The sequence below is a fragment of the Dromaius novaehollandiae genome, chromosome 8 (genome assembly GCF_036370855.1).
Source record: "Dromaius novaehollandiae isolate bDroNov1 chromosome 8, bDroNov1.hap1, whole genome shotgun sequence".
NCBI lineage: Eukaryota > Metazoa > Chordata > Aves > Casuariiformes > Dromaiidae > Dromaius > Dromaius novaehollandiae.
In genome coordinates this window covers 25,248,978-25,497,502 of record NC_088105.1, presented here as the reverse complement: position 1 = coordinate 25,497,502, position 248,525 = coordinate 25,248,978, and the positions used below count along the sequence as shown (strand labels likewise).

Sequence of the window (248,525 nt, the reverse complement as noted above, 5' to 3'; positions counted from 1 at the left end):
TTCTACATTTGATAGTAATTTAATATTTTATGGAAATCCAACCACTTTAATTTTAGGTAGATGTATGAGATGCAAGCATTGCCAGTCACATTATTTGAAAGGAATGAATGTTGTCCTTCCTAAGCTGTTAGAAGAAATCCGTTCACGTACAGAATACGCTTGCTGGTAGCTTTGTTGACTGCATGAGTTCAGCTGTGTTTGAAATGTGTCTGGAAGCTGAAGGGGAGAGAGCCAGTCATGCCTTTAACAACATAGCCACAAAGAAAATCAGCACTGAAAGTAGATAGCCCTCATATTGATTCCTCTGAGAGCAGTAACAAAAACAAATACTTCATGCATTTTGCCAGTTGTGCTCCTTACTGCTATGACACATATAGCCTAGTACCTCAGAGTGCTCATATTCTTAGTTCGCTCAGGAGCAGAGAATAAATACTGTATGCTAACGGGCACAGTAAGTGGGAATGGAAGAAATTTTATTGTGCATCTAAATTAAATATAATTATTTAATGATTATGGTAGTAGTTTTACAGATATATAAACGTAAAGTATAATTATCTGCTCACTTTAACAATGCATTAATGCAGGAATGGAACGTCAGACTTATTCATTCCCTTCAATTAGGAAGTCATTTGAAACAACTTTTTTAAGAGCAGAGGGAAAAACCCTCTTTTATTTATTTTTCACAAAAGAAAGAAGATAAAGACATATTTTTAAAGAAGACAGCTAATGATTTCAGGCTTTTCCAGTTCTGGGTACTTCTCTTTCAGCACCTGAAAGCAGTCTGAAGGTCAAAGGCTTGGGGAAGTGCTTTGGAAAAAGCAACATCTGAGGTATCCTAAGTAGGACACACCAAAATATGAGTCACTTCTTAAAATCTCTCTAGAAACAGTGAAGATGACAAGACAGTGTCATGTGGGGAGTATTTTGTTACAAACAGTAGAACTGCTCTGGGTACAAAATGAGACTATAACCCAACGCTGATTAACAGAGGAGCTATATCAAAAGCTGTTGTATTTTAACAGCTGCCTGAGGTCCCAGATTACTTTTGCTGTGTATATTGTCCTCGCCTGATTAGAAAAGGAGATATATATACATGAAAGTAAGGCAACAATGACATCATGATTTAAAAATACTCTAATAGCATCAGATGAAAGTCAAGATCTAACTGATGAACAGAAAATGCATCATTTTCCCATTTTGAAGTTGGCAAGTAGGGATCTAAAACTTACCTTTTTTATCCCCACTGCCTTGTCCACATATCAGGTTTGCCTTCCACTATCAGCTATTTTAATGAGATTAGTTATTAAAGTCATAAGGAAATAAATCACTGTTTCCAAGAGGACCACTTTTGCACTTTTTCTCTTCTGCATCAAGTTAAAGCTTTCCTAAATACAAATAAAGAAAACTAAGCCATTACTAGACAATCTTCATAGTGTTCCATGTCAGGTGTTCCTTTCCTAATAAGTCAGAAAAAGTCACTTTTAAAATACACAGCCGCAATGGAAATGGTTTATAATGTTATTAGATGATATTACTTTTTCAACATCAGCCACCATTTAATTTTATCACTTTTCCTCGATATTCAGATTTCTGGGGGCTGATTCCACCCTACCACTGCTGCAAGGGCAGGGTCATCCCAGTAAAGTCGCTCCAGTTCAAAGCACATACAGAAGGAAAACCAGCCACATATGCATTTATGTTTCTTCCCATTTGGTGTACAAATAATTTTCATAGAATGGGGTATATCTCGCAATTTTTACTATTAACCATGATTATTTTTATGGTGTTGTGCATAGTATAACAGTCTGCAATGTCCCTGGGCCACCAAATGATGCAAGTCCCTATATTTAGAAATTGTATCTGCCGAATACAAAATACGTAGCATTTTACTAATTATCCATTCCTCAGCGGAAGAGAAGTCATTACTCTAACCTTTATTTTTTAATTTCAGAAAACCACACACATCTACCCTGTATAGGCACACCAATCTCCTTACCTGTACAGTGTTAGATTAGTTGTCTAGAAACCTGTTTGTGCATAACGATGCTCTTTGCCTATTGAATTGTAAATCCCTGCACGTTCATATTTTTGCTAGTTTTTCAAAGGCAATGCTATCTGCTTCTTTCTCCTCAACCTTTTCCCCCAAATGCCCTTTAATTTTTTCCTTATTAAATTGCTACACTTTGTGCCTGCATGTGAGTTTTCTCATTGTGTCTCTCTTCCAGCCAGCTTTGTTCCCCTGCAACAATGAAACTGTCAGCTACCAGCCAGAAACCTGTGTGTGCAAGAGAGAGCTTTCCTGGCATCTAGCCCATGAAATTTGGAAGCTGCCCCCAAAAGAGATCATGTCAGCTATGGACATTGGTGTCTCCAAAGTGAAATGCAAAATTCACCTCTAGTGGACCTCTAGTCCCCTGCTCAGTAACGCCACATTATAAAGCAACATGCATCATATAAAATAAACATTGCCTTGCTCCTGTTGACCAAAGAGAGAAGGATCTTCCTATGCCTGCTTTATTTTTGGGAGGCGACTGGACATTACAGCAATGAGGTTATAAAAGGATTTCTATATAAGGACCTGGAGATGTGGAGATTCTCCAAAACTGACAGCACATTGCACGCTGACAGTGGTAAATGAGATGGGTTCGTAATTGACTCTTTACAGTTCTGTGCACATGCTCCGCTGAACCCCCAACGAACCCCTGCAGGTGAAAGCAACTTTGGCTTGCACAAATCAGAGACAGGGAATGAAGTGCACATCAAGTTGATGAGCACTCAGAAGTAAGTCCTGAGCTGAGATGGAAATCAATAGCCCTCTTCACTCCTTGGCAAGATTAGGCGCGCTGGATGGCAATTAAAGTTTATTCAGTTGCCAAGTGTCCTAATTAAACACACACAAGAAATCCCATATTTCTCCTTCTACCTGAAATATCCCTTGAGCCGCATTCATTAAGCTCGTTAGAGTCAGGTCTGATGCTGTTGCTAGTGCTGACATATATATATATATATATATATATATATATGTCATATATTTTGTATATATATATATATATATATTTTTTTTTTTTTAACCAAAAAGCATGACACTGATTGCACCTGGCTCCAGCAGTGGATGGGTCTCCAAGAGGATCTCCAGAGGATTTTGGGCAGGGTGCACGAGCCCTTGTGCCACACAGCGACCACTAGCTGCTTGCAGGATTTGCACAAGTCCCTTCCAGACAAGTCTCCCCTCTTCTACCCCGTCCCCTTGCTCTCCACCTCCCGCAGGACCTTGCAGCCCGGGGCAGGTCCCGTCAGGACCCGTCCTTCCCCAGCTTCTGCACGTGCCGCCCGGCGCTCTTGCTGCCGACAAGCGCTCCCGAATCCGCCGCCATCTCGTGAGCGCTCGCCTGCCCCAGCGGCGACGGGCTTCGCGGGAGGGCCTGGCTTTACCCGCGTGCCCAGCGGAGCGCCCTCGCACGGGAAGGCAACCGGCTCCATTGTGACACCCAGGGACCTGCCTGATTCTCTTGAAAACAAAGCCCTATCTTTTGCATGGTTTTTCACTGCATTGTTCATACATCCTTTGTGAACTGAGGCAGGTTTGGACTCTAAGGAGAAAGAGCACTTTCCCCCTTTTCTTGTAAGGAACAGTGCAGCAAAAAATGCCTTACAGATCTTTATACTCTCTTTAATTTTCCTGGCACACCATTGGTGCTGTATAAATAATGGTAACTAATGGGCAGCTGAACCTGAACAGTGCAAACCGTTTCCAGGAACACCTCCTAGCTGTCCTTGACCAAAATATGTGTTTTTTCAGAAGCCTTCAATAATTCAGGTCTGAATCTAATGCAATTAGTGAAGCCGTGCAAAGCATACTAAAGAGAAAAGCCATTAAAAGCTCAGAACTCTTATTTTATCATCATAATTATCACTTTATTATGAAGTAAAGTGGGAACACCCATTAAGTACTCATGTTGCTGAGAGCCAGGGGTTAGCTCTGAAAAGACAGAGGTAAAATACCATCCCACTTAGCCTGACAACTGAAGACCACAATGCCTGAGACATAACGCTGTGTAAATCACCTTGCGTTCGCACAAAATGGTTAGATTTATTTTAATTAAGCCACAAGATTAGCTGAACTGGAGTTCAACTATATTCAACAAAGAACAAGTAAGCTATGGGATACATCAAGGGAGAAAAGAAAGGGTAAAAGGGAATCAGTCATTCCCCTTAAGCCATTCATAACTTTCCAATTTATGTGTGAACTTCTGAGGAGGAGACAGGTTAAAGAGAACATTAAAAAGTATTAGTTATGTCATGCTTCTTTTGTCCTTTTAACAGTACTTGGATTCTCATCTATCCTCAGCCTTTGCTACACCACTTTGGAAGGACAGAGAGGCCTTGGAGGCAGGTATAAATGAATTTACACTGCCAGAAAAGCATAAGGCTGCCTTAGAGCTAATGAAAGTGATACCCACTATCAGGGAAAAAAAAAAAAAAAAAAAAAAAGGATGATTGAAAAGTTTGTGCTATTTCAGATGAAAGAAATAGTTAAAAATTTCATTCCATCTAGATGTATTTTAGTTTACAAACAAAATACTATACTCATTTCTCTTTTAATACAAATAATTCATACACATATAAACTATTTGAAATAAAGCCTGATCAGCATTCTCCTTGAAGGAGAAAAAGACCATCTGTCCTTCATCAGCTGGGCGCAGAAGTGATGCCTGGCTATTCTATACAAGCTGCCACTCAGTCCTAGGTGTGGGATCATCTATCACAACAGGCAACGTGCCATCTCCCACACTGGTGAAGTGCTGTGTAATTTGCAGCACTAGGAACATGATTTGTAATTATATTTGATGAGGCCATAGGACTATAAATTACAGTTTTTACACTTAGCTGCTACTGTGAATTCTTGTCTGGCATTAGATTCTAGCCATTTTCATTAGGGATAAGGGAGAAAAAGGAGAAAAAGATATGTTATGAACTTTTTTAAAGACTGTTTTTTTAAAAAAAGGAATTTTAGAAGAAAATGACCTCCCACACTTATCTGTGTGGGAATGTTTTATGAAAAATCCTTTCTTTGTTATTATTATTGTCATGGTGGTGGTTATTGTTGTTATTGTTATCATGAATTTAACTGGCCAATACCCCAGTATGACTAGCAAGAGAAAAAAAAAGATAATTTTTTTTTTTTTTTTTAATCTACAGTTGGCACTATCTGTCTAGGTATGTCACAGCAAGACCAATTTTCTTCTCCTATTTGCAATGATTTGTAAGCATAGCTATAAGGCACTATTCTGGTCTGGAAACCAGCTCCATAAAAATGGTCACTTATAACCCATTATATACCTGTTGGGTGCATACTTACTCATACTTGCTGACTATCATAAAAGATAGTCTACAGGACAAAAAAGCAAGGAGGACTCTCCTGCAGAGAGCTTAGGGATGGAATTTGAAGAGAGAGAGATCATAATCATAGCATGAAAGTACAAACGCTGCGATTCCCTGGGGTTTACTGCCATTAAGGAGCCGGAGCCTGAAAACGCTGCGTGGCGAGGCCAGCCTCACACACGGAGCCCACTGCACCAGGGCACGGCTGAAGATTAGCAACTATTTAATGCATTTTGGCCTGGAAAGAATTTAAGAAGAATGAGAAGCTTGAATCACAAGTCGAGTAAGCCTGAAGCTATCCTGACATGTTTGTGAACTAAATTCCCTCCCGACACTTCTCTATTATTTTGGTTCTTGGATCATCATTCTTGGCATGCTGGGGCCAACAATGCCTTTTATTGTAGCCTGCCCCATTTTCGTCTTGCGTACAAAGGGAAAACTCCCTCTGTGAATGCCACGGGCAAATACTGTTTTTGCAGAAAGTTACATGGGAGAAGCATGTTGCAGCTTTTGTTTGCACACTGTAATCTTCAGCCTCATTGTGAGCCAGCTGAGTCATTCAGAAGTGAGGCCTTTGGACTTTAAAGGTCACTTCGTCTTTTCATAACGAAAAACCTGTTACACAGAATCATCCTGGCAAGCCCAAACATCAATTTTAATGAACATATCACAAATGAACCGCTATGATAAACACTCTCCCATAAAATGCTACTCTGCAATGTACAATGTGCAATACCCAAACAGGAAAAAATGGAGGGAAAGTGGGAAAGCTGTAGGAATGGCTATGATTTTTTTACAAACTATAGCCTGGGGAAGGAGTTCAGAGAAAAGTCTGATGCAGCCCAATATGAGAAATGAGAAAATGTAGATTCCCAAAACAAAAGACCAGCTTAGGAAAGAAGAAGAAATATCTAATGCACTCAATGCAAAGCATCACCTCATGAACGAGAAGTCTTACAGTGAAACTACAAGGGCCAGTTGTAAATAGAAGAATAAAATTTGAGAGACAGAAAAAAGCAAAAGCTATTTGCCAAGCATAATGAAAAATTGAAACTCTTTCAGGGGCTTAAAGGTATTTAAATGTAAATGAGCTTACTTCAGCCAGTCCAGGATCAAGAAATACTTAGAAATTGTGGCATTATTTTATGCAGAGTAATCATAACTTTGGAGCATCCAGGTGCTCAGCATACTCTCTGACAAAAAAGCATATAAGCGTGGTGTTCTGGGTATGCATGCGATTCTCTCGTATTAAATAAAATCAATGTGTATTCAAGGAGATGTAGCACCTTCAAAGATGGGTTTTGTATTCATCAGTTTAGGTAAGACCAAGTGCCCTACAAATGTGCCCAAACCCCAACATTTACTGCAAACCTGTTATTTTTATGGCAAATAAGTAGGAAATACTTAGAAAGAGCTGCACAGGATAGCTGTTGTATGAGGGCAATAATGTATTTTTAAAATTTATGGCTGGGTTAGGAGCTGATGAAAGGTTCTAGACTGACAGCTAGAAACCGAAGTCCACTACAGAAAGCTTCCGCTAGAGGTAGCAGAAGGCAACTGTCCTCCCCCCCCCCGTCACCCCACCTGCGTTCCCAGAGCAGGCGCTGCCGCAGCCCCTGGGGCGCCTAGCTGCCCGCGTCCCTAAATAATGTCCTTGGCCTTCTGCTGTAAGCACCAGTAAGGAGGCAGCTTAGTGCCAATTGTTAAGGAGATTTATGTGGTCTGGACCTTTTCCCACAGAGACTGCAAGATTAAAGTGCGGTGGCAAACCTAGAGTTGTCGAAGGCAGACTGCATGGAGTGCTCAGCAATAGGAAAGGCTGAAAACTCATTTTCCTCCTAAATACCTTCCTCTTTCCCTGTCAATGTCAGCAGTCCCACCACCTTTCCTTTCACAGGAGCATTCAAAGTTGGGATAACCTTTGACTCCTCCATTCCTTATCCCTTCTGTCCTCCCAAAACATGTCTAGTTTCTGATATTTCTTTCTCTACAGCTCAACTGAAGAGCTTGCCTTGACCTGGCCATCTCCACGTGATGGCACCAACAACATCCTATGGGACACCCCTGACGGCTTGCTTCAAGTGTTGCTTTTGAAGTCACCTAGCGCAATGATCCCTCAGGTCATCAGCCCAAAACCAGAGTCCCTCACCCCTCTTCAAGCTCAGGCTGCTCAGAGCAAGCCCCAGCTCATGTGAACCGCCCAGGTCCCTCTGGCTTCAGGACAGACGTCTTCAGCAGCAGGTCTGCCCCTCACTCCTCCTTTGAACCTCCAGCCCTGGTCCCAGCAGGATCTAACACCATCTCTTACAGGCACATCCCCAATGCTCCTTAAAGCTCTCCAGGGATGATGTTTTCTTTCCTTTCTTCTGCTATTCCATCTCTCCTGCCTTTCCACCAGGAAATATTTTGCTGATTCTGCTCAGCTTACCATATCTTTTCTTTTAAATCCCTCTTTACGCTCACTCTTGCCAGACTGCTCACAATGTGAACAAAGTAACGCCCAGCTATCTGTGATGGCTTCCCAAGGAGTTCTGCCACGTTGAGATGCAATTGCCCCGTCTCCCACGTGTTTATATCCAGGGCTGCCAAAAGAGCTGGGCAGGGGCAGGCATGGCTGGTGGGACAGGACCCCTCATACACGGGAAGTTTAAGGAGAGAAAAAAATCACTTCCTCCAGCTTCCCTGTTCGTACAGCGGCCACTGCAATCCCGACCCCGAGCGACGCCAAATCTCCTCTCCAGGGCTCTGCCCTCCGCTGTCAGCCCCCGTTTCTGTTGAAACACTCAGCTTTTAGCCTTGCTTAAAATGGGGTTTTTTGGATCTCTGGCTGAGAGCTTTGTGCCATTTTCTTTAAAGCACCTAGCAAATTTCTGGGCACTGCCAGTTTTCCAATGGGAAAGCCATTTCTATTTCCAGATAGTATGCAAATGAATGGATTTGGCTGCATTTGTTTCTAGTATTTGATAAATGTTTCACACGCTGATTAGAAACTACGGTATTCCTATGCCCAGTTTATTCTACAGTGTGTGATTAGTAATATATATCACTTTAGCTGATTGACTCGTGGACCCACCTAAAAAGCAAAGCTGAAAGACTTCAAGTAAATGTGTAAAGATGGAAAATGAAGAAATGATACACATTTTAAAATATTTGTGTTATTGGATTTCTAGTGCGTAGTTCTAAGTATTAACACGCCTGGCACCACACAGCTATCCTGTTTCTACATCTGAGAAGGCACGACGGAGCTATTGTCATGGTTTCTACATCTGAAAGCTTGCTAAATTTTCCTCTTGTAACCTCTGCAGCTTATAAAAAGATCTATCCATAGTGAAATATGTAGCTAATTTGTATTTACAACCATTTTTGGAAACTACACTTAGGCTTACTTTATTCAGAAGAGTGCAAAGGTTTATGGCTGATGTTTTCCTAAGCTTCTAAGTGTACTCTGATGAGGTAAGATCTTATTTTAACTTGCTTATAACGATTTCTGTTGGTAGGTGGCTGTATTGTGTTATTTTGTTTGTAGCTAATCACTTTAAAAACAAAAGGTAGCAAAGATTGTAATTATGAAGTCTGCATTGTACTCTGGTATCAGAGCGGCAGTAAAGAGCTGTGCCTGTGATGGCTGAATGCAGACATGAGCTAAACTGCCGTGAAAACGGGAACTCGGGAAAGGGAGAGGTAGCAGCAGCAGGGAAGTGAGCGAGGCAGTGCTGGAGAAGACTGGTCAAAGTTCACCCAAACCAGGCCGTCGTGTAGAGAGCCCGGGTAACTATAAGACATGTATTACCTCAATAATGAAGCACAAGACTAGCAGCCAAACTAGACAAAAAATGAGCTGAAAATGCATAACAACAGCCTGAACCCAGTAAGATTTATGAAAGCATGCTATAAAGCTAAGCAGAGAGGTGCTGGTACCATTTATACAGCATATCTAGGCAGTCTGATCCAGACTAGAAATTCCTCTGAAAGCATGGGTGTATCTTTGTAGATTATTACCTCTAAATGCCTCTCTGATTTAGGACATCAACTAAGTTCATATGCTTTTAACTTCAAGCTCATGCTGAAATCCCACTGAAGACAACAAGGCTTTAAGCACACGCCTGAATGATTTCCTGCATGACGACAAGGCTGGAAGGAAGGTGTCCTTGCCCCAGCGATGTCCTTTTGTCCAGATGCCATTTGGGTTGGAAGGGTTCATCATTCTCCAAAGCATCTGATGAATGAGAGTAAGTGACTAGATGGAACAGAAATCTCGTACTGCTTGGCAACTTTTTTTAACTTGCAAAACAAGGGTGATAGTCCAAGGATATATCATTCCCTGTGGAGAAGAAAAGAGCTTAGGGAGAGCGGATCGCCTTTCCGCCTTGGTTCCACACAATATGTGGGGATGCCCTCTCCAGCATATAAATCACAGAGACATTACCAGGAAGAACTTAGCAGGAAGGCGAGGATAAGGAAACAGGCTGAGGCAAAAATACTGGGAGAGGTTGGCGGCAGCATGGGTATGTTTCGAATGCCAGAGAAGAGGAGGATTAGTGACTTGTACCTTCTCAAATGTTAGTATCTCTGCAAGGATCTGACCTGAAAGGCAGAGTTCAACATTATGTTAATGCACTTTATGTACGTTCCACTGAATTTAGGAGGAAAGGAGTAAAAAGCATTTCTGCAGCAGAGCCTGACTCTTCAGCAGTCTGCAAGATTTTCCTGCCCCTGCTTCCCAGCGCCCAGGTGGGCATCTCGCAGCTCATCACGCACAGGTACAGGATGGAATTTTTTTTTGAAGCCAGATGTCAAAAGGACACCTTTTTTTCCTCCCAAATGGAAAACTCCTAGTGCTGGAATCAAATAATTGAAAAGTTGCTGAAACAAGAGACTAACAGTTAATCCTGCCCGACGGGTAGATCTAAATTCTCCCTGGAAAGGCTACTGCATGTGGGATTATACGCAGTGGTTAACCAAATATTCAAGGGACATTAGTAATTACCATAACATCCCACCACTTACTCTGTCAAATGCACAATTTATGCAACAAGCCCACAACTTCAAAAAGAATTTGTTTACTTTAAAAATAGTTGGAAGTACATTTCCAACCCTCAGTTTTTTCCCTGATACCTTCCTGTCCCCACCTCACAAATATTTTGCCTGAAAGACTTCTAGGTGTTTTGTGCAAACACCTTTCTGAGTGAATTTTCTCCCGGTGCTGTTCATTTATAACGTGTAGCATGCCAACATACACAGCTTCTTCATTTCCCTGCTTTTCTGAACTAAGTGCGTGCAGGACGGCAGTCAAACGCGGCCGCTATCTAGTCACGCCTCTAGGCCCAGATCGCCCTGGCCGCCCTGCACGCAGGCTCCCGGGATCGGTCGTTGGCTTTGATGCTACTTTACCCTCTCCAGAGCACTGGAGAGTGTCACGAGGAAGGTGGCTGAGTAGAGACCAGGCTTTACATTGCAATTTCTAAGATTTATAAAAATACACCTGCAAAGGTGTCTAGAAATAGAAACACACCAGGGAGTCGCGGACAGGTGTCCTACCACGCTGCCACACCAGCGTCCTCCTCCCGGCGAAGCAGATTGCCGGGACGAGCGGCGCGTTCGCTGCCATTTGCTTCTCGCCCCGACGCGTCCCCGCTAAGAGGTGCCGGCAGGCGCAGACACGGCCTCGGAGACGCAAACCGCCGTGCGCGAGGGGACGGCCAGCACGTGGTGCGTGCGCTGGGAAGCCGCCCAGCCATGCTCATTCCTGACCCAGCTCAGTCAGGACCCTAAAATAAGAGGCGGCCGGGTGCCAGCCCCCCGCGCTGTTTGACCTCCCAGCCCGCGCACGCGCTGCAGCACCGAGCCGACCCACAGCTTTGCTGACCGGCCTCGCGGCCTGCCCGGGCTTGTTTCAACCTCTCGCCCAGGCATTTCAGGGATGTGTCAGACTGCTAATCCAGAGCTTACACCGTACATCTGATATACACACGTTTTTGTAGCTTGCTTCTTCTCATCTACGCTTCGGGAGCACCGGATGCTTTTAGGGACACGGGATCAGGGTGTGCCCCAAATATTGCCATGTTTTTATAGCAGAACTTCAGCTTCTGACGGGATTTATGTAACACTGTGGAATATTTATGGTTAAATGGAACACAGCAGGGGAATAAAAATAGGCTTTATACGTTAAGCTCATGCTATTAACTGACTCCATACAAGTAACCAAGAATGAGGTAGTGCTCAGTAGTAATCATTTCATCTGATCAGTCTAGCTTAATAAACAGGTTGAGCCGAGTTGAACGTATTCCTTGCTCACACTTGAAATTCAGCGTTGTTCATGGTCACTGCCCTTCCACCACGCACGCACCGAGCGGCTGCGTGAAGGGCTGGCGCCTGCGGACGGGGGCCGGGGCCGCCCTCCGCCACCCCTCCGCCTGCGCGCAGCCCCGGCTCGGGCCCCCGGCCCCACGAGTCGCCGGCCCCGTGAGCCACTGGCCTCTTTTTGCCCTTGCTCCCACTCGGCGGCTCTGCCTCCGACCTCAGTGGCGTTACGGCCGAGCCTCCCTTAGCGCAGGCTCATTACTGAGCTTTGCAAGGTTATTTGAAGAAAAGATCACGCAAAGGTATCAGCCCCCAAAGCCCTGCTTTGTTGGTATTTTTCTTCCCGAGCAGCGTGCATACCAGAGGGCTATCATCTTGCTTTCCAGCTGAAATAGAAATTCAGTAACGCATAGTTTGGGAGTTCTGTCATCGAAGCAATCATTTAATAGTGACAAATAAGCCAGAGAATAAAACAAACAGATGGAGAATGGCCATCCCCATCCATGGACACCTGCTCTGGGATGCAGTCTGTAATGATCTATATACACTTCAGAGTCGAAATTACTTTACCACATGTTCAAGAGGATCTGTTCAGATCTTGGAATGAGTTGCAGGAAAGACATAGTGGGTACTGAAAATGGCATAAAACCAGCAGTCTAAAAAGTACTCAGTTGTAGTTTTGAAAATAACAGATTGTCTCATTCAAAAAAAAGCTCATGGATTGTGAAACAAAACCAGGGTAAAAAAATTGCTTAAAGGAAACCAATATGAGCCCCAGCACTATCTACCCCCAGGACAAGTCTCCTATACCATAAACTTAGAGGGTTTTTCAAAAGAAGGTGATTGACCCCGACTCTGCGCAAAACAGGCAGTCCTTTGGTTAGGAGCAAGGAGGAGCCTTCCATGCGTTTCATTTCCATGCTTTTCATTTCCAGGATCAGGCCTTAAGGCATTTAAGCAGAAGTCAGAGTTTTAAAGATTTTTAAAGTCCTGAAGCCCATATTGAGATAAGAAATCTTTCATGCTTAACACTTCTGAAATCTCAAGGAAAACCTGCTGTATGCCTAAACAGGACTTCAGGAGCCTAACGCCAGGAACCATCTCGATGTGGGTAGAGTTTACAGTAGAAAAGAAGGATCTTTGCAAGAAGACCTTACATGTGTTCCCTGAGCAAAATTAGCTTTATTATACTTTTTTATAGTAGAGAAATGATGCAAAGAAAGCAGTCCTCTAATCACCATCACCATCCCAGCAAAAGTCTCCAGTGTCCTTCAGACACAATGGTATTTGCATTCCTCAATTTGGAAAGGATCTCACAATTAAGATAATCAGGGTACTCCTATGTAAGAACAGCTTGGCATCATGCTGCGAAGTCGCTATTCAGGTAAAATTTCAGCTGTTTCAGTAAGGGCGTTAGTATTTTTAAGCCTGGGGTTCCCATTCTTTATTTGTAGGAAGGCCAGATATAGGTTTCCACAAACTCAGTAGAAAGATTTCTCTTTCCCTTCTCTACGCATCCCTTCATGAGTTTAATGGGAAGTGGAGTAGGTCCTAAATATATATTCATTACCTTGTTTTTTGAGTGTATATAAATATGTTAAAATAGCTCACTAGCTTTCACCCTCAGAAGAAAAGCCTAAGTAGATGACATAATATGGCAGTTAACTTACTAAAACATCCATACTTTTGCACTAACATAACATATTACTGCAGTTCTGGAATCTGAAGTAAACAGAGAATCCTTACTGTCCAACAACGTGTTTGGAAAGTTTAATAATAGGAAGCATAATGAAAGCAGATAAAAAGATTGAAAGAAAATTGAAAGCAAATGGGCTGAGTTTTGGTGGCAATTACATAAAATAAATGTGAGCACAGAGAATACATATAAAGGCCTTATTACATGCTTTAACATCAATTATAAACCATCATTCCAAAAATAACTTTCCCTGCAAAAAAGCATATCCACAGGAGGAACAGGAGACTGTTATATAAAGAGAATCAGGGTCAAAAAAGAAGGTCCATGAACAGTGATCTATTCACAAAGTGAATTACTTCACCTCTTTCATGGAAAAATACAGGGCAAGTGTCGGCTTTCTTGCTTCATGTGGTTACAACTATAAATACAACTTCTGCTGACCTACAGATATTTACTGATGCCAAGCAGATTAAAGGGAAACCCTTGCCAGCCTTTTGCTCCTTCTTTCGATAACAGGTATCTGTCCACAAGACTTAGCCAGAGCATGGGTCAGAATTGACTTTGGTAATCTTACAAGTGATGGCAGCTATTTTTATAATCCACTTGTCTAGAACTGTGGGATTTTCCCCATTAGATAATTGCTATTTTAAGACTATAACTTGCCAGCCAACGTGAGCCAGAAAGATGAGATCCAAACTTTGTACTGTTTGTATCACCATCTTGAGTCAGTAATTGGTAATGCTGTAAAACAGCTAATTTTAGGCATCTGTGGCATATAACCAACCTTCAACCAGAACAGCATCGGGAGTGGGCTATGGTGCCCGGACTGAAAAACATCCAGTGTTTTTCAGATGCTGCCACTATTCCTTGGCAAGGAAAGTTAACTAACCCCCTATCAAAACTCACACACTGGTGCCTCCAGCCCATTGTAGCGACCGCACCGTCGTTGGAAACTTGGAGGTGCCCCCTCGGCCGGCGGCTGCCCCCGGCGCGGCTCACGCGGGCGCAGAGCCGAGCCGTTTCGCGCCGGCCTGGGGCACTCGCCTCCCCGCACCGCCTCTCCGAGGGGCCCCTGCTGCCCGCGCGGGCCGGGGACATGTGCCGCGGCGGTGAGCTGCGCAACGTACCCCCAATCCAAGTCATCCTCAAGTCCCCAGGGACCTTGCAGGTAATTTAGATAAGCAGGGGTTGCTCCAGCGGTTGCAGGAGCCTTAATCAGGCTTCATACTGCAGCTTGCAGCACCTGGGCCAGGGACCCAACCGGCGAGGGCGCGAAGTCCCTCCAAGCCCGCGCACCGTGGGCTCCGTCTCGGCGGGAGCTGCCGCTGCCGGCCGCGCTCGTGAGGAACGCGCGGGGAAGGTGGGAGCGTGTCGGGAGGAGGGTGGGGAGAGGAGATTCCAGACAAATTAACATCCCTGCTGCTGAGGGCAATTACTCCAGCTGTGAGCAATGCAGATTGTGAAAGAGTGCAGTTGTATAGGAAAGAAATTGTTGTTTTTCTTCCTCCACAGAAAGGAATGGATTCAGCATGTGCCAGACTTGCCTTTTTTTTTGACAACTTGCAGCTCACTGTTTATAAAATGGCACCCTGAATCTTCTATCTCATATTTTCTTTGATTTAAAGACTTCTATTTAACTAACACAGTGTGTATGATGGCAAAAAAAAAAAAAAAAAAAAAAAAAGAAAACAGGGCTCCTAGATGCCGATTCTCCTAACGAGATAAAGCCTGTGTATATAATTTTGCTCTTCTGCACACTAGGCGTGCTCAGAGCCCCAGACGATGGACTTGCGCGGCGTTACATCCGATTACGAGTGCATGGTCACCACTGCACCCCTTTTCTAGGAGAGGTTGGCTTTCTCTTTCGATCTGGCTTTTGGCTATTTTTTGTTCCCTCCAAACGGAGCAAAGCTGTGCCAAACGGCGCGTGTGCCGCCTGCCCACGCAGGTGAGGGGCAGCGGGGGAGACGCCGGGCAGCCCCGGCCGCCCTCGAGGCGCCAGCGGCAGCGCTTGAGCCCCCCATGCACCGGACGCCAGGAGGGCCGGCGGGACCCCCGCATGCTCCAGGGTGGCAGCTCGAGGAGCTGTTGATGGCTTGGACAACTTAGAGCAGCGTCAAGACTGCTCTAAATGGCCCCGGGACCGCCTAGCCCACCCGGCCGTGCCACTGTCGTGGCTATCGCAACCGACCCCCGCGACGCCCGGCCCGCGGCGCTGACCTCGCCCCTGCCTGCGCCCTCTCGAGGGAAGCGGCCTTCATTTTTGCCTTCAAACAGCAGAAGTAAACAAGAAATTCCAAGTGCGGTCTGCAGCGGCAGCCGGGAGTTTTGCGAGTCCCCTGCCAAGCAGAGCCAGTTACATAACACTCGCTGTGTCAACATAGAGCCCGGCCCGCGCCGCCGCCAGCGCTGCGCTCTGCAAAGCCCTTCGACTCAACGAAATCGGTTCTGACTTAAAAAACCAACAAGGAAAGAAGCCCAAGCCCCAAAATCCCTGCATGCGTGGTCAGACCGATCAGATAGGGCCTCAGGGATCGCAAATCCTTCTAGGGTAACAGCTCTGCTGCAAAGGCATATAGTGTTAATGCACCAAGGGCCTCAAACTTGTATCGGCCTTGCGGAAGGAGGCCAGGTGAGGCGGAAAGGGTGGCAGGGGCGTTGCACTCTTTCGGCAGTCTTAAATGCTACCACCTTCTCAAAGACAACAATACTCACCGTTTTAAGATAAATATGCACTATTTTGAACTTACAACTTTCTTTGGACCTTTTTCCTTTGGGTAGATGGTCAGTATTTACAGAGGGTACAGGGTCTGAAGTGTTTTTGGTTGGTTTGTATTTTTTAAATATGCTAGTAAATAAGACCTCTTGATGACTCAAATGGGGAGAGATCAGTGCGAGAAGCTTTCGCAGGCTGTTTATTACAACATCTGAGAAAGCCTGGTTCACTTTTTCCCCTGCACAGGCAAGTTTCCTCTGCCGCTGTGTACAGCAACAGAGCAGAGGAAACACTGGGAGGATGCTGGAAAATATGTTAGCAAAACTACAAACACTAAGAGGTGGGCTCAGACCTAGGCAAGTCTCTCTTTAAACATTTTACTTTTAATGGACTAGATTTTGTACAGGAGCGCTGCCTTTCCCTCCGGTTGAAGAAGGAGGCTATTTACAGGGGAAGGAGGAGAGGACGTGGGGAGGGAGCACCTAAGGATTTAGTTGGCATTTCATTCAAATTCTTCACAGTTCTCTGCATTCAAATGGTCTTTGTTCGTCTAACACTCAGTTGTGCCGCCCGCTCCCTCCCGACGCACCTGCCCCCCACGCTGCCCCGTCTGAGGGGCGCGGGAGCCCCGCTGCAGATCAGGGAGCTCTAATCCAGCTGGGGACATGCTTGCACTCGGCCCTAGGAGCGGTTCCACCCCCCTTCCAGATGTGACATTTCTGGGCTGCAGCTGGCAGCCGCGTTGCAGGCTGCGAGTTTCAGCTCGGCACGTCGTTCAACCGAGCAGCCCCACCGAGGCTGCTGCCGGGCCCACGGAAGAGCATTGCTCAGGCAGCTACGCGAAGGGCATAGAGGGCGTTTCCACAAATGCGCGGGCCCAGAAATAATACATCTTTTGGGGGAAGCTACGTTTGCTGCGGCTGGGAACCTCGCGGCCAGCGGAGGTGCTGAGCGGGGGGGCGCAGCCAGCGGAGGGTGGTGCGCGATGGGGTCACCGCGCTCCCGGGCGCTGCTGCCGTCCAACCGGGGTTAGGGGCAGAATGAGTAGCTCAGTTTCTCCCTAAGAACGTTTAAAGGCAGTTTTACAGGAGTGTATCGCGTTTGGAAAACTCTATGTCACAGCGCTGCTACGTTATTTGCGGGGGAACAGACGGGAGCTGGGAGGTAGAGGAGCAGTGCTATACCGGCTGCGAGAAGAGACTTGGCAGGAGTATCGGCTCCACAAAGTCTTGAACTGCCATTAACATACATGTTAATAATCACTCTGGTTCAAACTTCACCACACATTAAACAGTGGCTGCTCAAGCATTCATAACATCTTTCCCCAGTAATGTTCTTGAAGGGCTATTTTTTTCCTTAAAAACGCATGTTGCCCAGCACAGCCTCTGCCACGGGCCGTGTGACCCCTCCTGGGCTCGCTGGCTCCCACCGCTGCTCAGGACGGTGTGATGGGAGCAGCAGCAAAACTTCACTTAAGGCAATCAAAACCCCCCAAGTTAACACAAGCACAAAGCGGTGCCCACTGCCCCTCTTTGCACAGCTCTGCCGCCTCCAGTACTCCCGGCGCTGAACGTGTAGCCTTGCTCTGAAATGTCACCATCCTCAGAGAGTTTCTTTGAATCCCCTTAAGAACAGGCTGTAATGCTGCAGCCAGGGAAGAGGAAAGGACGGCCCTTCGGGGGCCTCCCAGCCCGGTCTCCTCCTCGGCAGCCGCAGGCAGCACGGCGTCCGTGCCCCTCCCTGCGATGGCCCTGGTGCAGTGAGAACTTGCCCCAGAGCTTCTAGGTAGCCTAAGAAGGGGGATCAGGCCACGTCTCCACTCCCGCCTGCATGTTCTAGCTAACCAGCTGCAATGTGGTGAAACAAGGGCTGTTCGGTGGTTTTAAAACGGGAAATTATTTTTCTGCCAGACCATCCCAGGCTTCTAGCACTCCCCACACCATCCTGACCATAGACTACATTTAAAACATGCTCTCTGGCTTTTTCTTATTGGGGAGAGGATACGAGCAACAAGCTGGTACAGTCTTCTTCTAATACCACATTTTTCTGGTTAGTAAAATCTCTGGCAAAACCTCTAAGATGATTCAGATGGATTTCAAAGTACTGGGGTTGGGGCAGCATGTCACATCCAGGCTGGATAGCATGATGGACATATGGATGTTATCTTGCCTTCAGGTCTTTGAACTTTCCACATCTTCATAAGGTGGAAATTCAGGTAACTCAGGGAAGGCATTTGCCCAGTTTCCAGCGGCTGCTTGACCAAACTCAACATTTAGAAGCATTAGGAGAGACACGAACAACTTCTGTGAGCAGTGGAACTAATGAAACCTAATTTCCTATGGATTTCTGTCTTGTGGTTGGACTTTTCCGGTGTCAGAGCTCCAAGGAGGCATTTTCTGTGGTCAGAGTTTTCGGTACCTCTCCCTCATGGATTCTCCAGTGTCTAATAAGAGCTGAATGCAAACAGCAGGCTCTCCTAGGGCATTAACACAGTCTCCTCCTGCCACCCAGCTGCTTGCTTTCCTGGAATCTACCTGTGATTTATAGTGTTTGAAGTCAATATCTTGTTTTCAAATTGGTCCAATGGGCTCAGAAATTATAGAGTGAACTAGCAGGCAAAAGTGACTATAAAAGCAGTATTTAGTAAGAAAACCAGTGCAACGATGACATAAAAACATTATACTATAGAGCAGGGGGAGCCAAGAGTCTTGAATCTACCAGCTACACACAAAAACTTTCTTGAGGCCAGGAGACACTGGGCATGTACCATGTACCTCAGGAAACCGAGGAAAGCAAACATGGGAGAGCGTGATGATGTGGGCTGATGGCTACCTTTCCAGGCATTAGTGCCTGGGGCAGAGCTAGGCATACAGCTGTCTCACACAAGCCCAGTGACGCAGCCCCTGGTTTGCCACCTCCTGCTACTGGGCATCTGGATGCGTGAGCAGCCCGACTCCAGCGCAGCCCTGCCGCGGGGCGCAGCAACACAGCGGTAAATGAAGAAAGCGGGTAAGCTCCTTTGTCGGGCATTGCAGGCTGAGCAAGTAAACTTTGCACTTCCCACATTAGAAGTGGGTATACTCTCCGTGTGTGCGTTCACCCTCAATGACACCACTTCTGTAGCACTGGCAAGGAAATACACTTGAACTTTGCTGCCCTGCGTGTGGTTCAAGTGCCACAGATTGGCTACTCCTGCTGTAAACACCACTTCATACCTATCTTTTGCAAGAGCAGTAAGAGTAGAGGTTTCTTCACAAGGATACAAGACAGAACAAAAGGAACAACTCGAGGGCAAAAATGAGAGGATACCTGGCTAGATTTATAATGCTGGGAGACGTCATACACACTAACGCTATATAGTTAAAGAGAAGACTGAAAACAAAGGCAATTACCTTAGAGTTAACATAGCGTTCAGTGTCTCAGGAAGTTACAGAACTGGAAAGCAATCACTGCGTAATTTCAGGCACACCAACACTGTGGAATTTAAAAGAAAATGAACAATTCTGCCCACCACATGCAGTGGCTGCAATATGAATGATGTCAAGAATGATGAAAATCCAGGCTTCCTGGGCAAACAAGCTCAACTCGAGCCAGCAGTATGCCTGGGAGGCAAAGGAGGCCGGCAGCACCCTGGGCTGCAATAAGAAGAGCAGAGCCAGCAGCTCCAGGGAAGCGATTATCCCCCTTAGCACTCGTCTGACCACATCTAGATACTGCATCCAGTTTTGGGCCCCCAATACAAGAAAGACATTGATAAACTGGAGCAAGTGTAGCAGAAGGCCATCAAGATGGACAGGGGCTGGAGCACTTACCCTGTGAGGAGCAGCTGAGGGAATGGGGCTGTTCACCCTGGAGAAGAGACGGCCCCAGGGCGACCTAACAGCGGCCCCCCCCCCAGTGCCGCCGGGACGGTTACCCAGAAATCAGAGCCAGGCTGCTCACAGTGGTGCGTGGCAGAGTGGACATAAACTGAACCAAGAGATGTTCTGCCCTGATACAAGGAGAAACGTTGTGACCGTGAGGACAATCAAGCATTGAGACAGGAGACCGGGAAAGTTGTAGGGTTTCTGTCCTTGGAGGTTTTTGAGGCCGGACTGGTTACAGCCCTAAGCAACTTGGTCTAACCTCAGAGTTGACCCTTCTTTGAATGGGACATTGGACGAGAAAGCTCCTGAGGTCCCTTCCAGCCTGGATTACCCAATGAACCTATGATTTGCCCTGTGCCTTTGTGCAAAATGCGAAGGAATACATAGATAGCATTTTCCTGCTCACAGGACTTTGTGAGAATGCATACATATGCTAAGACTGTAAGGCACCAGAGACCAAAGAGAGCAAAAATAAATACTTTTTAAGACAATGCAGAATAAATATCCATCACATGTGCAAGTGCAAAATTAGGTAGGAGCATGCTGTCTGTGGGACAGGAATTCACTTAGCTGTCTGTCAAGTACCGCTGCTGGTTTGATGCAAAGCTAAACAGCCACACGATGTGATCTGACAGAGCCCATCCTTTGCTGACGGAGGGTAACCAGGACAGCAGGTCAGAACCTCAGCCTATATTTACAGCGTAGTCCATGCATCCAACACCTTTTTGCTTTGCATGATAATGTGCTTTGCAAAATATTTTCCTTTCTAAAACTAACATGAAAATCAGAGCAGAAGAAACAGCCTCAAACTGCTGTTTAAACAGCCCTGAGTTACTAAAAATCAAAAAAAAATTAAGCTGAGGATGATGGCGTCTGGAGTACAAGGGACAGGCAGCAAGAGACTCCCAGGTATGCTCAGAGAAAGACAGCTCCCATTCTCATCAACAATAAAATGTCACTAAACATCTGGATCAGGACTCCTTGGCACGAGAAGTCAGCTTGCAGATGGGGGCAGGCCATCCTTTTGCATTTTGTATTTACTTGTCTGTGCCACAGTGACAGTGCTGCTAACACCTAATTTATTTTGTTCATTTAGGAGACATCTAGTTATCTCAATTATTTAACAATGTGTAAAATTACAAACATCTTCAACTACAATATGTTCCTCTTGCGTAAACCTCTCCTCTTGGCCACATACATAATGAAAACCCTGTTGAGTCAGTAATAAAATCCAGAAAGCTTTCAAGTCTCAGAACTGAATGTTCAAATTTTGTAGCTCACTTCCTTTTCTAACCAGACAGCAGGGCTGCCAAGAGAATTTCTGGGCGTTCAGCCCCTTCTCAGATACATACATACATACATACATATATATATATATATATATATATATTTTTTTTTTTTTTACATCTCACCTTATTGGGACTGCCAAAGAGCAGGCACCGATTGTTTTTAACTCAGTTATGAACAAATGCTTTTTAAAAAGAAATCAGATTGCTATTTATTTTCATCTGATGGAACAGACAACTCAGACCTGGACAGGGAAAACGATCAGCTCCAGCTATGTCAATAAATAAATATTTGCATTTCTCTCCAGCAGAGGAAAAATGCAGTGCTGATTTTAGGAACCAACCTCAAAAATTCATGTGTTGAAACACCACAGCTCTTTCGGCAAAAGGGCCAGTTGCACATGCAAATGCCTGATTTGCATGAATAACTGCACTATATGCATGCACAGGTTGGGGACATATCTGACATACCACATTTCTGGAAGACCATTTCTATAAGCCTCCTTCCTGTGAAGAGCAGAGCATCCTCATCCCTCACTGAAGCCAATCAGTAACGAGTAAAGTTGGCAAATCACAGCTAGGAAGACTTCTATAGCTAAATATGTGAGCTTTAAGATTACATGACACAAAACACTTGTGATCCTGCCCAAAAGACTGAATAGCTTCTAAATGCCTGGCATTATTTATAACAACAACAACAACAAAACAGAATTGCATTTATTTCTCTTCAGAAGCACTGTCTGCTTTTGCATTTATACTGTAAGTAGCATATTAAAAAGGGGACAAAATAGATTTCACATATGTTAATGCAACACAAGAGCAGGCAGCAGCCACGTGAAGGGAAGGACAAAAATTCAGAGAGTTTCATATGGCATGAAAACACAAAGCTAAGTTCCAGTCTGAGAGTTTTCCCACACTGCAGCTAAGTACATTACCAACAGCCTCTGAGGTACTACTCTCCGTGATCGCACGAGAGCGTGAGGATACATGGCATGATACAGCATACCCCTAATGCACACAGTATCTGCAGCCGAGGTGTTTATACTGGTATGTGAACTCAAAAGAATGACTGAAGCTACGCTCTTAGAGGTTTGTAAGATAAACTGGCAAATAAACATTGACCAGGGAATGAGACCCTATGGCTCTTCATCCGACAGGAGAAGCGAGCTCATCCTAACCTACCCGACACTCTAAAATGGAAGATCTTTGCATTGCTTTCAATGATTAAATCTTTCCACAGTCAGTGGATAATGAGTCAGAATAGGACACGGATACTGTTTACTAAAACGCTCTTGGAACTAAGGAGAGGAAGAGAGGAATTCATAGGAGAGGCACAGGAAGCATTCCAAAAACAAGGTAAGAAAAATAAAGCAGGGACAAATTTGGGGAGTGAGAACAGAGGCTGAGAGCAGAAACACTGGAACCATCAGAAGGGGAGAAATACTGAAACAGAAGGGGAGATACATATTAGAAGAATCCAAATAGGAAGTTGAATACAGGTAAGGAATAAAGTAGCAAGGCTGAACACCCACCAGAAAGAGAAGAATGGGAATAGGAGATATGAAAAGTGGGGAAGACAAAGGTGGTGGATTCCCAAGTTGTGTGCTACTGATGTGTAGGGACCCCCTTTTTAAGCGAATGCATAGCCAAGGTGATGCTAACATCACCAGGACGCTAATGACACTATCAGGACAGACAACTTGCTTTGGCGGGTGATATAAGTCTTCAACTACAACGAATCTCTGCTGTGTCCAGTTAGACAAAATGACTGGGATCAAAGGGAAGCACAGTCCCCTGGAAACGCTATTCCCCTCCCCGCGAGCGGCACCTCCTGCGTTGCAGCTGCTCTGCATGTGCTATTGCCATTCAGGAGTGAGCATCCACAGTCCTCGCACTCGCACCTAGGGTATCCGAACACCCCCTTGTCGTTAACATAGCCTCGTGACATCGCTGTGAACCAGGAAATAATATTTATCTCCTTCTTACAGATGGGGCATTGAGACGTAGAGAGATGAGTGACTTGACCGAGACCACACTGGTGGACTGTGGAAACTGAGGACTCAAACCTGGTTCTCCCAAGTTCCCGTCCAGAACTGTAATTGCTAGCGAGAACCAAGAAAATTCAAAAAATGCAGATGAACCTTCTTGAAAGTTTTATAAGCAAAACTCCTGCTGTAGGCATGAATGGAGGAAGTGCAGACTCCAACAGGCAAATTCTTTGCCACCCCATCTCCCGAGTCCCAGAAATACTGTTGATCTGGGCTAATAAATTTCCCCAAGCCCTAGACATTCTCTTGGCCTTCATCCCAAGTTCGCATAAGAAGCTATTTCATAGGCAAGGTTCTTATTTACAGTTACTCAACTCCCATAATATTTTATCTGAGGTGGCATTTTTAACACTCCCCTCCCCAATACTGGATGAACTGTCTCTTTCTTTGCTTTATAGGTTTGTAACTAATCTAGTTAAAATCCCATAAATACTGGCATGTTTCTGTGCTCCACGTTCAGACAGGAGGCTGGCTGAGGAAAAAGTACATTACCATTAAAATCATGGTGACATCCAGACCGAAGCTGACAATACATTCATTTTTTAAGTCTACCGTCATTATGCCAGCTGCCCTTCAGGGGCAGACTGTATGAACTGCGTAGCCTTCTAGATGTGTGATACTCGAGCAAAGGTATCTTCCTATGAAATCAAGAGAGAATCAGGAATCCTTGACAGGTCAAACACTGAGTTAATGTGCTAGCTTTCTACCCCTTGGAGACCAGGGGCATATACTTTGTTTTACTGTAGCCCTGTATGCCACTCCAACAGCAAAAAAGGAGGTCATAAATGCAGTGGAACAGGGCACTGGGGAATATCCACAGCAGAAGAGGGGGCCTCAGGCCAATTCTGTTTCTGAAATCAATGAATCTCAGTATGGGTCTGAAGATTGCTGGTTTTGCCTGAACCAGTGCTCACACCTGAGGCACAATAGAGAGGTACAAGTGGGCCGTATTGAAACACGGCCTCTAACTCAGTTTGCAAAGAGTCATTCTACCACTTATCCTCCTAAAAGTGCAATGTCCCAGAGTGCTGTTGCCTGCCATAGCCATGCCTGGCATAGGATTTCCCTTCCCTTGGCACCCTGGTTTCGCAATGCTCCAAGGGGCGTTGAGGTGGTCTGTGGCTGGCCAGGTGCAGACTATGGCCATCTGCTAGGCAAACGCTTCACTTCCCAGAGATAAGCAGAAAGCAACTAAAACAAGCTTTCACCCTGCCCTTGCAGCCCTGTATCTATCCTTCTCTGGATTTTAACAGCATATCAGTAGCTTTTTCTTTGGGTGTTGCTTGCTTCAGCCCTTCAAGTTCCAGAGTCCTTCCCCAGGGACTTCTGTACCGTCTTTCCAAATGACACAGGTGAGCCTGGTCTCTCCCACCACTGCTGTCCCTCTCACCCCAAAGCAAATGTGACAGCTTTGCATCAGCCTCTGGTTTTGCTCTGGTAGATACCAGGTTATTTCCTGCACTTGTCCGTTACTGTGTGGTCATCCATCCTTCCTTCCCAAGCCTTCCTCAGTGCCTTACAAGAGTGGCTCCCCTCCTGCTTATGCCCAGATACTGGTCTCTGAGCTGGAACTCTTCAAACAGAGCCCTGTGATTGCTTTGTGCACCGCCTTGTGCAGATCCCTTCCATCAACTAGACAGCAGTTCCCAAGGTCCATCCATACTGCATCTCCTGCATTCATTCTTCTGCCATTAAGAGCCACGTCCCAACACCACCCAGGCTAGCAGCCTCTCCTTTTGAGGGATCTGCAGTCTCTTCACATGAGACTAATAACAAAAGCTAGTGATATTTAGCCCAGGGGAGGATGAAAACTGGTTAGCTCCTCACACAGGATTAGGAACATGGCCAAATGCTAGGACTCTGCATTGCTTCTCAGAAAAGGAGCTTGCCAACAGGGAAGTTGGAGACAGGGGTAGAGGGCAAAGTTGGCCCAGCTACCTTGTGCTTGAAGGCCAGAGTAAGAAGAGGTGCTGAGCTAGTTTTAGCAGGATTCTCTCTTCCTGTGGTGACTGGATTCCCCATGGGATGGCTGCACCCCTCTATGTCACTGTGATGCCAGCTCATGTGCTGCCAGAGAAACAAGCTCCTCTAGAGATGAAGCTGGTGGGAAAGCAAAACAATCTCACTTGGACTCCTAGCTTTATTCACATGCTGAGATGACTATTAAATTTTTTATATATTTATTTATATCACAGTCCATAATAACTAGCTATAGCTAAACATACACTGCTTAGCAGGCTCCTACTTCCCAGCTTTTCTCTTCTTCAGCAGAAAACTTTCCTGACAGGTTAGACAGACATCCTAGCCCAAGACTCCCTTTTTAAAAGCTATCTCAATCTTCTTCTGCAAGAGTTAAAAAGGCTGCCAGCTGTTTAATGAGATTGTCAAAATAAACTCACATCTTAGTCCAGGATAACATCAGAGGAATCAGAGGGACACAGATGAAAAAGCAGCCACCCTTTCCTTGGGACCTCTCCAGAAACTCGGACGTCAGCTGTTTAAGCTCATTAACATGTGTATTAATTAATTAATTCCATTAAATTTGACCAGATAAATCAGATTTGATGTCAGTGTAACTGAGACCAGAAGCTACTGCCCAGACAAGACCACAGTCAAGATTCAAAGCTAATCTCTAAAAAGTTTCCTTGAGTCTGGAAGTGGTTTTCTTAACGTCCCGGTTAGCAGCCTGCACGTAAGGGAGGTGTTTACATCCTCCCGAACGGCGAGGGCTCCGCACGTTTTGCTTTCCCCGCAGCGTCTGGTCCTTCCCACCTTCTGAAAACACCACTGCCGGTCACGTTCTGCCTCGATTCGGTTCTCGCTGAGCCCCGGCCGCCGTCCTGCGGGGAACCAAGGCAGCGGGCTTGCGCGCGGGCGCACGCTTCGTCCTGTACCGCGCCTGCCCCGCTGCCGGGCGGAGAGGCACAGCTTAGCCCACTCCTGAACTTTTCTTCCTCACTTCACACCAGGCTTTCATCAGTGGCGTTTCAATAACGGCTCTGTTCTCCCTCCAGGAGAACTGCCATCTCGACCATCTCTTTCACGAGCTATATAAGGGAGGAAAAGCTTCTTACCCCACATCCTCGCTAACCACAATCTACTAGCCCTCTATTTTTGAAATATTTAAGGCCTTAAATGTAGAATTTGGGGTTTTACACCAGCTAATATTAATAGAAACATTCTCAGGATTTTTTTCCCCCTGTGTAAATGGAACACTTTTATTTTTTTAAACGTCCCCCTGTGGTGCTTGCAAGGCAAACACTGCCGCATTGTACCAGCCCAGGGAGCTCGCTATAAACAGATCTGCCTCGCTCGCTGTCAGGCCCCGTGAATTCTGCATGAACGAGGAAAAGTAAACGTGTACATTAAATATTTACTGTTTTCAGTATGTATAATCTGAAGTGTTTTTAGCAGCACAAGCAAGGCACGCTTTTAATCAGTGATTTTTATTTTGACACGGCACTATGAAAAATCATACAGGTACACCCTGAGAAAGCCCCCTCCTCTAAGCCAGAGGCTCTCCTCTCACAACTGGCTATAAACACTGTTGTGGTATTGCCCACTGCTCACCTGAAAGCCCCACGCTCCATCCCATTTTCATGATCCTTTTGGGCAAATGATCGCAGCAGCATCTAAAAGCTGAGAATCCGCCCCAAGTTAGCTTTGGGCAGGAAGGGAGAATTAGCTACAGTGATAAATACGTAGTTAACTGTGCATAAAGTGATATATAGGGAGAAGAGTAAAAAGAACAACAACACAAAAGCAAACTTCTTTGAAAGTAAATAGCCACCAGTCAGCACTGATTTTCTTCTATGATTAACATAGCAGCTAGCTTTTAATGCTTGCTCCATGCAGAAGAGCTGCTGCTTTTATCTCAGCACTGACGCGAGCAGTCATATATTCTGTACAACTGGAAAAGTTATGTTAATGCAATCTTAAAAAAGCCTCCACACCAAAGTAATCTCTGATAGCCCCTGCTAACCTTTCCTTCCTGCGGACATCCGTCCCTGGGAAAGCAGTGGGCAGCAGAGATGCTTCCCGGCTGACTCGGAGAGACGTCCTTCTCCCCGCGGGTCTGCAAAAACCGGCCTGCTCCTTGCTCCTGGCTGCTGGACGGAGCCGCACCAGGGCCTGGCACGGGGCACGCGTCCGTTCGCCCGATGGGCCCCAGCCCTCGCCAGCGGCTCTCTCGAGCCGTCTTTATCCCTCAGCAGAGATAAGGGGAGGAAGAGAGTCCGCTCAGACAGCTCCTTCTTCACTCCCTAGGAAAGTCACCCCAACCAGTTCAACAGAGCCAGAAACATCTTTTAGATTTGGAAGCTAATCAAGCCTCGAGAGGGTTTAGCACATCTCCTTGATCGCAGGCACGCAAGACTGGGATGGGCAGCGATTTGCGCATTCCTGGATCGTAACGCTGTCTCCACAAGCATTCCTAAAGCACATACATGCTCTGTTGGCTGCCTTCAGGTCCTTCCTATCTGCGAGGATGACATCGTGTCTACTTATGTGTCTGCTGTTGACTTTTTCACCACGCTATCTCTGATGAGAAGCGAGGGGCACAAGCCAGAGGGTACTGCAGACAGCTACACTGCAGCAGGAGGGCAGCCCCGGCAGGGTCACAGCTGGCTTCCTCGCATCCGCTGGCTCACGTGCGTCATAAAACAGACAGGCGCAATGGAAGAAAAGAGCACAACTCGCTGCTGCGCAGAGGTGCTCATACAGCACACTGGGAGGTAAAGGGTAAGAGCCCAGCTAGAGCAGGATGGGAACAAACAGTAACGCAGCAAATACAGCTAGGGTCTCGGCGTGTTTTAATAAGCTTGTGTACGTAGCAGAGAACGAGTAATGGTGCTGGACAAAGCCCACAGGAACCGCAGGGGATTCTGCAGTATTCTGACACTAATCCTGCGACCTTTTCAGCAGCAAGCCTGAAAGGATCGGTAACTGACACAATTCAGTGTGTGGCAAAGCATGCTCAGCATCCTGCAAGAAAAGGCCCTCCTTTCTATTTGCATGCAAAAAACAAACAAACAAAAAAAGAAACCCAAACCCCTACGCTTATTTATCTGAAAACACAGCTACAAAAATATGTGTTACCATATGTTCTTAAAAACAAAGGCCAGGCAAGTCCTTTGAATGTCCATGTATCAGTGACATTAACAGTAGGAGTGAATGCCTCAGAGCTAAGGCAGAGGGTTCCTCTAGCATTGATACAGGTTAACCTTAGGGAACTCTAGCTTTGATTATTAACTATAATGAAACAAAATACCTTCTGGGAAACAAGAGCTTGCCATGTATTTTAAATGCAGGAAGAGAAGAAAAAAACAAATATACTCAGGACTGTATTCTGGAGCACTTACTCTTGCAGCACAGATAGAAACAGAAGGCAGTTGTCTCCTAGGTCTCGTTGCGATGAAGGCTGAGGCAGACAAACACAGCTGCTCACAAGCGTTACAGGGATCACAGCCTGGAAGTGTTCTTTGATCAAGAATTTTTTAGGCACAACCCTATTGATTGCAGTCAGGTTAAACTAGCTCCAATAAGCCCTAGCAATCATGAGCAATTTTCCTTTGAGCTTGCTCACTTGGCCTTAGCAGAGATGTCGGTTCACATGCATTGCCCCACTGGGAAGTTCTGCACACGGGGGACCAAAGTTCAAAGCTAAGAACGAGCTTCTGCTGAGATCACCTGGGACGGCTGGTTCTTGAGGGTGGGATCCCTGCCTGAGACCTTCGTCTCAGGTGATGCTGAGACAGAGCCTACGTAAGCTCCCAGTGCCTCAGTTTCTGCCAGTGAAACTCATGAGACACAGCTGTGGGAGGAATTTTCCCAGAATGTATAAGGGCAGTTTTCAACTTGTGTTGTTATCATTCGCAGGTTGAATCACTGCATGGGGTGCAAGTGATAGGCATGACTTGGAAAGCCAGAGGCAGCCAGGTTCTAGCTAGGACAATCTTGATTTTGTTGTTGTTGTTGTTGAATAGAGAGCCTAGCCCAAAGCCCATGGCAGTCTTTCCATTGCACACTTCAAGGTGTGCCTGATGTGTTCAGAAGATGCAGTTCGCGTTCTGGTGAAGTAAGCTTTAACACCTGAAGCACAAACCAATGAGCTATCTGAGACTAAAACATATACTAAGTAATATACCTGTCTCACTGAAGAAACCGAACTGCTTCCCAGCGCTACTGTAGCGGCTGGTACTAAAATAATTTTTAATGCCAGATCCTTGAATGACAGTGACAGAGATCTTTTGATTCCCTGGCTGGTTGGGAGGAACTAAAAAGCAGTTGTAACTGTTTTGCCTCTCTGCACCCAGCATCGGGTGAGAGTGGCATGCAATACGTAGTGCTAGTCAAAGGTCCAACGAGATACACCGACCATCGGCAGGGATGCTGCTTGCCTGTCATGCTGCGATGTCCTTTATACCTCTACGTGGTGCAGTTCACACACGGAAGAAGCAATCAGCACAAGCGAATCCTATTTCAAATTTTGTTTCTCTGTTCCCCCTGCAGGGTTGGGAGGGTCATGGGTTCCTCCTCCACTTTCACAAAATGGGAACCTTCAGGATGTCTTGACAGCAGCCAGGGGACAAGCAGCGTACCTGCAAAGCCCCGTCCCTCGCTGTGCACAAACACTGCAAAGTGCAACCCCCGGGGTTACGAACCACAGGCAAGGCACAGGCTGTACACAAACTGACAGGCATTAGCTAAAGGGTTGTAAGGAACGAGTAGGAGGGAAGGGGAAGAAAACAAATAGGAAATGCCACATTCAGACAATTCAGCATAAACTCTGAGCATATCAAAGCAAGAAAAAAAATCTGAACCCACTTGAACGTCGGCTGCTGAAGCCTTCTGGCTACTCTGCTGCTCTGCCTGCATGTTGCTATGCTTAATTTGCCCTGCTGGATTTGCAGCTCCTGTGAGTCACTGAGAGGAGCCATTGACTCGAGGAGAACTGATTTAGTGCAGCAGGAACTGGTGGCCTGGCAGGAGCTGCAGGAGAGGCCCAGCCTCAGCTAGGTAAACATCAGAGGAGGAAAGGCCATAGGGAACTACAGCGGGGGAGGAGGGACAGCAGAAACACAGGGTAAAGGATGGGCGAAGGAATAAGAGCATGAGAAAGAGGAAATTAAACAGAGCACAAAAAGAGCTGGTGCTGATTTTAATAAGAACCTTCCCCCAAATTCATGTTTGTAAACTCCCAATGTTCTCTAATCCGGATTGACACTCACTTTCACTGGCAGTAGCAGCACTTGGAGGAATATCTGTCCTACACAGCTCTTTACAACGCTCCCAAATCCCCCCACGCAGCCATGAAAAACTGACATTGGGGGGGAGGGGGGGAGGTAAACCATTCAGTTAATTTTTTCTTGATTTGTTTCTTTAGAAGCCCTTTTCCCTGGAGAGGCAAAGGCCTGTGGGAATGGTAGTATCTGCTCGGTGATTCGGGAGCACCTGCTGTACAAAGCACTTGGTTCGAGCTCCTGCTCTGTACTAGCCAAGCTCTCAGCAGACTCTACCGCAGCAATCGCAATTGCCTACGGCAGAAAAAGCTGAGCGCCACCGAAATACTCTTCATCAGATGAACAGCTGTGAGCACTATTTATTTTCCACTGTACTTAGAACAGCAAAGGTCTGAAACTTTACCTTATGTTACACTGAAAGAAAGAAAGATATTTTCTTCCAAACTTTTCCCTATTTCCCGATGTATATTTGGGAGACGCGGACACAGCCCGGAGCGTAAACTCTGGGTCCTGGTCTGCAGCAGGGGAGCGAACGCGTGCAGCAGAAGCGTATGACAGGTTCACAGTCTAACTGGAACTCAAAAGAAACTCAACCGATTTCAAGTGTCATTAACTACTTGAAATTCAGGACAGGTTTGTTAAAAGGTGCTTCAAAGCTTTCGAAGTGACCTTTTTTGAGCAAATGTAGGTTCAGTTACAGTTTCCCATCAAAGTTGTGTGAACGTGTGGGTAGGACATGAAACCAAGTGAGAAAAGGTGCTATTCATTGCCTTTTCCTGTGGCATTTGCTAAATGTTGTGGAAGTCATAGATCAAAGGAAAATGCTCACTGCATGTCCTTAAATTAGATATAATTAAATAAACAAGTGTTTGCATAAATCCCTGAAAAGCAAAGCTGCCCAATTTAACCACCCATCGGTGTGTTAGCTCTTTCTGCTTTAACGCTTTCAAAATTTTCGTTAATAAAAATGCTCTGGATCACAAAATTGCTCCTCTTGATCACAACGCCACTGTGTTAAGAGTCATCCTGAGAAAAAGTGCCCATCAGAAAGTACCTCGAAAAGCTAACGTTACATTTTCAAAATTAAAGTGTCCTAGAAAGAACCTACAGCTACAATAAATAAATAAATAGCTGAAGGGAAGCCTGGAGTACTGGATAGCTCAGAGCCTGGAAGCGGGAACAAGGCTTTCTCCTCCTAGTCACCAGCTGGAGCTTAGCCAAATCAGTAGGGATGGAAAGTTGTTACTGCCATTACTGGCAACTATATAAGTTAGCTGGTGGTCCCTGTCCAACTCTTAATGGACGCATAAAATAACTCCTGTCATCAGAAATGGCACTAAATGGTATATATTGGCAGTCTCGGGAGATAGCTGCATGTAACTAAAGCCTGAATTTCCCTTTTGACTATTGTCCTTTCTGGTCCAGTTCTCAGGCATGTGAGGGAAGGAGGAAGCCGCGACCGGCTTCTGGTAGCACCTCCCGGGCAGGGAGGGCCCCGCACGTGGACCCCTCACCTTGCACGAACCACAAAACCACCCTAAAACAAAACCCACCACGAAATACCACCGCGAGCCTGGTTTACTCGAATGAAGAGAAAAACACGAGGAGATCAAGCTGTGGGAAAAGCCACGCGGTGACCCCTGCATCGAGCGGGGCTGGGAGGCGCCGCGGCCCTGCGCGGCCGCTCGGCTCCCGCAGCATCCCGCGGGCTGCCACCGGGCCGGCACGGCGGGGCTCGGCGGAAGCGGCCCTTGGGGTCCCCCCGCCCCCTCTGCCGCCGTTTTGGGGCCCGCAGCTGTTTTCGCGGTGCCCCTGTGTTTATGCAAGGCGAAGGGGGGGCGATGCCGGCGAGGGAGGATCAACAAAGATGGACTGTCTCCACCAGCCCCTGCTCCGTTCCCCGGGGGGCCGGGGCCGGCGAGGAAAGATACCCGCTTGAGAAGTAAAACAAAACGGCGAATGTTTTTGGAAACTCCGCCGGCAGGTCCCGGGCCGGCTGCAGACAGCGGCCCCATTATGCTGCGCCCCGTCCCGCGTCGCCCGCGCCTCCCGGGCAGCGCGGGTCTCCCCGCCGGCCGCCGCGCGCCCCGCCAACAACAGCCCCCTTTCTGCGGCTCCAGCAAGCTCCAACAAGGCTGCCTTAGTATTCCTGCCGGTATTCAGATACAGAACGAAACAACACGCACATACACGAGCGCCCCCCCGCCCCCCCACGGACCCAGCACCGGGAGCAACACTTACCGTGCAGCATGTGCGCGCTGCCCATCAGCCACCGTGAAACGCTCCTGTCTGCAACCCTGGCGGCGGCGGGGCGGCAGGCGACGAGGCGCCCGGGCTCCTGCCTGGCCGTCCTTCACCAGCCGCGCGCCCGGCCACGGCCCGGTGCTGCTGGCAGCGCCCCGCGGCCAGGTCAGCCAGCTGCCCCCGCTTCGCACCCCCTCCCGCGCCCCCCGCCCCCTGCTTTCTGCGGGCTCGGGAGGTTTTGGTAGGGGTGCTCCTCTGCTCTGAAGCTGCGCGTCCACCTTCCATCCTTGAAGGCAACCAAAAAAAAAAAATATATATATACATATATACATATATATATATATATATATATACAAAACCCCCAAACTTGTGTTAGGAACAATCAGCTCATTTGCAAAGAAAAAAATCCCTGAGACGGGGACTTATTGTAACGCCGTTGGGTAGCAGACTAAACTACTTCGCCTTTTTTTTTTTTTTTCAATAAATGAGCAAACTACAGTAAAACGCCAGTTGGCTCCTCCAGTGCAATTCTCCTAAATCATGATAGACAGATTGCGTGAAAAACAGGAATTCCAAAGAATTTCCTGCCCTGGGAACAGAAGTTAAGGCTATATTTAACAACATCTGAAGCTGTCAAGAATGCTTTGTGGTTGGATAACAGAGCAGAAAAATGTGAAAAATGCAGGCTACTGCTATACCAAATATGGAAATATTGTTACGTCTAGTGTCTAAATCACCATCTGGAAATACTTAGAGCCATGAAAAGAAAAGACGCCACAACAGAAGCTTAAACTCTCCTTCCCAACCCCAAATCTCAAACTTCAACAAGGAAATGCTACTCGAGTACATCTAACTTGAGAGAGGAATACTAAAAATCGATGATAAGCAGGACGAAAGAGGGATGTGTTTGCTGTAGGGCCCAGGATTTCCTGCAATTTTGTCACCGGCCTAAAAACTAGACACCTAGGCACAGCTAGGACATGTGCAAGGCTTTAGGGTAATGCAAGCAAATAACAATGTTTCTCTCTTGAACAACAGCACTGATGACAAAAGCCCGGATAGTGCAGATTTTGTACGTGGCAAATATACTGTGCTGCAGTCCTATAGCACAGTAGCACCGTCCATCTCCTCTGAATGCTCGTCTCCCTGGGGTGAAGGTGATTCAGGCAGCTGTTTAGTCGCTTGTCACTGCGCGCTGGCGTGAAGGTGGGGAGGGCTCGTTGCTCCACAGACATTTTCCCGTGTCGGTCGCCTATGTGTCCTATAGAGTTCGGCTCCGGCGAAGCATAAACCCGGCGGCACCGCGGAGCCCGGCGCGCCGAGCCCCGGGGGCAGCCCTCACCCCCCCCCCCCCCCGCGGTCGGGGCCGCGGCGGCAGCAGACACCTGCGCGCCCCCCGCCCCGCCGCCCTCCCGGCGCCGCGCGCCCCCGTGCAGCGCAGCGCAGCCCGCGCGGCGGGAACATCCCTCTTGCAGCCGCGTCCCAGTATATGTGTGTATATATAAATGTATCTATACGTGCGTGTGCATGCATCCCCCCCCGCCCCGCGCAGGGCCGCGCGATAGCGCTTTAAAAGGAGGATTGCAGAAGCCCCCGGTGCGCGGTGGAAAAGGACTTGCCCGAGAGCCGCGAGACGCGCAGGCGGGGGAAGGAGGAGGGGAAAGAAAGAAGGGGAAAAAAGCCGCAGCAAGGTGGGACGAGCGGGGCGCGCGGCGGCGCGAGGGAGACGGGGCGGCGCGCGGCGGCGGCGCGCGCCAGCCGCATTCCTGGGATGCCGCGAGCGCGGGGCGCTGCCGCGGCCGGAACGCCGACGTCAGCGCCGCGGCGGCACGCGGCGGCCCCGCGCCCCATATAAGGCGGGCGCGCCCGCTGCCGCCTCAGACCGCGCCGGCTCCGCTCCGCGCTGCACCGCTCCGCGCACCGCTCCGCCCGCCCCGCCGACCCGCGGCTGCCATGAGCCCCGCCGGCAGCGGCCCCGCGCTGGCCGCCGCGCTCCTCTGCTTGGCGCGCCTGGTAAGTGTCCCGCGGCGCGGCGCGGCGCTGCGCGGGGAGGAGGTGGGAGCTCGGCTCGGAGCTCGGCTCGGCTCACGGCGGCTCGCTCTGCCCGCAGGCTCTGTGCGCCCCCTGCCCCGCCGCCTGCCAGTGCCCGCGGGAGGCGCCGCGCTGCGCCCCCGGCGTGGGGCTGGCGCTGGACGGCTGCGGCTGCTGCAAGGTCTGCGCCCGGCAGCTCAACGAGGACTGCAGCCGCGAGCAGCCCTGCGACCACACCAAGGGGCTCGAGTGCAACTTCGGCGCCAGCTCCACCGCGCTCAGGGGCATCTGCAGAGGTAAGGTGCTGCCGCCCGGCTCCCCCCGGGCGGGGGGGTGGGGGGGAACAGTGGTCCCCGTAGTGCCGAAGTTTAGTAATTTCGAGTCCATGTATGGTTATGCTTTGTTGTTGGTAGCTTGGCAGAAAGGCATATGACTTCAGCAGTCTGGAATGCAATTCAGTATGTCTGGGCTCCGCTAAAAGCACATAAGGAAAAGTGATTCCTGACTAACTTATTGTTCTAGCCCCGTGTCTCCGGGGGATTGTAGGGAACTTTACCATAAATCGAATTTAACAGACCAGCGAATATGTGTGTTTAAACGAGCAGTTCCCACCTCTGACTCCCTCCTCTCTCTCTTTGTTAATCTGCAGCGCAGTCCGAGGGGAGACCATGTGAATATAGCTCCAAAATCTACCAGAACGGCGAGAGCTTCCAGCCGAACTGTAAACACCAGTGTACGTGCATAGATGGAGCTGTGGGCTGCATCCCGCTCTGCCCGCAGGAGCTCTCCCTCCCGAACCTGGGCTGCCCCAGCCCCCGGCTGGTCAAGGTGCCCGGGCAGTGCTGCGAGGAGTGGGTCTGCGACGAAAGCAAGGATGCGCTGGATGAGCTGGAAGGCTTCTTCAGCAAAGAGTTTGGTCTGGATACGTCCGAAGGCGAACTAACCAGGAACAACGAGCTAATCGCCATTGTGAAAGGAGGCCTGAAAATGCTACCTGGTGAGTAAGGGTTAATCTGTGTAACAGTGACAGTTCAGGCTAGGGGGAGAGAGGCTATGTGACCTTCTAGACCCCAATGGAAAGAGAAACCTAGTGAGAGCATATATTTAGTCTAAGCCCTCCTGTTCTCTTCCAGTTTTTGGATCCGAGCCACAAAGCCGAGCTTTTGAGAATCCCAAATGCATCGTGCAAACAACTTCCTGGTCCCAGTGCTCCAAGACCTGTGGGACTGGCATCTCTACGAGGGTTACCAATGATAATCCCGACTGTAAACTCATCAAAGAGACCAGGATATGTGAAGTGAGGCCATGTGGCCAGCCTAGCTATGCCTCCCTAAAGGTAAATACAGGCTCCTCTGGTGCTCCTCTTCTTGCCAGATGGCTTGGGTAGAGAGTAAAGGCTGGAACAACATCTCCCATTAATAATAATATTACCTCTCCTTTACAGAAGGGAAAAAAATGCACCAAGACAAGGAAGTCCCAGGCCCCAGTGAAGTTTACTTATGCTGGATGTTCCAGTGTGAAGAAGTATCGCCCCAAGTACTGTGGCTCGTGCGTGGATGGCAGATGCTGTACCCCTCAGCAGACCAGGACTGTAAAGATCAGGTTTCGTTGCGATGATGGAGAAACCTTCACTAAGAGTGTCATGATGATCCAGTCTTGCAGATGCAACTACAACTGTCCACATGCAAATGAAGCTTATCCTTACTACAGACTTGTCAATGACATTCACAAATTTAGGGACTAAGTCATGTTGGGGGTGGGATGCTAAACAGGATTTTGAAGTAACCAGCCATGGAGAAAGGACTTTTATGATGGAAATGGTGCCTTGCCCACTTGAGGGCAACATTGAAATGTTACAAGAGTGCACTGTGCAACTGGACACTAATGCAACAGAGATTTAAGCATACTTAAGGCTTCATAATACTGGAGCGACTTTATTGCTTCTTTTTGGAGCACTATCTTTTATATACTGTTTTCTGTTTGTAAGTGATAAACAGTTTGTTCTGGTTATGAAAACTTTTTTTTTCTATACTGTTTGACTTAACACTATGCTTTCCCCCTCCCTCCATCTTCTCCCACCCTTTCCCAACCAAGTTGGAAGTTACATTCCTTCCTGAGGTGGGCACTTGTGGGGTGTTCACGGTGGCAGCTAACATGTACCAACTGTAGTTTAATGGCAAACAGAAATCAGTTGTTTTAAAGCTGAGTATTTTATTTATCAAAATGTAGCTTTTTGTTTGTTTTCTGAGTTTGTTTTTTTTTTTTCTACCCCTCTTCTCCCCTGTAATACTGGAATAAGTTGTAAATGATTTTAATTTTATATGCAATGAATTAAATTTATTTATGAAATTAATCATTTAATAAAGAAATATTTACCTAACTTTATTCTCAGTAGAACACTTTAAAGGGTAACAGATTTAAATAAAGCAAATGCAAGAGCTTTTTGGACAAGCTTTAAATTCCAATAGAGTCAAATTCCTTGAAAACTGAAACAGATGCAGCAATGACTAATAAGCTCAATCTCTTTCTTTAGGTAAATGACATGCTGAAGTGGTGTATGCAATCAGCAACTCCATGCTCCGTAACATATATGCAGAAAATGCTTCTTCCATTTGAAAGCAAATGTTTGATAGAGGGACTGAAATGTTAATTAGACTGTCAGATTATTCAAACTGTCCTGGAATTTGCAACATAACGTACTTCATTAGAATGCAGTACGTGCACAGGGATGTTGAACACTGGGGTGGAAGTGTTTATCACGTCTCACATTTTTTGGTGGCTGCTTTTTGCAAATTAATACATTTCTGGGGAAGAAGAATGTTTCCTACAGTCTGCAGGAGGTAGTGTGCTTTCACTAAATTCAAATTAAATGAGCTGCAAGCAATGACTCTTGTTAATCCTAATAACCCAGTGATGAAAAGTAAACATACTGTTAACAGGAGAAGAATGTGAGGAATTTCAAGTACTTTTCCAAAAGAGAGTAAAGGCAAAGCAGCCAATCCTTTCTCTTCCTCACCTCCCCTTCCCACTTTTTAAATATGCAGCTACACTTTATACTTTGGGAACATGGATGACTTGGCTAACCCAGACAGTTGCAAGAGTGATAGCTTGCACACACTAAGATGACATTTAAAAAAACTATGGGAGGACTGAGAAAGCTGCACTGAACATTTACGCGATGCTGGTTAGTAGAAAGCTGCACTACAGACAAGACTGAAAGGGAAGCTGCGGCAGCTTTTTCTTCTCCTAGCTAGTTAGTTCTCTAGCAAAATCCCTCCCCTGTAGTCTTTAGCAGGTTACTCCTTGTAAAAAGCAGAGATTGATTATGAGGCTTTACAGTTGTATTGTCACCCAGCATCACACAGATGCATCAGTGGCTGAGTTAGCTTTTCATTAGACATGAATATTTCAATAAAACAAATGGCCAAATATCTCAGAAGCTCATCTCTGGCAGCTAATGCTTTGCCTGAAAAATTACAGCCATCTTTTCTCTGCTCAGCCAAGTTCCCCCCCTGAAGGCATTCAAAACTTTAGCTGTTTTGGAATTTACCACCTGGCCACCAGTCTTAGCTGTACCTAAGCTTGTCTGTACAGTATTTGTTGACAGTAAAAGTGTAAAATGCAGTGAAGCGCTTTTGTTTGGATTCTGCTTAAATCTCGCACTGAACACTTCATTACATCAGCCTCTCACTGAGAAACCATCAGGTTTACATGTTGGGTTATTGTGTGGAGAGAATAAGAAGAGCATCCCATATAGAACAGCTGAATGTTCATTCTCGACCATCTCTGCTTTTAGTCATATTTTAATTACATCCGTTTTTAAGTAACACAGTTCCCCTAAAAGCTGCACATATGCAGAACTGTCTATAACATGCACACCATATAAAAACAAAAACAGCCCTTCCAACTCCTGTCTAAAGTGTGGTTCTAGACAGGTCCTAGATTTTATGACCTGTACTTTGGGCTTTTCACGTTTTACCAGACAGGGAAGGGGTTCTGTAATCTTTGCTCACTAGAAAAATATACCTGAGTTGGAGGATAAAAGCTGCAGGAGCAGATCGTACAGAGTAAAATTTACTAGATTAAATTATCCTGTTATAAAAAGAGAGTAGACGGCCCCTGCTAGAACAAATTGCAAATCTTCTGGCATTGGAATTTCACACCAACTATTGTCAATATAGTTTTCTTTTCACTTACCGCATTTCACAACAATATGACAAAAATATCAAAACCCACGATTCCCAATGCTGTAAAAGAAGTCACCTTCACCTCTTACATATCATCTTTGCACTTGCTTTGAAATCTTTATGGTTCCCTGTTGCTCCAGTAGAAAAATATCAGATACTAGGCATGAAAATATTAATGATAAAATATGGTTTTCCTTTAAGTGTGAGTAACAGGGCTTACAGATAAGGTTAATGAGCAGAGCTGTAATTTTATTTCTTGGTCCAAAACTAAAATATCAAAGTCCTTCTTCAGGATGAATACTAAAAGATCTATTGACTAGGTATCAGGAACATAAATAACGTGTATGAAAAGAAGCAGTAAGCTTTTCAGCACGCTTAAATACCAGGACATCAAGTAGCTCAAACCCTGAAAATAAAACAGTCGACACCACGTGGAATTCCTCCGAGCAGGCCAGACACCCCGAAATGCCCTGTATTTGTCTGGGGAGGCCTCACCCACCGGGAAGACGAGCACCAGTGCCAAACCCTGCAGGCACAGTCTCGAGCATCACCTTTTCAGCAGCAGCACCCGCTTCACTGGTGTCACCCTTTGCTAGTCACTTCTACCCCTATTTCTTTAGCAGATTATTTTTAACTTGCTCTGATTTGTCACGCAACCCCACAAACAGCTGTACTGGTGCAGCTGATGGGGTCACACGAGGATGGAGAAGAGCAGCATGGGGCAGTTTGCTGAAGCTGGTGCTGCCGCCAAAAGGAGCATTTGTCAAACTACAGCTTTAGGACTGAAGAAATATTTATTCTTGCATTCAACATGCTTATTTACAAGTGTTTTAATGGTGTTAATCACCATAATATCAGAGTTACACATAAAATCTTCCCTACTAATGCAGGCAATAAGACAACATTTTTATTTCCTTGAGCATCATAGGAAACAAAATAAAATGCAAGCAAGAGTATGCAGAAAACAGAATTCAATCATTACATTAAATCCTCTCCGGTGGGATACCGCTAGTATTCTTTCACAAATGAGTAAACAAACTGATGAGGAGCAGATGGACGAAAAGCTAGTATCTTACTGAAAGCAGGACAGCCAAGCTAGTAATTAGCCCCTGCTCAGCTGGGCCAGAAGAACCACTACATCCCGTATGTAACTGGCCACGGAGCCCACAGCAAAGCAGCCCGCACCGGGCTGCCGGACCTGCCAGGGCACACGGACCAGGCACCCGGCCAGGCTCCGCCGCTACGCGCGGGAGCCGAGGCGGTGCACGGGCTGCCCGGGATCGGGAAGCGAGAACGCCCAACAGCAGGATTGCTGCGCGAGGGCTTCCTGTGCTCACAGCTCACTCCAAGCCGTGGGAATTCCCCGCGCGCCACAGACAAGGTGCTCTGCCACACATCTGGATACGTGGGAGAATTTCTGAGCAGGTCGTCAAGACTGAACCAAAAAAGTTGGCAATGGACAATCATTCGGAGCTTGAAGTCAAACCTATCTACCTGCACAAAAGCAGAGGCTTCTACAGGGCTTGTTCTCGCCACGTGCTGGCCCTTCTGATCTGACCCTGCTGAAGAGCACTCAGATGCACGTGTACATTTTTTTAGCATGCTCCTGTTTAACCAACGGAACGACTCATATGCAGTGCTCAGAGAGCTCAGCGCACGGCACGGGAATGCTGTATAGACTTACTTGCTGCTCTGCCTGTTCTCAGTGCAGACGTGTCCCTGTTTTCATCTTCACATATTCTTTTCCATGTTACACAGCCATGTAGAAAACAGCACACAGAGATGTAGAGGGACCACAGAGAAAGCAGTGACATACAACTAGCTATGGATACATTTATAGATGCATTTGAACTCATGAACAACTGAACTGCATTGAACTGTATTGAGACTTAGCATCTATAAAATACAAATCCAGTGAAAGATTTCAACTGATAAAATGATGAAATAAACATGTCTATATTAGCTCGTAAAGACCAAACACTGATGATTTTTTTTCAGAAAAACTACAGAGCTACGACTTCTACATATACAGTTTATAATGGAGAACATCCCGAAAGACCCCAAGGCACCATTCACATATGCGACTTCACCCGCCTTGAAACACAACCACTTAAGGAGCGGAATGCAGCAACCATCCAGGAGAAAAGAGACATTATATAAGCTTCCCTAAGGTTCCCCCTTACCAAACAGAAGAATTTTAAAAGTAAGGTGCATAGATTTGTCCAGAAGGGGAGCTGGTTAGAACAGAAGCATTAATGGCTTGACTTCATGATGAATGCAGTCAGAATTTTAATAATAGGTATCAAAGGACTCCACCATTATAAATATCAGATGAACAGTCAACAGCATAGTCCAGTAATATTTTGAGAACACTGGTTCAACACCTGACCGAAAGACGGCCAGCAGACAGGCTGATTCCGAGACACCAGTTTCTCTGAAGCTACCCATTTCCTTGAGCATCTCAGACCAGGTTAGACCTAAATTAGCTCATGAAATCTGACAAAATTGGACACCAAGATGGTATGGCTGTAAAACTAGGGAGTCTATTGAAGAGAATTTAAGAAAGGAAATATACTTTACTTTGCAGAAGCAGGTACTCACGCTATAATAGAACAATCCCATTAAAACTAATATGGATGCCCAAACACAGCTGAAAGTAGAGGCAGTGAAGAAAGATAATGAAGGGACATGACTGATATGAAAGGGAAGGGAACCTCTCAGGTAAGCTTTTTAACACCATCCTTGTCTGCTCTATTTTTCATAAATGCCTATACCTCATTCACCAACTTAATTTTTTTCTCACTTGGGCATATATCTACTCCCTGTTGCCACTGTTGGCAAAACAGGCCAGTTCTGCAGCTACAGTAGGATTCAGTAGAAAAACAGGAAGCGACGAGTGGAAAGACACTAGAAAGCTCTGTCTCCTGAAGCAGAAACAGGGCGAGAGGAAGAAAGCGGCAATGTGATTTTAAAAACACTTCTGCATTCTCCACCAGCCAGCTCCCAGTAAAGTGTGGTAATTCACTCTCTGTATTTTTTGCAGAAGGGTTACCATTAATGTTTCACTGTTCAACAACTTCAAGATAGCTGTAGTGCTGTTGAGGACCCTAAGCCCAGAAGACAGAGGGTGACAAGAACTGGGCTTATGGCTTGTCCTGGTGCATCTGCTTAGACATAGCTAAAATCTATGTTTTCTTATAAGCTATCAGTTGTTCACTAACAGACTTGAACTGACTTGTGTGGAATGACATGGCCTCGTAGTAGTAGAGCTATGTACTTCTGCAAGAAGCACCCAGCAGAGCCCACTAACACCCTGCAGCCTGTGTACCCTGCGGCACCGCTACCTGCAGTACCACAGCAGCACTGATGTGCGTTTGGGGAAGGACCAACGTGCAAAAAAGCCACCTGCCAAAGCCACCAGCAAATGGCACTTGGAGGTGTCATACTGACCAGCTGCCTTCACTGTAATACGGATGCTGCAGTGTCATTCCCCCATCTTTGGTGAGATAAGGAGAATAGAGATTTGAACTACTTTGAGTTTTTCATTTATTCTGAAATAACTTTCATCCTACAAGAAATGCCTAGATTCAACAGCAACTGGCAGCAAATACCTTTCTCTGAACTGTTCAAAAGGCAGGTGATGTAGTTCTGTGGTGCCATCATCATCTTTACAGCTTCTCTGTAGCTGCTGTTAATGTCAAGAAATTAGCAGCCAGTTTCCATCTGCTCAGGCAGGAGGGGAACTGCCAGCAGAAAGCTCCTTGCAAACACCTTTATCTAAGGATATAAAAAGAAATGGAGAGAGAGGAGGACACATAGGAAAGAGCTTTACGCCCTGATGTCAATATGCCATAGGAATAAACTGATTGCTCATGAACAGTTCAATGATATCAATTTTAATTAAAAGTGTCACTAATTCGCACCTGCCTCTCACACTATATTCACCTCTGCATCAGTATCATCCTGATCTGGGACTGCTGTGAAACTGCTGACTAGAGAGTACTGCTCCTGCTGCAGAAGGAACGCTTGGTCGCTAGGCAATACTTAGGTGTGTGGCTGAGAAAGGAGAGAGAGACACCAAAAATGATTCTGCCAAACACAAGCATAATGGAGAAACTTCTTTGATGTTATCTGTGGTAGCGTCACTGCCTCACAGACGGCAAAGAATGAAGGACGTGTAAAATAACATAGACTGAGTATCCAGGAGCCTGATATAGCCTATTTGTCCAAAAGAAAACCCAGTGCAAAAGGCCTAGACACATATGAGTAGGAAGACAGCAGGTCTAAGGCTGTGATTGACAATGGTAGTCCAAAAAAAAAAAAAATCCACTGTTTCTAGCATAAATAAGAGCCAGTAGGTCCACAAAGACTTCCCCTTGCCCAGAGGTAAGTGAGGCTCTAGTGGCTTCCCACAGTCTCTTGCTGTATTGGATTTTTCTTGCTGGAAAGCCTAATACATTAAGATAGCCTAGAAATGCTCTTCCGCAGGATAACAACAGAGGTGAAATCGAGCCAAGGCAGCGGAATTTTGCTTCCAAAACAAAAAATGTTACAATCCACAGAGCCAACGTGGGAAAGAAGCTCTAACAATAAAAGCACCATTGGAGCTAAGTCACTGTCCGACAGGTCAGCGGGACCAGGCTGCGACACAGCGGGAGTGCATTTCTGTTATCAAACCACAGACAGACGGGCAGGAAAAAGGCTACTTTATCCTTGTGTTTTCCTGGTTCTACATGTCATCTGCAACTCCCCTTTCAGTTTCAGTATTTATTCTGAACTGTTTTTGCTGCCATTTCTTGTTTGTCTTGCATGCATGTGACTTCCTTCCATTTCACCACAGATTTCCACCAAATAAAACCATATGCACTGCCATAGCAACATTCTAATACAAACACAGGGTAATCTTTATTCACTGAAGTACACAGTTCACTTTTTTTTCTTATTAACAGAACCTGCATCTGCATACAGTTTAGCTGAATGTCATAGCAACAACACAAACAAATTCAAGATATTTTTTTCTCTGCAGGGAGGAAGAGTAGATGTTTTCAGGAAAAAAGAAAGCAGAATGAAATGTTTGTGACCAAATATGGCCTGAAGTTACATCATCACAGCTATATATTTACTCTTTGAAAGCCTGCTCTTGCAAGGTGTTATGCATTCTCAGTTCCTACAGATGTCAACAGAGAACAGCTGTATCTGGCAGGGCAAGGTCTGAACCACAGCTATCCTTAAACAGAACACACAGGTGGGACGTTGTATCAGCACTAAGGTGAACTTAAAATTTTATGCCTTTTTTAAAAAAAAAAAAAGATTAGAGAGGGTGTCCTGCACAGTAATGAGTTTTACTCATTATGCAAAACACAAAGGTACTGCATTCCTGGAGTAACGAAGGTCAGTCAGCCCTCTAGCCAAGGACGCCCCTAGGACCTAGTCTCCAGAACGGCAGATCAAGAATTCTTAATGAGGAGATAAAGATGGAACCAAAACCAATCTAGAATTCAGATACATTCACTCAAAACTTGGCTTTTATCCTGACAGTATACCAGTTACCATGACAGTACAGTAACTTAAACCTCATACTCCCAGGAAGTTATACAAAAAAGGAAAAGAACCAAGCTCTCTCATATGGCTGACTCAGTCCTACCTCTGAGCTACTGCTAGGCTCTTAGCTATGCGCTATTTTTGTCCCTTACGCTTTGTAAAACGGATGACTTCAGTAAGCTTTTAACTTTTTTTTTAGTAGCACGTTCATTCAGGACAAGAGCTTTTACTCCTTGTTGTTTAAGCTTATGGTCCTTCAGGGCAAGCACGCTGTCAAACTGAAAGTTCAGGGTTTGAAACCTGAGCAGGCTGAACATTAAAGGACATATAACAACACTGCACACAAATAATTTGTTCTATGATAAAAACTTTACAGGGGAAAACAAATAAATAAGGTTTGAAACCTGAGCAGGCTGAACATTAAAGGACATGTAGCAACACTGCACACAAGTAATTTGTTCTATGATAAAAACTTTACAGGGGAAAACAAATAAATAAGCATATTAGCCTTAAATCAAGCACTCAGTGCAACCTGATATTGAATGATGAAGATTAAAACAACATTACACTGTCTTCATTCACAGATATCATCTGTGCTGAATGAAGTCAGAGTCCCACAGAAATCCTCATGTGAGATAAAGATTATGACAGTATGTTTTCAAAATGGATAGAGTGGAAGTCTTCCAGGCAGCCTCAGCTCCATGTCCTAAATTTCAAGTGCTTGATCCAGTAATTTCAAAATATGAGTTTTTAAGATGCATTTTCTCTCTTCAGTTCATTACAAGATGCTCACTCTGGGATAAGTCATTCAGAGAGGAATTAAAAATTTGTCCTAATTGCCTACAAAAGCGTTAAAAACCGTCCGCCTAGTCAAAAAGCTCATAAAGTTCAATTAACCCCCCCCCCAACCTTATTATTATTATGAATTGTCACTGTTGCAGGACTGGCACTAGTCAACTGTCACCAGTCAGGCTGTGCTTTTAGCCAGCGACCATGATGCCAGTTCATTTTTCTAAACAAAAATTGAACAAATTTTGCTAATCCTAACAAAAATGCCTGAATTCTCTTAGCTCACATTTGATAAATCACCACTGTTCAAACTAGTGTCACTGTTCTCAAAAACAAATAGAAATAGGTAAGTAATAAGCTGGGAATGAATGGCAAATGCACCTGTTGTTAAGGCTCTTTTACTCTCAATTTGACTGAAATCTGGAAGACTATTCACAGCTTTCTTCAGTAAATTTCACTTCTAAAGACCACTGCAGGAATGGTCCTTAATCATTCTTAAGGCCTTCTTTAGAGCAGGGAACGATTTCAATCTGAAGGACAGATTTAACAGCATCTTCGCTTAAAAACAAATTAGGGTTGTGTTTGACTGACAAGAGAGCTTAAACTGGATTTATGTAAGAAAAAATGAAGGCAAACCCTTTCATACAATTAATGAAAACCTCCAGGAGTGTAGGAAAGCAATGCAAATGACATCTATTACAAATCTGTATTGCTCAGCCAAGGCCTAATCACACACACATGCAGCTCCTACGTTAGTATCTGCAGCAGTCTAATTTCCAGCGTGTGCCAGGAATCTTAAGAACGGGAATACCACGCATTTACTCCAGATGAAACATTTTCTGGCAAATGAACTGTGGCAGTCTTGTTGTTCTGCTCTTCTATTGGTATTAATATGAATGGATGCAAGACTGATTTAAAGTAATTTGTGGCTACCCAGTCAGCACGAAGTAATCACTGATTAGGAAAAGCTTATTTGCTTTCACTGAACTGAAAAGCTATGAAAGCAGCACCCATAGCTAGGAATCATGGTCCTTTCAAAAAGGGTTATATATATATATATATATAAAAAAAAAAGGAAACAAAATGTGGGCAGGGACCAAAAATGATTAAAAAAAAAGAAAACCCAAAAGGCAGCACAGGCAGCTACTGCCATGCAAGAAGAAAAACTCCTTGTTTTACCAAAGGCTGCAAAACACACAAAGGACATAGGATATCACTGTAAGGAATATTAATATGTGACCTACAACGGTCTGATGCTCTTTCCACACTTCATTAGCTGGATGTGAATAACTTTTTATAGACAATCTGACTGCAAAAGTGTAGAAGACTAATGTGCAAAATTGAAAAATCCTCTCCAAGGAGTTTGCCTGGCAGGGAACCAACAAGCTGGGACCCAAATGCTACACTGTGTGTTTGGAAGCCCAGGTCCTGCCTCATGTTGCTATCTATTACTGCCCTATGCGACCTCAACAAGTGTCTTCACTGTTTTGTGTTATCTTCTCTATCTGCAGTGTTGGCAGGAAGAACACGCTTATGACTGACCTGCATGGCAGTTTAAGGTCAAATCACCAAGCTCTGCACTTAGGTGGCTGACTTGTGTGTGTCCCACACCACTCATTTTTGCTATAAAGGTGATAATCTCAGGCAGGAGACAGACAGACTGCGGTAGCGATGACGGCAACAACTTAAACCCACAGAGCTGTTTATTAAATGACCATGTGCTTAAGACTTTACAAACGCTGACTTGCAGCTAGACCTTAGATGAACCACAAAAAACCCTGCAAACTGATCCCAAAACAGCTCTGAGCAGACAGACCCACGCCTAGGCTGATTTCTGAGAGCTATATGGTGCACGTGTGCGGAGGGCCCTCCCTATCTAACACTGCTTGCAGCACACTGCTCTCAGTCACTACTTCTCATCTCCAACACATCCCACAGACATGAAGGACTCAGATACAGTGACACGTGATCTAGGATCTTAAAACCTTGCCACAGAGGTTAACAACAGATTTCTACTGTCAGCAGATGGTATGGTACATGATTTTATAAGGTTTATTTGCTTTGAATTAGGTAAGTTCTGGTTGATATTACAGGACATATCTGCAATATCTGCCTTCAGCAGATTAATAATATAGCGTGCAGAACATAAGCACTGTCCAACATATGCGCCTTAAGGAAACTCCATGTATTCATTTCTGTTGATTCTTAAACCCATGTGAATTTGGAACATCAGGCTAGAAGATTAAACATACAGCAGCACGCCAGGCAGAAAACATGGCTCAATCTGGTCCCTTGCTTAACATGGTAATCAGGATGCAAGCAAATAAGAAAAAACAATACTGCACCAGGCACCCAAAATGTCACCACAGAAGATTAAAGTCAACAGTAAAGTAAGACCATCTGCAGCAGTTCAGCATGACAAGAAATACTCTAAAAGAAAACTTGTCTAAGAAAACACAGGATTTTTAAAGGAATTTAAGCATTATGACTCATAAATCCACATGTCAATACAAACATATTACCAGATATTTAAACTCAAAGAAATAAGACACTGAAATTTTAGGATAAACGGAAACAATATATTGTTGAAGCTAGCCTGGAAGCTTTTAGTTACTCTGTTTTTTAAAAGATAAATAGACAAAAGTGTGCAATGCAATAGGGATATCAGATTTTCTGGAACCAACAATTCCCATCTCTTTATTTACACACCTAAATATGCATTATGAAATCCAAAGTTAAACAGGCAGTTTGGAAGTGCTCTCCTTAGTAAAGCATACCAAACTGAACCTCAAAGAACTCAGTTATATAAAAAAGATTTAATTAAATAAAAGAAAAAATATAAAAGGCACATCCCACCCTCTTCTCTCAAAGAATTGTCACGAACTCTCCCGAATTTCCCCTTCTTCTTCAGATGAAAGGGATGAACTTTCACCGCTCGAGTCCTCAGCAGATTCACTGGCATCTGAGGATGTAGGACACAAACAAAACAGAAACAAACAATTAGTTACAGCACTGTTTTCCCTCTTTCTGGTTTGCTCATGAAACAGAAGCAGCATTCCCTATCTCCTTCCTTTTAGTCACAGCTTCCTTGAAGATAACCATTTCATAAGATATGAACAGCTTCATAACACAGGATATGGCCATGTAGGACCTTGTAGTTGAAGGAGAAAGCAAGACAGTGTTTAGGATTTATTTTTTAAAAATCTTAGTCTTTCAGTCAAGCAGTTAAGCAGAGTATTTATCCCATACAAAACTCTTCCTCTTCAACCCCTGAGAACTTCAAATTGTTGCCTTGGTTCGTTTTTAAATGTCATTTTCCGGGTTGCCACATACATATATGACAACTGTTATGAATTATAAATCATTTGCAGTTTTGTTAGTATTTTGTTTAAGACGGGGAACTATTGAGAAATACCAAATGGAAATGAAAACTGAGATGAGGCACATATGTGCTCCTTTGACACGTTCCAGCATCCCAAAGCTGGTGTTAAGCTGCATGAATCCGTGACCTAAAGCTGATGAGGTTAAAGCTTCACAATAACTTAGGCTTTAGGACAGGCTGTTGTGTTCTCTCGATATCATGTTGTGCAGTACACGTTTCCCAAACTGGTCTTCAGCCTCGCGTCCTGCGACTCCTGCCTTAACAAGCACCGACCCATCACCTCGTGCTGAGGTCACCACATGCCACTGCACATAAGCAATACAAAAATAAACTCCAGCAAAGTAGGCCCATGATACACACGCTGCTCATACTGCTATTTTCAAGTGTTTGATCTGCCTATGAGTTTAGAGAAGTTTTTGAGCATTTAGTGTCAGACGCTCTGTTCAGGAAACATTACCAAACGGGAGCTGATGAGGTACTGTTACTGTCCTGTCCAGATAACTCCTACAGCTGGCAAACGTGGATAATACATGGGACACAGTGTGCACCTGTACAGTTGCAATGGAATTTGTTCAAGAAAATAGAAGCATTTCACCCAGAAACATCTGAGGTCACATTCTGTCTACATTAAATCTAGTGTATAATCAATGAACATTTATATGCCAGATATGTACTGAGTAATGCATGAAGTGAGGATTGTTTTTGCCCCTAAGTCCTGTAAAAACTTCCATAATCCCTCATCAACTTCAGCCATGACTGACCTCGCACGCTGAAAGCAGAGCACCTGTACTTTTTGCTTTCAGCAAGTCAAGCATCAAGACATCACATAAAAGAATCTGGTAATCTTCTGACTCACAAAGCAGCTCGACAGACAAATTTTAGCTTTAGTTCAGTCTGCTATAGTAAGTTTTGTTTAACAGGAACTACAGATTGTCTTCTCTCAAAAAGAGTGTATTTTTAATGGGTTTGACAGCCTTGCCTATAAATTAAAATTGCCCAGTCCCTCCCCTCATAGAACTGTCTGCAGTTTACTCCTCACGTAAAATTCAAACACTGAGTTTAATTCCTCAGTGCCAGTTACCTTCCTTGACCAGAAGTTTGTGGTTTTTTGGGTTTTTTTTTTGAAAGTTTCAGCCAAAACACTTATTTCTGAGAACAAGGACAGGAAAAACAGGCTTTGTCTTCATTAACTTCTAGCACCCCCTCTTAGACAGCACCCAGCTCTAGCTCCCCTCCGCCTTTGGGGGTAGTAACTTGAACTGCAGGGGTAACAGTCATCTCTCCCAAGCACATGCTGCTGCTGCTGCTGCGAACATTAGTCTCTCCTTAGCCAGCCTCTCCTTCCTGGGGAAGGGGCAGGTCTGAGAGTGTTGCATAAAGAAACATCATTTCAGCAGTTAAATTCCCACTGGTTTTTGTCTGCACTACACATGTGCTAGCCTGGGTAAACCTTCTCTGGAGAGGGAGCCCAGCGCTGACATGGGCTGCGCTAGCCTGAGCGCCCGAGGTCCGGTTCCCCGGATCGCTGCAGACGGCCGCTCAGCGTCGCGGTGGGGAGCTCGGCTGGGCGGGCGGGCGGGCAGGACACGCAGCCCCCGGGGCGCGCACCGAGAAGGGAAGGCAGGCAGAAAGGAAGGGCAACGTTGGCAGAGATGGGGTAGCCTAGAGCAGGATGGCTTAGGAAGGAGCACGGGATGGATCCAGCAGGCGAAGAACCTGGACGGCAACTAACACAAGATGCTGGGGCAGAAAAGACACCGCTTGGGAGATGGAAGAGGGCTTAAGAACCTCTCTCGTTACAACATGCTTCTCCCTGGAGAGTCGGGAGGTGAAGCCCAGATTTCCCCTCAGCAAGCCTCTGTGAAAACAACTGACAAAGCAGACTGACCAAATATTGCTCTACTTTATTCCAATGCTGATACTCAAAAGAAGAATACAGTGATAGTGGTACACTTCTACAAAAGGCCCTCAGAGTGACTTTTTATCTCCTAGTGGTGCAACAACAACAAAAAACCCTCCTATTTTTATATTCATGTTTGTTGAAAATGCTTTTCCTAATAGATTCTGTGGAGTACAGGAAACCTGAAAAAGTCAGTACCGGAAAAGAGTACAGTTGTTGCCAAATGCAATCTATATTCAATGCATAAATACATAGTTGAGAATTAAAGACTCAGCGCTCATATAGAAGATCATAAGAACCACAGAAGAGGGAAAGATTAAAATACACATTCAACATCCCTAATATTTCTAAGAAGTTTATATTAAAATGCAATGCTCTATGTCTTGCAGGCCACTAGCTATTCATTTTTTTTCTTGTCATTTAAAAGTATATATTTTTATTTTACTGGAAACATCAAGTATATAACAGGTTTTGTGAAGGCAACTTTTTCAGGTGTAAAATGCGTGCTCATCTCTTAGTAAAAACAAACACACACCTATCCTTTCACTGAGATTATATTTTTAAAAAACAAACGATTTAATTTTACCATTTAAACTCTGAAGCTTTAGGGAGAAAACAGATAAACAGGTGCTTTGGCAATGGGAAGAAAGATGAGAGACGGAGAAGGCATTTTCTTTTCTTTTCATTATATATTCCCACTGAGATATTTGGCTTTTTACTTTCAAAAATTGCTATCTCTGAGTGTTAAAACTACCTTACAGCAAATATTAAGTAAGGAAGGAGAAGATTTTAATGCTTAATGTTGAACAAAATATTTCATCCTTTCACAAGGGCATAAATGAATGCTGTAACTCTCGGTAATGTGAACAGGCACAAAAGAGTACTTTGAACAGCAGAAGGTCTGGCTGAATCAATACTTACTGTGTACAAATCAAAAGTTGTTAATCTTTTATACTATATGAATATCCCTATTTTGCATTTAAATGTGCTGTAAATATTTAAATAAACACAATATGAAGTGTCTACAGCTATTTATATACATAATTGCAAGTGCAACTATTTTAAATGTTTTCTTTCAGTTATTCTGAGCCTTCAGTTTGCTTCCATACAATAAACAACTGCATACAGATCTTAAGAAGATAATCTCATTTTAAGTGGGTTTTACCCACCCTCTCTAAATGAGAAGAAATGCTACATGCTATTTCTCTCCCCTTTCCTCAGTTACTGCAGCATGTTTACTTCCATGCTAACAGAAGAGGCTCCAAGAAAAAGCGTGCAAACCAAACTCAAGGCTGAAGTAAATGCTAGTATGTCGACTGAACAGATGTACAAAAAGAACATGACTTTCACAACTTTAATCATAATTGTATTTCTCCACTAGTTATAATCTTTTGCTACCTTATACTCAACACCCCTCAACAGGAAACTATGCTCTTGATTTTTATGGGATCTACAGAAACAGTTGCAAAAAAAAGATTAAAAAAAAAAAAATCAATGGGTCCCTAAACCTGAAATAGCTGCCAGTGTTCCCTGAATCCCGGCTGCAGGGATGACTGCTGAGTGATCTCTGCACCAGAGGAAGGTCACTGCCTTGAAGACCGGCACTGGCACTGCGCTGTGACAGAGCTATCGGCATGTCCCCTGCTATGTCTGCGCTCTCCTCCTCCGCCCTCCTGCCCTGCCTTCTCCTGGGACCCACTAGGCACGGCAGAGGCAGGACTTCAAAATATAGTTGTTCAGTCAATACCTATTTGAATCTACGCCCTTAAAAGGGCAACTTCCCTACTAACTCAGCAGACAATAATGACAGTTGCCCTATTGAGATTCAGTTTATGAGTCACTCGATTGTAATTCCCTCCTGGCATCCAAACCACTGAAAAGCAAAGGCCCCAGCTCAAGAAATAATGGATAAACTGAAGGTATCTAGTGTCCCTGTCCCCCAGGAAACCTATGTGCATGCGTAGTGTGAATATCAGCACATCTAGTTGCTGACACAAGACTCCCTCTCATCCTCAGGCAGGGCGTCTCACTCTCAGAAGCTCTTGCAATATGTACTGCAAGAAATGTTCTCACTCCCTCTCTGAGGGCAGATAGCTCCAATGAATCACTTGGTGTAATCTAGCCAGAACAGCCAAGATTCGTGGAAGTTTGATATCACTGGTACAATATTCTTGGTATCATATTTATTCAGTCTAATTAAATACATATAGTGCCATGATTCTGTTTTTGCAGGGAAATTTCCACTGCAAGAATGTTCAAACCTTCTCCTCAGGAATTTGTAAAAATTAGACTTTCCCATCACTGAAAATGAAGCAACTGGACAACTACAGTGACTAGTTAAACTGCCCCTTCTATTAGCAGCTGCAAAAAGTGAAGGTGCGACATGAAGCCTTCCTGGTGGGGAAAAGGATGGAAATGAACTTCAAAACTAAAATATACACTCCTACTAGACCCGGACTCTCCTCTAAGTAAACTCCAAAACTGAGTTTTCTCCCAAAGGAGTACTTTTCAAAGATAGTGCAGTGCTTTTAACCCAACTGTAAAGCCACTTCACAATTATGACTGCCAATGGCTAGCTTCTAATTCAAAACCATTTGTCCAATGTTAGGAGTTACGCTGGGAAATCATGGAAAGTCATTCCCTTTTGTGAACAGTAGGCTTATTATAACTGAGCTTCCCCAGGCGGCTTGACTTTTCAGAAGCAACTCTGTCAAACTTTACTCAATATAAAATTTAGCACAAGTCTGAAGAATTATTTTACTGTGGTGGCTAAAACTATACTAAAATGGACCAAGCACTAGTAAACAAATTCAGGACAAATACGTACAATACAGCTTGTGTTCATAAGCCATCAACCAGTAGATTTAAGACAGAGCATTCATAACAGCTTTTTTATAGTGATCTTTTATATTCAGAGGGAAATACAAGACATACTGTACATTCCCAGCATTAATAATGGGTGTATCCTTAATTATTGTTTATCCAACTAAAATATCTAAGTATAGCATAACAGGAAATAAATATATGCTCACCTTGGCCAAGAACCACCATGTCATTTTTCAATGTTTTCAAGACCACAAATAACGTTGGGTACTCAATTATTACTTTGTCTTTCAAATTGTCTAGGAGGCTTCTACTGGCATCCAGTTCATTGTACCTTAAAAATAACAGGAAATTTTATTTTAGATTTTAATACTACGAAGGACATAATGTACACTTTCTAAAAAAAGGTTTCTGGAAATTCACAGGATTTTCAAATGATATCATGTTCAGAAGAACTATCTTATGATTCAAACTAAATATCCAGTCCTGCTATCCAGCTACACCAAATATTTTTTTAACCCTCCTAACTTATAAGTCTAAGAACACAAGAAGGAGAATGAAATTCCCATTTTCCTATGGGCTGAAATGTTTTTAAGAGTTCTTAATGGATATCTTTACCAAAATCAGATATGGATATCAAAATGGATATATATAAGTATTTCCCATAGCAGCTCTTCCTTCTCTGATCATTTACGTGTTATGCAGCTGGGCTTTCTTCTGCCATTTATGAAAATCAGATTCTAAATCAATATAAGACTTAGCGCTCTAGCTGTTTTTCCAACCAGTCACCCTTAGTATACACTTAATACACGTTTGTAGATTTTCATGCTCGGGGGCTTTAATACTACGGGTTTAATTTACATGGTTAGTTGTGTATCTTAGTTTATCATGTTTGCTTATGAATTATCAATGATTTACTGGAAAGTCAAAATAAAAAGCATAGCTAACTGACTATCAAAACAAACGTACACTGGAAGCACTTAGAGCTCTGTTTGCGCAGAAGTAATGGCTCGGACACTCAAAACAGACACACTGATCCCCATTACGGCAATCGTTTCTAAGATGGTATGATATTCCTGTTTATGCCTAAGCAAATCTCTGCTCCCAGCATCATCTGCAAACAATTCCCTGTAGAAAACCCCACATATTTGTGTGTGCTACAAGAGGCACAGGACTTGGACGAGCAACCCTTTCCCATATAAGGGCTCTTCTTCTCCCTAGAGGGTGAAGCCAGTTATGTAACAAATTATGCCACAGTAATAAAAAGTAAACTGAGCATATTCTCCAGAATTACATCCTATAACGGTAATACTCTCTCCCAGCTCTCTAACCAAACACCTGGAGGCAGGCTTTTGGGAAAAGGAAGGAGTATTTCAAAGCCCTCCAAAAGACAGCCCTGTTGCTTTCACTTGATATACTTACAGCATCCAACAAACGCTCTGACATTATTACACCGCAATCTGAGTTATGCGATTCTTTCTGTAATCAGGATTATTAAATTACTACTAAGCTACTGCATCAGTTAAAAGCACATGAAGTTCAAAAGTAAAACACACTCTGGGTAATAAGTGAAGTATTTCCCATAGCAGCTCTTCCTTCTCTGATCATTTACATGTTATGCAGCTGGGCTTTCTTTTGCCAAAAAATACACTGGATGGGTGAAGGAAATTACATACTTTATGATTTACAGGAATGTATAATTAAGGACAGTACATCAGAGGAGTCAGCGGAGAAGAAGAATATTGAAGATAAAACAAGATTTGAGTTCTTGGGATTTAAGGAAAACTTAGTTTGAGCAAAAACTATTTCTCTCTCATATTCAACTTCAATCATCATGAAAATATTTGGTTTCATGTTTCTCTCAACCCAAAGTAATTATGACCTGTTCTTACTGAAACCCTTTAAAAGGGATAACAGTATATTACATTTCTTATTGAATGAATGCATTCATAACTTGTGGATTAACACACATGAGCAGAAACATATTTACTGCTTTATTTACAGTACTCTAAATGCAAAGTATGGCAATACCTTTCCTTTGGCAAAGACCTCGACACATTCTTTTCTGGTTAAGCAAACATTTACCACCAAGAGGCTAAAGTAATTCACATGCCACAATACACTTTCCATTATCTCATGTTTTAGACAAAACATCTTTAGCGTCCAGCTTGGCATAAGATAAAACATTTGTACTTAAAACTATTTTATGATAGTAAATTACTGACGTGTTAGATCACCGAGTCACAGCTTTATCTTTTCTGTTTTTTAAGTACATTTTACTGGTTGACAGTGACAGAGAAAATATCCAAAATTTTAGTGGATAATCTGGGCTGTAAACTTCAGGGAGAATATAACAACGGAGCTTAGTACTCCTCTTTTATACTTCCCTGTTATTGCCTACTCTATCCAAAAGACCTCAGTCTACCATACTCTCCACGTCATACGCAAGTGCAACTTGAGGTTTTCTGCTAATCCACAAGCCACCCTCTTCCTTGACTGCACGTGCTTAAAAGATCTCAACGGAAAACTAATACTTGTCCCTCAATTCCAAAGACAAATACAGGATGGCTCCCGAATAACACTGCTTTTTTTCAGGTTCTCTCTGAAAGACTTTGTCCTGATAAAGCCTCCCAAATTCTCTCCCAGAAGCAGATCTAAGTCATACACCAGGGAGTTAACAACACAGACCTCTGGCCAGAAGACAACTGCCCCGTAAGGCTTCTCCAGAACCCTCATTTCACACCCAAATTCAATTTTTACTTATGAAAGGGTCTAGCCATTGTGGAGAAAAGCTGAAGAGAATGAATCTGAAAAATGACACGAAAGGGATTTTTACAAGTCTCCTGACTTCCTGAACCGATCATGCACCACGATGAGTGAATACGTGGGGCTGGTAATGCTGCACGCAGGTCTGTCTCCCATGCGTTTGCAGGGAAGCAGCTTCACGGCAGGCAGACGTCGCTACGGCTGGGGCCGAGAGAACCAGTATCAGACCACAAGGAGTTACTCTTCTGCCCCAGTTTTACCTGCCGGCCCTGCAGCACTGCCAGGTTGCCTGGGCTGCTCAGTACGAACTGACAGCGGGTTGCAACCCTTCCCAGGCCCTTCCCTCACAGCACAGCCCCATTCAAAGAGCCGCTTAAAAACAACTAACAACCAACATGAATCTGTCCTTTCATCCTGTGACCCTTCTGCACCCCAGGGCCTGTCACGGGAACCAGCCTAACTGGGGCTATCATCCCAAATGAGCTCTTTCAGCCCTTTATGCCAAAATGGGTTTGGAGGTAAACCAGTTCCAGGCCCTCAAACGAACTGACCACAGTCACAAAACCATTTCCTTACTGCCCCATCTTCACACCTCCCTTTAACCCTTCCACTGCTTCTTCCTTTCCCCCACTGCCCATCTTAGACAACTGCCTGTCACTGACCACGCGTGTCCAGCAAGCAACAGACACCTTTGAACCCAGATGTGATATATCACATCCCTGAACTGCAGATTTGGAAAGAAATGAGTAACACATGGATTCCTCCCCCCGCCTTTTTTTTTTTTTTTTTTTTTTTTAGTAACTCATGGTTAAAACATGCTACTGGAGATAAGCCTTCACATTCTGGTACCCAAAGCACTTTCTCCCCACCTTGCCTCCAGTGGCTTCCCAGCTGCCATACACAGTGGGACTTCTCCTTGCACCCTTCATGGAACAGTCTTCCTGCCCTGCTACTTACTTCCCACATATTTTCCTCAGTCCCTTCCACACATTCCCTCAGTTTCCCCTTTCCACACCCCTTTTAATATACCTCCCTGATTATTTTCTCTCCCCAAGCAGCGTCTCAAAGAAATGGGCCTCGATTTTGTCGTAGTCAGAAGATTCCATTTACAAGGACCATAAAGAGACAATCTTGGCAGACAACAGCTTTTGATTTCAGTCAGGATGAAATAACAATAACTGCTTTTTAAAAGACAAAAATTAAGCAAAATTCTGCCTGCCAGCAGGCAGTTTAGAAACCTACCAAAACTGTGACAGTTGAGAAACTTTAAGAATCAGCAATCCCACATCGGTTCCCATATAATCTTCTACAGATATATTTGCTCTATGAGTCGCTTTGTCACCTTCCACAAAATGCTGAATTTAACTCAGCTCTGCACTTCTGATAGCATTTATGAGTTTCTGCAAAGGATAGTTTCAGTATCTATAGTTATTCCACTACCTTCCAGGAATTCAAAAATTCAGTCTCCTAATCTGTCTCCCACAGACAGGAATGCTATATTAGGTCACTGCGTGACAACAAACTCCCCCAAATGGAGCCTGTGGCTATCATCTCAGTGGCGTAACTTGTCTCCACGAATTCAGACAGCAGGAAATTCCCTGCTAAGAGCAGGTTTTCCTGAATGTCATCTACAGGAACTATGATCTTAATAGTAAAAAAACCCTTGCAATCTGGAATTAAAGATAAATTGTAAACATGTTATTTCTTCAATTTGATCTTTTAGTCACTGAAAAGAGAGCAAAGAGGTTTTAATCACCTAAGTCATTGCATGTATTACTAAAATGCATATGTTTGTAAAATAATGTTCAAAATTTTCCAGTGATAGCTATCAAATAAAGCCCTTACTCAGATTTTAAACAAAGATTTTTTTTCTTCCTAGAACTCAGTGGAAACATTAAGGTATTTTTTGGCATAATTCAGACAAAATAGAACATAGGACTTCATACAGTGTATTTCAGGCCCAAAAATAAAAATTCGTCACCAAATTCCCACTAACTTATGGGAAGAAAAAGGATTTTTTTTTTCCCCAACAAAGGAAGGTAGCCTTTTCTAGGTATCTACATTTGCCTAGAAGAGAGCAAAGATTGGGTACGACGCTTGCAAGGTCTCTTCCAAGCACTCATTCTGAAGTGCTGTAGCGCAGCAAGGATAATAACTAACAGATGGACTTTCATTCCTAAGTGGTGAATAACCTCTTCGTGTGGTTATGATTCGGTGAACATGGAAGTAGTGAAATGCACTTTTGAATTAGATATGAAAGAAAAGTTATATTTCAGAAAGTGAGCATAACATACTGCACATACATAATGATGCATAATTTTTATATTTAACTTTGTCCTTAGAATTTTGACATTTTTAAAATTTGGAACATAGTGAATTTTATTAGTCCATATGTGGGAGAATTAGAAAATTCAATGAGCAAAAGAAAAAGGGGGGGGGGATATAACTATTTGCCATAAAACTTCCTTTTCAGTGTAATTCTTAACAACTGCTCAACAGCAGGAAAGTCTCTACTTCGGCTGAATATTCTTTTAAGGAAAGAAAAAGGGGGACCAACCAAGTTCAAATTAGTATTTTAATATGAAAAAATTTATAATGCTGTTCACATAAACATTTTAAAACCTGCTAGCTGCTCTTTATACTCATGCTCCACAGTGACTCTCCCAGTGTAGAACGTTCAGAGTTTGCAACACCAAATATTCACTAACTTCTCCTGTATTGTCGAAACCTGCACAGCTCAGCTTGTGCCTGTATAGACCAGCTGCTTGAAAAGCACCTTTTCAAGTCAGACCCGTCTTCATCAATACCTTCATTACAGCACAGCAGGAAGCGTTCAGACAAAAAGCAAAATTAGGACAGAGAATCTTCTCTTATTATCTTATTTGGCCCACAAGTCCTGCCCAGAATCAATTAAAAAAATAGCATTATGAAAATTAAACTCATTTGATCAGTATAAGAAAAGGTTATTTACAGAGCAGGTCTTCCTTATTAGTGTTTTATTCATTTAGCTACACATACCTGCATAATGGCAGCTACATGCATGGCTTGAATCTGAAATACTAAGCATCAACAGGGCAGACCTTCACTGAGCTAAAACAGCAACTTCTACAGACAAACCTGAGGTAGAGGTCCACCACATAGGAAGAAAAATAACCAGATTACTAGGAAAGCATCTTGGACATTATCGCCATCTCCAAGCTATAGCGACATACATAGAATGCATACAGGCACTTCCAAACGTAAAGAATATCATGACACTATTCCTTTTCCCTGCTGTATTTCAGCCAAAGATCATCTTCAAACAAAGATCCTGTTAAGACAAGCTATATCAATCCATAGGCTCCTCTTTTTTTTATGGGCCATTAAGAGGCCCTTCCACTACGGAAATCTAAGAACTACTGAAAACTGAACTGTAAAATGGATTAAAAAACAACAAAACAACAAAAAAACAACAAAAACCCCAAATCCATGCTCTTCATACAAACATATTTCAATGAGTTAAAATATCCTGGGAAGAGCAAAATAATACCCAGGTGAAGATAGCAGGGACACTAACTGTCACCTAAATTATTAGACACAATAGTATCTGGCTAGGAGCATTCAGTAAGTTGTTCACTTTTGTCACAGAAAATATACAAAACAGTTAATGGAAAGAAAAGAGACATGCAAAATAAGAATACAAGTATGTCACCCTAGAAGCACAAAGGCTGTCCTTGTTTAAACCTCTTGAGAATGAGGCAATTGCTCAAAGAGAAAAACAAAGTAAAAGTTTTTTAAAGACAATCATGGAAAAATAAATCAGTTGATGGCAAAAAATAAAAAACAGATAAGGCATCTGCTGCAACAATTCGGTGGACAGAGCATTAAGAGTGAAGTGGTAAAAGGATTCAGGATGCATAAAACTGATCTGCAGACTAACTGAAGGACAAACCACTCTGAACCTTTCCTTATGGCAGGAGGCATGACAAAACAAGACCAGAAGGAAAACGTGAAACCAGCAAATGTCAGTTGCTTGGATTCAGTAAAATGTGGTTCAAAGGACACAGAAGTAAAGCGATACTGAATTTCAAGAAAGCAAATATTTTTCCCTATCTCTGTAAGACATAATGAGAAGTAATCATACAATCCAGCAGCAAGTAAAGATACTATAATGCAAGTGCATCATGGCAGTGGTGCTTTATACAAACATAAATTGCTCAAAGGCTCACGGTATAAAAATCTTTAAGTTGCACAGTGTAGCCATCACCAAGAAAGTCACACCAAAATCATGTGAGGCCGCTACAAGAATGATAAACAAAACAGCCTAATGAGTTAATGACAAGCAAAAGGCCTAACGGGAATATGAAATTTCACAAAGGAAAAGTTACTAGAAAGAGAGTGCGCTGACTACTAAGATTAATTCTTGATGTTTCAAGAACTGCAACAACATTAGTGGCATTTTTGTACAAGTAAAAGCTGTGGATGCTTGGTTCCCCCAAAATGCAGGGAAATCAAGACATGTAAATTTATCATTAGTAAACTACTGGCATAATCATGAGAGAGGAGGAAAACTGAGTATCACAGGTCTACTTTAATTACAGTTCATCTGTTACACAGTCTCACGAGATATCTCTTGACACATTACTGTAAATAATCTTGAAGGTGGGGCGTTTACCAAAGTATACCGAAGGATGCAATGAAAAACTCTAGTACATCAAGTGAGGAAATTTGTATTTACATGCAAATTTATACTTATCTTCCTGGGAATCTCAGTGCCAAAAACCTTCCGTTAAGGGGTTAATAATGCTTTACAGTGAAAATGAAAAACTATGGAATGAAGAAAACAAGTTATTTTCTTGGCAAAACAAGCAGGAAGGTCAATTCCCTCCTTGGCGGGGTTGAAACAATCAGTCCTAGCTCATTTCCGTCAGGAAAGAGAAGAACAGAGGGATTCCCCTTTGGCACCATCTGAAGGAAATAACAGGTTCTCGCCTTTCTGACTGGAACATAAAAAGGTCCCCCTTTACGCTGTCTTTGTTACAGCACTGATAGCTAAGCTGCCATTTTTCACAGTGCTGCAGCTTCCAAGTTCAGTCCTTTATCACCTCAACTCCTCTCAAACACAAACAAATTTGCCTCTTTGCTTCTAGAAGCCTTTGACTCCAGCCTTCCCATGCTGCCTGGTCCCCAAAACTGAGAAAAGCTCATTCTAACCTTGCTAGCTCATGAACTAGCTTTAAGTCAGTGTCTCAGCGTGTCTTTCCTTCCAAGACTAGCAACTAATATATTCTTTCCAAGGCAAACCCTCTCTCTCCTTCAGGAAAATATTTAACAACCACCCAGTTTGATGCAGTTTAATTAAACTCCTCAACACATCTCAACACTACACTTTAGCTAGACTGGAACAGTACAAAGTGTTTCAACCTCTGGTCTGCAACCCATTTTTAGCTGTTGCTGCCTCTGCCCCAGGGCCAACATATTTGACAGATTATTCAACAGGGTTTTTTCCAACTAAAATCTTCTCGTAGACTTCATGGACTGCCTTCTTGCCTTTAAGCATGCCTCATATGTGCATGCTACGCAGTACACGGACTTCCATAAAGGCTTTTTCTATTCTGTGCATATGCTCCACAGCTATACAGGCGAGCTCCTGTCTGCGCCCCAGGAGAGATGGTGGGCTGAAGCAAGCTGCAACATTTGCTCTGGAAACAGCCATTCCTAGATGCACACTTTCTCAAGAGTGCAGAGAAGAATAACCTGTGCAGATGCTGGCTACACTGCTCACATACTACAAGCCCAGTTATGTGGCAGAAAAGAGGTTACAGTCTAGAGTTCTCCTTGTATTTTTAGAGTCTGGGGTCTGCCCACCTGCTTTGTAAATGTGAAGGGTCTGAAGGTCTTTGAACCTGGCTGGGGCGTTTACATCACACCACTAGATGAAGAGACAGGCAGAGGACAAACCACTGGCTGAAGCCAACATCAACACTTTTACTGTTATCTCATCCTTTACCTCTTTACTTACTCGCACATTCCTCCTCTATAAGTGGTCTGGATCTAACTTCCTGTAACACAGACTGCAGGATTTTGGAGTGGAGACTGAAACTTCAAATAAATCTTTGTGCAATAGATGGCTCAAAGTCTTAGACACTCTAGCTGGGACGCTCCAGAAGTCCTAATGCAATACCATTAATTATAGCTAGTTCATCCAAAAGAATTCAGTATGGGTTACAAAATGCTGGATTGTTATTTAGAAAAAAAGGCGCATACTGGTTCATACAGGAATCCCTTTCAGGGAGGAAAAAAAAAAAAAAAAAAGAAAAAAAGACCGATTGCTCAAGATAGTAAGATGGACCAATTCTGTTTTGTTTCAAATCATTCCTAAAATCTCAAAGGTCAAGTAATTGTAACAAGACATCATAAACACTTATGCACACTGAAGATTCACATCATACATACTTTTTATAGCCAACGATGGCTAGATTTCTGCTTTCCATCTATGTTGTGTAATGCATGATTTCAAATGAAAACGTAAGTAGATAGGAAAGAAAACTGACTATTTTTACGGTAAAAGCTGCATATTCTGAAATCTGCTCTCCATGCTTTTGTCTGCAGGGACTGATATTCAAAGAAAGAAAGAGCAAGTGAAGATGACACTGAAATGGCTGGTCTAACAAAACTGGGAAGGCTGAAAATGACATACAAGAAAACATAACAGCATTCAGTAATTGAGGAAAAGCCTGAAGTTTTAATTAAAAAACAACAGCAACAACAAACAACCCTAACACTCCAGGAAAAGCAACAGCAAGTATTAATAGACAGGAGCACTGTATCTAAAAAACAGAATACAGACCAAATTCTATTTCCCCTTGATCAGTACAAAGTAGCCAGAGTCTGACTATAGCTGTGCAGTGAAGAATAACTACTGTAAGGTAGCTCCCTGCTTTTGTACAGCTGGCAGAGCCGCTTTGTGCCAGCTGCTGTGGGCTGGAGAGGAGTAAGGAATTCTACTGTCAATCTTCTGCTGGCATAGGCTAACGCCAGCGTGGGGGCTGCTCCAGCCCATGCCAAGGCTGGCAGTTCAGCCAGGGATTTATATCCGTAATTCCTGCATCACATATACCAAGTACTACACAAATGCAAAGAGAAATTACTTCTTAAGCTTACTAGAGAACCTTAAACAAAAGCACCTCACACTTTCCAACACTTGCGAAAATGTAAAGAAAGAAATAATGCTTGAAACATCATTTTCAGCACAGTTGTTTGCTAAAGTAGTATTTCTGAAGTGAGTTTTAATACGATGATAAAAACAAACTAACCCATGCATAACACTAACAGCAGTTATTTTTAAAGCAACTGAATCATATGTGAGAAGTAGAAAGCAAAAGCCATAAGCTCTACTAGTCTTACATGAAGTAATTCACAAGTGATAACGTGGAAGGAGGTGCCCTAAGAGGCTGATAGGAGAAATTAAGACAAGACTTCAGGAAAAACACTAACACTATCAACATTTGAGGCTATTCACAATGTATTTAAATAGAAAAACCTTTGATATTCTTAAAATCACTGACATAATGTCAGATACCTAATGGTGATTTTTAAATGACAAGAAAATAAATAATCCAGTTTTATGACATTTAAAAAGACTTGGTCCCATTATGTTACTCTTTGAATTCCAAGAAAATTTTATGGAAGTCTGTTGGCATACTTACACCCTCTAAAGCAAATCAAGAACTTACTTCATCCTCCTAAATCTATTACTAAGACTACTGTGACCTACTAATGTGATCTATCCCTTAGATATCTAAAAACAATAGGCTACAAAATAAAATTCTCTTTTAGCATAGAACCCAGTCATCCAAGGAAATAACTCTCATTTGTGCCAGCTGATCTTGAGACAGGAAAGCACTCCAGAATTACTAACATCATTCAGCATTCTGGGAAGCAACTGCATTGGCTCGGTTAAAGCAAAATAAGTGTTCACCACCACAAAGCAATGGCATTTAATAGAGAAGAACCTCTGATACTTGCTTAGCAGATTTTCCTCCTGGGGCCCACAAGAATGAAGGGGCAAACAGGCCAGTATTCTCACATGTACTAGCCAGTGTCACCACAGAGAGTAAGAAGCCCTTCGATGTTGCAACTGTCTTCATGTTTTTGGCTTCCCGAGTAACTGAAGCATGAGCTGCTCCAGTACCACCAATATAAACACCAATGCTACAACTGAATCTATATGCTAACATCGCTGAAGGGTTTTATCTCAGCAGAACTACAGGATATAGTCTGGTGTTGCTAAGGTACTCCAGCTCCTTGAAGGATAGGGTTCACCCACGGCAATGGGCTTTCCAGGCCTTTAAGACCAACGGGGTCAAATTTTCAAAGTACCCAAACATTCAATGAGTGCCTACTGATACCTTCAAAGCTCAAGGAACATTTCATAACAACTTATTCTGAAACAGTGTTTCACATGCCACTCCAAATATACTAACAGCCAAAGAAAAAAAAAGAACATGTAAAAAAGACATACCCGATATTTAAGATAGCTGCCTATCTTTGATCAGACTTCTTTAGTTTAATGGAATTAAAAAGTAGTGCTACTGAAACTGGCTTCATGCACAATGTTACTAAATGCAGTAAAAGAGATCTTCTAGTTCTGTGGTTTAACTTCATTATACTTTACTTCATTGTCTTTTAGGTAAAAATACTTACTGTAAAACAATCCTGTTGCAGTTATTCTTACTTTAAAAATAGGATCATCTTATATGATAAGAATGAGTTAGTAACTATTCCATCAAATATTTGTAGTTATGAAAAACTATTCTATCCATTACTCTAATTACAACAAATATCAAGAATCTGTTCCTGGAATTTTTTTTATTTTATTTTTATTTTTTTACACAGAGCCTAATAAGGCAATTCTCAGGAAAATGAGAAGGTGCACTTCTCAAACCAGATTGTATAATTTGGCAATTGCATCTTTCCTTTCCTTAGTGGAAAAAGCAATACTCTTACCATATGAAGTCACTTTGAAGGCATCCCAAATAAAGGACTGAAGACAGTAAGGGCATTAATTTATTCTGAAGAAAGAAAAGACTGCTTTATAAAAGAATGTAGACTGCAAAAATCATCCAAGAGGCAGCAGTTAAACCTTTCTTGGAATAGTTTCAGTTGAGGAGAGAATGGACACCAAGTGAGTATTGCATAACAGGTGATAGAGGCAAGCACCACCAAACGGAAAACTATTATAACAACCCATTCAAATGCAGATTCTTTCCAAACCAAGGTTTTTAAGGAAGAAGAAAGTTGTGCAACACTTGTGTTTTTAAAGCCTCCTTCATAAGGTTCCCAATAAAGCCAAGGACAGTTAAATGAGAAGACCATCAAGCACTGTAACAGTTGTGTCATATAATATTAGGTGACGGGCGGGGTGGAGTTGACATTAGGAGAGACTATGCTTTAAGTTACTCCGTCATGGTCGCTTCAAATAATTGTGGAGTGCTACCAACCCATTCTGCAAGCAATCCTGACATGTCAGTTTTAGACAAGACAGGAGATAGATCAGGATAAGAAAAAAGGAAATAGAAATAAGAGCTTATTAGAGATGAGAAAGTTTTCTCTAAGAATCACCACCACTGATTATTAAAGGCAACTAGCACGAAGAAAGCAAGCACCATATTGTTTAGCAGGAATCCACAGTATCTATGCAATATCCATTGGAACTATGCAATAGATATAATGGATTTATTCAGCTGCTTTTTAAAGTTCTGCAGAACTCCCATGAAGAAGTAGAAATGTGTATTAGATGGCTAATCTATATTCCTGGAGAAGGAGAAGAAAAAACACACAAAACAAAATTTAAAGCATTCTGCAAAGGACCTTCAAACTAAAACAGTTGTTTGCTGTGAAACATAGAAAACAGCCAAAACTAAACCACAAACTCCTGGTTTATAAACATTTACAGGAAATACTAAACTCCTTCTGTAAAATGGTTATCTTGAAACTAGAAGCCTAACATTTTATAACCTATAATAATCCTACTTAGATGTTTCTGAAACAGCACTACACTGCCTCAATAATATCCAATTGTAACTATGAAAAGTATTTTTCTCAAAAGGTTCTGCTAAGCCTAAAAGCAACATCTGATTCAACAACTTAAATCTCTGAAGTCTTCCTAGTATCTAGCACTGGTGGAGAAGTAACTTTTGTGGTGGGCACCGCAGCAGCTCTGGACAGCAGTAGACTTACACGTATTGGTAGACTACACCAAACCTACTCCTCCAGTCTGCCCGCAAAGCGACAAAAGAGGATTTTGCCATATTGCAGGAACAGTAAACCTCAAAAGCCGGCAGGAGGAGGTGGCACAGGGCAGGAGATCACCCTGCGCGTACAGTGGCACTCAAGACCAGCCGAAGCAGGCGGTTCACAGTTTCCCACGGGGACAGAGGGACTGAGGTGCGACAGAGGTCAGCGTTCAGCTTCTGCTCCACGCGGAGCACCACCGGGAAGCGAGGCAGTCTGTGTCAACAGCAAGTATTTCCATGGCAATTCCAGGTACTCATTTTTAGAATGGGACAGTGTAAGCCTCAAATTACTTTAACCAGGAGGGGCCAAAAGGCAAAGAAATCAAAATGCATTTTCTCCTACCTGACTGTAATGCAACTACAGTAAAAATTTTAATTCCCTCATAGAGCCTTTATCACAACAGCTATGCTAGCATAATTACACTGACAGAGCCTGCTGGCACCGAGGCAGCTTCTGTTGGCAGAAGATGCTTTTCTGCTGACATAGCGGCACAAGCATCTCAAACAAACTGCGCTCTTTCCTTTGCGCAGTGGAATTTTCTTTCAACACGCTGCTTCCTCGACCTATCTGCACTGCCACAGCTGCGCCTGCTCCGCTGACTTACGGCAACACATCCAGATAACTTCCACGTGAGGAGTCGCATTTTTCAAGGAAAACATTTCTCTATTTTAAACTTTCTACAATTCTTTTTAAGCTTCACATTCACTAAGTGAGATAAATACTAATTACCATAACTTGGATAACGAGGGCATAAATAACTCGACCAACATAGCCAATTCTGTGAATACAGGATGGGGTTCAAGCTCAAGGATACTTATTTTCTTTAAGTGTAGTACAACTTCCAAGGTTCTTCTAAAAAGCTTCATAAAAAATAATTCTCTCTCAAGAAATCTGTGAACTAAGGCAGCATTATACCCATTTCAGAAAATGAAAATGGTTAAGTAACAAAAGAAGCTGATGAGCACAAGGGATTGTCCACTTGGACATCAAGTTGGCTGCTTTCCCAAGCCCTGTACGCAATTTACTACACTAGTTAAACAGTAAAAAAGTTGAACTTAATCTGCTCTTATAGAAGCTGTTTTTCCTTCTTTTTAAATTTAAAACATAAGAAACCAGGCATCTATCTGAAAACAACATTCTCCAAATATTTTGCTCCCCTAACATTTTAAGCAGTCATTAATACTTACTTGAATAAAAAAGACTCCAAAGATAAAAACTAAAATACCAGCAAAAAACAGCCATGCATAAATATCACTATACTTAAAAAATACCAATGAATACCAATGAATATTCAATATTATTGTATGAATATGGCTTTTCCAACCACGTACTGCAAGAAGGTGTACAGCAATAACATATTGAATCAGTTTTCAGTTTTTGCTGCATTAGCCTGAGTACAAAGAAGGGGACAGTGAAAGTTGTTAATCTCTGTGAACCTGTCCCAAATACAACTAACGACACACGAGCAGAAGAGCCCACTAAAAACATATTCAAATAGGAAATTGTTTCTGCTCTCATTTCACCAACCTGAACTCTTCTTTACTTGGGTGCAACATTATATACAACCTAGTTCCAGGCACTTGCATGGTTAAAGTGCCTGTGCTGAATAGCCCCCTCCACGGAGCACTGGGAAATACAGCGGGGAGAGAGCTGAGAAACCTTCACCTGCCTTGGTGCTTCGGCACTGAACTTTCCAGGGTAGCTAACAGTATCAGCATTTTTCAATTACCTGCAATATCCAGTCCTTCCAAACATAACAGACAGTCATACAGACATCGTATTATATAGATTTTGTTCCCAAACGTTAGACCTGGTGGAGGGAATAAGTGTGTGGGGAGAGAAACAACCCCACTAAGCACACAGAATTTGGTCATTTTGAAATAAATGGAAATTGGTCCAGACATTTTACTCAAAATCAAAAGGTTTATAGCTGACAATTCTCTGAAGGCAAATTTTATACCCATATTTCAAACGATTGCAAAAAGAAAAAAAAGTCACAACCATGAAGAGTTTATACATGGGTCTTGAAGCACATTATACACATTTTTGCAAAGCAGTTACTATGAAACAAAATCTGACACAAATAGGAAGTCCATTTACAAGAGGAATTCTTTTAACATAACTATTATTTTTCCTTAGAAATAATATTCCATGCTTCAGGGAAGCAGATTTTTTACATTTGTTACATTTGAAGAAAAGAATGTACTTTAAAGAATCCTAACTAGGAATCACTGGTCAACCACAATAAGCTATGATATTAAGGCTAGTACATACCCTTTTCGGTAACAATGACAACAGGGTGGAGCGTTCGAAATGGTATTTATAACATCAAAAAAAAATTTTTTTTTAAGTTTAATTTTGAAGTTTAATGTTCTCTCTTATGGAAATAAAGCTGTTCTTCAAAAGTCAGAATTCTGGAAACTTGAAAGCCTGCATCCAGAGTGATGAACTAGTACCACTGAGAAAAATGTATTATTTTTGGATGCAGTGACTGGGTATTGGCAAGCAAGTAACTTTTTCTGCAGCATTTTAAAAAGATAGCTCTCCTCAGCTGTCACTTCAACTCTCTTGGAGAGATTATTATCTCTACAGAGGAGCTTGCAGAAGAGAACGGATGCCCACATTTCTGCTGGTCAATGTAATCATTCAGCATTCAACACAAAACCATCTTCACTACAAACACTGACACGTCTGCATGGACTCTTGCTGAAGCAGCTCAGGTCCAGGCACGTGCACCCTTCCACCAGGGCAGCTGTGAGTGCTGTGAACTGCTGAAGCTGTTCAAGCAGGAGTCAGCTGAATCCACTGCTCAGAGTAATTGCACAGAAATTTCAATGTTGACATATTAAGACAAAGAAATAACCTTTTTAGCTGATTTTTTTTTAAATGGATACGCATTACTCAGTGAAGTTTAATCCAAGAGATTATGTAATCTTTACTTGCTATATTAAAGACAAGGAAGTATAGTCAAAATTTTTAAAAATTGCTTTTAGCTAATAATCACACAAGCTAAAGACGAATCTTACCTGGTGGAGTTTTGTCTTCTGTTTTCTATTTTCATTAAAATCTGTACATCTGACTGAGGAGACATAGTATAGATTTTTAATCTGGAAAAAAAAAAAGAGAGAATATGCAACAGACCTTAAGAAACAGTTGTATACTTCAGACTTTTTCTTCTTATTATCAACAAGAGATGGATACCTTTTGCATGTTACGAATCAAAAGAGTATATTTGTTCATAAAGGCAATCATTTGCCACATGCTAAAGATCTGCTATAAATTAGGGCTGTGATTGCTAGTATGCTTTTCTACTTCTTCCAAAGAAAAGGTTCACTGCCACCACTGTGGTTAATTCTGGTTACACTTTTTTAAAATTTCAGTTTCTTTATTTGACTTTTGTGCCAGGAATCAACTTCTTAAACTTCTCCTGCTTTAAATTTGGTGCCTATACAAAGGGTGCATTAGTGAATGTTAGCTTGGTTTTCATCCCAGGAATTAAGGATATACCACTGTCTAGAAACTCAACTCTACATACTGAAATTGCAGTGAGTTTAACTGATCCGTTCAGAACCATTCTGTTCTTTTATTAGCAAATTAGAGAAACGAGGCAAAAAAAAAAAAAAAGAAAAAGTTATTCAAACACATACCTTTGACAAACTACAGGATCTGACTCCACTGGATCAATATAGGGCTTAAGGATATCAGTGAGTGTTTTATCCTCTGGCACCCTTTCACCAAAGATAAAAATCAAATACATAAGACATGCTTCATCATGTACACAAAAAGCTATTATCTGAGTCATATGGAGGAAACTATATATTTGCATACTATATGGCACAACAAAGTAGCTTATGGGAAGATTTTAAGTGTGTAGCAGTACAGCACAGGTAACTGACAGCTCTGCCTCAGTTTCAACACCGGGACTTCATTAGCATCCTCAGGAAGTGAACAGGGGCATATCTCTGTTTCTAACCCTGCAGCAGAAACACGCTGTTCCTACAGCCCTAACAGTAGACAGGGCATACTTCTCATTCCTCTTCAGGCTAGAAAAACTTATGATGAGGGGAAAAAAAAAAAAAGAGAAAGATTTGTTAATAGAAGTTTATTTTTTGTCCTTGGTAAAATGGGCTTGTTGGCTTTCCTACAGAGGCAACAATGCAACCATTGCATCCTATATGAAGGCTGATTTCAGTGAGATGGTGAGAGAAGGGAAATCTTTTTTCGAACATCTGCTCCACGAGAACAGGGTATGTTAGGTGTATAGGATATGACCATCATGTATATACGAGCTGCTCTATTTACATAAGACTAGCAATCAAACATTTTGTAAAGTTACTCAATTTGAAAATAAAATTTGTTCTAGCTTTCAAACAGAAAAGGATTAAAGACCTTCAAATAATTTATTTAAACTTAAATGCTTCTTTAATAAAGACAAATATTTGAATTTACATTATATGAAAGAATCAGTTGAGAACACATCAAAATATTTTGTAGTTTAATTCTAGCAGACTAATTTAAACTCCATAAAATTCTGTTTTTCAAGCTCTGTACCTTTTTAATGTGTATTCAGCATGACAGTGAGGAAACATGAGTTTCAAATGCCAGTAAAACTTTTGCTCCCTGAAAAGAAAAAGAAATGCATACTTTTAATGCTGTAGTAATGTTAGCTGGTAACTATTACTTGTGTTTTCTTCCATGATACAGCTTGGTAGCCTATGACATGGCTGGTACTACAATTAAAAATAAAATGCTGTTGTTCCAACACACTGTTTAATTTGCTTATCAGGCAGATGAAACATCATCCAGCAGGGACTAGCTGGCTACAGAGAAAAATGTACGTGCATCCAGGAGCACGTACTACAAAACAGTAGACAACAAATTGGTTGCTAAGTTCAATTAAGTATGATACTGCTTTTTAAATGCAAACACTTTACAAAGTGCACTTACCAAATAAACAATCATTTCCTTACTTAGTCATTCCTAGGAGAAAACTGAGCTTTAGAGCTGAATTACACTTCCTATAGTATAAGTAAAATTGGTAAGTGCTAGTGTTTTCCAAAGGATGGGCAAGCAAGAACCTTAGCTAGTAATCTGAAGAAAGAGTAAATGCAGGCTAAGGTCCACAAAGCAACATGCGACTCAGTGGAGATGTGCAGCGTGCCTTGTGATTCTCCACATCTACCTGCTCAAGCTGGCTAAAGCTGAGAACGAGGGAGCTTTCCTTCAATGAGCAGATCAGGTTTGGAAGACGGAAGAAGATGTTGCGATCAGAGCAGGAGGATGACACAGAAGTGGTTAATTATATGGCATATGTAACCAGAAGCTGACAGAGTATCTTGCCTCAGGGATTTCTTGCCTCATGGATATGCCGAACAGCCACGTGCTGTGTGGCGTATCGCTATGGTACAGCCTCCAGTTCATGAACTGAAGAATGTTTTGAAATAATTCAAAAGCTGTGAGTCTCTTAGAAGTTTGGGGCTTTTTGAAAGACAAGTGAAACAAGGTTTTACAGTTCTTTACCCTGTCAATTAAAGGAGGCATCAACTTTGCTCCATACATACTGCAAACTGAAGTATCAACAGGATTGTGTGACCAGTTCAATTGACTATTAACAAGCTTGTGATTCCTTTCTCAGACATATATTAACATGCTACTGTAGTAATTTCAGCACTTTCTGAAGGTTTTACTAAAGTTGGTAATCTTAAAACTTAGAATTGTGAACAACACAATTTGCTGCAGAAGCACTAAGGATGGGCACACTTATTAAAACACGCATTTATAGGACTGTTCAAATGAGGCTTTTGTTTTATGTTATCAACTAAAATAATGCTTTCTAGCATTTTTTTCATTTAACTCACCACCTTCCATAATTTTTCAAACAGAATATGTTGTTCTGTTTTAAGTGACCAACTCTTACTGTGATAAGGACTTTCTTTATTCTGAATTATTTCAATCAAGATAGCCAAAGCAAGGGGAGTACCAAGTGTAAATAGACAAACCATGACATAGATCAGAGAAATGCATAGGTGGCCTAAATACATGCCCATAGCTGTCTCTGCAACGGGCATTTAAAAAAGAAATGTTCCACAATTGTACTTGCTGTTTTAGAGTACTCCTTACATATCTGTAGAAATTGTAGTCTCGTAACAGAGTCTGATCTCACATGCAACACCAGTTCCCTGTCAGCTCATTGAGGCAGTGTCAGTACATCACTGCAGCTGTGTAATCAGCTTAGAGGGATCTTTTTAGACTTTCAGCCTCCCTCCCTCCCCCTTCCAGGCACAACTTAGCCTATGTATTAGTGCTCAGAAAAGGCTACAGATTGGGGAAGTCTGAGCACGGAAGTTAAAAATACCATTTCTTGTCAAAAAGTTACACTTTGGAAAAACAGAAGTGTTCATTTTTCAGCATGCTAGTATGTAAACCAGGTTTATTTACTTCACCTCTCTTCAAAGTATTCTTGTCTGAAAGTAAATAGCAGAGAGAAAGAACTATGACAGAGTAAAAACTGTGTAGAAGAAGGCAAGGAAAAAAGAAACTTAGAACTAGTATAGTCTCATACACTTCACTGTAAAATAGTCTTGAAAAGCAGCAAAACTTCTATATAGTGAGTTTCCCCACGCAGAACAGATTCATAACAATCTGCTGGATGCCCACTATTACAGTGAAGCATTTCTCACCATCAGTGATTTCTGCACAATTAGAGAACTTGATGTCAGTGGTAGATGTTAACAAAGTTCCTTCATAAAAAGTTCAGATTAAAATTGGATATCCTGGCTCCAGATTTCACTGACTTCATTTGCCATTATGGCTCACTAGGGTAGTATTTCCTTCAAATATAATTGACATGTACTATGTTCATTTTCTACATGAAAAGGCTTAACTGAGTAAGTCAGGCAAAGTTGAGTAACAGCTCAGTGCTTAAAGCGTTCCGTGCCGTGAAGCTGCCATGGAATGCCACTCCATGGTTTTCTTGAATACCAAGGCACTGACTATAAAACTACCAAACAGCATAGATCTGGATGAGGCACAGCACATCCTTCATGTCACTAAAAGCAGTATCATAACCCATCCCTGCATTGCTTGGCTCCACATCCTCTTTTGGCTACTTCGGAAGCATGGAAGCCAATCAGGAGAATAAAAAGCCATGGACATCTTCTCCCACGTGAGCTGTAGCTACAAATTATGTTCTAAACTGAACAGACTGTTTTGCAATTACTGTTCTTCTAAAGCAAAGTATCTATCTCCCTTTCATTTCTCCTAAAATGTCCCTCCCAAATTATTTTCTGTAATCAATTTCACTTTTCCTCACCACTCTCTTTGCAGAGCTACACATAAGTATTTTTTTTAATTTTTGACAGCAACAACTGAAAGTATTTCTGATGCTACAAAGGTAGCAGGAATACACACAGTGGCTGTTAACTTCTGCTAATTCTCTGAAGAATTGCAAAGATTCTCACTGTCTTTTACAGTTAATGCAATACCTAGGAAGATGTTCCAAGTACTGTGCGTATAGGCACTACAGCTGCTCAGAAGTAAAGGAGAGATCTACAAAGGATTTAGGGACCTGAAGACGCAGGTAAACGCCTTGGAGGACTTTTAGAAGGGTCCAATGCCTGCATATTTCTCAAAACATTTATGAAATATCACACAAAGCCTAACTTTCTGGTCTAGGTTTCCTTTGAACATTGCTGCAGAAGGCCTTATATTTCTCTATATATTTTTTTATAAAGAAATTGACTCAAAGTTCTAAATTTATTGCATCATATCAACTGCAATTCTGGCTCTGCAGAAATACTTAGTGTCAGCCTGTGAAAGACTGATTCACTGACCATTTTGTTTCTCTTTAGCGACTAACACTCTATGATGTTTAAAAAAAAAAGAGTACATGGGATTACCTTACATCAAAGCACAGACAAATACTGTAGTATTTCTTATGTTATTTTGAATTGATAAAGGAAGAAAAGGAAATAGAGAAGTTTAATGAAGGACCATTATCCTCTAACTTTGGTAATACCCAGTACTCTTATACTCAGTGCACTGAAGTTTAATTGAAATAGAGGGCATTCGGTATCTACTCCTTTGGATAATATTGCCTTTCTTAACATCCTTAAGCAATGAAGATTCAGCCCAAGTAAGTGACCAGATTCTCTCGTGAAAACAAAAAAAGCCCTATTAATAGAAGAGAACATGTAAAAGTTTAATTTCTTAAAAATAAAAAAAAGCCCATGTTCATAATGCCAAATCAACTTTGCAGCTTCTAACAGCAGCACACAAAAGAGGATGCCTCCATTTAGTTGAAGCTTCATTAAACTAATCCCTAAATGAAATTTGATGTATAAACAGTAAAACCAAATTATTTCTACTGAAAGTTGACGTGTTTCCTAGTTACAGTAAACAGCAAGACAATCCACGAAGAAACTGAAGTGCACTTCCTTTGTGACACACATGGTCTTCTACCAAGGGGCCTCACGACAGCAGGAGATCTTACTAACCATATGTGTTACAATAATTAAACATGCTGGGGTTGAACTGAGAGTCCTGCATAAATCAAAGGGATGCTGTCAAGGCCGAGTCAGCAAACCACAGTTATCTTAAAAGAATGAAACTCCTGTCCTGTTTAAATTCTGCAGGTTTCTGCAGTTTTATTATGAGAGTAAAACATTTCAGTTGTTAAAAAAAAGTTTCAGCTACAGACCTCGGTGAGTGCTCATCTTCAAAGGTGGATGTTCTGAAAAGCTACTGATTTACTGAAATGCATGAGGATTCTGCTTTCTTAAATTTAAGTTTAATAGGTCTAACAGTGTAATGTTAGCCCAAAATACAGCTCAAATAACTCCTGGGTAAATTCTAAATATCAGCAACGCTTCAAACAATTATTTTAATTATTTTAATTTAGCTGAGGATAAAGAGTTGTTGTTTTGGGGTTTTCAAGTGTACCTCAAAGTAACTTCCATACCACTAACGATCATTTATATGATGCTGCTCCTAAGTCTCCATACTATATTTTGTTTCCAGTATTAAATCAAAGAACAGAGATAAAGGGAATGATTCCCTCTTCTCCCACACTTATAATCTGATCAAATACTCTCAAACTGCAGGCATGGCCACCACTAGGGAGGAGAGCTGCATCCTGCCTGTGGGGAGGAGGGGTAACAGAAGGATTTTGGTGCTGTGAGTAAAGCCGATATGTAGCCGGGGGAGACGGCTGTGGGTAAGCAGCAGGGCCGGTCTGAGCAGGGCAGCACCGACAGCAGAGCTGAGGGAGCTGCTCTACCCAGTATCAGCCTTTCAGCGCTGCGACCACCTCCTGCCAGGGAGCCAGAAGCCCCAGCGCTGCACGCGCCCTCTGCTCTTCTGTTTGCTCTGCTGGCTGGAGCTCCCCAACCGCTGCCCCAACCCTCGGCCCAACCTGCCGCCTGGTCGCACTGCCCACCCCCTTGCCAAAGGCTCCCCGTGCCAGCAGTCCATCCCAAGTGCCCGGCAGCACGCTTCCAGAAGGGGAACTATCACCTGTGCTGTGAAATGCGGGCACCATGGACAAAGTTGGTTGAAGCAACGCATCAAAAGATTTGCAAATAGGTGTCCTCAACATCACCTCTAAATCTGATGTCTCATAGGTAAGAGCTAACTATAAACTGGACTCAGACTCTATTTTCTATTGGCCTCCCATTAGCTAGATTTTCAAGATTACAAATGAGTCTAAACTTTAGGTTACCTAGCATTGGCACGTATGGTTTCGCAAGACTGAACTTCGCAAACAAACTAACGGAAACCAGGAAATGAAGAATCTGGTTAATCCATCCAAACAACCACTGATCTGTCCTCCAGAGCTGGCAGGGCCAGGGGATGACACAAGAATACATCTTGTACTTCCTAGTCTTGGATTACTCTCATTCCTGCCTTGTACTGCCTAACGGCTTGGCTCACACGTAAAGCGTGAAGAGGACATCAGAAAAGATTGTTCCCAGCTCTCTGTGCACATACGCAGAGCAGCTTCCCATCTCCACCCTCAGGAGCAACCCCTCCACAAATCCTCACTGGCGAACAGCATGAGAAGGGGCTCAGATGCACAGAAGGGCAGACACACCAGACCCACCCTGGGCACTGCGAAGTGCTAAGCTTGTATAAAGCAACTATGCGTACAGCTTAACTTTTTGATGAGTATTACATTCAAAGGGGTAATGGGTGTCATAAAGTCCCACGGGATAAGTGCTGAATGGATGACAGTCCGTGATTCGATCAAACCTCAAGCGTGGTTCCTCAGGCATCCACATAACAAAAGAAGGCAAAACATGCCAACTTCAAAAAAAGGTGCTTAGTTTTCATCTAAATCAGTGAATTCAAACAGTCCATTGCTGCATGAGTAACAGTATTAGCACAAGAGAGGAAACAGGATTGCAACAGCCTGTACTCAGACTGGTTTAAGCTGCTACGTCCGGTAGCTTAAGCTTTGCAGTGAGCTGGTTCAGAGTTTATCCAGCTGAAAAGTGTCACTGAAAAAAACAAAGTGAGCTTCCTGCTATATTCGGGTTATATTTCCCTTTTAAAGGCATACTGTAGCAAGGATTGTTTCTTCTACCTGTCTTAAGCAAAAGCTTGGCTTAAACCTGAAAACAGGAAAGCGCAGGGAGTTCACTGCTTACTGCATATCCTTTATCAGCCAAATCACATAAAAATGCTACTCTGACTGTGTGAAGGCACACTTTAATCTGTTTTCAAGCGATGAGCTTTCATCTGTCCTGAGAGCCAAACTCTTCCTTGAATAATCAGCTCAAAACTGCTCACTCTAAGGCAGAATAACTTTGATAATGTTTAGCAACAGGAACTATTTGAGGGATCTTCACAAACTGACTGATCCCAGTAACGGCAGAATCTGTCAACATTAAGGAAAGGGACGGGATGTGTTTGGCTGGGAGAACTGTCTCAAGAACCTGTTGTTTAAAGGTGTCATATCTTCTACTTTTGACCTATATGAGGCATATCAAACCTCAGTGCAATCTAAAGAAGCTTGGGGATTTTAGAATCTTAAGAAACCACCTTTTGGCATGAAGAAGTTCTAACATTATCACTGACTAAGCTTCTTCTCTGCCTTAAAGGAGGTCCAATATAAAATTTCAGCTTTTTAGCCCCAATATGACTTATTCCACTATAGGTTGGATAGAGTACTGCAATAATTCAGGACAGGCTTTCCTTTTTCTTTTTTTTCTTTCTAGACAAAAGCACATTTTACAGTGTATGTTTTACTCTACTTTTAAGCATCTACTTTTTGTAGTAACCACAGCACATATTCCATAGCCTTGAACCGCATTTGCAGGAAACAGATGGTTACCTTCCTGTCCTCTTCAGAATGGAAAACATGATCAAGTCCTTTATGATGGAATCTGAAAGCCCCTTACAGGCTAACACTTTCAAGAAAGGACTGTTATTACTGAGAAGAAAGTAAGGTATTTTCCCAGGCAGTAAAATAATTCCTTGACTATTTGCCAATAAGTCACCTTCCTTGCCCCATCCTCTTAGGTTTTAAATCTGCTTCTGTTAGAAAAAACAACAACATGTGAACGTGTAATCCGCTCAAAGATTAATTCATTCCCAACACAAGTTCTGTTTCACTATGTACTCTAAAAAGATTTTCTAGAGAACAAAATCTGAAAAACATGCTATGTGAAAGCAAATTTCTGTCAGCACAGGATTGTACTATGCCCAAAGTCTTATCAAGAAGGACCAAAACCTCTGTCTCTTTGCCTGTTCTGTTCTTCTGCCCTCCTCAGCCACAGATCCCAGAGTCCCTGGGCTCTTTACACTTGCTCTGGCTCTTTGAGACTACTCTCTTACCCTGTATTCCTAGGGATGTTTGTGTTGCGCCAAGTATCCATGACATTTAGGAGATTCTCCAGGAAAGTTAAACTCAGCCCTAAGCTTGAGATCCTTTAGCAGCACAAGCCTAGCACAAGATATCCATAGAGGGTAGAACATGTAGCCAAGAAAGAAAAAAAGTCAGCATAGAGGCAGACAGCCTCTCCTTACTTGGCTAGCATCTGCAAGGTTTGCGGCTATCCGCTGGTCTTTCCTGAGGAAACAAGAGAGCCTCACCGATGCTTAAATTTGGGGCAGGGGGAGGAGAAAACATCCCAGATTTTCTTTCCTTCCATGAGTTTTTCCATGATTTTTCTCTGGCAGTTACAACTGGTAAAGCGTGAGCTTTGAAAAGTTACGTTTCTAAACCTCTTTTATGCCTTATGTTCTGCCAAGAAAAAGGTATCTGCAAAACCAAGCAATCATGCTTTGTCTCAGAAGAGCAGAAGTGACGTAAGAGAGCCTATTCTGCAGTCCTCCACCTTGCTCGCTGCTCTGTCAGACAGCGACACCTGCTGGCTACTCGCTAGCAAACACCCGGATTTCCCCTAGGACTCGGCACGGCGCCTTCAGACCCTGGTCTGTCAGAAACAGAGCAAGCAGGGAAAAACGTGTCCTGGAGCAGAACTCACCATCGGAACTAAGGACACGAAGAAAATAACCGGAGGAGCCAGCCGGGATACCTGACACAGCTGATCACTATCCGAAGGCATTCAGATCTGCCCCCAGCACAATCATAGAGCTGAGCTCTGGACCTGTTTCCTATCCAAATGAAGTACTCTAAATATATTTCTCCACAGTGGAAATACTTTAAAATACAGTTCCTGAATACCAGAGAAAATTTACAGGAGTGGGTAAAGGAAAGAACATCTGAAATCATCTTAGCTTTTTCTCCTGAACTCATGCCTGTCTGTCCGCACTTGTCTCTCCAGGCAGTGCCATATGAAGCGTTCAGATTCTCCAGTACACTTCAACCCTTAGCACAACTTGCCACAGAAAGAACTGTACTTGGAAGGAGCTGTTTCAAGAACAACAGAGCCTTTTTCCTCCTTCAGAGATGGAGATTTTCAGCAACCATTCCCCACCTACCTTCTGTCACAAACCTTTAAAGGAATGTTCTTTTCTTCTAGGAACAAAACCATAAAAAAGCCCTTTCAGAATATCAGCTAAGAGAAGATGAAAAACATGACAGCATTGACCCCTTCCTGCTGCTACTGAATGGTGGTGTTTTTCAAAAATAAAGCATGAGCTGCATAAACTGTCAGATTGAGCCCAAAAAACCTAAAAAATGAAAACCTGCAACAAGAAATATTAAACTTAAATAGCTCTTTAAAAAAGTTTGTGGATCTAACAGATTTTGAAAGCATACCAACATGAACTCAGACCCTCATCATTACATGTTCGGTGAAAACAAAATATTGCTGATTATAACTATCTGAAGACTTACTTCTTATTGAAGATGGTTGAATTTTCTCTTCTTTTTGTAAATCCAATGGGCAGAGTTTTCAGGATGATATTATGCCTCCGAGCTCTATTTCTCAAGTAATTTATCTAACAAAAAATAAAAACAACATTTTTTGAATGTGAATAACGTAATCAAAAGCTGAAAATTAAACAAAAAGGAGTAATTCTGAACAGAGTTTGGTGAAAATTATAAAAAAGGCCACATTTAATGTAGTATTTTCTTTTACTTTATTATGTTTTTTAATCGTGAATGAAAAAGTTAATAGATTAAACTACCTGAAACATTTTCAGGTAAAGTTTTTCCAAGGTTAAAAAACAGCATGCCTATGAGCTCTTTTTAATAAAAGTACTTAAGCATACTGTGAAAGCCACACACAGCTATTGCGGACATAACACCACCCATGGAGCTGTTTCTGAGCTACAACCCAGCTAGCAGAAGGGATGTATAAGCACCATCTCATCCACTGACAAAATCTGATTTGAAGGTAGCACTAAGGATATCACTCTATAAACGTGCCTACGACAAAATCCTAAAAACTGCTACACTATGTAGCATCTCACCATCTTCAGTGCATGTATTCTCCTAAAAACTGCTACACTATGTAGCATCTCACCATCTTCAGTGCATGTATTCTCATGACATCCCTGTGATCAAGCACACACAGACACAGTGTGACTTCAGCCTAAGCAGAAAGCTGGAGCCTTCTAAATCGCAGGAGAGGTATCAACTCTGAAGTCTGGACTGGGACTGCTTCGGTGGGAATTCAAAGAAACTCAACCTTATTTCCAACTGACCAAGTTCCCAATTTAAAACTTACAAATTTATTTGTTGTTGGCCTATGCACAGAAAGATCTCGAGCAGCAGCATCAGCTGTCCTTCCTACATCTTCCAGGAAACGATAGTCTGAAGATAAAAGAATAGGAAAAAATGTAGTGCTAATCTACTAAACAGGATGAATTTTAAAAAGCACAACGAATAGTCTTACCACTTAGAAGGTTCAAGTCAGTAAACTCATTTACGGAAACAAATGCTGTTTTATCCCTGATTCCATTACAGCTCAGTGCAAGCTTATGCTTCTTTACACACAACAGACTGAAATGACACACAGAAAAGACCATCCATTAACAAGCCAGGTTCAGCACAAGAATGAGGAAAAGGAAAAAAAAAAAAAAAAGAGTTTAATTCAGATAATAGATACCTGCATGAATATTTCATGCACCGTGGACACCTGTACTTAGCTTCCTCTTCACTACAGGTTTCACATCTGAAAGAAGGAAAACGTATCTCTTAATAAAGTGGCATCTTTGTGCCCAACTGCCTTGGGAAGGCTTCTGCTCAACAGCCCGGTGCTGTACAATCATTCATAAATTTCAGAAAAAGTCATTTGAAGCACGAAAGCACAAAGAGGAAATACAAACACTTTGCATTAGGCCAGGTGACAGAGTAAAATACCAGCTATGGGGAATATCTCCCAACACGTACAGGGGTCTTGCCCATATTAAAACACAGCACAGCAATACTTAAAAGAAAAATATGCTAGCCGCAGAAGTGGAAGCACAGCAAGGCTGTATCAGCTTATGCTTTATGGCCTGGTCTACCAGCGCCTTCCTGTGTTGACATCGTTCACAGCGTGCACCTCACACGCAGGCAGGCCATCTTCCACTTGCCTGTAACTGGGGGCACTTATGCCCTCAATTCACACCGGAACCTGAGCACCGAATCCCATTTTTGCAATGAAACAGAAAAGCCAAGACGAGATAAACCAGCAAAGTTTCCCCTGGCTGTCAGCAATGCAAAGGCTGCAGTTAGGGAACTGCAGAGTCACAGTGTTCAAGTTTTTACACGTATGGACTAAAATATTTTCTGATTAGAAAGTTTTCCTCTACAAATATAACCTTCTGCTTTTAAGTTAGGTTGTTATAACTGATACATTTCTATTTTTAGAAAAACATTCTTGATATTTTAATGAAAAAATTTATAATTTTTCATTTACTTTAGTTCCCACGAGCGTGGCAGGGGAAAAAAAACCCAAACCCTCCCACGAGCGTGGCAGGGGAAAAAAAAAAACCAAACCCTTCAACCCACTTCCATAAAGTTTTGGAGAACGGCACAAAAACATCACTTCCAGCGCTCACAGCGCTTCGCCCGCCCCCGCTGCGCTGGCGGCTCCCCGGGCCCGCGACACCGGGCGCTGCCGGGCAGGAAACCCCCGCGCCGGGAAGGAGCCGCGACCGGGAGGGACCCGAACGAGGGGCACCGCAGCCCCCGCCTGGGCGAGGGCACCAGAAGGCCCGGCGGCGGCAGCGACGCTCAACCCCTCGGTGCCCCGCCGGGGCCGCCGCGCTCCTGGCAGGGCCGCGAGGCCCCGGCGCAGGCCCAGCCCCAGGCCCGGCCCCAGGCCCCGCGGCGCCGCGTGCGGAGAAGCCGCCGCGGGAGCCCGGCCCGCAGCTGCCCGCCTGCTGCAGGCCGGCGAGGAGGGCGCGGCCGCCGCGGCCCTACCTGCGCAGAGCCATCTTCCGCCTGCCGGGCGGGTTGGCGGGGCCGCCCGGGCCCTCCATGGCGGCGCGGCGCGGCGGCACCTCCCTCCCGCGGGGCCCGATGGGGACGGGCGGCGGCGGCGGCGGCGGCGGCGCGGCGGCCCCTGGCGGCCGGGCCCGGGCTGGCGGCGGCGGGGAGGCGCAGGCGCGGCCCAGGCGGCGCGGTGAGGAGAGGCGAGGCGAGGCGCGGCGCCCCGCGCCGGAGGGGAGCGGAGCGGCGGTGTCTCCGCGCAGCAGACGCGGTCACGTCTTCTGGGCAGCCTCGCAGTACCCCAAGCGGTTTGTTTTCTAAAATATATTACTTTTGGGACCCACTAAAATAAACCATACATATAAGCTATAAATCTTGTACTTTCAAACAAAAGTGCTATGATACTAATAAAAATATACATAGAGCAGGACATTTTCTAAAAGAGGACTTCTTACTAAAACAAATCAATTTATCACAACATCAGCTCCAAAACCCAACTAGGAGCATGTGTGAAGTGATACTACCAGAGAATAATGGTCTTGAAAAGGCAAAAATTGCTGTAAGAAATTTTCTCTAACAATTACCACTCTGTAATCTTGCTTTCTCTTTAGTTTTATCAAATTTTCTCACAGGGAACAAAACTATTGATCAAGGTAAGACGGAAAATGGGCCGCACATGCATGTTACCTTGTAAAAGCAAATACCGTCATTGTTGCAGCATCCCATGGCACCAAGAACGTGGCTTTCGCCTTGGCGCAGGGAGAACTGGCACCTAAAAAGTCCCCCTCTAGGGCATTTTCACGATTGCTGAGATTGAGCTATGCAATGCGAAACAGAATAATAAAAGACAAATACTTAGTTTTAAAGCTCATTTTATTGTAATTTGGTAAATGTGGCTTCCAGTGGATCAAGGCGGTAAAACAAGTTGTTTGAACAGCTCCCTGCTCCCTGGTATGGTTTGGCATCATCTTGTCATATACAACTGAGTAGACTTTGGATTGAAAATAGATAGAGGCATACCGTTATAAAGAGTGCTTTTCCTAATGGTAGGGTTTTTTTGAAGGCATTGTAGGCCCAATTTAAGAAAACCAAAACTGTCTAATAATATTGCAAAAAAAGGAATTTCTAAGTTGATGAAATGATTATAATTTATCAGCAGCCATTCAAAAGACATGCTGTGGTAAAATTTTGAACAAGTTACAAAATATATACACAATGTATCATCTTAAGATGCCTTTGGCATTGAAAAAAGTTAACTGTAATACAGAATCTAAAACTCAAAACTACTGCAGGTACCTCTTCTACAACATTTTTATGATGGCTAAAGGGTTGCTGTTCTGACTATATGCATCATATACAATGTTCTGTCGCATATACCACTTCCACAGCAGTACACAAAAATATTTTAAACAAGAAATCAACATAAATAATGTTTTAGTTGTAATGAAGTACGTGACCAACAATTTATAATAAGTACCTTTACGACAGAAACGTATCTCCATGTAACCAGCACGTACAGTCTGAAAGACAAAAAGGGACTCAAATAATCTCCGCTAAGGCCACGAGCACCTTGTGTTATGAAGAGCACCAAGGCAACACGGACAGGAAACACGTAAGAGGTAGTGTGCCATCTGTTAAGATGTGTGTGTCCACCCAGGACTATAATACAACTCTGTGTTTAAGAAAAGAAGACATATTGTACTGTGGCATAATTCGCTTTTCAGATGTAAGCTATTGCACATTTAGGAGCATTAGCCAGTATTGCTCCTCAGTATTGTATGTCTCAGCTCTCCTCAGGATGTTGCTTGCAGTGCTGTTAAATAGATTACCGGGACGCTAGAGGTCCCGAAGAATTCCATGTTCGGATATATAATTCTCAGTTCCAGGAAATTATACAGGAAAGCACCAACCAATATTAAAAAAATTAAATACTTTATCAAAGCTGTTGTAGTCTTTTTTCTTTTCTTTCTTTTTGTTTTTAAATGCCACGTCTCCTTAGGAGGAAGTCCTTTTCTTCCTGAGGTTCTTTAACCCACGCTCTGTCTGAAATGGTTCTTCAGCTTCGTAACGGTAATTGCGTCTGTAGTGGATTGTTACCTTTGCATTTAATCTATGCAACAACTCCACGGTGATGTAAAAAACCAGGACAGAAGCCTTAAAGGAAGCACACTAAACCACTCTCTATGAAGTGCTGTTGTCCTGGTCTGAGATGAGAAAGCATGTGAACCTGAACGACTGGAAGCTGATGAGTGTCCTGAGTGTGAAAGAAGAACTGCGTCTTATGCCAGCTGCCGTCTTGAATCTGCAACACATGCAGCAGAGTATTAAATTGGCATCAAAGATGAACTTCAAAACGCAAACAGAAACTGGGCTTACAGAGTCAGAGGAGGAGTGTACAGAAACATTTCTTCTCCCACCAGGTTGTAAAGGAATTGTGCAGTTTAACAAATGCCATTTCTCCCGTGCGACAATGCAGGCACTCTCTCAAAACAGCTACTTCTCAGCGTGCTCCAGAGCAGGGCTGGAGCGGGTGCAGACGCTGGGCAAGACGGCCCAGGGAGCGAGGTTTGCCATTTTGCAAGCACTGCTGTGTTCAAATAGCCTCTAAGATCGCTTGCAAAATTCACCTCTGAATTTAGCAACAGGGCTACGGTCATGAACTCTGTAAGCACGTGAATGGCTTCAGCAGGCCCTTGAAAAATAATCATGGGGAACAAAAGCTCTATTTTTGCTACGAACTTTGTATTGATTATTCTAATCCTTTAAAAAACTCAGGAAAAAATTGTTACTTTATCAAAAATTATAAAATAACATTATAATACTGTCTGAGGCTGGGAGTGTCTTGATGTTCACAGTAACTCCTGTCTTACCCAACCATCAAATGCAGTGGAGACCACTGAAAAGTGAAATCCCTGCAGGGAGGGATATGTGACATTCTACAGGAAATCTGCACAGCACCTAACTTCCTGCAGAAAGAGAGAGAGACCGCACAGAATCTCACAGAAAAAAATGGCATTTTTCAAGAGCCATCACTGCATGTCTTATTTTTTCCTCAGGGACAAAACCAGCCCCAAATAAAGATGGGGAGGTGGGGAGAAGGGGCTTCAGCAGCCCTAGCTTAGCTGTGTGACACAGGTAGAGCATCTCCTTAGTGTGTAGTATCGAGGGGTGGAAGCATAACAGCTTCCGAGTGCCTCGGTAAATCCACTTTCTATCTTAAGATTAAAAATCTCACCTGACACCTTTGTATTGATATGGGATCAGACTGTACTCTCACACCTTCTGTCACTGTAAATGACAACAGAGCTATAAAATACTATAAGTGTAAGGTGCTCGGCTGCTGTTTTTGGCAGGGTTTTACCAAAATGCCTCATATCTTGATTATAATAGTAATCTAATAACCATTAGAAAGGTAATCAGCTCTTCCAATCTTTACTAAATCTAAAATATGACTTAATATTTTAATTAGCCAAAAAGCCAGTTTCTGACCATTATTCTTTTATTAAATAACCAAACGATTGACTTATAATCAATGCATTTAATGATATTTGGTTGTCAAAAAAACTGACTTCCAGCCTGTCTAAACCTAAGATGTTGTACTGGATAACCTCAGCAGAACTCCTACAGAAGACTGAATTTTCATTCTGAGAGAAACTGTTCCCAAAATTTCCTGGAGGACCTCCTTAGATCTGCTCTAAGCTCTCTACAGTAGCTTTGTAGCATCTGGAACTACATGGAATCCAGTGCTAACAGCAAGTACAGATACTCTGCATTACTGTAATTGATTTTGCATTTGAATAGATGTTGAATTTAATATCAAAGGCTTGGCATATAGAGGCATATGCAGAACAACATAAGTAGTAGGGCTTCAAGGCAAGAAAATCTAAACGACCATTACAATACTAGGAAAAAATATATATTCTCAAAGCTTATTTATTTGCAGAATGTTAATAATGTCTAAGCACTGACTCCATTATGGGTTTAATAATGCTAAAAAGTATTTACCATGCATTCGTCCGTAAGCACCTTCGGTTCAAGTAGTGTATTTGCTTTAAACATTTGGCCATTCCATCCCTTGAAGCTAACAGATGTTTTCTGGCTGCCTGCCTCATTTAATCCCCACATCGGTGCGTTCAGACAGTGAATTGTGATGCTGTGGGTTGCTTCTAAGCTCAGTAAATGAAGGAAGTTCATCTGCACTTTTCCGACGCCAAACTCCAGCTAAGTTCCAAAAGAAAGGCATCATTACACTCACAGCTGGACTATGCTGACTGGCCGCAGCAACATGAAGTGACATGCAGATATATGTGCGGTGTCTAGGCATGGGAGCACGTATACAAGTTTACACGTTTATACATTGGGATCAATGCCAAAAGACCATGATTTGTTTCCTTCAGAAGAGCTGTTAGGTTCTATAGTAGAGAATACTACAAACATAGAAACTTTCATAGGACATTTTCAAAGCTTAAACATAAACATTTGCTAATGCTCACAAACTTGCTGGAACACAGCTGGGCAGATACCATTACTTTGTAAATAGGGAAACTGAAACAAATGATTATGTTATTCAAACAAAGATGATTTCAGCAGCAGCGATTTATCTGCATGCCCAACATTCTGCTGATTAGTCCTGTCCTTAGACAGCTATATGGGTCTGCCTGTCAATACCTAGATCCCATTAATAACCTGAAATTTTATAAGCATACTTTAGACAGCAAATATAGTTCTTCTAGTTACTCATTAGAAGAATTTCTGCAAGATCAGATCATATTCAAGTATCTTTCAAATTTAAGAATGTGCGTGGGAGCTTTATGTTATTACTGTTGCTCTTCAATATATGTATATATGTAAAACGCCACAAAAATAAAGTCTCCATTCCCAAGGGTTTAAGGAATACAGGTAAAGAGTGGCATGGAATTAGTGATATAAAGGAAAGCATTCTCCACCTAACAAGGCATTTATCAGTAGCTAAGTGTTGAAAATGATTTTGTTACTTCCCTTTTGCAACCTCAGCATTTCTATACCCAGCAGCCTCCAGCAAGGATTTACTAATGTAGCTTAGAAGCATTTTGGTTTTTTTTTTTTCTCATATCTTGTACAGAAAATTATAAAGCAAAGCAAAAGAAGAGCTCCAACAGCATGGAAGGTAAGTGTGAAGGTAAGTCAATGTTCAAAGTCAGAGTCAAAACTAGTATGTGTTGTCTCCACTATTCTGTAATTTCTATTACAGAATATATACCAACATGCCCTCCCACAGAGATACACATAAAAGTAACACATAGAAATCTAACATCGTATTATAAGTTAAATACACAAGCAATCATTTGTTCAGAGTTTTGGCACAGATGCAGTCTGGTAAGAAACAATGTTTACCTTTGTCACAGACATTGGTGATAAACATGTCTGACCACCTGCAGTAAAGTTGCAGAAAACTTCAATGGCATCAGAAGGACATCCAATATTTGGGTCAATCCAGTATTTTCCTATTAGTATATAATCCCAGGCAGAGAATAAAACCAAAATATAGTTGTTACTAAACAATTTGCTAAAGTCTTCATGCTTTCTGGCAAGTGTTAGATACATCATTACTACAGCTTCACTGGGAATGGAAGAGAGGGAACAAGAAAGTCTTTCCACTATTGCAATGCTATCATAGATACTGAGCAAAATTATCATAACCATTCAGTACTGGCTACATATGCACTGACTTCTGAACACTGACTGTTTCAGATATGTCCTCTCTTTCTACAGCTAAACAGTGAGTGAGGACAAAAGGCATTTCTGCTGTCTCTATATTAAAACTTATTATCTGGGTTTAGCTTTGTACAGAGCATATATTCCTGAATGTAAAATTTGAATCTAAATCCTGTTGCTCTCACAGTGTCTTGAAGATCCTTTCTTTCTCTTCTTTCTCCTGTCTACAAGACACTTGTACTTTGCACAGTCTCGTGATGTTAATAAGGAGTATTCCCCACTGTGGAACAGCGAATTTGGTCCACAAGAAGAAACAGGACAAATAAGGCATATCTAAATTATAGCAAAACCTAGGGTTAAATGGGGGTGAGCCTATGCGCTACAGTCTGTATGGGTGTGTGCAGTCCTCTGCGGAGCGGAGGCAGGGTCAGGGACCTCTGTGGCCCGAAAGGACTGAGATCCATTCAGGAGTGCACAGTTTTAATGAGGGTTAGACTCGTCTTCATGATAGTCTTGAAGAACTGATTAGTCCTGACACATGCCAAGGAACAGTCATTTATTTCCTTGTAATGTCCAAATTCATTTCCTACTTTCTCATTAGCTTATTAACGTTAACACTTGATAATAGGGATATTTACATATATTTATTATATTATTAAACACTCAGAAGGTGGATTATGTCCCAGCATTTACATTAAACATTTTAACAATCATCTGAAATATTGATTCAGGATCTCCTTGGATATCAACAGCTGTCAGTGTATCTGACAGTGGCAGTGTATTATATACACTTTTCTCATTAGAAATCTAGAATCTGATCCGCACAAAATCGTGGCAGAATGGCTACAAACACTTGGGAAACTTTTGATCACAAACTGGATTCAGTTTCAAATCTTCTGGACAATTTGTTTACTGTATTTGAAAAATGTCAGCCTTGAAACTGGTGTTACATATCTTTACATTATGAACAGTTTTATTATATCTGTATATTGTACAGGATGTTCTAAACCAGTATCCAGACACATACAATTTACCCTACTCCTGTCTTGTAAAATAACAGGCACAATCTTCTCTTCTTGGCAGTCAAAAGTGGCTTCACTGGAAGTAGGATCAAATTATTACTGCCTGAAAACTGTGCTAATTACACTAATTACAGACCTCAGGCTTTGAATCAGATCTTGGAAACAGACACCTAAATCAATAAAAGTTCAGCTCAGATTTGCATATACGTGAGTAACTTCATGTATAAATGTAGTTCAACAGGAATAATCACTTTTTATAAAATTGCTCAAATGTATAAGCACCTCCAGAATATACAACACAGAAATGTCAAAAAGTTTAATTTTGTCAAACTATAAAGTCTGAGGTACTTGCATGTGCAAGGAGGACTATACTAACACATAATTCGGCTCCTAAGGATACTATATCCACACCAGTTGCCTGAAAAATGTAAGCATTTTAACCAGTTTAGGTTGGAAAGACTGTACTTCTGTAGACAGAAAGACAGTCTTGAATGGGATCTGAAGAACAGGTTACTCGGTTAAAGCAAATACTAATCAAGTAAATGCTGCTTAAAATACTTAACTAAAGTACTAATTATTTCAAATGTTTATTTTTGAGTAATAAATCTATGACCCACTGTTAACAGGCACAGGTAACAAAGTTACGTGTAATATGTGCAGAAGAAATACCAATGGGGATTAAAATAAGGCAAGGGTTCTTAAAGCTGCTTAAAGCAGTCAGATGCCCAACATCCACTGAATTTCAGTGGCTTCCAAGTGCTTTATTGTCTTGGGTTCTTTTGATATTTTCAGGTCAAATGTGTACAGAAAAGCTTTAAAAAGATAACGTTTTTGTTAAGTTTTGAGAATATGGTACATTTAGTCATCCAGGCCACGTAACTTTTCATAGATTTTCTGACATGAGGAATATGTAAGCTAAAAAGCATCTCAATGTCAAATGGAAAAAGCAGACTCCACAAACTCCTGTGTCATGTGTCTCAGGCTTATTTTCATCACTGTATACCAACAAACTTTTGCTGAGCTACCCAAGCTTTTATACATGTTTGGTGGGTTTTGACTGGAAAAGGGAAGGTTTGAGATAATCTTAAAGGCTCCACAAAGAATTTAAGGTGGAGAGTTGTTAGTAGGTTGCTAGCCCTAAACAATCAAAGTTACATTTTCACCAACATCAGAGAGCAGAAGCTACTTAAAAGACAAGAATATGTAGTCAAATCAAATTCAAACACAGGTATGAATATTAGTTGGCTACATAACTTCATCTTTAAAATCCACACTTTGTATCTTAAATAAAGATAAAATAAAGATGGCTGCACACACTGCCACACGATCTAATAAAAACTCTACCCATTACAATTTTGAAGTTGAAAGTAACATTTTGAAACAAGACCTTTCCAAGCCTAGTTATGTTCAAGCTTTTATGAAAGTGGACACTTACCATCTGACACTTTACGTTCACAGTTAAGCAAATCCCTGCAGATGCGTGCTGGGTTATCCCGTGTGCCAAGGGGATTCTTGATGCTGTGCAGTAAATTGCTAAGGTAGTGCAGCGTTTTGAATATCTCTGTACTGTGATCTAGTAAAGTTACTTCAGTATTCTGGTATCTCTGCCAGGGGCCATTAGCACATATGTTACCACAAAGAAATATCACAACAGCAGCGTATGCAGTAAAAATCAAACGGCCATTGAAGATCCAGACAGAAGCAAAGTATTTATGATGCATGCAATCAGCCATATAAAACAGAGTAAGAATAACATATTCCAGTAAACAAATTAGTACATTTTATTAAAATTATCAGAGCAATGAAGTTACAGACAGGTTAAGATCATGCGAATACACCATTATGATATGTTGACGTAGAAATGTGGAAAAAAAGAAAAAGAAAAAAATTAGTACATTTTTAAAGTATACTCAGCAGTCTCAGATTTTGAACAGTGAAATCTAGTCTTAGACTATGTATGCCAATATATTTAACTTCACACATGTAAGTAATTTTCTTGCAATCAGTAGGATCGCACACTTAAATAAAGTTAAGCACATGTGTTGGTATTTGTTGGATCAGGGTCTAAACAGCAATATCATTATCTGTGGCTGAACAGATACAGTCCACTATCTGTGACAACCAATAAACAAATTTCCATCACTGCTAATCATGATAAAATGGTAGAAATGCTGCTATTTTTTTATCTTCATTTAAATTGCATCCTATATATCTCATTACATTTAATTATATTCTACAATGATTACTTGCAGTCTGTGATTAATTTTAAATAAAGTCTATGTAAAGAAGCCCTGATCTGGTCCTTAAAAACCATTTTATAATTGCATACCCTGTGTGCCAATGTAAATATAGTGAAATACATTACCTCCATCTGCAGTGCAGCATTTGACTGAATCAGGGCTTGAACAGCAGCATTGATGTCCACTTGTTTCTGGGGAAAAAAAAAGATATTTCAGAACATAAAAAGATCAACAGAAATATTCTAAAATGCAGGCGGCAAACTGTTTGAGCACTGTCACAGAAACATACAGATGATATACTCGTTATTTTGTTATTTTAGGGAAAAAAATCTGTGTAAACACTTGCCTTTAAAATGGGATCCTCACTTCCATTTCCAAGAATGCAACCATACATACAGAAATGGCATATTACCTTTTTATTAACACCTCCCCCCTCCACACACAAAATTTAATAATCATACTCCTGGAAGCAAAAAAAAAAAAAAAGACACTATAATGATAGTAACAGACTAGTGCCCCAGCTTATTCCCCCCATCCATTTAGTCTCTACAGTTAAGCAAACTGATCTGGGTCAGTGGGAAGATGCGTTATTCCTTTCCAGAGAAGACACAACAAAGAACACGGTGATGTAGTTGTACAAATGCAACTTGGGCCACATGCTCTCATCTGACTTTTGTTGTAGGAAGGTCACAGGACTTTTGCCAGCTAAAAGCTCCACTCCTGCAGAGAAGTCTTTGGCTAGTGCCCAGCCAGCAGAGCTGCAGCTCGCTTGCCAGTGGAGAAAGAAAAGCGCGGTGAGAGTCTGAGCGGAGGGTGAGTGAGCTCCGGCTACCCGGAGCTGGCAGCTGGTGCGTGTGAGCTGCCGGCAGCTGCTACAGAGCAGGGCAGCCTTCGTGGTGCACGAACAAACACCGAGATTCGCCTGTAACTAGCCTCAGGAGGAAACCAGTTCCCTGCTTATCTCCACTCTCTGCTCTGTTTGTGAGACATGTACACTACACAACAGCTTTGAGTTCATTTTTTAAAGACTTAATCCACCCATATGAACAACTAGGTCTTAGGGTTTGTTCTCAGAGTACAAATATCATCACAGCTTTAGGATACTTCAAATATTGAGCCTATCCTGCTAACTCGCACAATCCCTTAGAAGGGAACAGTCCAGCTGGATATACGGAGATCGATCACCTTGGCCAGAAACACTGCAGCATCTTCTGGCGCTTTCTTTCAGATTGTTCAAATGCAGAATTGCTCCAACAGAAAAACAGTGTGATGGCGTTAACCCACGTCAAAGGTTCGTGAGCTTTGCCCACTAAGGGCTCCACAGCATTGTAGAACAGAAATGCTGGTGTAAGACAAAAGATTCAAAAACTCTTACTGCAGTGATGGAAGTTATAGGGAAACGTATTTGCATTTCACTTGTGGCGATGGAACAGGCAATGCATTTGAAGAGGATCACTTTCAACAAAGAAGGCTGCACCGTAGTTAGCGTAGTTACAGAACTTACTCTTGGTCCTGGTGGTCCAGGCGGTCCCTAGAAAATCAGAGAAAGCAAATATTAGGTGCATCACACTTTTACACGATACACTCACACTGGAAAACTACGCACATTTTTTATGCACTTACAGGTGGCCCTGGCTGGCCCTGAGGTCCCTGAGGGCCCTGGAAGGAACAGAGATAAAATGCAACAGTTACAGATGAATGTCTCTGCTTTTCTGTTTGTTTTTAAAAATCACAAAATGCCACTCTGTACAATGAAGCAAAGATGTTTGTGACACAGGGGTTGGTAAAGCTGTAGATCATTAGTTACTATTCTTAAAAGTACCATGTTCTGTTAATGGGAGAATATTCCTGTGAGAAGTGATGGTTGGGCTGGATACCAAAACTTGCTTATCCAATTATTTCTGATGTTCAGGGCACATCAGAAGCCATATACAAAGTATTAATATACAGTGTGCCAACATTATATGTCTGTTGCAAATATGAATTACTATGTGGTATGAAAGGTCATAGAAGCATCAGAAAAAAATTTACAAGTAGTTATAAAAACTTCTTGACCCCACGAATATCTGCTAAGCATTTATTACCTCTTAATACAGTGTCACCTTTCAGCCAGAGCACGTGATGTTCATTGTTGAGTAGTGACATTTCAAGTCTCTTTCATATCTAAATCATGCCCTTGTTCCTGACCTTAAGGGACATAATTTTAGGGTGTAGGATGATGCAGTGAGGAGGAGAGGGAGGAGGAGGAGAAGCCTTCCCCTAGCTCATAGCACCTACAACACACAGTCTTAAACCTGAAATAGACAAGGAAACAGATTTCATGTCTAGGGCTCAGACATGGACCCTCACAAAGACCATCTTCCCCTCTGAATTATCCGTGAGCAACGATTCACATTAAGATATGTATCATTAATATTTATTAATATTCAGTGATACTTCTGTCTTTTTTACATTATGTTCCTCAGTCGCTATATATCCAAAGCCTCTAGGAGCTGCTGTAACATAAACAATAGCAAGAACATTGAAAAAAAGAAGAACAGGTAGCAGCAGCTTAATACTAGTAAAAGAGGAGAAAGAGGAATGTAAGGCATAGGCCACACTGGCGTTATATGTTAGCAAAAACTTTTAGCATAACTGAGTTTAAGCCAAACACTCTTTAGCCAGTATTGCTTGTACCAATTTTCAAGCACAATAAACTGTTACAGCAGAAGCACTCTTACACCAGGTACAGTCACCCCCACACTAAGTCTTTGCCAGCAGAGAAATAACAGCCATGCTAGCAATTGCTTCTAAACTGATCTAGTCAAAAGAAATATCAAGATGCAAATCACTTAGTATAGTAATAAGAAGTATTCTTTCTATGAGATTTCACAACAAGATGTGTGTAAGTGTCACTGCATGCTACAAGTGCTGATCTTGGGCTGTGCTTAAAGCTGCCACCATAGCAAGAACTGCTCAAAATGGTTCAGGATCTTACATTGATCCACATATATTTAAATAAAAAGGATGTCAAAGACGATAGGAGAGATTTGTTTAAGTCACTGAGGCTCCAAATTTATCAGTTCTTAAGAGTATACCAGTGGCATTTTTTCTTTTTTTATCCCTGGACATCTTCAGAAAGCAGAGCACACGGCAGCCACCTGGGAACACATCACACACGGGTTATGCTGACCTCCACAGCTGCACGGGTTAAGTGCGCCTGCGCATCACCTGCCCTGGCAGTGCCAGAGGGGCCCGGTGCTGGATTATGAAGGGTGTGAAAAGTGGGGGTCATCATTTAATTCCTACCACCAGATCTATACCAGCAAGGCTGTGTTGAGGGACTGCAAATAAGCTCTGAGGCCGAGACCCATGCTATGCATGCTCTGTGGATATGTACGGGGGACAATCACAACTGAAGCGATTTCCAGATGTTTAAAAATACGGTCTTCTGATATTTAACTAAGAAGATATGAACAGCATAAACTGTAGAGATTTTAAGTATAGTATCAACTTTTCAACTGATGCAGCCTCACCCTATTTATTTGTGTTTCATCTGCCTATACCTATACAAAAGACTTAAAGCCATCTTGTAAATAAACACTTACCGATATTTTAAAAAGGCATTAATGATAAATGTTGGAAAATGAGAATTAAAGAATAAGTCATCTTAGCATAGAGAGTAACACAGAAATGCTGTGGGTTTTGTGGCAAGTACCTAGCATCCCTTTACTCTTTTGGGTGTGATCACTGCCAAGCCTGAAATTTTCTTTGAAATCCTATTACTATTAAATAGGCATAAATCATTATTATTGTTATTCATTATTACAAAACTGATGACAGATTAATTTGGAGAGATGACATCCACGTGACCGTTTTGGAATACAACCTCAGCTGATGCAGATCAACTGGGTTTCACAGAGCTATACTACTGGATGGCAGCGGAGAAAGTTAACATCCGCATTTAATTAATCAGATCAGTAGCTCAAATACTGTTAGACTGCTGCAGGATACCTTCAACCCCATGGATATATGTTTCTAGACTCTATAATCATGCTTAGTGAAATACGTTTGCTATAAACTGAAGGAGAAAGTGTGAAAAAGAAACCTGAGAAGCTAATTTGACAGTGTAAGGACATATTTGTTTATCTTTTTACAAGACTTGACTATGCAATTACCAACTCAGGGCAAGGCAGAAAGTCTTCAACAGTTTGTCCCTAAGTAACCACTGCTCTCTGATGAATAGATGTCTTTGTTCTGGATGCCAAGATTTAGAAATTCCAGTAGATTTTTCAAATGACTGAATGCTTCAGTTAATAATTCTTGGCATGTGTCACAATTTTAAGACTCCAGAAGTCTTGGGAGTAGGACAGTTCAAGTTTATAGTAGTTTCTGACATAGAACAGGATTTTTTTTTTTTTTTAATCAAAAGTACACCGTTCCAATGTATTTAAGCTATTTTGCAATGGAGGAATTTGATTTGTCTTCATTCACTGTCTTCTTGCCAATAAAAGCCATGTGGAGAAAGGTAAATACTGAATACTATTTGTTAACTGCAGTAAACCTCTTCAGGGCATATTACATTTCTTAAATGCATTAAAACTTCAAAGGCCTATATCGATTACCTTTATAAACCTTTAAAATATAACAAAACTGCACAGAGTATGTTGAAAATCCTGTAGAGATGTTATACATGTTCTTTCTTTCTGTTGTAGAGCAGCAGAGTAATGTTAAATTACACATTTCATGCATTAAGTTAATTACAGAATGTTCCAGTGGAATGTACAGGATTATCTTTACAAATCTACTTAATTTATCCTTTGATCATATTAGAATTTAAGTGAGAAAAGTGTAATTCCAGTTCATAATAACAAAAGCAAAGAATAAAATAATTAGTTTTAGTTTGCTCTTTAATTTTTTAATCACTTCATTTGATAGCTAGTACAGAAGTTCGAAGGCCAAAACAACTCCAGTCTTTTCTAATACTGTATGGTCCTGCTCTTGCTTGCAATGATACACATTCTTAACATCAAATACATGAGCAATCCCAAGGACAGCACCACTCATATGTTTAAAGCTAAACATGGGCATACTATTTTCAAGATTAAGACTTTGTAGTGTGTTGGCCAGATTACATAATTCAAATTATACTGAAGGAGAGTTGTGAGAGCTCAGGTGTTATAAAATCATAGAGCATGTTTTATGTTACCCTCTGACTTCCATCAGCTTTCTGCCAATGTAATATCACTGACTTCAGCAGAATTATTCTTGATTTAAACTGCTAGGGACAGAAGAATGGATTTCTAAATTATTCTTGTTTAGCATTTTATTTCACATTTTACTGAAGATACAAACAGGACATTTGATCAGTCTGCTGAAGGTAACTGCGCAGAAACCTGTTTGATGTAAAAACATTTAGGTATTGAGAAAACGATTGTTGTGAAAGTTTCTAAGGGGGGAAGAATCCCGTGTCAAAAATAATCACTGTCAGAACTGTCCTAGCATCTGTACAGCTTCCCGCTGTTGTGTGAGGAGTATCATATGCCTGTCAGTTTGCCTGGGTGCTGTTATCCCACCTGAAGTTAGATCAAAGGCAACTAAAGAAAGGAAAGCAAGTCAGAACCACAAAATAGCAAGGACTTATGATCTTACCATAAACTAATCGGGATGTTATTAACAAAACCCCCTACTTGTCTTGTGCCTGCTGGCTGGCTCTTCCCAGGCTGAATGCAAGAATATACTGCAGGACTGAAGCTGCTGGACTAAGGAGAAATGTGGGAACGAGCAGGTTGTCAGCAAACTGGCTGAAACAAATCAAGAGAGAGCCAAAGGCCAAACCATGTTCCTGCCAGCTTCACCTAGCACAGAGATAGGCTCACAGAGCTGGAAGCATGCAGGAATAAGGCAAGAGTAGAATTTAAGTCTTGCAGCCCTAAATGTTCATCTGGGAACTCTTAGGGCAAACATTGGGTGGAAAACATACTGGTCTGGAAAACCTCTTTGTGTGTCTGAGAGAGAAAGAGGCAAGAAAAGACAAGAGAAGCCAGCAGAGATGACAGGAAGGGGAGGAACTGCCTTAGCCACAGTATAATAGACACCTCACAAAAAAAATGAGGAAAGGGAGAGGTCCGAGTTGTATGTCAACTGAAAAATCTGGAGTTTTAAGGAAAATATAAACAAATAACAGCAATAAAAACAATCATCCAAATTTTGCTATCTGATTTGGCTGTTTATAAAAAGAGAACTTTAACACTGTCTTTCTGGATGAGCAGCATTTCATCAAAAACATTTGGTAAAGCTGGATAAATTCAAAGTTTGTTTCACAGGAAAAGCTGCTATTTTAAAATTTGTATTCATTGGAAAAAAATTTAAATTTTTCCATAAAGCAAAAAGTATTTTTAATAATTTCATGATTAAAAAATGGCACCCCCAAATGTTAAGCTTTTCCTGACCATTTTTGTCATTTTGATGTTATTTCACCATATCTCAGAATGAGTAAAACATAATAAGGCATAATATTATGACATATTAATGTTATGCCTTAAGGTATAATGTTATACTTTTTTCTAACGTATAGTAATATAATAGTCTGATATGCAATACAAACAGTATAGTAGCTTAATTTTAAATCTAACATTAAAAAAAATAGAAAATTTCAGATTATGCCTTATCATATCTTGTCTTTTTTTCACCTTGAGAAGAGTCAAACACCGGAACACGTTGCCCAGAGAGGCCGTGTCATCTCCATCCTTGCAGGCTTTCAAGACCAGACTGGATAAAGCCCTGAGAAACCTGGTCTGACTTCAGAGCTGACTCTGCTCTGAATAAGAGGCTGGACTAGAGACCTCTTGAGGTCCCTCCCAACCTAGATTATCCTGTGATTCTTTATATTCCATTATGTACTATTAATGACATGTCATGAAATAAAACAAACAAAAATGAAAACACACTTTCAGAAATGTTAATTCTGAAACAGTATTCCAAAATGTGTTCCACATTTTTCTAAATGTTTCAATCTCAGTGATATGAACATTATGAACTGAAATATAATTTTGATTTAAAATGATCAAACTCTATTTCTGACTCTACTGTCAATTTTCCCCCAGGAATAGCCTCCTGAACTTTGGCTCACCACTGAGCTTGACACAGAGGTATGATTTTATATTCTATGTTTTTCAGGGGAAAAGAGGACATTTCTTTCTAGCAATGAACACTATACACATGACAGACTGAAAACTAAGTTAAACGGTAGCAGTAAAACTGCTACAGAAAAGTTAAAATCTTTGAGATTCTAGGAAGAACGCCAATATCAATTTTAAAAGAATAAATTCAAAGCTTGGAATACACAGTTGGACAAAAATCATTTTCACTCCTTTGTATCTGAAAATATTTGGAAAGAAACCCTTTCTTTGGCTGCAGAGTTCAAACTAATGCTGCTGTGTATCATTTAAAATTAAACATACTTCTGAAGACAGTCTTAGGGGAGGAACTCATGAATAAGTTGTAAAGCGCCAGCACCAATTATGGAAACTAGTGTTTCTTGTTCACCGTATTGGATCTTCTTTTTTAAAGTGTCTGAGCACTTTTAGCTATAGGCTGGCAATTCTTATGAACTGTAAGAACAGACATGAGAAACAGGTAACTAAGATGGTTAACAGCAGTATGAATTAAAAGCCTGGTATTCCTCCTACTCTGAGGCAGGAATTGCTGCAAGAGCATTAGAATGAAAGCAGAAAGTTCCCTGAGACATGTACAGCAAACTTAGTTCAGAGCGTTAATTCTTACAGCAATTTTCAATATTGCTGATTTATTTTTAAAATCTTTTATAAGGCAACTAGGTCAGAACTGGCAGTCTTTTTACACAGGCAGGCACTAAAGCCAAAACACAATAAGAGAAACCAAATGTTTTTAAGTGGGGTGAGATGAAAGCAAAGTAACAGGCACAAAATCACATTGCCAGTTACTGGCAAAACAGATTATTACAAAACTGTCATTTAAAGTAATGTCATAAGACTAAAATGATAGTTGACACCTATTTGCAGTAAATATAAACTGACAGAGGACTTTTGTATAGTCAGTACTAATTGGAGGCTTTAGTAGCTCTTGCACTTTTTTTTCCACAATAAACATTAATGTAAGAAAATTAATGTAAATTCTTCCTGAAAAATAAGAGAGAGCAACTTCATAACCCATCAGTACTGCCTACTGCTTCTACAGCTGGTGTACATTGCATGGACACCCATCCTCGGCTCTAGGCTTCTCCCAAGCGTCTCCCTCCCTAGACAGGATCATGCAGACTCACGAACACAGTTCTTTACATGTGCCATGCTGCGAGGTCCTCAAATATTGACAAGAAATGTGACAAAGGATTTCGCAGGTTTAGAAATAAAGCAGGACAGATTTGAAGCACGCGATTCCTGTATGATCAAGGGCTGTATTCCCAGGCAGCACACAGCGGCCAGGGTACCTACAGCTTGCCCAGAAAAAGGTCAGGCTTTCGACTCATGGTCCCAGCTTTCCTGGCCAGTGCTTCCCAGGAACACAACTGGACTCTCTGGTACACTGCATTCAGAGGACTCAACAGTACATTGAGAGTAACATGAAAGTACTTTTTTTTTTTCTTTTAAACACAGCCTAAAAATGAAAGCACAAAAGTTGTTTCAACTTACAATTTCACCTCTTGTGCCCTTTTCACCCCTGGGTCCCTGTAAGAAAGAGCAACTGTTAATCCGACATGCTTTCTAGCCCTCTAGGAGTGAAATAAACTAATTAATATGTGCAAGAATTATACTGCTTGCAGGAATACTCCAATCTTAGCTCATCTGTAGAAGTATTTACAGCTCTAGGGCTCTAATTTTGCTGCATTATTAGAAAAATAAATTACTTGAAAATGCCTTGTAATTACTATATTTAGAAAGCTGATTGTTTTCTTCAGATTGCAGGTACAGTTTTGCTCGTTAACTTTAATTGCTAATGTTTTCCAGTCAATCAGCTCTGCTGTCTTCTATTTGATCCACTGTAATAGGAGATCAGTGCTTCACCATCTTAAGGGTTGAGAACCAAACCTGGTGCTTTCTGTCACTGGAAATCCATTGGTTACACACCTGTTCTTCCTACCCCATTAGTAACCCCATCTCTCACAACTAGATTGCCCTCTACCTCCGTGACATTTGTGGCTAGCCTTACACTCACACTGTGTTTCCAAAGATGCCAGCAATCTTGCAATTAGCCCAGGGTGGGGAGAATTTTGCATCTTGATGGCAGCTTCTCATGTCACACAGAAATAATCTTCAACTATAATGTTTTCCTAATGATAATGGCAAACCGTTTGGTTCAGTGCAAAGTCTATTAAAAGTTTTCATTCAGAAACACAGATGCAAAGAAATGGAAGCTGAGTTTTTCTCCTGAGTGGGAATGAAAAGAATGTAGCAAGACTTACCATGTTGCCTTTCTCCCAATAGCAGGAAAGAATACTCTAATTATAGAAGGAACTTTTCCCTTCCCCTTTCTTTTTCACTTCTCCTGTACACACGTAAGTATTCATATTTATTATTTTTACTGTATATTCATGTTATTTTGATAATTGTGATTTCAGTTTTTTAGATATTCACATTCCCTCCAAGTTTTGTCAATCAGGCAGTGGAACTCTGATGGTAGAAAGAGTTTCTAAAAATCTCTCACATGGGTGGGAGAGGTACTCCGGGCTCAGGGACTGCAGACAGAGCCAGAGGGTGCCCTTGCAGAACACTCCTCCGTTTCCAGCACTGCAAGTGTGACAAGGGATGGAAACATGGACCAGGGCAGAGTGTTCCCACTGCAGGGAACCTGGAGAGCTTTGAGGGCCATCAGAAAGGACAAGATCATGTTTGAGTTAATAAGATGGATCTCACCAGCACCTGGAGCTCCCCAGTCAGGGCTTGTGGCTTCACCCAGTATGCATGTCTGGAGAGGGCCTCGGGAAAGTTTAGGCCAATCAAAGGTATGGCACCAACACATGAAAGAAAGTACACTGAAACCGAGCATGGATGCTCTCAATAAATGTCTCAGACTTAAGGCTGAGTTAGAATACCCGGGTTTACATGCGGGTTTACACCTTGACTTGCCTGCTGGCCCCTCTAGACATGCCCTCTCTTTACGGTACTTATGGAAAAGGTCATTGCAATTACTTTTTTCATCTTGTTTTTACTACAGATGCCAGAGTTGCACACGTTAGCTCGCCAGCATGGTATAATATGAAGATAATCCTGCTAGCTGCTGTTTGCAAATGGAAAAATAAGGTTGCTAGTTGCAAAACTGATTAGTAAAAATAAGGGTATGGGTAAAATAACCAAATGATGCAAAAGGAAAGGGAAACTTACAGGCCTGCCAGTTGGGCCTGTTATACCTTCTTGACCAACAGGGCCAATGTATCCCTATAAAGAAACAAAGGAATTTATTAGACCCGCCATGTTTTCAGAATGAAGAAATTCCTCATGACATGCCCTGGTTTAAAGTTGTTCAGCACATATGCCTGTCACATATCCAAAAGATCATGGCAATGTTCTCTTTCTGAATATTGAGTGCACTTTGATATACAATTAACAAAATTATTTTAATAATTAGTAATTATTTATGCTTGGAGACACCCTCCCCAATTCTTCTATATGAGAGTTGATGCACTAAAAAAAGTGGAAACTTAAGCACTCTGTTTACCAAAGATTACATATTTATTGAGCTACAGTCAACTATATCTTGAGCAATATTACTGTCCACAAATATTCCTACAAGGCTGCCAATAAGTACTGCTCAAAATGTTACTTTATTGTTTTATTTCCTTTAGAGCAAACTGCTCTTTTCCAGCATTTATCTTGTACAGAGATGTTTAGGAAAAGAAAACACCTATCAGAACAGGCCACTAAAACTGCTTGCACTGCCTCTAGTTCACTGAGCCATGATCTCATGACATGTATCACAAGTGCTGTGATGTCAATGGCAGCAGTGAGAGAAGAGCATCTTGCAGTAAGACCTTCTGTGTTGCAACCTTTCCCTCTATTTTTTCACTTGACACTGTAAGCTGGATGCACATTCCCCAATAGTACAAAATCCTAAAAATGCCTCCTCATTTTTGATGAGTAGTAAAGTAGAATGAGAGAAGTTTTCAGCAGTCATGAAGAATTAGCTAATGCATGCTAGTAAACTTATGGATAAAAAGGAAGTATTTATTAAAAAAACCCAAAAAACTACCTATTAATAATGCCCGGGCACTACTTTCTCATATTGCAAGCAAAGTCTGGCCCTCTCTTGCTTTGCTGCAGGACAGAGCTATACAATCAGCGTTGTCAGTCAGAGGAAAGAGAAGGTTCTACCTTGATGGACGAAAATATGACAGCAATAAAGATACTTCTGTGTATGAAATCATACTGGAAGACCCACATTTTATCAGCAGAGCTTGCTTTGTTCCTTCAAGGTTGAAAGCCCGACTCTGCTTGTGTGTCTGTATCCATGTTGCATCCAGACCTACTGTACTGGTATTGCAGTACTGGCCAACAGCTCCTAGTGAAGGCCTAGTCTCAGAGAGGAGCTTTTGCCTAAAGGCTTCTGGCCTTGAGAATAGGAAAAATAGAATTCCCCAAATGAAAAGAAATATGCCACCTGCAAGCCATCCTCAGAATCTCTTTCATGGAGCAAAAGACTTACGACTTGGCCTGTTGGGCCTTTTGGGCCCAGAATTCCGATGAAGCCGGTGTCCCCTGCAGGACCCTGAAAAGGCGAAGGAATGGTTCAGTCAAACATGAACATTAGCCATTGACTTGTTTTTAATCTCTTATAATCAGTGGAAGCAAGATACTTTTTAAGAGCAGTAACAGTGAAAACATCAAGCTCACTGATCCAGAACTTTAGTCTTTGGACACGCAGTATGAAACTCTGCCTGCAACGTTCCAATAGTTCAGATAGTTCTTGAACAAATTATTGTTAAAGCCAATTAAATCTGTGCTTTCCTAATGATTTCACTCTGTAAATGGCTTAAAATCTAATAGAAAGGAATGAACACATACTTTTGGACCCGGGAATCCTTGAAACCCCATCAAACCTTGATCTCCATGTTCTCCCTGTAATAAGAGCAGGCATCCTAATTATTATTTCACACTGGTAACTCTTGGACTAGTTTTGCATTAACAGATGTGATTACGTACAGCCTGTCCTTTCAGTCCAGTGTCTCCTGCTTGCCCCTGGTCACCTTGTGATCCTGGAAGGCCTCTTTTGCCTCGTTTTCCTGGGTGACCCTGAAGTCCTCTGTCACCCTGTGCATAGGAAGATAATACAGCCTTTATTATCATTATGACAGTTATAAAAGTAAAGATAGGATGTCAGGACTATTAAGTACATAGAAACCATATGTAGCTCAGGAGGGATCAGAGCGGCAAGAAATTACAGCTGGGACCGTACGCTGTCATGCTTGCTTTGCTCTTCTGCTTTTTCCTACGTGTTTGCTTTCAGCTCCAAAGACAGACTTTTGGACTGACCCAGTATGTTCACTCTAAACGCTTATTTTGCACAATGTGGTATCCCTTTCCCCTCATCTTATCTATTCCCTGTCTTTTTCAGATTGCAAGCTTTCTGAGCAGGAAGTACCTCCTACAGTTCATTATCTAGACAAAGGGGCGTAATCCAGATCAGAAGCAGTGGCAAAAAATCACTACAAATAGTGAACACAGTTTATACTGAAATATTTTCATGGAAAGATGAGAGAGACAGTATTTTCTTCTCCCAATTTTCAAGTAATTTAAGGTTTTAAAGACTGATTACCAATAAAATCATACGTAACACTGTAAATTATTGTGTTAAATTAAGATTTCTACTCTAAATGCTGAAAACTATTTGTAACATTCCCATTCTTTGCTTCTTTTACCATTGAAATGCACCTACTTAATATTATCAGTAGAATCTGAGGATATGCTGATGTTGGTACCTGGAACTGCCTGGAAAATGGAGCAATCTCAGATTTGTTTCTTTCTTATAGGGCCGAACAAGAAAAATTTCAGTCCTATGATAAATGAACATCTCAGAGACAGTTGCTAGCCCCAGAAGTTGGGACTTACACTTGAAAGTACAGCACTTTATCGACAATAAATTGCTTAGATGTTCAGATCACCCAGACCGTTTGCTACCAGCTCTTCTTGTCTCAATTATGGAAGTTTAAAAAGAAAAGATAGGAAACATTTGGCCCTAAAACTTTGATGAATAAATACATAGTGTTTTGAATGGCTGATAGAATTGGAAGTAGCATCTGGACAGATAGATAGCAACTTTGCTTTCTCTTTATAGTTTATAGAAATGAGGTCAGCACAACCTGCAGTCTTCCTCTTCAAATATGTTTTGATATCAATCCTCATGTGATTAACAATAGCATGGTAGTCTCACAATCACTTTTTGCAGTATGAAGTCTAAGCAGTATCAGTAATTCTGTACTTAAACAAGATCCCACTGACGTACCTTTAGCCCTGGTGCTCCCATGGCCCCTGGCATGCCTGGTAATCCCTTAGGACCTCGAGCTCCAGGATAACCTGCCAGACCAGTTATTCCCAGGTTTCCTTTATTACCCTTAACATATCCAAAATAATTAATTACAGTCAGAACAACCTAACTTGTTTTTTTCATTAAATGCTAAAACAGGCAAACAACATACAAGCGAACAATGCTTCTTGATGTTTTCTGTATATATGGGCGCATATTGATAGTACATGAAAGCATACACGGACACAACGATCAGCAGTGTCATCTGGATTTCTGCAAATATTCCAAAAGCTTTTACCTTCCATCAGGATAATGGGAATCATACAAAATAGTTTATATGAGACCTGAAACTTCTCCCACACCTCAGAATTTGCATGTTCAGATCAGCAGTCTTTAGCACTGATTGCTATTTAATTCTTTTCTAATTCTATTTTGAAATATGCAGGAATAAAGTGTTAATCTGTGCTAAGTATAGAAAATGACTCCCTGAAATCTTCTTGGATGAGGGTTGTGTGATCTTTGCAAATCTATGTTGCTTCCTTTTTAGTTATAAATCTGAAGATTCTGAGCTTACAATAAGGAGCTCATTCTGATGAAAATGAGATACTAAATTAATTCACTACAGATGGGCTGAAAATACTGTTCAGATTCAAAGTATCCATTCGTCAAGAAGAAGGTACTCCATATCAGAAAACGAAGTGGCAGTAACTTCTTTCAGAAACATTTGAAATTCAACATGCCTATTTATAAATACCAGACATAATAATAACATTATTATGACTGTGTATGCTCTGAAGGGTTTCATAAAAAATAACTTTGCCACATCAAGAAAGATCAGAACATTTGTTATGAAGATGTACCATAACATCAGACATAAACAAGAAAGAACATTTTTAATGAAAAAACATATTACCGAGTGCATGGAGTTAAGCCAACTGCCATGTTAAAAAATACAAAATGGAAATTTGCCTCACCCATGATGAGTGTTTCTGTGATGTCATTTAGTAGAAAGAATGGAATACATATATACATACATACATATGGGGGTGTGCATATATATTTATATATTTATATTCTTCTTTTCATATGCCATTCTCTTAAGCATTCATAGAAATAAAAGTTATATGAAATGTGATTTTTATATTAAATGTTATTGCCAGGGCTTTTGAATACGGTACTGTGACTTACAGCCTGATGGACTGATAAGCTTATGTAGCCAATGTTCTGTTCTTTTTTTCCCACTGTGGAAAAATCACTTAGAAGTCTCTCTGCATTACAAATTACAGTGCTACTATCTATTGTTAATACAGAATAATAGAGTACTTTTCAAGCAAAGAAAGATGACATTTTGAATGGAAAAGCCAAAATGTAAACGTTCTTTGAGGTGATGCTCCTAAATCAAACTTCAAAGAATTTTAAATACTTGAATGAAGTTCAGTAAGACATCTGAAGCTTTAGTGGCTCGAATAAGGTGCACTTGCCCCCATATTGGCATCTTCTTTAATTTTTCTCTTTGTTTAACCAGACATGCAAATCCGCACAAGTAACAGTGCCTCATTCAGCACTTTGATTAATTCCTCCCATAACATTTAACTTGACATATAAAAATTATTGTTCCATCTGACTAAAACGACTGCGAAATAATATAGATGAAATCAACGCAGTCCGATTTCTATTAACAAAAATTACTAAAGGAACTTTCTCCCTTCTCTCTGGGGTGAAGGCATGCAGAGCTGTCTCACCATCCCCAGATGGGCAAGCAGGTAGGCAGCTACCCTTTGCTCATGGCAAAGTACAGATGAAAAATCTGGTACCAGGAATGTTCCCAGCTCCTCTGCACTACCCCAAATACCTCATACTCTTTTTCACCATTTTTGGATGAAGCTTCATAATTGCCTAGGTACATGGACAGGCTACAAATTCAAAGACAAAAAGGAAAACGTAGGATGATCTCAGAACCTGACCAATAGAGAGGTGATAGGATCAACTGGGGTCTATGGCTCATATTCGGGAACAGAATTGTGAAGTCTTCTCACAGTAGTATAACGTTTTTGTTCTGTTGTAGTTATTACTAGTGACATAAGCTAATAAAATAGTTCTTCTGACAGTACTCTTTATGTTAACTTTATATCCTATCCAGAATATCAGCAGCAGAAGAGAAATAAAACAAAGAATTGGTCTAATTTTCAAGACGCTGAAGGAACTGAGAATGGCCCCTTCTGTTTGAACACTCTAACCTTAGAAAATTTGCAATGCATAAGGATATAAAGAGGGACAATGTGGAAGGCAACTTACCTTATGGCCAGGCTTCCCTGGCAGCCCAGGTTTTCCAGGGTTCCCAGGAATGCCTTCTGCTCCAGGGTACCCAATTGCTCCTTTTTGCCCTATTGGCCCTGGTTTTCCCTTGAGACAAATTCAAACAAAATGCAAAACTGTTGGCTCTTTTCTCCTCCACTGCCACAGAATGAGATTTCAGTCACAGTATTTCCTAAACCCTACATAATAAAAGACCCAGATGAATACTGACAGAGGGGGCTCTGAGTTAGGATGTTCTGTTTAAAATGCTATTGCTTAACCTTACACTTTCTGTGCTGTTGGCTCTGAAGCAGTCTGGCTGAAACCATGAGGCTGACCCCTCTGCGTGCCAGGCCTGGGTCTGGGGCTGACCCCTCTGCGTGCCAGGCCTGGTAGATGGGTTGGAGTCCTCACTCTTAAACTGAAGCAAGGAAGCAAGGAAACCTGATAAAGAAAGTCTGTTTCTTTATCTCGTCATAAAGAACAATCATATGCTTTCTCAGCCTTTATTTTACTAGATACTCTAGACTGTCCAACTGAAAATTTATACTGTTTATATTTGCATATATCAAAAATACTCACAAACATTTGATTAGACAACTTTGTGCTGACCATTGCTATACATGCACTGAAAGGTCTCAGATCACTTCCACCAAAGGATTAGTGAATTTTTCTTTGCAAGCCATTTTCCTTTAGGATGACATATACCGCCTTAAGGGGCTTGGAATTCTGCAATGCATGAATGAATGCATTTCTCCAAAACTTAAATATGCTCTCTAACTACAGAAAATGTCTTTCAAAATAGTACATTTAACAACAGCCATACAGAATATAAAATGTGTCGTCCCAGCCCCATTTCTAACTTCTAGTTCCTGGACAATCTTGCACTTGGGATGTGCTTTGAGACTGTCTTAAGTACCACTTTTACTGCCTACTCCTCCTCACTTCCCCATATGTCTTGCCTTTCTGCCTTTTCCTTCATTCTGCAGAACTGATGCTCTCTCTCCAGTCCTCCAGAGGGGAGAGCCAAGCATTTACAAAAGACACACAGTTTTCTTGTCCTCAAAAGGCTGTTCCTCCACTCTGTCCAGAATGGTACAAGCTCTGCGAAGCAGCTGTATTTCTCTGGTTACCAGCAATGTTTTGATGTGAGGTAGTAAACGTTATTTATAATATATACTTGTGTGGTAATATGTACTTGTGTGGTATTATTTATTAGAGGACTAAAATAGCCTTGATGCATTTCTTTTTTGGTTATGTTTACAGAACACATACTGCTTCCCGCTCCTGCTTTTCCCTCAAGGAGACCAGGATGCAAGCTGACTTCTCTAGAGCAACTGAAGGAGCAGCAAGGTCAGGGCAAGTGAGAAGAAGAGGTAAAGCTCAGGGGGTCTGTCAGCCATATCAGTCGCAGACACATGGATCCTGGCTTCTGCAGGCTGCAGCTGTTCAAAGAAGAGCTGGTGGGAGCCGGGAGCAAACAGTAGTTTGGCTCAGGGCAGTGTGACGTGACAACTTCTGCACGCACCAAGAGCCACACAGACAGACGATCTCATTATGTAACCTGACAGGTGGGGAGCACCTTGTTAAACCTACAGCAGCTGTACTGCTTTTCCATGTTCTGAGTAACTGAGTATAGTTGGATATCATTTAACATCGTTTCAAAAATTATTCTTATTTTCACAGGGTTTCCTTTACACCTACATAATAAGAATGTTTTTTCTGAGTGAACATAAATTACTCCTATATCAACTTTACTGGAACAATGAAAAATGTCCACAGCATAAAGAATACCTTCTGGTACCATCGGCATAGCTCAAATTTGATTTTATTGGTTCTTATTTTCTTTGATTTATAAACAGAAGATAAATTGTAGGATTTTGTTACTTACAGGAGTTCCAGGTTTGCCCGCCTCACCCATAGCTCCTTTCTTCCCTGTGGGGCCCTAGAAGTTATAAATATTTGCAAATTGACAGATGTCATTAATTCAATCCCCTGAGAAGAGCTGAGAATTGTTCCCCTCTAGATGAATGCTCACGTTGCCTGGCTTTGGATCAGATCATTTCCATTTCAGGAGACAGCAAAAACTTTTTCCAGAAGTGTATACATTTTCTGGTAGACTTGTAGACATTTTCCCTTTCCTGAATGGACAATTTGTAGCTTTCGGATCATTTTCAATGACAACTGGCATAACAAGTTATTTGCTGCAAATCTGACAATTTCAGCTCTATCAGCCGCATCTTTGTAAGGAAGTACGCTTTTACAACACTTCCCATATCTTTTAAAAACGCAAATCATGAAAAGTAACCAATGTAGATGTAATGAATGTGTGTGGAAGAAGGTACTAGAAACCAAGACTGTCATAGAAGGGAACGTTCTTTTTAATCTATAATACACTTGAAAGATAAATTTTACTTTAAAACAGACTTTTTTGGCTTGTTTGAGCTAGAAATCTGTGGTTATGGACAACTGAGTGATATTGATAGCAGATAACACTCTCGTAAGTAACTTAGTGACACAGGAGGTCAAGTACCAACAAAGAAAAGCTCAGAATGGATCAAAAGCACTTCAGAGAATTTTGTTTATAAGATATTTTTCATGGAATGAAAAAATCTAGAACATTTCACTAATTTTAGAAAGCATTTATAAATCACAATGTGGACAGGAATTATATTCTACTTCTCAAGGATACAACCACTTAGACAGCAGGGACAAGAATAATGCTTGTTAGCATAGATCAAGTAAAAAAGATATTTTGTATTAATTATTTTTAATACTGTTCTCAAAGCAAAAGTTAGAGAACTACTGTGCTGCAATAAGCTAAAATTATTTTGTATTAATTATTTTTAATACTGTTCTCAAAGCAAAAGTTAGAGAACTACTGTGCTGCAATAAGCTAAAATTACTTATCATTCAATAAAGTGAAAAATCTAAAAATCTTTGTAAGTGTAAATCTTTTGTAATTTTTATATATATACATATATACATACACACAGATTATATATATGTGTATATATATAATAAAATCAGGAAAATTCTGTTCTGTTCCTTAATTTAATGCTTTTTTGTTAATAAATTTACACAAAAACTTCACCAATCAAAACTGAAACTTACATATTCAAAGAAATTTATACTGTTTTCATTACAATTTCAGAAGGCATCTAAAACAAACCCAGGCAACTCAGCATTACAGTTAATGGTTTTGGCTCTGTAAAGTTTGTTATGCACCACCAACCATACCACTGGAGTAAAGACTGTATCACTGTGTTTCTGCTACTAACTTTTTTTCATAAAGCTTTAGACTGTTATGGTTTGCTCCAGGCTGAGTGTTGATTCCACATTGGTAAATGACATTTTTAATCTGAGGGGCATTTGCAACAGAAGGAAAATCTTCTCCAAGGGGAGGGCAGAAGATTGACTGATTTTAGCCTGTGCTGTGAACAGTTTGTCAAAGGCAATATATCTGAGCACACGGTGAGCGTACCTGCTGACAATGTCTCCACATATTTCCTTCTTATTGCTCCCCATTCCTAATCTACCATAGATTCTCATATTTACCCAGAAAAAATTGAAATTGTAACAGAGTTGCTTTCTGGAATTTCTCAGAAAAAAATGCTAAAACTAATATCTCTCAACACACCATCAAGATGAACTGTTATTTCTAAATGAGAAGATTTGCTCTTTGATCTTTTTTTTTATGACTTGCTCTGTCATTATTCCTCTATTATTCTGTAGTAAATTCTGCATTTCCAAGCCCACTGAAAATTCAGTGCAGCACAGGACTGAGAGTTTTCATTTACAGATCAGAGCAGTATAATCCTAGGCATTTTCCAGAGCTAATTTGCCACAAGGAATTCTAGTTAAGGGTGTAACTGAATATCACTCAAATGCTTCCAAAAGAGCCTTTCTTAATGTTTTATATCACTCTAAGGTAAAACCACCTACCTATCAAATAAAATTTATTTGCTATCTAAGATCATTATGTATTTCTCCTAATTTTCTATTTATATTTTTATTCTTCCTAGAGGTATGAAAAGAAAACCCAAACACTGAGCTTCAACCTTATATAACAGTAAAACCCAGAACAACTTCCGTGGTGCTCTGACAGTCATTTACAGACAATATATCGAAAATTTCCTATAAGCTTAAAATTTGCAAAAATTAGCCCAAACATTTCCAAACAGAATTTGAGTCTGAGATCTGGTTCTTTCCAGGCAAAAGCAAGATGTCACCAACGAATAATGTCATATAAATGCTAAGATGCCACACAGGCATCTAAGATGAGTCAAACTGTGCCTGTCTGAGAGGGAACGCAGCATGATCCGCGTCTAGGTGGCTGACAACAGCTGTAATGCTCGTGCACTACTGGAAGCGATCACACACACTGCTGGAGCTCCAGAGAGCACTAGGCATTGCACTGTCTCCACCTCAGACTGGGTGACTTGAAAGTACTGCTCAGCCCTTGCTGAATATCCCTTAGAAGTTCTTATGGACTTGGAATGGTAAATACAGCAAAAAAGAGCCTCCTGTTAAGTAGTTAGCCAAAATTCAGCCTAAACCTCTGAAACAGGTGGAATCTAGATTTGACCTGATTTGAAACCTAGATATTTTTGCTACAGAGATGTCCAGCAAGCCCACAGATCTCTTAGAACTTTAAAAAACATACTGTAGCAAATCTGTCTGGGGCATCAAATCATAGTGGTAGACAATGATAAGGATTTAAGGAGGATTCAACTTAAGGGTGCTAGTTCAAGTTCTTAAAGACTTTACATAATGTGGGACATGAGAGCAAGTGCAGAGAGCCCTAACCTTCCTGTCACACTGGAATATAAAGGCAGATACCATATCATCTTCCAGAACATCAGTCAGAAATTATGCTTCAGTCTTAAAAGAAGCCTTACGGTTCACACACTACGCTTTCTTATTTTCTACGGAAAGTAAAGGTTGATCATACAAAAACATACAAATTCAAATGTATGTAAAAGCATACAAATTCAAATTCAGTTCAGAGTTTCCTTATTTTTTCTACTTACTTCTGAACCTCTTTCTCCTTTTGGTCCTTGTTCCCCCATTTCACCTGGTTCTCCCTTTGGAAAGAACAAACATTAAATACATTTTAAAAAACCTTTGAATGAAGATGAAAATGAATTTTCAACAGCCAATGGAGAATCCCCATTGTTTGAAACACTTACTGGAGGCCCCTGCTGTCCAATAGGTCCTCTAAGCCCTGGAAGACCTACATGACCCTGGGAAGCAGAAAACAACATATTGCAATACAAATAACTGAGGACGTCAAGCTTGGTGAGCTACAAATTTCCCTCTGAGGCCTGTCTTGGGAGGGGCTGAGTGGCCCTAGCTCCCATGACAAGCTGTACAAAGGATGCTCAGCAATCCTGAGACCAGACCTCGGGTAGCCTTTCTTCTTTCAATTCCCTACTCAAAACTTACTGCAAGAGAGAATTATATATTGTTTAAACATTTCTGCACTACTGTGAGCACAGACCATATTCAGTTCATTGACTTATTACCATGCCTGATCTCTACAGTCTGTGTAACTTAAACAGGAAACCTTGCGTCAAGGACTGTCTTTTGTATTTCAGCAAATAAACATCACCAGTAATTAGAATGAAGTTATCATCCATTTATATTCGCTTAAAGACTGTGTAGGATAATGAATAATTGTTGGGATGAGATCTACAAAACCACAGTGCTTGAGTTTCAAAGAAAAACAGTAATTGATCAGTTTGGTGAGACACCAGCAGATACATGTCTGTGCACGCTTTTGAGAGAACACCCAATATTTATGTTTCATTACACACCATGTTCAAATAAAAAGAAGTGAAAAGCAAGAGGTAATTACCTTGTAGCCCTCATCACCAGGTTCTCCCCTATCTCCACGTTCACCACTAGGACCCTGCAGAGAAAACCAAAGAGCACAATTTAGCAGCTGAACATGCTGCTGCAGCATAGTGAAGACAGAAAGCTGGGATTTTTCTCAAAACAGGCCAACCATCCAGCCCGAACCAAGGATTAAAAATATTAAAGTTAGCTCATCTAAAAAAGTAAACATGAATTATTTCTAAACAAAATGTATTACAGTCAGACAAGAGACACTGTCTAAAATATTTTGTAACTGAAGACCAGAGGCTAAAAGATAGATCTTACACAGCCATAAATTAGAGTATTGACCATGGTAGAACTTCTCCAAGTTCACACTCTCATATATGACAACAGAATTAAAAATCCCCGTGACTAAATGAAGAGACTTTGTTTCAAAGTCACAAGAGGAATACCCTCTCATTATGCTTTCTATAAGGTAACACACGGAAAATGACATTCTTTTTTTTGAAATGACTTGCTGTACCCAGAACCTGCTTTAATTTTGAAGTTTCTTCTAATGAAAAAGCATTCTCATTCCCTCAGCACGCCTACCTGGGCGTGATTGCTGCGCAGGAGCTGAGGGAGTAGTATGATTCTTGCGAGTCTTGCAGCTAGCTGTTCCTGCTGCGGTCAGACACCTACTGACTCTACTTCAGGGAAAGCTCTTTACTCCAATCCCATGAGAAATGAGATTTCTCCTGGGAATTTTAGCTCTCACTGTGGCAAATGGATGGAATATCAGTCACAAAGAAAATGACAGGGCAGGGAATCATGCCCATAGAAAGTAAGGATGGCCAAGGCTTGCCAGTAGACATCCAGCCCCTGTCTCCTTTGATAGAGTAATTAATAAGGAATTACCTTTTTTCTGAAGTAAAAACTCATCATGAAAAACTGGTCAGGGATCACTAACTGCAGTCTATCTTTATAGTGCACAAATCAATAGATTAGCTATATCTATTGCATATCCATCAATAGATGCTATTATCCAACTGCTCCTATACTCTCCAAGGTTTCTGCAGCCTCATGGCATGTTTCCTATATGGAATCCATAAGATGGAAAGGCTCTGCTTGCAATTCTTGCTCAGTCAGTGGGGCAGAGCCAGCCCAGCTACAACAGAAGTCGCTGAATTCTCTTCTCTCATGCATTTCCATAATGAAGTTAAGAACGTGGCCCAGGCTCTGTCTCTGGTTACATCAGAGTCTTATAATCCTGCTTTTGGGGGAGATGAGGTATAAAAATTAAGGGCAGTCTGAAGAGAAAGAGTCTGTACAAGCATTAATTCTGGCACAATCAAAGCCCGAGCAAGAATCATTTTTCTCAAGCTTTTGGGATGGCATTCATTTTCTGGACATGTTCCTGGTCGCTGCTGAGAAATACTCCAAACATAAATTAGCAAATAAATGGTTACAAAATGCAGCTCCTTCTCTCAAAGCTAAATTAGCTTTGCAGTGATAATGAAAGAAGTCAAAACATATTTCTGGTTAGTAAAGCAATTAGGTACAATTCAGGATAAACACAGAGAATAAAATTCTGTTCTGAGTTGTGCTGCTCTAAAACACAAATTAATGGCATTAGTGTAATTAAACGCAGGACACATACTCTTAAGCAGGAAGGAGCACATGACCATGCATTTTTCAGAGGGGGATTACTGATTTCAGGACCTTTGTTCTACATTTTTGTACAAGTGAGTACTGACTCCTGAGATAGTGATATAAGCTTCAGAAACAGCCTGCATTGTCTCTTGTCTTGAGGCACTAATATAATTTTTTTGAGAAGGAAAGACCTACTGGTTCACCTATGGGCCCAGGTGGTCCAAAAACTGTATTGTCTTCGCCTGGGTAACCCTAAAATAAAGATAAATATTAAAACATTTGCTGGAAAATTCGACATTGCCTGCAAAGCATATATTTTCAGATGTTGACAATACACCCACAGAGCATATTGCATAGTTAGTAGTAGTGAGTATGATGTTTACAGCTTTAATACAGTGAAATCTCCTTTTTAACATGCACAATCATCTTAAGAAACACGTTTAGGACTAACAAGTTAAATATATGCTCTGTTCTCGAAGGCAACGACAAAACAATTGTTTGATAAAATGTCCATGTAACTATTTTTTTATTTAATGGAAAAAAAGAGAAACAGGGTATTTGACAAGAGGAAAAAATAAAATTTCTTCCATTGTTTTAAGAAATATACTCCTTATAGACAAACAAGTGTACAGAAGACTCCAACCATCAGCCTGAACAGGACCATTCTTTATTTAATTTTAAGTATGAAAAAACACTATCTAAAGTAATAAATAAAAAAGTTATCTATTCCAGATGATATTTACCAATATATATAATGTAAAGAAAGAGACTCACGTTCTAAAAAATGATTAAGGTTTTCAAAAATGCATCAGATACCTTTTTCTGAAGTGACTAAGCAAGTTGGACCTCTAGCTCCCATCAATTTAGTGTTCAGTTATTGTTTCTGAAAATGGCCTCAGAAGTTTTTATAAAATCCCCACTAGTTGCCTACTTTCGGTCTTCATTGCAAATCTGGCCCTAATATAAGAGCATGTTTCTCTATCATGTGCAGATCCAATAAATCGATCTTCATGAAGAGATCTCTGTACCTGCTAGGGGGCCGCACAGGCTTCAGTAGGCATACAAATCTGTTTGTGGGATTTGGGCCTTAAAAGAATAATAATGAACTTGACACAAAAATAGCAGCATTGGAGCAACATCCTGCAAACAGTTCATATTAAGCATTGACTTCTGTCCACCACAGTTGGACTTTCAGCAAGACACATGGGAATACTTGCAGGCCTAAAGTTAAGCGAATACTTTGCTGGTTCCACCTTGATTATTTCTGTCAGCAGCCCTACCGAGGTCAGTGGTGCTACCTAATAGGATAGAACGTGTTTTTACAATAGGTACTTTGTGTTTAAAACATGAAACATTTCAATAGTATAATTCAGAATTTTGCCCCCTAATGATCTGTTTCCATAGGCTTATATTTCATATTCTCACACAATATCAATAAATGTTGAAAGAGTGGCTTTTGCCACATGCTATGGAAAACAGTGAACATGAAGTAACATTCTATCCCTTTATGTTTACTAGAACTGTAAGAAAGCATAATTCCTCTCCATACCTTCTCTCCTTTGGGTCCTGGGGGTCCTGGAGGCCCTGGAGGACCCTGGTGACCCTGAAGAAGCAAACAAAACAACAGTTAATTTCAAAACAATTAATTAACAAAATAATTTCCAGCATCCTTTTAGGTGCTTGTTACTATTGTTTTTTGCTGCTTCCTAATAATATTGAATAGTGATGTGCCATAGAATGAATGGACCTAGACAGAAAATTTATTGAATACAGGAAGAGCCCTGTGCACACAGAGAAACCAAAAGTCTCAGCAGGGCTAGATGCAAGTGAGGCAAGTTTAGGGCCACAGATGGAAGTTTGGAATGAAGACATGGCAGCCCTGTCCGTAAGAGTAGGTCTCCATCCATCTATCACGGTCATCAGAGAACAAGAATTATTTTTCAATAAAAGCCACAATATCTTTATGTCCTTAAACTATCCTCATTCAATCAGTGAGCCAATAGTTCTGTTACTGAAAGGCAAACTCTCTAGCCAAGCAGTTATCAGAGGTTGTTTGCTGAACTCCCTTTTTAATGACTGTTTATGGTAGTTTTATGGTAACTTTTCTTAACAAATAGTGGGAAACACTAGACAAATAAGGGTTTCCAATCTGAGATGAAAAAAAACCTGCTACTGAACTCACATGAAACAGTCACTGTTGACCAAGGCTAACATTTTCTGAGTAGGCAATCAGGTATCACATAAATATATGAGAGTATCTGACACTCTTTAAGATAAATGTGTATTCTGGATACGATAGACATCCCATGATATACAAAGTTATTTAGAGTACCACAGAATTACTTAGGGATGTGTGTGTACATGAATTCAGTAAAAAAACTCACCCCATAACCCGGAATTCCTGGCTCTCCTTCAGGTCCCATAACTCCTAGATGTCCCTGTAAAATGCAATAATCAGTGACAGAAAAATTACTTCCCTTTTAAAATTTTCCAACAATGCATACTTTATAAAGTCATCAGTTAAAAAAATCTTGAGAAATAGTGAGATTTTAGACATGCAAATTACTTTGTTGTTTCCACCTTTATTTGGTAAAGAATATTGGTCTTTTTCCTGTTCTGTAGAATGGATGGTCAAAATTTTCAGTCCTAACTTTATAACCCCAGTGCATAATTAGGATCAAAGAGGAAAATATCTGAACTTTCAGAGGTGCTGAGGAACTCTGTTGATAAACATTAAGTATGCCAAGAGAAGCTGAGGGTGCTCCTCACCTTAGGAAGTTGGGTGTGAGCACTCTTCCTAATGAGCCTTTCCTACTTGAAAATACTGCTTGAAAGTATCTAATGGTAGCTACTTTACTTACACATTTCATGCGTGCAGGGATACGATGCTGCACTTGGTGGCTGAAGGACTGGGCCCTGGAGTGGCACTGGTGTGGAGGCTGCATGTGCCTGCGTGTCTGCTATCACAAGGCTAAAGCGAGATCAGAGGGTCTGTGATGAGAGGGGCTTCGCATGGAGTTCATAAAGTTAACGGAAACGCCCTTGATTCAGTTAACTTCAGATCAGGCTCCCATTCAGTGCTTCCCCAGCAGCTTTTATCTGAAATGCTTTGTTTCAGCCATGACTAAGGCTTACTTCATGTGACAGCAAAACACATCTTTTCTGTTTCTCAAATGAGACAGTTTTGTGAAACAGTCAGATCAACGGGGCTATATCTGGACTGTAGGGCCTGTGTACGCTCTGCATCCTGCGTCTCTGATTTCCAGATCTGGGACCTGACCAGAGCATGAGATGATTCGCTGCAGGCTCTCAAGCCCAGGTTTCTGTCTGGGAAGGGTGCATGGGTCTCATTCTGACAAGGAAGGGGCCAGGACACGCACCTGGACCCAGGGGTTGGGATGGACTCCCAGATCCTGCAGTTGAAACACTGCCTGCATCTCCAGCTGCCTCAAAGAAATATTTGTACATGCTACAGCTTAGACCTGCCTCTTTCCATGGAGAGACATAACACTGCTGAACCATAAATATGTGAGCTCTTATATAAGCATAATTTATACAAACCAAAGGACCTCGAGTTCCTCTTGCACCTTTAGGACCAGTTTCTCCAGGCTGGCCTAAGTCACCAGCAGGTCCAGTTTCTCCAGGGGGGCCAAGCTGTCCCTTTTCCCCCTGTTGGTGTTATTGTATTAAAAATAGTAAGAGATTGATATAAATTTTTCAAATGTGGTTTATGCCTAATCAAACTGTTATTATTTAATAAGAATATTACATTTACATATGTCATTTATTATAGTTCTTAGCATGTCTGCACCTAGAACTCTGCAGTGAAGAAAACTGTGCTAAAGCCTCTCTACTTATTTTTAGTTTTAGCCAAAGCTTAACATTTTTGGATAGCAGCATAAAGTGTTCTAAGTTGCAAAATCACATCCTGCTCCAAATTTAAATTTCCTCAGGTCCTAAATGTTCTTGACTGCTGAACCATGACAACTGCAATTGCTATGGCTGCTAGAAAAAAAATTGGCTTGAAGTGTGACATAAAACAGGGACAGACTTGGTGCATTTTATGATTAGACTGCAGTATAAAACTACCCACACATATAACATAGCCTCCTGATGGCTTTTAGGGCACTGACTGGCATTTGTCCGTGTCAAGGCATTGACTAGAATTATTTTGTAATGTAAATTCAAGTCTCAAATAAAAGGAAGGGAACTGGGGAAAATGAAAAATGCTACCTTCTTCCCTAGACGACCTCTCTGACCTGGATTTCCTGGTATTCCTTCAGGACCCTGTAAGTTTATTAAGAAGAGAAAAAACAAATGATTGAAAAAGGTCTTGGAATATGTTAAATAGTGCTTCAAATTGGATAACCTGAGTGGAACTTAGTAATGCAGAGAGCTGGATGGAAAAAATTTCATTAACTGTGACTGTAAGTTAGTAGGACTGTTTCAAGTTACAGCAGAAAAAGGTGGGCAAGCATCAGGGATTACTTACCAAACTAGTGAAAATGCACTATAAACTATAAATCTTGTCCAGAGAGAAAATACTAAAGTAGCAATGAAATTGCTTCAGGACAAACACTGGACTTAGAGAATCTGATGTGCAGCAAGAAGAAAACTCAGAGAGCCTTGGGGTGTCAAGTATGAAGAGCAGGGCCCTGACACAATTCATTGCAGAGAAGAGGCCTAAAATCAGTAAGTGCTAGTGCCCACTGCTACCAGTCTCCCAGTGACTGGACATCTGGGTGTGTGGCCCACAGCTGAGGGGATGCTGTGGGGCATAGCCCTGCTGCCCTCCAGGCTGCTTCACAAACTGCCTCTCCTAAAGGCGTGGGAGTGTTCAGGACTCACCAGTTTCAATTTCCTCAAAAGCTCTCTGAAGTCAAGGAGGTAATTTAGCTTCTGTTTTGGAGAAAGACAGATATACCTTGTTTTTTGGAACTGTTTTGATGATTAGCCAGGATAAACACAGTTTAAACTGATTTGTAAGGTCCATCTGTTGCTCTGTAAGCCTCTTCTGTTTAGGGAAAAGGTAATATTCTCCTCAACTCCAGTAAAACCTCCAAACTATCGATTATAGAAAACTAATTTCCTCATTCAGACTGGGATGCCATGGTCTATCTGCATCCCTAGAAAGAGTCAAACCAAAAGTGTGATCTGAATGCTCCCAGATGCTGGGGAGGATGAGCAGGGAGAGAGGCAGCTCTGCAGCCGCCTCTGGGACGTGTGGAACAGAAACATGAGAAGTGCCCTGCTAACCACGTCTTCACAAACGTCGAATTGCCACACTGGCCCCTCTCACTCAGCCACAGCAGCATTAATCATGTTGTTTACTCTACTAAAGTATATATATACACACCACAAATATGATAAGGCTGAGCTGTTTTATGATAATTTCAATGTATGAAACATGCCAGCTTCTTCAGAATTGCCATACGATAAAAAAAAATGTCAGGGTGATATTATTATATCAGAATATTATTATATTATTATATCAGAAGCTCAAATTGTTCCTTAGCACACACTGTAACTGAGTGAGTGTGATAAAACTTCAGAAAAATAGATTTCATAGATAGATTTTAGGTGTTAGGCTTGATGCCAGAACAAATAAGCTAACTGATGTAACAACGTCAACTGTGGATCCCAATGCTCATTTACTATTTGACCTGTGCACACATGCTGCCATCTCTCTCCATCTGCAACCTCTGTCTTAGTTATCTAGCACAACTGGTGTTCTCACAATAGGTTTATTTAACTCCTTTCATAGAGGCACCAAAATGAAGTTGAAGAATAAGTGTCTTTAAAGAACAATATGGAATCATGAAATTTTTCCTTTCTCCTTACTTTTTACAACATATGCCTCATCACAGGGGGATGAGGAGATAAGAAGAGAGGGTCCACCAAGGACAGGGCCTTATACCACAGCACAGAATTATCAACTGAAGTAATGTTGCCCAGCACGATAGACCCTAATTACTGGAAGTTTGTTCCAGGCCGAGATGGACAGTGTCACCTAATGCTGTCTTTACACCACTTTGGTAGGAGGGTAGAAAGACCACTGTCAGGAAAAGTAGGCAGTTCTCGGATAGCCAGGGACCAGGAATCAGCAACAGGTTTCATTTGGATCCAATATCTATCATGGGATACTGGCTTTAAGTCACTTCTGACCTGCTTTGTACTCCTGACCAGGAAGGGCCCTATGAACCAAACCAACACTTTAAGAAATTCTGTGCTGTGGGTGTCTGTGATGCATCGTTTTGTAGATAAAGAAACCTCAGTGTTCAGGATATCACTTTTTCTGTAAGTGCTGTTTTAAATTTTCCTTTTGTAACTGATTTTTATTAAAAGGACCGACAGCTAAACACATATGTGGTAATAACACAAAACACAAATGTGTCGTAATAACGCAAAATCTTAGACTGGAGCCAAATCTTGTATGTTCTAAGGTCTAAACCTTCATCATTTACAAAGTTTCTCAAAATGGCACTACTTTGCCCCGAGGAACTTTTAATTGAAATTAAAAGCCAGATAGCCCTGGGACACTAAACAGAACCATGTGAAGGCACAGACATACCAAACAATGAAAGACCTTACTGCACAATTTATGGCAGTATATGCATCTTTCCAAATTCTTTGGGTGTTTTTAAAATTTAAAGAATGATTTAATACTTTGAGACTGCTGACAGCCTCCAAACGAAGGTAAGGATAGAGACTAATGACAGAAGGTTATCTGGCGAGGTGAGATAGGAAGTGAGAGGCTCCAGGTTGTGTGGTGTGTGCACCTGGGTGACAAGTGAGAAGCAATCACCATCTGCTAAGAGGGCCAAGATTTAAGATAGGGAGACCATTAATCTTTTCTCTCAACCAACCCTGAAAAGCTGAACACTATAGAAAGGAGAAGCAAGCTAATTTAAAAATGACTATCTCTATTTGCAAGAGAAAAACAGAAATTAAAAAAAAAGAAATGTAAGCAAATTTTTTTAAAAAAGAATAATAAAAACAAATAAATAGAAATTCCAGTTCATCCTGAAAACACTTACAGGAACGCCCAGTATGCCAGGCTCACCAGACAGACCTATAATTCCTGGTATTCCCATCTCTCCTTTTTCACCACCTTCTCCAAGAAGTCCCTGGTCTCCAGGGTCTCCCTAAAACAAATAAAAAAAAGCTTTATCGAGATGATACAGAATTACTTACTATTGAGAAAAAGTGGTACACATGAATTTGCTGGATCTCCGGGTCAGACAAAAAGCTCACTAAAAGTGATAGGAATCTTTCCAATTTCAGAACAGGCTCCAGGTTAGCAGAAAGTCCTTTCTATCTCATTTGTACACTCCTACAGATTTGTACACTCTCTCCTACAGCAAGATTTGGCTTAGCCATCTCCAGCTGCCTAAGGATGCCCTCTGTGACATACCCTGTCCTGATGCCCGCTGCAGTCCCTGGCTCACCTTGATCCAGTGCAGGGAGTGGGGCAGCCCTGGGCTTGCTCTCTCCAGCATGATGGGCACCATGGAAAGAAGCTGTACTCAGTTCTCCAGCCTGTGTTTGCTCTCTCAAGCTGCACAACTTTACAGTTCTTACAGGGTAGGTATGTGCCTAAAAGCCACAGAAAAGCCCACAAAGAGGCTGGCTACCCCCTGTTAGAGCCTCCCGTGTTAAAACTATGCACACTTAACTGGGCTCTGTTGAGCTTGTGAAATGCAGGGGGGAAAAAAACAGATTTGAGTTCTTTAATCACTGCTCTACATTTGCTTTAAAAACTGAAATTACCTTTGAGCCATCTTTTCCTTGGACACCATCTTCTCCCGGAGGTCCTGGTTCACCCTTACAGAAAGGAGCAGTTGAAAATGAAGTTATTACCACTGTCTAAACTTCTCCAGGTAGAAGTGTTGCCTTGGAAGAACTCAGGCTGTTTGGTTTTACACATACTCATTATGCTTTTAGATTTTCTGAACTTTGGACAATTTCTATGCTGCTGTGATAGTTTATTTTATTTGTCTTCATTTTTCACTGATTTACTGTGACAACATCACAGCCCTGTGAATCTGGAATGCAGGAAAATGTAAAAGATGATCAACATTAGAAAAACCAAGGCAATACTATGGCTGTATAATGCTGTAGATTTGGACAGTAGCACAGAGATCACTTGGTTTCAGAGTGTTTAACATGTAATGCAGTAACCTCAAAAATATACCTATACTCTCCCGAAACTTCAATGTTCATGTGGATAACTACTATATTGGTACATTTAGCAACTCAATTTAGGGCCATGAAAAATTCATCACTTATCAACAGTAACTACACCATGCTATTTTCGATATCAGAATATTTGCCTTTCTCAGGCAATATTTGCCTCTCTTCAAAGACACTGGCCATCAGCAGTTTTTGACTGCAGATAGCGAAGAAGCAAATAGCAGCTGCCTAATACTAAGAACCTGGTATTGCAGACCAGTGTCCACTGTGGACCACTACCAGGAGTTACTCTTCTCCAAGGACAAGCAGAATCATGCAGTCCACCTTGTTGGAGACTTCGGGCGGGAAGAGAATATGACAGCAAGGATCTAATGGAACAAGGGAGTAGCTATATGGTAAAGCTTAAGTCTGAAAGGATATGCTCTGTATTCTTTTAAAATCATCCTGGATAAAATCTGTCACTAGAATTTTAAAAACTTCAAAAGTAGGCAAGTATTTGGGACAGATGGTGGAGACAAGACATAGAAAGAATAAGCAGGGCTATGAGTGGTTGGTGAAATTGAGTGCTGAATGAGTTATCGACAGTACCAGAAGCAAATCAGCTGCAGAGTGATACAGAGAGATACTGTGCTCTGCTGAGACTATAATGTTCCCATTACCTGACCTAGCTCAGGTATCTGTACACAGGGTACACAGCATTGTTTTATGCTGTCATGGTAACAGTTGGGCTAGACCCCCATGGATTTAGCTTGCTGTTCAAACCACTTGTTCACATGTCTCTCAGTGACATGAGACACTTAGACAGCTGTATTTCAGCATTGTAATCAACAGACTTCTTAACCTGCTAGAATATTACAAATGTTCTTTTTCGAAAGGTATAAGAAAATAACTTCTTATTGAATTCTTTTGAAAAATTAGTTTTCTAACCTGCATTTCTGAAACATTCTTAACATATTTTCCTTTTCAGGAGAAGTTTTACATCCATAGCTTACCCTTAAACCTTGATCACCTGGTTCTCCAGCCTTCCCAGCAGCTCCAGTGTCCCCCTGGAATATCATGAGAAAATTAAATTATTTGACTGTAAGGGACAATATTTCAAACAGTGATAGGGCTTACAGATAATGCAGTCATTGTGATGATAACAGTATTTCTTAAGGACTCATTTCCTGTATCACTGCTTACTTGGCTAATGAATCAGATCACTACCAAGTACTCAGATTTACTTTTATGGAAATTGGAAAATGTATATAGCACAAAAGAAAGTAATTTCAATATTTACCTTTGAACCTGGTTCTCCCTGTAGGCCAGGTTCTCCCTCAGGACCAGGAGGTCCCTGCACAGTACAAGAGGTACAATTATACATTGTCACCAATAACAATTTTGCAACTACCAAATAATACAGCCAAAATACAAGTTGAAAAACTACATGAAACACTAGCAAAGCTGCATGTCTGAAAAATAAAAATCAGACAACATAGTTCTTTGGTCTTACTAGAGATTGACAGAAGAAGAGAAAAGACAGCACAGGAGGAGTTCAGGACTGCATGGTGGATCAGGAATACATTGCAGACTCAGTAGCACCATTAAGCCTGTATCCTTCATCATAAATTACTAGCAGGCTAAGCAATAATCCATCTTTTGCAAACCTAACTGACAACTCTACCACTGTTTAGGCTTGGAGCCAAGTAGATATACCTTTGGGAGAACAAATGTACAAGAGTCTTCAGCCCTCGAGCAGTTAATGCTATCAGATAACTTCTTGTAGAGTTTACATTTAAACCTTTTCATAATAGGCAGTCAGAAAAACTGGGTTCTGGGTGACTGAGGAAGTGCATATCTTTGAAGAAATTAAATCCCTTTTATTCTGAGTGAGCTCATCCCTCAGCTACTTCATTTACTTCATATTAGCAAATGTGGCTAATATATTCTGTCATATTTCTTTCAAAGAGATACTAAAAACAAAGCAAAAAATAGAAGCAAAAGTTAGCAAGAAGACTGCCTGCAGCTGCTTTTCTTCTTCTACCATTTGCAAAGACACATGATTAATGCTGTTCCAGTTGCAACCCTTCAGTCTTGGACAAACTAACTGCAGGGAGAATGGTGCTTCTTCCAAAAAAACACCCTTTGCTCAACTTAACTTTTAACTTCTAGGTGCAGATGTCATGAAAATATGCTTAAAGACAGTGCTCAAAACAGAAGTTGCTTTTTTTAGACATTGCTTGCTGTAACAGCTATAAGGAAGAGAGACTCTCAGTAGCTCACGGTATTTAAGTCAGGTGCAGGTAAAACAAAAAATAGTTCCTGAACACACTGTCCAGGCAGATTCTGTCCTTTGAGTGTTTTTAATAAGTACACATACAGATCCTTAAAAGCTTACCTCAAAACCCATTTCCCCAATAGGGCCAGCATCTCCTCGTTGTCCTCTTGGACCCTGGCATTAAACAAAATTTTGGATGCATCATTCAGTTACAGCAGCACATGATATTAAATTACCTGGTACAGTCTTGATTTTGTCTCTGCACAACCCTGCCAACTGGCATAAGGTGTATTTCATTGTCTTTCCTCCTGAATCCCACGGTGTATGCAAGTACCACAATGCGATAGTTAAGAGCACTGAAGATCTTATTGCCAGCCTTGACACAGTAAAGTAACAGGTTTCAAAAGAACAGACAGATCTCCCTTCTTTTAGGCCAAAAGTAAATTATTATCTAAACTAAGCTGTCCTCTTGATTAACTGAGACTTTGTTTAATTAAGGTTCGTTAGACTCTGTCTGGTTTGTTTTGTGGAAAAGCCTACAGTCTGGTACGGAATTAACTGAAAACAACTACTGTGTGCTTCACTTTATGTATTTAGCAATGTTTATACAAGACAATCACTGAGGTGTAACGGACTGCAGACTGGAGCCTTTTTGGTAACAGTATGAGGCACTGTTCTTGTAAGCCATAGTACGAGTAATAAACTTATCGCAGTAACACTGACGGACCTTTTCTTAAAGCAGCATGCTCAAGTTCTGTGTCCAAGTTCCATTGTCTACATCTGTTCACGGAGCAGCATTTATGTGCCTAATGGGTAGAGTTTGCCTTTAACAGCTTATAGCTGATTCCATAGCCACTGTGAATCTATGTCAAGACAAATCAAACCCCTGGATGCATTCAGTCTCCAAACTTTAGAAAATTCACAGCCATTTATCCCTTTTGGATTCATCTTTGTTTAAAGAGTCTCCAAACTTAAAATGTTTTTGTTGCTCTATTATTCTTATATAAAGAAAAGATGCTGCTACCTGTATTTGTGATAGAAGCCTTTCAAGCAAGTATCTACTCTTTTCCCTTTCTGTTCCTCATTACAGACTATGCATATGGCTTTCCTGCTCCGGATGACCCGGCAGTGATAATGCAAGTCTGTTCTTCCCTTCTAGCACAAACATAAACCATATATTACTGAGAGGATTTCAGCAGTTGTGTGTATTTTACCCTACAGTTTCATTTAAGGGTAAGCACCAACCAAAACTGCAGTTAATTTCCCATGGAGAATTCACCTGGGCTAAATGCAAGTGCATTGGTTTTGGTTCGCAGCAGCTCCATGGCCTTCTACTATTCCAGTGTCCCAAAGCTTAAGCTTGATTCAGGAGCCAAAAATTTCTTCATAATATTCCCCTGGAGCTAAGTCTGCTGGCTTGGAAACATATCTCTCTCCTATGACTCACAGGGAACTTCAGAAGTCAAAAATTTAGAGTAACATGGTGACCTCCTAACTATTAACAAATGATAACATACAAACAAGGATTCTACTGAAAGGTCTGACAAATAGGTAAAATAAGAGGGTAAATTAGATCAAGCCTGTTGCTACTAATAGTTTTAATTGCTTAATTTTCTCTGCTCTTCCACCAATAATTAGTGTTTCTCTGCTCTGTGCAGAACCAATGACAGGGCAAGAGAAACCACCTCAGCAGCTGGCTTCTGTGCAGTGACCAGCTGATGGAAGACAAAGTCAAAAGTCAAGCTGCTTGGACAAGCAGCTTAAAAGAACTACATCGACAACAACAACAACAACAAAAACAGAAAAAAAAAAATCCAAACAAGCCAGGCATTTCATTTTGTAATGTCCTGTGTCATTTTCCAAGCTGCTTTGTAGCTCTGCATACCATTATCCAGATAAAGTCATTTTACTCTTTCAGCACTTGAAAGAAATAGTGCCCTGCTCACAGGATAAACTTCTCTTAATTGTAATATTGCATGTGTAGATTCTACCATGATGCGCATAACAGAAATGTAGGTTGCTCAAGGGTAGACTGCTTAGATTAGATAAGGCTGATAGTCATTCTATATATATGAGAATTCAGGTTTGACCGGCAAATGGCAGGAAACTTGTATGTAAACTTGGCATTGCAAGAATTCTCAGACGTCACAATGCAGAGACTAATAAAATAGATTAGATGATATGAAAGAGAGAAAATGACAGGAATCTCATAAGAAGCATTAGAAAATTCATTTTTTGTTGACACATCTTATCCTCCTACAAAGCTGGCAACTGAAATGAGTAGGTAATTACATTTAAAAGAAAATTTACTGAAATAAAACTTGTTGACTGTTAGAATTTCTCTGTCCAAAAATCTGTGCAATAACTTTCTGTAAGCATCTCTGTCAGCCTGCAGATCAATACAAATAATAATAATATTTAATGATATTACATGTAATAGTAATTAGTAGAACTAATATACTTTATATCAACAATTCACCTTGAAGATTTAAACCAACTATATGTCATTTGCTGTGCAAAAGAACTATTAAGAAGCAACAAAACTGGACAATTTTTGACAAGTCTTAAGTTTCTGCACTATAAAACAGCAACCTTCTCCTAAGTTCTCCAAGGAAAGCACACATTCTTTCACTATATTTATAAAATCTGACTTACCCCCAGAGATGGTGATGCAATAGTATTCTTGTCATGACTACACCTTTCAGCACATTGCATATATTTGTTGCAGATCCTGCATGATCTTTTGTTGCAACCTTAGCCACATAAAAGTGAGTGTGGCTTTGAAACAGTAATAATCACAACAGGAATCCAGTCACCAGAGGAATGTCTGAAGTTTATTAGAACAGTCTCTTTTTTGTTGAAACTTTAACCTGCCAAATAGACGTGGCCCCCAAGCTCCTGAATAACCATCATAACATTTGCCCGAAAAACATTACCACTTATATGTGCATTTACACATACATTTACGTAATCCATAATACAGATGTCTATCTCAATGCAGCATAAAGTCACATAATACTGAAGTCGAAACTCTGCCATGCTCTCCTACGCTGTGAGCTGCTTACTGCAGTGCTTCCCAAAAAGCTCAACAGGGCTGCTTATGCCTAAGTTGCACTAAGTAAGGCAGGCTAAGGCAGGCAGACTCTGGCTCTCTACTTTTGGAACAATTACTCCATGATTCATGTTTAACCACAACTGACAACACCAAATCTTGGTAAAACTGAGCTCAAGTTTCCAAGGAATTCAGTACAGTATGTGGAAAAATTATTAAGCTGCCATAACGATCAACTTACTGGCTCTCCCATAGGTCCCCTGTCTCCTGTGGTTCCGGGAGGCCCAGGCACACCCTGGAAGATTAAAATAAAATGAAATAAAATAAAAAATCAGTAGGAAACAAGCTGTTCCATATTCTGTAAAAAGCCACATCCTCTCTTATTTCTGCTTACTCAATAATTTGATCAGAAATACGCAAGAAATACGCGCAGCCTTTTCTTCTAGATGACACGTGTTACCCCAGCACTAGGTCCTGTGGCAGGTGAGGGAGCCCTGCATGAATCCTGCCTCCGTTTCTTTGATGTAGGGATGGCTCCTGGCTGACCCACCGTATACCAGCTCCTCATCATTCTCCTTAGCCTCACGTGTTGTGTGTGTGTGCAAACTGCACCTACCCACAATGTTACCAGTGTCCTGTCTTAGAAACAGCATTTGAGATCATCAGCAAGGTTCACACGACAATGCGAGTGGCATAGCGTAGGAGGCAAGAAGCCCCTTCCATTCAGTCTGGCTCACTGCATATCTGTCTTATATCTCCTTCTAGAAACTGTAGCTGTAGGAGTGCTAGAGTAGTATTTTGTACTCTGAAATAACTGTACTAGTTCCCATCATTGCAACTTAAAGAGGTTTTGCTTCATTTATTTCTGTATATACAAATACATACAAAAGTCACAGCGTAAGAAGAGAAAATGAAAACCCATTATGCCAAAGGTGAGAGGCAACAATCTTCCAAATTTGAGCAAAAGGGGCAAAGAGAAGTTCAGTGGCAACCAACATTTTGAGTCTCAATTTCAGCACAAAAGCACTACCATTACTGCCATATTTTCTGCTCTCCTACTTCCTTCCTTCCTTCCTGAAAATCTGCTGCAGCTTGAATTGTCTGGTAATCATCTTTACGAAAGAAAACCTCAAACAGAACACCTTACACTCCCATAAAGAGAAGCCCTAAAAAGAGGAATTTTTGTCTTTATACACGATATGCATTTTATATATTCAACCCCATACTGATAGAACACATCTACTCTACAATTTGTCAGAGAACTATATCTTTATGCCACAAGACTTTCCCGTTTAAAGCTACAATAGCACTACTTCAATACACGAAGTAACTTCTAGCACTCTCCTACTTACTACAAGTGCTGATTTTCTGCTGCAACTGGCTATCATATTGCACTCTGTGGAAAATCATCCATTAAAACACTGGTCTAGTAGCAGACCAGGCTACACTCACACTTGCTCCCACTTCACCCCCTGATTCTTTTATGACAAACGCAAACTATATTGTCAGAGTAAGGTCTGAAGTTTTGTTTGTCTTGGTAGAAGTACCACAGCATTTCAGTACTTACTGGTACTCCTTGATCTCCTCTTTCTCCTGGATTTCCAGCATTACCCTGGTGAAAGATAAATATTGAAAGACAATGCTTGCTTCAGATAAATTCCAAACACAAGCCAGAAATTAACAGTAACTACGTTATGCCTAAATACAAAGATTGGCTCTGATACTTACAATGAGCCCAGGGAGTCCTTTCTTTCCTGGATCTCCTCTTTCTCCCTGATAAATAACCAACAATGTGTGAGCTCTATGGGCATTTGCTAGATAAGCTGTGTAACGTACATAAGCTGTCAGTTTAAAGGCAGGGTAACACTGCAGAAATTGCAGATTCAGGCTTAGATGTGCATATATCATAATAAGGAAGTACTTTAAGAAGGCAGAAATTTGCTAGTCTCCTCTTGTGTTAAACGGAAGCTTATGGCTCCTGATATGCTTCATTTTTTTGTCTTGTCTGTCATGGGCTAAATTTTTATGTACTGAGCAGTGCACTTACCTTAATGCCTTGTGCTCCCACTTCTCCTGAAGGACCATCTAGACCTCTTGGTCCCTAAGTATTAAACAAACAAATTGGGATATTAATTCCACATTATTTTTAGTTATCATCAGGAGAGATACAGTATAAACCTTAGGAGAGGAAAACAATGTATTTTGTTAGCATGTACTCTGAAAATCCACAGGATGAAAATCAATTTTCATTGTATGTTAAGTGTGAAATAAAGCATCAAAAGCTGTAAAATCAGTTTCCAGCTTGCTGTAATATGAGCTTAAGAGGAAAGCTCTTCCTTTTTTTAATATTTAAACAAGATGTTTAGGGTCTCTATTGGGCACCATTTGCAGGCAGATATTTTCCACTCTCTTTTCCATCCACTTTGTATGCATGCAACAGACACATTTGCATGAGCATTTACAAAAGTATTTACATGAGCATTGGTTATATGGTGTGCTTTCTTTTGAGCAAATTATAAATTGTACATGCAAAAATCCAGCTTGCTAGTAAGACTTTTAAATAGGCAGATAAAGTTCTTTGATTAGTAAACCAGTTTGAAGCAAGATTAAAAGCAATTTATGATCACAGATAGTGAGTTGCTGTATTACTAGGCTGTCTATTGTAAATTGACATTTTATAACCAATATATGAAAAAAGATAGACTATTATTTTATATTACTGTTTTAAAATTTAGCAAATATTTATGCTCAAAATGTACAGAAATGATTGTTTAAGATCAGATAGCCAAATCCCTAATTTGCAAGCAAAAAAATTTACCTAAAATAGGTAATGAACAAAATAGAAAAGAACTCTTTACCTATGCGGACTTAGGAGGGTATTTCCATAATTCTAAACACAACAACTGCTTGGATACTGAAAATAAAACCAGTTAAAAAAAATCTTAAACAAACGATCACTTTAAAGCAAGAACTAGGTGAACATCAAGACGATGGTGCCGGGTCTTTGCAGCAGTGCATAGTGAGAGGATGAGAGACCTCCGCTTTCCTGGCAGCATCCGGGTGACGATGGGCTGGCATCATCGATCAGAAGGAATTAGTACATTGCTACCACATGCCTAGAGGAAAATGATCTGTATTTTCAAAGCACATTTCTGAGATGTACTGTGCCCTACATCATGGGTCATGGTTTATAGTGTAGGGCAGGCAACCATGTCTGATTTCCAGAGAGTGGTAATATTGTTCCAATAGGCAATAATAGGGCTCCTATAATGGCTTGGTTGGAAGCACACCTGATTTATTTAATTACTTTTTCCTCAAAAATGTCTGTGACTTCTATGTCCCTCTTGACTTTTTGAGACAAAACATCACAGAATCAAAAACATCAAAACGTATGTCACAACAGATGACAAGCACCCGCTCTCTCAGGAATTTCAAAGAAAGAAATGGCTCATTGGTAACTCGGGAAAAGTATATATCTGGAATCATCTAGGCTTTGCTTCTGAGATGGAGATCTCTTACAAAAAGGCCTTTCCTATGAGCTGATGTAAAATTGCATCCTCTGGTAGAGCTAGAAATATCCCACGAGAAGCTTATCCGTCAGCATTTCAGCACTTCTGCTTCTGGCCAGCACTAGGAAGCACAGAAACCATAGGAGAGGGAAAATGAATGGGCAGGGAAAGCTGCCTGAATACTTCTGATACCTCAGTAGTTTTGGACACAGCTTCTGTGAGGCAATCCTTGTGTTATCCAGGACACCTTTCTCATTTTGGTCTGAACCAGGACTGAGTATTTACGGGCAATTCTTCAAGCTAGAGGAGAAAAGAGGGTACAAAAGAACATACTCCTAGTTGCTGGAGGGCTGTTGTTGAGAAAGGGCCCATCCAAAGACTACTGAAGTCTGTGGAAACAATCCTGGTGAACTTCAGCATAATTGCAGATCAGACCCAAAAGATTCCCCTCATTTTCAAAGGCGAGGTAGGCCTACACAAGAACTACATGACTAAGCCTCACATTACATTATGTAACGGTGTAAACTGGATTATTGAATTACTAAACAGTATAATTCAGAAGAAAAAACATCTTGATCAAATTAATGTCAGGTTACTTCTCTGCACTTTTTCTTCAACTGGTATCTATAACGCACAAAAAGTGTATTGTAATGAAAATTCCAGGCAGACTAAGCAAGTTTACTTTAAAGTCTCACAATTCAATATTGATTTCAGGTAAAACTTCTCCAAGAACAAGTGCTAGGGGAACACAGGAAGGTGGAAATTCAGAATGTTAACCCAAGAAACTGCAGAATAGTTTTAGTGTTTTTTAGACTTTTTAGATACATAACCCAGCACTTGTCTTTGTGCATCCTGCCGTAGGGCTGACAGAATCTCAAGATGAAATATTGAAGGAGGAAAAAGAACACATATTCATTCTGTAGATTTCTAGTATAAAGAAATGTAATTCTAGGTTTTATCTTTTTTCATTACAAATATTAAGAGATAAATTCATCTAATACTGTGTGACTTCATTTTAATCATAAAGAAGCTCACAAATCACAGTTTGATAAACAGAACAAGTCGGAAGTCAGGAAACTGAGCAAGTTTCTCATTCTGTATTATATTAAATGCACCAAAGCCTTTCTGCAAGTCCTACAGACACTATCACTTCAGTGGAGCTAGCATCAACCATCCAGTCATTTGGAAGAGAATGACAACTGATTTGAATACCAGTAATGAAGTGAAAAGGCCTACTGTTCAAAACACCAACCTCTTACAATGTAATTTTGAAGTGAAAACAAAGTAAACCAACATGATGCTCAACTTTTGGCTCTGGGCAATGCCTTCCTGCAGCCTACCTTTAGCCTGGCATAGAGCAGGGTGCAGGAATCCAAGGGAAAGGCAATTTAATGTTCTAACAAAAGCACACCATAACATTCCTGTAAATAGTACAGTATGACTCATTATTGGCAGATTATTTGGATCTGTATCATTTCCTACTATAGCTAGTATGGAATGAGAGATACACATGATTTGCCTACTGTTATTTAATTTAGGTTGCAACAGAGCTGAGGAATCTGAGCTGCCAAATGACTGCTACTACTTTTTTTTTGGCATGGGTTCAGCTTTGTTTCTAAAATGGAATATATTGTGTTGAAGATTCAAAGATAATAAGCTGAGAAAAAGTTCGTCTAAAAAGGCAAACGGCATCCATCAACTCTTTTTGTTTTTTTTCCTCATCCCGCCTCCTAAATGTAAGAATGAAATGACATAAACACACTGCGTAGCTACTTCTCTCTTCTGACAGTTGACATGAGAGAATATTGGGAAATGACATCCATTTTAATCTTACTTCCTTTGAACAATTTTAGATAGATATACACACTCAGCATTTACTGATGTCCTTATGTAATTGCGGTTCCTCAGGCCAATACAGACACAACTGAAGCAGGGATAACCTTACTGGCTGCAAAGGACATCTGCTGCTGTTACCTGACCCCAAATTTATGGCACTTCACTATGCCATTTATCTGTATTTTTAAGATTGAATTTGATGGGCTACATTCTAGGAAAATAAGAGCAGAAAAATTATTGCTTCCTAAGCTTTAAAATATTGAACAATAGTCTGAAGAATATTGCCGAAGAGCCCAAGCAACTATTGAGAAATTTGCTTAGGTCTCAGCTGTGAAGTGAATCTAATGATACCCTATCTCTTCTCCTCAAATTAAAAGCAATAGTTGTATTAATCAGAAATTATAGTATGAACAAAAAGCAGCACCAGTCCCCGATATTCTAGTTTTCTTCTCCATGTATTAGCACATAGAATTGTGGCAACAAAAGAACAGGCAAGAGCGGCTTCAAGACTGCCAGCACTGCTAGTTGCGTGTCCTCCCCACAAACATGTTTCTTCTGGTCTTGGGGAGAAATTCCTCCCTTTTAGATACAGCTATTCTCACCTCCCAGAGAGTCATTCTGCCTTTGAAGTATCTACAAAGCAGCATTTTCCCTCTGTGCTTTCATGAGATTAAACAGTAAAAAATAAAATGTGGGTCATAAAAGGACCCAGCTTTCCATGTGATTTCACTTTAACTGCATCAAGTTTTGAGCATGAGCAGAGGAAGGCCTGTGCTAGCACTAGGCTCGGTGGCATACTCCCCAAATTCCCCAGATACTCTACAGGCTCCTAGGCAATCTGCCTTCTTCAGCTGGCCAGAGTTCCCCCATATACTGCAGACTGGGCAGCTGGATACTCTCAAGCAGAAGTAGCCTGCTTGGTAATCTTGGATACAAACTGGTTGCTGACAGGGCCAGAATTTATAAGATGGAGGAATTCCACTGTGTGACAGCACAGAAATAGACAATCAGTGCTTGTAAGACTTCCTGCAGATTTCAGCTGTGAAGATGGGATGCGTTCTTGTTTCAGTACACAATGAAGTGGAATTTCCATATGCTTTTATTTAACTTCTGTATGTGACTGCGGTATGAGTTTTTCTGAGCTCCGCCACACAGAGCTCGGGGTTCTGACGCTGTTCTCATTCTGAATCCAGTGATGACAATCCCTGGGTTTCCAGGGTCCCCAGATGTTTTCCTTATGCTAGATTCCACTTTAAGCCTGATATTTTGATGTTGTGAATAGGCAAAATTCTCAACAGCTTCAAAGCGAGTTCATTTGCAGAGCCTGAAGACCTAGGACAGCTCTGAGACGCCTTCCGAGAAGCATTCCCAGTGATGCTGGATGGAAGCAAAGACCTAAACTGCAGCTCCAAATGGTTACTTCCCCAGAGCTTGGGATGTTTGGGATTTATTTTGAGTGATCTTTAATCATAAACACTCTACCCCACAATGTGCTGCCAAAATCACAGAGAGACTCCCTCAGAAATTCCTGGCTCAGTTGGCAGAGGTGACAGTCCTTAAATAAAATACTACCTATATTCGAAAGAGAATCTAAATCAAAATAAAACTTCTCCCCATTAAAACAATGGCAGGTAACAGGCGCTGCTGGGCAGGAGACAAGCAGACAGGACCCACACTCCTAGCAGTAGCTTGGCGCAGACTGCAGCTCTGGTGATGCTGGCAGATGGACTGGCGGGAGGGAGGGATCAGAGGGGGAGTTTTGGGGGAATGCCAAGACCAAGGGAAGTACCATGTGCAGCCAGCAGTGGTTCAGTCCCCATCTCAGGGATGACTAGAAAATTTACACTGAATTACTTTTGAGCTGGCCTTCTAACTCACTGCATCCCACAGGTGAACAACCATACACTAACTCCCGTGGACAGATATGGCCCAAGGGGTTTTATTTTCTAGACGAACCCTGAACAAAAGCATTTTACATTGAAAATGGTGCATATGTATACTCCTCATCTGGATGCCATTGGCTTGTGTGTCCCAAGTCAGCAAAACACATCGGCATGCATTTCACTTCAAACATGCTCCTAAGGAAATCACAGAGAGATAATTGTACCCGTTTGCTTTGCTGAATCAGCCCATTGATGAAAAAGTGGAGCCAAACTGCTACTTCCTTTCAGCCTCACAACTGGTTTGCATTTCTCTGTTTTGATTTGTATTTTCAAAGCTGTCTGTGAAGTAAAAGGGCTGTTTTTTCCCTCCCCCTTCCTCAAACAAAAGCTGAGATTCTCCCTCCTGACAGAGGAGGCTGCTTTAGTATTAGTTTAGTATTAACACAGGGCTCCGTGGTGCCCCTAGAGCCTTCCTCCACCAAGTGTATTTGTATAAATGCCTTCCCAGTGCTTCAGGAGCCACTTCTCTGCTAGTGGATGCTAAGGTTGGACTCTCCCTCTTTCCCCAGTTCTAGGTAGTGTAACTGTGCACACCAGCGGCGTTCCACATTCCTGGAAATGAGGTTGGATTCATGCCCTCTTCATCTGATTAATGATTCTCTGAGTTCTGTCAGATATACTTCATAAACAAACACATCTGCATTTCAGTTTTGCCTGACAAACAGGCCTTGCTCAACTTAGTTTGCTGGGCACTGATAGATTACATGTGTGTGAGGTACATCAAATGAGGTGTTAAATTTTAATGCAGCATTAGACTAAAGAACAAACATTAGCAGAATTCTTTTATGAATAATCCTGTACTGCTAAGTCACTAAGCATTATATGTATTTCAAATACACTGAAAAATATATCTCTTTTCCCAATCACTTATTTAGTACTTTAGTAATCATGAGAAAGAAATATGAAAGAATATATAGTTAGTAAATTTTGCATTGTAAGAAATTTACTAATCACAACCTTTTATATTTTAAATAGTAAGGTTCTACATTATATATGCTTCTTAAGCATCTTTCTTCATCTAATGAACTGGAGAAAAACCTCCAGATCTTGATACGGATAGACTCCTCATTGGCTTACCTGGCCTTTGGATTATTGTTTTGTATACAATGAAAAAAGGGTTCACATTTCACTGAAAACATACAGGAAATACAAATGACAGTCTAATTCGAGGTTTGAGATGCTGGAATACACTGTCTTCTGTTGGGTGATATACCTGGCTTTGCTTTTTCCTCTCTCTCTCTCTCTCAACCATGTCTCAGAGATTTTCATTTTCTTTCCAAAGACATAAATGAAATGCTGATAAACAAAAATCCTCATACAACACTGCAACAGTCCAATGGTAGTTACAAATACCAACATTACTTACTCTCCTTCCCTTAGGTCCCTGTGGCCCTGGTGGTCCTCCTGTCCCAGAGGGTCCCTACATGCCAAATAAACTTATTATTCATTGCAGCCCCTGTGGAACTTCATTCTGAATAAAAAATCTTGATGGGATTGCTGGCTACATTAGTCCTATCCAACATCCCCAAACTGTCAAAGAACACTTATATTTCAGCAACATTATGTTAAAAAAAAAAACCTAACAATTTGTTACAGAAGATTCAGTTTTTGTCTCTACTGATGACCTATAGCCAAATGATAGCACAATTATACACCAAATTAGGAAATTAATTTCTTTTTGTTTAATAATTAAACTAAACATAATGAATATATGTAGATTATATGAAGCATCAGTGAATTAAAAATAAAATTGCTGTGCAATACTGTGCAATAATAAATCATCCTCAAAAAAATGCTACTTCCCTACATGTCTCAATGAGTAATTTTTAAATGGGTGAGTAAATGATATAATTAGTTTTCATGTCTCTCATGGCTCATCCTGGTAGAGAGCAGGTGAACAGACTGTGTTTGGGTGAGTCATGACAGTTTATTGGCTGCAGTACAAATTAGCAAGCATTCTCAACTTCAGCACAACAAACAGACAATTTAAAAAATCATACATTTTAGCTCAAATCAAAGCACTGCTCTATACTTACAGGTAATCCTTCTGGTCCCACAGGCCCAGGGCCCCCTGGAGGTCCTGGGTAGCCCTAGAATTGAAATAAATACAAAAAAAAGACAGAATAATTTTATCAAAATTCTTCAAAATGTAGATAAGAACAACAACAAATCCAGTCAATTGCCTAAAATTCAAGGTATGTTCATAAAATGTTCAATCTTGCAAAAAATTATTTAGAAAATACATATTAGTTTTGATATATCACAAAAATATTAAAGGATCCTATGATGTTTTCCAACAAAGAGGCGGGCAGAGCTTACAAAACCAGTTTTCACACTAGCTGAGAGAGAATTTGGGGGGGGGGGGGGAAGCTGCTGCAATCTAAATGAATTTGATGTTCTAAAGTCATCTGCACAAAACTAGTAAAATACCCTTCAGAGATTTCTTGAAATGCAAACTCCTCTCTCCAGCACCATAAGATATGAGCATGAGTTTCTCCTGATGATTAAAGCCTTTCAAATGTCTAAAACATTCACAGACTTTTACCTGCTCCTAGAAGTAATGCTTTGAGGCAATGCTGATTTTGGGGGAGGAAAACCATCATCAGAGCCAGCAGCCTACAATAACACTTACCATTAAATTCAGTGGTGGATTTATAATTAATGAGTCAGTTAAGTGCGCTAATGCATCCTGCAGAGTTTGTTGACCACGTCCAAAATCGTCACGTGACAGTGGTGTGAACATCTCAGTGTAGGCAAAGCTGGCCAAGACAAAATGCCAAGCACAGCTCCTTTCCATGGGCTGTGAACACTTACTACTGGGTATGGCTCCCACTGCTATGACTTAAGTGGATTTACTTATGGCAGCAAACACACCTACTGGCTGATAAAAATGTAATTTATAAGACAGGATCCTATATTAATAAATCCTCCTTTATAAAGCCCTCTGATGATGTTTTTTTGTCCTGGACCAAGAGCAGCTGGTTGAAGATAAATTCAGATCAGAGAGGTATAATGAAGCAAGGAGTGCTTCAAAAATCATCCTCTCTGCTGCATGGATCATTAAGTTGGTCTGCAGCCTGAGGGTGCTTTGGACTCTTCCTTGGCAACGGATGCACAAAGGGTAACTGCTGCAAATGTTCAATAATAATGTCCATTTCCACGTACGGGCAGAAAGAAGAACATGCTGCACTGCATTGCTCTTAGGCTCACGTCTGTGATCTCTACATGTGATCACTAAGACTTGACCACCACTGCCTGCTGCATCGGTGCCAGATAACAGGACACAGCACCCAAGCTAAGTCAATAGATGAAGAGTATATCAGTCTGGTAGCATGTCAACTCTACACTGACTTAATATTAAATAAAAGATAAGTTCAAACCAATCTCTGGGACTGATATTTGGCATATTCATGATATGAGCCTGAAGTCCCATTGTTAACATTGCTTTGACACTGAAAAACAGGTTTTTCTGTAAAGGTACCCCTCTGGAAGGATCCCTCTGATCTCCTTACAAGCAGATGGTTAAAAGCCTGTCAGCATTCTCTATACATTCTGAGGCCATCACAGGGCTCGCTGCAAAACACTCGATCAAATGCTAACCACATTTCCCCAAGAAGTTTAAAGTGAAAGTGGCAGTGGGCCGTATAGCTTTATACTCCTGTGCCCTGACAATTTGCTTAATATGGGGCTGGCACAGGAAGGAATGACCTTGCTACTGAGGCCAGGCTCTGAACTTCGGTGGTGAAACAGAGCCAAGTTTTTTATAACACTCATGTGCCACTGCATATGCGGGCCTCTGGACTGTCAAACGCTGCCTGAAACATTGCGTCCTGATTTTTGACAAGCGGCGCTAACAGGAAGCCAGTCCTCCCACTGGAGCGGTGCCAGGGGCTGTCTGTGTATTGCTGTGCAGTAGCACAAGAGATCACTCTGGTTACCAGTCTGCCTGCTAGAATAGTTTGTGTTACCCCAATATACATAGCGGATCACAGATTTTACTTTCCTGCCTTTCTTTATCTCTCCTTTCAATTCACTGTGCTTAGTTTCATACCTAAGTCCGCTGAAAGCCATTTTTAAAAATGCAGTTGTTCTGCTGCTTCATTCAGCAAAACACTTTGTAATGATAGATCTACAGAGCGATAAAGCTGCTAAATGAAACTTCCTTGAAACAATACATTATAAATACTCTTCTTTTCCATAAGGCTTACACAGTCAGGAGGGTGAGAATTTATCACCCATGGAAAGAAAAGGGCCTTTGTAAGTAATCTAAATATGGATTTCACTTTCTTTGTGACTTACCATGACACCTTTCTCTCCAGGAGGACCTATAGGTCCTGGACTGCCTCGCTCTCCCTTTAATGAAAAATTAAAAAGAAAATAATAATGAGTGCTCATTCACTGACTCATTCCATTTCCACTGTTCCAAACATATCTGGCTAACAAGGCTAACCTGCGATAACAATACCACAGTGGTCCAAGAGGACTTTTATTAGGGCTGTAGCCCGTAGTCTACAATGGAGTTGGCCGCCAAAGGAAACCACTTTTTGCAGCACATAACAGTTGGTTCAGGGGAAGAAAATCCAGTAAAGGGAATACAGGTGACTCAGAGGCTGCCCTTCAGAAGCAGTGCAGAGCCCTTCTTTTCCACTGTTTTGGAATTTCTGCGCTCCTTTCCCTAGAAGCCCACCTCCTTTTTTGAAAAGAAATAAAACTGAATTTTTCTGTCTTTCCCTTTCCCTAGAAGACCAGAAAAGAGATTTGATACTACATCAGTCTCTGCAATCTGTGGCTAGCAGATCCTTTCTCTGCATTGGGTGCACCATACTTATAGTTGTTCATGTTCTTCAATCCACAAACTTCTCACCTTACTTATAAGCACAACAAATAAGCAAAAAAATAAAATGTTCTTCCTCCCTCATTTCTTTAATGCATGCCAGTAAAAGCATAGATGTATAAGCAAGGCCAGCCCTGCAGCAGCAGTGGAAGCAACTAGAGTGGGTGCAGTAGAAAGGGACTCTCTCTTGTCACACGTCCTTTCTCATCTTTTATGCGTATAACATTCAGCCCAAACATCAGGTCTGGCTGTAGATTATCCCCATTACAAAGATTACACTTTTACAGCAGATACTACACACAACATAGTGATAATGATACATATTTTATGTTACACACTGTAAGGACACATTTCCTTAAAATAATTATGCGCAAAGTACATCTGTCATTTAAATCCACAAAGCATGTTCCCACTGTAGTATTTAATCCCATTAAAGAGTAAGATAATAAATTGCACAGAAACAGCACAGTAATGAATACAATGTACCAGTTTGCTTCTATTTGTCAATAGATTAATTAATCCAGTTAAACTAGCAACAGTATCCCAAGGTAACGCTTGCTGGGCAAAATGTAATTATGAAGAACAAGAATTCTTTGACATTGAATTCTAAGATGATATTATGATTAAAACCATATGAGACTTGTCTAAATTTAAGTTTTAACAAGCAGTGCTTTCCATTGATATATTTCCTTTCCTCTATTACATAAACCAACAGTAAAATTATCACCAGATTTTCATGGAAGTTCTAGTAAATCACTGAGTAGATTTTTTTCAATAACGTCTCTTTAAATAGCAGCCACCAGTCTAGGTGAAATAATTTATCCCTGTAGGGTAGAAATATAAATGGTGCCGGATCATTTTGACAAAGAATTATGTTTTTATTGTAATTGAAGCTGACATGTAGTCCAGTAATAGTTTCCTGTTTTTCAGCTTTAAAATATTTCACCTAAATAAAACCATGTCAAATACGCTTAAGCTATTTATACTGTTCTGGTCACATTAACTCTGCCAAACATTGCTTCAATAAACACAACTGTTACTGTAGGGAAGACAAAACTAACAATATTGTCTTATTTACTCAACTTTGTTTAAGAAGTATTTCAGCAGAGTTACTAATGCATATGGCCAAATTTACTGTTCTACTTTCATCTCTTCACCATATACCACCGAAATCAGTGATCAGGGTATAAAACAAACATCAGTTGTGCCAGTTTCTGTGAGTCAACAGCAGTGGATGGTAAAGTGCATGCTATAATACAAACAAGATACCAAATCTATCAGCTCTAAATTCATTGCCAAAGTAAAGCCAAGGATACCAGATGCAGATCTCAAATACAGTATTTAGGTTACTACATATTACATTCCTGAAATAGCTATTAGAATATTAGCTTTGTCACACTGGTCAGTAAATGATCTCTCACCAATATTTTCTCTCACCAATGGTTTTCAAAGCTAATTTTTGCTGCTGAATAGGCAGATGCGTTATTATACCTTTTCACCAAGGCTTCCAGATGGACCAGTTTCTCCAGGTAACCCAGTTGATCCCTGTGTAAAAAACAAACAGACTTTATGAGTGCAGTGCCCATACTGGTTCCTCTTGGCAGCTTCCCAGCAACCCAGTAGCAGATCATGAGGCTTTTCTTCATCCCAGAGAGCACTGGACTACAAGGGCAATCCCTTCTGTCGAAAGGGAGGGCTGCACAAACTAACCCAGCTTACATCCTATGCATGAAGATCACTGCATCTAGGTACGCAGACAGTAGAAGGTTACAGCTAAAAAAGAAACTTCATTAATTTAACCGTTATGCTGTGCCTAGTGTCTGCCACTCAGCTGAGTCTTGCAGTGCTAAAAACTTTACAAACATACAATTAAAGGTGGTAATTGTTCTGCCAGTGCTTCAGTCTGACCACAAACTTCAAGGGGCATAAATTCACTGGAAAAAAAGTAAAAGCCAGTCAAAACAAAAACGATATTGGATCAGCTGCTGTAAGAATTTTCCCTTGAAGTGTTGTAGCCCCAAACACCTTTGAAATCATGGGTTCAGAGCCTTTTAGTTCTTTTAAAAATAAATAAAACAACACTCTCTTGAGGCTGTCCCATAAATTTCTACTGGATACAACAAGTACCACCACATGGAATAGGAAGCACGAGGGAAAGTACTTTTCAAAATGTTATTCCCAGTACCTGCAATACCCCCATTATTATCAAAGTAAATTTTAAAAAATAAAAGTGCAAGGCCCTGATTCAGAAAAGTATGAAACAGTAGCCTTACTTTGAAAAGCGCTCAGCAAGTGACATTGTCTGCACTTGGACTACGCGCATGCGTACAGCTAGGGAGGGAGGCTCTTCAGGTACCTTTCTGAAATGGAGCCTTGGTATAAATCAAGGACAGAGTAAAGCCTGTTTTCCAGTGTCTGCCTAAAGCAGAACTGCTGGTTATGGTGCCAGTGTTCCCCACTGGTACAAATGATAAAGTCTGCCCTAGCGCTTACCATTTTTGCTCATCCTTAGCAGACTGAATGGTTTTGTTAGGCAAGTTGGCTGTTTGGTCACTTAGTCTAATCTTATTCTGGCTGAGATCTTTTCCACAGAATGTATCACACACTGCATGACGAATGTGACGGCAAAGAAAAACGCATGTGAACTGGATTAACTTCAAAACTGCAGGTCAAGTGGGTTGACTGTTTAAATGGTCATCTGAGAGACACCACTGTGGAGATGGGGCCTCAGGATTGGGGAAGAGGTTCACACAGATATCTAGCCAGACAAAATACCTAAAATAACAGACAGAAACCACAAGACCTAAGGGAATTCTGGGGGGTAAAACTGGCAAGCATCAAGAAAAATGCTTAGGGTAGTTTTTCAGTGGACTCAGTGAGAGTGAAGGGCACTCTCACATAGCAGTTTTCCCTCAGTACTAGCAGTTCTGAATGGCAGCTGAGGGCTCTGTGGCCTCAGTTACTTCAAAACTGCTGCTCTTAGCAAGCACTAAGATTGATAGGGTTAGAAGCATTTCCTATTGAAATATCTTACTTAATAAAGGTTTTCCAGGTGGCCACTGCATAACAAAGTATAGAACAAGCTCAGGAAATCATCTCAGCTGCACCCTGTGAAACTACCTCCAGTAATTCTGAACGTATAACTATAGAGAACTGCAAGGATCAGCTTTGCTCTTAGGTAAGTCTGAATTCTGAATACATCATAGCTTCAGAAAGTCACATCTGGTTATCATCACACTGCAAGATAATGAGGATAGAGAGTTGGCACAATCTAGAAAATGAATATTGTGGGAAGCATTCTCATTTCCCCCACTAGATCTAGACTCAGAGCATACTAATGAGAGGTTGTTTCTTTGGTTTTTGTGTTTTTAATTTGGAGCTTGAAGAAAAGGCAATAGGTGCCCAGAGTACATTGCACGACTTCTCATGAAAGATGGCAGAAACATGGCAGCTCCTAGTAAATGGTATATATCACAACTGTATCACGTCTACATCATGTTGAAAAGCATGGTACAAATAAAACCGCAATTCACATGCTGGCATTACTGTCTCTACCTAGGTAGAAACGTACTAGCTTAACTAGCACTAAACTGGCACTTGAATGAGATGGTTTTTTAAAGCATTACTACTGCACTGACTATCCCTTTTATGAGTCTATTAGTAATTTACTCCATGGAAATCATTTCACAGCAGAAAAGCAACAGTTCAGTCTGAGATTTCTGCCTTTGAACAAATGATACTTTTCTAATTTTTTACCTAGGTAATTTCAATGCAGTGCAGCCTCAAGCACTGGTGCAAAACGGATGCAAAGTCACTAAGGCTTTACAATTGGTGTTCTGGAAATCTCATAGTTTAAATAAATGGCAATGGTAAATGCTATGCCACAAAAGTTATGCCATGCTTAAAAGTGCTTTGCAAATCTCAGAACTGTGAGACTTTTCCTGACCTGCCCAATAAGGAAAGAGGTATGGGTATAACAGACCATTCCTGCTGCCCTTTTGCACAGTTGAAAGCAGAGAGAGAAAAGTTAAGAGGAGAGTTGGTGTAGTTATCACTAGGGACTTGGGCCTCAGACATCAAGGAATTAGGATGTTTTCCATTAATTTTGTGAGCTTGGGAGAAAAAACTAGAAAACAGAGAAAAGAATAAAATCCAAAGGAGAAAAATAAAGAAAAGGAAGGGCACTAAGAAAAGAAGGAAGAGAATGAAAAGGAAGCGGAGAGAAAGGAAAACGAGGAAGGGTAAAAATTAAGTCCAAGTGTAACAGATAGAATACAGCCAAACAAGAAGTGCATGGAAAAACCAAAAGGGAGATGGATCAAAGGGAGCAGGCCGGACAGCAATGGATGTGAAAAAATAATGAAAAGATGATCAGGGAGTTAATGCAGAAAGGAAGAAGAAAAGGGGATACATTAAAACAGTTCAGGACTGGAAAGTGAGCAAGAAGAAGAGTGATAAACCTAAGGTATATGGTAATCAACATATTAAATAGTGATGACAAACATTATCTGCTGAGCAGGATACTTAAATTGTAAATATTTATAAAACAGCACACATGTAGCACTCTATTAAGAGTAATATCCTCAAATGTAGAGGCAAAAGTGGAATTAATAAAGTTTATGATGAACTCTGGGCAGCGTTATAATGTCAACAGAAACATAGATAATAGAGGGAAGATGACTCCGAAATGGGTGTGACAAGGAGACGGACTTTAACAGTTGGAAACAATGAAGAGCTAGCACTGCTGCTACCCTGGAAACTTTACAACAGTCCATTAAGATGGTTTATCCAACTAACCGGTTTCCATTTTTCTCCAGCAACAGCTGGAGGAATTGGCTTCATGCCCTGACAATGTACAGGGACTCTAGTGGAAGAGGGACAGAAGGAGGTTGTGGGATCAACCTAGGCAAAGAATTGCACTAACTTGCTGCTAGATTCCAGATTATGAGGAAGAAAAAGGAAGAGTCTGACTTATTGCTAAATCAGAAAGAATTAAATTAAGTCTGTCATCTTAAATTTGGAGTCTGCTCCAGCCCCAAATATGATTCAGCAATCTTAGACTGGAATTGAACTGTGGATCAATTTTATCCTTTCGTGACAGATATCAATTTCTTTGACCTATATTGAACTATTTCTGCCCTACTCAGCCCCAAATTTTCCAAGTCTGAAACTGATGGGAGGACTTATTTTAAGCTTTAGGGATAGATATGCAGCAGACAGGAGAGCATAGCTGGCAATCACATGAGTAGATGAAACATGCATGGGAGACATGGTGTGGCCCAGCGGACAAGCACAGGGAAGATATTAAGGCTACAAGATGAAAACACTATAGAAAGTTCCTGGGCTGGTATTCCTTTTGAACAGGAATAGAGAGGAGCACAGACTTGCTAGCAGCATACCCAGATACAGTTGGCTGTACAGCGTCAACTGAGAATTTCCTTGATCCCCTTTGTCCTTATAAGCAATGAGCTATTCAAGACAGCTACCTTTGAGGCTGACAACACTTTCACAGCCTACTTTTTGGAAGAGGCTAAAGAGATAAGCAGGCATCTCTATGCCTGCTGGACTGATGTATTATGTGTCAGAACATGTGTATTACGTGTCAGTGCTGAGATGTCTCCTGGCAGCAGTCAAAGATTGGTCCTGGTGATACTAGCACGAAACTGATGCCTGGAGGTCAATGGCAGGAATGATGGGACTTTGTGACAAACTCTCTAATGAGTGCGACAGCTACCACCACTGTCAGCATGACTCATGGCCAACAGTGGGCCTCAGTGCCAGGCAGAAAGCTGTGAGACAAAGAACAACCCTGTACTCTCACTCGTCAAGATAAGGGGTTGTGGAGGTAAGGTTTCAAAAGGCTAATGCCTAATCACTTTGATTCTCTTATCCCAGAAAAGATAGAAGGCATAAATCAGAGCCAAGAGGTAACTCAGGCCTATTCTCCTTCCACGGAGGCAGCGCTGAGCTCCCAGCCTACGCCACACTGTTTGGAGGACTGAAGATGCTGATTAGAAAGAAGTGTAACTCTGCCTTGTACCAGCAGTTATGCCATTTAGTGTATAGCCCCTGATCAAATCCCCTTTTTGATTCAAAAGTATTGTCTTTCTGAATAAGATGCTCTGGTTTGGTTTCAAAGAGAAGGAATGACTAGGAAGCAGTGACAGGGTACATGCTCTTGTATTACCCAGCACATTAGGTCTAGCTTAAAATGTCATGCCTTCCAGATCAAGGACAAATGCTGGCTATTAAGTAGAAAGTTTCCTAGACACTGGCTATTCCTCAGAAGAAAGTAGTTAAGTAAAGAAAATTTACAGTAGAAACACAAAAGAAGAAAGTGGATTGTGAGTCAGACTAAAGGAGGAATAAAACCCTCTACAAGAGTGGAAGTGGATACGTACAGAAAGCAAAAAAAGAGCCAGGAGGGTAAGAAGAACTGAAGCCAGAAATGGCAAAGGCAATAGGGACTTCAGGAGGAATTAAGGGGAAAGGAGTTCATGACAGGTTAAACCCATCCCCACCCCTCCATTCCAAACAGAGGGCAAGTGTCTGAGACTGAGATAAACCTAGAGCATGCACTAGCAGAGGCAAGAGAGGAGAAAGCTTACTGGTGAATGTAATTTTGTTTTTTGAAACAATTAGTAATATGCAATGGAGAAAAAGTGAAATCAGAAAGCAAAACATCTTACTTCCTCAATATATTAGCAATAAAGTGTTGTTTTCCTTACAGACTTTCTGAAAGTTGATGTGGCACCTCAAATCCCAGATTTTGATTGGTTTATTACAGATGCCAGCCACTAAGTCTGGACTGAGGTTTCAACCCTCTCTCCTTCTTACATAAGAGGATGAATAAAGTCCAAAGCAGGTTTAAATCAGTGTCTTCCTGTATCCCTCTAATACTTTGGGGAGTACTAGGGGATTCCAAAAATCAAATTGAATGCATTAGGCAACAGAAAAGTAAAGTAAAATAACTAAAAGGTTTGAAAATGATCATGGCTCTAAACCTTATTAAAAAAAAAGTCATAAACTTTCATTTTCAGGGATTTGTGTAAAACTCTCCAGTGACGGTAACAGCACTTTAGAAACCTTTCTGACAGAAGCATTCGCATGGAAAATGAATCAGAAATCAGATCTGGCATCTGACACTTGCCTAAAAGACAAAATATCTTGCCAGGGCATATGCTCCATGTTAGAAACTTGACTGTAGTTGAATAATTGAAAACACATTGTATATTTAATGCAAACCCAAGTATGGAGTAATCCATTAAAAAGCTCAGTAGTGAGGAATGAGTATTTGGCTGGTTCCAAAAATTCCTGTGAAAGCAGTTACCTGTCAGGCTGTACACTGACACATTCTTCTATGTTAACAGAAAATTTTCCAATGCAACATTATTTCATTTAGAATTCAGCATTTCCAAATATTTTTGTTCAACATTCTTTTAATGAGGTGCTACAAGTAAATTTAAAATACTATCTTGCCACATTAACATTTTTCCATGATTTTTTTTAAGGTACTTTCAATTCATTTCCATTAAAATTTACCCTGAATCAGTGCATTCTACATCCTTCCAGATCCAACATGCAACAATATCATAATCTCTGTCTGTTCATAAAAATTCCCACTTAAACATTTCTTAGGAGTCCATCAACTTCAGCCTTTCTGAAGGTCTTAATAAATTTCAGAACTGTATTCAAAAAACCAAAATGAGCCAACATTTAGATTTGATTTTAACAGATCAAAATTTACTTAAGGATCCATGAAAGTTCAAGCCAACTACCTATGTTAAAAAGACAACCGTGAAAACCAAGGGTGGGGGGAGAGGAGGACAAAGAAAAGTGCATGCTCTGACAGTCAGCTTCTACTTCATACCCAGCTCATACATAGAAAAATATATTTATAACTCATCATATTAATAAAATGAAGTTTTAAAAAATAAATTTTAGACTAAGCTCAGTTTTGTTAGCCAGATGTAATGGAACTTACAAGTATATTTAAATACAAGTATTTCTGAAACCAATCCATCTGGACCCTGGTACCATAGGTACTACTTACTACTGGATCTGTACATGCACACTTCTACCAGATTTGACCCAGACCAGGCCCAAACACAAATTAGCAAAGGAGCAGGGTTTACAATGGCCATTAATCTGGCTTCACATGAGCTGCAGGAGAGCAGAAGATAGCTGATCTATCAGAAAGGGTGCATCATGGACAGATGATACCTGCTCTCAAAATCTCCTGGTCGGATTTCTGGGTGAATTTGTATTGCTTTCTTGTGGCTGTGGTTTTGATCTGAATGACATTTGTATGCTGCTGAACCACAGACAGGCTTTTGAAACCACAGACTTTCAAATACAGCCTTTGTGTAAAATATCTATTTACTGCTGCGCCATTATCTGGTGCAAACTGAATGGAGTAGCTGTTAATATCCTGTGCTTAGACGTAAGAGTGACCTGAGGTTTTAAAGAAAGCCCTGTCTCCAGACCACCAGGGAAGATGAACAAAACAAAGCAACAAAGAAACTGGGAATACAGTTCTGAAAGTGTCAGCTCATTAGAGTCTAGTTTTAATGAGGCATTGTCCTAGGACAGAAATGCCCTTTGTTAAAGCCATGTAAGCCCTTGGTACAAACTGACTGAATCATGGGAATAGAAAATTTTGGCTTTTTTCCCCCATTTTATTTAATTGTTTAAAAAAAGATTTTCATCTTTCATCTTTGGAGAATGGGATGGAAGAGGAGCTATTTTGGAGGATGTATTTTCTCAGCAAAATGAGAAACTCTAGTAATTTGGGTTATTTGGAAGGCCAAATAAAGAATATGAGGCAAACTGCTGAATTAAGTCCTTTCAAATCCCTTAAAGACTAATAGTACATTTGCTTACTAATGGCACTTCAGTTTGAATTAGCAAAATGCAAGAGCAGACCAGAAAATGGCCCCATGTCAGACCTTGTCATCTAAGCAGCTGTTGGCTGACTGTTGTGCAAACTGCTGTACTTATGCCACTTGGCACTCCTGGCTTTTGGTTGTGTGGTCCTTTTTTATTATTCAAGCTTGTGTTTCACCTCCAAACTTCAGAAACAATTTCCTGCCTTATAACTACCGTACTAAAAATATTACAAAGTGAACAGAAGATCTGTAGATGCTTCGCCCAGGATTATGTTGGGAAGCCCAGGATCTGAAAAGCAAATGCCATTTTCCTCTTTTTTACATTGAGATTTGGCCACCTGTTTTGCTGGTGTTTTCTGCCTGTTGAGAAAGTTACTTGGTGGTCAACCAAAGATGATAATCTGAATGAAAGTCTATGCTCCATTACTGCCAGAGGAGGAGGTGAGTGGAAGCAGGATGCAGGTTTGTACCTCACAGCTGATGTTTCACTTGAATTTGAAAAAAGACTCCAAGCTGAACATTTGAAAGGTAAAAATGTACTGACACCATTGTTTAAATTATAGCAGTTTTAGAAAAGAGATAAATGAGTTAAACTGGGGTAATTCTGTCTGATAATGTCAGGCAGAGAGGCACCTGCGTTTAAAGGAAGCTAGCATATAGAGTGGCAGCAGGATGTGCCTCCAGGCAACCTGCAGATGCCACATGCAGATCCTATTCCGCTACATTTTTCTTTCCAAACCACTAGAGTACACAAAATACATTAGCTAAATTCAGATAGACAGTGAAAGGAACAAACAGTGAAAAGATCAGATGTGTGCTGATAGCTACACCATTATTGAATACAGTTGACTACACACGCAGGAAAATCTATCCTTGAGTATTGCTGAAATAGCATCTAAGCATTTTTCTCATATTTTAGTGTTGCAATATGTTTGGGGCATGCAGGTAAGTCTGGATATAAAGCTAGACAGCTGGTGGTGAAAAGACAGCCCAACTGCCAATTAACTACCACACAGGTAGCGTGTGACCCCCTGGCAATTGCTCTCGCTGTCAGGGGAAAGAATGGAGGGTTTGGACACTTTTTTGCCTTTCTTTCTACTAGAGGTTCTACTAGATCTGCAAAAGTTTCATTCATATGTGAAACTTTTAAATGACCATGTTGAAAAGACAGCCTGGAGGGAGGACTTCAGAGGCAGTCAGGGCTTGGCCTACTCCCTGGATAGGGCACTCTGTTTCGCACAGTCCACACACTATAAGCAGCCGGGAGTGAGCGTGAATTAGATGACACAATACGCATCCAGATCTGGATTATTTTCACTTTTTGAGGGACAACCAGAATAAATGACATTATATAAATTCTGTTGTTTCTGAAGGCTGAGTTAGCAGTGGAGGCTTTCTGTCATCTGTGAAAAGGAAACAATTTATCTTCTGATGGCAGATATTACCCAGAGAGTCATATCTTGGCTAAACTGAATTTGGATAAAGGTTACTTACATTTATGCATCTAACTAGTGGCTTTTTTTTTACCTCGGGTAGCAAATCTCACACAGAGCAGATTATCCTTCTGCTTCACTGTTCTCAATGCAATAGAGAATATCAACTGATTCAAGGTGTTAATCCTAACCCATGAAACCCTAAAAGGGTTTGGGGCTGTGGAAGTAGCATGGCATAAACTAGCTGATGAAGAGCACCATCAGCAAAAATGTCCTTTGAGAGAAGTGGGCAACATACACCCTGAAAAAACTAACCTCCAGGTCTGACAACCTGTTTCCCCATGCTTCCTGAGAGAAGGAACGAGCAGCAATGACAGGACATCAGTTCATCTAGGATGAATTTCCTTAGCAGGAAGTACTACACAGACTATACAGTATCGTCATTACTATGACAGAAGTTCTTCATAAAACTCCTGTTAATCTCTAACAGCAGATTTCTGAGAACAGTTTACCCAGTTCCTTCTTCTGAAGTCCTTGGCAATATTGACCCTACACCTTCACCAGTCTTTGCTTTAAAAAAAGTTTTACTCAGTTGACTTTTCTTTAGGCCCACAGATTCCAGTTCTTGTTTGTATATCCCCAGAGTCCAGACTTTTCATGATAGTTCAAAGAACTCCTTCTACTGAGCATCTTGAAAACTTCAGCTAAAGCCCATTTAATCTTTTCTTCAAGTAAAAGGAATAGCAATTTTAATTCTTCATAAATTAAGCATCCCTGGGGCCCAATCCAGCTATACTTTACCTCTGCAGGAGATGAGGTAATTGCTTTATGAGAATACTTCTCAAAAGCAGCTCAACTCTTAGGCACATGGCATAACTGCAGGGTTTTCTTGCCTTCCCACAGCCTCACATGCTGACCTTTTTCAGCCTGTTGTGGAGCTGCCACTGGCAGCCTGAACACTGTTTTTATTCTTTGCTGGGCCTTTGCTTTCTATTCTTTTTAGCTTTTCTTTTTTTTCTTCAACTTCTCATTTCAGCTTAGTTTCTCTATTGCTGTTTTAAAAGAGTATTTGCAACTGGGCAAGTTTGCTGACATGTGACTTTTACAGGTCTTTGAAGTAGTGACAAGATTATTTTTCCAGGATTTGTGTTCATGAACTCTGCTTATTTTAGTTTATCCTTTTGACACCAGTTGTACATGCTACATCTGACAGTTATGCATTTGTACTCTGCTCCAATATGCCAATAAATGTCAGTGACTTGTAATTCAAAATCCTATGACCAAGAGCTGAATTTCTGTAACGGAATAGGCAAGGAGAAATTGGAATTAACTTGCACTTAGTTACTTAGTGTGCCTCTGTCTACTAGTATTACCAAACAGCAACATAGCCCTGATGGGCAACTCTTTCAAGCTCAGATGAGTTCAGTTTTAGGCCACAAAACTGAGCAATGTATCATTTTCTTAAGTCATCAATGCACTAGGATTGACTCCTTATAACACGGACAGGTCATTTTGTATGAGCTGCTTGAAGCAGCATGTTTTCAAAAGACTTGCCATCCACCACTGATCTAAGCGTATGAAATACAGTTGCACACATCAGCAAAGTCAGATTGTCCTCATCCCAAATGCAAGGGCAATTTTCTCAGTAGCTAAAGTGATTGTTTCCTTTTGCATGACTTTCAAAAGATTTTGTCTCATCAGCACTGTGAATGTGCTCTGCCTGCTGTCCATTACTTCTCACTACCTTAACTAAAACCTTTCCAATTAGACCTGTTGGTCCTGCAGCAACTGATAACCTTGCAGGGAAGGACAGCTGCTGGGTCCTCTCAGATCTGAGCTCTGCCTAGCCAAGCAGCACCAGCTGAACCTGCCCACCTTCCCTTTTCAACAGGGCTTGCACTGTAGCCAGAGCAGCACTTTTGGTTGTAGGGGTCAGTTAAGGAACGGTGACTAAAGTACGATGTTAGTCACATCCCTGATCTATTATTAAAATGTGTATTTCATTTTAAGCTTATAAGCAGAGCGAACATTTTATAAATTTAACCTACTCAGTTTCCACATGGGACAAGACACCAAAAATATTTATGTAGAAATGGGCTATAAAGAGTCAGCAGTGTGAACTGACAGATGCTGGACAACATGACTGCTGACCAATCGACAATGTTGCGTTTTTACATTTCGGCACATTCCCCATCTTACTAGGCTGTAAGTAGCAAGCATTACGCTCCAGACTCCAGCTATTGAATCTTCCCTGCTTGTACATAGCTTTCATTTGTAATTTTCCATGCAGATATTAAGTAGTACTTGACCTCGAAAAGCTATTACAGAAAAGTGGTAACTTTTGGCACCTCAGGCAGCAATGACAGGCACATCAGCCAAAGACCAGCAAATCTGGGTAATACCAAAAAAGTAAGAGAATAAAAGGGAATAGAATTAAAATATTTGTATATTAAACTTCTAAAAATGAAGATAGCCCTGGGCTGCCTGGGCAGGTCATGGAGCGTTTGTCCTTGGAGCTTTTTAAGAACAAGTTTGCCAAATATTGGTCAGGAGTGATATAAGGATAACTGATCCTGCCTAGGAAGAGGAGGATGGACTACATGCCATTTCAAGGTCACCTTGAGCTCTGTGATTTTACAGAGGGCAGACAGAACAAATCTGCAAAATGCATATCAGGGTAAGTGTAGCCTCTTAGAACATTTTGCTGGAAAAGGATCACTTGTTCATTTACTTGAACGTTATTTGGAGGATACTTGCAACAACTTGTAATGTTTACTTAGCCCAATAGGAAAAAAAGCAGAATTTATTCTGGAAGGTACTTAAACTGGCAAATTTCTTAACATAGTATGATTCTGAAAGATGACAATGGTATAATAGACACCACAGCTTCAAAGAAAGGCACACCTCCCCCAAAAGCTACCACAACAAATTATTAGCACTCAAATGAACATAGGATTAAAAAATAAAACTAGAAAGAAAATTCAAGCTTACTGCTTCACCAATTTTTCCAAGGTTTCCTTGGTCTCCTTGTTCTCCCTATTAAATGGAGGAAACAGATGATGAAGTTTATTATAAATGTAATTTCTTTCATATGTGCATATTAAATTTGTCTATTTTCCTAAGAGCCTCTTTATTTTCTAAATTGCAGCAGCCAATTAAAACTTTCAAGAATAAAATTATGCAACCAACAAAAAAATGAATTTTGTATGTGGCTAATTTTGATTTTGTAAATGAGAAGTAATTACTGCTCTAATTCCTTGGTTTATGATAGCCTTGCCAAACAGAAATGAAAGCTGTTTAGTAAGGGCTTACTAAATATATTAAGTCAGCAAATGCTACAAATGAATGATGTATTTTTCATTTAAATCTTCCTTTTAGGAAATACAATTACCTTCACTATTCCACAATTGCTTCAAAAATAAGTTACCTGTACATATTATTGATATCTTCAGTTTTGCCACAAAATGCTATATGGGGAAAACTAACAGAAATTACTCAAGTATTTATCTCTGTTTATCTCTTTATTTCAAAATAGCCTTATTCCATATTGATGATGGTAAAAGATATTTCAAACCAACATTTTGAATGACATTTTAACAAACCATTTTCTCTTCCAAAAATCCTATGCTTGAAATTGTTGGTAAGTATAGATAAATGAAGTCTGCTCTGCTTACTATGCTGCAAGCCATGTTACTCAAGAGCATTTCACCATGCATTTTACTAGCAGAAGCTGGGTTTATGGGCAGTATTAATTATCTGCATATGACTACAACCCCAGTGCCCTGAGAAATAGTGATTTGGGGACTGTTTGTTCAGATTGCAGCTCAGCACTGAGAAAATCAGCTGCTGCCACAACGGCCGCACCCCGTGTCCTCCCGCCAGCGCAGGAACGGCCTTCTCTCCCTTGCCACCCCAGCCCCCAGCCCCAGCCCCCCCGGGATCCCCCGGCAGCCAGCTCTCCTTTTAGCGGGTGCTATCTCTGTTCACACATCCCCATCTCTTAGCCCTGCATAGAGTTTTTTTCATTTCCAAACAAGGTTTCTCTAAGTAAGCAGAAACACCAGTATTATATGCAGTTGTGCTACGTGGAAGCACGCGCACTCACATCCTTTCACTGGTGTATGTACCTATGTACACAGTTGATACTTCAAACACATTTTATTTCATACATAAAAACATCATTTACCTTTAATCCTTCTGGTCCAGGGTCACCTACATAACCTTTCTGCCCTGGCCTTCCCTAAAATAATGATTAAAATGAAATATTTCAAATATTTTAAAAGTTAAATAGAGAAATTAGGGTAAAATTATCAAAATATGTACACTCAAAAATATACACTGTTTAGTAATATTTAATACCTGTGTTTGAAGCCAGTTTATAAGTCTTAGTCTGGAAATACATTGTTGATTATAGCAGCACATACTAGCCCAGTAAGCAGAATCCGTATCAACTCTTTCTTATACTGTGAGAAAAACAGCCACAACCCAAGAATCTAATGCATTCCAATTTCACCTTAAAAACCGCATTTAGGAGACAAAGAAAAGGCAAGGTCATGCTCTCTCCTAGTCTAATTCCAGCATAACAGGGAGTCTCACTAGCAGAATTTGATCCTTAGCCTTTAGGGGCTGGTGTAATAACTGTCCTTTCTCAATTAGCCAGAATCAGCTCAAACATCTTTTCTTCTTTGTTCAACCTGATTATTTTAAACCTCAGCTCTCCTTGCTAGCATTTCGCTGTTAACAGATCTTGTTGCTATGATACTCAGGTAATAGTATATTGCTACCAAGAAAAAGTACAACAACATCAATCAGAGCAGGAGACCATGAAACGAAGAGATCTTTCAAGCATACTATAAAATACATCCCTCTGTTGTCACTCAAACGGACATACAAAGGCATAAAAAACAAAACACCTTTCTCTAGAATTTTCAATTAGATGCTTATAACTTAATTATGTCTCACTTTTAGGGAGTCATTTTTCCTCCAGATATTCTTTGCTTCCTCTATAATGTAAAACATGGCCTAAAAATAAATGTTATTTACCTTGCTTTGAATGAACCCACCATATCAAAACTAATATTCCAAAATAAAGGTTTCTGAAGCAATAGCCTCTACAGAAATGTACTGTCAGACTGAAAAGCACTTTGCACCAATCTATCAGTTAAGCAGATAAAGAACTTCATGGTTATTGTCTTCAGGACTACAAAATGCTGAGCATAACACTGAGGCATTTGTCTTCAACTGATGCAATAAAAATTCATCCAAGGACTCGTTGGGAAACAGTAACTCCCCAGTTATTGCTGTAGTCTGGGTTCTCCCCTTCCCTGAGCAGCACAGGTCCAGTCTCTTTGGAAGGAGCTAGACTCATGAGCTAACTATGCTGAGGAGAGCAAACATCACTCCCACAGTCAGATCCCAGCTGGTGAACAGCCTGCAGCCTCAGCCCCTGCACGGCACGTCATTAGTGTCTGCACTTCTCTACTCCAAGGTTATTCCAGCTAAGCAGCTGTGGAAGGCTGACTCCCATTTCCGAGACCTCCTCTCTTCCCCCGTGGACTTAGTCATTAGTGTCTTTTAGGCATAAAAAGCAAACACAGGAATGGGAACACCAGTTCTCCCTTTCTCTTACTTGGACACATGACTGGGGTCCAAGCAGTGTCCATAGGCAGGCACAGGATAAACAGTTTTGTTATCTGAACAGCATAGCGCTGCCTAGACAAATTTTCCCCATCTGCTCTGAGACAAGGGCCCTGGTCAAAGAGTAAAGGTCCAATGGGCTGGATCTGGCTCTTGAGAAAGCTGCTAATTAGATCACTGAAGTCAGATCAGATCCTTCTCAATCAGAGAAGGAAAATTAATTCAACATTGTAATAATAACACAGTATGAAAAAGATACAGATTTCCGCTAAAAAATTTCAGTAGTTAGATCGCATTGTTCCAGCAGATTGAATAACTGCAATCACAGAACTCTCTGCAATGAGCTTTCCTTTCCATATAACCCTGAGAAAAGAGCAATCAAAGCAACAGATACCAAACAAGTACCTTCAAAAGAGATGAGATTTTTGCATTTGGCTTTTTTGCCCTGGCTGCTTTGTGTCTGTCTTTCAGAGCATAACATATATGTTGGTTGCTGGACATCTGAGAAATTCTCTGTATGGCTTAAAATTATACTGTCTTAGTAGTTTCCATCAGTTCTTATACTAATCTCCTTTCTTTCTTTCGTTCTCTCTCTCTCTCCTCCTGTCTGCCTGAGAGATTTCATTTTGTTCTGCAAGTTTCAACAAAACTCACTGCTTTAGGCACAGACTTTTGTTCTTGCAAATGGATTAAAACACAGCACAGCCAGGAAAGTGAGGAGAAGAGACTGTAAAGAGAGGTTCTGAGAGACTTGGATAAAGCAAGTCACGTCTTTCCACAAGGCTTAGCGAGACCAAATGCTGGGCTTCTACAGGTTACCATGTGCTGTTAAACTACTGTGTTGCAAAGAGTGTTAAGGTATTTGTATCAAGCAGACTGCAACACAGGACTGTTTTACATGAAGTTCATAGAAGAAAACCAGTGGATACTATTAACTGCTATGGTAATTTTGCTCCTATCAGGACTGAACTGGAGTTACAGCTCCAAAAGGCCTCTTGGCCGTGTTACCCCAATTATGTACTAGCCGTGAACGACACACAGCAGATGTGAGTTGATCAGAACACGGAACAAGTGGATGCAGCTGGTAAAATGATTTGAAATGTAAGGATCTGGCTTTCAACAGAAGTGCAATACAACTGTAAGTTACACATGGATGAAAAGCCACTGACAGAAAATTAAACTAGGGATGGCTGCTCTTCTATTTGCAAACCCCTAAGAAAGTTACTCTTCCAGGGCATGGGAATCCCAAAGGAAATGTCTGTTTCCTAAAATATTAACTGAAAGGTCTGCCCTCCCCTTTCAGGAAACAGCAACCAACTGCGCTTCCTTTCCTCTCCACAACGGAGAGATAAAGGCTTGTGTATTTTACTGTAGATCTCTCTCCCTACCACTCCCTTCCCATCCCTCTGCAAGCTCCTCGTATGCCTTCGGCCCGCAGGAAGACATGCAACTTCAGAAAATATTGCCTCGGCAGAAGGGAGTGGCTTCGAGAGCACTTTTCTCACTCTTCCAGGAGGAACTGCTCAGAATGTGACTATATAAAAATACCACCTATTTCTTGCAGCTTTTGCTTTATACATGTATCTCAAAGGAATTGATTCATAACAATTGCTTTTAATTTTATGATTTAAAACAATTTCCCCCCTTCAAAGGCATTTCCTCCTCCAGTGATGAAGAAGATACAAAAAAAAGTAGCAATGCTTGTATTGACTGAATTGAGCTACACTGACGGTTATAATGTTAATACTTGGATAACCTTTGAGACAGTTAATTGGCAGGAACCTGAATAAACAGCCACTTCTTTAAGTGGCATCTAATGTATTTTTACTGGCCAAATAAGCACATAGTAAAAATCAGGTGTTTGTTTTGTTTTGTTTTTTTGATTTATAAGGATTAATTTAAGAGATAATGCAAGTATTGACATTAGAACAGAATGTTTGGCAGGACAAATCCCGTGAGCAGATTCAGCTCAAGAGCTCTTCCTAAATTCAAGCAGGCTGAACTCTGTGGAACTTGGGATGTATCCTTAGTTCAGTGGGGAGGAATCCTGAATTTTGGCTTTAGTTATTTTAGACATATGGGATTTTTTTCCCAAGCTGGGACCTGGGATCTGGAGTACAGGTTCAAATTTACCTTCTGTTTCAGTAGCCGATGATAAATTTTGCTGGCAGCGTTTGTCAGGTGGGACCCAGGGATGCATTTTGTCTTGCATACATTTTTTGAACAAATGTTAGGAATTGGGCAAGGGGGGAAGAGAGTGAAAGGGGCTGTTAAAAATTAGGAGGAACTGTATGGCTGCTTGCTTGGCACAAGCCTAAATCTGAAATTGGCTGATCACTTTTACCTGAAAACTACACAGTAGAGAAGATTAGTGATTCCAGATGAGCTAGAAACCTGTTTCATTACTGCACAAGGGATAACTGGAATAGTTTTCTAAGAATAATCAAAGATCTAAAATACATCACCTACTAAGATATTTTACTTTACCTAGTTTAGAGAAAACTACAGAGAGTCAGATTAACAGCTGCCAAAGAGAAGAGAGTAACCTATTATCCATACCTATAAGTCTGTAGGACAGGACACAAGATCACGGCAAGACAGACACAGGCAAGACATTCAGACAGAAAGGCTAGACATTAGGAAAACTGTTGGTAAGGCAAGTGGAGCAGGACGATGAACCTTCAACCCCTGCAGGCTGCAAAAAGCAGCTTAGAGAGCCATCTGCCCAGAGGGGCATAGCTGACTGCTGATGGGGCCTTGGGGCCATGCACAGTAAATCACTTCTTCAGTCCCTCTCAGACACCTTCCCCACACCACCTGACTACTTAATTAGTACAGTGAAGACAAATATAAGATCACAGCTTTGATAACATTTACTTTTAGATGTATTTTAAACTCCCTTCATGGAACCTGGAAACAAAGACTATGTAAATCAAATGAATGTGAAGCTGCAATCAAGCAAGAAAGATTTAAAAAGACAGATGTGTTCAAGAGCTTACTGACTCAGTTCTGCTAAACTATATCAGATTTAACAACCTTGTGATTGGGACTTTCTCCGCAATGTAATCATGCAATCCGTATTGCAAGCAGGAAGGAAGAAGTAAGGACAAGCAGAGGTGGGAACAGAGTTCAGAGAGGCAGTACAAAAAGGTTGGCCTGAAGCTCTGAAATAGCTTGAGCCAACAGAGGCGAGGCGAAAACAAATGGATCCTGGGATGAAGGGGAAAACTAGGCAGCCACCAACCACAAAAGCCCCATTTCTCCTCTCTCTCATTTCAGGAGGGAATGTTAGCTGGAGACAGCAACCCGGGGGCCCACCTCAGTGTCATTCTTCTCTCAACAGCTTAGAGAAACTAAGCAGCCATTAGACACGTCAACGGTGTACACATTTTCCATTGAGAAAAATCAAGAACAAATTAATTGAGGTCAAATTGACCCAAAAGAGATCAAAAATATTTCAGTTTGCTGGGTTACAGGGAAAATTTTCCTCTTGGGTCACTTTGACACCAGCTGATGGCGGCCTGTGAATATGTGGTGATGCACAAGAAGGTGAAGGTAGGGTCTGCTCTGCAGCCTCTCTTTCGCAATTGCCATTGCACAGCATGGGAGATGCTGTCCAGCCACAAAGCCCTGCCCAAGGAGAAGACAAGAGATGAAGCAGCCAAAATAAAAATTTCCATGAGGCTCTTGGCAGGCACTCAGGCAGATGAAGCTGAACATTGAACTGAGTCACAAAGTGTTTTGAAATTCTATTAATTTTTTTGTATTTTTTCATCAGCTAAGAGTTAACTGTTTTAAACTTTATATCTACTGCATGTTGAAAATAAACTTTTAATATTGTATCTAAATGGGATGGGAATTCCTAACTGATTAGCTCTAATATATAGGCAAGAGAGCTAACGAACAGGAAAAATGACATAGGAATATATCCATTCTAGAGCTAGGGAAAGGGGGAAAAGCTTTCCCAAGGCCATGCAAGAAATGGGAAGTCATCCAAAATGAAGCTCAAGACAATTATTCTCCCATATAAGCAAATTACATAAAGGCAGAAGTTCATAATGCTTTCAGTAAAGCTAGCAACAGTCCTGTGGTCCCTACTGTAGGCCATTACTCACCTTTAGCTTAGAATTTTTCTAAAAATAAGCTTTAAGTCCCTCAAAACAAGATTAGCAGTAGTATATTTTCACAACTAAAAAATTGGTGAAGTGAAATTATCTTCCAAAATGTGTCAGCACAAATGGCTTTGAGACATTCCAGTTTTACTGCTTTCAGCAGCTGATTATTAGATTAATTTACAGTTAGAGAATGATTTCTTAAAACATCAGCCTGTTATATTGCTCTCTCTGAGCTGAGTCTCATGCTCTCTTTCCTGATTTAAAGTATTCTGATAATACCACCTGGTTCAGTCCTAGGAAGTGCACTGTGGTTTCTTCTGTCTCAGAAGCCTGACCACTTTGCTACTGAATCTTTTTGTTTTCCAGAATTTTTATTTTGTGAACAATGGTAGTGGTTTCATCCCAAATCCTGCATATGGAAAACCATTTCTCCTCCCTGCTCTCCTTAGAACATGTGCTTAGAAAACGGATGCATTTATTCAGGAGGTGCCATTTTAGCACAGTCATTTTTCACTCTAAACTTTTTCTCCAAAGGAAGAATTCTTCTGCTGCTGAAAAATAGCCTGCAGTAGCAAAATTAATTATACTTACTCTTGGTCCAGCTCCTCCAATAGGTCCAACCGGTCCTACTTCTCCCTAAAAGAAACCAAGACTTCAGTAACCTTGATATCAAGTCTAGCTTTTAAAGAAAATCTGCAGAGACTGTTTTTATAAACATATCATCTTAAATTTGGTTCATACACATATTTATGGGTCTTTCAGTCTGAGGAAAGCATTATGAAATAAACTATTCTGACCTCAGTTAATTTAATTAGCTGGAAAGCCATGCCCTATGCAACTGCCAGAGACAGCCGGAAAGGCTGTGAAACAGTTGGTATACATTTTTTTATAGAAATATTTTCAGTTTTTAGCAGGGGGAGACTCTGTCATGATGGTCATTCTCTCTGTCTGTCCTACAGTTACTTTCCTTCTAGCAGCATTTGACACATGAGGACTATATGAGCAGTAGGAGCATTCCTGCTTTTCACCTCTCTGTGCCTATGGCACAGCCACTGAGTCAGCCAAGCTCTTTTGCCTTTTCCAATGGATGGAGGGGGCTGGGGGGGGTCAGGCTGTTATTCCCAGTAGCATAATTGTCAGGGGGTTAGGAGAAGAAATGAGACACTGTGCCTACACTGCAATGTGCACTGATATAATTATACATGACAGGGAACTGCAGTGTTAACTCTTCAGGGTAGACTCACTCTAAAGTTATATTAAAGCATGGATTTGTATCAATGACGTGTCAGGATGTCACGCTGTGATCATCTTATGTTTCACTGATCCTTCTCAATATGGAAGATTTGCTTTGGCTTTTGGAGGAAGCAGTACACAACCTTTTCAATTACAAGCAATATGAAACTGAGAAATCGAGAAACTACCTGCAGCTTCCTAGCTTCCAACTAAACAGATCATTTTGACACTGTTAGCCTTTAATCATTCAAAATCTGTCATGAAAGACCATAATTAAGCAAGCTACTTAGAAGTCCAGAGCACTATCCTCAGATTCACTGATTAAATGATTTCTAAAATTAATTATGTTAGCCTGAGACACATGAGATTTTATTTTAACAGTGATAAATTAGGAATACTTAATACATTTACAAGCTGAAAAGCCACCTTCCTCCCCCTTCCTTTATAGGGGTCTCACCGTTTACTTAAGTAGGATATTGTAATTAAATTCACACACACTTTTTCTCCCCTCCCTAACCCCACCACACTAACTAAAAATGCTGTGCAAGACTGGACCTAGATTCTCCGGGATTCCACTGAGACCACAGAAATAAAGCCCTGTAACACTGCTAAAAGCTCTATGCAACAAACTTAAAATCTTGTATGACAACACCATAAATACCTAACCATTATCATCTAACAACCTCTCCCAGCTTTTTCTTTCACAAGTAATCTGTTGATTAGATAATTTTTCCATCTTACCTCAACTCCTTTGGGGCCTGGTGGCCCTGGAGGCCCTCGGTCACCAAGAAGTCCCTAAGCATCAAAACAATGATAGTGAGTCCTTACATAAACTAAAAGTCATGTTGGCCTAATGTCTTTCCTCTTATAAACCTGGACAGAAACTGAAAACTGAGGAGGCAGACCTCGTTACTTATTGTCCTTTTCCCTTAGGAAATGAGGAGTAGAACATAGCAGAATTTTAACATCTGTTAGAAAACTGAGAATTTTACAAACTTAAACGACACAGATTTTTCTAAGACCTTTTTCTTTCATTCTTTTGAAAAGGAAATAAGAAAAAATTGGATCTTGCGAAGGAACAATTGCTCTTCTAGGAAGACATAAATCATGCCATCACATTAAGATGAAAGTGGAACCAATATAACTCTCATAGATCTTTGATTTAGGTAATTTACAGCATAACAGTTGATGATAATGTTGCAATGAAAACAAACTACAAAGTGGATTTAGCCTGTCAGCTTGTCCAGACCTACTTGTGATTTTCAGTCCTTACTCTCTGTCAGGATTATAATCAGCATCCCAGAGATAAAGAACCTTAGCCTCTGCCAACTCTGAGTTTTCACATCTGCTTACAGCAACATTTCCAAAACTTTGTTAAAATGACTTCGCAGCTAGCAGTGTGTCAAAAATCTCAGTCATTCAAATTACAATGGCAGTAATTAGGAAAAGCAGTTGAACTGATGTAGGACAAAAAGAAAAAAATCTGTGTAAACATATTATTAATGTTCTGGGAAAGCTAAGCTTAGCAATATCAGATAAAGCAACAAGAACAAAGAAACTGCCCTTTAGGAGAGATACGATTAGCCTCTGAAGAAAGAGATGGTGGGAAAGTTCCAAGTGTAAGCCTTATTAATTGCTTACTAAGGAAGCTGAAGTCTAGACTGAAGGTGCAGGCATTGGTCCAGTAACAGCCTACTTAGCACGCAAAGTAAAATGGAACAGAAAATGGAACCAGCCACCTCGCGGTACATAGTTTCATCAATAAGCCCACCAGTCTGCAGAAGCTTGGGGTGGAGAACTGCAGCATGACATGCCACTGCAAAAGCAACAGGAAGGCTTTTAGTAGCACTACCTAAAAAATATTCCTGTGTAGTTAGTCAGAAAATTTTTTCTTTGGCAGAACCGTGGGTTCATTGTAACAGCAAAACATAGTAAGAGATATGGTTTTCAGTGTAACGTAGCTGCACAATGGAAATGTCAGCAACCCTGCTACTGCATGCACCCTTACACTGAACTCACCTGGATTTGAAAAAAGTCCCAGGCTTTAAAAGGGATATTAAGACTAAATGAACCTTCCATCTCTGCTTTGAGGTTTCAGGCAAACAACAGAAAATTAAGGTCGTGCTACAGATGTAGCAGAATGTCTGGAAAGAATCTGGGGGAATCAGCAAATGGGAGTACCCGATATTTCACATACATATTACTTTCCAGTTGACTGTCCCTTCCAGGACCGGTGGAACTCCTAATAGCCACTAGTATTAAATACGTTAGCCAAACAAAACATCAATTAACAGAGGAAGGAAGCTCTCAACTACTTCCACAGTACAACAAATGTTGCTGGAAAAACTAGTGCTGTAGTCAGAATACGTCTGTCTTTTCCTCTGACTTTTCTTGGTTGCGGAACAGAAATATTTACAAGAATAACATAGGAAACAAGCAGAAAACTATTTCAGAACTTCTCAAAGTAAAAATATTTCTTTTTTTTCTTTTATGTAAGTGTGCCTTTTTTTATGAGCAGTGAATCAAGATCAAACACCTTCTAAAATACGGTTTCCAAGCTGAATAATGTGTTGTAGACCAAATTACATAATACAGCCTTTGAACATCACTTTAGGGAGGTCAGATTTGCTGACTGCTGCACTAATTTGGAGGAAATGGACAACCCAGAAGTGCTGCTGGTTTTTAGAGATGGCTGATCATGCTCACAGAGCTTAAGCTTTCCAACACGAGGCTGAATTTCTCCCATGCCAACTACTAAGAAATGAAGTTTACCTTGCCTTCTTGGTTTTTAAAATGGGTATTGCTTCTGAGGAAGCATGAAACAAAAGCATAAGGAGAGCATAGTGAAAACAGTTTTCCTAAAAAAAGCTGGGGGAAAATTTTCAAAACTTCAGTCAACACAGGACATCTGGGAATCCTGAAAGCCAAACACTTCCAGCATTATGCAGCCCTTCTCCATTGGTATTAAAAGCAGTGTAAGAACTTTTCCAATTCAGTAATACTCCGTCTCAAATGTAAGCCATCAATGCTCCCTGGTTAGAGCAGGCTGCCTAAGCTTTTTGCCTCTAAGAGCAAATGTGCTGGAGGTCACCAAATCTTGTTCAGCTATTTAATTTCTGCATCAAAGGAAAGCAAAGTCTAAAATGAACATTGTGGACTACCTCTTAGCCCTTTTTTCTTCGAATTTGGGTGAAAAGGCAATAAACCTGTACTGTATGTCTGAGACATCAACCCAATTCTAACAAAAACGTCTAACTGCAATTTGGATGTAACGAAGAATAATATGATCTCACTTAGCAAAGGAACTGGGTAGTGGGATTAGATCTCAGTTATAGCATTCATATATCAGTAGCTTGGATAATTAAATTTGATCTGCAGTTCAAGAATCCCTGTATTTCTCCTATGTTCCCTAGACCCTAGACATAATCTTTCATCAAAAGCTCTTTTTAGGTGCCCTGATAATTCACTGTTCTCAGAAACACAGGAGAAACTATCACTGCAACATTCAGCAAAGAATCATTCATAAAAGGCTGCCAACATCATACAAAGAAATAAGAAAAACAAATAAGTTAACCAAGGTATAAATGAGAACGAAATGCATGAAAAGGTCCATGCCTGTCTCTGGAAACATTCTTCACTTCTCCCCTTTGCCCCATCAAATACAGAGTTTTCAGCCACTCTAGTAAATTAATGTCTGGGCTATTTTGGGACAAGGATCTTGATGCAGCTCAAAGATAAGAGATGCAGCAAAAACTGAGTATGACTAGGGCTTTGGCAGCTGGATTGTTTGAGATGTTCTCTAGAATGATGAATTTTGGCATAGAGGGATTGTTACCATTTTCCGTTTTTACACCACTTACAGTTCCCTGTCCTGCTTTTTCTTAAGTAAGCTGCCCCAGAATTTCACTGCTCTGCTGATGAGAAATTTTATTTCCATCTCAGCTTATTCATGGACAGCTCACATATTTTGTCCTTGGTCCAGTGTCATTGTTGGTCTTGCACAGTTCTTTAGTGTCCTTAATTTTTGCCCTCTGCTTTACTTACACAGCTCAGACAGGCCCTTTATTTTGGTAGGAAAAATAAGCCATTTCTCATAATACAGTCATTCAAGCAACCTTTTCTCCATCTATACCCATTTGATTGAGTCTTTCTTGAATACAAATGCTTGGAACTGCATGTGCTACTTAGATAAAGTCTACCCGTGCTCTGTACAGTGGCATTAACAAAACACCTTGCCTGATGCATTCTAGAATTACATTTCATTTCTAACAGCCTTATCATGCTGTTCCTTCAGAGAGACCTGGCAGTGTCTTTCCTTCTACTGCCAGCTGTGAAGCCGTAAGTTTACAGTAGGATTTATTGTTTAAACCCCAGCACACGATTTTGGAGTAACAGAAGCAGGATGAATTGGTTCAAAGGACAATTTTTAAGGTTATATAAAGATGCTCAGATTTGTTTCTTAGACAAATTTCTGACATACTTAAGCCTATTTATTACTGAAAATACTATGTAAGGAAAGTCGTAAGAACGATCAATGAGGAACTTCACTGGTACTTTCCTTTCAATCGCAAATAGTCAATTTTTAGGTACAACCCAGTCACCTTCCTATAGGTTAATTTCTGACCCACCTATATTTTTTATACTGGTCTCTACCTTTTCCATTTTAAACAAAAATTTCCCAGATGTGCTTTTATCCAAAACTTCATTGAAAACTTTATATATATAGACTTATTGCCTAAGCCTGGTTTAAAATATTAATTACTCTACTAAAGAACAGATGCTCAATTAATCTGGCACAGTCCACCCTTTAGGGTTTTTTTTAATCAATTTTTCCATATTTTTAGCTATTAATTCCTTCAAATTTTTTTCAAAAATATCATGTATTATTCTGGTGAGATTATAGAGGTCTGCGTGCATTTGGAACTCATTTTCTCTCATTTAAATATAGGTGAAATATTTATTACTTGCTAGCTACATGGTGCTGTCTCCAAATTTCCTTGCACTTGACTTGCCATTATGCTTCCATTTAACACATAACTGTGTTAGGACATAACTGTGTGGGCAGCATTAGAGTGACTTCTCATATAAACAACTGAGGCAAAGTACCTGTAGTCTGACAGTAAAATAACTCTTTCATAAACGCCAATGTCCATCTTTCAGAGCTTTTCCTCAGAGATTTATACTGTTTACTGTTATTGTGAATAAAGTTCCATACAGTCTTACCTTTTGACCTTCAGGGCCATTTACTCCAGGTACACCAATATCCCCTGGAAAACCCTAAATAAATCACACAGACAAACGATTTATAATGTAGGAATGTTTCCAATGTACTTGTTTTGATTCTGTTCACTCATTTGAGAAATTTAACAAACCTGAATCACAGAAACTAAGAAATAGATTTGTTCTACCATCCCCAGAATGTCAAAGTCCATTAAGTTCCCCTGACAGGACTTGGATAAGTGACAGATTTTAGGCAGCTTTCATTAAACTCAATTTAGCAGATGTCAGTAGGGATTTCATTTCTCTTAACGTGAGACTTTTTATCTACTAAACAATGTTTGTAATTAAACCATCGGACTGGTCTTGGTATACAAAAACCCCAGAAAGCAGCCAGCACCAGGTCCTGGACTCATGAATTCAACTTTTTTTTCTCTCTAAAGCTTAGAGTGCAGCCAAAGCTCTTTTTAATCCTTGGCCTCACTTTAAGGACCAGATCACTGCAAGATTAAGAAAATGGTAGAAAGCCTTTTGCCTCCAAATCAGCAGGTGCTAATCTAGTTCTGGCTGGTAATAAGTGAAGGTCAGTAGCACATAATATTATTCAGAAAAAGCCTTTGTGAAATAGTGTGTGGTATAGGTCCAGTTTTTGGTAAAGAACAAACCAAATATGCAAAAGAAATGAATCACCTAAAATCATCACCTAAAACTATTTGGCCAGTAGGCACTGAGTGGGACACCATGGAGATACTTCTGTGTCAAAGAAATCCAGTGCTACAAGTAGACTGCTTTACAAGGAATGACTTTATTTTAAGGAAACGAAAATGATGCTGCTAACCCATATGCAACATAAACATTAGTGAGTTAAGTTTCATAAACACTCCTGAAGAAATGCAATCTTTACATTTGTAGGATAAAGTAAAGCACTGGTAACTCTGACTCTTTAATTAGCACAAGGATCACTCAGTCACCTGCCAGCATAGTATTTTATTTTTTATTTTTATAACCTTTTAAATTCACTAAAAATTGCCTATATGAAAATAGAAAAAGACTGTTGCTGAAAAGTTCTGCTCTGAGTAAAATATTCATTACCAGTTCTGTGCACATCCTATGCCCAATGCTAGTAAACACTAATTACCTTCTTCCTTAACAGAAAATCATTGCAAAGTAAAAATTACAAATATCATTCTTTGCCTGCATACTTGTCCAGTTATGGAAGTAAAAGCACCACACATGTTCAAAAGATTTTAAAGAGCATTTCATAAAGAACTTCCAGTGTGAAATTCCCTCTGGCACTCTTCCATACTGCAGGCTAATGCATGTCAACAGTAAAGCTTCAAGAGTCATTTTTAGTTTCTTCAAGCACAAAAAAGGCATACAAGATTGTCTTGCTAGGTGGAATACAGTTATCCACACTCTGTTCTCCCAAAACAACTGAGCTTGAAATACAGCTGATAACAATTTTTAATGATGATTCAAAATTGGCTGATATTAATCACAAAACACTTACCAGAAAGGTAAAGTGAAGTCAGACTAAAGCAAGAGGTTTATAAGAAAATACTACTTCCCTCGTAAGTAGAAAGTACAGCTGTCAAATTATAATAAAAAAAAGCATTTAGGGCATCACTGTTCTTAGCTGATGGACAATCTTCTGCTTACTTTTTATAAACTGTTCTTAAGAGGATGCAAATAGAGTTATAAACAGGATAAATAGGCAAATAGGATGCAAATATTGTTAGATGTGTTTATTTAATAAAACTAAATTAAACGTGGGAAACAGAAACATAAAACAATCATGATTTCTTTAAAAAACCCTTCAATATTATTACTTAAATACTAATGAATGCTAAAGAAAACCCAATAGTAAGCAGTAAAAGAATTCAGCTGATTTTTCAGAATAACTGGAACCACCCTAACCACGCTGTGTTTCGTAAAAATATCAAAATGATCATTTCTTTTTGCAATAAAACAGTAATTGCTAGTAGAGTTGTGCAAAAACTCCAACATGCCTCTAGGTGGCACATGGCTTATTATTCACAGGTGACAAAGGCATCTGGACTGTTACCTAAATTACATTGTTTATATTGGCCCACATTTCTAAACAGTTTTTAAAAAATCCTGACTAAACTTACCTGCTGAACTATATTGGAGAGTTAAGTCAATACTATGGAATTTGCTAAGCCATCCTTTCATATTCTTAAATTTGCTGAGTTTACAGGCATTAAATAATTAAAGGAGGAGGATATTGTATCTTTATAATTTTCTAATGTGTTAAAATGCACTAAATGTGATGCAGAGACAACTTCTTTTACATTAATACACATTCCAGAAAATATTTTGTCAGGGAAAATGTCTACTTAGAAAGACTCCTATATTTTTATAAGGGAATTCATCTCATTTATTTGCATAAATACTTCCAGAAGGCATTCAGTAAGAACTATGAGATGTAAGTGTTGACAACCTCAATGAGTTAGAACAATCATTACATTTGGAAATGTTGCTATTTCAAACAAAGTCTTATGATACTTGTATCATAAGGGCTATTAGCCAGAAAGCATCAACCCTAGCAATGCTAAATGTTTCAAGTCTTCATCGTTCTTCTTTGCTATATGTCTATTTTAGTTTTTTTCTCTTGAGCACTACCTATGGAGAAAATGTAGATGCTGTAGCAGTCCTAGAACACTTTTTCCAAGATGTTCTCACAGCAATAACCCATGACATAATGGTGCCATGTAAGACAATTCAAGAAAACGAATGATCCAGAAAGGCGTTTTTAAAACAGCTCAGCAAATGTGTTTGCCATTCAAATTACAAGCAGTGCCATGGTATACTTCTACCTATATTCGAATTTGCCAAGAGTTATTCAGCAGCCAATTTCCCATAAAGCCACCCCAGAATAAAACACAAAATCATCATTCTTGCATAAAGGATAAGGCCAGGGAATCAATGTGTAGTTTCCAGCTGTAATATATAATTTTCAGCTGAGACCCTTCAGAACAAAATATTAGTAGATATTATGATTTCTAAGGAAATGTAGAGGGTAGACTCTGGATTTTGCCATCAGCCTGAAGTCTGGCAGCTAGTAGGTTACAAAATATTTTCAAAATCTTGCAGCCAACATGGCCTTTTGCCAGCAAAGCACTTTAGAGTTCACTTAGTTTAATCATATTAGAAGCAGTATCAAAAATCACTGAAGTACCAGCTATGTCAAAACACAGGCAATTTAATCTTACTGCGAAAGCATTTATTTTTGTCCTGAATGCATTTAAACATGAAGTGTGTTTCATAAAGAAATAAATAACACTAATATTTTGGTCCCATTTACGTATACAATATATAACAAAATCCTGCAGAGACCAACGGATTGCTACTACGCCAGTGTATGCCTTTTAGCCCTGAAGTCAGTCCTCACAGAGATGGCAGATCTGCAAAGGCTAGTGCTTTTCTTTTCCTCATTTTCTGTGCGGCTGCTAATACGGGAGCAGACTGTTGAGATGCTTGGAACACACACTCCATTTCCCCAGAAATTCCCTTGCATTTGCAGCATCCAACTTGCTCGAAGGGTTTTCCATGAGACGTATGCCAGCATCACTATTAGGCACTGGCCCTCGTGCCCTCTAGCTCCCTGAGGCACTCCCCAGCCATCCTCAGTGAGGCTGGGAAGGGAGTTCTGTGGAAGGGCAGCACAGAGCAAAAACCTCTCCAGGGACTGCGGTAGTCCCTTCAGTTGCCAAGTTTCCCTGCTCAGAAATGATTTCATTCAGTTACATGCAATGTTTCATTTGAATGAGAATATAGAACGAATTTTCAGAAGTGATACTGACTAAATGCAGCCCCTGAATTTCAACAAGAAGCTCTATTAAAGCTTTTTTCATAAAAGGAAATCTCTGAAGGAAGATTTCTGCATAAAACTAGTCTCTCTGGACCAAGCAAACGAGAGATATAATTCTGCATTCTCAAGTAAGAAGCGTTTATTATTTTTCTGAAAGGACAAGCTCTGCAGAGACACAAATTAATTCAAAAATCTATTTTCTCTCTCACACCTCTCTGTGAGGTCTCACACAGCTCTATCTGGAAAAGAAAAATCTACAAGAATACAAATCCAATGCAAAATATCTATGCAGGGCTGTGAAAATGCACTAGGCCCTAGGTGGAGCAGAACGAACTATCAGAATGATTCTGAAGAAAACAAACTACATTGGAGGGTCATCTGAAGAAGCCCTTTTCAATATTATTAGAAAGGCAAAGTAAATTGAATATTTCTCCAAAATTAGTGCATATTTCTTTTAAAAAAAAAAAAAAAGATCAGAAAGAGGTGCTTATGCCAAGTAAGTTTGAGAGAACTAGTTAATGTTTCTATGCAAAGGCCAGCAGAAAGTATCAGGCTTTCTACAATCGGAACAGTTCTTTAGACATATGCATGCAAATAATTCAGCTATAAAATTGTCTTTATTTCTGTATGCCCTCCAAGTCATTTATATGTTAACATATTTTATTTGATAAGTTTGATAAGTTATTTGATTTATTTAATACTGAGAAGGCTATTGCATTCATAGCATTGTTTACACAGCCTCAAAACATCATGTGATAAGATAAAACACACAGCAAAACTAAACTTTTTTTCTCTTTTGAAACAAACAATTCAGAGCAGCCAATGATTCACTTACAAAAAATGTGCCTTTTTGACTGTTTACTATTACATAAACATAACCTTTTTCTTTGTAATGCTATTGCCTTGAGCATGAAACATATAGCAGCTGAATCCCATATGAGTACCTTCCTGAAAGAATGAGCTAAATACTTCAAATCAAAATAATCTGCAGATGAAATAAAGTTCTATTGAAGATAATAATTAATACTCTCTCTGCTCCAGATGAAAACTATTTATAATACTCAGAGTATATCTGAAGGAAACTATCGTCCCCACTCCTGGGGGATAATCAAATGTGATTCTTACAGCAAAATTTACCTACAAGTAAAATGTTATGGATACATGCCTGTTAAAACCCATTCTAATTTCATTCATCTTAGAATATCCATTACATACTTAACTTCAGTATACACAGTATGTAAACATGGGTGTGTGGGTTAAAACACAGTTAGACCAACACTTTCTAGCAGTTATATCAATAAAATAAAGCTCTCTAGGAAGCTGTAAATTTAAACGTTCATTTTTAGATGCATGACAAAGCAGGAAAGCTTGTAAACTGTTCAAGAATACACTCTGAAAAGGGCTTGCTAATATCCTGTGCTTTGTGAGCAGCAAGCACTCTAGCATGCGACAGCCCCTTGCTCTGTGGCCATATACCCAGGAGGGAATTTGGCTTGATGCTGCAGGGCCTCTGCACTGAAAAAAACTCATGTGGCAGCAAAGCGTCGTACAGCTGCCCAGAGAGCAAGAGCAAGGCCCCCCGTTCCTCCCTCCTTGCACCCTGGCTGGTCAGCACTGCAGTTCCCAGCGCAGCTTCACTATGAGTGGGTGGCTTATTTCAGCTCCGACCTGGTGTACCTCTGCTACACAGCTGCAGGGGAAAGATTTGGGAAACAATTCACTGCTGAACTGCATCTAAAGCCAAAAACCTTGGAGTACAAATGAAGCGCACCAAGCCTGCTCCTGCCATTGCATGCAGAAGGAACTACAGACTTCAGCCACAGCAATGCCTGATTTACAGCAGTCTATGTGGGAAAAGAATCAGGAATGGGACTGCTCCTTCTTCATATGGGAAGGACCAAGAAAAAAGAAAAAAGAAAAAGAATGGGAACGAGAACTGGATGAAAAAATCCACAGTTACTTATCTCACACCTACCTGAATCAATAGCTTGAATCTGGGGACTGGGTACATTTGTAAATCCCACTCTAAGTTTTGGACAGCAGGAGAGAGAGCTAGCTGGGAGTAGTATTTGACAGGTTCTGCTACTGGGCAACAGTGGCAACAAATCACAATGCTGTTTTTTGTTTGCTTTTTTTTAAACAACCACCACCACCACCCACCTTTCCTGAAAGGCATATACGTTGTCATGTCCATACCACCTTCAAATTACTCTCCTTAGAAGAAACCATTCACTAGAATCCCAGAGTCTGCAACGGCTGTTTCCAGAAGCATAAAGGAGAACATGCAGTATGGAATTTAACATTTCCATCTGCTACGGGGTCACAAAAAGTCTGAGCATTCAGATAATGAAAGAGGAAAAGGGGGAACAGCTCTGTTTGACTTGCCGGCTGCCTGGTTTTGGAGCTCTTGAAAGAAACATGATTAGAGATGATACTGGCAGGATCTTACATAAAAAACTGCAGTAACCTCTCATACCTCATATATCCAATCGTGTCTAGATAGCTCCTGGCAATAACAATTAGCTACTTTTATAAGATAAAAAATAACAGGGAAAATAAGATACAGTCCTTAAGTAGATATTTTTTCTTCCTTCTATTAAAGAACTTGTGGGATTTCCAATTTCTTCAAGATCCTGGTGTGCAGCTGTTCTGCCTCCCTTCCATTTCTGCTGTTTTACCATATGGTCACCATGTTTTTATGTGTGCACATAGGCTAGGCAAAACTTATTTCATTTCATAAGGGTTTGGCTTGTGTGAGTAAAGCTAAGAGATGCATTGTTTTGTAGCTTTAAATCTGACATTTTCCAGTCAAATATTCAAAGAAAAACACCTGGCCAGTCATGCTTTGATTACCTATCCAGAAACACTTCACTTGCCTTCCAATGCCTGAAGTAATTCTGCATCCCTGAGCTAAGCTTTTCAGAGATGAAGTTTTCCCATCCATATCTGCACTGAAGGTACTAGCTCTGAGCAGTGAATTTCTCCCCAGGCCCAAGGGAAGAGCATGCCTGGGTTGGTGTAAGGAACTCTGAAGGACTTCCAGCAGAGGCATCAGGGTGACCATGGCACAGGCTTCAGGACCAACAATTTGATGATCACTTGTCAGAGGAGAGGTGATGCGGGGATCTCTTCTGCTAACAGAGGAGCTGCTCACAAAACATGAAATCCTGAGGCACAGAGGGAGGTGGCCCTGGGCAGTGTGTGCAGGCTTTGTGCAGTTTTCGTTCTACCTGAAGGGTATTAAAATATTCTCTGCCCAGTCACAAAAACATGCTGGCTTATTCTGAACAGACCATCTTGTGTTGCTACAACACATTTTCTGGTGGGTTTCCTCCCAACGAGGGCTCGTCTCCAACAAGAAAGTCTGTGTTCTGCAGCACCAGTAAGACCTACAGTAACTACCAAGGTGATAAAACCCTGTAATTTGTTCTTTGAGGATCAGAGTCCTTAGCCTCCCACTTCCAACAGGTGAGAGCTCAGAGCCTCTGTTTGAAGAGAGATGTTCCTATAGTTAGTGTCTTGTAAGGCCAGAACAACCATCCTTGCTACTATGTATCTTGTGAATATATGCATGTATTAAAAAAAAATAAATACATCTGTTGGAGGAAGCCTGTTAAAAATCTGGATATTTGCTCTCTTCTCTTCAGCATCTGTGTGTGCACGTTTGTCTTTCCTGTGTAGTCCACAGCATTATTTCTATAGCTCTTGATAAAAATACCAAAAAGCACCCAAATGTAACAATTGAGGGACTGAATCAGTTTCTGTGCAGGCTTCCAAAATATTAAACAGTTCTTAGGCAACTGCTGTGCCAGAACCAAATGCTTAACGATGCTTCCCATGGAACTGGTGTCTATTCTTTGCATTCCTTCCAACTAAAATTATTTTGTAACAGAGAAATATTCAACCAGGCTTGGAAGATTCTGTTTGTAAACATGTGGTGGAATTCATGAAGGGAAGTGTATCCAAGAAACCACATGATGGGGGTAATCCGTGCAACACCCGGATTCGCATGAGAACTGATCCCAATTGCATATGCAAATGAGGCACTTCTGCTGTATTCAATGATCCTGTATATTGACATTTTGCTTTAAAAATTATGAGCTAAATCATTTGTACTTTAAGGAGAAGAATTAATCCATTGGCCTCTAGGATATGAATAGATAAAAAAAAAAAGTACCCTCTGATTCAACTAAGACAACAGTATTTGTGAAACAAACCCATTTGACTGATTTTTGTGATTTAAAAGTAAATGACATTCCATTTATATTTAATCAAGAAATTTCTTACCTCAGGACCTGGAGGACCCAATGGTCCATGCAATCCAGGATCTCCAGTTTTTCCCTTAAAAGAATCCAAGCTGTTAGGTTTTTGATAACAAATTAATTTTTTTAAACAGACTCTTATTAAGATTTCAAAAAATTACCGAAAAGGAAACCAACAAAATTGTGGAGCTGACTTTTCTATTAAATAGGAAATTTTATACTGCCTCTCTTTGGATTAAATTAAGACTCGCTCTTCTTCATACCTCACTGAAGTCACAATGAATAAAATGCAGATTAGTTTTAGATAAATAAAATTGGGAGCTTTGGGATAGCCCAAATATTTGTATAAATAACAAATTTGAAAGATATGACTGTCTTCATAACAAAAAATTGTATATTGTTTAAAAGGCCAGGAAGTAACTGTTATGAATATTGGTTTATATATTTATCAATATATCTTAACTAGCCATTCCTGGCCAAAAAAGTTAATTGGGCCCTATCCACGTGCTCTAATGACTACATTATACACAAATACTGATACACCTAAAAAGCTGACCAAAACATTTCTCTAAATTCTATCTGCTCTTCCACATTTTTAAACCTTTGTTGTTGCTGCTGCCATAACTGTGTGTTCCTTAAGTAAAATTCAAGCCTAACCTGGAAAATCTTATGTTTTTAATATAATTGTTTGCCCATTTCTGCAAAGTTAAACATATTACTTACAGAACTGAGGTCTCATATCTTACTTCAATGAAAGGGAAGAAGCTATTCACATTCAATTTGTAATTAAAGTCCACTGTTTTTCAGGAAAGAGCTAAAGCACATGCTTGTCTTTAGATGTAACAGGGCCATGTTTTTGCATGTAAGGGTAAGCAAATTTGTACAAGACTTGCAGGATCAGGGTTTACATTGTAAGTTATCTAGGACAAAACAAGAACTTTTTTTTTTTATTGATTCTAAGGACCTATGACATTTAAGACAGCTACGTAGGTTATCCAACGGTAGTTTCACCGCACATACAAAAGCTGAGACTGGAGTGATTAATCCTTTAAAAGCATTAAGTGTTGGTTGCTCTTCATTATAAACAGAAAAGAGGCAGGGAAAAGTTAAAATCATGAAGTCAAATAACCAGAATTCAGAAGCCCAGGATTGCATTATTAGAATAAAAATAATTAATTGCTTTATTTTATATTACAGGTAATATCAAACCCTTAAGCTATGTCTTAACATTTACAAACAGATGCCTCTAAATTGCCCCAAACCAGTAAATACTATAATCCATGACCGCTCCCATCCCTGATAAATGACTGGCCATTATTACGAGGTTTCCCACACTCTCTGCAAATTCATCTAGCCCAAATGGTCATCTGGGCACCACCCAAAGCTCTTAGCGAATTTGGTTCTAACATTACCATGATGTCTATTCCCTTGAAAGTGACTGTTACAAAATGTCAAATGTCATAACTAACTCCCATATTAAAATTTGACATCTATAATATATACTGATCTTTATAATATAACATACACGGGTCAGGATCTGACTAAGTCACCAATTATAAGTTACTAGAAATAAAACAAACTTAGGCTTTATTCTTTGTGCATTTTGACATAAGTGGCTTCTAGAGGATTGTGTGTGACCTAAGTGTGAGACACAGAGAAGTATCAAATATAACATATAGTCATATACTGAGAGCAAAAATAAATGTTTAAACTTACAGGAGGTCCTGGCTTTCCTCTGATCCCTGGGGGTCCTGGTAAACCAAGAGCACCCTGAAAAAAGAAAGCTATTAAATACAAATGAAAATGTATCTTTGCCTTATGTTGGAAGCAATAAATAAATTGCTTTACTTTGCCACCCAAAGCAAGCTTCAAAATCATTCTGCAGGATCTGAAATGAGTTCAGCAAAAGAGTTCTCACAGGATGCACTATTTTAGTGACTTCTGATGCACCAGTCAAAGAAGAAACAGAATACTTGTTTGTCTCAGTTTCCTACCAAGCGGCATGCCAGACCATGGGCTGCTGCTAACCAAAGCTGGTCCAGATGAAGTCCAAATGAAGTCTCATGATCAAGGGAAAGTATCTTGTACAACAGCTTCTGAGCAGATTTCAGTAGGAAACAGATCACACCAAGCTTCTCTTGGCTGATGCATCTCTGAACACATGGCAGCCAGAATTCTGCTCATGCCCTTTACCTGTCTTCATTCACTACTTTCCCCAACTGAGTTTTAATTAGAAAAGCATTTTTGAAAAATATGTTAATTCAGTGGTACCCTGTAACTTATACTACTGCATTCTACCTTTATGCAACTGAGTTTTTGCACTTAAAAAGACTCAAAAGCCTAAAGAAGTGGCTGAAATTGGACAATTCTGTAAAACAGTACAATTATAAATTACCTTGTCTCCTGGGTACCCCTGGTCTCCTGGCTCTCCTGCAAGGCCATGTTCACCCTAAACAACATATTATTTTATACAGATACATGTATGTGGTTTATAACAAGATAGTTCTCAGAATCAGAGAATGAGAAAAATAAAATCAGTGCTTAGTATTTAAAACTGTAGCACAGATCTTTGAATGACAATGCAAGATGTTGCACTGCAGCACCCAGTCCAGCAAATAGACACAGCACTGGACACTGTTTTGCTCAGTAAGAAGTACTCTGTCCAGAAGTAAGTTTGCCCAAAGGATCAGATTCCAGGTCTGAAAGAGTTTATAAAAAGAAAAAGCAGAAGAGAAAAGAAATCAAAAGCAGAAGAGAAAAGAAATCAAAAAGAAAAATGGAAGGCTTTGTCAAGCATGTTATTTTGCTCAAGTTTTGGCAGAGGAAGTCTGATAGGACTGTAGCTCTAAAATAATGAAATATTTAAGTCACCTTATCACCTTTCATTCCAGGCTGTCCCACACTCCCTGGAAGACCCTATTAAAGGGAAGAAAATAAAAATCCAAAGTTTGTCTATAATTTGGAAAGCAGTGAAGGCACCTGGCTGTGGGAACGTTTCACACCATACCATGGGCCCTGGAATTCCTGATGGTCCGCTTGGTCCTGCTGGCCCAACACCTCCCTAGGAGACAGCAGAAAAGGTGACCGCATTAAATGTTTGCTGAAGTGTAGTAACTTGGAGACTGGTAACATAATATGGTATTTTCTGCACCACAGACAGAAACCAAAAAATCTTTGTCAGTCTAATTTCCTGGAGGAAAGTATCCGTATTACAAGTCCTCCACCATTATGGTTCCCATCCACAACAGCAGTAACACCAGGAACCAAGCTTCCCTCTTCCTCTGAATATTATGTATCCAGGAGAACACAGTGGTGTGCTGGGCAATGCAGACTAATGAACCTGTCCTTTTTACTACAGCTGCATATTCGGTGGCTACCCCCTCTCTGTCTTCGGAGTTACATGACACATCACTATTCTGCAAGCATCAAATTTGGCTTAAAGGAATTATTCTACTATGAATAGTGACATTTAATAAAAAGCAGGGTTTGGTTTTTTTATTTTAATTTCTCAGTGACTTCTACAAGTTAAAAAAAGAGATGGGGTTCTCCCAGAATTGCACCACGTGTGCAATCTTAACCTAAGCTATGACAGGCAAGTTAACAGCTTCCATCCTCAGGTACGTTCAAGTCCTTACTACATCCCTACTTTCTGGGATTAGTTTCATCCCAGAAGTGAGAGAGACAGAGACAGAAAAAAACAACACCTAAACAATACTTAAAAGATTAACACAGCAACACCACATTAAAGAAAGATGGTTAGCTAAACTGAAGACCCAGCAAGAGCTAAAACTATATTACAGGGGGGAAAGTCTATCCACCTTCTGCCTTTTCCACCTCTGAAAAACATGGCAGTGTTATACCTCTGTGGCTACAAATACTATGCCAAAGTTCAGCAACAAATATAAACACAAAAATCTTTTGCTATTTGCTGAGCGGATATTGAAAAGAGGAAGTAGACACTGATTTTTTTTCCAATTCAGCACAATTTCTTTATTCGTTTGGGAATGTTAGCAAAAACATTTTTCTTCAGCCATCACCGGCCTCATGATTTGCTGAAGAAAAAGGAAGACTGATGGCTTAGCTTCTCAATGGTGTTCGGTAAAGCTCTCAGAAAAACTGCCACTCTATATTGCTCTAACTTTCCATAACTGCTTAAAAGATACATTTTGTCAGGTTAACTGATGCCAAGATAAATTGTGTCCATTGCTATGTCTTACTTTTGCTGTAGATATGGTTCAGCAAGGCTATTTTGTATATGTTGAAACACATACTTACTTTAACAAAGGCATTGGCTGAAAAAGCACAGAAGGGTACTGAGCTGGGAGATTCAGCTTAGAAGGGCAACAGGAAGAGGTTCCAAAACAGCTTAACAAAATTCAGATTGATAAAACTCCTGCAACAGAGTTTGGAGTCTGGAGTTGCCTCTAGAGACATTTGGCTGGCCTAATTAACAGCAAAGAATTGGAACCACACCGAAATAAAAGTGAAAAATGATTTCAAGAGAAAATATCCCTTTTATACTACTTAGCTATGGTCATTATATCTGAGCAGCATGCTTATAAGTTGAATCTCAGACAGGGAGAAGTGCTAGAAATCTTCAGACTATGGTAAACCTGAAAATCTTTCTTCTCATTAGAAGGCAGTCACACCTGCTGCCTTAAGGTGAGTATGGAGATACAGACTTTAACTATCAATGAGAAAAAAGTTGAATTAATAAGTCCATCAGTTTTAAAAACTATCCTGTATTTACATCAGCTTTGCTGTATTTTAGCACCTGCTGATTGGTTTGGTGAAAACTTGGTAGTAGATGTCTAATAAACTTCTAAATTAATCACTATAAAAGGGAGACAAAAGTCATCAATTTAAAAATTAGATTAGATTCATTTCTATGTTTATGGTTTAATTACAGTACTGCAAAACTTACAGTTAAGACACCTATCCACTTCCTTTTGTAGGAAAAATAAGCATGCTGACTGTGTAAACAATCTCATAAGACATAAAATCAGTTATAAATATATTTAACAAACACCACATTTTTGGTCCATCTTATCTGTGCAGAGCAACTGCCTTCCAAATATACCAGTGCTGACATCTGTGTCACCTCATTTTAGATATAGGTTTGCATAGCTGAAGTTGGTAAGGAGTTTTTGACAGCTATGCAAGGATATATAAAAAAAATCTATTTTGGGGCATTCACTCTGCATTTATTTGAAGTGAAAAATTAAAACTTATTTTCACTGTTCAAGACAGGAGATTCAATATACAATGTCTGTTGCATTGATACTGTTATTAACAACATATTCAATCTGCAGAAATATAGACACTAGTGTATTATTTACATATCATCCAATTTAGCAGTGTTTTAAAACAAAAGAATTTAACAGCAATGAAAACAAAAATTACTTGGGCTACATGAAGCCTATCTTTTCCATCATTTATATGTGATTAGTGAAACTAAAAATAAATAGCTTCTACCTGTTGAATAAAAAAGACAAGATACAAGGAAAAGAAAACCAATACTTCCTAGTATTAGGAATGTTTCTTTAAAGAAAAAAAACATTCATTTTAAGAGAAAAATTTGCTCTGGTAATTGTAGTAGCAAGTTTTCTCAAAATCCTCATCTTACTAAAACTCATGGCTTTGCAAATCATGAGAGACTGACTGTGCAGCCAGCCAAAACTCTGAACTTGGCAACAGTTTTGACATATTGAAAAAGTCATGGAAGGAAGGAATTCTTGGACTCAGCTTGCCCATGCTGCTTGCTTTACCATTGTTCTCATGAACAAACATAAAAGTATAATTAGCTCTTGACATTGCATACAGCTGGGCTGGACAAGCTACTTGAATTCATGCTGTTGGCTTCTGCTAGTATAATATTATATCTAATCTACTGTTCAACATTTCATCTTGTAATGGTATAATGTGTTACAATTGACTAAGTATTCTAGGACAAATATTAAAGTCTCTAATTCTTTAATCAGTTTTGGATGACCCCTGGCAGCTGCCTGAACGGGGTCATGTGAAAACTGAGGCCAGAGTGCACGAACCTGTTTGGGGAGAGCAAGTGTGGTGCAGGAATGGGGCTGTGCTGCACAAGCTGTCAGGGATGGCGGGGGTCACCCAAAATTCCCTCAGGGTCCTGGTGAGACTCTGCAACAGTTTAAAGGGTGCAACAGTCTCTTGTAAAGAAAATACAGAACAAAGCATAACTCCTCCAATTATCTCACTGTCTGGGAAACTGGGAACAAGAGCACTAATTTGAGGTGGTACAGAGACACAGAGGGGTGCACAGAGGAAAGCTTTGTTGATCATGCCTATGCACTGGGTGAGCATCCACACAAGACACCCCATTAGTTACCAAAGTCCTTTTCAGCCATGTTTTGACTTTATTTTTAAACCATACAGATTTGGTGGCGCTTTTGGCAGTTTCCAAAGGCTGTTGAGAAGTTTACCGTGCCAGTAAGGTCTTATCAACCAGGGAGAGTTAGCTGTCCTTAAGCAGCATTTCTAATGTGTCTTGGCTCAAGGAAACAAGATACCTTTAGAAACATCCCAACACATCCATAAGATCTATTAGGCTGTCAGAAGGACACACAGTGACCCTACCTACCCTTACTGAGCAGCATTTGCACATCATAGGCAGTTGTCCATACATATTTTTCTTCATACATTTGTCATTCTGAGCACTTAGTTAAGATCAGAAGCTTATCTGCAAAATTATTTCTGCCTCCAAAAATGTCATGGCTTGTCAGTATGTATACACTCACCTGAGCTACAAACACACAAGCGTAGAGATGAAAGGAGCTCCCTGCTCCATAAAAGAGCAAAGAGAGAAGCAACAGATGATGTAAACCTCGCAACACTTCCTGGGGTTTAGACTCTAATACCAAAAAAAGATGAGAATAGCAGAGTCCTCTCTGGAAAAGTCCTGCCGCAGATTGTCACATTGCAAAACTAAAAACTACCAGCAAGAGCAATTAGCTTGGTAATTGTACATGATAAGGAAGCATATCTCAATTTTTATCTAAGCTAAGGAGTTTTCTCTTTGAGTAAAAAATATGTAGAGTAAACATGCACATACACAGCTGGAACTGTACAAAGGGCCCCATGTAGAAACGAGATGTGGTAGCCCACACAAATGGAGTTAACAGGCAAAACCCCTTGCAGATTTTGTGCTGGTCAAAATCTAATTATGCCATCAACTCTGGCAAGTACTGCTGTTTTGAGCAAATCCACTCCTATCATTTATATGTGGGAGTATTTTAAACACATAGTCTACTCATTCCAGCATCAATAAATTAGCTATTACTGCATATCTGAGAGTCTAAATGTTTTTTTGGCAAAACTAACCTCTGTTTTATTGACAACTTCTGAATGCAAACTTGCTTCAACATAGATTGAGGCTCAAAGCAAGAACACCCCAATATGACAATGGGTTAAAAGTCTTTTTTATCTCCTTCTGGTACTGTTTTGGAAACATACCAGTGGTAAAGACTTTGGACTGGTCATTGACAATATCATCTATATTTTATAAAAAACTTACTGACACTCAATCTCTCTGTGAAATTGATTGCAACTCAGCAACACAGAAAATAGATCTGCAAAAATTTATGCTCACAAATTCTAGGATGGGGCTAAACTTCTGAATTTAATTTTAATCATAGTAATTATTAGCAGTATCTTTATAGAAGTGATATATAACATGCTTTTTTTCCTAAAAACCTCAATTATATTTGTATAGCTATCAAAATCCCTGAGATAAAATTCCAAAGATAGCCACGTAAGAAAAAAAAGCAAACTATAATTCAAAGCAAATTCCCAAAAGTGCAACCTCTAGTCTCACGAGTGGTTCAGTTGGCTCAAATACGTCAACTGAGAAGAACAGTGAGTCATGTTTGCATGATGAGGGCTGCAAGCCGCAGGGGTTCCTTGACTAAGCTTGTGTCTTCACTATAGCAACAGCATAGCAACCCCAAACAGGCAGCAAGGGACTTCTTATAGCAACATTTCTTATTACAAGCATATAATTAAAAATAATAATAATAGAACTCAGCTGTCATACTTCAAAGGAAAAGTTAGATGGCCATCAGTGTAAACTAACAAAGTTTTCAAGAATGTTTTGGAGCTCAAGATGCAAAAAGAGCAAGAGGGAGAGGGAGAGGGAGAGAATGAATACCAAGGCTTTCTTAATTCAAGTGTAAACCTGCTATTTTCTCCCACATATTATGAACTATGAACAAGGCTAGGTAACCAGCATCAACCGAACCAGCATCAACGGTCAAACCCAGGTCCTCTGTCAGTAAACACATGAATTACTTGAAATAAGGGTGTAATGCCCTACTGCCTGAAAGCGTCACAGTCATTCCCACCTCCTGTATGACTCTCCTACATCGTGGAGCATTCTCTGGTGTGACTGCCTTTATACAGCTACAACTTGCAACTACATAATGAGTAGCACAAGCTTATCCTAAAAATATACGAAAAAAAGGAACATTTGAGGGCAATACTGAAAAAAAATAGCAAACTTGCTTTTTTCAGATAAACAAAAATCCAGACATAGAAGATCAGGAACAAGCATACAAATAGAAAACCAGTATACAAATGCTCCATACTAGCAGTATGAGAGAAATTTTGTGAAGTGATTTTAATTAAAATTGTGGCTAATTTAAAAAAAATCTGTTTAAATAAATCCCAGAACCCCCAAATTCTTTTTTTAAAAAAACTTTTTCACAAACATACAACACAAACATTGTAGTGAAGCCAAACCAAAATAAATAAATACAAGTCTACTCACTCTTAGTCCTGGAAATCCAGGAGGACCAACACCACCAACAATTCCCTTAAAAGACAAATAATTTTAGATTATCAAAATTTTTATATTTTAACAAATTATCAGTTCTAATAAGATAAATAAAAGTGATCTGCAAAGTAAATAAATTGGGATTTATCTAGGGAGTTCCTGAAAAGTGACAGCCTACCACTGTGTAAGGGAATATACTTATTAAAACCCTTGACTGAGGAATTAGATATTTGTATCATAAAGTCATTCCTTTATTAGCAAGGAATACCAGATTTGATATCCTGATATTTTAAGAGGGAAGAAGAAAAAAACCAATGGGGGCAGGGGGCACTCCATGAGACTCCATGAAGATTTTTTTAAAAAACAAACAGGACACCAGCCCGGTTCAAAGACAGACATTTGTGAATCACATTTGAAGGCTACATTCTCTTTATGGAAAATTATTTCTTCATATGAACTAGATTATTTGTACTTCATGTAGCAGGAACAAATCCTACCGAATAGAAACAGAGTACCAATACCTTCACATTTCATAGGTGGGTTTTTTTATTATTACATTGCAGTATATAAAAAGGTTTGATTGTTTCAATTAGTTGAACAACAACCGTCTCTGCCGCATTGAAATTCAGCTCAGCAGAGGCTGAAATCCTGCACATTGCCAACTCCATGGCTGCCTGGTCTCTCCGCCCTCCGCGCAAGGGGCAGCACAGCCCTCCAGGCCAGCACCCTTCCTGCAGGCTGGCCCAACCTCTGACACCAGCCACTTGATGCAAATCCAACCAAGGGCTCACCAGTCCATTGCCCTCCACCACAAAGGGTAGTTTTTACGTGGGCAAATCTGCCCACTCAGAAGCTACCCGACGGGCCACAGCCGCTGGGCATGGTGCAGGGGCATCTCCGGGCTCTCCTCTCTCCTGCACCCACTTCCTGCCCCAAACCTCCTGCGGGAGGTCGGACACTGCACCAATGTCTTCCAGAGCAGCCCAACATCCTCAGGGAGTCGGGAGGCTATTTGTGGAAACAGGCAAGGCACTACTCTGCTGCATAGAGGGAACTGGGCATGGAGTCAGATGTCATTAGCAGGGGCAGCACAAGGGAAGAGCGCCTTCCCTCCAAGTTCCTGTCACCACGGGCCTCCCAGGCAGCCCCCGCTCTCCACCGCCAGCTCACGAACAGGCTCTGCAAGTATCGCATTAGCATCGCGCCAGGCTGCAGCCCCCCGCAGCTGCGGTCCTGGCCCCTTGCCTGAGCAAGCCCTGGGGGGGGTGAGTCTGGGGGGAGGAAGGCAGAGGGGTTGCTGCCTGTTTGAGGAGGCAGTAAGAGCAGCAGCTGTCTTGGCAGATTAGAAGGAACTTGTTTGCAAATGTGTGTGTTAAAACAGGCTTCTTTGTAATGTGCAAGTCTGTAATTTAGGACCCAGGTTTCTGAGCTTGTTTCTGTTAAAATACCGTTGTTCTTCAGATCCTGTGGAAAAAGCATATCTGCTTTTCAGGAAAGAAGGGAAATCTGGGAGTACCAGCAAGGGAAGGAAGAGCTCACCCTTGTAGGCCATTTGCAAAGCAGTCGGTCACACTTACAACCCCTCAGAGCACTTTCGAGATGGCGAGCACCAGGCTGACATCACCTGACATTCCCCCAAGGTGAACTTTGCCTCAGAAACCAGAAATGCAAAATAGTTTTCTCCCGTGTTCCAAAATGCTGGCACCAAAGGATAATAATTGCACCAGCAAAATTCATGGAAGCCCTTCTAAAACAAATGTCCAATCCTGGGTTCAGGAAAGGGGAGGTCTTTAGGAAGGAGACCAGCTCTGCCCAGCTGCTGACCATATCTGAGCAGCCTTCAGAGGCCAACTGATAGCAGTTTCCAAAGGAGACCCAGCAGTGAGCGCAGATTCAAACTGCCATTTGCTCGCCTGGCCCAAAGCCCTTTGCATTGTTTTCTCATATCAAAGGAAACCTGAGTTTGGAGTCTGCAGCCAGGGCTTCCCTACAAATAGGACAAGACAGCAAAACTCCTTTGAGGACTGCCAGTAAAGCGACGTGACGGTGCCACAGTTTGAGTACTGTACCACCAGAGCACTTTAGCCTGAGCACGCTGCCAAGGACGGAGCTATTACCATACTGATTATAATGCACTAAAAGACATACTAGCAATAGCGTATTCAGTAACATTCAAAGGATAAAATCAACTATCAAATGCGTGAGCATACAAAAGCCAGGGTTTTGGCACGCAAATTCAGAATGCCTTTTTTTAAATGGGATCCTAGAATTATGGTTTAAATAAAGAATGTGAAAATCATATATCCAAGGCAAGAATTTCTGAAGGCAAAACATTAATCAGTAATGCAATAGGGACAGGAAAATATCTGATTCTCCAGGTAGCCAGCACCTGCAGCAGTGGAAGTTATGCACTCTCAGCAGCTTTCCGGTCCTTTTCTCTTTCATTTTTACACCACTGCTCACTACAGTACTGTCCTAGCACCTTCCACATAAAAGTAACAAATCTTCCTGTAGGCTTCAGAAAATTGCTTTTCAGGCAAAAATCTCCTTTTTATTTTGGAATGGAATTAATCATGCATGTTACATATTTTACCAGGTTAATCAACACATAATCTCATACTTACAGGATTCCCATCTGGACCAGGTGGTCCTCTGTTTCCAAAGTCACCTGAAAAACCCTAAAGCAGAAAAGAGAATACTTGTTCTTTATGATCCAAGACACAAAGGATGGTTTGAGCACCAAATTCCTATAGATCTTACAAATTAAGATATCAGCAAGGGGGTTCAGAAGAGAGATGGAGGGAAGGGAGAGGGGGGAAATTTCAGTTGCGCTGTTCAAGTAGAATTTTGTGGTCTTCTAAAATCATATCCAAAAAGACGTAACTATACAATGTAAGTGAAGGATAAAATCAGATGACTGAGTGCTTTGAGAGCAGTATTACAGCAATATAACTCAGACTGGCTGTGCTTGAAGTCTCCTATTTCTCTGCTTAGTGCTTTTACCTCAAGATTAATGTTTTTTTCCTGTGGCCTATAGAAGTCACTAAAACATTCTGTCTTTCACTGTCCTCTTACTCTTCCCCAAATACTAATGGCTCTGGACTCAGTGTGACAAATGTGCATTACAAATCAAATTTTCCACTCTTCTGGTACAACACTGTCCTTACCAGCATGAACACTTGTCTTCCTCAGTCTGCATCTAGAGACTGGAACAATAACACAAACAAGACATGGGGAAGCCTCACTCATTTTATCAGAGTTTTTGCTTTAGAGTCTAGGTTGTCAGAGATAGCAATCCTCCTTAAACACAAGTATGTAGAAGAAATCAGACTGGCCAAGTGAAGTGTCAAAGCTTCTTGCAAAGCAGGAAGCAAAATGAAATGGAAACTCCCCCACTTTACTGACACTTTACTGCCTTATTTAGAAGACATTCATAAAGCTGGATAGTTTCTTTTCTTAAGGTCACAGGGAATACATATCCTCCCACAATATTATACCAATAGCAGTCAGGAAGAAACTGCAACAAGGAGGTGGGAAGATCATCTCATAAAACAAAATACTTAAAGGACTGCTCAAGTCATATTAGGTTTAAATCACAATTTAAAACAAAAATTCTATAAAAATGAATGTAATTTATGTGTATATAAAACATCTATATATGCACACTACCAAAATAGTACGTTGAAACAACTTAAGCTCTTAATTCCTGACATCTCATGATGCTGTCAATTAATTTGAATCTGAGACATTCATAGCACTCCCTGTGTCATCTTTTAAAAACTGTAACACAGTAAAGGTTGCATTTTTGAACACAAAACTAACAAATAGACATTTTGAAAAGAGAAAAACTTGCTGAATTGAATGTACTTTCACTTAATGCAAACCATAAGTTAAATTAATTATAAGTTACATGTGTAATTATTAAATATAAACTACATGAGTAGTAAGCTAATTGCTATATCATCTGATGTGATCATCCTAAATCAGTGGAGAATGAGGCAGTGGGAGGAAAAAATCCTACTAGCAATGAAATCAATGACATATTGCCTCTGACTTTGAGGTATAAAGCTTCTACCTTGGGGGTATTAAGTTAGAGACATTAGGTTTCATTAACATGTCAAATACTCTCCAGAACAATTGTGGGGCATCCTTAATGCACTGCAATTGCACACTGAAAACAACTTAATTTACGGTCATGCGATACTGACATGAAAAATACAGAGTATCTATGGCGTTATCAAAGGTTATGTAATGAAGTGAAAAACATATGGAAATGGAGAAGCAGCTATAGCATTAACACGAGAAAAAAGAAAGTTACACTCTTAGGGCTTCTAAAATAGTGATAATTTGCCTGCAGATGCAACTTCAAATCTTTTGACTTTTCTGAGATTGTACAGGCCATGACTTCCTTCCAATGAAATGTGGAAATACCTGACTGACCAGACTGGATTCAGCGCAGAGAAGTCTGAGAGGAAGACGTTATACCTGTGCTGCCCGATGCAATTAGGCTCGTGTCCCCAGAGGGGCCCCTGCCCAGCAGAAGGCCAGCTTTGCCGCACTCCTGGCCCTTGCCACGGCTCCCAGGGGCCGGGGGCTCAGCCCGGGCACCCCCTGCCTGCAGCCCTTCCTCAGCCAGTGTGAGTCACTGCGATTGCCCTCCCGCATACGGGGGCAGCGTGCCATCCTGCTGCAAACTGGGAATGCTGGTTGGCTGTTTCTTGATGCCCTTCCTGCTAGGACAGAGTTTCTGCCACCCAACTCTTCGCATGTCTCACCAGTCTATGCTTTCCAAAAGACAACTTCAAGATTTTTTTGCATTCTCTTACAAATTCAGAAAAGCAAAGAACAGGAACACCTCTCACAGCTACAAAATTTTTATTCAGGATCTGGTCGTAGAGCTCACAAATGAGAATCTATAGCCATAGTCATAAGGTCTGACATGTACAGACCTTTCTAGTATTGCTGTCTCACTACGTAAACAGTAGCTGTTCATATGCTAATTGTCAACATAGCAGATTTCTCTGATTCAACGTATACACCATTGGCCAAATTTTCATATGGAAAATTACACACATGCAAAATAAGTATTTTACAGTGCCTGCGTTGTTAAAAGCTACCAACTCATAACACGTAGACAAAGATTAACTTACTACCCTTTTTTAATAGCATAGTATTTTGGTTGCACTGTCTATGGTAGGTAGATGTTGGAAAAGGCAAAACTGAGATAACATACATGAATATCCTTTTTTAAAAAAAACAAAAATGAGGCATCAAAAGGGAAATGGAGAATGCAATAGTACAGTTCTTCCAGCCACCAGATCACAGATGCAGGTCACAGGCGATTATTTACATACAGCACAAACACAGTATGCCATGAATTATGAAGGAGACAGATTACCCACAGTCATCATAACTCCATTCTCAACAGCATAAGTCTTCTAACTGATGCTGATAAAACTATTCTAGTAAGTAGAAAAAGAGAAGAATTTCCAACCTAGGAAAACAGTCAGAAAAGTCTAAAACTGGAAGTAGTATAATAGCACTACTGTGCAACAAATGTTTTATTACATCAATATTATCATCTAACACATTACTATAAAACATATGAAGGGAGACTATTCATAATCTTAATAGAAAACAGAACCTTAACTGTTTTTGCACAGTTACAATGGACTAGACTAATAAATTCTTGGTACAATTTATAAGGTCTGTTCTGACACACTGACTGCTGTTTGTAACTAGTCCCATACAGAAGAAAACTATGTAAAAACATTCCCCCTAAATGTGGTCAAACTACATACATAAAAACACATCATAGTAAAAAGACAGACAATACATTAAAAATACTGCAGAATTAGCCAAATTTTGTACTATAAGCATATAATGGAAAGAAATGGGATACATATGCTTTGACTATAAAGTGTACTGTATAAGCAACCAATCTCAAATTCAAACAAATCCCCACTCTGTAATCTTCACAAAAAAGATTTTGGCAACTGAATATTTTGTTCCATTTCAAATATGCCAAACATTACAAACACTAATAACTACTCAGCAAGCTTGCTAAGTGGTAGCATTCTGAATATCAATTGTACAATCCCTTGTCAAATATCAAATATATTACCTGTCAGTCTCTCCAGATGGTAAATTAAACATCAGCAAGTGTAATTGTCTATCTATGATCTTTCTAATGTGTTCTTACTGTAGTCTCCAATGCTTATTAAATATTAAATGAACTACCGTATTTATCCAGTGGAAGACCAGAGTCTCCGCTTCTTTTATACTTCAGATTACTTTCCAAAAAATGAGATCATATTCAGGATTTGTTTTCTTCCAGAAGGAACTTTGCCAGTCAGACTATTCTTTTTCCAGCATTATTATTGACAGAAAACTTGTCCAAAAAAATAAGTTGCATGCTAGACAAGGCCAGGGGTCCGATTTCAGGCACTATGCAATTCCCATGCCAAGTGTCCTTTAGTGACAAGGCCCTGGCCCGAATCACTGGAGCTGTTAACTCTCTGACAATGTCTTTTGTCACAGGGTCCACCACAGCTATCATTATCTGAAAAAAGAGACATTCTCTAAGTTTGTGATCCAGCAAAGCACACTAAGCCAGGCTCCCATTTAATTACTTTGCTGGACTGGTCACCACATTGGAAGACTTTCGTCTAGTAAGTGCTTTATAGGTTATAAAAAGGCTTTGGAATGACCTTGGGATTAAGGAAATGACAACGTTACAGAGGAATCAGTACTAAATAAAGGTTAATCAATAACATCACACAGAGGCGCTCCCAGTGATGTCTCTTGTTCATGAAACCATTTCAGATTGATTTTTATAACTAAAAGCCCTCATCAGAGCACAATCTGGTACTCAAGCTGTGTTCTTGATGTAAATGAAAAATAACTGCTCACCACCGTGCGCATAGCACCAGCCGACAGGGATTGACACAAACCACCGCACTGGCAATCAGAAGCAGTAGCGACACCTGCCACTGAGAATGAGATTATAATGCAAAACAGGTTTCCAGAGTACCCTACTGCCACCTCCTTTTTCTCTGTCCACCCTGAGCACAAGCCCTCTGTTTTCCATCCAGATTCTCGTTCTTCTTAAATGCTTCGTGTGACTCACTGACACAACACACTACCAACTACTGCTATATATTGGTGGCACAGACCACCTCCTGTACAGTGCTCAGATGCACAAAGTAGTAGTGTTTAATTCACATTATAGGTAAACTATAATATGTTCAAAAAGCATAGGAGCACCCTGTCCTGTTAGCTGAATAATTAAAAAACAGAACCTTACTGTGATATTATGCCTTAACAATTGAATAGCAGCTTCAGAGAGTAAGGTCTGTCTATTTAATGACATTTCTCTGTGTGCTTTTCTTTACACCATAAAGGCCTTTACTGAAGGCTAGTACCTTTTTCATAGGATGGTAGGATCACACAACAAACAAAAAATAATTAAACGGAGTCCTCCACAATTTTTATAGCATACATCAAGGGCCAAGCTAGGGGAAAGGCAACACTACTGCTGTACAAGCATGCTCAAAGTCGTACATGGAAGTCATCTGAAATGCTAAGTGCAACTGAGTGCATGACTGGGAATGCTATTGCTGTTTCCAATAGCAAACCACAAGAAAGTTAAAATTGGAAACTCCTGGATAGCTTCAAAGAGCTAAAATAATAAGGTTGCAGCAGAAAACAAAAGACTTGGCATAGAAGATAAACCACAGGAAATATGTAAATCTTGATAATGTATGCTTGGAAGATTTGTGTTTATTCTCAGCTGTAGAAATATATGGTAAGTAGAGGATAGCTTTAATTTGCTATAGTCCAGAAATATCAGACATTAGAAGCTACTGATTTGCATTTAAACCAACACCAAAATTAAACTTCTCAAATTTGCATCATATCTATACCTTGTGCTAACACTAATTTTAAGGAATATATTTGTGTGCTTCTGTTATCTTCTAACACTCAGGAAGCTGATATTAATAACCAGCCACAAGGCTCATTATGTTAAGTGTTCTTCACTTCAGAACTTGTACTAGTTTTACTCTGCACAGAATTTTCAGTACTGCAAAGTACTAGCTGGAAACAATAGAAAGTTATCTGCAGAAAATACAGGAGTAACATTTTTCAAATTATATAGCGAATTACAGGTGCATTTATGCTGGCAGCAGAAATCAGAAGTGTCAGAAGCCTTACCTGTCTCCCTTTAGGGCCTCTTTTGCCATGGACGCCTGGAATGCCCTGAGAAGAAACAGCCCACCATAACTAGGTTTTCTTTTGTTCAATAATTTAAATTCAAGTAATTAAACTTCCACTTGATTGGAAAAGACAGTTTGAGACCAAGCATCATAAAGAAAAGATTCTGAATCTTTGAATCATAGACCCAATACCCTATAATGGGTGTGGGAGGAGGGAGACAAAAACACAAACTGTGCTAGTCTTTACTCTGGACATATCAGCTGAACTATGAAGAAGGGCCAGATCCTGATTCCATTAAAGTATATGGCCAGGCATCCTTTGTGCTCAAGAGAAAAAAGAAAAAGCTCAAGCACAGAGTAACAGAGATTGAGACTGCTATGAACAATTTTATTCTAAACATTATCTGGCAACTGGCAAATACTGACTGAGTGAAACCGCTGCAATGAAAAATATTCATTACTGAACTCAGTGGTAAGAAAAAAGACCCCTAATCCTTGCAGATCTATATTAAATGCAATTAATAATTTACAGGCGATCCAAATTTATTAACTTCAGTACCACTGTATTTTATTGCTCAGATTAATTTGATATGATCTATTATTTATATTTATTTTCTCCATATCAGTTTTGCCTTTTGACAAAGACTCAAATGAATAGTAATGTCTTTTGTATTTTTTTCAGGGGCCACTTCTAACATACATTACATCCTTAACTTATTGCATTTCCACACAGATTCCAATATTTCATTGATGTTTCATTAAACCATTGATGTTTCGTTAAACCTACCCTTTCTCCTTCAGGTCCAGGTTGTCCTGCCGCACCTGGAGGTCCAATGAAACCCTTAAAACACAAGAACACTTCTTTTTTAAAAAGGTTGCTTCCCACCAACAGTACTTGCTCCTCTGTGTTGGTCAGCTGTGAGTTCAAGATCCAGGGATTAAAATCAGGCTCATTTAAAATCACTAGTGAAATGCACAATTTACTCTCCAACTAATTGCAAAAACAACTCGCTATGATATAGGTACCAAATACAGTAACCATACAAAGAAAGTGTTCCCAAAAGTCACAAAGTTTCATCAGAGAGCTCTACTAAATGAAATAAGGAAGAGAAGCTGCTGAAATTTACCTTACTCATGAAATATAATCAGAAAAAGATATTTCTTATCTTTAATAACTTCCCTGGTTACTCTTATATGCAAATGTGCCAGAAAGTTTACCCTGTCATAAGCAGAATGTTTTCCTTAAAAATCAGTCACAGTGTACTTCTCTCCTACTTTCTCCCTCAGAAAGCCAGAAATACATCCTCACTTCAAGAGTCAGCTTCCCTGTGGTTGCATGGTAGCATATTCCATCCACGGTGAATGTAAAATTTGCTGAGAAATAGACTTTTTGCTAAATCCATTGCTAAATATAATTGTTGTTTCAGTATGAAATGTCAATGGTTCCTTCTGTGGAAGAGCCACTGTGACAGGTGACACGCTAATTGCTGGGTAACAGCAAGGTCAGATCCCTGTGGTTTGCTCACAAGCCTGCCACTTAAGCATTAACTAAATGAACAGAGATAAAAGCTAAAGTAAAAAAATCTGAAATTAAGATATTCATAAGTGGAGAACTTATTTGAGCACTTTGCAAAAGGCTGTTCTCTCTGGCTGGCTCAAGAATTTTTCTTTCCACCACTATAACAGATCTCAGTAGAAGCCTCACCCTTCCTTCCTCTCCCCCGCACCCCAAACAAAGCCAATAATGAAAATTATAAAGGCAGGATGTTTTTCTCACTGATAGGAATCTTCATAACTACATGTTAAATAGAATATGTACAACCATTTCTAAATGATAAAAGCAAGTCAAAACAGACGGCTGCAATGCTTGTGAAGTGTGCAATTTATAAGTCTTTCCTTCTCTTCAGGTCACCTTGCTCATTAGTGAGACAATTCCCTTAACTGCAAAACTAGGAAAAGTAAAATGTGCAGAAGCTTCCACTTCCCTATGCTTTAAATTATCCTCAGAAATATTTTTATTACATTTTTTAAAATGACTGTGTATACACAAATGTTTTATGTACTGGTTCCTAAGGTTTGTAAATTAATTATGGTAACACTGTACTGTTTAATTTTGTTTTTTGTTTTGCTTCGAAAGGTCAGTTTTCATGCTTCTGTTGTGGTGCACATATAATCTACTATACGGACATAGAGACACGCTCTGTACTCAGTAGGAATGACAGTACACTTTACAGACAGAAGTACCATAAAGTGATTCTTCATTACCAGATTCATACTGAGATTGTAATAAAAATGTTAGTAACTAAAAAAAAATTCTTGCTTTCATCTCTCTCTCTCTCTCTCTCTAGTCCTCTGAGTGTAATTAAAATTTTTTTAACTCATTCTTTGATGATATTATGAAAGACAGAGCCCATCTTGATATGCAACACTAGTGAAAGCAAAGAAAACAAAGGCACTTCTTTTTTACTATAGCTCCTTAAAACAGCTGAAAAGCAGAATACAGCTGTACTGTAGAACTGTTCTAAACTTAAAGATCTAAAGAATCATGTATCATAACACATGATCAGGTATCCCATAACTATATACCTCCATGGCACAATAGTACATTGCTATCAACAGGGCTGCATCATCCTTTTTATTGGCAGTTGCTTGTAGGATTCATATAAAGGAATATAGGCCTTAAGACCTGACAGTTGTTTTTCCCTAATGTTATTCATGCTACTAAAGGCTAGCCATTTTCAGCTTTGTATGAACAGAAAAAAAAATAACTTTTCAAGAAGTGCCTGGGATCACTTAATGTTTTGTCTGTGGGAAAGAGAAAGAAACAAAATGCATTGAGAATCTGGGCAAAAATAAAGTGAAGAAATGTAAGAGAGATGCAGTCCCTCAGGATGTAGTATCTGTAGGCACTAGATCCCGACAAACTAATTTTTCCCATTACAGTAATGAAAATTGACACAATTAAAAAAAAAGTTTAAAACACTTGCAAATGAAGGCTTTGAGTAGCCACCTTTTAAAAACAAAGGCCTAGCAACACAATGAGATTATTTTAATAGATGCTTGGAAACCCAGCGCACTGCTCAGCAATCTGTACAGCACGAGCACTGTAGAGCTGAGGGCCCAAGAGTGAAAGACCCCTTCAAATCCCAGATGCAACCAGCAACATGCAGGACACAGAAAACCTACGTCTACTACCAGACCTTGAGAGTCACTTTCAAAGAATATTTACAAGAGCAAGCACAAGTGTGAACGGGCATGTGCCTATTTAAAAAAAGGAAAAAGAAAAAAAACCCAACCTATTTTATTTCCTGGAACAATCAAAGCAAACCTTGAATCAGCAAAGCACTGAGATTTGAGCCTTCAGTCCCTGGGATGAGCGTCATTGACTGAAACACTTTAAAACCTTGAAGATGATGACTTTTATGGTTTTTATACGACAAGACTGTTTCCCTTTATCAGCTGCTGTAGCAGTTACAGATTGCAAATGCCAGATATGTCTCCCCTCTTGACAGCTTCCATTATGGAAATAATGCTTCAGGCAGGAAACGTCCGCTCCTCTTCACTCCCAGCTCTCACACCCACGTTCAGTACTGCTTTCCTTTTCATGTCTGTACGCATTCCAAGTGAGAGGGAGAGCAACAATATGAGACTGCTCTATATTGCTCACTGCTTACCGTGAAAAAAATAAATAAATCCTTAAACTTATTTTAAAAGTAATATCATAATTTCTCATTTGTGGATTCTGCAAGACCGGATGATTCAGTGCGCGTACAACTGGCAGGGCTGAATGAAACTCCCCAACCCCCCTTCTTATGTACTGTATGTGTAAAAATAGTCATGCATGCCAAAATGCTTACTTACTCTTACACCTTTAGGACCTGGGTTACCTTCTGGGCCAGCTAAACCCTATTACAAAAAGACATGACTTTTATTTCATTTTAACAAAACAGAAATGCTCTATTTGAAAGAACTATAACAGTAATTGTTAACTACAAACTGGCAATACATCTTCCAGAATTATAGGCGAGAGTGTCATCAACGACATCCCCAAGGACCACGTTCAGAAAAGTCCCCCCTTAATTCATGCCTGAATCTCAGACAATGACTGAAATTTCATTTACATTAAAATTACTTCTTCTGGGAGGAATTTTTTTTCCAGATCCAGTGATCTGGCATTACGGTGACATAATTTCACAAGATTTTTCATAAGCTTTTTTTATTTAAACGCATTTCCAATTCTTTTCAAGCCAACATCAGAACAGCATGTGCAGTCCAAATGGTCTAAAAATTTTAGTGATTAAACACAATCACATTATCATCCACCACCATATAAAACATTTTAATGGTATTCTAAAATATATAACCATTACAAACCTAATAAAAAACCTAAATCAATAAAATGCTGAAATACTGGTCAAATTCATCCTTTAAGCAGACAGAAAACCCACAGAAGCCAATAGCTGATTTTGGCTCACACATATATATATAGAGAGAGAAAATAATGAATATTTCTTCTTTATGTATTATTTGTATTACCAGACCAACGTATCAATTTTTATATAAGTGCTTGTCTTTATAGAAAGATGGTTTCCAGTTTTGTTGGTTCTCGATTACCTAAATGGGAAAACAAAAACAAAAACCTTTTAATGTTCTGTATCTTCAAAGAGCTGAAGAAATAGTTTCAGCAGTAAAATAAATATACTGCGGCAAATCAAGAGGAACTATACTGCAATCAGAAGTTTCCTGCTGCATCTGAACTTAAAATATAAAGAAGTTAAAACACAAAGCATAATAAAAGGTTTATGAAAGACAGAAGTGTTTAGACATTCAGTGCTTTGGTAATATGATTTGTGTGTGCCAGAAAGGTGTAGAATTCCTGTACCTAACTTAGTGCAAAGTTTAAAAATCATAAAGGGCTACCTGTGAAAGAGGTGTTGTGCAGGTATAAAAGATACTACACAAATCAATACATTTATACTATTAGTAGTTCCATAAGTGTTAGACATAACACTTTTTAAAAGTACATGAGTTCAACAAAGTAATCAAGCAACTTCTCTGAGGTAGATCAGTCCAATGTTCTACATACATTAAATCACATTAAAATTAATGATGAGGCAAAAAGAAGAGAGTGATTTTAACTAATGCCCCATATCAGATGTTTTCAAAAGAAAGAAAGAAACAAAGCCATTAGCATAGTTACTGCACCTGCCTGCCAGGGTAACCAACTGCCCCAGTATTGCCAGCCATTCCTGGAAGTCCCTAAATGGGAAAGTCAAAGGAGAGAGAAAAAGAAAAAAAAAGGAAAAAAAGAAAAAAGAAAAAAAGAAGAAAAAAGAAAAAAGAAAAGAAAAGAAAAAAAGAAGAAAAAAGAAAGAAGAAAGAAGAAAGAAGAAAGAAGAAAGAAGAAAGAAGAAAAAAGAAAAAAGAAAAAAGAAAAAAGAAAAAAAGAAAAAAAGAAAAAAGAAAAAAGAAAAAAAAGAAAAAAGAAAAAAGAAAAAAGAAAAAAGAAAAAAGAAAAAAGAAAAAAGAAAAAAGAAAAAAGAAAAAAGAAAAAGAAAAAGAAAAAGAAAAAAGAAAAAAGAAAAAAGAAAAAAGAAAAAAGAAAAAAGAAAAAAGAAAAAGAAAAAAGAAAAAAGAAAAAAGAAAAAAGAAAAGGAAAAAAGAAAAAGGAAAAAAGAAAAAGGAAAAAAGAAAAAGGAAAAAAGAAAAAAGAAAAAAGAAAAAAGAAAAAAGAAAAAAGAAAAAAGAAAAAAGAAAAAAGAAAAAAGAAAAAAGAAAAAAGAAAAAAGAAAAAAGAAAAAAGAAAAACAGCAAAGAAAACAGCAAAGAAAAATGAAAAAAGAAAAAGAAAAAGAAAAAAGAAAAAAAAGAAAAAAGAAAAAAAAGAAAAAGAAAAAGAAAAAAGAAAAAAGAAAAAGAAAAAAAAGAAAAAAGAAAAAAGAAAAAAGAAAAAGAAAAAAAGAAGAAAAAAGAAAAAAGAAAAAAGAAAAAGTGGTTAACATCAGGTTTGGGGTTTGTTTCATTATTTTTTAAGTCCTCTTAATATGAAACAGCTTAAGCTCAGTGAAAATTTGCTTTTTGTGTAAGTTACACAGCAAGACCCTAAAACTTACTTCACATGTAATTTTAGTCATCTCTCCTTGGAAAAGCATTGAGAGTGGAGTAGGCTAAGATGTTGTGAAATATGACAAAGCATATCACCAGTTTCCAGAATAAAAACCATTGACTGTATTTATGAAAAGCTATTAAAGAGGCCTGCAGGAGACAGGTCCTTATGATGAAGTATCTGCACTGGTCTTAGGTATATTAGGATAAATGTTTTAAAACTTTAATTAAGAAGAATCTGTGTGTCTTTACAAAGCTGAAATTCTTTGTCCCAGAATCAGGCTAATATAGCATTGGATTAGTCATGAATGTATTGAACCTCTTTCCATCTTTCTTCCTCCTAATCAAGTCCAAAAGTTATTTTTGTTGTTTTACTACTTAACGTCTGTGCATCTGAGTGTTTATTTTCAGAAAAAATCCATCTTTCTGAAATGGTGCCAAATGGCTTGGCCTCATCACTGAGACACTGGAAGCTCCTCCCACCTCTGTTCAGTTAATTTTATTTTAAACATGCCAAGTCCATAAATTGACACTCTCCTAGCCTGATCCTTCCACCCACTGTCATATGTCAGTGTTACTATAGCAATGGATCAGGACTTCCTCCCTGAGCTGTTCACAGCTGATTTATGGTGAAACAGCAGTATTAGGAAGCAAACTCAAAAGTGCAGAGGCAAAAAGGTTGCAGTATTTTTTGTTTATATGAGCTGCCACTGAGCTGATTCTGTCACTCGCTTTCCACTAGTTGTGATTCTCTGTGTCACAGATGTTATGCCATGGAATTGGGATCCATGGTCTCCTATTCTAGCTCAGATGGATCTCAAAAGAAAATGTATGCAAAAAAGAATTCAAAAAGCAGTGGAATCATTGTATTTACAGCTTCTCTTTTAAAACTCTTCCATTCCCAGCTCTTCAAGGAATCCAGCAATTCACAGATTCAAGGAACGTCTCTCTGCTGTAAAAGCTTTGGGAAACTGCAGACATGCAGGTGCTACAGATAACAAGTAACTGGTCTAACTCATCACATTCTCCAGCCAGGCATGAAAATAGCAGCAATAAGTACTACTTCCAAAATAAAACGCTTTCCTCCAAAGCGTTTTCTGGAAAGTTGGTCAGAGTATTTTCTAAATGATAAAAATAAAGGAAAATACTGACAAAAGAAGTATGATAACGCTGAGTTACCAAACATTCTGCACTGCCAATTTTCATATACTTGAATATATCTAATTGCCTTCAAAGGAACTCATACATGTGATTGTGTGAGTAATTGGCAGAATTATTCTTCAATGCAAGTCTCACTTTTTTCCTCCATGGTAACCAACCAGTCACTTTTCACCAGCAACTCCTTTAAAGCTTGAGATACACTTCTCTTCAAGCTAACAATGCCTTTTTTCCACTGGCTGTCTCTATCTCACTGCTAAATTATAGTCTACACAGAAAAATCCCAGCGGGCCTGTAATAAAAATCACCACTCATTCAGTTAAGATTTGTGTCAAACTCAGTTAAAGTTATGGATAATGTTCATGAGTTTTTATCTCCCTTCTGGTGACCATCATCTGTTATCATCACCATTTCCCTTTCAATATTGTGCAAAAAGACACTCATGCTTCCGCTTACACTGCAACTGAGAGCCTTGTTACTGCTAACAAAATGCATCAGCAAGTGGCCATCTCTGAAACTCACATTCAGATTAAGTCTTCAACTGGCATGAAAGTGTGAAGAAAGCACTGACTAACCATTCCATTTTCTACATGCTAGGAGATAAAGAAATGCATTAAGTCAGCAGAGGTTTTGAAAGGATCTGAACTGTGCCTCTAACAAGAACTTTACACAAACATCTGCCAAGCCAGTGAGGTAGTTGAAGAAAACAAGCTGGTCTTTTCTATTTCATTTAGGGACATTTTTACTATACTGATCTCTACAGAGTCCGAATTCTTGGGCAAGTACTTTTGATCATTTCCTCAAGCAATCAGTAATTTGCACTGACTGCTTATACTGAACGCTTACATAAGATTATGCCTTCTTCTATCCTCAACTGTTCATGTACTGTATAGTATACTGTGCACTGTCATCACTTACCTGCTCACCCTGTGGCCCTCGCAGTCCCAGATAACCCTTGAGACCCTGCAGGTAAGGGAACAGGAGTGTGATAAATACAGTTAAACACAAAAAATGGACCTTCTTTTCCCAGTTCAAACACCCCGTAAGAGTTTATCGAAACTTTTTTGCAGAATTAGTGTGGTCTACACTCAGCAGCCCATATGAAAGCAGAATAAGAATAAAGGGGTAAGAAATGTTCATGTTCATAGACAATTTCAAGGTATCAGTGTGCTTAAGATGGTCACACACTTGTGCTCATTAAACAAATGAGTACACGGGATGCCTCCCCCAGTGACTGTTGAAACCAGGGATTTGGATTCAGTCCAACGCAATTCCCCATTCCAAATCCTTGTCTTGATTCCCGTTCTGAACAAGGCAGTTCAAAGGACAGGCATAAGCACGGTGTTATCTCAGATTGTTTTAGGATACTCTCTAGGAAGAAAGACCTTCCAGGACACAGAATGCCTCTCTTTTTTTGTTGTTTTTAATTAGAACAAATACCAGCCCGTACTATATTATGGAATTTATCCCACTGGAGAGAATAGCTTGTTCTTTATCCCAGAAATTTTCCCTGTGGTGCTGGAAATATGAAGCTGACAAACTTTACTCGCTGTACATTAACCATTTCAGTCAGAACTTAGCTCTTAAAGAAAAAAAAAGTTAAAAATAGAGCTTGAACCTGCCATCTGCATCAGTACACTTGAAAGGGGAACCTTCTTGGTTGTCTTTGCATTGGACTAAACATGTCCAAACAAACTGACCCAAATGAGAGGCTACAACAGTTGCACGACTGATGTGGGTGCCAAGCATCTGGTCTTCACATCCCTTGCAGCAGTACTAGAGATAGACAGGTTCCCAAAGCTGCAGCTTGAAGGAAGAAGACAAAAAACCCCTTCCCTTATTCTGGACAGAAATCTATGACAAAATTGGCCCCAAAGACATTCACTGGGTACCAGGAGTGTCCTGGACGATGTGGAACATCTGGCTGCCCTGCCATATTATGATGGTCATTAGGTGGGAAAGATGTGAGATGACACAACAGGCCCACTGTAATAAGGAAATTCTACAATTGATTTCAGCAGACTGGGTATCCCCAAGTTTTGGATAAGCTTCTGCATGACCACAAGAGCCCTGCTGCATGGAGTTAATTTTATTATCATATAGAAAATTAAAAGATGTAATGCTTTTGCTTGGTGATAATTTTAGATAATAATAAAGAATCACATCTGTTAGGCTTCAAAATTTGCAATTTTACTATTATAGGCTTGCTTAAGGAATCTTGGTCCAAAAGAGATGCACTTATTAAAAAAACTCAGAAGCCTCATTTTCTCAAAACCCAGCATACCAGGTGTTTGTTCACATCTTACTAATCACACACAGGGCATTGCCAGCTTGCATTACTGTTTAACAGTTTACTAGAAAAACAAATTACATCTGTCTACAAGTTCATAAGCTGCAGGGCTTGCTTCAGGAGTTAAGTTAGAAACTCCGATTTATGCATTTTCTCTCATTTTTGACTGAACAAGCCAGATATAGTTTATTCTAATTTTAATTCTCTCCTTTAACTTAAGTCTAAATAATTTTTATACATTATCTTGCATCTAAGAAGGTCAGCATTGCTGTTGGAAAAGAAATTGCTGTATCATAGAGAGCCTGGAGCTACTCTTGGACAAACCAGTTAACACAAAATATCCCAATTTACTATAATGCCTAAGAACAAATTTTTGATTCAGCCACTTATGTGGAACTAAAAATATCCAAATAAGCCAGTAACACACCTTTAGCTTTCAAGACATGCCTCGAAAAGCCATATAGTTTATTAGGGCCCTGGACCATTCTATGTTACGTGTTGTCCACTTTACACTTTCCCCATATTTAAACGATCAACTAAAATAGGCATTGCTAGAAAAACCTCAGTATTTTATTATTTCTGGACAAGGAGAAAAGAAAAGCAGTGCTAGTATACATGGGAACACTCAGAAAATTCATCAGAATTTAGCTTTAAAGTGAATCAGTTTAGCTGATTAACAGCTACCTGGACACTCTCCGAAGAAGGCACACAACTGTGAGATGAAGTAGGATGACTAATCACAGTGTGCAAGTTTTTACAGCACAGTAGATTACTCCTGCCAGAGGATAACTGCTATGAATTCACAGGCTAGAGTAGTATGTCCATACTGCTTTTCAGAATTGACATAGTTTTAGTTCATTTCAACTTAATTAATGCTGGTTGGGAATAAAGCTTAACTATGTTAAAGCGAATATCATTCCAAAGAGAGAGCTTGCACATGGAGGTTTCTAGTGACTTAGCTAATCCTCTTAAAATTCCTAGTTTTAAGTCTGGGTTCATATTCTTGAGCAAACCCATATAAATAAGCCCCAGTATGCTTTGAGCTAAGATGAAAGTAAGAAGAACTACAAGTTCACATATATGCATTTGGAAAAATGAAATACCTCCCAAATTCTAATGAAGATTAATATTTTGATTTGAAAGCTAAAAAAGAGAAAGGTTTAAAGCTTCCAATTACTCCAATGCAGACTTCAAGCACATTTCTAAGACACAGTAAATTGCAAGGATACTTTAGTTTGCATGAGGGAAAAAACTTCACTGCCAACTAATACGACTCAGACAAGCCTTTGTAAGCAAGTTTAAGTGCCTGACTTCTACCATATGCCTAGCACAGTGGGACACAGACTGAATGAAGTCTCTATGTAGCAAAATAATATAGATATTAAATTGTAACAGCAAGCACTATTCAAGCCAAGTCTGTCTATCTTAGTTGTGCTCATTGTATTTTATTAGATTTTCTCTGCAATTATTAAAATAAATTTGGCACAATGCAGGCAAGTTTGCTAGAAAACAAAGAAGGCTCTGTAACCTCTAAAAATCAGTAGGTAATGTCTTATACCTAATGCTACAAGCATTATTTACAGAGAATACAAAAGATGTTAACCTTTGAAAAGTGCCAAAGGGCTGGAAACAGAAAATTCCTGGCCATAGGGTAAGTCTAACAAACAATACAGTGCCAGGTTCTGTCACAGGAACCTTTTCAGTGCCTACTTGTCATCTTCACATTTTCACCATATGACGAAGTTTCATCTTGTCTGTTGATGTTAGTAACACAACTAAGGCTTCAACAACATTTCTTAGCTGGAATTTCCCAAGGAATGGCAATGTTACTTTATAAAACAGCCTGCAATTTGATACAGGACAGATTTGAAGTTTGGTGTAACTTTACTTTCAGAAGGAGCATATGGAAGGCTTCACTGGAAGCAGTCAGAAATGTCTAGCCTCTCCCCAGGAAAGTTGTACCATTTTAGATGCAATTACTGCTACCTTGCAAATGGAGCTCTGATTGCAGCTGGTCTAGGCAAAACCAACTGGCTTAACTTGAGTTAGTTAAAGATAAACATTATCATTATCCAAAGAATTAAATGACAGGCTGTCTGCTCTCCACTCTCAGTACGAAACTGAGTACTGCTCTAAAGCTCTGGCACAGAAGCAGAGTACAAGAAGGCTTCATCACTGGCTTTCCAATAAGCAGTCTGTTGCAAGGATTTCCTTCTAGCTTTTGACAATTCTGTGCTAATTTCAAAGTCTCTGATGACTTTTGCAAAGATTTTCAAGGTCTAGCCATACAGAAAGCAGTCTTGTGTATGCAGCTGCTGAAGCAATACTGCAGGGCTTATTAAAGGAAAATATTCTTGATTATTCAGAATTTCAGGAATCTCATCCCGTACAGTAAAGGATGAGTTGTTAACACAGTAAATTTTGGCAGCCCATGTCTCACAAAAGCTAAACTCCTGTGAGCAGGCTGGAATTTCAATTAACTGAAATGGAAAGAGAAATTATACACTGATAGCAATGAGAAAAGCATTATTAGAAGGCCATGAAGAACACTTCAAATAAGCTTGATTACTGTATATTGGAATTAATTTTGAAATAGTAATTTTGTGACTAAGAAAGGAGGAAAAGGACGTTTCCTCTGTCTAATTCAGGAATTTCTCTCACACAACTGAACTTCCCTTCTGCTCGAGGAAAATGGCACGCTCCACAAAAAGTACTAAGACACCCTAGGTTACATACAGTTTACATCACCACAGCTACTGCCTTATGCTTATCCATTTACCTTGCTCTTTACAGGATACAAAAATAAAGACAAAAGAAAACATGGAGCCGTTCTCAGTTTGCAACTAATTTTTTCCCTTCTCTCTACACAAATTTTTCAATAAGTCTGACCATATTATACTTTAGTATGTGAATTCTATCAGGATTTTATAGATGCAGAGTCCCATGATTTACTATTACACACATCTTAAACATATTGGGAAGAAAGTTAGCAAAAAAAATGGCCAATCCTTTTCTTTAAAAAATGTTTTCAAACATCGTTGTAAAGTAGTTGCAACCATACATGCACTGCATCATTTCAGTGCATTGGCATGATCTCAGGCAAGTTAATTCCCAGACTACTTCTACCCTAAAGAGTACTGTCCTTTGGTTGACAAATCCATTCCCCACTTCTCTGACTATTAGAGTCAGAGACTACTTGCCTGTCTGTACAGGTGAAGTAAGACTCTTTTCAGGAGGGAGGACAGGTAAGGATGGTGTTTCTCCCGTGAGGTCTCTGAACTATTATAAGAAAGGTTTTGTCAGTGTTGATTTTAAGATGGCACCAAAGATGGCTCCAGATATAAGATCCATGCAACTGCTCTGGAAAGGGCATTCGCCTCCTTACTCTAATCTTCTGTCACTGCTTCTCTGCTTGAAAAGATGCCTGAACCTCTAAACACTTCATAAACATGCAATTTTCAGTTCTTACACTAGAATAAATTTGAAATTCTACCCTTCATGTAACTGAGCAAAACTTGGCCTTTTGTATTGCGTGTTACTGGCAAGAGAAATAAGTCTTACTTAACAGGCAGCCACAAGGACACACACTCTGAAACATGGTGTGTAATGAAAAATAAAATTAATCTCTTCCCAGAGTCTTGATTATTAACATATTTTTGTTTTACTATCTCACTGAAGAAAACAGATTACCAGCTTAAAAAAGAAACACATCGATTTGCAGTTATAATCCAAAACCGTAGTTACTAATACTGTTGTGTTGCACTGAGGCCTTCAAAAATCTTTGTAAAATGAATCTTTCCAGGAAATTCTCCTAACACGATCTACTAAACTCAGCTATTCAGAGAAAACAGAACCAAAAGCACATAGCCTATGACTACTCACAAATTATTCTGGTCCAAAAAGTGAAAATAATATGCACATTCACCCCAAATTTCCACAGCACATGTTTTTGTCCAAGTACTGCATAATATTGCACACAAAGTTCAGAACCAGGCTAATAATGAGTAGAAAAGTCTGTTGAACAGATTGTTTCATCCACGTTAGCACAACGACCTGCAGCATGTGTGATTATGCCCAGCGGAGGGCAGCAGTTATTACTGCGTACCCCTTTGCCAGCTCACTAACACTTCAGCTCTTCAAAGCCACCACTATGGTTAATGGCAAATGAATGCTGAGTTTCCTGAAGAAATGAGTAAACCTCAAACTTAAGTCTTTCAGGAAAACACAGGAAAAGAAAATAATATGAAAAAGAGCGATTGATGTGAAATGAGCATAGATTTGTATTACACTATTACAAACATCTGGAAAAGCATGAGACTTTATTCACTATCAAATATCTCACAGTTTAGAAACTGCTCAGTTAACACAAGCCATCTGTCAAAAAATCAAATAGAAGTTGGAACACCAGTAATTCATATTTAAGATTTGTTCTTTCTATATATGGATGAGAAAGGATATCGGAAATATATTATTTATTCAATACTATGGCAATTCCCCAGTAGTACTGGGCTATAAAACAAAAACGGAAGTAGTTGGGTTTTCTGCACTTTATCCTTTTAGATGGTGTATTTCACAACTATTTGTGCTCACATTACTTTGAAAATAATTTCTAAGATCACAAGCTAACAGCTCAGGAGGATTCAGATAGTGTGTTTATCTATTCACAAATCTTGAATAATGATAACTAAAGATCAGATATTTCAAACAACGAAACATGGGCTTGTCATTAAAAAATAGTCGAGCACAAAATACTCTTTACAGGTGTAGTGCTGTTCAAAGGCTGGTATTCCTACAATCTGGGTCATGCAGAAATTGTCCTAAACACAGCTCTAGTTAGTTTCTGATGTATATGACATGGAAACAGAGAGTAAAATTTCCAGTGATCAAATGAGCACATTTCTCCAGAGAGTCTCTAACCCTCAGATAAGGAGTGAATTCTTGTGGCAGGAAGAGAGAATGATGGCCATGAGATTTTCATTTCCTTGCTCCCAAACATCAGTCTCATAATCCAGAACAAATGACAGCTGCTTCCTATCTAAGAAGCTTTTATTTAAGATAAAACAAAAACTACTTTATTGTCCAGGCAGAACTATCAACCTGATGAAGTGGGAAACCACTATGCTTGGGGATGGATTTGCAAGGTGCCCAAGTCTGGCCAGTGACAAGAGCCATCAATGCCCAGACTTTTAGTTTAGCCCTCAATAGAGAGGATGCAGATTCTTGTCAGAGACACACATTTTCTCAGTTCCCAGAACCATGAGCCACATGTATTTGGAAGGATAAATTTCCACACTCCTCTTGGTGCTAATTAAGTAATAGTTTCCTCTTTTGGCTACAGTTTTAGTCTTGGTCAATTCAAGAAACCAAGGATTAGATTTTTTTTTTTTTTTAAGAAACTATCATACAGTTTTAAGATCAAGATAACGTTGAATGAAGTGGCCGTAAAACATAACACTGAATATGAATTTTGTTGCATTTTTTGTACCATTTTTCTTTAATTTCAATAACAGGCAAGCCTTTATTAATATTCTTTCTTTAAACATCAAGAGTGAGGTCAATATCTGGGCCTGTCTTCCTAAGAATTCATTTCATTCAAATGCTTTACAGGTGCCGTTAGCATTACATACTACTATAAAATTCTGCTGTTATATCTGTTCTCCCTATTTTTTTGTTACACTTGCAACACAGAAATATCTTTTGCAGAGATAGTGATTAATAGCAGTTTTTCTCATCTTGTTGATTCTTACTTCCTTACCAGTTTGATGCTATCTGACTAACCAGAGTAGGCTATGGGATATATATCAGGAAACCTCTCCTTCCACATGAACTATATTCACTTCCTCAGTTTTCTGTGCTCACTTTTTAGTTATTTGCCTAATTTCTTCCACTGACATCCTTCATGTTCCCGCCCCAAAATTACCTGTTTGCCTCATGCTGACATGCCTCTATGAACTGCCGTAATATAGATGTATTTCTTAAATGCAGTGTGTGGCATCTGACATTTCTCTTATTGAAAAATAATACTGCCATTATTATATAGCAGGCAAAACTAGAATGTATTTCACCTGAGTTCTGTTTTAGCAACTCTGGCACACATTTGGAAAAAAGCCAGTTATGCAGTTCTGAAAGACTGAGCACCAGAAGTACTACTGAAAGGAAGGACTTCTTACTGCAAATTGAATACAATTGATTTTAAAACGACTGTATCTTGCAGGCAAGCCTATACTCTCCAGTAACCTCTCTCTTTGAGCATGGCACATCTGTCAAAGGACTCCAGCTTAAGCAGGTGTAATTTACATTCTGCTGCCATGATCTCAGTTCATTTAGTTTTAAGAAAAGGTTTTGCACTGATGGCCCTGGCGCCTGACACATTTGACACTGTACCAGCAGTTGGACAAAAGCCCATGTTCCTTCCATGGTCTCTTGACAATGAGATGTCCATCTACTGGCCACAGATTTGAGCCAGGGAGGTTTATAGGAAAAATGGAAACAGAGTATCTTACCTTCTGGCCTTTGACCCCAGGTGGGCCTGGAAAGCCTACTGGGCCTGGATCACCCTGTAAAACAAAATGGGCAGAATCACTGTGTTTCATTGGAACATGACTCAGGGCTACAAACACGCAGGACTTCATGTCTTTCTGCATTCTTGGACATTTGGGATGAAAAAGTAGATAATTCCATCTTTACCAGGCCTGGAATATTGGCTTAGAGTAAAAAAAATGAAAAAGGGCTACAGTTCCTCTATTGATACTACCTGGTACAGTGTGTGTGCTCCTGCGTCATGTAATGTGGTAAGATCACAGCTAGAGCAGGCTCTGTTCATAACCTCAGAACATTTACTTCTAACCAACATAATAAGCAGGAGTGAAGAAGCTAGACAGTTCTCAAGATAGTCATTCCCTCGGAAGTGAGTGATTTCAACACAAATTAATATATATTTTTAGTTATTACTATTTATTGTGTTAGTGTTATGTCCACAAGCCTCAGACAGGAATCAGGACCCCATCGTTGGGGGTCCTGCGTAAAACATAACAGAAAAGACCTGCTAATCTGTGTAAAAGAAGATATGAAAGACTGATATAGACAACGGTGTTATGGTAGCATATGCGTATTCTCACTCAGGTTCCTTAACTCTGCAACTACATGGCAGCACACCATGAGAATAAGAACAACAGTATCTTGAACGCTAGGGACCTGGAAAAAGATGCATTTTTTTTACAGTTGTTGCTGTTGGAGGAAGAGGGAAGGACATTCCAGTTCTCTTTTCTCAGTGCAAGACTGATAGTAAAGAGATTCATTTTTTTAGGTTTAGTGGCCAGATTCAAATGCAATGAGTCAGGGAAAAGATCCTGGAAATGAGTTAACATCAAGATGAGTTCAAGCCCATTACTTAGGCTGAAGAAATTTGACTTGCGAGAAAAAGTAATTTAAGAACCAAAAGAAAGTGTGAACTAGAGAAATGCCAATTTTTTGATTATACCACTATCTACAGATACCCATGTGAGCTTTAGACTGTTTATCAATGTATTTATGGCAGCTTGGGCTCTGGCTAAAGAATACTCCTAGAATTTCAAGCAGACACATATAGCTTGCATCACTATGATTAGACTGACACAAGTACAAGTCAGCTAGCTTAAATAACATGGCTATTTTTACAAAAGCAACAATTAAATTTCTTATCAGTACACCCATAGACACGTATCTGAATTTTGCCCTGTCTTTGACCCAGTAGTGCTTTAAAACTCAAAATGTATTTTTGTGAATCTTAGGTTTTGACAAATTTTATGCATTAAAAAAAAAACAAACTTATTTCGTGTACAAACCAGCAGCTAGCTAGAATAAAGGTACTTGCTAATGCTTGCTTCATTATTAAGAGCATGAGTCCAGGATTTTTAGAGTGTTTTATATTTAGCACAAATATTTCACAATTTAACTACTAGTGCAAGAATAAAACTTCGCATAAATACAACTTATTCTAAGAATATATAGCACTGGCTAACACATCAGAATGTAAACATGCCATTAGATTTTTAGCATTGGCACATTAGTTTTAAAGCGTCAGACAATCTGTGGATTTGCAATCTAAAACTGAAATAACCACAAGCTTTCAAGCCCACAGTTTCCATGAAGAACCGTTCTAAATATTTATACCCAAACATTTTGGGAAGAGAGGGCAACCGCTAATTTGGCTACAAAACTTTCTCTTGTTTGCATTGGTTACTCCAATACATGTGTCAAAATGCACCAGAGGCACGATACATGCAAGCCATTGCTCTGTTAAAACTTGTGTGAATGTAAAACAAGACTTCAACAAAAGAATGGGGCAGACGAGACATTTTTCTATAATTAAGAAAATATTACCTTTTCTCCATGTTTTGCTTGTCCTGGGGAGAATCCCGGGTCCCCTTTAGGGCCCTATTGCAGGGAAGCAAGGCCATTAATATCACCAGGGAACAGAGATTTTAAGTCATATGCTTGGTAACAAATATTTGCACTGTTATAGCGAAAGGAAGTGAAATGTTCACATAAAATGTACTGGTTATTACAGATTTGCTTTCTAATAACTTTTCTAGTAAAGAACTATAACATAATACAACAGGCTGAGTTTACACTGGAATGAGATTTATAGGTTTTCTTAAATTCATAATCTGTCAGAAAAATATTTAATAAAACAGATTTTATTTACAAACTCGGTACCAATATAGGTGAATTGACATGCCAGTACCCTCAGTTATAACTGAATATATGACCTGCTCTTTGCTTACCTGTGAAAGCCTGATTTATCACAATAACCTGAAAGGAACATCGACGGACTTTGCAGTTATTTCAGTTTCTGCACAATTATGTTTTCTATTCCTTTTCGACCTAAACCTATTTAAAGCTGTGCTTAAAGCGTACCCAATGTCTTGAAACTTCTCATTCATGTCAAAAGCTTAGCTTTCCATAACAGACTTGTACATCCCCACGGTATAATGCAAGGAAATAATTTTCCATTAAAGATATTGGGGTTTTTTTCCTTCTAAAACTCTAGATTTTAGAGTCTAGTCCAGTCTTCCTCAGGCCCGGTACCTGCCTTTACACCGCACAGACATCCTAGCTAAGAAAGATGGTTGTAAAAATTCAGCAAAGTCCTCGGTTCAATCAGGGTTTTTTGAGCAGATCGGCACGCCGTTCCTGGGTAGAAGCTGTATTGCCTGCATCCCACAGGGGGCTGCAGGAAGGGGACGGACCCTGCCGTGTCTCTCCCGTTCCCAAGACTTCCCAGCTCCATCACCATAAGCACCAAAGAACTTAATGTTACTTTATTTTAATCACAGACAAAGATTAAAATCTTGCCTGTGAGAGGTTAACCTTGCCCTGGTCAAGCTCACTCTGCCTTTGTTTAACCGCAGCTGTTAAAAAACAAACAATTTTCCCTGGCCTGAATTAGCCATAACCAGCAATACCAGAGCTCCCCCGAGCCCCGGGGAAGCCCACCAGACTCAGTCACGCAGTAACGAATAACAGTAAGTTATTTATCCCTTCTCTCAACTACCCGAAAACCTCCCTTTCCTGAGGTGGCGTGACGCCATGGAGATGCTCCCGCCGCCACTGCCGGGAAGGCCGCGCCACCGCCTCAGCGCCGCTGCCACCAGCCAGGGGCTCCCCGCAGGGCTGTGCCGCACCGCCAGGGCCCCCGTCCCACGGCCGTGGGGCAGCAGGGCGCTGGGGGCAGCCCCAGCTGTCAGCGCTGCTGTGGGGCCGAGCCGAGGCCCATGAGGGCCCCCAGGGCCTTCATGGGGTGTTTGTGGATAGCGGCCGCTTGAAAACCTGCCCTGATCTAAACGGTGGATTCGCCCTCGCGTGTGGAGGGGCCCTGCTGGTCTACCAGCTCCGGTGGGACCACAGCGCCCCAGCGACGCCGGCGATACGCCGCCCCTGCGGCACGGGACCAGCTGTGGGGCTGGCTGCGGCAGCTCCCCAAGCGCGGCGGCGGGTGGCCGCTGCAGACCCGCGCCCCGCGGAGCGGCGAGCAAGCTCGCTGCCCTTAACAACGGGTCACCGGCAAGTTACGCCTCCTGCGCCAGCTCCCTGAATGGCTTTGCACCAATCAGGCAGCCACCAGGGACGCTCCGATGGCCACGGACTGAAGCTATGTTCATACGTTAATAACTGAAAATAAAATAATTGAGTATATATGGAATCTCTGGTTTTATTCATAATAAATGCTGCTTACAAAAGACACTGTAATATTTCATTGACTTGTTCATATAGATGGCACAGGCCACACCAGTTCTCTTGATTTCAAAGCTGTAAAATAACCTCTGGATGTCCACAACTCATAAACATCAAGGTCCATTCTTTTCACCCCAAAATATATTTTCTGTAGCCAAGGAATACTAAAGTTATCCCTCAGCAGAGCTGGACTAGAGATGGCACATGTCCTTCACTGACAGAGAGCTAAAGTTGGGGAAAACAGCTGCTTGGACATTCCCAGGAGAACCCTGCTCTCCGCTACCAAACTCTGGTGCGTAGCAGACGTGCCCAGACCTACGCGCGAGGTCCAGCTGCCCAGACAGGGTGACACTCGCTTGCAGTTTGGGCAGACGCTTGCCTTCCACTAAAGTTCCAGTCGCGATGAAGTTATCATTAACAGCCGTAACAACTGCAAGTACTCTGTGCCCATAAGCCCTGTTTGGTAATGCTGGCATCATGAACAAGATCAAAAAAAAAAAAGAGAGATTTTAGCAGTGATGTTAACTGAAGCACTAAGTTCTTAGGCCGATGCCTTCAGCAGGAAATCTAGCACTCTGAATTAGATGCCTAGATGACCTCAGGGAGGCACTTTTATTCATGCTGAGTAAAATACACTAAGAGATTTCACTGATTCACTGCATTTTACTTTCAGACATTCCTCTTAACATAGAGCAGGTACCTCAGTTCTTAATCCATACCACGTATTTAATGACTACACAAAGTACAGGCCTTGGTGCAGCTGCTGCAACAGCCACTGCAACGACACATCACTTCTCCAGCACTTCAGGCTCTTGGCATCCACAGGCTAACTGGAGTTCTCTCACTTTTTTCAGTCTTTGTAATCAAAGTTTATCAAGCTGTTCTAAGGACACCTTGGAAAATAAGATAAGTAAAAATTCTGTACAAAACCGAACAAACAAAAATCATAGGTGACATGACGGGCATTAGGCAGGTGTCAAAATTCTCATCATAAAATGCACCACCCTGTATCCTGTAATGTAACTATAGTCTCACAGAAGAGTCTTTGCTGGTGGAAAAGACTAACTACAGGCATTCTGACATCAGGGCTGTTATGTGAAATGATGATTCTTTAAAACACACTCATCAGCTCTTCAAAACAAGAATGAGAAAGATCTAGAGCAAAGCGTGCTATGGGAAGGGCAAAATTGTTCTCTTTCATCTCATCAAATATATGAAAAGATCTCAGTTTAACAAATCTTTGCTAGCTTATCTACTGAGAAGATATCATTTTATTACAATATACCATTTCCCTCCCCTCTTTTTTCTGCCCCCTCTTTTTCAATATGCTTTCCAGATCAAGATTTGTTTTCTTGCAGACTCCTTCTGTCTACTCCCTGGATCTCTTACCCCAGGCTCTTCACACCTGATTGCCAAGAGCAGGTCTCCATCTGTGTGACTGCCCAGTTCAGAGGCTGGTGAAGATAGCTGAAGACCACTCGTGACTTTAACAAGAACAGTTTAGGCCGGGCCTTCTGAGGACAAAGTGGAAGAGCTGCCACCCTTGGCTGGAGAGCTCTGGTTAGCCTAGTAGTGTCCAAGGCGCAACGCTCACTGCTCAGAGACACATGCAAGACGAGCAGCATGAGCCTTCCTGACAGTCAACTGTTTTAGACCTGTAACATACATGGCTTTAATCTGAAATGCTACTAGGTCTGATCCTCCTCTTGCGTACACCATGCCAGGTCAAGAGTTATGCCACTGTGGCTTAGATTTGTGAGGCCATTTGAGGAGAAACTAAGCTTGCTGAATCCTAAGCCTGGAAATATCATGGCAAAATGAATCTGCCACATTGACCTGGTATGTCCGGCCACATAGAAGACAGTTCTTCAGCATGGTAAAACTTATCTGAGCATTTTCCAACTGATTCACATTTTGGTAGGTAAATTGCTATACTCCTTGAACAACACCAATCCATCTTCCGCCTCCCTTTGCAACATGGGCATATTAAAATAAGGGTGGTAGTAAAACTGTGATCAGTTTTCAGCCAGTTAAACACAGGCCTACTGATGACTTACCTACACAGCCTTTCCCTTCCTCCCTTTTGCCTATAAGCGTAATTAATTCAATGTTACTTTTAATCTATAAACACGCGACCATTATCATACATGGCTTTCAAATGTGGGTGAATAACACATGACCACAGGTCAAAATGTGAGGGTAAAATAAAGTGCTTAGTATTTAATCTAATTACATTACATTGCAGTTAGAACAGTGCCAGAATCTGCAAACTAGGTCTTCTTGAAACAATCCTTTTTTTCAGAAAGTTAGGAATACAGACGAACCTCATGCATAGTTTTAAATGACTTTAAAACACGTCAACTGTTTTATCAGGAGTTAAATGTTGAAGACCCTCAGCTATCAATTGGAATTGCTAACATACTCTCGGGGCAGAATCTGCCTCTCAGTTGGAAGTGATCAGTAGAAACACAGAAAACTAAAAGCATATTAATTAATATTGTTCCATGCTTCAAGCAAGCGCATAAGGGATGCTTCAACATAGCAGGGAAAAATGCATGTACATCAAAGGCAGAATAAAATTATATGTTAAGTTTCTGCCAGAAAACGGCTGTGACTTGTCTACCATGTTTTAAGATTAAACAAAAGTTTTTCATTTCAGCTTACACAACCAGTGCAGGTCAGCTTGTTGTTCATACTTAATCCTTGGCGAGCACCTGGCTCATTTCTACTCAATTAAAAGTATTTTAAAAGATACTTAAATTGCAAGAGTAACTTACAGTCTAACAGAAACTGATAACTGCTAAACACATAGGAAATATATACATACATATATACATATGTGTGTGTGAATATACACACACACAATATATTTATGTATGTGTGTATACATATATATATACACACACACACGTATGTATGTATAAGATTGCCTTCTACTCTTAAAAGCATAGAACCAGTTAGAGAACTGATCAGAATTACGATCTAATGAACAAAATATGTTATGAAACAAATCTGAAGATTAATTGATTGCAATTATTTTCCTAGCATTGTATTCTTCATTATATAGCCTTTGTAAATATTGTAAAAATTAATTACAAGTCTCTAAGTTTAGGTGTTCTCATAAAATAATAATAAAAGGACACATAAGAAATACAAAGCTACATTACTTTACAGCGTCTAACATCACAAGCTTTATTACATGTCTTTTTATGACCTCGAGCAGTTTTTAACACCTGTCATGACAGGTCAGATTCCTGCCATAAGGAACTGCACTAAAACAAATGATGGTTGCTTTTGTTTTTTCCTAACACATCTATCAAATTGTTCAAACTAAATATGAGTTGAAGGCATTTTGCAACTGCACAAATCTGTCAAATCTATTTAAATGGCCTACATTACACAAGCTTGAAGGGTTTTATTTGAGCTCCCTGATCTACTACTTTTCTTCTTTGGTTGTAAATATCACATCCATAAATCTACTGAAAACTTTTCAATTATATAAATCAAGTGATAATGCCTGAAATATTGGCATATTTATATGTGAAAGGTCAGGCACTGGCAAAAAATAAAAAATAAAAATAATTTAAAAAAAAGAATTTATGGAGAACGACTCAGTCTCTTTTTTTTTGTTTTTAATCAAGGCAGAATGTTACAGCAATTAAATATTTATTCTCATTTAAATACCACTTTATCAAAGAGGCTGGGCTGATTTACATGAACTCTTTTGGGAAGCACAAACTGTTGCATGGATAAGAGTTTCCAGGTCATCAGTCTGCACACAGGCATTTTTCCCCCTATTTTTTCCCATAATTTTTTTCCAGCTATTTTGTTTTGATCTTGAGCTCAGTTTGATTGGTTACATTTAATTTAAAATTGTTTACAGCTCCAGTCTCTATTTGTAAACCCATGAAGGCCAGTCGCTTCTATTATAGGGAACAGTTCTATGGCTTCCAAAAAGGGATCAAGTAGTTCACATATTCAGCATGGATAAATTAACTCACCTTTGGACCCGGCAATCCTGGCAAACCTGGATTACCATGTGGTCCTGGAATACCCTATAAAAAAAAGGGGGGGGAGGGGGAAGAGGGGGATTATTCAGTACTCCACTGAACAACTGTGAAGAGTTTGCAGAGAACCTTTTTACAGCACCACCTTTGCTTTTAGAACCACCAGTTGGGATTTTCTAAGGATTCTAAAAAAATAAAATAAAATAAACCATGCACTTCTTCCTAAAAATTAAAAGTAAAGCTAAGCACTTTCCATTCCTTTAAAAAATCTCAGTTTTTATTGTCTTCCCAAGTAATTTCTAACAGGTATTTGGGAGGTAGTCACTGCAGCATCATTCTCCAGCTACAAAATATTGAAGCATGGGAATGAAATAGAAAAATTCTGATCATCACATGCTGAGGTACCCAGTTACACACTGCAGAAGGAAGGAATTGGGTCAGCTCTCATTGCCTTCAAAGACAATTCAAAGCAAAGTATTCCACCTCCTCTAAACAAATCATTGCTGATGAAAATGGGTAGAAAATGGGCTTGTTGTTAATACAGTTTGACTACAAGAATTTCAGCACTGTTACAGAAACTCAGAGGAAAACAATGGGGTATCAGGACCACCTATATCTTGTTAAAACACTATCCAGGATAAGTATCTGTTCCTGCAGTATGCTTCATAAGCCTGAGTCCTTGAGAAACTGGACGTTAGGGAAAATATTCGTCCCAAAGGCTGTCAAAGAAGCTATTTATTTTCTAAACACAGAAGGATGAAATTGGTGAAGTCTTATACCTGGTAGCAAAGTTTTTCTTAAATTCACTAAGGCCAAAATTTTACCCAAACAATTTATCCAAACACCAAAATAATAAGAATCTGTTTCAACTCTCTCAAATTCAGCAGTTTTACAATGAATAAACTCAGTGTTTATTTTTCCATCATATGACTCCGAATTTACCAATTATACCTTGCAGTAACACTGAAAGCTATACCTCTTAAGTGCTTCCTCTCACTAATGGTAATGTTGACATAACTCCTTAGAAACGCTGATCCCACATGCTGTTTGAGAGATTAGTTTGCACATAGGCAACTTTGGAGGCTCTCTCAGGGATTTAGGAGAACGGAAACAAACAGAAAGTGCCAATGGAGCTACAGTGCCAACGGGGCTCCAAAGACTAGGGAGTCAGGGGCATAAATGAAGAAGTGCTGCAACACAGAAGGGCAAAGGCATCCTGGCTGCACAGGAGACATCAGGGGAATTTGATCTCATTGCTGATTAAGCACTGCACAAAGTTGGTCCAAAAATAAAAGTGATCAAAACAGGAATAGAATACAAGGTTACCCACCAGATTGCAGGGATCAAAATCAACTTTTAACAGAAATCTATAATCATCATTCAGGCATTGGTATAGCATCCAAAGCATCCAACCTGTGACAGGATCAGATCTGGACCTGAGAAGTCCTGAAGCAGGCCCAAGCAATGAGGCTCTGCTACTTCCCTTTGACATCGCGAGACACATTTCAAGATCCCAAACGGCAGCTCATGTGGCAGAAGACAGAAGTTACAGGGCAGACTAATAGTTGTGGAGATGAACTTTGTATCAACACACGGGCAGCCTCATCTAAACCAAAGACAAGCACCCACTTATGAGGATTTCCTTGGTGTGGGGGAGCCTGCCCTCGATGCAGGAACAGAGGCAGTACAGTTCAGCAGCGTACAAAGCTAAAGCAAATGAAGGAGCTGTCAGCTCCAATATAGGAGGATGATTTGAAAGAAGGATCATGGAAATTAAGTCAGGAAGATATGGATTTGAAGGAACTGTGTCTTCATTTTATACTTTTAAATGTTTCTCAGCCATTCCCCTTTCCTCTAGCTGCTCTAAACCATGCAATATTCTCCTCCTCTGACCCATGCACTTTCCTACCCAGCCACTCCAGGTTTTGAAAGCCAGCAAACTGCAGGACACTCAGGATTGGTTTCAACACGCTCTTGAGTGACAGCCTGGTTAGATATTCCTCCAGCGGCTGACTCAAAATCCCACACATCTGCTGAGCCTTCAATATAAACTCCTCTCTTCCCTCCCGCTCGCCATTTGGCTAGATGAACACACTCCAGCCACAGCCACCACTGCATCCCCAGCTCTCTTGGCCCCAAATTTCCCACTCGACAAACCCTTCCCTTCTTTCTCAGTTTGCTATAATATCTCTTTTCTTGAGCATGCTACACAGGCAGGTATCACCCCTTTTATCAAGCTGCTGCAATACAAGAGACTAAAACCAATTATTGGGGATTTTTTCCCGCCCAGCAGCGGTTAATACTGTTTCCACCACCTGTGCATCTGTGGCTGTGGCAGGCATTGCTCACTCCCCCTCCTTCCAAAAACAAACGAACGTGACCTCAGTTTGCTGAGCCGCAGATGCAAGCAGCATGCAAAAACTAAAAATTAGTATTACGAACAGCAAAAGCTAGGTGCAAAGGTAACATTACCCTGTACGCACAACCCGTGCAGAATTAACTCTGCTGGATGTCACAGCAGAAAAAAAGGCTGCTTACCTTGCCTTACTTTAACCTATCTGCCAAAATTTAAGAATCATGCATTTCATAATCAAGAAGCATATGAATACAGTTGAGAAAAACAAAACGATGCAGACTCCCGTTTGATCAGCGGTATGCCTAGAGCTACACAAAGAACGGAACTGTTTTACTCACCCGAGGACCTCTCTTTCCTGATGGACCAGGTAAACCTGGAGGACCTGGAGGACCCTGGTGATACAAAATCAAAACAGTTGAGGCTAACACCAATACAAGGATAGTACAAGTCTAAATCAGACCAGTTGATGACTTTTTATGCAAACCTTCTCAGCTTGAAAACCAATTCCCAAACTACAAGCATGTGTGTTTTTAATCTGGCTGCAAATCAGAGATTTATGTTTAGAAAGTATTTTAATGGGGAATTGGAGCCAACAATTTAGATAGTAACTTTCGCTTAAGCATATTCGTATTATGTAAAGAAGAGCTCAGTTCAAGGACTAGAAACAAGTGAGTGTAGTGTATTTCAAAACACAGAATAGAGAATAATTCAGCCTTTTTAATTAGCATGCTGACATGCCAAATGCACATTTTAGAAAATTCAGAGAAGTACCTACAAAAATTGAGATACTACCTCATCGAAAAGACAGATGTGAAGTAGAAGAAACATAATAAACATGAACAAATGGTTGTTCAGTTTCCTAATTATGAACTTCTGATAAGTGGTAGCATGTTCATCCTTAGTTTCACTTGTATATAACGAATATCACCCTCTCTAAAGAGATGCATTTTTTTTAATGAATGCACTCCTATATATGCTAGCATATATCCAGATGTAGCCTTTGCAAACACATTAGATGATTATTAGTCATTGTGAGAATATTAGATAGCATACCACCCTCCAGATTTCTAGTTGTTTTGATCGTAGAACTCTTTCCTTTGTTACATGGTCGTTGCTCACTTTCGAAACCACAGGACCTACCTCATCCCACTCAAATAGGAGTGAGAGCTCTAAACCAAAATCTGCACTAACTCATATATTCCATCCATCACACTGGAATTCTGAGGATGCGTGGGCTATCCTTAAGGGTGAATTCAGCTCCCACCCAAATGCCAGCACAGCAAGTCCCAGCTGTAGCAGAAGCAAAATACTCCTGCTGCTAGGGAAAGTAAGCATCAAGAAAGTAAAACCTCATGAAGGAAACCAGTCAATGTTAGCAGGGAAGGACTCGGCATGCTCTTTCACCCAGGTTTCCCTGCACTCCCCCCCTGCTCTGCAAATACTGCAATCTCTCAGCTAAGGCACTAGATAAAATACTTTGAATATTGCACTGCTCATCACCGAACAATAAAAGCTAGCAGGAAAAACAGTGAAATTAGAAGGGCAACTATGCTGACTAAAATGGTGAACAAATGGGCTTTGCAGAAAAGAGACACTGAGGCAGAGACAGAGAGAGAGAAAATCTCTAACACCTCTTGGAGCTGTATTAAGATGACAGCTGTATTTTTAAAAAACTAAAGGTTTAGAGAAGTGATATTGCTTTTTCCTAGGAAAGATAACATCACTGGCAAAGATGACAGTGCTAATTAGGGACTTTACACAATGCCAGGCCAATTATCTTCACTTGGCCAGAATACAGACAACTTTGGACAATTCTGGGGAAAAAATTGTTCTTATGAGGAGGGGGGGAAAAAAGATACTTAGGAGTCTGATGTTTTTTACTTGACAAAATTATACTAGATGAAGTCTTCCATGGTCAAGGACAGGGCAGCATTTCAACATTCTAGACTCAGCAAAGACTCCTCTGCGCTCACTCAAGGAAAGTCTGTCAGAGGCACGCTGATATTTCCACATAGCCATAGCTCTATTAATTAAATTGTTTAAGAGAACAGTGTGGGTTTTTCATTGGAAAAGGAAAGCTGCATTAAAAAGCATCCAGCTGACATCTGGAACCTCACTAACTGCAACAGAACCATCAGAATTAGAAAACTTCTGTTTCTGGAGCAAGCCCCTGCAACTCATGTGGACTTTCCCAGAAGGCAAATGATAATCTATTCTTTTCTGGGCTGGTAATTATGCAGCTCTTCATAAAACTTGCTTAAAGCATGAGATAGCTGTATAGGCTATTCAGTAAAGATCCTTTATATTGTCTCCCTGCCATTTCACCTGTAATCGCTAGGTCATTAAGAGCAGAAGCCTTGACTCTTTGAAATGCTGAGCACTGGTTGTTGTTCCCAGACTGCTTGCCTGGAAAAGCTCAAGTGGCCCCCAAAGTGAAAGTGGTGACTTATGTAGCCTGGAAGACATTTTATGAGTTATACTGATAGCTGTTTCCCTGAAGGTAGGGTCATCGCCATCACAGCTGTTTGAAGAGAGCTATGGGATGGGCCATGACAGTACAGAAAGACATCCCTTTCTGCTGTGGTCCTACCCTGCTTCTGCAATTGAGATACTAAGCAGTAATGAGAGTTTTGCACTGTAAAGTAATCACTACAACGGAGCAAGGCCCACAGGATGCTGGAACCTGCTCAATCCAAGTTTAATCCTAATTGTAGGGCAACTGCCTGTTCACAGTTGGGAATATTTGTATGTGCACACATAATGTGTTAAGTCATACTGAAACACACACCATATATTTCCCTCTCCATGTAATTTAAAGGATGTAAATCTGTTACAGTCCCAGGTAACAAGTGCTAGTCTTTAGATCAAACTGTAACATATCATACTTTCAGCTACGGAGGTTGCCTGTTCACCCCGATTGTATAAGTACTAACTAGCAACCTCATATTTCTTCTACAGTAAAAAGACTTCAACCTATATTTCATATCTAATAATAAAAAATTTAGCAGACAGACATGGAAAGCTCTTGACCTGACATTCATATCAGGAGATTTCCAAAAAAAATGGAACTGAAAAGGCACAGAGAGCTCCCATCCTGCCATTGCTGAAGTAATGCTTTCCAATCTATCTTCTCAAATTTTAAGTTAAGAGATGCACTTTGCTTGGAAAATTACCCTGGGACTACAAAGGTATTACATTAAAAGTAATGCATTTTTTAATGAAGTGGAGTTGTTGCAGAAACTGTACCTTCTTTTGTAAGTTGTGCTACAAAGTTCTTCTCTATTCCTGTTTCAGACATTCATTGCATTCCTTAAAAAGATACTAATAGCCAAAACCAGCTTTTTCCTAACAACAGAAATTTTAACGTGTTTATTTACATCCCTGACCTTCATTGCTGATTTATTGAATGAGGACAGCTTTAATATTTTTGCCCATGTGGCTTCTTTTTTATTTTTTTTTTAAACAGCATCTGCTTCCTTTGCAAATAAACACTTTGTAACTACATTAATTCATGAGTAATTATTTCTCTGATCTAAAAACACAAAAAGAACTAAATCTAAGAGAGGAAAAACTTTTTTTTTCCCCTATGTGGTGGGAAGATACAGTCCATTCTCACAACCAAACCAACTATCAGCAACCCCTAAAACCTCTTACTGCCCTAAAAGTAGCAGTAAGAGTAATTCTTGAACTCTGCAGCCAGAGATGAATAATGCTTTCCCAAAGTGCTCTAAAACAAAGTGAACTGTTGTAGATAAAAGTCTCTCAAACAGTTAGATAAATTTAACTTTATGATCTCTCTAGACTTGGAATCTCCTTCAGCCTTCATCTTACATTTTTTCTCCAGTAAAAAGACCACTTTCTATACAAAAACACTATTGCCCTCTCTATCTGTGAATGTGGACAAGCCCACAGAGGCTGTCTGACAACACTACTGCTTCGCAAATATGCCATGGAATTGCCTCACTGACCTTATTGTACCCCGCAAAGGGTATCCCGATTAACCTGTTCCTCAATTTTCCCATAGGAGTAACATGTTTCAAGGAAACATTATCAGCACCTAACACCAAGAAACCAGGTACTTTATTAAAGTATTAACAACGATTCCCCTTAAACAAATTACCTAGCTCTTAACCTCCAGCCTGGACTCCTAATTGCAACTGGAGCTCAGCTGAGAGCAGACTTAATGCAGCACAAGAAAGTTTTCATGGAAATGCTTTTTCAACTAATTGTAAGAAGTTATCCTACCCCATAAACTTCTCCAGACTGCAAAAGCAACTACAACTTCAAACCAGCCTGACTGTTTTCATACCAGCTGGGAAGGTCCTTACATGTATGGTATAGAGAGAGCCCGCAGGCACCCCTGTAAGCCGCAGAAGTCAGCTTCAGAGAGTGAGTCAATCTGATCTCTCTCAAACCAAGGAATTAGTCATTTGTTTGAATAGCTTTTCCTTCAACAATTGTAAACAGTAATTAAGCAATCTTTAAGCAATTAAAAGTGTTACCATATTTTTTGCATTTGACATTTTAACCGTCAACAAAAATAGCAACTATGTGTAAATATTACAGATGCAAATTTTAAATTCATTGCTTCAATATGATCAGTTTACTCAGGCTGTACATGGTTTCTTTAAAAAAGATACTGTCTTTAATAATTGTGAACATTTCATTTAGCCAGTGAGGGGAGATGCTCAAGTTCCAAATAATCGTGGCTTGATCCTGAAACATAAAAGTAGATGCTACACTTCCAGTAATTCTCACTGCTCTTCCATTGGTCCCCAATGAATGCATTGATGAACCTTCACAGACATTTTCTAGTATACTGAGCTCTTCTACGGATATGTGTGTTTTAAACCTGCACCACCAACGGTGATAGGAAGCATTTGATTTCCCTCACACAAGCCCCCAGGGTTTCAGAGGCACAGTGGTCAATTCTGCACTCAGCAGTTAAAACTGCTGTGCTCACTGCAATGCTGATCCCGAGCCGTTCAGTACACAAATCATGGTCACTGAAGTTCCTCTTGCAAAACTGTGAAGCTTCTCTCTCTAGAAGTAATATCGCTAGCTTTGTGACATAAATATCACTGTGGTGCGCCATTTTTCAGTTATGGCCTACCTAAAATTTCCTACGATATCTTGCCTTTCTACAAACATGTAGAACAACTATTAACTTACTCTTTCCAAAACCATAATGTTTGTCCCTTATCTTCATTATTAAGCAGAAAGGCAGCATGACTGCCTTTGCTCAGAGTCATATTTTCTAAAACTACGACTGTTACCGCAACCTTCTGGAATCCTTCCAGTTTGCCTAAGTTTTTCTTAAAGCGCAGCAGCCAAAATCCAAACCGCAGCCCCAGCATACCCAGACCCATAGAAAAGCTGTCCACCTCTGACACCCAATACTCCCATTAACATATCGAGCATTACAGTGATAAGACGGATTCATTCTGCAGGGTGCTGAAACATCACTCCAGCACCTCTCTCTGACCACCTAACCGCTCACTCCCCCAGCTGCTATTTGTGCTTTTGATTTGTGCACTATTGCACTAAATTTCAACCTGTCAGTTTTAGATCATCCAGAATTCTGATGCTGTCACTCAACATTTTTGAAGCTACTCTCAGCCTGCTTTTTCTATTTTTTATCCATTTTTTAATCCAGCTTATTAATTATTCAGCAACTAGCACACTACCAAACATGAAAGTCCACCTGCTTTTTTCCTCTTGCTTCATTTGCATTTCCTTTGAAATGATTAAAAACAAACCAAAAAAAAAAAAAACCCCAAACCACTTTTCCTTCCAAATGCCCTAGAGCAGGCAGTCACTTCTGTATGATAAATCTTTTTTTTCCTCTCTCTCTCCATGTCTCCCTTCTTTAACTAGAACGTCTACGATAGCCAAAGCAACATCATCATCATCAGAGGAATATATATGGCTTTAGGTTATGGATTAAAGCTTTCCAGGTTTTCTGTGCAGATGATGGGCAAACTGCACCTGTTTCAGGTGAATTTAAAAATGCTTAAGAACCAAGATGACTTCATTTCTGTTAAGTTTTTATCTAAGCTGGCAGATACTGAGATAAAAATTTCTCAGCCTGAGCAGGGAAATATGAGGGTTGTTTGCCAAATTAAAGTGCATGGAAGAGATTAACTGCCTGATATATCACCTCTGGCTAGGGAGAGCCTCAGCAAGCAACTTCACTCATCTCAGAAATAAGCTATGAGTGAAATCCTCAGTGACACTACCCTTGCTGATGTCACTGGTTTTTAGCACCTCATTTAGGGTCTTTAAACTCTTTCCCTCTTTAAGGGGTTCTCACCCTCTCTTTGCTGTGGTAACAGTAACTCAAGCAAGACTCTGCCATCTTCTCCTTAATGCCAGGCTTGTGTTTCTAGCTCCTTCCAGCCATATCTCCAGATTACTCGTCCTGTCCTTAGCAACTAGATACCCTAACGGGCTCCACATCTCAGTTTTCTAATGCTTCTCCTCCTGGCTGAGTGTCTTCATGATCCACAAAGCTTTTCCAACAGAGAAAACTCATTTTTCAGAGGAAGCCAAATCCTGCACGGATGGGCTGTGGATGCAGTCACCTGCCAGCAAGTAACCTAACGCAGCTCTTATTAACCCTCCTGTCAGTGTGGGGCTATATATGTTACTGCAACCAGCTTTAGGGCTTTGCAATGAAGAATATCACCTTGAAAATTAAACAGTTTAAAAATACACAACGGGTATATTTTCTTTTATGTTTATACAGCACCACCATCCTGTGCAATACAAAAAGGAGTAGCTCATCGGATGAACAGAGCAGCTTTGCCTCTAGGTAGTGGTTCAGGCTGAGAAATCCACACTGCTCCACTTCAAACTTACTTCATGTTTGGAAAGGGATTTTGGTCCTCTCAATTGCTAGAATTTTCCTCAGGCATAGTAATTTTGAAGAAACGGGTGCCTTTTCCATACGTTATCCCTACAGGAAAGGCTGAATTCTGGAGCCCCGTGTGGTAGTGAAGAGCAAATTCCACAGCGGTGGGATCATGCAACACACGGGGCCTGATTACACACAGCAAGAATCAGTGCCAGTAGATGATTAAAAGCTAAAATGAAGCTGAGGAGTTTGAGAACCACAAAAGCTAGTTATTGCCTGTCAACTCCAATAGAAAGAACATTGTTTCTGTGTTGAATTTTGAAAGAAGGTTCAAACCAACCACAACATGAAGGGTGGAAGGAAAGGGCTTTTTCATGCCTCATCAGGACTTTTTGCTGCAAGGGAACTTTGCAAGTCACTCACTGTCTCTTCTTTAGGCTCCCCACTGATGAGACTTTGTGCATATCCATGTATTAAAGTGTTACAGCCATGTAGATGAAACCTGCATTGTCAGCCCTCGCTCCACGAGGGTACACAGCTACAAAAGCAAACCAAGAGCACTCTCTTCATGCCTGAGGCCAATGACAGCAGCACACACTGTGCTGTACAAATGCCGCCGGGCAAAGTTCCTTACAAAAGTCTAGTGTGGAAAAGGCCAAATAGAGACCTTTCCTCTCTTTGGCATCCACCTCTTCTTTGGCAATGCAAAGCGTTAGCATTGCTGGGGCTCAGTGGATGCCACCAGCCCTGCTGGCACCCAGAAGGTCTAGATAAGCCTCCTGGCTCTGCTGCCAACCTCCTCTACAACCTCGGGCAAGTTATTAAATCCTGACCCAGCAAAACAGCACAAATGCAACACATTCACTCCCACAGGACCATGGCTGTGCGAGGGCTGCTGCAGTCGCCTTCCTAGAGGAGACAAACTTCTTCCGCATCCCCAGCTTGCAAGATAGGGGCATTACCATTTTCTTCACCTTTTTTTTCCTATAAGTTCCTGTGTGTTTTGAACTCTCCAAATCATCTGTCACCTTTGACACTGTACGTATAGCGCCAGTATCCGGCATAATCAGATTTTTGCTTAGAGTTTCTTTGAAACATAAACAATAAAAAATAACAACAGCACGGTCAGCAGACATTTCTGTGCCCTGTGAAAGAGAATGGATCTAGTGTTCTTGGCTGTAACTGACTGAAATCAAGATGTACAATTTTTAAATATCTGCTACAAATCAAAACTAAGCCTTAAAAATGAAAATTAGCAACATTTTGATGACAGTTAAGTACTAAGTGATATGCCCATATACAAACTATCATAGGGGACAAGAAAAAAAGAAAAAAGGAAAAAAAAAAGACTGGTATGGCATTCAGAAAAGATTAAGCAAAAGCACTCCTGGATTAACTTGAATTATTTTTTAACACATTTTCAATCCCTTAGCATCTGTATCTTGTTTAAAGTAGAAACTGAACTTTTAAATAGGCTTTCAGTTGCTGATGACTAGTCTCAAGAAAAAAAATACTTCAGTGCTGACAGAATATGAGATAAATTTACGCACACATTCAAACATGTATTTGGAGCTACTTGACACATATGAAATTACTTTCCAGTAATAGCCCCCCACACACACAAAAAAAAAAAAAGAGAAGAGGAAGTAGAATTATCTACTCTGTGCTATGGTTTACAAGTTTTAACCAAAAACTCAAACAAGCATTGACTATCATATTTCTCAGGCTAAGCAGGAACTGCTGTTCTCTCTTGCCTGTAACTTCATATATACTTCGTTTTATGTATTAGAAAGTTTCTGATCCTTGTGCACACAGAGAAAGGACAAATCAGCTTCTATTAAAAGCACTACTGTGCATTTGCAATTTTTTCAGGGATCTCTTAGCCCAGTAACTGAAGAAACAACACTAACATAAGAATGTTCTACATTTATCAATTCACATGTAGGTTTCCATGACCCTGCAAATTCGGGTTAAGAATGGTTTTCCTGGTCTAGAACCTGCACTAGTTCTCTTCTACAATTACAAGTTTTAAGAGCATTGCTCAACTGAGAAAAGTACATCATTCCTCCCAACAGTCCATTTGTTCTTTGCATGGATCAGTCTCTACTTTTGGTACTGTATAAATCTATCCTGTAATTTTATTAAGTGAGCAGTCTCCATAATTAGCAGTTACAAACATCTAGCTGCATTTCAAATCAAAAAAAAAAGTCTGGCTTGCGTACCACTTCACCAGAACTGAATGCCTCTGCACTCTGTAAATAACAAAAATACACAACACTTATGCCAAAATTACATGCTGGAAAGAGACATACTTAAGGCAGACAAAGATTTGTACAGTACAGTCGAGAGAAGTTGCAGTCACAGCTCTGGCATGCTTTGCAAGGTTTATTTCAAAGCCTTTGTTATATGCATGTTGCTGCATTATAATAAAAAGGGTAGTAAAGATAACTTACAGGAGGCCCAGTTTCCCCCTTTGGACCTCTGATATTTCCCATTTCAAACATTTTGTCAAGATCTTCACAGTCATAAGCATAATTAGCAATATCTATTTCATAACTGCTTTCTGTGTGATAAGTCTCATCAGCATCGAAGGCACCTTTCTCCCATGGACCGAGCTGGTTACCCAGTGACAGGTCAGCACTAGCACTATACCAGGTCGTGTTTATGATTTGCTGCTTTTCAGTTGGTTCATCTACATGCTGCTTTGCTTGGCCCTTTCCTGTGCTTTCGCTCTGTTTTACAAGGGAGATCAGAGAAGGCTCACTTTTTCTGCCAGCATCTTCCATGGTATTATCTGAAATATTTGGATATGACACTGTATTTTTTTTAGCGACGTTTCTGTCTTCGCTCAGCTCGTGCTGCAGGAGGGGTGGACTGACACTCTCCTGGAGCCCTGTTTCAGGCCAAGTTTCCAGCAACAGAGGTTTGGCCTCCCCAAACTCCGATGCAGACACATTTCTTGACTCCAAGTATTCTGGCGGAGAGTGAATCTGAGCAATGTTGGTAACAGGAGTGTTTGATGCCTCTTTCCTGGTACCTTCAGACGGGTTTTTCTCACCAACTTTTTTCCTCAAAAACATGTCCAGCCCATCTGACTCACGTGGAGCTTCTGGCAGAGATCGATAGGTTTCCGCCTGGCGACACTGCTGTTTCACATATTTACAATAGTTTGCAGAGGCTGCTGCAGAGGGAATAATATCTAGCTGACATATAACTCCTTCAAAGCTGACAGAGTGAGAGTTCATCCTTCCCAGGGTAAACAAACCATCCAGGGCAAACGCCTGCACTTCTGAAAGTGCTTCCCTGCTGTAGTATTTCCTTCCGCACTCGGCAAATATGGAGACAGTCTTGTCCCTAACGCCAATGGCAAACGAATGCCACTGCTCATTATGAACGCTATACTCAAAATACACGGGCTGCTTCCCTCCAGTGTACACCGCTACTTTTCTTGGTAGCAACTGGACGCCAAACTGCAGTCTACTTCTGTTCCTAATACTGAAAAGAAAAGCATTATTCACGCTGTAAGAGTACAGCCCAACCAATATGGTGAACTGCTGCCCTAGATGCGATGGTAGGACTTGCACGACGGGGGACTCGACGTGGGCCTCGCTCGTTAGGACAACTCCCGGCACAGCTAGACGAACCCCCTGAGGTAGCGGAGAAGATGTCGAGGGTGCTGCTGCCTCCGAGGGCTGTCGAACGTCTTTCGCAAGGCCTAATTGGTGAAGGACATCTATTGCTGTAAAAAGAAATAAAGGCATGTTGTTGGATTTCATTTTAAAAAATTCATCTCAACTGAATTAAAAGTTTATTCCCAAGTTAAGATCCATATGAACACATATGCACATGGCATCTTAACAACTCCGTACTTCACAGAAGGTATATACTGCGTACCATGAAGCCACCAAATCCCTACAGCAAGGCACACCAACCTTTCATGTAAGTCAAACACAAAAGTAATTATGGTCAGCTTTGGAGGGGGGGGGGGGGGAAGGGGGGAAAGGGAGTAGTGACCACTGTGGGTTAGTTCATACACGAAATGGAAATATCCCCAGTTGCTGTCCTCAGCCTTTTAACAACAGCCAGCAAACACACTTTCTCGCTTCCTTAGTCATGCATTTGGGTAACCTTTCCTACCCTTTGAACAGATGAAAATTTTTTCATTTTAGCTAACTTTTGCTTCTGCAAAAGCAATAAAGCCCTGCTGTTCCTCTTGGTCTGAACAGTAGCAATGAAAATACCGGAGCCTTAAAAAACTCCCTATTTACTGACAGCGTAACACCGCGGTGCTGCTCCACCAGGCAGCGGGGGGCTCGGAGCAGGGCGCAGCGGTAACCCCCTCGCGGCCCACGCGCGCGAGAGCTGCTGCCCTCCCCCGGGGAGGCACCTCCCGCCCGGCGAGGCGCCCTGCCACTGCCCAGCGGCTCTCACAGGGGATTATTTTCCTAGCGGGATCACCCTCGATTGTACGCGTCTGTGCCAAAAGACCGCCAGACAGAAGGAAAACAAATCCTTGCGCGGGGAGGGAGAGAGAGGCCCTAGCAGAGCGAACCTCCTCCTGCTCCACGCGGGCTGCGGACCAGGCGAACGCGGCAGCGTGGCAAGAGAGGGGAGACGGCAGCACTGCCGCCGCCTCGACCAGGCTGCGGACCAGGACCGCACGCAGCCACCACCCAGCAGAGAGACGCCCGCTGCCCATCAGTCTGTGTCCTTGGGCTCTGGCACACAAGAGCCCCCATAGCAGATCTCCTTGGGCTCTGGCACACAAGAGCCCCCGTAGCAGATCTCCTACAGTGTGGACGGGCAGTGGCGTTTCCACGGCTTTGTATGCTGACACACCGTGTGCTGCGAGCTTGGCCCTTTAGCCCTCTCCTCAGACTGGGCCCGTACTGTATCTCCGTCTTCACCTAACTGGCAGACCCACAATTACCCACCCTCCCGATAAACTGAAATTGTTTCAACAGTTTAAAAGTGACAACACGGAACCTAAATATGGGCAACTTTTGCACAAAAGCCTTGCACTATGTGCTAAAACCCGTGTAAATGCAGTAGTGCGGTCCCACACCGCGTTCATGGCACGCCAGCTTTCTGAGGCGAGTCAGAAAGATCCCCTCCCGCCTGAGCTGCGGTAAGAAGTCAGACCACTCTCCTCCCAAAGGAGGAATTGGTGGTCAAGGAGGACTAAATTTGGTACCGCCTGAGTCGGATTTAGCCATGCTGTAGCCAGGGCCCATAAACACCTTCTGCATTCAGGAAGAGTGTAAAGACACCATCGGATCCCCTCCCGGTAGGAGCTGAGGATGCTTCCCCAGAGGCTTCCCTGTAGGCCGACATAATAAAACAGCCCTTAAGGCATTGATTGATAAAACTGCTTGTCTGGGTGTTTGTGAAAGATGCCACAGAAATACTGCAGAAACTGAGGGAAAAAAATTAAGCAAGGAAATAAAAGGCAAGTATTGGTCATCTGATCCTGAGAAAAGACTGAGAGAGCTTTTGATCCGAGTCTTGTTCAAAAAAGGCGTTGAGTGGCACAAAAATCCAGCGGGCCAGCATGAACCTCATGAACTTCACAGAGGTAGGACCAGACGAGCTCCAGAGGTCCCCTCTAACCTAAACTTTTCTGCAATTTCATTCTTCTGATTTGCTGTGGAAGGCAAGCTGGACATGGTACAGTTTTCGGAAATAAAGAGTATTACACAGAAGCAAAATATGATATCCTTTTTTTTAACCTCTCTAACTGGAATAACTAGCTGGGTTTGAATTTCAGTGAAGTGCATATATTAGAAGTGACTAGCAGTATATTAAACAATTGCACTGATTTAATAACCCTGATTGGGAGAAGACTAGCACTTTCCATAGCATTTAGCTAATGGCACCCTTTCCTTTGCAGTTTGTGCTTATATTAAGTAAATAAAGCTATTAAATGATATAACTAGAGCTGGGAGTGACCAATAGAAGCTAGTAGATTCTCTGCCAAATTAAATGAAGACAGTATCTGAAACAAATGGATGTTCACTATTTTAGTGGAAAAAAAAGGTTTCTTTTCCCAGTCCTCCCTCTCTCTGTTTATTGAATGTATTCATAGCAAACTGTAAAAATAGACAGATGTTGGCTTAGCTTCTACAGTAAATTATGAAGAGAGCTTGAGATTTCCTTGAGAGTGGTTTATAAATTGGAACCAAAAGCATCAACCTGAATGCACTGCACATCTTGAAAATTAATTACACACCTTGTAGTGTTTCTAGTTATGTTAGAGATTTGCAGACATGCCAGGATTATCCTGGCGGGTAGCCAGCACAGAGCGAGGCATGGGGAAAGCATATTTTTGCACAAAGTCATCCATACGCCAATTTTTCAAGATGTTCTGCCTCAGAGCAATTAATTTACAAAGGCTGCATTTTAATCTGTCAAACTGATAACAGAGGCTAGGTTACAGCACAGCTTTGAAGCCTAATGCATCTGCTAATGACCAGGCACACTTTGCCAGGGCCTGCGTCCCGCCTGGTCCCTATGTGGTTACGGAGGGGAAAGCTGTGTGTGTGTTACCCTTGCGCGAGCTAAGAAGCAATGAGCCCCTGCGCTCGGGGGGACATGGAGGTCGGACACCCCAGGGGCTTGAGAGGCAGCTCCAGCACTTTGTGCACTGGCTGCCCGAGCCAGCCGGCTGTGCAGAGGAAAACCAATAAAATGGTACCCTGAAAGCTGATAATCAAACTTAGGCCTGTATTGAAACAGCACATTGGAAGCCTAGATATTTGACACGTATTTCTATTTAAAAGTAACAGTGCACACACGATTTTTACAAAGTATAAAACAAAAAGCCTCTCGGACTGGCTTAAAACGGTTCATTTTAAAATGATATTTTGGAGCATTATTCCTCAATATCAAGCTATGAGCAAAATCACCAAAGTTTAGACAACTCTGGTTTGAAAAGGGTACATTGTCTAAAAGTTATGGAAAAAAGGAAAAGCATTCGAGAACATGATGAGAAACAAAACAGATTCTCCACATCTTGCAAATGGATTGCTATGAGCAATGACAGGTCTCAAGGAGGCTAAACACAAAGAAATGTTGTGTGAAAAACAACAGCAGAAGACTAAGCATCAATTAATTACTCCTTGCTGACTTGTTGCCCATTAACCCACCTTCAAGCCAAAAGACTGTTCCAAGCTTTTTTGGCCAGTCATTTCATTTCTGGTCCTGTGTGTATATATATGTATATACTTTTTTTTTTTAAGCTTTCAGAAGCTCTTGGCAGTACACAGGGTTTGAAGAGCGTGCAACCCTCTTAACTCTTCCCCCAGCATGACAACCACTATTTGCTTTATGTATCAGTAGTCGGTTTTCTTTGTTTATCAATGTCTGCACAACATCTGCCTTCACTTACTGTTCACTCAACCCATTAGTCCCCCAAATTGCAATGGCCCATTTCATTGAAAGAATATTTGGGGGGGGAGAGGGTCAAGTGCTTTCTTTCCGCCTTCCACGATGTCTCTCAAAAATTCAGAGAGTTCTTCCATCGTGAAAGGAGGGGAAAGCTAAGATGGGCTTTGGTAAAAATCTTCTGATCCCCTTGTTGATCCCCAGCACAATCCCCAAAAGGAAGGTGGGGAAGAAATCCGCTCTTCAGTGAGTGTATCAGTACTCACTGGCCTTCAGCTTGTTTATACTCTGTGTGGTGGGATGTTATCTTACACTGGGGTACTAGAAGTCTCTTTAGCTGAGGAAGCAGCATCTGTAGCAGCAGTCCCCTTCAACATTAGTTAGCCTTTTTACTCAGAGGGGCTGAAAGAGAAGCAGTCCAGTCACTGACATTTACCCCTACGGCAGACGCTTCTTTAGCTGGAAACAATGGGTGGGGAAACGTCTGTTCAGCCCTGCAACCGCAGACGAGCAATGCTCCGTTTGGGGAGCGGCGCAGTCTTACTGAGGGGAAGGGGCACACTGCTAGACCAGGCTAGAAACCGTATGCACCTATTTTAAGGAATTAAACCGTATCACTACGCAACACTGTCAAGATATTGTACAACAGCTATTTAGCCATTCTGCATCGCTATTCTGTCTGCACCTGGGGTTGGTTACACAGGGAAACACGGTTGCAACTGATTCCCTCCTGGACAGCAGGCAGAGTAACTAGCAGGGGAAAGCCCATGTATAGCACCCTACCAGAACAAATAAGGCACAGCTTCTAAGCTAAAACATGCACAAGTTGTCTCCTCAGTTCAGCAGAGAAGGAATATTAATTATGATAGCTAGCATCTGTGTATTTGGCAGAATACTCAGAATACTCTTTTTTTCAAAATACAAGTGCCAAGAAAGCTTTAAAAACAGCCTAAGTGTCAACGTACTCCTAGTGGGCGGTATCCTGTTCCTGGACAAACTCCAAGCGACGTGAACAGAGCACTGCTACCGCTGGATCTGTTAGGTGCTTCAGCTGAAGGATAGACTTGAGTTGTTTTAACTTTTTATCTGTCTATAAGAGCTTCTTCTTCTGAATCACTTTTTATTTTTGAGAAAACTGCTTTGTTCACTTGTATTTCCTTCCTCAATGATTTTGAGATCTACAGTTCATTTACAGGATTCTCTAACTAGAGATTTTTGACTGAATTTTGGCAGGTGCACTTGTTCAATCACTTTTTCATGAGCCACCATTTTTGGATCCTCTAAAGCAGAAAGCTTTACAGATAAACCACATTGTTTTCAGGTGGGTTTCCTAAGCAAATGAGTTGTGCTATCTGCATGTGGTACGGTCCTACCACTTCTAGGTTCCTTAGCCATCTTATACCAAAACTGATGCAAGAGTGCAGTGTCAGACTTGGACACACAGAACTGAACCAGAAGACACAAATCCCTTAGATATGAGGCTTCCTTGGTCTGCTGTTCTCAGAATTACTTCTTGCAACCGTGCTTACACACTCAGCAAACAAAACTGCATGAGGGATGAAATTCACCCGGGGCAGAACGTTGTTTTAAGGCTCAGTGCATCATTTTAACCCCAACCAAGCACTTAAAAAGAAGCTAAATAGCGCATGGGATCTGTGCACAGGCATGCATTTCCGCTCAGTAAAGCTTCTCATATGGCGATTTGGGACTGCTCTTGAGCAAGGGCAGTAATAGAAGAAGGAAACCTCCTTCATCAGCTGACGATGGGAGGAAAAAAAAAAAGTCAAATTAAACATGTTGGATCTGTTACTTAAGCCAAGACTAGACTGGGCTTCAGAGTTAACAGGAGGCTATGCATTCATGAACACACTGCAGCAGAAGATTAGTGTCCTTTGCCCTGTGTTTTTGGAGGCTTTACCCTATTTCTGCAAAGCTCTACACATGGATGTGCTCTTCTGCTGGACACATGCGTTGTAACAAGAGCTGAGCATCTCATCTGAGCGGCTGATAAGCTCCAAACTGCACTCACTTCTGCAGCTGTGAAATGCAGGGACAGCATCCAGCTTTGTACATCTCATACTGCTTTTCCTCTGCACTTGCGAGCACAACGCAGAAAGTCACCTAGCTCTGCAGCAACTGCACATTTCTTTCACCAGGGCAGACTTCTCCATAAACCCTCCACAACTTTGACACCAATTTTACAAATGACCAACTATCAACCTAACTGCAGCAGTCATCATCATAGTCAACAGTATCTAGATATGCCTTACAGTAATAAGGAACATTTGAGATTAAGCAATTACTACATATTAATGCTAATTACTACACTTAAAGCAAATCCCCTCATGCTTCCCAAACCTGTCTATGAAGAGATCTCATCACAGCACACCTCCACCCCATCAGAAAAAATTTGTAGACATGAATGAAAACTGTGTGCATTCCTCCATAACAGAACACCTGTCTCTCTCTCCCACTATACTGGGACAGTGCAAACCGCCTCCTTACATCAGTCTCTCTGTCCCTGCTCCTATCCAGACCCCAGCAGTGCAGGCAATGCACATCTGTGGGTGCTGCCCTGATCAGGCAAGCTGACAAGTTTTTTTTTTTTTTTTTTCCTCCTCTGATGCAGAACTTGGCTCAGCTGTTAGAAATAGCTGGAAATTCCCACCATCACAAAAGCATATGTCCCCCATTTAGCTGAATGGGAAAATCAGCAAACAATCTTGCCAGGCAAACAGTGAACAGAGCATGGAAGGCAATGGAAGGCCAAACTACATGGGGAAAGGGAAAAAATACACGGGGGGGGGGGGGGGGGGGAACACAATAACAAACTTGGCCAAGCACAAGGAATAAGGAGGGAAAAGCACTGGTGAGACCAGTGATCTCAGGCTGCTGAGTAATCCCAATAGGGCTCTAGGAAATGGGATCAGGAATTAGTCCTGTCCTAACCATGTGATCCAGCTGTTTGTATTCATTTGGCAATTTGCGGTTAGCACACTTACCAGCCAAGGATGAGCTATTTCTTGCTTCACCTGTATGGTGAAGGGACATGGTAGAAAACTGATGCTGCCACTCTCCTGGCAGATAAAATTAAACGACATGTTAGCCTCCATCAGTTTGTGATGGTAATATTTCACAACTGTCTCTAATGTAAATAGCACATCTGGCAGAGTCGTCATAGCTGGCGGACAAAAGACACAACCCTATTTCCTCACTAACATCCGTATCTGAATGCAAAATCGCATGAATGTACAATTTCCACTTTTTGCATTAATGATGCCAGCCTAGACTAAGCCTTTATTATACGCAGTGGTTTGCTCGCAAAGCCCTAAGAAGTGCAAAGGTAACTTAGTCATAGCTTGCCACCCCCAAGAACACCCACTTGCAGTGAAGACACAATCAAAGCCTTCTCACTGTACAAGACTTCTCTTTTATGAAGAGTTTGCTTAAATATGTAAGCAATTTCATGGACAGAAAATCTGAGTAATTTTCAAAAGGTCATCTTTTCCAAACTGGTTAATTTAAACTTGTGCTCTCATTGTGCTTTATCTGAATTTTGATTAGTTATAATTAAGGAACTGAACCTAAGATCAGTAATAACAACAGCCATACACTCTTTTCATCTAGATAAGGATTATCCAAACATTCTGGTATAAGAAAGCATTCTCACCTTGTTCAGGTAGTTGTGCAACACCAACAGCTATACATATTGCAATAAAAAGGAGGAAGGTTTTCCTAAAAGGAGGAAAAAAGAAAAAGAAAAGGACATGTGAGAAAAATATCTGAAATTTCAGAACTCCAAGATTTAGAATGCCCAATTCAAAGACCAAAGTCAATGGAAAGACACCAGTGACTTCAGCAAGTTCTGGATCAAAGCCATCAGGCCCTCGCACTGTGAAACTTTCCACTGATGCTGAAGAGGCGTTTTATACAAAGATCAAGGATTACGTAGGCCTTCATATCTAATACATGTATTTTACACTGGCCACTATTAATAAAGCAACTGTATCCCTTTTAAAATATATTTTGGTACAGCAATCTTCAAATAGGAATACTGCTGTACATTAAATTTCTTTATGGAAGAAATATTACTTTAAAGAAACCATAAAACAAGTGACAAGTTATTGCCCATAGAGACATTAGATACTTTTTTCCCCCCAAGGTACCTATCATCAGTCTTATCACCATATTACATCATTTTACCACAAATGAAAATTTTGTGACACTTTTTTTTTAATATGATAAAATCTCTTGTCAGGTCACGATCTTATAAAGTATAAAAATCCCATAACAATTTGACTTAAAAGTTCATGCTCAGATAGAAAGGCCTAATGTTGAAGGGCACTACAAGCTCACTGATTGCAACCGACATAGTCTATATGGATCTTATTCGATTTACGTCCTTGGAATCTGCTTTTAATGAGGGCATCAATAATGCTAAATCACTGGGTTCGGCAGAAGGAAAGAATTTGTTTTTACTGTGGTTAAAAACAGAACATCTGCTATTTTTTAACTCTGTTTTCATATTAGCCAGATTAGCAGCTAATCACATGCTCTTATCAGCAACTGAATCCTTTACTAATTTAGAAATGCATTTTCTGTTGATGTACCATGGAACACCCAGACACGGAAACTGGTTTAAGTGACAATAACAGCAACCTATATCTATTCAGTGTTAAGAAGAAATACTTCTACAAGGTGATTCTAATTATTCAGCCATTTCAAGTTGCTACAAACCCAGCTCCACAGGACGTTTATCTCCAAGCACCATGCTCATTAACACACATGACCTCATTGATTTTTCATAATATTAAACACTAGACTCACTGAAAGTGTTTGCTGGGCCATGCCAGAGAGCACTTGAGTATCTGGGGTGAAGAAAAAAGGAAAAAAAAAAAGTATTTGAAGCAACAGAGATGAAAGTAAACACCTGTAAAACTTTGTGTGACTCAGCTCTATTAGCCTACTGATTACACTTGCATGTCAAAAACAAGTGCAGGAAGAAAAACCCTACAACATTGTATAGGGACATACAGTTCAAACAGCAGTGGCAGCAAGCTTTTTCCACTAAGCATTCATTTCAAGGTTACGTTCAGCTCAAAAGTCAAGGTGTGCAAAAAACAGGTATTCCTGATGTTACAAAGACAAGAAATCTTGCTATGATTAAAAAAAAAAAAAAAAAAAAAAAAAAAAGTAGTATTTAGTGAAGATCTTAATACTCTTCTCAAGAGTTTGTCCGCTGGCTTTGGCTGCTCTGTCCTGCTCCACGAGACCCGTGGCACCGGCCCCAGCCCTCAAGCCGGCTCTGCCCCCCACTCCCGCCCGGAGGCCGAGCGTCTGTGCTGGAGGCTGGGAGAAGAAAGGGAGCTTTACAGACCCAACCAACTACCACTCCTCAGAGGTGTTTCGTCTCGAAGGACAATGAAAGAAAACAAAACAAAACAACAAAAAAGGAAAGCCCATGCTCTCCAGGTGACAGACCTCTCTGTAGCCCTTTCCTCACTTGCTGATCAACAGTCCGGACATCGGAAACGGTCATACTGCTTTTTCAGGCTAAGCTAAGCACTCCGTTATCTGAGCAGGATTTTGAATGACTGGGAACAACAAAAAAAAAGTTTTATAAAATTATAAAATTACACTAAGTGTGCCTCGCTATGATACACTACCACGTATACAATATTCGAAAGTAGGCAGCACTGCTCTGGTTGACTCCAGTAGAGAAAAGCCCGCCAGCCTTACAAATCCCCCTTGCAAGGGCAGGTTCTTCGGCGCCCTTGGCACTCTCCTCCTCATGCTTTCCCCAACCGAACAGCCACAAAACATCTACTGCAGCAATCCTGCCGCTTCTGCAAAAGGCCTAATACTGACTGTTGCTCAAAAAGCAGGCCAGGCACCGGGCCCACACTTCAGTCCTATTCTGAAGGCCAGAGTTCAAATTCTGGTGTAAGTTCACAAGTCAATAGTTTCTGTATCACACATCATCATCATTTGATCTAACTAGCTCAGGGACAGAGGTGGCACAACGTACGGGCAGGAGATGGCTGCGATAACAAGGTCCACGTACTGTACCACATCAGCCAAAAACTCAGGACCACTTTTGTTGTTGTTGTTGTTGTTGTTGACTTTCACAGGCACAGAATGGATTCTCAATTAAAGATAGCATAAAATATTTCAATTAGTCGAACTGCAAAGTCAGGATGCTCGAAGAACCCTAGAGCACAAAATGCAAAGGTGACTCCTCTTCACGTCACGACCGCCTCGTCCGCAGCCAGCCCGGGACACGCGCGGGTGCCAGCTACCTGCCTCCGCCACCGCCCAGCGAGCGCTGCAGGGAGGCGAGGAACAGAAACACTGCCAGGGCTGGAAATCGCACAGATGTAACGGGATACACAGAAACATTAACTGAGAGGTAAAGACAAATGTCTTTACGCGGCACTCTCCAGCTAATGTCAAGAACAGATGATGATCCGCTAAGGGAAAAAAGACCAGAGACAACCTTAGGGCAGGAGGTCTCCTAACGGGCGGGAAAAGTTTTTTTCCTTCCGCCTTTTTCCACAACAGGTAAAAGTTTTTGTAAATGAAGCCATGTACAGCTTAAGGTTGTACAAGGGAGCTCTCCATGGCCAGAGATGCAAGACAAAAAATGAAACGGTCCTTTTGAGGGAATCTGTTCATCCAAACCCTTCCTTCTTGGTGAGGATCGCTACACGTTACATCAAAAGCCACCTAACAGCCAGCTCGTGCTCCCCGTTCTCCCACGGGCGATGCCGCTCAGCCACCGGCAGCGCCTGCTGCACGAGGCGTGCAGGGTTTGACCTGTCCTCGGCGTAACCGCGAGGACAGAGCGAGCAGCACGCGCGGCAGCCCTGGACCACGCGCCTCAACTCAGCCCATAACTTTTGGGGAAACTGGCCCTGTTGGGATACAAGAGGAAAATGCAAAAGCATGTGGCTTGGGGACAGGAACCTCTCTGGCTGACACAAGTGCTGGCTATTTTCCCCCCACTTCTAGCAACACACAGCCAGTCTGAAGGTGTTCCAGTATCCCCTGGCTACGTCCTCTCCCAGGCTGCCTTAGTTACCGCATCCTCTCTCCTGGTTTCACATGCACACACAAGCCGAGGGCAAGTACGTAACATTATTTGGAGGAAAGAACAATCAAATGCACTTGAACTTTTCTATCACTAAAAATAGCGCTTATCTTTCTGATAATCTTTAACATGCTGTGGCTACGTGTCTCCTCCTATGAACGGACAGCAACTAGCATCGCGCTTATTTTTTCTGTTATGGATGACAGATGGCTGAGGAAATGGGTAAGCTTCAAAGCCAGTTGTAGCAAGCAACGATGCACAATCCCACCATCTGAAGACAATTCACTAGCAAACAGAGCTCAGCTTTGGTCAGCGCACAGTGCTGCAGGGGAACAGCATCCTCTTCCTTCCACAGTCTTGTTTCCTCAGGCTCAAATTTAAAAGAAGAAACACCACTAGCTGACTGGTTGCCCTTCTGAGGAGCGGTGGCCTAAGAAGTCCTACCACAGCGCCGCGGTTTGAAGAAAGGCAACTTCCTGCCTGGTGTCCCAGCCACCCTGTGAACAGCAGTTAGCTTAGGATGGCACCTTAGCATATTCAAAAGAACAGTTAACCTGGGTAGTATTTCTAAAAGTAAAAAAAAAAAAGAAAAAAAAAAACCACCAAAACCCCAAAAACCCACAAACAAACACACACACCTTTCCCCCCCCCTTTTTTTTCTAAATTGTTTTATAAGGGTGCCCCTGATGTTCTTACATTAGTTCTCTCGTCTAGATAAAGTACATGGCACATTTTCCTCTGTACTAAGTTAAGGCAAAAGTATATAGCTTGAATGGCCATTTCTGTGGAATATTCTCATCTTTCACAGTTTGTTTTTATACATTTTGCATATCTCTATGCAAAACTCCTACAGCTAAAAAGGCAAGAGTACAGAAGGCTGTTTGTGTTTTAAAATAAAATATTCTAACAATAAATTCAGTGAGCTCTGGAAGAACGCGCATAAGGGTCCTCCCCCCCCGCCCTTTCCCTTCCTCCTCCTTCATTTAACCTGCAGAGACATCCCCATACAGGTAACAGGGCAACACATCTGACCTACTGGTATTGACTTAAAAGAAGTGTTGTAGCTGCAAGGAATTGTCTGGTTTAACGCATTCTAAGGAAACCCGATCCTTCTGTGAAGGCGTCTGCTTCTCGACGTAGGCAAGCAACCAGGTTGCTTTCTCTCTAGTGAAATGCCAGGGACAAATCTTCTCTTTTATGACTAATTCCTCTGTGACTATTTGTGCAAGTCACATAAGCACCATCAGCTCTATCTATATAGAATTACAGAGATATAATGCAAATTTTGAAGCTGTCTAGGCAATATGGATTTTGAACTGAGGCAAAGCGCATCTTTGCTACTGTACTACTTCACAGCCCCTGGATTTGTGCTTCTCTATCAGCAACGTCCCTTTACAAACACTGAACAAAGCCCTTTAACGTACACTGGATTAACGGCTGCAGAAGTCCCACAGACACAGCCATTAAGAAGGAAGATCTCCCGGGAAGGCCACCGCCAGGCAGGCACCTAACAGGGGATCGCGGTTCAAGCGCACCCAGACTACACCCGGGCTCACCCGGGCAGCGCAACCCTCGCCCTGTCCCGCGCAGCGCTCCCAGCCACGGCCAGAGCGACACGAACGCTTTACAAAGGCCACACGTACTGGGAACCTCTTTAACGTGTCATTACAGCTAGAAAAAGTTCAGGATTTGCTTGCTTAGTATGCTTTTAAACAGACTAGAGACGAGCTCCGCGCTCGCACGGCGGCTGCTGACGCGTTGCAGGCACCGGTGCCAGCGGCAGCAGCACGCAAGTTCAGGGCACCTTACCCGGGGACCGCCGTTACCAGCAGTACGCTCAGCTCGCAGCACAAGCCTTGCAGGCGGCTCTCGCTCGCTGTGCTTTAGCCAGTGCCCGTGCATGCCAGCAGCGAGGACCAGCAGCCGGGTCACCTGCGGGCGCCGGCCGCGGTCCCCCCGTGCCCCGCGGCTCTCGGCTCGGGTTTCCCCGCGCTTCCCCGCGCCCTTCAGCTCACGGCCGCTTAACCCTTCCCGGGCCGCGGCGCCGGCGAGAGCCCCGCAGCCGCGCTCGGGGCTGGGGAGCGTTTGGGGGAGCGGCAGGAGCAGGGGCCGCAGGCGGGGACCGGCGGGGGCCGCTGCGCCCGTGCGGAGCCGCGCGGCGCCGGGGAGCGGGGCCGCCCCGGCCGCGAAGGCGCCTCCAGAGGCGACCGCTGCCCTGCGGAACCGGGGCCCCCTCCCGGCCTGCGCCGCTGCCCCCTCCCGGGCACCGGGGCTCCGCGGAGCTCCGCGCCCCCGGGGAGCCGCCCGCACGGCGCAGGGGCCGGGCGCCCCCCGCCAGCCGGGGCTCCCGGGGAGCACCGCCGCCCGCCGGTACGCGGCCGCGGAGCGGAGCCAGGCGCCGCCGCCCCTCCCCGCGCGGGGGTCGCGCTGCCGCTCCGCGCCCCGCCGGCGCGCCCCGTGCCCCCGGCGCCTGCCCTCGCCGCGCGGCTCCCGCTTACGTGCGCGCCGCGGGGGAGATGCTGCCACTCCTTGTCCTCTGCGCCCCCAAATGCATTTGTCTGCATTCGCCCCGGTGGCGCAGCTCCGAGCGAAAAGCGCAGCCCGCCGCCGCGCCGCGCCGCCGGGGCTCAGGTACTGTCCATGAAACCCGCCCCGACGTCCCCGCCGAGCTCCGCGCAACCCGAGGGCGGCCCGCGGGGCGGGGGCGGGGGCGGCAGCGGCGGGGGGCGCAACGGGGGCCGGGCCGGGCGGCGGGGGGCGGCAGCGGCGGGGGGCGCAACGGGGGCCGGGCCGGGCGGCGGGGGCCGGCACCGGCGAGAGGGGGCGGCCCCGGGCGCCCGCGCGCAGCGGAGCGGAGCGGAGCGGCGCTGCAGCGACTGCCGCGGCCGGCGAGCGCTCCCCGCCCGCCCGCGCGGTGTTGGATTTCAGCGCCCGCTGCCGCGCGATTACATCAGCGCGCGCGGCCCCGGGGCGGGCCGGCCCCCGCCGCGCAGGTTGCGCGCTGCCCCGCGCGCGGCTCCCCCGCCTCCCCCGGCCCGGCCCGGCCCGGCCCCGCTCCGCCCCGCCAGGCGCCCCGCGGCGTGGCCGTGCCCCCCTCCGCGGGCATCTGCCCCCCGCCCCCGTCGAAGCTTGCGCGGGCGCGGACGCTGCGCCGCGGGGCTTCCCCCTCGCACCGGCTGCCCCCGCCCGCGGGGCGCTGCGCACCTGCCCCCGGTCGCCTTCCGGGGGGACCCGGCCAAAGCGCGGGGGGCGCACGCAGGTGCCGGCGCCCCGCGGGCTGCGGAGCCCCTCGGGGAGCCGCGCGTTAGGCCAGAGCACGGCGGGGAGGAGGGGGGAGAGGGGTGACAGAGTGGCGTAAGGAGAAAAAGGCGAGTGCGCTGGAGGCTGTTGCAACCCAAGCAGAAGTGGAGCAGGGTCCAGGAATCCTCCCTCTGGAAAATGTCTGAAGAGCAGATGTAATTTGGTAGCATTATAAAGGCCGAAGGAAATATGACACCCTGCACTGTCTTCTTCCTAAAAAGACAAAAGTCCTTCTAATTTCCAGCTTTCCTACCTTGTCCCAGGAGCACAGCCTGCTACAACTTTATCCCAGAAGGTTTCTTTATGCAAACTGTCTCTCAAAATATGCGAGGTAGAGTTAAGCAGCACAAGACCCTGCAATACACACTCTTCTGAAAGGCTGCTACTCAAGCCCGTGGTCTCATCCTGCAGCTGTACTTAAAGCAAAATTTCCGTTGACTTAAGCAGAAATCGTATGCAAGTTAGGACCGTGGGGTGGTCTGTCTCTTGCAGAAGGCCAGAGGTCCCATGTCGGAGCTGCAGCAAAGACCTCCAAGGCACAGGTAAGAGGTGACTTGAATTAAAACCAAACATGCTCCCAAACAGGAGAAAACAAGAGAAGCAAGAAGGCACGAAGGAAGGTTGTAGGGCAGGGGAGGGGTTTCATGTTGTTATCCCTGAGGATGCTCCACACAGCTGAAAAGGCTGATTCTAGGTGATCCGGGTAGCTGGGAGCAGGGAGAAAAATGGAAAAAAACCCCTGTGAGACAGGCCAGCGCAAACCGAGAGCGGGGAATTGTCAGGGCATAGAGGCGTCTGCCCGTGAGCCTGCCCGGTAGCTTGAATACACAGAATAGTCACTTCTTCCATCTATCATTTTTATAGCACATCTATGTGAAACATTAGAAACCCCTCCATTTAAAAGAACAGAGGTGACACACTTGACTATTTCTGCATTTACCTTTCTAAAAATGCTGCTGAATCAAGTGAATTTTCTTGGATAATAAAAGCTAAAGTTACAAGGGACAAAATTCTCAGACAACCTACCCAAAAGTTTGAAGTGTTTAACACTCAAATTCATTTTCAGTATCTTGCATCAATGAGAATCCATGCGGTCTCGCTGACTCCCACGGCAGCGCCTCTTTACTTCACTTTGTGAGAGCTCAGGGGAAAAGCTGACACCGTTTTGTCTCCATGCCCATGTACCTTGCACAGCCAAAAGAGGTGGCAGCAGAACATGGAGACGTGTTTGTTCACCCAGAACATCGCACCGGCCCGGGGAGGTAGTGAACGTTGCTGCGGTACAGTCTTTGTCAGCATTTCTGTTTTAAACCACACTTGACTGACTTCCAACAACTACAATGTAATATTTTGACTATTTTATTAGCATTCAGATGAAATAAAACGTGTATGTTAGAGGCTGATTTTGGAAAGGTTCGGTGCCATTCCATGAGCTCTATTTGCCGCTTAAACAAGATGTCACATATGCAGCAGGCACATAGGTGACTTCTCAACCCTTCAGCATCAGCGGTAGGAATATTGTGGAGAGAATCGTGCATTAAGAGTAAGTTGCTTTACGCTGGGTAGTCCTGCCCTTCGTTTCAGGGCAGAGAGACAAGCACACGAGCCATCCCGGTGCAGCGGGGCACCAGGGCACTAGGTGCCAAGGTTTCCACTCGTGTTTCCACCGAAGCAAGCACAGCCCGAGCTGCGTGCCAGCTGCACGTGCGGGGTATGAATAAAGGTTGCTGGCCCTGGTCATTCAGTGACTTAATATAGCACAAAATTTAAAATTAACATTGGTTGTTCAGTTTTCTATGTTCAAATTGGTACAAAAGTAAGTTCACAAAACACAGTAGATTAGTCGTGTTTGGCGCCCTGCTCTTTAGGTCCTTGTCAAAGCCCACGCCAGGGGTTTAGACCCTGCCTGCAGGGCTTTGGGCAGGATCTTCGGCTGCTCTGGTGTTGGGGAGCTCCAGGGATGTGGCCAGGCTGTCGGGAGGTAGCAGCCAGGGAAGGGTCGATACCGGTGCCCGTTCTCCGGCTGTTGCAACGCAACGCCAATGAGCCACGCACCCGCGAGCAGCTCAGGAACGTGTGGGGAAAGCTCCTCGTTCCCCTCGTGTCCCCACATCTCTCTGCCTGGCAGTTCTTGCACTATTTTTTGGAAAAGCAACTAATGTTTTTCTGTGGCTTAGTTGCTTTCCTTTGATATAACGACCCTCCAGAGCTGCTGAAGCTCAGAACGGAAGAAATGAGCGCTATGTGATACTCAGGTGAAGCAAGGAAATCAAAAGGCACAAGGAAATCAAATAACGCTACTAATGTCTTACAGTGAACATGTGGCACTGCTGGAAATAAAGTCCCCAACCTGTAGCCCATCACCTTGTGTTTTTGATCTGCTCCAAACCGTGCCAGAAATCAGTATCAGTCTTATTTTAACACTTGTTTCTTCCAACATTCTGACAGTCCCATATGCAAAGCTTACTATGTTTAAAGCTATCAGATTACGTGTTTATTTCTAGAGCTATATATAGCAGTCTGTATACTTATGCACACTACAAGACATGGTCAAGCTCCAAATGTGTTAGCAAGCCATTGCAACACAGTGATGCTGGACTTCCATTTCCTCTGCTAAACGGCCCCAGATCCAGTTTTTCCACATCTCTATCTCTTGCTCCACCACAGTCTATCGCTGATTTCTCTTCTCTCTCCAAGTAAGCTCAGGGATTACTAAAATCCAATTTTAGATCTTTTAAGATATCATTTCTTGACTCTCCAACATGGTTGCAAGCTCTTCTGTTGATTTTCTTGTTTTCCAGCAGTTTTTTTCTTCTTTCATGAACCAGCTTGCTCATCTGTCACTCCAGATTAGCCCTGCTGCGTTCCAGCCACGCTTTGAGGCACGCAGCAGGGGCTAAAGGGTGTAAGAGGTGAGGAAAATAGTCCCCATCTATGATTTTCCTTACAGAAAAAATGCACCAGAGAGCAATGGCTAGTATATTTCCAGAGCCTCAAAGTAAAGAAAAAAAATAAATGGGAATTTGAAGGAAAAAAAATGTGTAGAGTGGGATTGTAAGGACTCAGTGTTGCAATGTGATGCTTATCCCAAAGCAATCAATAGGAGCTTTAGCTTGGACTTCAGTAGGAGCAGAATGGGATCCACACGAGTTTCCTGGTACAGTCCCAGAATTAGGAAATTTTGGCAGAAGATCCACACTGCTATTGAGTTCCCTTTGGAGACTGACTTTCCCTGCACACCACAATATATGGTGTTAGGCTATGTACCAAAACTGCTGGAACCTTGTGCAGCAAAATATTTATTTAGAATTCTCTCCGTCAGCCAAAAAAGTTCAACACACTGCTCTGGTTAAAGACAGAGTTACCAAGCTATCAAATATGACTGAAGAAATACAAGAAATGGAAAGGATTACAGCATGTCTTTGACAACAACTGGCTAAAATCAAAGAAAGGAGGACTCCAGGTCTGAAACCATTAGACATGTCTCTTCCTTATAGCATGTGAAAGAAATTGCAGTGACCCAGGTATGTCTCTGCCTTCTATCTCTAGTTATGTGTATGACTTTTTGATAGAAGGAATTAGTGTCAAACAGTGTTTTCCAGTTCCTGTTCCGCATATGCCAGAAGTCTGGAAATGCCTTCAGAGAGCACGGCTGATGACTTTTTACATGAATCCCATCCCTTCTAGTTTTCTATGAGCGAACTAGAGGGCTAATTAGTATAAATTTAAATTCCAAAGAATGCAGAGTGGGAAGGACTTTTCTGCCTTACAAGACCATCACGCAGAGACCGGCGAGGGGAAGGGGCCAAGGGAGGCTGTGGATTTGGAGGACCAAACTGCAGAGAGGCTGGGGCACAGTGGAAAAGCACACAGCGGAGTCAGGGCTGGCAGAAATGCCAAGCCACAAATGAACATATAGACAAGTGAGATTCCTTGAGATGGTTAGTCAAAGCAAGCAAGGGAATGTATATCCAGCCAGGAGTAAGAAAGCAGAAGAGCCCGAGGGGACCACGGGACAGAGGGAGGGCTGGCCACGAGGCTCCCGCGCCGCCGGCTGAGGAGGGTGTCCCACTGTCACCAAGATACACCCAGCTGTTTGTGAGACCTGGTCACATCCATTTTACGAAGTCACCGCTATAGCAGAGATCCACCGTGAAGCAGAGCTAAACCCTCTCGTGGGAGAGGCTGGACCGCGCAAGCGAAGCGAGCCGTGCCGAAGAGGCAACCCCGCGCCCGGCAGCCCAGCCCTGCGACGCCTCGTCCCGGCGACGCCGTACCAGGAATGCGCAGAAGCCCAGCCAAACACACAAGGAAATACTAAGGGAAGCAAGACGTCTGACAAGCGGTTTTTTGGAAAGCAAGAAGCAAATGGAAAAGAAGAGAAGAGGAACGAGCGCAGCGCGGGAGCCCTGGGTATGCCTCACCCCACGAGGAGGCTCCAGCTACCTGGTGGCCCAGGCTGCCAGGAGAGCAGCACAGCACGTTCCCACCTCAACACGGGGCCTTGGGAGCAACCAGCAAGGGAAAAACCAGGCAAGGAGCTAGAGAAAACCCAGCGATTTTCATTTTTAGTCAATCTCTATCCTGTGGTTGAGGGAGTGTTTTGCAATCCAGGCAGGAAGGAGACACCCGCTCTCGGGGGCAGTACGACGCATTTGACCTCAGATATTTTCTGGGATATTCATTGAACTGAAAGTCCCCTCGTAGGGGAAGTTCATAAACGCGGCTGAGCATTTGTGCTCGCGGGACCAAACGGGAGCCCCGCGGGCCTGCGCCGAGGCGCGGAGAAGGGGCTGGGCCGCAGTGGGTACTGCCCCGCGCGCCCGCCGGGAGGGAAGGGCTCCGCAGCCTCGGCTCGAGTGCCATTCTGCAGCACAAATAAACTGTTTCCTGAAAACACCATAAAAGAATAAAAATGGAGCCTATTGGGAATGAAACTGTCCCCACCACCATGGCTCTCCCGGCTTGCTAACAGATTCCCTCAGCAGTACTAAAAACTGCTCACACATGTGGAAGCAGCAGCAGTCACCTGAGAAGTATTTTGTTCCCACACCGTGACAAAACCCCAGTTAGGCCGGTCCTTTTTAAAGACATGCCCTTTTCTCAGCGTTTTTGGGGAGATACTTCATTCCTCTGTAGTCCTAGGAAAGCCTTTCTTGCCCATCTCCTCTTCGCACCCTCGTCAGAGTAACGGAGCTGTGCAGGCTTTCCCAGTGCCGTTCTGCAGCCAGGCAAACGCGTCGCCAGACATTCCTCCTGCAGGACCTGCAGTATGGTTTGGGCCCCTTCCTGCAAAAGTCGGTTCTGACAGCAGCATTTACAGAAGACTCAGGCCTCCACCTGCTCACCTGATGAGAGGTGAGCTACTGATGATCAGTAGCTAAAACCATATTAAAACTCTACCTTGGAGTTAGGGGACCTGTTCACACATTAAAAGTCTTATCAAAAATTTCTCCCAGATTATAGAAGCAGAAAAGTTCATGGCAAGTCCAGTTTATGACCTTTGAAATGATGCAAAATAGAGTTGAAGAAGCCACAGGAACTATTTTTAACTACCCAACTTTGAAACAAAGAGAAAAAATGTCATGATACTATGAATACCTATTAACTCCAACTTTGAGAGGAGAGAAATTCAATCACAGATAGTTTGACCAACTCCATATAGTCATCTCAACCATTAGAACAAATAAATGATTTTTTTGATCTGTCAGAAAGATTCTTGCAGCTTCCTGCCACTTCACTTAACCGATTTTTAAATATTCTTAGTCTCTTATACCACAGCATACCTAGATCATGCAGAGCAATGGAGTAATTTAAGGCTAACAATATTTGTTGAAGTTCATCAAAACAGGAGTTTCCAAACTCAGAAACTATTAACAATATTAATTAAAATAGAAACTGCACTATTTCCCACCTTCTTTTTTGTATGAGCAGGTCATCATCAGACTGCTCCAGGACTCTCTAGCTCCCAGTACAGGAAAAAATCTGGGGCTCATCATGATTTAT

The 248,525-nt window shown here is 41.1% G+C and overlaps 3 protein-coding genes and 1 long non-coding RNA gene across 10 annotated transcripts; 2 read left to right on the top strand and 2 right to left on the bottom strand.

Annotated features, from left to right (window-relative positions):
* Positions 1-34,636: 34,636 nt before the first annotated feature.
* CCN1 (cellular communication network factor 1) lies at positions 34,637-37,269 on the top strand. The gene is made up of 5 exons (XM_064515985.1): positions 34,637-34,792; positions 34,890-35,106; positions 35,460-35,807; positions 35,944-36,146; positions 36,255-37,269. The coding sequence occupies exons 1-5, from the start codon at positions 34,733-34,735 to the stop codon at positions 36,552-36,554; spliced, it is 1,128 nt and encodes a 375-aa protein (XP_064372055.1). The 5' UTR covers positions 34,637-34,732; the 3' UTR covers positions 36,555-37,269.
* Positions 37,270-43,873: 6,604 nt separating this feature from the next.
* ZNHIT6 (zinc finger HIT-type containing 6) lies at positions 43,874-82,452 on the bottom strand. The gene is made up of 10 exons (XM_064515986.1): positions 82,297-82,452; positions 80,996-81,061; positions 80,783-80,889; positions 80,615-80,700; positions 79,780-79,883; positions 71,028-71,096; positions 70,124-70,204; positions 69,503-69,583; positions 53,642-53,766; positions 43,874-48,289 (listed from the first exon to the last, which is right to left on the bottom strand). Exons 1-10 carry the CDS (start codon positions 82,353-82,355, stop codon positions 48,204-48,206), a joined length of 864 nt encoding a protein of 287 aa, XP_064372056.1. The 5' UTR covers positions 82,356-82,452; the 3' UTR covers positions 43,874-48,203.
* A 708-nt stretch (positions 82,453-83,160) lies between these two features.
* On the bottom strand, positions 83,161-241,893 carry COL24A1 (collagen type XXIV alpha 1 chain). Of its 7 annotated transcripts, none has more exons than XM_064515977.1 (62): positions 241,718-241,891; positions 236,957-236,997; positions 235,800-235,864; positions 235,132-235,206; positions 227,200-228,485; positions 218,229-218,282; positions 215,529-215,582; positions 209,674-209,727; positions 207,816-207,869; positions 199,941-199,985; positions 196,965-197,018; positions 195,621-195,665; positions 192,547-192,600; positions 191,758-191,802; positions 186,168-186,221; positions 183,538-183,582; positions 177,751-177,804; positions 177,615-177,659; positions 177,139-177,192; positions 176,460-176,513; positions 174,769-174,822; positions 166,656-166,709; positions 162,174-162,227; positions 160,791-160,835; positions 154,634-154,687; positions 153,439-153,483; positions 141,618-141,671; positions 139,592-139,645; positions 137,329-137,382; positions 136,659-136,712; positions 130,052-130,105; positions 129,733-129,777; positions 129,572-129,616; positions 128,246-128,299; positions 125,073-125,126; positions 123,975-124,028; positions 123,688-123,741; positions 122,273-122,326; positions 121,540-121,647; positions 118,736-118,789; positions 118,064-118,171; positions 116,887-116,940; positions 116,052-116,105; positions 114,698-114,754; positions 112,890-112,943; positions 112,222-112,275; positions 112,063-112,116; positions 108,921-108,974; positions 107,030-107,137; positions 104,714-104,821; positions 103,414-103,521; positions 103,276-103,329; positions 102,917-102,979; positions 101,599-101,652; positions 99,910-99,945; positions 92,885-92,920; positions 92,766-92,792; positions 91,387-91,452; positions 90,457-90,625; positions 87,679-87,788; positions 86,311-86,526; positions 83,161-84,607 (listed from the first exon to the last, which is right to left on the bottom strand). In XM_064515977.1, the coding sequence occupies exons 1-62, from the start codon at positions 241,781-241,783 to the stop codon at positions 84,461-84,463; spliced, it is 5,187 nt and encodes a 1,728-aa protein (XP_064372047.1). In that variant the 5' UTR covers positions 241,784-241,891; the 3' UTR covers positions 83,161-84,460. The 7 variants fall into 7 exon arrangements, with proteins under 7 accessions (XP_064372047.1, XP_064372052.1, XP_064372049.1 ...); XM_064515982.1 differs by lacking the exon at positions 241,718-241,891 and adding an exon at positions 237,611-237,628; XM_064515979.1 differs by lacking the exon at positions 215,529-215,582.
* Positions 241,894-242,504: 611 nt separating this feature from the next.
* On the top strand, positions 242,505-243,922 carry LOC112993172 (uncharacterized). The gene is made up of 2 exons (XR_003261669.2): positions 242,505-243,061; positions 243,586-243,922. It is a non-coding gene; the product is annotated as an uncharacterized LOC112993172 (long non-coding RNA).
* The last annotated feature ends 4,603 nt before the right edge of the window (positions 243,923-248,525 follow it).

Bases quoted from the DNA above. Each gene is read 5' to 3' on its own strand.
- CCN1 (XM_064515985.1), top strand. From the start codon at position 34,733: ATGAGCCCCGCCGGCAGCGGCCCCGCGCTGGCCGCCGCGCTCCTCTGC. The intron at 34,793-34,889 runs GTAAGTGTCCCG...CTCTGCCCGCAG, and splicing joins TCCTCTGCTTGGCGCGCCTG to GCTCTGTGCGCCCCCTGCCC. The intron at 36,147-36,254 runs GTAAATACAGGC...TCTCCTTTACAG, and splicing joins CTAGCTATGCCTCCCTAAAG to AAGGGAAAAAAATGCACCAA.
- ZNHIT6 (XM_064515986.1), bottom strand. From the start codon at position 82,355: ATGGAGGGCCCGGGCGGCCCCGCCAACCCGCCCGGCAGGCGGAAGATG. The intron at 80,890-80,995 runs GTATCTATTATC...GTGTCATTTCAG, and splicing joins TGCATGAAATATTCATGCAG to TCTGTTGTGTGTAAAGAAGC. The intron at 71,097-79,779 runs GTAAGTCTTCAG...TTTTCTTTTCAG, and splicing joins TCAACCATCTTCAATAAGAA to GGAGCAAAAGTTTTACTGGC.
- COL24A1 (XM_064515977.1), bottom strand. From the start codon at position 241,783: ATGCAGACAAATGCATTTGGGGGCGCAGAGGACAAGGAGTGGCAGCAT. The intron at 215,583-218,228 runs GTGAGTAAAACA...TTTTTTTTATAG, and splicing joins CAGGAAAGAGAGGTCCTCGG to GGTATTCCAGGACCACATGG. The intron at 136,713-137,328 runs GTAAGTATAGAG...TTTGGCATGTAG, and splicing joins TGGGACCAGAAGGATTACCT to GGACCCTCTGGGACAGGAGG.